The sequence below is a fragment of the Pristiophorus japonicus genome, chromosome 3, assembly GCF_044704955.1.
Source record: "Pristiophorus japonicus isolate sPriJap1 chromosome 3, sPriJap1.hap1, whole genome shotgun sequence".
Classification (NCBI taxonomy): Eukaryota; Metazoa; Chordata; class Chondrichthyes; family Pristiophoridae; genus Pristiophorus; species Pristiophorus japonicus.
The window spans coordinates 43,737,336-44,025,693 of NC_091979.1; the positions used below are offsets into that span (position 1 = coordinate 43,737,336).

Genomic DNA, 288,358 nt, shown 5'->3' on the forward strand with positions numbered 1-288,358 from the left:
GGTTCACCACTCTCTGGGTGAAGAAGATTCTCCTCATCTCGGTCCTAAATGGCTTACCCCTTATCCTTAGACTGTGACCCCTGGTTCTGGACTTCCCCAACATTGGGAACATTCTTCCTGCATCTAATCTGTCTAAACCCGTCAGAATTTTAAACGTTTCTATGAGGTCCCCTCTCATTCTTCTGAACTCCAGTGAATACAAGCCCAGTTGATCCAGTCTTTCTTGATAGGTCAGTCCCGCCATCCCGGGAATCAGTCTGGTGAATCTTCGCTGCACTCCCTCAATAGCAAGAATGTCCTTCCTCAAGTTAGGAGACCAAAACTGTACACAATACTCCAGATGTGGCCTCACCAAGGCCCTGTACAACTGTAGTAACACCTCCCTGCCCCTGTATTCAAATCCCCTCGCTATGAAGGCCAACATGCCATTTGCTTTCTTAACCGCCTGCTGTACCTGCATGCTAACCTTCAATGACTGATGTACCATGACACCCAGGTCTCGTTGCACCTTCCCTTTTCCTAATCTGTCACCATTCAGATAATAGTCTGTCTCTCTGTTTTTACCACCAAAGTGGATAACCTCACATTTATCCACATTATACTTCATCTGCCATGCATTTGCCCACTCACCTAACCTATCCAAGTCACTCTGCAGCCTAATAGCATCCTCCTCGCAGCTCACACTGCCACCCAACTTAGTGTCATCCGCAAATTTGGAGATACTGCATTTAATCCCCTCGTCTAAATCATTAATATACAATGTAAACAGCTGGGGCCCCAGCACAGAACCTTGCGGTACCCACTACTGAGGTCAGGCTGACCGGTCTATAATTACCTGCTTTCTCTCTCCCTCCTTTTTTAAAAAGTGGGGTTACATTGGCTACCCTCCACTCGATAGGAACTGATCCAGAGTCAATGGAATGTTGGAAAATGACTGTCAATGCGTCCGCTATTTCCAAGGCCACTTCCTTAAGTACTCTGGGATGCAGTCCATCAGGCCCTGGGGATTTATCGGCCTTCAATCCCATCAATTTCCCCAACACAATTTCCCGACTAATAAAGATTTCCCTCAGTTCCTCCTCCTTACTAGACCCTCTGACCCCTTTTATATCCGGAAGGTTGTTTGTGTCCTCCTTAGTGAATACTGAACCAAAGTACTTGTTCAATTGGTCTGCCATTTCTTTGTTCCCCGTTATGACTTCCCCTGATTCTGACTGCAGGGGACCTACGTTTGTCTTTACTAACCTTTTTCTCTTTACATACCTATAGAAACTTTTGCAATCCGTCTTAATGTTCCCTGCAAGCTTCTTCTCGTCCTCCATTTTCCCTGCCCTAATCAAACCCTTTGTCCTCCTCTGCTGTGTTCTAAATTTCTCCCAGTCCCCAGGTTCGCTGCTATTTCTGGCCAATTTGTATGCCACTTCCTTGGCTTTAATACTATCCCTGATTTCCCTAGATAGCCACGGTTGAGCCACCTTCCCTTTTTAATTTTTACGCCAGACAGGAATGTACAATTGTTGTAATTCATCCATGCGGTCTCTAAATGTCTGCCATTGCCCATCCACAGTCAACCCCTTAAGTATCATTCGCCAATCTATCCTAGCCAATTCACGCCTCATACCTTCAAAGTTACCCTTCTTTAAGTTCTGGACCATGGTCTCTGAATTTACTGTTTCATTCTCCATCCTAATGCAGAAATCCACCATATTATGGTCACTCTTCCCCAAGGGGCCTCGCACAATGAGATTGCTAATTAATCCTCTCTCATTACACAACACCCAGTCTAAGATGGCCTCCCCCCTAGTTGGTTCCTCAACATATTGGTCTAGAAAACCATCCCTTATGCACTCCAGGAAATCCTCCTCCACCGTATTGCTTCCAGTTTGGCTAGCCCAATCTATGTGCATATTAAAGTCACCCATTATAACTGCTACACCTTTATTGCATGCACCCCTAATTTCCTGTTTGATGCCCTCCCCAACATCCCTATTACTGTTTGGAGGTCTGTACACAACTCCTACTAACGTTTTTTGCCCTTTGGTGTTCTGCAGCTCTACCCATATAGATTCCACATCATCCAAGCTAATGTCTTTCCTAACTATTGCATTAATCTCCTCTTTAACCAACAATGCTACCCCACCTCCTTTTCCTTTTATTCTATCCTTCCTGAATGTTGAATACCCCTGAATGTTGAGTTTCCAGCCCTGATCATCCTGGAGCCACGTCTCCATAATCCCAATCACATCATATTTATTAACATCTATTTGCACAATTAATTCATCTACCTTATTGCGGATACTCCTTGCATTGAGACACAAAGCCTTCAGGCTTGTTTTTTTAACATCCTTTGTCCTTTTAGAATTTTGCTGTACAGTGGCCCTTTTTGTTCTTTGCCTTGGGTTTCTCCGCCCTCCACTTTTCCTCATCTCCTTTCTGTCTTTTGCTTTTGCCTCCTTTTTGTTTCCCTCTGTCTCCCTGCATTGGTTCCCATCCCCCTGCCATATTAGTTTAAATCCTCCCCAACAGCACTAGCAAACACTCCCCCTAGGACATTGGTTCCGGTCCTGCCCAGGTGCAGACCGTCCGGTTTGTACTGGTCCCACCTCCCCCAGAACCGGTCCCAATGTGTGGGAAGCAGACATTAATTCAAACTTGTGTAGCAGTTGGGTGAATGATCGAAGGAACCAGTGAAGGCACATTTTCAGTTCATAAAAACATACCTTCATTTACATAGGGCACTATCTACTATGTGGGTTGGCCAGAAATATATTGAAGTCTGCTGCGGGGAGATATGCTGAGCATTTTTAATGGTGCAAATGATGCAAAAGGATATGTGATCTTCTATGTTGCTATGGAAACTTAATGTTTCTTCTAAATTTCTATGTTTTGCAAACATGACAGGTAGAACAATATGCTGACAAGTTTTATTGAATGAAATGTATATGAATAAAATCACTGACAATGATGTTTACAATGACAATTTCCTCACAGATTCCTCCACCATTACATTTTAGAATAATACGATCATTTTACTTTATAATATGCAAATACACAAGAAGTTTTTAAATTATTCATTCCTGGGATGTGAGCATCACTGGCAAGGCCAGCATTTATTGCCCATCCCTATTTTCCCTTGAGAAGGTGGTGGTGAGACGCCTTCTTGAACCGCTGCAGTCCTTGTGGTGAAGGTACTCCCATAGTGCTGTTAGGGAGGGAGTTCCAGGATTTTGATCCAGCAACAATGAAGGAACAGCGATATATTTCCAAGTCAAGATGGTATTTGACTTGGATGGGAATGTGGAGGGGTGGTGTTCCTATGTGTCTGCTGCTGGAAGGACATTCTTGCTATTGAGGGAGTGCAGCGAAGGTTCACCAGACTGAGTCCAGGGATGGCTGGACTGACATATGAGGAGAGACTGGATCAACTGGGCCTTTATACACTGGAGTTTAGAAGGATGAGAGGGGATCTCATAGAAACGTATAAGATTCTGATGGGACGGGACAGGTTAGTTGTGGGAAGAATGTTCTCGATGTTGGGAAAGTCCAGAACCAGGGGACACAGTCTTAGGATAAGGGGTAGGCCATTTAGGACTGAGATGAGGAGGAACTTCTTTACTCAGAGAGTTGTTAACCTGTGGCATTCCCTGCCGCAGAGAGTCATTGATGCCAGTTCATTGGATATATTCAAAAGGGAGTTAGATATGGCCCTTACGGCTAAAGGGATCAAGGGGTATGGAAAGCGGGAAAGAGGCACTGAGCTGAATGATCAGCCATGATCATATTGAATGGTGGTGCAGGCTCGAAGGGCCGAATAGCATACTCCTGCACCTATTTTCTATGTTTCTATGCCCTTGCTCTTCGAGGTGGTAGAGATTGCGGGTCTGGGAGGTGCTGCCGAAGAAGCCTTGGTAAGTTGCTGCAGTGCATCTTGTAGATGGTACACACTGCAGCCACGATGCGCCGGTGATGGAGAGAATAAATGTTTAAGGTGGAGAATGGGGTGCCAATCATGCGGTTTGCTTTATCATGGATGGTGTCGAGCTTCCTGCACTCATCCAGTCAAGTGGAGATTATTCCATCACACTGCTGACTTGTGCCTTGTAGATGGTGGAAAGGGTTTGGGGAGGTGGGAGGTGAGACACTTGCTGCAGAATACCCAGCCTCACACATGCACTTGTAGCCACAGTATTTATGTGGTTGGTCCAGTTAAGTTTCTGGTCAGTGGTGAGCCCCAGGATGTTGATGATGGGGGATTCGGCAATGGTAATGCTGTTGAATGTCAAGGGTTGGTGGTTAGATGCTCTCTTCTTGGAGATAATCATTACCTTACATTTGTGCGCCGACAATGTTACTTGCCACTTATCAGCCCAAGCCTGAATGTCGACCAGGTCTTGCTGCATTCAAGCATAGACTGCTTCATTATCTGAGGAGTTGCGAATGGAACTGAACACTGCAATCATCAGCAAACACTTCTAACCTTATGATGGAGGGAATGTCATTGATGAAACAGCTGAAGATGGTTGGGCGTAGGACACTGCCCTGAGAAACTCCTGCAGTTATATCCTGGGCTGAGATGATTGGCCTCTAATAACCATAACCATCTAATAGAAGTCGTTAAAATTATGAACGGTTTTGATAAAGTGGATAGAGAGAGAATGTTTCCACTTGTGGGGAAGAGCATAACTAGAGGCCATCAATATAAGATAGTCACCAAGAAATCCAAGAAACTTCTTTACCCAAAGAGTGGCAAGAGTATGTAACTTGTTACCACAGGGAGTGGTTGAAGCGAATAGTATAGATGCATTTAAGGGGAGGCTAAACAAACATATGAGAGAGAAGGGAACAGAGGGTTACGCTGATAGATTTAGATGAGGAAAGACTGGAGGAAGCTCGGTGTGCCGTATAACCTAAGTAAATCTATGTAATCTTCCTTTGTGCTAGGTATGACTCCAGCCAGTGAAGAGTTTTCCCCTGATTCCCATTAACTTTAATTTTGCTCGAGCTCCTTGATGCCACACTCAGTCAAATGCTGCCTTGATGTCAAGGGCAGTCACTCTCATCTCATCTCTGGAATTCAGCTCTTTTGTCCCTGTTATAATGAGCTTTGGAGCCAAATGATCCTGGTGGAACATAAACTGAGCATCAGTGAACAGGTTATTGGTAAGTAAGTGCTGCTTGTTAGCACTGTCGATGACATCTTCCATCACTTTGCTGATAATTGAGAGTAGACTGATGGTATTTGGCCGGATTGGATTTGTCCAGCTTTTTGTGGACAGGACTTAGCTGGGCAGTTATCCACATTGTCGTGCAGATGCCAGTGTTGTAGCTGTGCTGGAACAGCTTATCTAGAGGGGCACGGCTAGTTCTGGAGCAAACATTATCAGCACGATAGCCTAGATATTGTCGGGGCTCATAGCTTTTGCTGTACCCAGTGCGCTAAGCCATTTCTTGATATCACGTGGAATGAATGGAATTGGCTGAAGACTGGCTTCTGCTATGGTGGGGACCTTAGGAGGAGGCCGAGATGGACCATTCATTTGGCACTTCTGGCTGAAGATGGATGCAAACCCTTCACCCTTGTCTTTTACTTTAATTTGTCAGTAAGGCAATTTAGTCACCCTGGAAAATAGTTTTGGTCATCATACTTGAAATATAATCTAAAATAATTTGCATTCTAAAAGGCAATTGGTATTAAAAGCCAACTGAAATAACTCCTTCAAAAGCAAAATACTGCGCATGCTGGAAATCTGAAATAACAACAAAAAATGTGGGAAATACTCAGCAGGTCAGGCAGCACCTGTGGAGAGAGAAACAGAGTTAATGTTTCAGGTCGATGACCTTTTGTCAGAACTGGAAAAAGTTAGAGATGTAACAGATTTTAAGCAAGTGCAGGGGCAGGGAGGAAAGAACAAAAGGGTGGAAGGCAGAAGAGATTAAATGATGAAAGGTATGATTGTATGAAGCAAAAGGACCACCCAACTGGACAAGTTGCTTCTGATTCAGGCTGTCGTTGCTTTAAAGGTGATTAAGTACTCCGGATATGCCCCATCATCGCAAAAAATAACAAAAATAGTAGGTTTAGATAAGTTGTTCACTGCACAGTCGCAAAGATCAGCTAAATCTGTCTGTGGATTTACTGCTGTTGGTTCCAGCATATCGCGTGTTCCTAGGCATTTCTTCCCAGTAATCACTCGTGTCTGATAGATGTATTTGCATCCAGCAGAGTCAAGGTTGGCATATTTCATATCACAGGAATACGAGGCATTCAAGGCAAAGTAAGTTCCTTTTCCGTAGTAAGTGGCTAAGAAGAATGAAAAGTATACTATTAGATAATAGCTGAAGTCTTTGCTCAAATTGATAAACTGCTGTAAGGCACCACTACTAAAAACACATGGAAACTCATGGGCGCTGAAATTACCTCTTTTTTTACGAGGTGTTACCGCCTCAACGAGATGGGAATGGTGCGGAAAGCACTCACCGCACAGTCGGCGCGGTGTCGGCGACAATCGCGACATTGCCCTCCTGTGTTTTCACCCAGTCGGGCACACGCCGACCCCTTATCAGCTGGCGGCGACCTCCTTTCCGTCCTGCATGGGAAATTGCCCCGTGTGAGCGGAGCCACTGCAGCTGGTGCCCCTGACAGCTTTCCCCCGGCAGTGTGGCTGGGCTTCCTCTTAAAGGGGAGGGCGCACTGCCGCTGCCGCCATTTTATTTTAATTGTTGGCCAACTCAGAGTTCGGCCTGACAATGGCGCCCATGGGTTCGGCCGGGCTGCCAATAGGGCCGCTGGGCCCGGCCGAAACCCTCCCTGGTGGCCCAGTGGGCGCCACTAACGTGGCTGCAGAGTATGCAGCGGCCCTCCCCTTTAACTGACTTTCGCCCCTCAGCCACACCGCCCGGAGGGGAAAAAAAGTTTAAAGAGCTCATCTTCGCTCTACTCTCCGCCCCATGGGAAAAATCTTTCAAATCGGTAGACAATTTCAGCCCCATAGGGTCTGCAAAGAATAGGAAAATCCACTTCCAAAGTATCCAATTTAAGTCATTTTTATTCTGGTCCTGTTTTAGTTTGGATTCCAAGACATCAACACCCATGAGCCAGTTCCCAGTGTAAGTTAGACTCCCTTATCCTCTCAGCAGCTCTGGTACCCAGTTTTTCATGAGTACGTGAGTCTGCTTTTGGGATAATGAAACTGGATTTAGCAGTTTGAGCAAGGAGGTGGGGGAAGGGGGAGGGGGGGCGGGGAAAAATGGATGTTAATCGCACTGAGTCTGAATTAAAATGGGGTCAGCATAAAAGAGACTGAAGTCACAAAGGGAAAGCACACAATTAACACACTGTGGTCACAGAAATGTTAACATATAAATAAATAATTCATTTGGACATGAAGTACAATTTCCCATTCTGTTAAGATATTAAACTAAAAAGGCAGTGTTTCACCAGTCCTCTCTCATCTTACACCATAGTGGACAATACAACAAATCTGAATTTCCACCTCCGGAACATCACCCGACTCTGGCCTTGCCTCAGCTCATCTGCTGGTGAAACCCTCATTCATGCCTTTGTTACCTCTCGACTTGACTATGCCAAAGCACTCCTGGTAACCTGCCACGTTCTACCCTCTGTAAACTTGAGGTCATCCAAAACTCTGTTGCCCATGTCCTAACTCGCACTGAGTCCATTCAATCATCGCCCCTGTGCTCGCTGATCTACATTGGCTCCCAGTTAAGCAATACCTCAATTTTAAAATTCTCATCCTAGTTTTCAAATCCCTCCATGGCCTTGTCCCCTCCATACCTCTGAAATCTCCAGCCCCACAACGTTCCAAGATATCTGCACTCCTCCAATTTTGGTAGGAAGAATGAGGAGAGATAATACAAACTAAATGGTTCAATTTTAAAGGCGTGCAAGTACCGAGACCTGGGAGTGTTTGCGAAAAAACTTTGAAGGTGGCAGGAGAGATTAAGCAGTTAATAAAGGATATAGGATCCTGTGCTTTACAAATGGAGACACAGGGCCCGAACTTGGTGGCTTTACCACCCAACTCGGCGGTCTCCCCACAGTGACAGATTCCTCTAAATCAGCCGCCAGCGGGAGGGAAGTACCGCTGGGAACTGTCCGCTGACGGCCGCTAGCGTGCAAGTCGCGTAAGTGACCTCCCACCTGCCGAGCTGGCAGATTCCTCTGGGCGGGAGTCAGCAGCAGCAGGGAGAAGGACCACTGCACGAAGCCAGGTCTAACCCGGACGGTAAGTAAGAAGACCTGCAAGAAAAGGTTAGTGAACTTCTTTTATTTTTTATTCAGGGATTTATGTGGATTTTCTATTTTAATTTTTTTATTTTTGGCTGTTCCCCCTCCCTGGGCCCGACTCAATTCTTGGCGGCACTTTGGCGAGGATCGCATTTGCCGCCGAGATTGGGAGCTCCCGCCTGCTGCCGCCCAGTTTCACGGCGTAAGTTGTTTTTTTGCCGCCGGGCGGTACTGGCTTTTCTTTCAGAGGAATCTCGCTGGAAAAGTACCGCCAGATCTCTCGGCAGTCCTTCGGGCGGTACTTGGGCGGGCCTTGGCTTTGACCAACTTCGGGCCCTTAGAGTACAAAAGCCAGGAAGTTATGCTAAGCACATAAAAAACACTAGTTTGTCTACAGCTGGTGCAATGTGTCCAATTCTGGGCATCACACTTTAGGAAGGACATAAAGGCTTTGGAGAAGAAATTTACTAGAATAGTTCCAGGATGAAGGAATACAGTTATGTGAATAGACCAGAGAAGTTTCAACAGCACTTCCCAAACCGGCGACCTCTACCAGCTAGAAGGACAAGAGCAGTAGGTGCATGGGAACACCATCACCTCCAAGTTCCCCTCCAAATCATACACATATCGCCGGTCCTTCAGTGTCGCTGGGTCAAAATCCTGTAACTCCCTTCCTAACAGCACGATGGGAGTACCTTCACCACAAGGATTGCAGCGGTTCAGGAAGGCAGTTCACCATCATCTTCTCAAGGGCATTTAGTGTTTGGCAATAAATGCTGGCCTTGCCAACGATGTCTACATCCCCAGGAATGAATAATAGAAAAAGTTGGGGCAGTTCTACTTGGAGCACAGAAATTTAAGAGAAGATCTGATAGAGGTGTTTAAAATCATGAACGATTTAGATATAGTCAATTAAGAGAAATTGTTTCCAATGGTTGAAGGGTTGCTAACGAGTGGGCACAGAATTAAGACGATTGGCAAAGGAACCAGAGGCAACATGAGGGGAAACTTTTTTACGCAACGAATTGCTAGGATTTGGAATGCACTGTCTGGATAGAAACTCAATAATAGCCTTCAAAAGGGAATTGGATAAATAATTAAAGGAGAAAAAATTGCAACGGGGAAAGAATGAGGCAGTGGGACGAACTGGATTGCTGTCTGAAAGAGTCAGCGCAGACTCGATGGGCCGAATGGCCTCCTTCTGTGCTGTACTATTCTATGATTCTTTGATTAAAGGACTGCTATCCATCTTTCTTTTCTAAACAGCTTTTTTCGTGTTAATAAGCGCTCTTAACTACTCTCTCATATTCAGTCAGCTGGATCCAAGAAAATAACATGAGGTCGCTATGGGGACAGGGCTTAGGAGTTATGCGAGGATTCCAGAGATAGGGTAAGTACTATCAGAAAACTACAGGCCTTGTATTTTTAATCAGAGGCTTTTCACTCCTGCTAGAAATGCCAGGTAACATTCTCTTTCCAGTGAGATGAAACAAAAGAAAATTCCTGTTTGGTGAGTTAAGAGAGCGGAGGAGAAAGAGAAAAAAAGGCGACAGTGAAAGAAAAGTACAGAGAAAAGAGAAGGACAGAGAAAAGAGGATTGAAAAGGAAGAAACAGAAAATACATTGGTGGCATTTGACTTCTCTGCAGGCCATGTGACAGATGCAGCCTATCACTTTTAGCCCTGTTTGTTTTTAGCATGTCTGGAGGTGAGTGCAGGAAGCTACAGCCATAAACAAGGCCAATAGCATCTTGGGCTTCATAAGTAGTAGGGCATTGTTCCAGCCACTGTGTGAGTACTGTGTGCAGTTTTGGGCACTCAGCTATAGAAAGGGCAATCTTTGCCACTGGACCAAGACCTAGCTCTGTCAATCCCGTGTGGTGGCTAGTGTGCAATGGCCACCACACGTTAAAAAAATCCACGCACAGGCATTTTCCACCCTTCAGGATGTAGTTCAGGACCTGGAATATTAGGTCTTTCATTCAAACACCTGTGAACTCATCCTTTTTTGGCATGGAAGCAAGTAATCTTCGTTTCGAGGGACTGCTTATGATGATACAGAAAGGGCAATAAAGTGGTAGAGAATGTACTGCAGAGGTTCACCAGGCTTGCACCAGGGATGTGAAAATGAAGATATAGAAACATAGAAATTAGGTGCAGGAGTAGGCCATTCGGCCCTTCGAGCCTGCACCGCCATTCAATAAGATCATGGCTGATCATTCAACCTCAGTACCCCTTTCCTGCTTTCTCTCATTACCCCTTGATCCCTTTGGCCCTAAGGGCCAAATCTAACTCCTTTTTGAATATATCTAACAAACTGGCCTCAACAACTTTCTGCGGTAGAGAATTCCACAGGTTAACCACTCTCTGAGTGAAGAAGTTTCTCCTTATCGCGGTCCTAAATGGCTTACCCCTTATTCTTAGACTGTGACCCCTGGTTCTGGAACTCTCCAGCAACGGGAACATTCTTCCTGCCTCTAACCTGTCCAATCCCGTCAGAATTTTATATGTTTCTATGAGATCTCAGGAATCAATCTAGTGAACCTCCATTGTACTGCCTCCAAGGCAAGTATATCCTTCCTTAGATAAGGAGACCCAAACTGTGCACAGTCCTGCAGGTATGGACTCACCAAGGCCCTGTACAACTGTAGCAAGGTCGAATAGCAATTTTCAAAGAACAGTGTGGAATTCTCCCCTATCCTGGGCAACATTCTTCTGTAAATCACTCAGCTTGCCTGTACATGCTTGCAATGTGATTCCTTGATCACTAGTCCCCGTGGACCTTCTCTGGGCGCAAGATAGTCCACAGGTCTGAATTTAGTTAATTACTTTGAAATTCTCCCAGTACTGGGAATTCCAGTGCTTTGCAATATAAATGGTGTGTATTTTGCAGCACCAGAGACTGATGTGTGCAGTGCTTTAATTTGAAGCAGTTCTGAACAGTACTTTCTATTGTCAGCATAGGTCCTGTCTCTGACCCATGATGGTTCATAGAAAATAGGTGCAGGAGTAGGCCATTCGGTCCTTCGAGCCCACACCACCATTCAATAAGATCATGGCTGATCATTCACCTCAGTACCCCTTTCCTGCTTTCTCTCCATACCCCTTGATCCTTTTAGCCGCAAGGGCCATATCTAACTCCCTCTTGAATATATCCAATGAACTGGCATCAACAACTCTGCGGTAGAGAATTCCTCAGGTTAACAACACTCTGAGTGAATAAGTTTCTCTTCATCTCAGTCCTAAATGGCTTACCCCTTATCCTTAGATTATGTCCCCTGGTTCTGGACTTCCCCAACTTTGGGAACATTATTCCTGCATCTAACCTGTCCAGTCCCGTCAGAATTTTATATGTTTCTATGAGAGTCCCTCTCATCCTTCGAAACTCCAGTGAATACAGGCCCAGTCGATCCAGTCTCTCCTCATATGTCAGTCCTGCCATCCCGGGAATCAGTCTGGTGAACCTTCGCTGCACTCCCTCAATAGCAAGATTAGGAGACCAAAACTGAACACAATATTCCAGGTGAAGCCTCACTAAGGCCCTGTACAACTGCAGTAAGACTTCCCTGCTCCTATACTCAAATCCCCTAGCTATGAAGGCCAACATACCATTTGCCTTCTTCAGCGCCTGCTGTACCTGCATGCCAACTTTCAATGACTGATGTACCATGACACCCAGGTCTCATTGCACCTCCCCTTTTCCTAATCTACCGCCATTCAGATAATATTCTGCCTTCGTGTTTTGCCCCCAAAGTGGATAACCTCACATTTATCCACATTATACTGCATCTGCCATGCATTTGCCCACTCACCTAACCTATCCAAGTCAGCCTGCAGCCTCTTACCATCCTCCTCACAGCTCACACTGCCACCCAGTTTAGTGTCGTCTGCAAACTTGGAGATATTACACTCAATTCCTTCATCCAAATCATTAATGTATATTGTAAATAGCTGGGGTCCCAGCACTGAGCCCTGCGGCACCCCACTAGTTACTGCCTGCCATTCTGAAAAGGACCCGTTTATCCCAACTCTCAGTTTCCTGTCTGCCAACCAGTTCTCTATCCACGTCAGTACATTAGCCCAACACCATGTGCCTTAATTTTGCACACAATCTCTTGGTGTGGGACCTTGTCAAAAGCCTTTTGAAAGTCCAAATACACCACATCCACTGGTTCTCCCTTGTCCACTCTACTAGTTACATCCTCAAAAACTTCCAGAAGATTTGTCAAGCATGATTTCCCTTTCATAAATCCATGCTGACTTGAACCGATCCTGTCACTGCTTTTCAAATGCGCTGATATTTCATCTTTAATAATTGATTCCAACATTTTCCCCACTACTGATTACTGATGTCATGCTATCCGGTCTATAATTACCAGTACCTGTTTTCTCTCTCCCTCCTTTCTTAAAAAGTTGTGTTACATTAGCTACTCTCCAGTCCATAGGAACCGATCCAGAGTCGATAGATTGTTGGAAAATGATCACCAATGTGACAACTATTTCTAGGGCCACTTCCTTAAGTACTCTGGGGTGCAGACTATCAGGCCCCGGGTATTTATCGGCCTTCAATCCCATCAATTTCCCGCCTAATAAGGATTTCCTTCAGTTCCTTCTTCTCACTGGACCCTCGGTCCCCTAGTATTCCCGGAAGGTTATTTGTGTCTTTCTTTGTGAAGGCAGAACCAAAGTATTTGTTCAACTGGTCCGCCATTTCTTTGTTCCCCATTATAAATTCACCTGAATCTGACTGCAAGGGACCTACGTTTGTCTTCACTAATCTTTTTCTCTTCACATATCTATAGAAGCTTTTGCAGTCAGTTTTTATGTTCCCAGCAAGCTTCCTCTCATACTCTATTTCCCCCCTCCTAATTAAACCCTTTATCCTCTTCTGCTTAATTATAAAATTCTCCCAGTCCTCAGGTTTGCTGCTTTTTCTGGTCAATTTATGTGCCTCTTCCTTGGATTTAACACTATCCTTAATTTCCCCTGTCAGCCACGGTTGAGCCACGTTCCCCGTTTCTTTTTACTCCAGACAGGGATGTGCAATTGTTGAAGTTCATCCATGTGATCTTTAAATGTTTGCCATTGCCTATCCACCATCAACCATTTAAGTATCATTCGCTAGTCTATTCCAGCCAATTCACGTCGCACCCCATCGAAGTTACCTTTCCTTAAGTTCAGGATCCTAGTCTCTGAATTAACTGTGTCACTCTCCTGTGGATAGACGAGCTACTGGGACCGTTTGTACCAGAACAGAGGAAACTAGGAGAAGATTTAGTGAAAGATTTAAAAATTATCACATGTTTGTTACACTGAATAGGGAAAGATTATTTCCTCTGGTTGGGGAGTCTGACGAGGGGCACCAATTTAAAATTGTCACCAAGACAGTGCGAAGAGAGGCTAGGAGACATTTTTTATGCAGAGTTGCTAGAACATGGAATCATTTGCCACGGAGTAGTTCAGAAATCTTTAAAGGGAAGGAGTAGATAAACATTTGAGGCTGAAAAATGTATGAGTCATGGGGAAAGAGGAGGGCAGTGGGATTCGTTCTGGATTGCTCTTGCAAAGAGTTGGCACAGGTAGGAGTGACTGAATGGCCTCTTCCTGTGCAGTAAACCAAAGCAAACAGGGTAAGTGATTGGCTGGTGATTGGTGAGTAGCTTTTATTTTTATTTTTTGTATCAGTAAGTGAACTGTAACATTGTTATTACCAATTTAAGGGTATCTAAGGGTTAAGGCATGGCAGGAGAGCTCGGTCACGTGATATGCTCCTCCTGTACCATGTGGGAACTCGGGGACACTTCCGGTGTCCCTGGGGACTACGTGTGTGGGAAGTGTATCCGCCTCGAGCTCCTGACGGTCCGCGTTGCGGAATTGGAGCTGAGGGTGGATTCACTCTGGAGCATCCACGATGCTGAGAATGACGTGAGTATCACGTGTAGTGAGTTGGTCTTACCGCAGGAGAAGGGTCCACAGCCAGATAGGGAATGGAAGACCAGCAGGAAGAGCAGTGCAAGAAAGGTAGTGCAGGGGTCCCCTGTGGTCATCCCCCTGCAAAACAGATACACCGCTTTGAGTACTATTGGGGGGGATGACTCATCAGGGGAGGGCAGCAGCAGCCAAGTTCATGGCACCGTGGCTGGCTCTGCTGCACAGGAGGGCAGGAAAAAGAGTGGGAGCGCGATAGTGATAGGGGATTCAATGGTGAGGGGAATAGATAGGCGTTTCTGCGGCCGCAACCGAGACTCCAGGATGGTATGTTGCCTCCCTGGTGCAAGGGTCAAGGGTGTCTCGGAGCGGGTGCAGGACATTCTGAAATGGGAGGGAGAACAGCCAGTTGTCGTGGTGCACATTGGTACCAACGACATAGGTAAAAAAAGGGATGAGGTCCTACAAAACGAATTTAAGAAGCTAGGAGCTAAATTAAAAAGTAGGACCTCAAAAGTAGTAATCTCGGGATTGCTACCAGTGCCACGTGCTAGTCAGAGTAGGAATCGCAGGATAGCGCAGATGAATATGTGGCTTGAGCAGTGGTGCAGCAGGGAGGGATTCAAATTCCTGGGGCATTGGAACCGGTTCTGGGGGAGGTGGGACCAGTACAAACCGGACGGTCTGCACCTGGGCAGGACCGGAATCAATGTCCTAGGGGGAGTGTTTGCTAGTGCTGTTGGGGAGGAGTTAAACTAATATGGCAGGGGGATGGGAACCAATGCAGGGAGACAGAGGGAGACAAAAAGGAGGCAAAAGCAAAAGACAGAAAGGAGATGAGGAAAAGTGGAGGGCAGAGAAACCCAAGGCAAAGAACAAAAAGGGCCACTGTACAGCAAAATTCTAAAAGGACAAAGGGTGTTAAAAAAACAAGCCTGAAGGCTTTGTGTCTTAATGTAAGGAGTATCCGCAACAAGGTGGATGAATTAACTATGCAAATAGATGTTAACAAATATGATGTGATTGGGATTACGGAGATGTGGCTCCAGGATGATCAGGGCTGGGAACTCAACATCCAGGGGTATTCAACATTCAGGAAGGATAGAATAAAAGGAAAAGGAGGTGGGGTAGCATTGCTGGTTAAAGAGGAGATTAATGCAATTGTTAGGAAAGACGTTAGCTTGGATGATGTGGAATCTATATGGGTAGAGCTGCAGAACACCAAAGGGCAAAAAACGTTAGTGGGAGTTGTGTACAGACCTCCAAACAGTAGTAGTGATGTTGGGGAGAGCATCAAACAGGAAATTAGGGGTGCATGCAATAAAGGTGCAGCAGTTATAATGGGTGACTTTAATATGCACATAGATTGGGCTAGCCAAACTGGAAGCAATATGGTGGAGGAGGATTTCCTGGAGTGCATAAGGGATGGTTTTCTAGACCAATATGTCAAGGAACCACCTACGGGGGAGGCCATCTTAGACTGGGTGTTGTGTAATGAGAGAGGATTAATTAGCAATCTCGTTGTGCGAGGCCCCTTGGGGAAGAGTGACCATAATATGGTGGAATTCTGCATTAGGATGGAGAATGAAACAGTTAATTCAGAGACCATGGTCCAGAACTTAAAGAAGGGTAACTTTGAAGGTATGAGGCGTGAATTGGCTAGGATAGATTGGCGAATGATACTTAAGGGGTTGACTGTGGATGGGCAATGGCAGACATTTAGAGACCGCATGGATGAATTACAACAATTGTACATTCCTGTCTGGCGTAAAAATAAAAAAGGGAAGGTGGCTCAACCGTGGCTATCTAGGGAAATCAGGGCTAGTATTAAAGCCAAGGAAGTGGCATACAAATTGGCCAGAAATAGCAGCGAACCTGGGGACTGGGAGAAATTTAGAACTCAGCAGAGGAGGACAAAGGGTTTGATTAGGGCAGGGAAAATAGAGTACGAGAAGAAGCTTGCAGGGAACATTAAGGCGGATTGCAAAAGTTTCTATAGGTATGTAAAGAGAAAAAGGTTAGTAAAGACAAACGTAGGTCCCCTGCAGTCAGAATCAGAGGAAGTCATAACGGGGAACAAAGAAATGGCAAACCAATTGAACAAGTACTTTGGTTCAGTATTCACTAAGGAGAACACAAAGAACCTTCCGGATATAAAAGGGGTCAGAGGGTCTAGTAAGGAGGAAGAACTGAGGGAAATCTTTATTAGTCGGGAAATTGTGTTGGGGAAATTGATGGGATTGAAGGCCGATAAATCCCCAGGGCCTGATGGACTGCATCCCAGAGTACTTAAGGAGGTGGCCTTGGAAATAGCGGACGCATTGACAGTCATTTTCCAACATTTCATTGACTCTGGATCAGTTCCTATCGAGTGGAAGGTAGCCAATGTAAGCCCACTTTTTAAAAAAGGAGGGAGAGAGAAAGCAGGGAATTATAGTCCGGTCAGCCTGACCTCAGTAGTGGGTAAAATGATGGAATCAATTATTAAGGATGTCATAGCAGCGCATTTGGAAAATGGTGACATGATAGATCCAAGTCAGCATGGATTTGTGAAAGGGAAATCATGCTTGACAAATCTTCTGGAATTTTTTGAGGATGTTTCCAGTAAAGTGGACAAAGGAGAACCAGTGGATGTGGTATATTTGGACTTTCAGAAGGCTTTCGACAAGGTCCCACACAAGAGATTAATGTGCAAAGTTAAAGCACATGGGATTGGGGGTAGTGTGCTGACGTGGATTGAGAACTGGTTGTCAGACAGGAAGCAAAGAGTAGGAGTAAATGGGGACTTTTCAGAATGGCAGGCAGTGACTAGTGGGGTACCGCAAGGTTCTGTGCTGGGGCCCCAGCTGTTTACATTGTACATTAATGATTTAGACGAGGGGATTAAATGTAGTATCTCCAAATTTGTGGATGACACTAAGTTGGGTGGCAGTGTGAGCTGCGAGGAGGATGCTATGAGGCTGCAGAGTGACTTGGATAGGTTAGGTGAGTGGGCAAATGCATGGCAGATGAAGTATAATGTGGATAAATGTGAGGTTATCCACTTTGGTGGTAAAAACAGAGAGACAGACTATTATCTGAATGGTGACAGATTAGGAAAAGGGAAGGTGCAACGAGACCTGGGTGTCATGGTACATCAGTCATTGAAGGTTGGCATGCAGGTACAGCAGACGGTTAAGAAAGCAAATGGCATGTTGGTCTTCATAGCGAGGGGATTTGAGTACAGGGGCAGTGAGGTGTTGCTGGAGTTGTACAGGGCCTTGGTGAGGCCACACCTGGAGTATTGTGTACAGTTTTGGTCTCCTAACTTGAGGAAGGACATTCTTGCTATTGAGGGAGTGCAGCGAAGATTCACTAGACTGATTCCCGGGATGGTGGGACTGACCTATCAAGAAAGATTGGATCAACTGGGCTTGTATTCACTGGAGTTCAGAAGAATGAGAGGGGACCTCATAGAAACGTTTAAAATTCTGACGGTTTGGACAGGTTGGATGCAGGAAGAATGTTCCCAATGTTGGGGAAGTCCAGAACGAGGGGTCACAGTCTAAGGATAAGGGGTAAGCCATTTCGGACCGAGATGAGGAGAAACCTCTTCACCCAGAGAGTGGTGAACCTGTGGAATTCTCTACCACAGAAAGTAGTTGAGGCCAATTCACTAAATATATTCAAAAGGGAGTTAGATGAAGTCCTTACTACTCGGGGGATCAAGGGGTATGGCGAGAAAGCAGGAACGGGGTACTAAAGTTTCATGTTCAGCCATGAACTCATTGAATGGCGGTGCAGGCTGAAGGGCTGAATGGCCTGCTCCTGCACCTATTTTCTATGTTTCTATGTTTCTATCAGGATTGTATTGATAGAACCATTCAATACAAGTCAAAGGACACCATTCTGTCAATAAACAGGACCTAGGTTAGATCACATTTGGAGTACTACATCCAGTTTTGGTCCCCTTACATGGTGTGTGATATAGTGCTCAAAAAGGTTCAGGGGAGATCTATGAGAATGCTTCGTAGCTTAATGAACCTTAGTTACTCAGATAGCCTTAAAGAGCTGGGTCTACTTACTTTAGAGCAGCATTGACCTAGAGGTAACCTGATAGAGGTATGTAAACTAATGCATGTGCTGGTTTGTGCGCCTATTGATAGATTGAGTTTGGTAGATTGGTGATGAGCAGAGGACATGCATTTAAACTACACAAGAGTTGGAATAGGTTCGATGTCAGGTGTTTCTTCGTTTCCCAGAGAGTAATTATATTCAATAATCAAACAGGCTAATGGAATGCTGGCCTTTATATCAAGAGGACTAGAATACAAGGGATTAGAAGTTATGCTGCAGCTATACAAAACCCTGGTTAGACCCCACCTGGAGCAGCGTAGATTTACCAGAATGATACCTTGACTTCAAGGATTAAGTTACGAGGAGAGATTACACAAACTAGGGTTGTATTCCTGGAATTTCGAAGGTATGGGGCTGATCTGATTGAAGTTTTCAGGATATTAAGGGGAACAGATAGATTAGATAGAGAGAAACTATTTCCACTGGTTGGGGATTCGAGGACTAGGGGGCATAGTTTAAAAATTAGAGCCAGACCTTTCAAGAGTGAAATTCGGAAAAACTTCTACGCACAAAGGGTGGTAGCAGTTTGGAACACTCTTCCACAAATGGCAATTGATGCTAGGTAAATTGTTATTTTTATTACTGAGATTAATAGCTTTCTGTTAACCAATGGCATTAAGAGATATGGGCCAAAGGCAGATTTATGGAGTTGGTTTGCAGATTAGCCATGATCTCACTGAATAGTGGAACAGGCTCGACCGAGGGGCTAAATGGCCTCCTCCTATGTTCCTAGTAGTGAGACTCTGGAATGAGTTGTGGGGAAGGGGGGGAGCTACTGGAGGTGGAGGTGGTGCAAGTGTCTAGACATAATGCTCCGGCATCATGAGTGTGAGGCAGGCTTGATGGACTAGCTGGGCTTTTCATGCTTGTCATTTTCATCTGTTCGTAAACTTCCATGGTTCAAATATACAGTTCAGCCAAGTGGCAGATTGGCACAGTTAGTGATGTTCTTATTTCTCAGTCAGATAGTTGTGGGATCAAGCTTCATTCCAGGCCTTGTGTGCATAATCTATGGTGACAGTTTTGTGAGACTGTGGCACTGGTGAAGATGCTTTCTTTCAGATTGGACATTAAATCAAGGCATTGCCTGCCTGATCTGGTGGTCTAGGTGGATGTAAACAATCTCATGGCACTATTTGAAGAAACACAGTGCGTTCACCTGGTATCCTGGCCAATATGCTTCCTTAAATCAATACCACTAAAAACAGATTAACTAGTCATTCATTTAATTTGCAGTTTGTGAACAAATTGGTTGCCATATTTGTCGAGGTAACAACAGTGATTACACAGTGATTCAAGTTTAGTAATTGATTGTAAAGCAAGTGCAATTATTGATTAGATGTCTAGAGGGAATGTTAAAGCACTATATAAATGCAAGTCTTTTAACAGTCCCAACTTAAAATCTTACATACAGCCATGGAGATTTACAGCACAGGAAGCCATTGAGCCTATCATGTTGTGGCACCTCTGCTAGAGCAATCCAAAACTAATCCCACTGCCACACTCTTTCCTCATAGCCCTGTATCTTACTCTGCTTCAAAGAGTTATCCAATTTTACCATAAAAAATGCAACGGGCTTTGCCCCAAACACTCGCTGTTGCAACGCATACCATGCTGCGACAACTCCCTATGTAAAGAAGTTATTCCCAGCTGACTCCCAACCAAAGTTATTCACCCTATCAAAACCTTACAGTATTTTTTTTTTAAATCCTCTATTGAATTTCCTCAGCTTTCTCTACTCCAGTGGAAATAGTTTCAGCAACTCAAGTCTCCCCTTATATCTACAGTTTCCAATCCCTGGAATCCTGTTGAAACTACACTCTGGGATATCTCTACTGCTGACATGTCTGTCTGTCTGTACATCATATTCCTGGGCCATATGGCATTAGCCACTCATGGCTAACCATGGGTAGTCATTGATGCTATTTTTCCCATTGCATTGGCATCAGAAATTGTTATGTTTAGAATTTATAACAATAACTCAAAGCAGGCAGCTGCTAAGTTAACACCAAACAGCACAAGAGGGAGAGCCCAGCCAGCCCAAACATCGCGAGAGGGAACATAAGAAATAGGAGCAGGAGTAGGCCATACAGCCCCTCGAGCCTGCTCCGCCATTGAATAAGATCATGGCTGATCTGATCATGGACTCAGCTCCACTTCCCCACCCGCTCCCCATAACCCCTTATCGTTTAAGAAACTGTCTATTTCTGTCTTAGATTTATTCAATGTTCCAGCTTCCACAGCTCTCTGAGGCAGCGAATTCCACAGGTTAACAACCCTTTGAGAGAAGAAATTTCTCCTCATCTGTTTTAAATGGGCGACCCCTTATTCTAAAATCATGCCTTCTAGTTCTAGTCTCCCCATCAGTGAAAACATCCTCTCTGCATCCACCTTGTCAAGCCCCCTCATAATCTTATACATTTCGATAAGATCACCTCTCATTCTTCTGAATTCCAATAAGTAGAGGCCCGATCGTTCCTCATAAGTCAACCCCCTCATCCCCGGAATCAACCTAGTGAACCTTCTCTGAACTGCCTCCGAAGCAAGTATATCCTTTCGTAAATATGGAAACCAAAACAAAATAAGGGCATACAATGTGGCCAAGACAAGTGAGATGCCGCCTGAGGAAGAGAGTATTCGAAGATTAGGCCCTCAAATCTGACACCAAGCTTATGATCTACAGGGCTGTAGTGAAACCTGCTCTCCTGTATGGCTCAGAGACGTGGACCATATACAATAGACACCTCAAATCGCTGGAGAAATACCACCAGCATTGTCTCTGCAAGATCCTGCAAATCCCCTGGGAGATCAGACGCACCAACGTGAGTGTCCTCGATCAGCATCGAAGCACTGACCATACTCGACCAGCTCTGTTGAACGGGCCATATTGTTCGCATGCCTGACGCAAGCCTCCCAAAGCAAGCACTCCCCTCGGAACTCCTACACGGCAAGCGAGCCCCAGGTGGCAGAGGAAACGTTTCAAGGACACTGTCAAAGCCTCCTTGATAAAATGCAACATCCCCACCGACACCTGGGAGTCCCTGGCCAAAGACCGCCCTAAGTGCAGGAAGAGCATCCGGGAGGCCACTGAGCACCTCGAGTCCTGTCGCCGACAGAATGCAGAAAACAAGCGCAGGCAGCGGAAGGAGTGTGCAGCAAACCAGCCTCCCCACCCACCCTTTCCTTCAACGACTGTCTGTCCCACCTGTGACAGAGACTGCAATTCCCACATTGGACTGTACAGTCATCTGAGAACTCACTTTTAGAGAGGAAGCAAGTCTTCCTCGATTTCGAGGGACTGACTATGATGATGATGAGTGGGAGGCCAGAGGATTGAGAAACTTATAAAAGTCAGCAAAGAACGACTAAAAAAACTAATAAGGAGAGAAAATATAGATTATGAAAGAAAACTAGCACAAAATATAAAAACAGATAGTAAGAGTTTCTACAGGTACATAAAAAGGAAAAGAGTGGCTAAAGTAAATGTTGGTCCCCTAGAGAACCTGATGGCTTGCATCCTAGGGTCTTAAGAGAAGTACCGGCAGGGATAGTGGATGCATTGGTTGTAATTTACCAAAATTCCCTGGCTTCTGGGGAGGACCCAGCAGATTGGAAACTGCAAATGTAACGCCCCTATTTAAAAAAGGAGGCAGACGAAAAGCAGGAAACTATAGACCAGTTAGCCTAACATCTGTGGTTGGGAAAATGTTAGAGTCCATTATTAAAGAAGCAGTAGCAGGACATTTGGAAAAGCATAATTCGGTCAGGCAGAGTCAGCATGGATTTATGAAGGGGAAGTCATGTTTGACAAATTCGCTGGAATTCTCTGAGGATGTGGTGTATTTGGACTTCCAGAAGGCATTTGACAAGATGCCACATAAAAGGTTACTGCACAAGACAAAAGTTCATGGGGTTGGGGGTATTATATTAGCATGGATAGAGGATTTGGCTAACTAACAGAAAAACAGAGAGTCGGGATAAATGGTTCATTCCCGGGTTGGCAATCAATGAGGTGCCGCAGGGATCAGTGCTGGGACCCCAACTATTTACAATCTATATTAACGACTTGGAGGAAGGGACCGAGTGTAACGTAGCCAAGTTTGCTGACGATACAAAGATGGGAGGAAAAGCAATGTGTGAGGAGAACAGACAAAATCTGCAAAAGGACATGGATAGGCTAAGTGAGTGGCCAAAAATTTGGCAGATGTAATATAATATTGGAAAGTGTGAGGTCATGCACTTTGGCAGAAAAAAATCAAAGAGCAAATTATTATTTTTAAATGGAGAAAGACTGCAAAGTGCTGCAGTACAGCGGGACCTGGGGGTACTTGTGCATGAAACACAAAAAGTTAGTATGCAGGTACAGCAAGTAATCAGGAAGGCAAATGGAATGTTGGCTTTTATTGCAAAGGCGATCGAGTATAAAAGCAGAGATGTCCTGCTACAACTGTACAGGGTTTTGGTGAGGCCACACCTGGAGTACTGCGTGCAGTTTTGGTCTCCGTATTTAAGGAAGGATATACTTGCATTGGAGGCTGTACAGAGAAGTTTCACTAGGTTGACTCCGGAGATGTGGGGTTGACTTATGCAGATAGGTTGAGTAGGTTGGGACTATACTCATTGGAGTTCAGAAGAATGAGAGGTGATCTTATCAAAATATATAAGATAATGAGAGGGCTCAACAGGTTGGATGCTGAGAGGATATTTCTACTCATAGGGGAAACTAAAATTTGGGGGCATAGTCTCAGAATAAGAGGCCGCCCATTTAAAATTGAGATGAGGAGGAATTTCTTCTCTCAGAGAATTATAAATCTGTGGAATTATCTGCCCCGGAGAGCTGGGTCATTAAATATATTTAAAGGCAGAGATAGACAGATTTCTGAGCGAAAAGGGAATAAATGGTTATGGGGAGCGGGCGGGGAAGTGGAACTGAGTCCTTGATCAGATCTGCCATGATCTTATTAAATGGCAGAGCAGGCTCAAAGGGTTAAATGGCCTACTCCTGCTCTTATTTCTTATGTTTCTTATATAAATTCCTTCATTTGAAAATTTAAGTGCTCCTCAAACACTGTTCACTGGTTTTCTATGTCAGCCTATTTTCAGCCTGAATATTCCAGCAGTATGTCTGTCCTTTTATTCTCTCAGGTTCTTACCATTTCTCCCGTAAAAGCTTCTGTTGAAGCCAGTTTTGTTCAGTTTTTGGGAAATTTCCTTTGTCGTCCCATGATAAAGGATCTGCTCAATATTTAGCCCAGGATTCTTTCTTTGTACTGTTTCTTTCTTGACGGAATAACTTTGCCAAAGCTTGCGATTCTGGATCCTTTCGACCTAGATGAGACATTAACACAAAGTTAATTTTGAAGCAAAATTAAATCGATTAAGGGCTAGAAATTCGGTGGGATACTGCCGCTCGTGAGGATTGGAACAGGGGTGCTAAAGGGTTTACAGCCACTCAGCAAATTCAGTGTGCCGGTACTGGCGGCGCTAAGGGGTATCACCTGGGAGCGTCGCGCCAGTGTGCAAGGTCCTCGGTATCGACGCGGATTCAACATTTGGTTTGCACTGCACCTGTAGCGCCCCATAGTGACACTGCCAGAGAAAGCTGGCATGCAGAGCTATCCCGGGACACTCAGGGAAGGAATGACTGCATGAGGTAAATGTGATTGCTATTTTTTTTTGCGATTTAACTTTATTTGGGATGAGTAATGTATCGGGAATGTTTTTTGTGTTTTTTGTTCAGATTCTTTTTTTTGCAGGGAGGCCTCTCTTCAGGCGCTACGAAGCCGGATCTTTCGCTCCAGATATTCAGTTGCTCACCCAGCCTAGCACGCTAATGAAGTGTGGAAGGCTTCCCTTAGCGCTCCACTCCACTGTCAGGACACAACCACTGAATTTTGTGGCTCCCGTCACAAACCATTTTCCAGCGCTAAATTTAAGAGTCCGTCCGACATTAGCGCATTAAAAAACCTTCAACCGAATTTCCAGCCTGAAGAGTTGCAACTAATATTCAGTTATTTAGTAAACTACATTCTGTTTGAAGTATTACTGAATCTGACTGGACATTAAAAACACAAACATTTTGGGCCTAAAATTCTGAAGAGAGCCTGAATCGATCTATTAGAACGGGGTCAATGGGACAGAACCGAATTTAACTGGGATTCAATTCCGTTACTACAGTGACGCAATTTCCCAGTGGAGGGGAATAGGTGTTCTCAGAGGTCAGGTTTGGGGTAAATGTTTGAGGAAATGTCATGGAAAAACACACAAGAGAAAGAGAAGGGTCTGGGTTTGTGGTACTGCAGAAGGAGAATCCTGGTGCAACATCTTGGGGGTTTTATTTGCAGCTGCAGATCGTACCATCCCATTTTACTGGTTTTAGAGGCCCAACACTACCTGAAAGTAATGGTAAAAAGAAGGAAAATCAAACCAAAGTATTTGAAGAAGATTCCAGTCAATCGTGCAGGGCACTGGACATGTAGAGTCAAAACCAAAGGGGATAGGGGATAACTGGACTGGAGTACGGTGCAACTCAGTCTCTTTTTTAAAGTCATATATTCTGTCCTTACTTTGTATAGTTTGATTTTACATGATAATTTATAGTTTTTAGTAATTTGGGAAGCACACATGTAGGCCGCCAACCGTGGCGATTCCTGGGCGGCTGGCGCGGTGACGGGTTGCGACCATGCTCCTGACGCCAGCTTGCTCTGTGAAAAGAAACCTCTGTTGCTGGGGCTTGTGAAGCCAGCCCTGTGAGGTTCCCGGCCAAATAAAAGGAAGCGGGTCTGATGACGTCATTTGATGATGCATCATCGGCCGGTTTCCTTAAAGGGACCACAGCCACATTGATGTTGACAGTTGTGCTGTCAGTGTTCTACAGCATTGAGGTACTGCAAACCACTGACAAGCACTGCCCAAAGGTGACGGCTGCACCTAGGATCTTCCATGGCTCCCTCCAGATGCTTATGGAGGGAGTCCCTGCACGCAGGGAGGTTCTCACCCCTTCCAATGGATGGAAGAGACCTCCCCAGGGCACGAACGCAACCTGGTTGCACATGGCACAGGAGAGCACAAGCAGGGATGTCGGCAGGAGGACCTGGCTGCAGTGCTGCAAACCTTTCAATGATCTCAATAGACCACGAAACATTACTGCAAAGCCATCCTTAACCTCATTCTGCTGTGCTGCTCATCACATCCCCATCATTCTGTATTCCGTGCCCTACTCCTGCATATCCTTACTCACACCAACTTACCTTGCACATCCACCCATCCCTCTCTATCTACATAATCATATTCACATCTCACTAGCCACACCTCATACTCATCCTTATCCAGTCATACCGTCCCGTGCAGCAATGTGGTCGGGCGCTGATACCCTATCTCCTGTGCAGCATCAGGTGATTGCGGAAAAGGTTGGTTTTGTTGATGGTGATGCTGGTGTGTTTAGTAATGTTGGTGTTGGGGCTTATCGTGGTGGGATTCTGAGGACCAAGTTGAGATTTTTTCAAGAGTACCGATGCTGATGAAATAGATGGCAGCTGAAGTTGAGATGACAGAAGCAATCTGTCAATGGTGGGAGAGGTTGCTCCAAGGAGGTGACAGTCGATAGAGAGTTTACTGCAAACACTTCCAAACTGCGTACTACTCAAAAGTGTCTTTCAAATCGTGAAGGCTTTAGCTTCTGAGATTGGAAAGTGGACAGCTGTGAAATGGTAGCCTTTTATACTACTTCTGCAGCTGTCAACTAATCAATAAGATAATTGGACTAAAGGCAGATAAATCCCCTGGACCTGATGGATTGCATCCTAGGTCTAAAAGAGAAGTAGCGGCAGGGATTGTGGATGCATTGGTTGTAATTTACCAAAATTCCCTGGATTCTGGGGAGGTCCCAGCAGATTGGAAAACTGCAAATGTAACGCCCCTATTCAAAAAAGGAGGCAGACTAAAAGCAGGAAACTATAGACCAGTTAGCCTCACATCTGTGGTTGGGAAAAAGTTGGAGTCCATTATTAAATAAGTAGTAACAGGACATTTGGAAAAGCAAAATTTGGTCAGGCAAAGTCAGCATGGATTTATGAAGGGGAAGTCATGTTTGACAAATTTGTTGGAATTCTTTGAGGATGTAACGAACAGAGTGGATAAAGGGGAACCAGTGGATGTGGTGTATTTGGACTTCCAGAAGGCATTTGACAAGATGCCACACAAAAGGTTACTGCACAAGATAAAAGTTCACAGGGTTGGGGGTGATACATTAGCATGGATAGAAGATTGGCTGACAAACAGAAAACAGAGAGTCGGGATAAATGGTTCATTCTCTGGTTGGCAATCAGTAATGACTGGGGTGCCGTAGGGATCAGTGCTGGGACCCCAACTATTTACAATCTATATTAACGACTTGGAAGAGGGGACTGAGTGTAACGTAGCCAAGTTTGCTGATGATACAAAGATGGGAGGAAGGGCAATGTGTGAGGAGGACATAAAAAGGCTGCTGGAGGACCAAGGCAGGCTAAGTGAGTGAGCAAGAATTTGAAGATGGAGTATGTTATGTATGCAACATCTTGTAACCAGCATTCTACCACCATTAGAGGGCACATCTATTGGAGTCCTAAGGGATCCCAGCATCCCTTGGGAACATTGCATATAAGCAGGCTTCCCATGCTGTGCCAGCACTCTGGAGTCAGAATAAAGAGACTAAGGTCACACTTACTCAAGTCTACAGTACTCAGTCACATTGCTTTATTTGAGACATAATAAATGGCGACGAGTAATAGATAACGAACCATCATGCGAAAATGCAGAGAACTGTTCGTATCCTGGAGAAATTCTCAGGAGGTGACGATTGGGAAGCCTTCGTGGAGCGACTCGACCAATACTTCGCGGCCATCGAGCTGGAAAGGAATGAGAACGCTGCCAAACGAAGGGTGCTCCTCCTCACCGTCTGCGGGGCAACAACCTATGGCCTCATGAAGAATCTTCTTGCTCCGGTGAAACCAACAACCAAATCATATGAAGAACTGTGTACACTGGTCTGGGAGCACCTAAATCCGAAGGAGAGCGTTCTGATGGCAAGGTATCGATTTTATACATGTCAACGCTCTGAAGGCCAGGAAGTGGCGAGCTACGTCGCCGAACTAAGGCGCCTTGCAGGACACTGCGAATTCGATGGATTCCTGGAGCAAATGCCAAGAGACTTTTTTGTGCTTGGTATTGGCCACGAGGTTATCCTTCGCAAACTATTGACTGTTGAAACACTGAACCTGAGCAAAGCCATAACGATAGCCCAGGCATTTTTGTTCACCAGCGATAACACCAAACAAATTTTGCAGCATAAAGATGCATCGGCAAGTACTGTACACAAAGTAACGTCGTTTTCAGGCAGGAATGCATATGGCAGAACGTACACGCCTGCAGCTGCACAACCTCAGATGACTCAGAGTCCGCCATCAAGTGTGAATGCGAGGTAATCAACACCTTGTTGGTGCTGTGGAGGTGATCATCGAGCCCGCCAATGCCGCTTCAAACACTATGCGTGCAAAGGCTGTGGAACAATGGGACACCTCCGGTGAATGTGCAGACGAGCTGCAAACCGTGCAAACCACCATTGTGCAGAGGAAGACCGATCCATGGCGGATCAAACTGAACTAGAGACTCGAACCGAGGAGGCAGAAGTGTACTGGGTACACACCTTCACCACAAAGTGAACACCGATCATGTTAAAAGTTGAACTGAACGGCATTCCAGTATCCATGGAATTGGACACTGGTGCGAGTCAGTCTATCATGAGCAAAATGGCCTTCGAGAGGCTGTGGTGCAGCAAGGCACAAAGGCTCAAGATGAGCGCTGTTTAAACCAAGCTGAGAACTTACACTAAAGAGATGATCCCTGTAATTGGCAGTGCAGCAGTAAAAGTCTCCTATGATGGAGCGGTGCACGAACTACCACTATGGATTATACCAGGAGATGGCCCCACACTGTGCGGCAGAAGCTGGCAGGGAAAAATCCACTGGAACTGGGACGACATCCGAGCGCTTTCGTCTTTCGATGACGCCTCATGTGCCCAGGTTTTGAGCAAGTTCCCGTTGTTGTTTGAGCCAGGCATTGGAAATTTCTCTGGGGCGAAGGTGCAGATGCACTTGGCTCCCGGTACATGACCCATCCACCACAAGGCACGTGCCGTGCCATACATGATGCGAGAGAAAGTGGAGATCGAGCTGGACAGGCTGCAACGAGAGGGCATCATCGCGCCGGTTGAGTTCAACGAGTGGGCCAGTCCGATTGTTCCAATTCTCAAGGGCGATGGCACGGTCAGAATTTGTGGGGACTATAAAGTAACGATTAACCGTTTTTTGCTGCAGGACCAGTACCCACTACCCAAGGCAGACGACCTATTTGCGGCGCTGGCAGGAGGGAAGACGTTCACCAAGTTGCACCTGACCTCGGCCTACATGACGCAGGAGCTGGTGGAATCTTCGAAAGGCCTCGCCTGCATCAACACGCACAAAGGTCTGTTCATCTACAATAGATGCCCATTTGGGATTCGATCGGCCGCGGCTATTTTTCAAAGGATCATAGAGAGTCTGCTAAAGTTGGTTCCGCACACCGTGGTTTTCCAGGACAACATATTGATAACAGGTCGGGACACCATCGAACACTTGCAGAACCTGGAAGAGGTTCTAAGTTGGCTAGATCGTGTGGGATTCAGGTTGAAATGCTCGAAGTGTGTTTTCCTGGCCAAAAGTCGAATTCTTAGGGAGAAGAATCGTGGCAGACGGCATCAGACCCACCAACGCCAAGACGGAGGCCATCAAGAACGCGCCGAGACCACAGAACGTGATGGAGCTGCAGTTGTTCCTGGGACTCCTCAATTATTTTGGTGATTTCCTACCCGGGTTAAGCACCTTGCTAGAACCTCCACATGCGTTGCTACGCAAGGGAGATGACTGGGTATGGGGCAAATCACAAGAGACTGCTTTTGAGAAAGCCTGAAATCTGTTATGTTCCAACAAACTGCTTGTTCTGTATGACTCATGTAAACATTTAGTGCTAGCTTGCGATGCGTCTTCATATGGGGTCGGGTGTGTGTTACAACAAGCAAACAAATTGGGAACATTGCAACCGGTCGCTTATGCATTCAGGAGTTTGTCAAAGGCTGAAAAGGCATACAGCATGATTGAAAAAGAAGCTCTGGCATGCATTTACGGGGTGAAAAAAATGCACCAGTATCTGTTTGAGCTTAAGTTCGAGTTAGAAACTGACCATAAGCCGCTCATATCGCTATTCTCAGAGAGGTATTACTACCAATGCCTCTGCTCGCATTCAAAGATGGGTGCTCACGCTGTCTGCATATAACTATGTAATTCGTGACAAGCCAAGCACAGAGAACTGCGCTGATGCTCTCAGTCGGCTACTATTGCTCACCACCGGGGTGGAAATGGCACAGCCTGCAGACTTGCTCTTGGTGATGGATGCATTTGAAAACGAAAAGTCACCCGTCACAGACTGCCAGATCAGGACCTGGACCAGCCAGGATCCTTTACTATCCCTTGTAAAAAACTGTCCTCCATGGGAGCTGGTCCAGCGTCCCAGCGGAGATGCATGAAGAGATCAAGCCGTTCCAGCGGCGCAAAGACGAAATGTCCATACAGGCGGACTGTCTTTTGTGGGGTAATCGCGTGGTTTTGCCCAAGAAAGGCAGGGAAACGTTCATATTAAACCTACACAGTACCTACCCAGGCATAGTAATGATGAAAACTATAGCCAGATCCCATGTGTAGTGGCCCGGCAGCGACTCAGATTTGGAGTCTTGCGTGCGCCAATGCAACACTTGGTCTCAACTGAGTCAATGCACCCAGGGAGGCACTGCTAAGTTTGTGGTCATGGCCCTCCAAACCGTGGTCTAGGATTCACGTTGACTTCGCTGCCCCGCTTCTAGCCAAAATGTTTTTGGTTGTTGTGAATGCTTATTTAAAATGGATTGAGTGTGTAATGATGTCTGTTAGCATGTCCACTGCCACCATCGAAAGCCTACGAGCCACGATTGCCACGCACGGCCTGCCTGATGTCCTTGTCAGCGATAATGGGCCGTGTTTCACCAGCGCTGAATTCAAGGAATTCATGACCTGCAATGGGATCAAGCACGTCACATCTGCCCCGTTCAAGCCCGCATCTAATGGCCAGGCAGACGGGCAGTCCAAACCATCAAACAAAGCTTGAAACGTGTGTCGGAAGGCTCCCTGCAGACCCGCCTGTCCTGAGTCCTGCTCAGCTATCGCACAAGACCCCACTTGCTCACCAGAGTTACCCCAGCCAAACTGCTCATGAAAAGGGTATTCAAGACAAGGCTCTTTCTAGTCCACCCTGATCTCCATGATCATGTCGCGGGCAGGCGACATCAACAAAGCATGTACCATGATTGCGCAAATTTGTCACACGATATTGAAGTCAATGACCCTGTATTTGTACTCAACTATGGACATGGTCCCAAATGGCTTGCTGGCACTGTCGTAGCCAAAGAAGGGAGTAGGATGTTTGAGGTCAAACTTGCAAATGGACTAACTTGCAGAAATCATTAAAACCAAACTGCGATTCACAGACAGCCACGAGCAACCTGAAGAGGACACCACCAACTGGCACAAGTGGCAACCGACATCACAGTTGACCACGAAGCTGAACTCATCATCCCCAGCAGCCCAGCAAGGCCAGCTGCGCAGCAGCCCAGCGAAGGCCCAACCAACTCACCTGCATCTGTGTTTGTACCGAGACGATCGACTAGGGAGCGGAAAGCCCCAGATCGTCTCACCCTGTAAATAAGTGTACTATTGACTTTGCGGGGGGAATGATGTTATGTATGCAACAACTTGTAGCCAGCATTCTACCGCCACCAGAGGGCGCATCTGTTGGAGTCCCAAGGGATCCCAGCATCCCTTGGGAGCACTGCATTTCAGCAGGCCTCCCATGCTGTGCCAGCACTATGGAGTCAGAATAAAGAGACTGTCAAACTTACTCAAGTCTACAGTACTCAGTCACTTTGCTTTATTTGAGACATAACAGAGTATAATGTTGGAAAGTGTGAGGTCATGCACTTTGGCAGAAAAAATCAAAGAGCAAGTTATTATTTAAATGGAGAAAGATTGCAAAGTCCCGCAGTACAGCGGAACCTGGGGATACTTGTGCATGAAACACAAAAGGTTAGTATGCAGGTACAGCAAATGATCAGGAAGGCCAATGGAATCTTGGCCTTTATTGCAAAGGGGATGGAGTATAAAAGCAGGGAAGTCTTGATACAGCTGTACAGGGTATTGGTGAGGCCACATCTGGAATACTGCGTGCAGTTTTGGTTTCCATATTTACAAAAGCATATACTTGCTGTGGAGGCAGTTCAGAGACGGTTCACTTGGTTGATCCTAGGGATGAGTGGGTTGACTTATGAGGAAAGGTTGAATAGGTTGGGCCTCTACTCATTGGAATTCAGAAGAATGAGAGGTGATCTTATCGAAAGGTATAAGATTATGAGGGGTTTGATAAGATGGATGCAGAGAGGATGTTTCCACTGGTGGGGGAGACGAGAACTAGAGGGCATGATCTTGGAACTGAGATGAGGAGAAATTTCTTCTCTCAGAGGGTTGTGAATCTGTGGAATTCGCTGCCTCACAGAGCTGTAGAAGTTGGGACATTAAATAAATTTAAGACAGAAATAGACAAGTTTCTTAAATGATAAGAGGTTATGGGGAGCGGGCAGGGAAGTGGAGCTGAGTCCATGATCAGATCAGCCATGATCTAATTGAATGGCGAAGTAGGCTCGAGGGGCCTTATGGACTACTCCTGCTCCTATTTCTTTATGTTCTTATGTAAATCAATGGCAAGTCATTGAGAACCTGATACACTTACCTGACGTTTTCCCCGAGGGACGTGAAATTCGTAAAAAACATGGAAAAATGATAAGTACTTGGTAAAATTCATTTATAATACTTTTGCAGAACTTCTTAATGATGTTAATTGGCTGGCCCGCCACTTGGTGTCAACTCTGTGAACCGCAGCCAGTGCCGGCACTCTGGAAACTGACATAGAGGCGGGTTCAGAACGAGATCCGCCCCGTTGTCAATCATGGCCATTTTAACAGCAGGCCCGCCTCCAATCTCGCACTCGCAGGGCTTGTAAAATTCCGTTCATAGAATTGGTTGGAGCACAGGAGTTTGCTATAGTGCCACCACTGGTGGGAGGGTTTAAGTACAGGAAGTGCATGGAGAGATAAGATTCTTAATATATTGTAGATAGATTGATAAATGGATGGATGTCACAACAGAATGCAAGACAGATTACATCTATTCCATAAATCTTAACTATTTAATTTTTATATCAAGTCTCGAGCATCTGATACCTAGGGCTAAACATTCCTTTCATTTTCAGCTGGTTCTCGGTGATTTTCTCGGCGGTACAGCCGGCGAAAGTTTCCCTTTTGTTTTTCAATGTTATCGCCCAAATCTGGAAACTTGCACTGCCGAGAAAATACCAGGGCGTAAATTTTGTCTCAATGGAAGCCCGTCCAGATCGCTGAGGGAACCGTCCTGTAAAAGCTGCGTAAACAGGGCGGTAGGTGAGTACTCTGCAAAGAAAGGTAAGTTAAAGGTTCTTCATTTATTTATTTTTTAAATGTTAAATGGCGATTAGGTGTTGAAAGTGTCTTGGGAATGCTTTACAACTTTTTTTTTTAAGTGCAGATTTTTTAAAAAGTTTTCCCTCTTTCCTTGGTTCAACCGCAGCCTCGGACTAAATTTTTTAAAAGACACCCGTCCATAAATTTTAACTATTAATTTTTATATCAGTCTAGCATCTGATACCTAATCTTTAGTAGGAGTCTTAATAGTTTGCTTTATAGGATAAATTTAAGTAAAAAGCAACATATGAAATCAAATTTTATTGAACATCCGTACCTTGATTATGTCAACAATTGTATTCTCACAAGATATCCTGAACGTCTCTGCTACCTTATTGTATTCTGTTGTGCCCCTCTGAAGAGGAACGATCACAACTTCTTGATCTTTCATGTTAGTCCAAGTTGTTGGGAGTTCAAACGTAGCTGGAACATAAAATAGATGCAAATGTAGTAAACAAAACACATTCTGACAAAAGCTAACTTAAAAGTTTTGTTAAAATGATTGGTCTTTGCCAATCAGTTCAATTTAGATACCTGCTTCACTCTTGTCAACAGACATTATATTAAATCGATACGGAAAAGGCAATTCAGCCCTCACTCTGTTCACTGAGTCGCAAACATTTGGGGCATTAAGTGAACTTTCAAGAGCAAAAAGCTTGAAATTTGCTTCTGGTTACTGAAGATTCTTGAACAAAAACTCCCAGATATCAATCTGACATTCCAGTCTATTCAACACTTGCACTCTACTGATGATATTTCTATGGTCATAACAGGGCAGCAGTACTGGGCTCTCAAATACTTCACAATCTGTACACAACCTCATGCCTTCAGTCCTGATCTTAACCACATGTCCTTGCTGAACGCACAGTAAATTTGACTGAAGAAAATCTTAGTTCATCCATCTGAAGAGTTTACTGACAGCAAAGTGTTATGTATGTAAACCTGTAAATACCATGTCTAACCACCAGAGGGCTTATCCCCTGGAGTCCCAAGGGATCCCACAATCCCTTGGGAGCACCTGTATATAAGGAGGCCCCACAGGCTGGAGAGGCACTCTGAGATCTGTAATAAAGGATTACGGTTACACCTTACTTTGAGCTTGCAGTATCTAGTCTGATTCTTTATTCAAGACATAACAATCACAATCATAGTAATAGGAATTTAGGACCCTGCAGAACTCCTATTACTATGATACTTTACCTGATTGGCTGCCCAGAGCCATGTGACTCCAGCTCAACGCCTGCGCATGCGTCGACATGCATGCGCTGCGACGCGCAGTCGAAGGAGGCCACAGCATCGGAAAGTCGAACGTGGGTAGCAGCTTAAGGTAAGTGCGTATTTTTTTTCTAAAATGCCCACTGGAAGGCCAAAATGGAATTTCAGGGCCAATATCTTATATGTTTCGATAAGATCACCTCTCATTCTTCTGAACTCCAATGAGTATAGGCCCAACCTACTCAACCTAGTCAAACCCCTCATCTCCGGAATCAACCTAGTGAATCCTCTCTGAACAGCATCCAAAGCAAGTATATCCTTGCTTAAATACGGAGATCAAAACTACGCAGTACCTCAGGTGTGGCCTCACCAATACCCTGTACAGTTGAAATGGTAGGTGATCTGAGGCTTGGCTGGGGGCAGGCATTGGGAAGGTCAGAGGTCCGTTTTGTGAGATGGAGGTCAGGTTGTTCAGAGTGGAAGAAGGAGAGGTCAGAGTTGTCACAGCCATTGTGTTCACCGCGTGCTGGAGGAGGGAGGCCAGGACGTCGTTGATGGATGAAGGAAGGCCAGGACGTTGCCGGAGCCGCCTTATCCTCACCAACCTGCCGCTCCACAGGAGGGGATGAGCACAGGGGTGCACCACACAGAAGGCGAATCCCCCAACATAGGTAACTAGGCAGAGGATTAGCTTCCTCAACATGATTGAACACCAGTGCCTCAGGAGGCTCAGGCTATCGCGTCAGGTTGTGGGGCAGACATTTGTAGGCTGCTGGAAGAAGACCTGCTGCCAAGTGGACCTGGTGCGCATGCCTGACCAGTGGTTGTCAAAGTCACCACCACCCTCAACTTCTTCACCCCAGGCTCCTTCCAGGGATCTGCAGCAGACATTTCCAGGATATCACAGTCGACTGCCACAGATGCATCACCCAGGTGAATGATGCCATGTTTCACAAATCAGGCACTTATGTTCATTTTGCCACTGATGAAGCCTGTGTGACTGAGCAGGCGGCTCTGACTGGCTTCCCACTGCACACATGTGCCCATCAAGGCACACCCAGATTACCCAGGAGTATTCATGAACACTAAGGGCTTCCACTCCCTCAATGTGCAGCTCGTCTGCAACCACAAAAAGATCACCATGCATGCATGTGCCAGATTCCCAGGGAGCTGCCATGATTCTTTCGTCCTGCTCCAGTCCACCCTTCCTCAGACCAGACTTACTGGTTGGCTGCTTGGAGAAAAGGGCTGATGACATTCTTGAGGAGGCCAAGCAGTGAGGCCGAGGACCGCTATAATGAAAGCCACATGCTGACCAGATGTGCAACACAGCAAGCAATTGGGATGCTGAAGATGCGCTTCAGACGCCTTGACAGATCTGGAGGAGCCCTTCAGTACGCACCAGCCGGGATCTCCAGAATGATCATCGTATGTTGCACACTACACAACACAGCACAGCAGCGAGGATTGGAGTTGCAGGAGGAACAAGGTGCTGAGTGCAGAGGTTCATCCCACGAGGAGGAGGAGGAATCTGAGGCACATTGCTGTGCGGGAGGCCTGGGATAGGCTCATAATGGCACGATTTAGTTAATTTGCATCTGAGCATCTGAGTGCTATATGGATGCACTAACAAATTCCTCCCCTCCCCCAATGCCACACAGTCCTAAAATAACCAAACCATTCCTGTCACGCACACACCCATTGCTCACGGTTAAATAATATCTTACTATTCACTACAAGTGACAAGTTACTTCACAGGTAGCAGGCAAAAATGGACAAGCTGATCTCAGCTTTGAATATATTCAACGACTTAGCATCCATCGCCCTTTGGGGTAGAGAATTCCAAAGATTCACAACCCTCTGAGTGAATAAATTCATTCACATCTCAGCCTTAAATCCCTTATCCTGAGACTATGCCCCCTAGTTTTAGACTCTCCAGCCAGGGGAAACAACCTCTCAGCATCTACCCTGTCAATCCCCTCAGAATCTTATATATGTTTCAATGGGATCATTTCTCATTCTTCTAAACTCCAGAGAGTATAAGCTCAATTTACTCAATCTCTCCTCATAGGTCAATCCTCTCATCCCAGGGCTCATTCATTGCACTGCCTTTAAGGTATGTACATCCTTTCTCAGATAAGGAGACTAAAACTGTGCACAGTACTCCAGGCATTGTCTCACCAAAGCCTTGTACAGTTGTAGTAAGACATCCTTGCTCTCGTACTCCAACCCCCTAGCAATAAAGGCTAACATACCATTTGCTTTCCTAAAGGTTTGCTAACTTTTCCTTTGTTTCCTGTACAAGGACACCTAAATCTCTCGGAACACCACCATTTAATAGTTTCTCACCACTTTAAAAAAATTCTGTTTTCTATTCTTCCTACCAAAGTGAATAACCTCAACTTTCCCCACATTGTACTCCATCTGCTACCTTATTGCCCACTCACTTAGCCTGACTATATCCCTTTGCAGGCTCTTTGGGGGTGAAATAGCCAGGCGCCCTGATTACAGGCGGTAACCTGCTCAGGGCGGTACTTCATGCACGCAGCGAGGAAGTCCCGCCCTGGCCACCGTTCAAAGCAATCTTGCATGTTTCCATTTCCAGCAGTGCTAATGGGGTGCAATCAGGAGCGCTACGGAAACGTTTCACGTAGCACAGACACGCTTCAATGCCCCTCCCCTTCATTTAAAGGGGAGGGCCACTGCACACTCCCCTCACTAGACCTCTCCCCCCTTTTTAGTTCGCATCCCTATCTTGAGCCCTAGTTATGTGATTTGTAAGGACACTGGTCCCAGCCCGGATACAGTGGAGACCATCGCAATGGAACAGGGCAGCGTGCAACTGGGCTGCAGGCTGGCACCCAAAATGGAGTGCCGGGCTGCACGAAGAAGGCCCGGACCAAACTAGGGGGCAACCAATAGAGCTGACCCGAGAGTCAGCAAAACGAGCAAGTGGGGTATCGCAAGGTTCTGTGCTGGGGCCCCAGCTGTTTACATTGTACATTAATGATTTAGATGAGGAGATTAAATGTAGTATCTCCAAATTTGCGGATGACACTAAGTTGGGTGGCAGTGTGAGCTGCGAGGAGGATGCTATGAGGCTGCAGAGTGACTTGGATAGGTTAGGTGAGTGGGCAAATGCATGGCAGATGAAGTATAATGTGGATAAATGTGAGGTTATCCACTTTGGTGGTTAAAAACAGAGAGACAGACTATTATCTGAATGGTGACAGATTAGGAAAAGGGGAGGTGCAACGAAACCTGAGTGTCATGGTACATCAGTCATTGAAGGTTGGCATGCAGGTACAGCAGGTGGTTAAGAAAGCAAATGGCATGTTGGCCTTCATAGCGAGGGGATTTGAGTACAGGGGCAGGGAGGTGTTACTACAGTTGTACGCCCTGTGTTGGTGTACAGTTGGTGAGGCCACACCTGGAGTATTGTGTACAGTTTTGGTCTCCTAACTTGAGGAAGGACATTCTTGCTATTGAGGGAGTGCAGCGAAGGTTCACCAGACTGATTCCCAGGTTGGCGGGACTGACATATCAAGAAAGACTGGATCAACTGGGCTTGTATTCACTGGAGTTCAGAAGAATGAGAGGGGATCTCATAGAAACGTTTAAAATTCTGACGGGTTTAGACAGGTTAGATGCTGGAAGAATGTTCACTTACCACAGAAAGTTGTTGAGGCCAATTCACTAAATATATTTAAAAAGGAGTTAGATGTAGTCCTTACTACTAGGGGGATCAAGGGGTATGGCGAGAAAGCAGGAATGGGGTACTGATGTTGCATGTTCAGCCATGAACTCATTGAATGGCGGTGCAGGCTCAAAGGGCCGAATGGCCTACTCCTGCACCTATTTTCTTTGTTTCTATGTCTAAGATGGCAGCACGGGTCGCTGGCGACCTCCCCTTTAACTTCCGCCCCGCGATCGGATGTCGGCCAGTTTCGGGACCCGCAAAGCTGGTGCTGATATCCGCTCACAGCAGCCTCACCGGCCACGGGGCAATATTGCCCTTGAGGCAGAAAGGGATCGCCACGCACGGTGATGATGTCATTGATGGTTGCGCGATGGCCCGAGGCACTACCCGCGGGGTTCAGCCATGACAGCGCCTCAGCAAACTACCAAGCAATTACCCGGGAGTCGGTAGCCCCCCCCCCACAGGTCAAAATTTGCTTTGCGCCCCATTAGCCTCCCCCCCCGCCCCCCAGGGATTCTAACGGGCATTGCAAAACAGGACAATTTCGACCCCTTTGTGTCCTGCTCACAGCTTACGCTTCAGCCAAGCTTTCTATCATCAGCAAACTTGGATACATTGCACTCGGTCCTTTCATCAAAGTCATTAATATAGTTTGTAAATAGCTGAGACCCAAGTACTGATCCTTCGCGGGTGTCGGTAAATTTGCCCACGCCCGGTCGGTAACCCCTTAGTGCACCATTACCGTGCTCCCACAGGTGCTAACTGTAGGCGCAAAGCAGGCAAATTTCTCTCCCAAGTCTTGAATTATGACTCCCATCATTTCTTTGAGCAGTGAGCATGAATTTTGCATCCAGTCTAATGCATTAACGCCTGGCGCTAATTCTTCAACGTTTCTAATTATACCACCCATTCCTGGGCTATAATGAATTTCTAGCCCTCTGTCCCTTCCTGTCACACTTGGCTTATCTTTACCCAAATCGCTACACTGCTCCATTGCCTTGAATTTTCTCTTTAGATTTCTAAATTTCCCCTCACTTGACCTCTCCCCCTTTTTAGTTCACAGCCCTATCTTGAGCCCTAGATTTGTCAGGACACTGGTCCCAGCCCGGTTCAGGTGGAGACCATTCCAACAGAACAGCTCCCTCTTTCCCCAGTACTGGTGCCAGTGCCCCATGAATCGAAACCCCTGCCTCTCACACCACTCTTTGAACCACGCATTCATCTCTCCTATGCCATTTGCCCGTGGTTCAGGTAACAATCCAGAGATTATTATCTTTGTTGTTCTGCTTTTTGATTTGGACCATACTTCCTCCAGCTCCCTCAGCAGAGCATAATTCCTAGTTCTACCTATGTCATTGGTTCCTACGTGGAGCACTACGACTGGATCCTCCCCTTCCCACTCCAAATTCTTCTCCAGCCACGAGGAGACATCCTTACCCCTGGCATCGGGCAGGCAACAGAGCCTTCGGTACTCCCGATCGCGGCTGTAGAGAACAGTATCTATCCCTCTGACTATACTGTCCGCCACCACTACAACATTCCCTTTCACTCCCCCCACTCGAATGGCCTCCTGCACCACGGTGCCATTGTCAGTTTGCTCATCCATGTTGCAGACTTTGCCCTCATCTTATCAGGTAGCAAGAACCTCATACCTGTTGGACAAGGGCAAAGGCTGAGGCTCCTCCAGCACTGCATAAGAGTCTCCTTACCTGCCCGAGATGCAGTCACACCCTCCTGTCCCTGACCAGTAACCAGACCTGTACCACTACCTAAACTAATGGAATTTGACCAATTTTTATTGAGTAGCAAAATTCAGGTCAGTGAGTAACTCAGAAGTAGCACTGAGCCCTGGATACTTCTTCCCCGTCACCCAACCGGCAACCATTGTCTAACAAGTACCCACTATTTCTCTTCCTTCAGCTAATTTATTATTCTTAACCAGATTTTGTCATTCCTCAGATTTCAGGAGCCATTTGAATTTAACGGCTGGGGCCCCAGTTCTCCAGGGCTGAGGAAACCCGGCAGCTAAAGGTTGTTGGGAGCTGCCAGATCCAATAGTTAAGTATTTTTTAGAGCTCTCTAGTATCTCTTGTGGGCCAGGTAAAGCAGGAGTGCATCCCCAGGACCCTCAAAATCTTCTGCCACGATTTTTCACAGCCTCCCTCCCCGCGATCTTTAGTCCGCTCTGTGATCTCTCCCTCTCTTTCTCCTCACTGTCGCTCTCCGAATCCCCCACCATTGTTCTCTTATTTAGTTCCTTCTCTCCCTAAGGCATTGACTAATGCCAGAGTACAGTTCCACAGGGCCAGGCAGCTCTCCAACACCTTCTCCTAGTGATTATTCTTTATGTGTAAGCCAACTTACAGTGAGTATCAGTAGGTTATTCAACCATGAACAGCACTAAAGCAATACCTGATCAAATCCTCACCCAAAGTTCACATGCCATTTCTTTCCATCTAGGTGGAATAGCAATAGCGATCAGGGTGGACACACAAGGCTAGCCCCTGGTCTTTTAATAAACTGACCCTGAACCCAGAATTTGGATGGGTCTTTGCTGGAGCTACTGGTGTTCCCACCACACTTCCAGCTGTGTAGCAGAACCAGGGTTTCCAGGTTCGATATTGAGACATGCTCAAAAAGGAGAACACGCGTTTATTCAAAATACAGTCTAAATGAAAATGAACAAATAATCTAAAAGTAATTTAAGGACCTTCAGCATGATGTGTAAATCAGGTTTCCTGTGTAATTCTTTCAGCAAGATAACTAACCTCTTGTTTTGACATACCTCCTTCAAGAAGCCTTCTCTTAATATCCACTGCATTTCCTTTTGAATCTTCTTCTTGCATTTTGTCAAAGTTAATAGTTTGCGTTTTCCCATTTTTCACACAAACTAAGGTTTTCTCTTTATCTCGGTAAGCTTTCTCAAGGTCGTAGTTTAAAGACTGATCATAAGGCTGAAATGTTTCATTATTCACAAACTCCCACTGGACAAATGTCTTCATCCGAGCCTCTTCCTGCTTTCTATCCTCTCTATCTTTAGCAGACTGAAGCATAGAAGTCAGTTTTAAAATGGTTTCCAGAACATCAGTGTTTCCATCTATTATTATTTTCTTCTGATGGATTTCAACTTTCAGTTGCTGTTTTTCACAGAGATCTGCGATTTGTTGCCTTTGGTCGTTTGACAAACAGGCTGCATATTCATTGTCGATTAGTTTACTTGTACTGTTTTCTTTAATTAGATCTTCAACATCCTTCTGAGCCTTAGCAATGGTACTCTTTGTCATGCCATATACCTCAACTATGCCAATCAAACACTTTGCTGGTCTCAGAATGATTGGATAAACACGTTCGACTGGATAAACAGGTTGGACTGGATAAACAAGATTCACTGGAAGAGTTGTTTGCGCTGAAAAACAATAACATTTATATTACATATACATACATAATATATTAAAAAATCTTATGACTGTGCCACACTTCCTGTCAACCTTTTTCATTGTGGAGAAAGGAATTTATAATGGAAATATAACAATAAAGACAGAATATATGACTTTAAAATGAGGACGCCCCGGTCCAATTATCCCCTGCCCTCTAACACTGCTTCTGAACATTACACTTGATCTCACCTCCTGGGGAGGGTGAATATCCCTGATGATTCTCCTCCTCTTCTACCATAATCCAGGCAGAAGAGCTGCAGGAACCCTGGGAAAATGGCGCACGTGCCGTTTACACCATCTTTCTGGGATTTCTGCGGCTCTTCTACCCAAGTTTTGAGCAGGAGAACCACCGCGGAAATTCATCCCCTGCATGTAACACACAAGAGAGCAACTAGTTTTTATTAAATAGAAACTGCTTCAGACTTTTTTGTGTCTTTCTATCTCAACTATTTAAATGTCAGGAGTCACTATTATTGTAATATTAACTTTAATCATAAAAATAAATATATTCGATTCAACTTTGGTTGAAAATAAAGAATTTAAAACACTTTAGGGCTAGAAATTCGGTAGGTTAGTGCCTCCCATTAGCGCCTGGGGGGGTGCTAACGGGATGCTCAAAGGTTAGCGACTGGGCGCGGCGAATGCAGCAATGCCCGCGAGCTTCAGTGCCAGTTTCGCGCTGGCACTAACTCGTAGCGCCTGTGCCTCTTGCGCCTCGCAGACCATGACGTCATAAATTGCACAAACGCCCCGTTATCACCCCGGATATAAAATTGACTCTCGCCCCCGCTGTATCGCCTTGTGCCGACAACGTCAGCAAGACAAGGCATCATGAACTCGACTGGCCACTTGGGGAGCAGTAATTAAAGGGAATGGTTTTCAGTTAGCGCAACCTTTATTATTTGCACTAGTCTGGTGCCTGCGCAAAGTTTTTCATGTTTCACTGGTGCAAGATGTCAAAGCCTTCCACTTTGTGAGAGTGTTTGGGGCTGTAATGGCAGTCGCGCAGGTCACCTTGCAAAACAGAACTGCTGACAATTAGCTTGTGCTGCATCATTGGCCCTTCCCTTTAAGCAAGAGGCCTCTCATGCCGTTTCCAATGCGCTCGAAATTGTTTAGTGCTCTCGGACTTTAGTGCCCTAAGAGAAGTGGTTAGTGCTTGATTTAGCGCTCCATATCCCTCTTGGAGCGCTAAAACTGAATATTGCTGAAGGAGAGAATGATTAGCGCCTGCCACTACTTTCTCAAATTTTCAAAATTTAGGGCCCCGGTTGATTTCTAGCCCTTTAGTTCTGCTCACTCACTCTGTCCCCCTATTCTCTCTTCCTTCCTGGTTTATTTTGCTTTAACTTTATCGTACTTTTTTTCTTTCTAATCCACTTTTTTCGCTCTTTTCTAACATTAACATTTGTTTGTGGTCTTTGAAGTCTGAGAGTGCCAAAGTAAATAAGCTGAACTGTGGTTCTATACAAATTATTCAAGTATACCCCAGTCATCCCAACCTCCCTCCAATTCAGGTGGAATTACAGATATGGCAGGCTCTGCAATACAGCAAATACAGAAATGTTAAAATAACTACAGACGGATTAATTACTGACAATAATCAACCTTAAACGGTGCCCCTTCAGAATATACCAGACCTCAATTTGATTGACAGTAGATTTTTCACAATGTGCCTCAGAATAACTACAAATCTGTAACGTCATAGTATATATTTCAAAAGTGCAAAGTACAATAAAAGTAAGTTAGAGCACTATTCCTTGGTTTCGACATGGGTTACAACCCAATCCAGAATGACGAGGTAACATTTTTTTCTCTCTGGTGCCGGTAAGAACCTTGCTTTGAATGCGTTTGGGCAATCTTAACCTAACTCTTAGTGGATGCAACCCACAGCACAAAACTGACCACAATCCAGCACTAAATTGACTATCTCATTCCGTGAGGTGTCAAGACTGGTTAATGCAGCAAATGAGAAAGTTATACTGGCCCCATGGGGTTGCTTCCTCTGATATTGTGGCACATTGTGGGACAAGGGTGACTTGCGACAGCTTGATGCTAACAGTGCAAAATTGGAGTAATTACTGAAATGGTTTTCAACATTATGAAAAACACCTGCAGGATTATCGAGCTGACTTCAACTAAAATAGTTCCTCACCACCAGACTGCGAAATTTTGAAACGCTGCTCCATACACTGGCGAAACGGATCCATCATCAGTGAATTGAACAAAATAAGCCTTATCACAGACAGTGAAGGCTGAGTGAAGTCTACCACATAATCACTTATTGCATCCAGCAGTGCATTCACACTATCACTGGGATTCAGTTTTCCTTGCCCTAAACAAAAAGGCAGTAGATTTGTGTGGTTAAATTCAATGCAATGAGAAAGTTTAACAAAAGCAACGGCTGTAATGTAATCAAACTATTAACATCCTTGACTACATTGCTTTGCTATCAATTATTTCTAATGCATTTTTATTTTCAATTTCTACTGTAATTTTCTCCCCTCCCCTCATCTTAAGACCTCTTTGGTGGGGTTCAGTTCCACAGGCAGCGGATAACCTGCAGTACTTTGCTCAAGTGACCATTCTTCATGTGCAAGCTGAACCAGAGGGTGGCCACAAGCTATTTGATCATGGCAGAGTGGCACCACAATAGAACCTTACCCTGTAACAATCCAGACATCTCACTTTGTTACAGGTGCAAATTTTAAAATGCTGGGTGCTTCTGAGCTGCAGCCTGAAACTGTCAAACAAATTCTAGTCTATAAATTTCTCTCAGCAAACAACTAAACTTTGTCTATATTTACTTAAAGCAATTGGACCTTGTGACCTTAAAACAACTGGCCTGCTTAAAAGGTGATCTTGCCACTGGTAACAATGGTGTCCAGGGCTGCTAGGTGCTGGGGAAAGATGGAAGGCAACTTAAGAAAAGCTAAAATAAAACAATGATTTTAAAGCTTCACAGATTCCTTATTTCACCACTGTAGATTTTGTTTTTTTTTGCTACTGTCTACTACTTTATGACTGGTTCTTCTACTAAAATGTATTTATATAAGAAATAGGAGCAGTGTAAGCCACCTAGCTCCTCGAGCCTGCTCCACCATTTAATAAGATCATGGACTCAGCTACACTTTCCTGCCCGCTCCCCATAACCCTTTATTTCCTTATCGCTCAAAAATCTGTCTATCTCCACTTTAAATATATTCAATGACCCAGCCTCCACAGCTCTCTGGGGTAGAGAATTCGATAGATTTATAACCCTAGTAAAACGTCCCAAGGCGCTTCACAGGAGTGTTATAAAAGAAAAGATTTAACACCGAGCCACATAAAGAGAAATTAGGGTGGGGAACGAGGTAGATTTTAAGGAGCATCTTAAAGGAGAAAAGAGAGGTAGAAAGGCGTTGAGGTTTAGGCAAGGAATTCCAGAGCTTACGGCCCAGGCAACTGAAGGCACGGCCACCAATGATTGAGCGATTAAAATCAGGGATGCTCAATATGGCAGAATTAATGGAGCGCAGATATCTCGGGGGGTTGTGGGAGACAGAGATAGGCAGGGGTGAGGCCATGGAGGGATTTGAAAACAAAGGTGAAAATTTTTTAATTGAGGTGTTGCTTAACCGGGAGCCAATGTAGGTCAGCGAGCACAGAGGTGATGGGTGAACAGGACTTGGTGCAAGTTAGAACACGGGCAGCCAAGTTTTGGATGACCTCAAGCTTAAGTAGAGTAGAACATTGGAAGCCAGCCAGGACTGCATTGGAATAGTCAAGTCTAGAGGTAACAAAGGAATGGATGAGGGTTTCAGCAGCAGATAAGCTGAGGCAATGGGTGAAAATTGGCGATCTTAGTTATGGCATGGATATGTGGTCAGACACGCATTTAAGGTCAAATATGACTCCAAGGTTGCGAACAATTTGGTTCAGCTTCAGACAGATGCTAGGGAGAGGGATGGCGTCGGTGGCTAGGGAACGAGGTTTGTGGTGGGGGCCGAAGACAATGGCTTTGGTCTTCCCAATATTCACCCAACTTCCTTTTCTGGCTCCCATGTTAGCTGATATTGTTAACTGTCCTCAGGAAGTAACTCCCTCTGCTTCAAATCTGCCACCATCATTCCTCTCCTCGAAAACCTTTGACTCCCTCCTTCCATGCAATCTACCACCCATCTCCAACCTCCCTTTCCTCTCCAAAGTCCTTGAACGTGTTATCGCCTCCCAAAACCTTGCCCATATTTCCCTGAACTCCTTGTTTGAATCCCTCCAATCAGGTTTCCGCTGCTGCTAAGGTACCGAAACGGCTCTTATCAAAGTCACAAATGACACCTTTTGTGACTGACAAAGGTAAACTATCCCTCCTTGTCCTTCTTGACTTGTCTGTAGCCTTTGACATGATTGACCACTCTATCCGTCTCCAACGCCTCTTCACCGTCATCCAGCTGGGTGGGACTGCACTCGCCTGGTTCCATTCTTATCTATTTAATTGTAGCCAGAGAATCACCTACAATAGCTTCCCATCCCGCTCCTACATCGTTCTCTCTGTGTCCCCCAAGGATCTATCCTTGGCCCCCTCCTATTTCTCACTACATACTGCACCTTGGCGACATCATCCGGAAACACAGCGTCAGTTTCCACATGTACGCTGACGACACACAGCTCTACTTCACCACCACTTCACTTGACTCCTCCACGGTCTCTAAATTGTCAGATTGCTTGTCCGACATCGAGTACTGGATGAGCAGGAAGACATTTCCCTGGGAACTGTCAATGTCATTACTTGGTTGTGTGCTTTAATAGTGCGGAGAAGGGATATCTTTCAAATGATTTACTGGACTCTGCCGCTAAGAGTAAACTTTCAATCGGCAGGAGCCTGACTGTAAATACCAGAAAAAAATTGTGTTTAAAACTGTGGTTTGTACTTGGGAGTGCAATTGTCTCACACTGGAGTTACTGAACCACCTCTGACTATATATTCTTCTCTAACACATATGTTTGTACAAAGGTAATCGATATACCGCGTGCATTTTGTACTGAAACCTACCTGTTCCCATTGCTGGAAAAGACACGGAACTTATTTTTAGGTTTTCACATTCCTTTAGAATCTTGCCAAAAGATGCTTTTATATGTTTCACTTTAGTCCATGCAACCAAATGCAGAATGTATTTTACTCGAAGATTTCCTGCCGCTGTGGTTGCAACACTATCAATGCTTTGGGTTCCTGTGGCGGAAAAAAAGAGAAGTCTGACTTAACTCAAAGCTACTTCTATTGTCATCAATTCAATAACTCGTTGGTAGCACACAGATAAGCTGACTCTGTAAGTTCAAATGATGATAGATGTTTTTCTTAAAAGGATGGGGCCGAAATTCAGCTCCCCAAAAAGGCTACTTACCACCGGAAACCGGCAGCTGAGCGGCGGAGTCGAGTGGCCGCTGACTGCCGGGCTCGGCCACCGGCAGCGAAATTCAGCTCGGGGATTTTTCTGGTGGTCACCACTTCCTCCCCGCCGCTGCCAACCGGTCCCAAGTGCGTAAGCAAAGCGCGCACCACCGATCTCCCGCACCTCCAGCAAAATTCAGCTTTAAAATTCTTCCACACACCGAGCGGTGCCTCCGACAGCTTTTTCTGTCTGTGCACCTTGTTTTCTGTGTGTGGGACTTGGCTGCTCGGTGGCCATTAAAGGTGAGGGCCCACTGCCTTGGCCGCCATTTTTTTTTTTGCTGGCCGACTTTCGGTATACCCTCAGGTTCGGCCGGGCCACAACAGGCAGCCTGGCACTCCCTCTTGGGTGCCAGACTGCTGGCCTGCCCGAAACCCTCCCTGGTGGCCCAGTGGACCGAACCTAACAAATCGCTGCCTCTCTCCCCTTTAAGCGAAAGGGAGAGACAGGATGACACACGCGTAATGACCTCATCACTGCTCCGCTGCTGACTTGACAGTGGCGGAGACGGCGTCCTGCCTTCAGTTCCGCCCCTCTGCACTACTTACTGCCCCACTTCTGCCCCCATTATGACCGACTTCTGGTCCGCTTAAAAAAAAACCGACAAAGTGCTGAAAGAGGCAACCTCATCCGACGCGGCGGAGAAATCACTTCAAAAGCGGATGGTGTGACCCGTTTCGGGCGGGGTGAATTTCAGCCCCGATGTGTCATCCACAACCTCACAAGGTCACAAGCTAGTTATGGGTGAGGAAGGACATTCGGTCCATCGAAATCCATCCATCCAGAATAACCCCAAATGCTCCCCAATCCAGCATCCAATTGTTTCTGAAATAATTCGAGGGTGTTTGCCTTCAACACTCTATCTGACAGCCATTGTGCTGCAAGAAAAGACGCCAGGTCGTCAGTGGAGAAGGAGAGGCCCAGTCGTCGTTGAAGGGGAGGAGGATCGATCGTCATTGAGGTGGAGGGGTCCTGCTGCCGTTGAAGGACGAGAGGCCCAGCCGCTTTCACTGGAGGGGAGGAGGCCTGGTATGTGGCTCACCGGGCGCCGTCGAGGATTTGGGGATCGGGTGGGGCAGCTGAGTCGGTCACGTCCAAGGAGGAGGTCGCCGAAGGAGGGAAGAGGTCCAGGTCGCCGCTGCAGGAGGCTCGGTCGCCACTGGTTGGAGGATAGTCACTGATGGGTGGAGATTCGGAGGGAAGGTTTGCGCCTGAGGTAGGCCCAAATTTGTGGGATTTAGGGTTTTAAGTAGAGAAATGCATCCCCTATTAGGGTCTGTTAAGGCCAGGAGAAGTTTAAACAGTGGAAGGGGGGAGGTTGGGTGTTGGAAAGGTGTCGGATGGCGACAGATGGCAAGGATAAGGTTGTTTTGGTAGGGGAGCTCTCTAGGGAGCTGCCATCCCGGCAGCCATCTTGTGGACTATGACTTAAGTGTCCTCGACTCCATCCCGCAGCATGCTACCCGCCACCACCTTAGGAAAACCCCAGACCTGCACGAAGTAGAAAAAGCCGTAAGACAGCTTAAGAACAACAAGGCTACGGTAGCGGATGGAATCCCTGCTGAGGCACTGAAGTATGGCAGAGAGGCACTGTTGGTGCGAATGCATTACCTCATCTCTCTCATCTGGAGGGAGGAGAGCATGCCGGGAGATCTCAGAGATGCAATGATCGTGACCATCTTTAAAATAGGTACAAGTCCGACTGCGGCAACTAAGAGTAATCTCCCTGTTATCAGCCACTGGGAAAGTCGTCGCTCGAGTCCTCCTCAACCATCTTCTCCCTGTGGCAGAGGAGCTCCTCCCGGGGTCACAGTGTGGATTTCGTCCCCAACGGGGCACAACAGACATGATTTTTACAGTGCGACAGCTGCAGGAAAAATGCAGGGAACAGAACCATCCCTTGTACATGGCCTTCTTTGACCTTACAAAGGCCTTTGACACTGTCAACCGCGAGGGTCTGCGAAGCGTCCTTCTCCGTTTCGGCTGCCCCCAAAAGTTCATCACCTTCCTCCGCCTGCTCCACGACGACATGCAGGCCATGATCCTTACCAACATATCCATTACAGACCCAATCCACGTCCGGACCGGGGTCAAGCAGGGCTGCATCATTGCGCCAACCCTCTTCTCAATCTTCCTCGCTGCCATGCTCCACCTCACACTCAACAAGCTCCCCGCTGAAGTGGAACTGAACTACAGAACCAGTGGGAACCTGGTCAACCTTCGTCGTCTCCAGGCCAGATCCAGACCACCCCAACCACTGTCGGCGAGCTACAGTACGCGAACGATGCCTGCATCTGCGCACAAACAGAGGCTGAACTCCAAGTCATAGTCAACATAATCACTGAGGCGTACGAAAGCATGCGCCTTACACTAAACATCCGTAAGACAAAGGTCCTCCACCAACTTGTCCCTGCCGCACAGCACTGCCCCCCTCCCAGTCATCAAGATCCACGGCGCGGCCCTGGAAAACATGGACCATTTCCCAAGCCTCTTATCAACAAGGGCAGACATTGACGATGAGATTCAACACCGCCTCCAGTGCGTCAGTGCAGCCTTTGGCCGCCTGAGGAAAAGAGTGTTCAAAGACCAGGCCCTCAAATCTGTCACCAACCTCATGGTCTACAGGACTGTAGTAATACCCGCCCTCCTATATGGCTCAGAGACATGGACCATGTACAGTAGACACCTCAAGTCGCTGGAGAAATATCACCAACGATATCTCCGCAAGATCCTGCAAATCCCCTGGAAGGACAGATGCATCAACATTCGTGTCCTCGACCAGGCCAACAACCCCAGCATTGAAGCACTGACCACACTTGATCAGCTCTGCTGGGCAGGCCACATTGTTTGCATGCCTGACACGAGACTTCCAAAGCAAGCGCCCTACTCGGAACTCCTTCACGGCAAACGAGCCAAAGGTGGGCAGAGGAAATGTTTCAAGGACACCCTCAAAGCCTCCCTGATAATATCCCCACCGACACCTGGGAGTCCCTGGCCAAAGACCGCCCTAAGTGGAGGAAGTGCATCCGGAAAGGCGCTAAAGCACTTCGAGTCTCATCGCCGAGAGCATGCAGAAATCAAGTGCAGGCAGCGGAAAGAGCGTGCGGCAAACCAGTCCCACCCTCCCTTTCCCTCAATGACTGTCTGTCCCACCTGTGACAGGGACTGTGTTTCTCATATTGGACTGTTCAGTCACCTAAGAACACATTTTTAGAGTGGAAGCAAGTCTTCCTCGATTCCGAGGGACTGCCTATGATAATCTATCTGGCAGTCTATTTCGTGCATTGATCGCTCTTTGTGTGAAGGAGAATTTTCTGATATTAGTCCTAAATTTAGTTTTTAATACCTTGAATCTACCTTTCCTTGTCTTAGTTTTGTAATTTAATTTTAAGTAGTATTCCAGAATTACCATTTCCATTCCCTTAATTTTCTTATGAACATTTTATATGGTCACCTCTCAGACTCCTCCTTTCCAGGCATCACAATTCATAGAAACATAGAAAATAGGTGCAGGAGTAGGCCATTCGGCCCTTCGAGCCTGCACCGCCATTCAATAAGATCATGGCTGATCCTTCCCTCAGTACCCCTTTCCTGCTTTCTCTCCATATCCCTTGATCCCCTTAGCCATAAGGGCCATATCTAACTCCCTCTTGAATATATACAATGAACTGGCATCAACAACTCTCTGCGGCAGGGAATTCCACAGGTTAACAATGCTGAGTGAAGAAGTTTCTCCTCATCTCCGTCCCAAATGGCCCGCCCCCCCAACCTAAGACTGTGTCCCCTGGTACTCAGACCTTTGACACTTGAAATTAGCCTGGTGGTTCCTCTCTGCAACGCCAGCAACTCTTGAATATCTCTCTTGTGCCTTAGCAATAGAACTGGACTCAAGGAGCCATCTGACCAGAGCAGTGTACAGCTTGATCATGACTTCCTCTGACTGGTAGTCTGTTGGCTTTGTTGATTGCTGCTCTACTAATTGGTTGGACATATTTAGCACAGACATCCTAAGACTTCTAGATCTCTTTCACCTTCTTCCTTAGCTATTTCACCAGAATTCATGGAGTACATGTGTTGTTCATAATTTGCACTTATCTACATTAAATTTCATCTGTCATTGTTCGGTCCACATCCAAACTTCAAACTGAAAATACTCCATTAAGCAAATAGAAAATGATATCTAAACCTATGTTTCAGTTACTGCTCCTGCTTCAGAATAATTTTAGTAACAGTTGTTAAATTTATAGATTTCCAATTCAATTACATGTTTTAAGTACCAACATAAATTATATCCAGACCTTTAATTTTACTAGGTCTTCTGAGGGTGAAATTCATTATAGCCAAAGAGAGGGCAGTAACTTTAGAAAAGTTTGAGATTTAGTGCCAGGTACTAATGAATCACACAGCACTCAAAATTTAGTCTCATTGCTCAAAGGATTGGAGCGCTAAATCAAGCGCTAATGGCCTAACTCAGTGACGTTACATTCAAAGCGCTAAGTAATATCAGGTGCAGTCTAATCGCAAGTCATCATTGCCACATTGATGCTGTCGAACCTCATTCGAGTGTAGCACTTTGATATGTGATATGTTGTGAGAATAAAAATGTCACTAATCTTTAGTAGCCACAATATTCCAGAGACTAATCAACCTTTAAATGACTGCATTCAACTGTTGCACAATGTCAAATTGACAAGGAAGCAGTGAAATAGTACTAACCTGACAGCTGTGACTCATTACTCATGATCCCTTTAAGTAGTGCCCCTGGAGCCTGCATCTAATTGCTTGATGCCTCCTCTCCCTGATGCTGTCGGGGCGAGGCGTTAAGGCAGGGGGCGACAATGAATTTTGCAGATCAGGGGCCCAGTGTGCGTTCGCTCACTGACGGCACAATATGCCTGGCGCTGAACTCCCTGGTAACTCATAATGGCGGTGCTCCAGGCGAGGGAGAGAGGGGGGCAGTGGATTTGCCGTGCTTGATTGGATTTACCTCGCCACAGAACAACTGTCTCAGCGTCCCGTTAGCGCCCCTGCTTGGCCCTTACTGGAAGTGCTAAGGTACTGAATTGTTCCGTCTCTGTGTTTAAGAGAAATGTCATAATATTAATTATAGCTCATCTAAAATTAATTTTAAAATGTCCTCCTGTACCTTCTGAACTTTGAGGCTGATCCTAGCTTTATCTTTGAGCCCATTATCTTCTGACAGGTGACTGCCAAACCATTATTCTTACTACAAAATACGTTTCATTCTGAGCTTGCCTTTACCTGTATGAAGAGCATATGCCATATAATTACTCACCCAGTTGATTACATTCATCCACTAACGATTGCCCGCCTGCTTTCAGAATAGCACCAGAAACCCCTGTAAGGTAGAAAAGTTGGCAATTAACATTTTTGTAAGAGTTCAAACTTTGTACTTTTGAACTGTATCTTTCAGCAAATAAGAAAAGTAACTCGAGCTGTGGTGATATGACTTTTATTTTGGAGGGTATATCAATCTCCAATCAGGGCATGCATCCTCTTTCCTGTCTCCATTCTCTCTCTGGGAAAGAACCACTTTCTCTTGGCCAGATATCTCCTGCAGGCAAGAAGCCAGGGCAGGTGGCTTGCTTCTGGGAGACTGCTTTAGTTCACTTTAGCCTTGGGTTAGGCAGGGAGATAAATTGGTCAGTGTTCCCACTCCCAATCACTATCCTGTGACAGTGGGAGATCCGTGAGTTCAGTTGATCCGTGAGTTCGGGAGAGTCCAAGAGCGGAAGGTCCTTGAGTTCGGGAGGGCAGGAGTCCGAGGAGCAGGAGGGTCGGAGGTAGGCGAAGAATTCACTTAGCCCTTCATCCAGGCAGGTAAGTGGTTGGCTATTTGATTGGTAAGTACCCCTCTTTTTCTCTTTTAATTAGATAAGTCTAATTAGAGGGATTGCAGGGCACATCCTGCGACATGTGGGAAGTCCTGGATGCTTCGCGCGGCCTAGACAACCATATGTGCAGGAGGTGTCTCCAGCTTCAACTACTCGAGCTCCGCGTTTCAGAGCTTAAGCGGCGGCTGGAGTCAATACAGTGCATCCGTGAGACTGAGAGCTACGTGGATAGCACGTTTCAGGAAGTGGTCACCCCACAGCTTAAACGTGTGCAGGCAGAGAGGAAGTGAGTGACCACCAGACAAAGTAAGAATGCTAGGCAGGTAGTGCAGGAGTCCTTCGTGAGTCCATCTCGCTTTCAAACTGATATTCACTTCTGAGCCTCTGGGGAGTGCAGCCAGAGTCAATTCCAAGGCCACTATGGGTGGCTCAGTTGCACAGGGAGGAGGGACGAAGTATAAAAGATCTCTAGTGATAGGGGATTCTATAGTTAGGGGAACAGAGCGGCGTTTCTGCGGCTGCAGACGTGACTCCAGATGCCAGGGTCAAGGATGTCAGAGCAGACGCAGGGCATTCTGGGGAAGAGGGTAAACAGCTAGAGGTCGTGGTCCATATCGGGACCAACGACATAGGTAGAAAGAGGGATGAGGTCCTACAGGCAGAATTTAGGGAGTTAGGAAGAAAATTAAAGAGTAGGACCTCAAGGGTAGTAATCTCTAGGCTGCTACCGGTGCCATGTGCTAATAAGTACAAGGATAGAGAGGATGAATGCGTGGCTGGAGAGTTGGTATAGGAGGGAGGGCTTTAAATTATTGAGGCATAGGGACCGCTTATGGGGGAGATGGGACCTGTACAAACCGGATGGGATGCATCTCAACAGCACTGGGACCAATATCCTCATGGGAAGTTTTGGCTAGTGCTGTTGGGGAGAGTTTAAACTAGCTTGGCAGGGGGATGTGAACTCGAGAACAAATTCAATAAGGAAGTAAAGCAGAAACGATATTCAGGCTTGGGCTGATAAGTGGCAAGTAACGTTCGAGCCACACAAGTGCCAGGCAATGGCTATCTCCAACAGCGAGAGTCTAACCACCGTCGTTGGACATTCAACAGCATCACTATCGCCGAATCCCCATCATTAACATCCTGGGAGTCACCATTGACCAGAAGCTTAACTGGACCATCCACATAAATACTGTGGCAACAAGAGCAGGTCAGAGGCTGGGTATTCTGCGGAGAGTGTCTCACTTTCTGACTCCCCAAAGCCTTTCCATTATCTACAAGGCACAAGTCTTTAATCAGCAAATATGCAATATTTACCACTGCAGCAACTTGCCAAGCTTACTCCTACAGCATCTCTCTCCCTGCTACATCTATCACCATGCTGGTCAGGAGCCAAAATTGCCCCTTCCGATAAGGCCTCTGGCAGCCTGAAAGCAGTGGCCACGGGTCGGAGCGGAATGGCCGCCAGTCCTCCACAGAGTGGCTGCCATTTTGTAAATTGCCTGTCCTCCGGTTTGGAGCGGTGTCCGGGGCACTCCGCCCGTTTTCCAGCCGCGGCGTGCACCGATTGGCGGGGACCCCCTCGCAAAATTGCCCCGAGGGAAATGTCCCCTTTCCCGGTATTGCCCCAGTGGGGGCGGGCCTACCGCCGGTTGCTGTCCCCAACAGTTTTTTGTGTCGATGTGCTCTCTGTTGCTTGGCGGCACGGCTGCCCTTCAAGGGGAGGTGGTGCCGCCATCGACACCATGTTAATTTTTTCTGTCGGCCAACTGCCAGGACAGGCCAACAATTATTGCCACGGGTTCGGCCGAGCCGCCAACAGGCAGCCTGACATCCCCCTCTTGGATACCAGGCCTCTGGCCTGGCCAATACCCTCCCTGATGGACCAGTGTCTGCCACTGAAGTGGCTGCAGGGTTTGCAGTGGCTCTCCCCTTTAAATGAAGGGAACAGACGTGACGCGCCAGCGCGGTGACATCCTCAGCGCGGCACTAATGACTGACGGCGGCGGCTACTCTGCCCCGCCCCCATTTCAACCCCACTATTGACGGCAACTCCGCCCCGCCCCCACTTCTGCCCCCACCGTGAGGCCACTTCCACCCCGCTCGAAAAGCATCCCTGAAGTGCTGAATTTTGACGGTGAGGCAGCCCCATGCATTGCGGCAGCCAGGACACATCAAAAATGATACGTGCGCCTCGTTTCTGGCGGTGGGCAATTTTGGCTACTCAATGTCATGGTAACACCATGGGCAGGCAATTCGTCTTTGCCAGCAAAGTTGCCGAGTTAACAACCACTGAAAATGGTTCTACCATAATATGGTAGAATTCTTTATTAAGATGGAGAGTGACACAGTTAATTCAGAGACTAGGGTCCTGAACTTAAGGAAAGGTAACTTTGATGGTATGAGACGAGAATTGGCTAGAATAGACTGGCGAATGATACTGAAAGGGTTGACAGTGGAACGGCAATGGCAAACATTTAAAGATCACATGGATGAACTTCAACAATTGTACATCCCTGTCTGGAGTAAAAATAAAACGGGGAAGATGGCTCAACCGTGGCTAACAAGGGAAATTAAGGATAGTGTTAAATCCAAGGAAGAGGCATACGAATTGGCCAGAAAAAGCAGCAAACCTGAGGACGGGTGAATTTTGTAATACAGCAGAGGAGGACAGAGGGTTTAATTAGGAGGGGGGAAATAGAGTATGAAAGGAAGCTTGCTGGGAACATAAAACGGACTGCAAAAGCTTCGATAGATAGGTGAAGAGAAAAAGATTAGTGAAAACAAACTTGCAGTCAGATTCAGGTGAATTTATAATGGGGAACAAAGAAGTGGCGGACCAGTTAACCAAGTACTTTGGTTCTGTCTTCACAAAGGAAGACACAAATAACCTTCCGGAAAAACTAGGGGACCGAGGGTCTAGTGAGAAGGAGGAACTGAAGGAAATCCTTATTAGGCAGGAAATGGTGTTAGGGAAATTGATGGGATTGAAGGCCAATAAATCCCCAGGGCCTGATAGTCTGCATCCCAGCGTACTTAAGGAAATAGCCCTAGAAATAGTGGATCCATTAGTAATCATTTTCCAACAGTCTATCAACTCTGGATCGGTTCCTATGGACTGGAGGGTAGCTAATATAACACCACTTTTTAAGAAAGGAGGGAGGGAGAAAACGGGTAATTATAGACCGGTTAGCCTGACATCAGTAGTGGGGAAAATGTTAGAATCAATTATTAAAGATGAAATAGCCGCACATTTGGAAAGCAGTGACAGGATTGGTCCTAGTCAGCATGGATTTATGAAAGGGAAATCCTGCTCGACAAATCTTCTAGAATTTTTTGAGGATGTAACTGGTAGAGTGGACAAGGGAGAACCAGTGGATGTGATGCATTTGGACTTTCAAAAGGCTTTTGACAAGGTCCCACACAAGAGATCGGTGTGCAAAATTAAAGCACATGGTATTGGGGGTTATGTACTGACGTGGATAGAGAACTGGTTGGCAGACAGGAAGTAGAGAGTCAGGATAAACGGGTCCTTTTCAGAATGGCAGGCAATGACTAGTGGGGTACCGCAGGGTTCAGTGCTGGGACCCCAGCTATTTACAATATACATTAATGATTTGGATGAGGGAATTGAGTGTAATATCTCCAAGTTTGCAGATGACACTAAGCTAGCTGGCAGTGTGAGCTGTGAGGAGGATGCTAAAAAGCTTCAGGGTGACTTGGACAGGTTAAGTGAGTCGGCAAATGCATGGCAGATGCAGTATAATGTGAATAAATGTGAGGTTATCCACTTTGGGGGCAAAAACACGAAGGCAGAATATTATCTGAATGGCGGCAGATTAGAAAAAGGGGAGGTGCAGCGAGACCTGGGTGTCATGGTACATCAGTCATTGAAAGTTGGCATGCAGGTTCAGCAGGCAGTGAAGAAGGCAAATGGTATGTTGGCCTTCATAGCTAGGGGATTTGAGTATAGGAGCAGAGCGGTCTTATTGCAGTTGTACAGGGCCTTAGTGAGGCCTGACCTGGAATATTGTGTTCAGTTTTGGTCTCCTAATCTGAGGAAGGACATTCTTGCTATTGAGGGAGTGCAGCGAAAGTTCACCAGACTGATTCCCAGGATGGCAGGACTGACATATGAGGAGAGACTGGATCGACTGGGCCTGTATTCACTGGAATTTAGAAGGATGGGAGGGGATCTCATAGAAACATATAAAATTCTGATGGGACTGGACAGGTTAGATGCGGGAAGAATGTTCCCGATGTTGGGGAAGTCCAGACCAGGGGACATAGTCTAGGGATAAGGGGTAAGCCATTTTGGACTGAGATGAGGAGAAACTTCTTCACTCAGTTGCTAACCTGTGGAATTCCTACCGCAGAGAGTCATTGATGCCAGTTCATTGGATATATTCAAGGGGGAGTTAGATATGGCCCTTACAGCGAAAGGGATCAAGGGGTATGGAGAGAAAGCAGGAAAGGGGTTCTGAGGTGAATGATCAGCCATGATCTTATTGAATGGTGGTGCAGGCTCGAAGGGCCGAATGGTCTTCTCCTGCACCTATTTTCTATGTTTCTATCTTTCCCCTGCTCCTGTTCTTGTGATCTTATAAACCTCCTGTGAAGCACCTAGCGATGTTTTACTACAATAAAGTTACAATAAAAATGCAGGTTGTTGAAAAACAGGTGAAAAACATTGTCACTCACCACTGATTCGGTCAAAGTTGATAGTTGTGCTGTTTACAATCGCATCAGTCTGTTCTGCTGTGATGTCACCTTGAACAGCCAGCACTTTTACTTTGCCGATCTTTATTTCTACACTGTTCATTTTCTGAAGGAAAAAAATTGCGAGTTTTAAAGATATTGCGATTAATTTTCGTTCTTTCCACGTGTGGTATTTTCTGAGAAGAGAGTAAGCATCCAACCTATTCTTGGGCTTCCACTTATAGAAGCATAGAATTTGATTTTAACTCTCGGATGGCAAAGCGAACGACCGGCCCAGCCGAGAGCAGTAGCAGGGAGGCTGTCGATTTTAGTGGCCAGACCTCATTAACTGCCTGATTTTCTGACCAATATGTCCATTAAAATCAGTGGCATGATGCTGCCGCTAGGGACCCAGAGGAACTGTCCCTGGCACAAGGTATCTGCTCTGTGAGGGGAAACCTGGTCGGGGGATGGGGAAGCCTGGGACAGGGAGGACCAAAGTTTCCTTGCGGGACCCAGAGGAACACTTCTGATCCTCCTATCCTGCGATGAAACCGAAGAAAAATGTAAAAAGCTCATCTTGCTGGAGCCTCTTTTGGCCCTGGCTCCTGTTCTCAGAAGCTTTGGCCTGGCGAAGAAGTCACCACTTCTCCTCCACTCAAGCCTCTGGTTAAAATAGCAGATCGAGTTCGAATTACCCCATTGGGCTGGGGTGAGTATTCTTGCCAGGAAAGGAATGAGTAAGTTCCCCACACTTCATCTTAAATGCCCCTCTGCCTGGTTTCATTATTATGCTGCTAAATGCTGTAGCTAATTTTAAACCTTTTCCTACCTGTTATGATTTTTGTTGTAAGACATAAAAATCATCGTACACTTTAGGCTCGAATACAACAATGTAAACGACTCTCTCTCATTCTACGCATTGCATCGAATTTCTTTTGTATGTCATAGCAGCACCATTTGTATACTTTAATGAGACTCCCTCTAGATTCAGGTGGGTGGATGGGCTGCCCTTGAAGAGGCCTTGGGAAAAATGGCCATAGGTGGGATCAGATTGGGAATGAGACGGTAAGTACCGCACTCTGATTGCAAGGTCGTTACTGCTCTGTTCCAGCCCGGCGGACCGTTAAAATTTGCCCTCTTAAACCTGAAACTGGATTTCTGAAGGGTAGATATATGAAGATTTATTTTCCTAATCCTAGATTGAACATCTAAGTGGAATATATTGGCTATGAATATTTTTGTTATAAGACTGCTAAATGACTTAGCTCATTTTAAAACTATTTGTACCTGTTGTGATTTTTGTTGCAAGACATCAAAAAAAACATCGTACACTTTCGGCTCGAATACAACAATGTAAATGAATCTAATGGCTGATGGTTTGTTTAGTGTCAAATGATTCTTGAATCCAGTCAACATGCTGTCAATAGTGTCCTGCGGCTTGACTCCTCCAATACCTACAGAAAGGACAATGTCTTAGCAAAATGAAATTAAAATGGACTGAAACCAGAAAATGATCAATATCACTGTTAACCATATCTTTGGTCAAATGATTGTGTTTTATCATTGGTATCACATTCAATGAGACACTAATTTGGAACCCCATTTGCCTATTTATTATCATTATGACAAATAAATGGATTACAATTTTTGTGATTTTTTTTGTTTTATAATACTCATGTGAAGCAGCTTGGGACATTTTACTCAGTTAAAGGCGCTATATAAATACATGTTGTTGCACTTACCTGTTTACACAAAATAAATTTAGTGTAGTAACTATTTACCTATTTAATCTGTTGGTGTACAGCACATAAATCAACCTCATATAGCTTTGAAACTGTGTCCTGTACTGTACTTACACTTATAACTTTGTACGGCTTGCTTTGTATTGATGGCCAGGGAGATTCTATGGCCCCAAGTTTCCACATGATTTGCGCCTGATTTTTAGGAGCAACTGGTGGAGAACGGACTATCTTAGAAATCGCAATTCTCCACATTTTTTTTTCTGCAGTTCTAGTCAGGTAGAACAGTTCTACTTTGGAACAGAATTTTTTCTTCAAAAGGGGGCGTGTCCGACCACTGACGCCTGATTTCAAAGTTTCCACAGTGAAAACATACTCCAAACTAACTTAGAATGGAGCAAGTGAAGATTTTTGTCGAACTGAAAAAACCTGTTCTACACATTAAAAAATCAGGCGCAGGTTACAAATTAGGCGTCCAGAACGAGGTGGGGGGGAGGGGGGGGGAAGGGAAGTCATTAAATTCTACAATAAATCCTTATTTATACTTATACAAATAAATCCAACCCGAATAAACATTTATAAGCAAAGAAAAGATTAAATAAACCATCTTCCTACCTGTGTGAAAGTGCTTCAGCCAGCCTCACAAGTTCGTTCGTTCGTTCCCGACGGCAGGGGGGGAGGGAGGGAGTGCGGGCCTGCCCGCCCGAATGCAGCGGGGGGGAGGGGGGAGGAAGACGTTCCAGACGGCGGGAGAGAGGGAGTGTGTGCCCGCCCGCCCGAACGCAGCGGGGGGGGGGGGGGGGGAGGAAGACGTTCCAGACGGCGGGAGGGAAGGAGACAGTGAGAAGGCTGCAGGAAGCCTCAGTGCTGATGTGCTGATGGCAATGTGCTTTTATTAAAAAATGTTCAAAAATTAAACAGTTACAAAGAACTACAAAAATGGCTGGGTGCCAATGTTTCCTTCACACTGCGCGTGCGCGAATGCTCCAACGCGCACGCGCAGGGTTGCCGGCAGGAAAAAAACGAATTTAAATAGTACCCGCCTCCTCCCACTTACAAAATCGGCGCGAGTGTAGGCTCCGCCCCCCTGGGCGCCGCGCCAAACAGACAAGGAGCTGCAGTTCTCTCCAGAATCGCGAGTTTTTTTTCCGGCGCCGTTTTAGGCGCGAAAAACGGGCGCCCAGCTCGGAGAAGCGCCCGTTTTTTATCGTGTGGAAACTTGGGCCCAAAAAGTCCACAGTTGTACAAGTTAAATTACTGGGTTCTGACAAAATGTCAGCGACCTGAAATCCAGAATTTTACCCTTAAAAAAAAACGGGCGGGTTTAGAGCATGGAGGCAATTAAATTGTTAAAAATGGGATTTACCACCCGATCCCGCCTCCAACCTGCCCACTTCCAGTTTTAATGATAGCGGGATAGCGGCGTGACGGGAGGGGGCGAGCAACCAACTCACTCGCAGGGTGTGGTACATCAATTTAAATATTACAATGAGGATGAAAGACTTTTTTTCACCTCAATTTTGAATGTAACTGCATGTAGACAGGTTTCACACAATTCGTTAAACCCGGCAGTTAAAATGAGGTGGGGTTTGCTGCATCCAGGAGGTAAGTGGCTTTTATACCTACCAGCTGGATCCAGGGTCCCGACCTAACACCATCTCCCATGATCAGAGACTCTACCATGAGGCCCTTCCCAGGCCTCCGATCCCTACCCCGCCGCGATCCTCCAACCCCCCCGCCCCCCACTGATCCTCCAATCTCCCCACCCTGATCCTCCAACACCATCTTCACCCCCACCCGCCCCCCCCGCCCCCCATGATCACTGATCCCTGGCTGCCCCCGGAGCTCAAACCGAGCACACCATGATCCTAGACCCACCCCGCGATCCCCAACCGAGCCCCCACCGATCCCCAAGCCCCGCCCACCGTGAATCCCGATTTAGGGTGATGAAAAATATTGTGTTCCGAACACAGATGAGGCTGCACACAGGGAGGTTAAAGTAACAGTGAGCTCAGTCTTTAATAAGACACTCCAGAATGAGGAACAGGCCTTAGGGGCCGGCTTATATACAGTGCTCCCAAGGGATGCTGGGATCCCTTGGGACTTCAGGGGATGAGCTCCCTGGTGGCGGAACATGGGAGTGCATGCTTTACAGATACACAACAAAAAACTTGTCAGAGTTCTTGCACCTGATCGTTATTGAGAACAACCCCTTTCACAAGTGTGCGTGAGTTGGATAAGGAAAGAATTACGTCTGGCTGTGATACCACTAAAGCTGTATAACCACATGATGCTCACTGACAGGACACGCACATGAACAATGGACATTTGAGAAAGGTGCTGGAAAGCATATTGGCTCTCATGGAACTGTATCCCAGCAGGAATCAACACCATCAGGAGAGGAGAGAAGTGAAGGAGAAGAATTTGCAGGAAAAAAGTATTTGTGGTCTGACTGCAGTTACCTGTTCCTAAAGCAGGGAATGATACTGTAGTAATCTGTTTCTTTTCACATTCCTGCAATACTTTTTCTACCGAGGCTGTAATCATAGCTGGATTTGTTTGACCGACCATATGTATGATGTAATCGCAGGTAAGATTTCCACTTCCAGTAACTACAACACCATCGCCAGGCTGAGAACCTAAAGAAATTATAGACATGAAGTTAAATAAAAATTATATTTATATTTTCCACCCATGAAAGCATTACACTTAATAACATCAATGCATTTAAATAGCTTCTACGACTGCGGGCTATGAAAATAATTGTTATACTTTTCAGCATCATCATCATCATCATAGGCAGTCCCTCAGAATCGAGGAAGACTTGCTTCTATTCCCAAAGTGAGTTCTCTGGTGGGTGAACAGTCCAATATGAGAGCCACAGACCCTGTCACAGGTGGGACAGACATTCGTCGAGGGAAGGGGTGGGTGGAGCTGGTTTGCCGCGCGCTCCTTCCGCTGTCTGCGCTTGACCTCTTTACGCTCTTTGTGTTGAGACTCGAAGAACTCATCGCCCTCCCGGATGCACTTTCTCCACCTCCGGCGGTCTTCGGCCAGGGTCTCCCAGGTGTCGGTGGTGATGTTGCACTTCACCAGGGAGGCTTTGAGGGTGTCCTTGTAATGCTTCCGCTGCCCACCTTTGGCTCGTTTACCATGAAGGAGCTCCGCATAAAGCATTTGCTTAGGGAGTCTCGTATCTGGCATGCGAACTATGTGGCCTGCCCAGCGAAGCTGATCGAGTGTGGTCAGTGCTTCAATACTGGGGATGTTAGCCTGGATGAGGACACTGATGTTGGTGCGCCTGTCCTCCCAGGGGCTCCGCAGGATCTTGTGGAGACATCATTGGTAATATATCTCCAGCGACTTGAGGTGCCGTCCATGCCTCAGATCCATGCAGGAGGGCGGGTATTACTACAGCCCTGTAGACCATGAACTTGGTGGTAGATTTGAGGGCCAGGTTTTCAAACACTCTTTTCCTCAGACGGCCGAAGGGTGCACTGGAGGCGATATTGAATCTCCGCATCAATGTCTGCCTTTGTTGATAAGAGGCTCCCGAGATATGGGAAATGGTTCACGTTGTTGAGAGGCAAAAAATATAACGGGCATCTATACCGGGCTGAAAGGACCCCGCATCGGCTCGTACCTGTCCCGGGCCAAAAGGACCCCGCACCGGCTCGCATCTACCCCAGGCCGAAAGGACCCTGCATCGACCTCAGGGCCTTGCCGACTCCCCAGGGCAATAGAGGAGACCACATCCTTACTCTACAACAGACCCAGAGATAACATGAGGATTGGGCCGCTGGGACTCCGGGGTTGCTGTTGAGGCTGGCTCTGAGCTGGCTGAAGGGACACCGTGGCCGGCGTTTAACCGGCCGAAGGGACTCCGGGACCGACGTCTATCCGGCTGAAGGGACTCCGGGGCCGGTCCAGGACAGCAAAGGTCTGGTGGCACCCATGGAGCAGTGCCAGGGGAGTAACCTGACTTACACTTTCGACTCTTAATCAATTTTTTTAATCAACTTTTAATCTATTTTTTTTAAACTTTTAATCAACCCGAGTAACTTTTTAAACAATTTGGATAAACTTTTAAACAACTTGGAAACCTTGGAGAAACCTTTAATAACTTTGGAAACTTTGGAAACTTTTAAAAACATTCCTCTGTCTCTTAATCAATCTTAAACTTTTAAACAATTGGGGAAACTTTTATAACCTATTATTGATCTACATCTTAGACTTTATAACAACTCTTAAAAATTCCCAATTTGTTAAAAAATTTTCTATCAACTTTTAACTATTAAAATAACTTTGGAAGTGACCTTCCTAATGCCTGTCCCCCCCAACCAAGCCTTGGGGCATCTACCATCAATGGCACTACTCGGCGCCGAGCTTGGGGCCAACACTTCACCGAAGGCAAGTAGGCTTGTACAGCTGTGCCTGGTCTCCAGTTGTCTTGGACGCCCTTGCCACTGGACCAAGACCTTGCTCAGCTAAGCCCATGTGGTTGCCGGTGTGCAACGGCCACCCCACGTTAAAAGAACTCACGCACAGGCATCTTCCACTTCGTCAGTATGAAGTTCGGGACCTGGAACATCAGGACCCTCATGGACAATTCCAATAGCAACAGGCCGGAACGCCGCACCACCATAGTTGCCCGGGAACTCAGACGTTTTGATATTGACATCGCTGCCCTAAGCGAGACCCGGCGGGCAGGGGAAGGCCAGTTGAAGGAACATGGTGGAGGTTATACCTTTTTCTGGAAAGGAAAACCAGAGGAAGAACGCCGCTTTCATGGACTCGACTTTGCCGTCAAGAATGAACTAGTCAACCCGCCTCAAAGACTCCCCTTGTGGGGTTAACGAACGCCTCGTGACTCTTCGTCACACTCTCTATCCCTGAACCAATACGCCACAGTCATCAGTGAGTATGCCCCTACACTCGATGCAACAGATGACGCTAAAGAAGGTTTTTATTCCAACCTCGAGACATCCTTGTCCTACGTCCCCACGGGTGACAAATTGATCCTCCTGGGTGACTTTAATGCCAGCGTCGGCAAAGACACAGCCTTCTGGGGAGGTGTGATTGGCAGAGAGGGGTAAGGGAAAGCCAACTCCAGTGGTACCCTACTCCTGACAAAATGTCTAGAACATGAACTCTTCTTCACCAACACTCTGTTCCGCCAGAGGAACAAATACAAGGCATCTTGGCAATACCCTTGCTCCAAACACTGGCACCTGCTTGACTATGTCATCGTCCTGCTTTAAGTATATAAATACTCAGCTGATTATGAACAAGGATATGCATCTGGGAAAGCAAGTCGCCAAGCATCTCCAAATGCTGGATACAATTAAGGCTGCATATGGTGACACCACATTATCATCATCATACGCAGTCCCTCGAAATTGAGGAAGACTTGCTTCCACTCTAAAAGTGAGTTCTTAGCTGACTCAACAGTCCAATACGGGAATTACAGTCTCTGTCACAGTTGAGACAGACAGTCGTTGAAGGAAAGGATGGGTGGGACTGGTTTGTCGCATGCTCCTTCCGCTGCCTGCGCTTGTTTTCTGCATGCTCTCGGCGATGAGACTCGGTGCTCAGTGCCTTCCCGGATGCACTTCCTTCACTTAGGGCGGTCTCTGGCCAGGGACTCACAGGTGTCGGTGGGGATGTTGCATTTTATCAAGGAGGCTTTGAGGGTGTCCTTGAAATATTTCCACTGCCCGCCTGGGGCTCGCTTGCCGTGTAGGAGTTCTGACTAGAGCGCTTGCTTTGAGAGTCTTGTGTCAGGCATGCAAACAATGTGGCCGTCCAACGGAGCTGGTCGAGTGTGGTCAGTGCTTCGATGCTGGGGATGTTGACCTGATCGAGGACGCTAACATTGGTGCGTCTGTCCTCCCAGGGGATTTGCAGGATCTTGCAGAGACATTGTTGGTAATATTTCTCCAGCGATTTGAGGTGTCTACTGTATATGGTCCATGTCTCTGAGCCATACAGGAAGGCAGTTTTCACTACAGCCTTTTAGACCACAAACTTGGTGCCAGATTTGAGGGCCTGATCTTAACATAAGAACATAAGAAATAGGATCAGGAGTAGGCCATACAGCCCCTCGAACCTGCTCCGTCATTCAATAAGATCATGGCTGATCCAACCATGGACTCAGTTCCACCTCCCTGCCCGCTCCCCATAATCCCTTATCCTCTTATTGTTTAAGAAACTGTCTATTTCTGACTTAAATTTATTCAATGTCCCAGCTTCCATAGATCTCTGAGGCAGCAAATTCCACAGATGTACAACCCTGTGAGAGAAGAAATTTCTCCTCATCTCAGTTTTAAATGGGCGGTCCCTTATTTTAAGATCATGCCCTCTAGTTCTAGTCTCCCCCATCAGTGGAAACATCCTCTCTGCATCCACCTTGTCAAGCCCCCTCATAATCTTATACGTTTTGATAAGATCACCTGTCATTCATCTGAATTCCAATGAGTAGAGGCCCAACCTACTCAACCTTTCCTCATAAGTCAACCCCCACATCTCCGGAACCTAATGAACCTTTTCTGAACTGCCCCCAAAGCAAGTATATCCTTTCGTAAATATGGAAACCTGCATGCAGTATTCCAGGTGTGACCTCACCAATATTCCATTGGCCTTCCTGATCACTTGCTGTACCTGCATACTATCCTTTTGTGTTTCATGCACAAGTACCCCCGGGTCCCGCTGTACTGCAGCACTTTGCAATTTTTCTCTAAATAATAATAACTTGCTCTTTGTTTTTTTCTGCGAAAGTGCATGACCTCACACTTTCCAACATTATACTCCATCTGCCAAATCCTTGCCCACTCACTTAGTCTGTCTATGTCCTTTTGCAGATTTTTTGTGTCCTCCTCACACATTGCTTTTCCTCCCATCTTTGTATCATCAGGAAACTTGGCTACGTTACACTCAGTCCCTTCTTCCAAGTTGTTAATATAGATTGTAAATAGTTGGGGTCCCAGCACTGATACCTGCGGCACTCCACTAGTTACTGGTTGCCAACCAGAGAATGAACCATTTTTCCTGACTCTCTGTTTTCTGTTAGTTAGCCAATCCTCTATCCATGCTAATATATTAGCCCAACCCCAAAGAACACTCTCTTCCTCAGGCGGCCGAAGGCTGCGCTGGTGCACTGGAGACGGTGTTGAACCTCGTCGTCGATGTCTGCCCTTGCTGATAATAGACTCCCAAGGTATGGAAAGTGGTCCACGTTGTCCAAGGCCATGCTGTGAATCTTGATGACTGGGGGGCAGTGATGTGTGGCGGGGTCAGGTTGGTGGAGGACCTTTGTCTTACGGATGTTCAGTGTAAGGCCCAGGCTATCGTACGCCTCAGTGAAGATGTTGTCCACGATTTGGAGTTCAGTCTCTGAATGTGCGCAGAAACAAGCATCATCTGCATATTGTTTGGCAAGGTCTTGGGTCTGGCCTGGAGATGACGAAGGTTGAACAGGTTGCCACTGGTTCTGTAGTTTAGTTCCACTCCAGCGGGAAGCTTGTTGAGTGTGAGATGGTGCATTGCAGCAAGGAAGATCGAGAAGAGGATTCGCGCGATGACGCAGCCCTGCTTGAACTCAGTCCAGATGTGGATTGGGTCTGTGGTGGATCCATTGTTCAGGATCATGGCTTGCATGTCATCGTGGAATAGGCAGAGTATGGCGACAAATTTTGGGGGCAGCCGAAACGTAGGACGACACTTCATAGTCCCTTGTGGTTGACAGTGTTAAAGGCCTTTTTAAGGTGAAAGAAGGCCATCGACAAGGGTTGGTTGCAGTTGTCGCGCCATAAAGATCATGTCTGATGTACCCCATAGTGGACAAAATCCGCACTGTGAATCCGGGAAGAGCTCCTTAGCCACGGGGAGAAGACGGTTGAGAGGATTCTATCGATGACTTTCCCAGTGGCTGATAACGGAGATTCCTCTGTCGTTGCCGCAGTCAGACTTGTCCCCTTTTTTAAAGATAGTCACGATTACTGCATCTCTGAGATCTCCCGGCATGCTCTCCTCCTTCCAGATGAGAGAGATGAGGTCATGCATTCGTGCCAATAGTGCCTCTCTTCCATACTTTAGTGCCTCAGCGGGGATTCCATCTGCTCCCGTTGCCTTGATGTTCTTGAGCTGGTGGATGGCCTTTTCTACCTCGTGCAAGGCTGGGGTTTTGCTGAGACGGTGGCGGGTAGCATGCTGCGGGATGGAGTCGAGGACACTTGAGTCAAAGGCAAAGTCTCAGTTAAGGAGATCTTCGAAGTGCTCCTTCCAGCGGGACCTGGCTGCCTCGGTGTTCTTGATGAGCGTCTCCCCGTTCTTAGCCAGCAGTGGGGTGGGGCCTTGGGTGTTTGGGCCGTAGGTGGCCTTGACTGCGATGAAGAATCCTCGCACATCATGGCTGTCGGCCAGCTGCTGAATCTCCTGAGCTTTCTCCACCCACCATCTATTCTTTAGGTCGCGGGTTTTTTGTGTTGACCTCTACCTGAAGTTGTCTGTAATGCTGCTTTGCTGCTCCCGACTTGGGTTGTTGTTTTAGGTTCAGAAATGCCCTGCTCTCGCGATTTATTCTTGTATCTCCTGGTCATTCTCATCAAACCAGTCATGGTGTTTCTTGGTTAAGTGACCGAGCATCTCTTTGCAGGCACTGGTTATGGTGGCCTCGAGGGCAGACCAAGCGCTGTGGGCAATCTGTGTCTCGGGGTCATCAAGGGTCGCCAGGTTAGCAGTGAGGCACTGGCACTATAGGGCTCTCTTAGCTAGGTCTTTGAGTGCCCCGGCATTGATATTTTTATGGCACTGTTTCTGCTGCTGTTGCCGCTTTGGGACTATATTGATGTTGATGATGGAACGGATTAGGCGGTGGTCCGTCCAGCAGTCGTCAGCTCCTGTCATGGCACGGGTGATGCGCACTTCCTTGCGATCCCTGGATCGAACGATGACATAGTCGAGCAGGTGCCAGTGTTTGGAGCGAGGGTGTTGCCACAATGCTTTGTACTTGTCCTTCTGGCAGAACAAGGTGTTGGTGATGACAAGGTCGTGTTCTAGGCATTTTGTCAGGAGCAGGGTACCGCTGGAGTTGGTTTTCCCTACCCCCTCTCTGCCGATCATGCCTCTCCAGAGGTCTGTGTCCTTGCCGACACTGGTATTGAAGTAAGCGAGGAATATTTGTTTCTCATACGTAGGGACGCGGGATAGGGATTGTTCGAGGCTGGAGTAAAAACCCTCTTTGATCTCATCTGTTGCATCGAGTATTGGGGCATATGCACTGATGACTGTGGCGTACTGGCTCCAGAATAGGGTGAGTCGGAGATTCATGAGACATTCGCTAATCTAGCAAGGGGAGTCTCTGAGGCAGTCGACCAACTCATTCTTGATAGCGAAACCGAATCCATGGAGGCTGCGATCTTCCTCTGGTTTGCCTTTCCAGAAGAAGGTGTAACCTCCACCTTGTTCCTTGAGCTGGCCTTCCCCTGCTCGCCGGGTCTTGCTTAGGGTGGCGATGTCGACATCGAAGCGTCCGAGTTCCTGGACAACTATGGTGGTGCGGCATTCTGGTCTATCGCTGTTGGTGTTGTCCATGAGGGTCCTGACGTTCCAGGTCCCAAGCTTCATATTGAAGGGTGGAAGATGCCCGTGCGTGAGTTTTTTTAACGTGGGGTGGTCGTTGAACACCGGCTACCACGTGGGCTTAGCTGAGCAAAGTTTTGGTCCAGTGGTAAGGGGGTCCAAGACGACTGGAGACGATGCACTGCTGTATGAGCCGAATTGCCTATGGCGAGATGTGGACTGTAAGCTCGGCACTGAGCAGCGCCCTGCGGTGAGATGGTAGGAAATCTGAGGACTGGCTGGGGGCAGGCATTGGGAAGGTCAGAGTGACCACAACCATTTTGCACACCGGAGACTCCGCCGTTGAGTGGGGCCAGCAGCTGAAGGGAGGCCAGAGCGCCGCTGGAAGAAGGGAGGCCAGGACGTCGTTGGAAGAAGGGAGGCCAGGACGTCGCTGGAGGAAGGGAGGCCAGGACGTCACCAGTGGAAGGGAGGCCAGGACATTGCAGGAGGAAGGGAGGCCAGGACGTCACCGATGGATAAATGGAGGCCCGGATGTCACCAATGGATGAAGGGAGGCCTGGACATTGTTGATGGATGAAGGCTGCCAAATCCCTCCAGTTGGACCCTTGCTTCTCGCTCCCCACGGACGACTCAGCTGCTCCAAGCAACCCCCCGGCAATCTCAGCGGTGGTGAGCCTTCGACCAGCTTCAAAAACAGGTTTGGGCCTACCTCACATGCAAGACTTCATTCCGGGCCTCCACCCATCGGTGATGTCCGGGCTTCCCTGACACTATTAATCCCGGCCAGAATGGAAATGATTGGAAATTCTCCCACTGATCATGCCTGGAGATCGCACTAAGTGACTGGGGTTGAGTTAAAGCACATTGGCCCTAAATTTGCGGTCAGTATGACGCCGTACTCTCAGAATACCCCATCAGACCGACCTTGAAATTGTCGCAAGTTCAGGCTTTCAAAGGCGCACATGCGCTAAATCCGATACTTGTGACCTGTCGAGTTCCGAATAGACAGATGATTTGCTGTGATTTTCAAGTCCTCATTCAAATGCTGTGCTGGAGAAAAGTTGGGCTAATTGCCCACCAACTGCACATTGCAGCAGCTGAAAAAATGTTCATGGTATTCAAACAGGCGCAGGAGCCAGCTGCACGGCGTAAGGCAAGAGTGGGGATGAGAAATATTGAGCTAGGTTTATGCTGCAACCCATAAAAAGCATCCTAATTGAGTTTTAAGATTCCTATCCAGAGGTCAGAAATATTTAACTATCTGCTATAGTGCACTAAATTAATAATAATAACTTTAATAACTATGTATTTAGGTTAAACTATGAAAATCAAAATAACTTCAATTTACTTTGTTAGATAAAACTTCTTTTGGAAAGTGCAGTGGGAATAGTAAAAATAAAACAAGATCAGCTGCTAATTACATGAGCTTTATGATATTATTGGGATCATCCATCAACAGAAGACAAACCATTGTCTAAATAAACAAAATGCATATAATTTACATTTACTAATCACATTCTGTGATGCATGATGCACATTATTAAAGGAAAATATGAATGTTTCATATTATGCAGAAAGTCACAGACTAAGGAAAAGGACTTCAATAATCAATTAGAGACAATGGGGGCTAATTGGTGGACTTTCTGCAAAGCTTTTGCTGTCCCATCGGAGATTTCTATGTTTCCTGATTGGCTTAGAGTCAGGAAGTGAAAGGAGCACTGCCCCACGTGATCCCAGGTCCGTTTATGTACAATGATGTACCCCTGGGATCTGTGGGCCACTACGCTGCGCACAACTCCAAAATGTTTCAAAACATCTGTTCGAGGGGGGGGTTCAGTTCAGAGGTTGGTATCATACTCCTTAACTATGCTGCCGACTGCAAATTCAAGGCCATAATTTGTATGTTAACTATCCTCCACTTACTGCTTTGTGATGCAGAAATGACCCTGCTTTTATCCAGAGAAGTTGCTGCAGTTTCAATCATGACATTTATTTGCTGTAGTTCATAGGGACTCTTTTTACATAGACTCTGTAGACTGTTTGTAGTAGTGTGGTGTTTAAATAGACCCTATTTGCTGAGTAAATAGACGGGTTGCTTTGCTCTTTGCTGAGTAATTAGACTTAGTTTGCTGTAAAATAGACTGTTTGCAGTGAGTCCTGCCATAAATCCCACACCTCCTCCAAATTATTGGCTGACACAGTGGTGGCAACAGACACTCTACAATTAACATGCATTATGAGGCTGTTGAGCTACACAATCATCTAATCAGGATAGCCAAGTATGGAGAGCGCTTGTCAAACCAGGTAAATGGACATCGATATGCCTTTATGTATGTGTTATTGAGGTTTATTGTTCGAATAAATACTTCTGTCTCGTAGATTGGCTTCTCAAAGGCAAGATTATTTCCAAAGCTTTTGCTGGTATAAGAAAGATGCAAGATTTGCATTTATATAACTCAGGGGAGTCTAAATTCAGCTCCGCCCTTCACGGAGCGCACCTATCGCTTTTTGGGGTCCATTACTGCCGCAATCTTTGTGTCGGGAATCTGACCTAAATTCACTGATTTAAAAAAAAAAGGTGCCAAGCAGTATTGGCCGACGGGAATCGAGACTGTAGCGGTGTTGGTGAGTTGATTGAAGCGGTGTTTCCACGGAGAAATTCATCTTGTCTTGATGAGCTCTTAACGAGCCAGCTGTTCTTAAAGGCCAAGGTTATTAATCAGGGGGCACTTGATTTAATGTTTATTTTTGTTCACAACAAAAAGAGTTGTAGCTCGGCCCTGAGCAGGGAAGTCGTTTGACTGGAGGACATGGCTATTGGACCTGCTGGAGGTGCCACAAGAAGGGCAACCTGTTTTTCTGACAGAGAATTGGAGACACTCATGCAGGCTGTGGAGGGAAGGAGGCAAGTGTTGTACCCAGATGCAGGCAGACCTGCTCGGGAGGTTTTTGCCAATGCCTGGAGGGAGATAGCTGTGGAGGTCTCAAAGACCTCCATCCGTGACCAGACCGCGACCCAGTGCAGAAAAAGGCTGAATGACATAATTCGTCTGATGAAAGTGAGAGCCTGTTCCACCAACTGCTTACCTTCCATTTGCGAGCCTCTCCTTCATCCTTCTCTTATTTCTCACTTTCACTATGTAGTCACTGAAGCAGCATTTCACTGTTGAGGCCTGTATAGATATGTATGTGTTCTCGCAATGGAGGCTCCTTTTCATGTCATAGTTACAGCTACATGTCAAGGACACACACTTGTGCACTCATCTCTGAGGCCTCATCACACTTCTACTCAGCAACCATTCTTTGTTTTGCAGGCCAAGGTTGCGCACAACCACATGGAACAGAGGAGGACTAGTGGTGGCGAGCCCCAGTTTCAACTCCTCACATCCTTGAAGGAGAGGGTAGAAGTGCTAGTAGGCAGACATGCTGCATTCCCAGTGGCCACCGGTACTGGTGATACCGGTCCCTCTGCGGGTAGCATGGGTAAGTGAGGCCCACCTTTAATGCTATTTCTCCCTGAAAGTGGGTAAGTGAGGCCCACCTTTAATGCTATTTCTCCCTGAAAGTGGGTAAGTGAGGCCCACCTTTAATGCTATTTCTCCCTGAAAGTGGGTAAGTGAGGCCCACCTTTAATGCTATTTCTCCCTGAAAGTGGGTAAGTGAGGCCCACCTTTAATGCTATTTCTCCCTGAAAGTGGGTAAGTGAGGCCCACCTTTAATGCTATTTCTCCCTGAAAGTGGGTAAGTGAGGCCCACCTTTAATGCTATTTCTCCCTGAAAGTGGGTAAGTGAGGCCCACCTTTAATGCTATTTCTTCCTGAAAGCACCAGCGCCTATGTGCTGAAAGTGTGCTAGTTGCAGCCTCTTTACGTCAATCCCCTACCACCCCCTCACGGCATCCCTTGTGCCATGCTGGAGACGAGAGGTCCATTGATAGCCAGCGAGCGGGTCCTAGCACTGGTGCGCATGGGAAGGAAATAACCGACTACAGTCTTGACAGCAGAGAAAGCCGAGACCAGAGAGAAGATGATGAGATGGAGAGTGCGAGGCAAGGCCTGGACTGCAGCCTTGAGGAACTAGAAACCTAAGGGGATCCTGAGACCATAGAGCACATTGTGGCCTTGAGCAAACATGACACACTGGAGCCCACTCCATCCATTGCTGACAACTCCAATGAGGCAGAGGACGAGGGGGACACTGTTGGTTCTGATGAGGCAGAGGACGATGGGGGTCACTTAAGGCAGCACTGCATCACTTACACACGCCAGCTCAGATACTGGGAGTACGCATTTGGATTTTGTCGATATAGCAGAGGGGTCTGCACTAGTGTTGCACCGGGGCCTAGCAGGCTGCAGCATGGCGACGGGCAGAGGGAACCTCTGGTGCCAGTTCTCCAGGGGGAGTGTGTGCACCAGAGTTTTGCTGAGGAGGACTCAGACATGCCCATCGATGTTGAGGCTTACGAAAGAAAGGTAGAGGACATGCATTTCTAGATGTTGGGTGCCGGACAGGCTGTCGGAAGTGGTGAGGAGCGTGGAGGAGTCTGCCTCCCGCATTGTCGACAGCTCTGCGCACTCCGTGGAGCCCATCATTGCCAGTGTGCAGGCGATGGTGGACTCCCAGAGAGACGTGCGGATCCAGCTGTGATGCCGCAACTCGTAGGTGATGTGGCAGCTGCCATTGCAGCACATACGCAAGAGAACGAGCGTATCGGGGCTGCTTTGAATGGGATGGCCGCGGCCCTGGAAGCTCAGAATACTCTTATGCACTCCGGGCAACAGGCCACGGAGCGTCTTACTGCTGTTATCTCTGGTGGCTGTAAGACTGTGGCTGCTTTCATGCAGTCTCAGCTGGATACCACCCGACATCTCAGTGTTGCCTTCACGGCTGGGTCCACCACGGGCCACAGGAGACCTTCTGGTGTGGCGCCACAGCATCGACCTGACCGCCCTCAGATCGGTGGTGGTGGTATTGTGGAGTGACGCAGGCTCCTCGGACCAGGATCCTGATGATGTGCTCTCTCAGGATCACAACATTCCTGGCCCCCAGACCTGTCACTCCGCCATTGCCTTCAAGCATGGAGCCGCCCGAGCCAAGGCCGACTGAACCCTCCCAGGAGGATGCTGACCAGTCTTCAGCCGGCCCTTCCAGGGCCAGAGCTGGTCGAGGGTGACATCAGTAGCTTCCACATAGGAACCACAGCAGCCTTCTCAGACCCATGAGGCAGCTATAAGGGTGACACTGCGGCATAGTATTAGGATAGGCAGGAGGGTTACAACGAAATGCACAAGGGTGAGAAATGATGTCGTTTTTCTGCACCATTTTTTTATGATGTATTAAATCTTTATTTTGTGTTCCTATATCTAAGCAGGTGTATCATTTGACGGTGGGCAATGATGTATGCAGGGTTTCATTGGGATGGCCATGGAAAAACAGAGCTGAAGGGTCATGTGGGCTTTAAATTATCTGAACCGAGCAGCAATGAGACGGGTCTGCACTTCCCTTGCAGGGTTGGGATGGCGACGACACCTTCTAGGTGGCTGGCATCGCGCATCCTGATCCTCCTCCTGTGCCTCCTCCTTCTGCTGCTGCGCCTCCTCCTGAGGTGGTACTGCTGGAGCGACCTTCAGCAGCTGGCCCCTCATGATGGCTAGGTTGTGAAGCATGCAGCAGATGACTACAAAGGTGGAGACCCGTTCAGGCGAGTACTGCAATGCTCCACCAGAGCGGTCCAGGCAACAGAATGTCTGCGTGAGGATCCCGATGCAGTGCTCAATTATGCACCTGGTGGCGGAATGAGCGTCGTTGTAGGAATGTTCACCAGTAGTCATGGGGTTCCGAAGTGGAGTCAGCAGCCAAGTGGACGGGGATATCTCTTGTCCCCAAGCAGCCATCCACAATCCTGGATGGGGCCCAAGAAGATGGCGGGCACACTGCTCTGGCACAAGACGAATGAATCGTGGCTGCTGCCTGGATACCTACATCAACTGCCATGATCCTGCCCTGGTGGTCGCACACCAGCTGGACATTCAATAAGTGGAAACCCTTTCTGTTCATGAAAATTTCTGGATGGGTTTGTGGCACCCTTAGTCCAACATGTGTGCAGTCGATGGCCCCCTGCATCCTGGGGAACCCTGCAATGCGGACCAATCTGGCCTGCCGCTCCACCTACTTCTCCCTGATCATCAGGACCGATATGTATTGGACTCTTCTCTCAAAGAGAGCATCGGTCACTTGCCAGATGCAGCGATGGGCAGAAAACTGTGAATTATTAGAAATCTCTGCAGGTGCAGACTGGAAAGAGCTAGTTGCGTAGAAGTTCAGCGCTATGACATGAAATTCAAAAGGAAATTAGAAAAGCAAAGAGGGATCATGAAAAATGTTGGAAAATAAAATCAAGTTAAACAAAACGATGTTTTATAAATAAATTATGAGCAAGAGGATTACTAAAAGAGCGGGGCCTATTAGAGACCATAAAAGTAATCTGTGTGGAGGTGGAAGACGTGAGTATAGTTCTTAATGAATACCTTGCATCTGTTTTCACAAAAGAGAGGGGCAATACAGACATTGCAATCAGAGAGGAGTGTGAAATATTAGAAATAAACATAGTGAGGGAGGGAGTATTAAGAGGTTTAGCATCTTTGAAAGTGGATAAATCCCCAGGCCCAGATGAAATGTTTCCCAGGCTGTTAAGAGAAACAAGAGAAATAGCAGAGGCTCTTACCATCATTTTTTCAATAATCTATGGCTACAGGTGTGGTGCCGGAGGGCTGCTAACATTGTACTGTTATTTACAAAGGGATATACCGAGTAATTACAGGCCAGTCAGCCTAACCTCGGTGGTGAGAAAATTATTGGAAAAAATTCTGAGGGACAGGATAAATCTTCATTTAAAAAGATACGGATTAATCAAGGACAGTCAGCATGGATTTGTTAAGGGAAGGTCGTACCTGACTAACTTGATTGAATTTTTTTGAGGAGGGTCGATGTGTGCATTTGATGTAGAGTATATGGATTTTAGCAAGGATTTTGATAAGGTCCCACATGGCAGACTCATCATGAAAGTAAAAGCCCATGGGATCCGGGGCAAAGTGGTATGTTGGATCCAAAATTGGCTCACAGGCTGGAAACAAAGATTAATGGTCGATAGGTGCTTTTGTGATTAGAAGGCTGTTTCCAGTGGGGTTCTGCAGAGTTCAGTACTAAGTCCCTTACTTTTTGTGGTATCATCATCATAGACAGTCCCTCGGAATCGAGGAAGACTTGCTTCCACTGTTAAAATGAGTCCTTAGGTGGCTGAACAATCCGATACAAGAACCACAGTCCCTGCCACAGGTGGGACAGATAGTCGTTGAGGGAAAGGGTGGTTGGGACAGGTTTGCTCTTTCCGCTGCCTGCGCTTGATTTCTGCATGCTCTCGGTGATGAGAGTCGAGGTGCTCAGCGCCCTCCCGGATGCACTTCCTCCACTTAGGGCCGTCTTTGGCCAGGGTTTTGCTTTGGCTTTCATACATCTCAGTAAATACGTCGACTATGTCCTGGTGTTCAGGCGGAGGAGGACTTGAATGTAGGGGGTATGATTAAGAAGTTTGCAGATGATACAAAAATTGGCCGTGTGGTTAATATTGAAGAAGAAAGCTGTAGACTGCAGATATCAATGAACTGGCCAGGTGGGCAGAACAGTGGCAAATGGAATTCAATCCAGAGAAGTGTGAGGTAATGCATTGGGGGAGGGCTAACAAGGCAAGGGAATACACAATAAATGGTAGGACACTGAGAAAAGTAGAGGAATAAAGGGACCTTGGCGTGCATGTCCACAGATCCCCAAAAGTAACAGGACAGGTCGATAAGGTGGTTAAGAAGGCATACGGAATACTTGTCTTTATTAGCTGAGGCACAGAATACATGAGCAGGGAGGTTATGCTTGAACTGTATAAAACACTAGTTAGGCCAAAGCTAGAGTACTGCGTGCAGTTCTAGTCACCAAATTACCAAGGGAGTGAAGGGTTATGGGGAGCAGGCAGGGAGGTGGAGCTGAGCCCAAGATCAGATCAGCCATGATCTTACTAAATAGCGGACCAGGCTCTTGCTCCTATTTCTTATGTTCTTACAGGAATGATGTGATTGCATTAGAGAGGGCACAGAGTCCATGTTGCCTGGACTGGAGAATTTTAGCTATGAGGAAAGATTGGATAGGCTGGGATTGTTTTTTTTGGGAACAGAGGAGACCTCATTGAGATGAATAAAATTATGAGGGGCCTAGGTAGAGTGGATAAGAAGGATCTATTTTGCTTAGCAGAACCAGGGGACAAAGATTAAAATAATTGGTGGGTGGGTTAGAGGGGATTTGAGGGGAATATTTTTCACCCAGAGGGTGGTGGGGGTCTGGAACTCACTGCCTGAATTGGTGGTAGAGGCAGAAAACCTCACCACATTTAAAAAGTACTTGGATATGCACTTGAAGTGCCCTAACCTACAAGGCTCCGGACCAAGAGCTGGAAAGTGGTTTTAGGCTGGATAGCTCTTTGATAGCCGACACGGACACGATGGGCCAAATAGCTTCCTTCCGTGCTATAAATTTCCATGATTCTCTCGCCCTTAGTCTTTCTCTCTCTCATCTCATCTCCCTCCCTCTCCCTCCCCCTGTTTCTCTCTCCCTCCCTAATCTCTCTCCCTCTCTTTGCCTTTCAGTCACTTTCTCTCCAGACTTGTTCTCCCCTTCTCCCTCTCCTCCTCTCCCCAGTCTTGACCCCTCTCCCCAGTCTCTCTCTCCTTCTCCCCGCAGTCTCTCTCCCCTTCTCCCCGCAGTCTCTCTCCCCTTCTCCCCGCAGTCTCTCTCCCCTTCTCCCCGCAGTCTCTCTCCCCTTCTCCCCGCAGTCTCTCTCCCCTTCTCCCCGCAGTCTTTCTCTCCTTCTCCCCGCAGTCTTTCTCTCCTTCTCCCCGCAGTCTTTCTCTCCTTCTCCCCGCAGTCTTTCTCTCCTTCTCCCCGCAGTCTTTCTCTCCTTCTCCCCGCAGTCTTTCTCTCCTTCTGCCCCCCACCCCAGTCTCTCTCCTTCTCTCCCCTCCTTCAGTCTCTCCTTCTCTCCCCTCCTCCAGTCTCTCTCTCGCTCCCTCTTCCCCAATCTCTCTCTCCAGTCTCTCTCACTCTCCCTCCCCCAGTCTCTCTCTCTCGCTACCACCCCTGCCTCACCCAGTCTCTTTCTCTTCCCCCAGTCTCTCTCCCTCTCCCCCAATCTCTCCTCATGTCTCTCTCTCTCTCCCTCGCTCCCTGAGTCTCTCTCTCTCCCCCCCAATCTCTTCCTCTCCCTCAGTCTCCCTCTATCTCCCACCCCCCAGTCCCTGTCTCTCTCCCTCAGTCTCTGACTCTCCTCTTTTGATTCTCTACTCGTCCCCCACCTCCACGGAGTTGAAGAAAATGTGGCCACACTGGCTCTGGGATACCGCGCGTGCGTGTGTGCGCTAAAAGCCACACAAACGGCAGTATGGATAATCGCGGTTCAGGGTCAGGCCTATAGTGGGCTGCAGCCCCTAAGCGCCGAAATGGGTCCAGTGCGCAGGTGCTGAAACCCGCCTGTGGGACCCGATTGAAAAGAGCACCTGCGCGCTGGAGCCCATGCTAGCGGCTGCCTTGCGCAGTTTAGAAGGAACCATGACACTCTATTTCTTAAACTTTGGAAGCATCCAGGTGGACGACAATGGGGATTGCGATCATTCCTGGTAAAGTCCTGCCTTTCAATGGTTCAAACGTTTAATTGAAATTAATTGCTAGATAGAAGAAAGCAAAACACTGCAAATGTTGGGAAATTTGAAATGAAAACAGAAAATCCTTGAAACACTCAGCAGATCAGGCAACATCTGTGGGGAGAAATACATAGGGTTAACATTTCAGGTCGACTGACCTAAAACATTACCAAGGTTTCTCTCTCTATAGATGCTGCCGTAATTGCTAGATAGTTCACTTCAATGGTCACAGAGTCCAAATGTGCAACAATTTCCAAATTTGAACTTTATGTACTGATGGAGACCATGACACGTCCTATCTAGTTTGAACATTCCAACCATGTCAACATGTCATCATGACCTCTACCCGAGGGAAACAAATTTTGCTCAGTCCATCTTTATTTCTGTTCATAAAGACAAAAATGTGATTCTTTGAGATTGATAAGATAAATTGTTTTTTTAAATATAATGCATATCAATATATGTCTGTAACTTACCCAATTGCTTGCATTCATCCATGACAGTATTGCCAGCTGCTGTAAATATTGCCCTAGAGACGCCTAAAAAACAAAGTTTGTGGATATCAAATTCATTTTTAATCATGACAAGTAACTTGGGGATAGCTTTCTGCCCATCCATAGTCAATGCCCAGAACAAGTAGCCCTTTCATTTTTACACTTGTTTAAAGTGTTGTTACTACAAAGAGATGAACGAAATTTGCTGAAATTATAATGGTTTAATCTGGAAGCTCCACTGAGTTTCAAATCTCAATCTGAGCAGAAGATCGGAATGTCCAAATAATGAGGGAGGGAAAATCAAGAGCGTCATTTCCAGGAGAGTCAAAGTGCCTCCTATTATCCAGATTACAGTTGATGTATATCCTGAGATCAGGAAGAAGACGGTTTCGAAGAAAACAATAGAGGGAATTTACCATCAATTTTAAAAGCAAGTAGATAGAAGAAATAGCCAGAAAGAACCTTTTTGACAACTCCGCTCAAAACATTGGCTATAATTCTGAGCATGAATCTCAGCACATGTATATTTGTTTTAATTAAGTAAAATGCACCATCACCACAACCCTACTCTGTAGTTAATCTCCAAATCCTGGAAAATTCACATGCAGTCGACAGTAATTGTCAAATTAAGCCAGTTAATATATTCATACCTGGGAACACCCACCTTATCTCAAAAAAGCAGTCGCAATCCTTATTAACTGTTTGATACTGACAATGTTAGATTCTAATGAAAAAAAGTCCTGTTTTTCATGTTAAGTGCGGACAAGCTGACATTGTGGCAATGTGTAAGGAAAATACTTTCTATTCATTTTCCAGTAACCGATCAAAAAGCACTTTGCTGTCAATGAGGTGATCTTTCAAACTTTTTTCCAAGTTTTATCACTGGAGATGTGCATCATTCCACAACCACACAATTCACCTTGTAACCGTGTAATTCTTAGCTCATTGTGATCAATGGGCAACAGGTAGTTGCTTTTTAAATATTGGGCATAAAAATACAACTCCCGTAGATTCAAATTAAAACCACCCCCTACAGTCAAACTTCAAAGCTGAAATCCCAGTTTGTCATTTCCTTTTCTTTTATTTGAACTCCTTCAGATCCCAGAGTCGTAATGGAAGTTGAGTTTCATACTCGTATGTTTTGATATTCCTTAAATGGCTAAACACATCAATCTATCATATTACAGGATTTAATGTTTAATTCAAATGTTCAAAGATTTTACAAAATGAAATTCTAGAATCTAAGGGGTTAAATAACAAAAGGTTATCTTACCAGAATTGAGATTCAGTGTTACATTTGTAGAATTCACTATTGCTTTCACAGATTCCTGGGTTATGTCTCCACGTTTCACTTCCACAATGACATCATGGATTTTCAGCTGTGTAGGCAACAGTCCACTCTGTTGAACTGGAGAGTAAACAAAGAGATTTGTTCTCACTTAGCATCATAAACATAGTCAGTTCATGTCGGGAACTGTGCAAAGGATACTATCACCGTCAGTCCAGCAAATGTTTGTATAACTTTCAAAATGGTGTCATGCCTTCTGTTCCTACGGCCTAAGCTCTGGAATTCCCTGCCTAATCCTCTCTGTCTCTCTACCGCTCTTTCTTCCTTAAGACGCTCCTTAAAACCTACCTCTTTGACCAAGCTTTTGGTCATCTGCCCAAGTTTGTCCTTAGTAGCTCGGTGTCAAATTTTGACTATTGAACTTCAGCTGTATTACCGACTATTGAATCTCCCTGCTGCATCTACATGACAATCTTTACAAAGTAGCTAGCTATTCTAGATCCAGATTGACCACAAATTTGGAGTTTACATATGATCAGCATTGCGCTACAGTTTAGATGTGGAATTTGGGTTCAGAACTGTTGTGTACTTTAGTTACTTGCTAAAATCAATACAAATTACAGTAGTTAGAGACTGGTCTGCAATGTTACTGTCTTATTGATTAGGACATGGCCATTGTTGAGACAGGACATTCGGTAAGAAATATGTAAAGATATACATAGGAGGTTTTCTGTGAGCTGTATCAGGTTTAAACAAGCACCATTTCTGAAAGTTAAATATGAAGTTTAAATGTTATCTCTTTATACAATTAGCTCAGGGGTTAGGAATAGAAACATAGAAAATAGGTGCAGGAGTAGGCCATTCAGCCCTTCAAGCCTGCACCACCATTCAATATGATCATGGCTGATCATGCAACTTCAGTACCCCATTCCTGCCTTCTCGCCATACCCCCTGATCCCTTTAGCCGTAAGGGCCACATCTAACTCCCTTTGAATATATCTAATAAACTGGCCTCAACAACTTTCTGTGGTAGAGAATTCTCTGAGTAAAGAAGTTTCTCCTCATCTCGGTCCTAAATGACTTACCCCTTATCCTTAGACTGTGACCCCTGGTTCTGAACTCACCCAACATCGGGAACATTCTTACTGCATCCAACCTGTCCAATCCCATCAGAATTTTATGTTTCTATGAGATCCCCTCTCATTCTTCTAAATTCCAGTGAGTACAAGCCTAGTCGATCCAGTCTTTCTTATGTCAGTCCTGCCATCCCGAGAATCAGTCTGGTGAACCTTCGCTGCATTCCCTCAATAGCAAGAATGTCCTTCCTCAGATTAGGAGACCAAAACTGTACACAATATTCAAGGTGTGGTCTCAACTGCAACTGCAGTAAGACCTCCCTGCTCCTATACTCAAATCCTCTCGCTATGAAGGCCAACATGCTATTTGCCGCCTTCACCGCCTGCTGTACCTGTATGCCAACTTTCAATGACTGAATGTACCATGACATCCAGGTGTCGTTGCACCTCCCCTTTTCCTAATCTGTCGCCATTCAGATAATATTCTGCCTTCCAGTTTTTGCCACCAAAGAGGAAAACCTCACATTTATCTACATTATACTGCATCTGCCATGCATTTGCCCACTCACCTAACCTGGCCAAGTCACCTTGCAGCCTCTTAGCTCACACTGCCACCCAGCTTAGTGTCATCTGCAAACTTGGAGATATTACAGTCAATTTCTTCATCTAAATCATTAATGTAAGTTGAAAATAGCTGGAGTCCCAGCATTGAACCTTGCGGTCTGTTGAAATGAATAGGATCATTTTGCAGGGAAGAATGGAGTTGACCATTACCTGGTGGTGTGTAACTATGCCGTGGATTCGCAGTCATCTGTGCTGTGCCCTAAAATGTTCAAATTTTAAGAAAAGAAATAGGTTATTTAATATAATTTCTTGTATTCATTAATAAAACAGAAATCTTTCAAACATCCTGCTCTATGATACTGAATGAATTCAGCATCAATATATTGTAATAACTAAATTAATTTTCTTTGAGATGTCGAGAATTACAAAATAAGAGAGACTGAAAAATGTTTGGGATGAACAATCTTTAGATGAAAAAAAAAGCTTTTCCGATCTGTCAAGTTTTAGCTTGACAGATCCAACACATCCCCGCAGCCAGGACATTCGCATGGGCAAATTTGCGCTATTTGCCCATCTCTTGCCCAGCAAATGTCCTTAAAACTCTTGCGCCTAGTAGAAGAAGGCACATAGCCTATTTTTAACCAGCGTAAGAGTTTTAAAACATTTAAAAAAACATTAAAAATAACATTTGAAAACACATTTTTATGTTAAATACTCTGTCCACTAAGGTAACTTTATTTTTAACCCTAATTGCAACACTTAGAAAAAAAATACTTTTCAGATTTTCTTTAGCATATTTATATTAATTTAAATTAAAGTTAATGAAATGTGTTTTTAACATTTTTTTATTTGTGCTTGGGGTGGGGTGTTTCTCATTCATATGGCTAAAGGGATCAGGGGTTATGGAGAGAAGGCAGGGGTGGGGTACTGAGGTTACATGATCAGCCATGACCATATTGAATGACGGTGCAGGTTTGAAGGGCCGAATGGCCTGCTCCTGCACTTAGTTTCTATGGGCCCAAGTTTTCACACGAAAAAAAACGGGCACCCCTCCGAGCTGGGCGCCCGTTTTTCTATAATAATGAGAACTCATACTTACTGGGTTCTCATTATTATGAATGAGAATACTGTACCTTCATTGGCTGTTCAGTACCACGTGATTCCAGCTTCTCCCTCTGCATCCCCAAGATGTGAACGCGCTCCGATCTGCAGGAAGAGGAGGCCACTGACTGGAATTGCTGGAGGGTGCAGGAGCAAAAGGTAGGTGCGGATCTTTTTCCTTATTTTCAGGCGAGCGACTGTGGGAAGCCCAGAACTGGGATTTCAGGTCCATTATCACATCGCCATCTCACTAGCCACCCCTCGCACTCACTCTCATCCTTGTCCAATCATACCAACTAACAACACGCAAGGGTAGGGACTTGGGTGTTTTACCCAATGTTCATGTAAAGTTTCTGTTAATGTGTTGTCAAACATAGAAATCTTTATTTTTAAAACTTTGGCTTCTTGGACAGATTTGTGTGCACCTTGGAAGTGGCTTACAAGTAAATCTGGCCATGGTGGGACCGGCCATGTTGGGTCATCCCTGGCCTCCCAAGCAGTAATGTGGTCAGGTACTGATGCCCTGTGTCCTGTGCAGCATCAGGTGATTGCGGAGAATGTTGGTGTTGTTGGTGATGCTGGTGTGCCTGGTGATGTTAGTATTGGGGCTGATCGTGGTGGGATTCTGAGGACAAAGGTGAGATTTTTTCAAGGGCACCGATGCTGATGGAATAGATGACAGATGAGGTTGAGATGACAAAAGCGATCTGTCAATGGTGAGAGAGGTTGTTCCAAGGAGGTGATAGTAGATAGACGGCCTGAAATTAATCGACATACCGCCAGCTTACCGCCCAAAAACACAAGTTTCGTCAAGAGACAGGTACATACCGCCCAGCGGAAGTTTCAAATGTGGCGGTATGCACACCGCCCACCAATGTAGACCGTCCACATATTGCCCAAAAGTGCAAGTTTCATGACATGTCACCGGAGCTACATACCATCCTGGAGAAGGTGCTTTTAAGTGGATGGTATGTACACAGAGCTGACGTTTTTGTTTGATATTACACAGATCTTTATAGTTCTCCACAGTTTGTTGTATTTTTAAATGGATTATAGTATTTTCTAGTGTTAAGCAATAATATAAATGGTCTAATAAAGCCTTATTTACTCCTTTATTGATAAGAACATAAGAAATAGGAGTAGGCCGTACGGCCCCTCGAGCCTGCTCTGCCATTTAATACGATCATGGTTGATCCGATCATGGACTCAGGTCCACTTCCCTGCCTGCTCTTCATAACCCCTTATCCCCTTATTGTTTAAGAAACTGTCTATTTCTGTTTTTATTAAATTTATTAAATGTCCCAGCTTCCATAGTTCTCTGAAGCAGCGAATTCCACAGATCCACAACCCTCGGAGAAGAAATTTCTTCTCATCTCAGTTTTAAGTGGGCGCCCCATTATTCTAAGATTATGCCCCCTAGTTCTCATCTCCCCCATCAGTGGAAACATCCTCTCTGCATCCACCTTGTCAAGTCCCCTCATAATCTTATACGTTTCAATAAGATCACCTCTCATTCTTCTGAATTCCAATGAGTAGAGGCCCAACATACTCAACCTTTCCTCATGTCAACCCCCTCATCTCTGGAATCAACCTTGTGAACCTTCTCTGAACTGCCTCCAAGGCAAGTACATCCTTTCGTAAATATGGAAACCAAAACTGCACGCAATATTCCAGGTGTGGCCTCACCAATACCCTGTACAACTGTAGCAAGATTTCCCTGCTTTTATACTCCATCCCCTTTGCAATAAAGGCCACAATTCCATTGGCCTTCCTGATCACTTGCTGTACCTGCATACTAATCTTTTGTGTTTCATGCACAAGTACCCCCAGAGGTCCCGCTGTACTGCAGCACTTTGCGATTTTTCTCCATTTAAATAATAACTTGCTCTTTGATTTTTTTCTGCCAAAGTGCATGACCTCACACTTTCCAATATTATACTCCATCTGCCAAATTTTTTCCCACTCACTTAGCCTGTCTATGTCCTTTTGCAGATTTTTTATGTCCTCACACATTGCTTTTCCTCCCATCTTTGTATCGGCAAACTTGGCAAGTTGTTAATATAGATTGTAAATAGTTGTGGTCCCAGCACTGATCCCTGCGGCACCCCACTGGTTACTGATTGCTAACCCAAGAATGAACCATTTATCCCTACTCTCTGTTTTCTGTTAGTTAGCCAATCCTCTATCCATGCTAATATATTACCCCCAACCCCGTGAACTTTTATCTTGTGCAATAACCTTTGATGTGGCACCTTGTCAAATGCCTTATGGAAGTCCAAATGCACCACATCCACTGGTTCCCCTTTATCTACCCTGTTCGTTACATCTTCAAAGAATTCTAGCAAATTTGTCAAACATGACTTCCCCTTCATAAATCCATGCTGACTCTGCCTGACCGAATTTTGCTTTTCCAAATGTCCTGCTGCTGCTTCTTTAATAATGGACTCCAGCATATTCCCCACCACAGATGTTAGGCTAACTGGTCTATAGTTTCCTGCTTTTTGTCTGCCTCCTTTTTTAAATAGTCGCGTTACATATGCAGTTTTCCAATCTGTTGGGAGCTCCCCAGAATCCGGGGAATTTTGATAAATTACAACCAATGCATCGACTATCCCTGCCGCTACTTCTCTTAAGACCCTAGGATGCAAGCCATCAGGTCCAGGGGATTTATCTGCCTTTTGTCCCATTATCTTACTGAGTACCACCTCCTTAGTGATTGTGATTGTGTTAAGTTCCTCCCCCCCATATAGCCCCTAGATTATCCAATGTCGGAATATTGTTAGTATCCTCTACCGTAAAGACTGATACAAAATATTTGTTCAGAGTTTCTGCCATCTCCATGTTCCCCATTAATAATTCCCCGGTCTCATCCTCTAAGGGACCAACATTTACTTTTGCCACTCTTCCTTTTTAGTTTCCACATGATTTGCTCCTGATTTTTAGGAGCAACTGGTGGAGAACGGAGTATCTTAGAAATCGCAATTCTCCACATTTAAGTTTTCTGCAGTTCTAGTCATGTAGAACAGTTTCACTTTGGAACATAATTTTTTTTCAAAAGGGAGCGTGTCCAGCCACTGACGCCTGATTTGAAAGTTTCCACAGTGAAAACGTACTCCAAACTAACTTAGAATGGAGCAAGTGAAGATTTTTGTAGGCCTGAAAAAACCTTGTCTACACATTAAAAGATCAGGCGCAGGTTACAAATTAGGCGTCCGGAACGAGGTGGGGGGTGGGGGAAGGGAAGTCATTACATTCTACAATAAATCCTTAGTTATACTTATACAAATATTATACAAATAATTCCAACCTGAATAAAAATTTATAAGCAAAGAAAAGATTAAATAAACCATGTTCCCACCTGTGTGAAAGTGCTTCAGGCAGGGAAAAGGCTGCAGGTTGAGGCAGCCGTTCCCGACGGCAGCGGGTGGGGGGCAGGGAGGAGGCAGCCGTTCCCGACGGCAGCGGGGGGGAGGCAGTGAGAAGGCTGCAGGAAGCCCCAGAAGTTGAGGCAGCCATTCCTGACAGCAGGTGGGGGAGGCTCCCCTGCCGTCGGTCGGGCCCGTCGGGAAACGGCTACCTCAACTTCTGAGGCTTCCTGCAGCCTTCTCACTGCTGCAAGAAGCCTCAGTGCTGATCATGGAAGGGCAATGTGGTTTTATTAAAAAATGTTCAAAATTGAACAGCTGCAAAGAACTACAAAAATGGCCGAGTGCCAATGTTTCCTTCACACTGCACGTGCGCGAACGCTCCAACGCGCACGCTCAGGGTTGCCGGCACGAAAAAAACTCATTTAAATGGTACCCGCCCCCTCCTACTTACAAAATCGGCGCGAGTGGTAGGCTCCGCCCCCTGGGCGCCGCGCCAAGCAGCCATCGAGCTGCAAAGCGCTCGAGAATAGCGCGTTTTTTTTCAGGCGCCGTTTTCGGCATGATAAACGGACGCCCAGCTCGGAGGGGCGCCTGTTTTGCTGCGTGTGGAAACTTGGGGCCTATATGCCAATAGAAACTCTTGTTATCTGTTTTCATATCTCGTGCTAGTTTACTTTCATAGTCTATCTTCCCTTTCTTAATCATTTTTTTATTCATTCTTTGTTGGCTTTTGAACACTTCCCAATCTTCTGTCCTCCCACTAGTTTTAACCACATTGTATGCCCTTGTTTTTAATTGGATACCATCCTTTATTTCTTTAGTTAGCCACTGGTGGCTATCTTTTCTTTTATGCCCTTTCCTCCTCACTGGAATATATTTTCCTTGAGAGTTATGAAATATCTCCTTAAATATACACCATCAACCATCCTATACTTTAATCTATTTTCCCAGTCCACTTTAGCCAACTTCGCCCTCATATCTTCATAGTCTCCTTTATTTAAGCTTAGTGCGCTGGTTAATGAACTATAATAAAAATGTTATTATTCTCTCTCACCCCCCAGTCACTCTTACCACCCAGTATCTCTCAACCCCCCCACCCCACCCCCCACCCAGTGTGTCTCAACTCCCACAGCGATCTCCCGCCTCCCCCGCCACATAGCGATCTCTCCTCCCCTCCCCTCCCCCTGCCCACAGTGATCTCAGGCTGGCAGTCTCTGGCCTCTCGTCTGTGCCTCTCTGGGGGCGGAGCTTAACAGCCACGTGCGCATGCACACAACTTGGAAGCCGAAGATTCCCGAGTCAAAAGGCCTCCTATGCCGCACAGCGCCCACTGCACTCCGCCACTACCCGCTGCATTCCGCTCCGGTTACCACCGAGAAGAGGGATGAAACCCACTCGGCCCCAGCGGTACCAGGCGGTAAAAAATGACGCACCACCAAAAAACGGGCAGAACTTGTGTCTCAGCAAATTCAAGCCCCGAGAGCTTACTCCAAACACTTCCAAACTGCATAAAGCTGAAAAGTTGCTTCCTAATCCTGAAGGCTCCAGCTTCTAAGATTGAAAAGTGAACAATTGTGAAATGGTAGCTTTTATACCACTTTTGCAGCTGCCACCTCTTCAGAAGAATGGAGAGTCACTGAAAACCCGACCTACTTACCTGACATAATCCACGAGCGGCGTTAACCTTGTCAAAAAGCTGGAGAAATGGTAAATACATGGTAAAATCCTGTTTAAGTACCTTTTAACAAGCTCTTCCCGATGTCAATTAGCTCCCCCGCCATTGGGTGTCGGGTCTGTAAAGCGCAGACAGATCCGGCACTTGGGAAACTGACGTGGAGGTGGGTTGAGAGCAGGCTGTTCGCCGGCCGGCTGTCAATCTTTTATATTTTGACAACGGAACCGAAATCTAGAGTCAAGGCCTAAATTGACACTGCAGCAAAGTGGGAAATCCCTGCAGGTGGAAGTGTCAATCTACATTATTGCAGAGTTAGGGCGGACCTCAGCTTTGGATTTACACTGCAAGTTTAGCATTAGAATCTTCTCTACACAGGGATAAACCTCTAAGGCAACAGAGGTTTATTATTAAACCTCGAAGGGCTGCTTTTCCTCTCAAACCTGGGAAAAGAAGAGGAAAAGGGGTGGCGACTAATGATTCCAGATCGTCAATCTTTTTACTTTCTGAAGGAATTCCTGGCACTCCCCCAGAGGGTCACAGATTGTTTGTTCCTGCAGCAGGCACATGAAAGGTAGAATATTTTATAGACTCCTTAACAGTAATCACAGGGTTGGACAGTGTATAAATCAAGAGATTAGAGAAACATGTAACAAGGTTGTTGGGGGAGAAATTCGCCATGTTAGTGCCCCCAATTAGTGCCTGGCGGGGGCGCTAACAGGGCGTCAGGCAGTAGCGTCACAGCGGGACGAATCCCACACCTCAGTTATTATTGTTTGGAGCCTAACGCCACTCACCTACGCTATAAGCAACTGATTTGGTGCTCCCCTGCATTCTTTGAGCACTGAGACTGAATTTAGTGGGAAGTAGATTAATTAGCGCCTGTCGCTAAACTTCTCAACGTTAGCGTCTTAATCAGGGTACTACCGAGTTTCTAGCTTGTTAAACAACTTTTTTGTGTCTGTCTTCACAGTAGAAGACACAAATAACATACTAGAAATTGCAGGGAACCAAGGGCCTAATGAGAATGAGGAACTTAAAGTAATTAATATTAGTGAAGAAAAAGTACTGGTGAAATTAATGGGTCTAAACGCTGACAAATCTCCTGCACCTGATAGCCTATATTGTAGAACTCCAATATTCCTTGGAATTCAGAAGAATTAGAGGCGATCTCATTGAAACGTAGAAAATTCTTAGAGGGCTTGACTGGATACATGCTGAGAGGCTGTTTCCCCTGGCTGGGGAGTATAGAACGAGAGGTCATACTCTCAAGTTAAGGGAATCGGCCATTAGGACTGAGATGATGAGCCATTTCTTCACTTACAGGGTTGTGAATCTTTGAAATTCTCTACCCCAAAGGACTGTGGATACTCAGTCGATGAGCATATTCAAGATGGAAATCAATAGATTTTTGAGCACAAAGGGAATCAAGGGATATGGGGATAGGGCAGGAAAGTGGAGTTGATATAGTTCAGCCATGATCTTATTGAATGGCAGAGCAGGTTCGATGGGCCTTATGGACTACTCCTGTTAATGTGAACTGCTAGTGAGGTGGGATGGCCATTTAGCCTCATTTTCCTCTCTTAACTCAAGAAGGATGCTCAAAAGAAGTCCTTGGGGCCTGTGTCCAGCATCCTGAGCGGCAGACAGTAAGAAGAATGAGCCTGGCAAAAGATAAATACCCTTGCTTTATGGCACTGGATACCATCCTCAGGCTAGGAGATCATTTGATGCTGGTTTTCAACTGGTGGCCATTGGTGGTTTTGTGGCAGTGGTTGGATTTCTGCACCTTGTTTACAGATGCAAGGCCCTGTCAAGGTTTGGGGCTGCTCTGAAAGTTAATGACCTAAATCTTGAAATTAGGTGGGGTCAGGTCACATCAAGCTGAGCAAACTTTGGGTGTGTTCCTCCCTGACTAGCTCCAAAATATAGGAGCAGAGTAAAAGTGGCCATTCTGTGTAGATTTAGGTAGAATTTCTCACAAATTCAGCCATTATAGAATAATTTGCTGAAATGCCTCAAAGAAGTGACCACATCTGGAGTACTGTGTACAGTTCCGGGCACCGCACCTTAGAAAGTATATAAATGCCTAGGAAAGAGTGCAGTGCAGATTCACCAGGATGTTACCAGGATTTCAAGGGTTAAATTATGAGGAGACAATACATAAACTAGGCTTGTATTCCCTGGAACATAGAAGGATAAGGGGTGATTTGATTGAGGTTTTTGGATTTTGAAAAGAATTGATAGGGTAGATTGGGCAGGAAAGGAGTTGAGATCGAAGGTCAGCCACAATCTATGTTCTTATGGAAAGAAGCTTTTTCTGCCAATGGGGGAGTCTAGGACAAGGGCACATAAAGGTAATATCAGAGCCAGGCCATTCAGGAGAGAAGTTAGGAAACACTTCTTCACGTAAAGGGTTGTAGAAATATGGAACTCTCTCCCACAAAGAGCAGAGGATACTCGTTCAATTAAGAACTTTAAATCTGAGATGAATAGATTTTTGCTAGCCAAGAGTATTAAGGGATATGGAACCAAGGCAGGTAGATGAAGTTAGGATACAGATCAGCCATGATCTCACTGAATGGTGGAACAGGCTCGAGGGGCTGAATGGGCTACTCCTGTTCCTATGTCCCTAAAATACCAACATTGCATAACTTAAACGTTAGGTCATTAGTTCCTATGTTTTAATGCGTTATACTAAAAACATAGCTGGTGAAAATGAAAGATTACCATAGTGCCAACGTCGGAGTTCTGCTTCTTTGCATCATAAACTTCAGCAAAATAATCATAAACATATGATTCAAACGCAACAATGGAAATGGCTTTCATGTTGGACGATGGAGTGTTTGAGAAATAATTCTCCAATCCATCGAAGATTGCGTTGATGGCAGTATTACAACTAATTCCACCTATACCTGAATAAAATACAAAATCTCATTTGTAATGCTCAGAAGAAAACAAATCGAAGGAAACAACGAATCACAGAATAAATTGATCGAAGTGCTCGAATAGGGGTGAGGTTACCTGTCCCTATGGCTGGGAATGCAACAGTGGTGATATTCAGCCTTTCACATTCCTCAAGGACCTTTGTTACTAATGCTGTGATCCCAGCTGCTGTTTTAGGCCCAACCATATGGATTATATATTTACACTGAAGCTGGCCTCCTTTGGTGACTGCGACACGATAATCTGGCTGAAGATCTAGGAAAGAAATGGGTGGAGGAAATTCACCATCATTAACCTTTAACTACAGCATTCCCAAGATAGACGTATTATTTGTTTACAGCCCATAGTAACAGCTAACCAACTTTCAGGGAGAAATTTGTATGGTGCTAGGTGATGGCACTAAAATGCCGCTGAAATCGGTAATGATAGCTGAGGCCGGTTCCAGCGTCGCACGCCAGGGAGCTCACCATTAACGGGATCGTGACGTCAGTGAGTGTGCAATGCTCACTGGATGCCCGATCTCCAACACTGGATTTAGCCACTTACCTTAATGGCAGTGCAGGACAACGACAGGGAGAGCTGGCATAAATAGGCTTCAGCAGCGATATTTAAAGGCACCATTCCCGATCAGCTGTACCTGATAGGTTTTGCAGATTCAATGTCTGTTTGCTACTTCCTACAACTGTTATTTCACATTTTTTGGGTGACAGGGAGTGTTCATTCAAGTCCAGAAGCCACTCATTATTTGTTAAAGGCTTCTGCTCACAAAATCTCTTCACAGTCATTGGGACTGTGTGATTGTGGGAAGACGATGAAGCAGAGGAGGATGAAGAGGATGAGGGTAAGGAGGAAGAGGAGGAGGAACACGAGGGAGGGCAGAGGCAGCGAGACAATCGGCCTTCTGGACAGAATTTCCATGACCGGCTCATCAGATTCCAATTCACATGAATGAAACCTTAGATCCCAGTAGCTGATCACGTCCCCATCATACAATCGTTGTCTCGTGTCGCATCACAGCATCATCCTGGGCAAAAAGATGAAATTACAGAGACCACAATATATTCAAAAATACATTTAATAAATGTAAGTATAAGCATAATCACACATATGACATGAATTCTAATAACTAATGACTCTTGTGCCTGCCATAGTTGAATAGCTGTCATTGGATGCAAGGTGTGAGATGTGAGCATTGCTAGCTAGAGATTGTTGGTGGGTGAGTACTGGGGGTATGGTGCATTGAGCAGTGTATGAAGCTTGTGCTACAGGTGGTGGTATGTAGCATTTATTGAAGCCATCATTCACCCTGACCATCCGTGTGAGCTTGTTAAACTTCCTTCTGCATTGGGTATGGGTCCTGGGGAGTACTGCCCGTAACGTGGTGTGCCACCTCCCTCCACATAGTGTGACGGATTTCTGGTTGGTACAGGACCACATGTGCTCACGTCAGGTCCAGGCCCCAGGGAGAGAGCCCGCAGATTCTCCACATACACATTGGAGGCATTGGATTTCGCTGTGGAGAGACGGAGTGCAGTGCTCCATCCGACAAGTCTTCCAGGTGGAGGGAGGTAGCGCAGCACATCTCGGGCAGCACTGTGGTACCCTGGACCCACACACAGCGGAGGATGAAATTTAACAACTTCACTCGGGTGGTCAGGTTGAGTGAATGCTTCAACAAATGCTACTACCACCATCTGTACCACAATCTTCAAATACTGCCCAAATCACCACACACCCAGCACTTACCCACCACTCTACCTAGCAAAGATCACACCCACATTTCACACCTTAAACACAATGGCAGGCACAAGGGTCATTAGTTATTAGAATTCATGTGATATGTGTAATATGTTTAAAGATAAATGTTTGGAATATTTTGTGGATCTCTCATTTCACCTCTGCGCCCAGGAGGGTGCAGTGATACGCCATGAGACAGCAGGGATTGTATGATGGGGATGTGGTGAACGACGGGATCTGTGGTTTCATTCATGTGAATCAAAATCTGATGAGCCGGTCACGGACAGCACGTCCAGAAAGCTGATTGTCTCGCTGCCTCCTCCCTCCCTCTGGTTCCTCCTCCTTCTCGGCGTCTTCCTCCTTGTACTCCTCCTCATTCCTCTCTGCCTCTTTCTCCTCTTGAGCTGGTCCCGCTATCCCTGCTGGAAAGGGCTGCACCATCATGATGACGTGGTTGTGGAGCATGCAGCAGACCACCACAAATTGGGACACCTGCTCTGGTGAGTACTGTAGGGCTCCTCCTGAGTAGTCAAGACAAAGGAACCATTGTTTCAATAAACCAATGGTCTGCTCGATGATGTTCCATTTGGCAGCATGGCGCTCACTATATGAGTGCTGAGCACGAATGTTGGGGTTGTGGAGGGCAGGCATTAGCCTGGTGGAGAGCAGATAGCCCTTGTCTTCAAACAGCCACCCTCGAGCCTGATGTGGTAGCTGGAAGAGTGCTGGCACACCAGTCTGGCGCAGGATGAAGGCATCGTGGCTGCTGGCAGGATAGCGGACATTGACATTAAGGATTCGCTGTCTATGGTCACCCACCAACTGCACATTAAGTGAGTGGTAGCGGTTACAGAAGATCTCAGGAATGTTATGCGGTGTCCACAAAGCCTTGTAGGTGCAGTTGATAGTGCTCTACACCATTGGGAAGCCCACTATCCTGGAAAAGCCACATGCACGCTTGTCCTTCTTCTCTCTGGTGATCGGGAAGCCAGTGCAGTCCCTTCTGCTGTAAGGATCATGTGTAGAAGAAATTGACTGCAACTGGGAGAGCCATGGTTGCCCTGGTCTGAGGCTGAAGGTCTGGTTGCAGGATGTGGCAGAGTTCTGTGACCACCTCCTTGGCGAAGCGAAGCCTTTAATTCACTGAACCTTGTTTAATTGAAGGTAGAATAAGTGCTCTCAGAATGTCCTCGGAGGGTAAGGCCTCCTTTTGAGCGCCATGATAGCCCTCCTCCTTCCTCTGCGCACATGTTCCCGTCTTTCTTGCTGCCTCTGCTCCCTCCACAGTAGATCATGGAGGGTGAGGTCAACTGCCAGCACAGCCCCCATTATGTTACCAAATGTAGCAGTTTGAATCTTTGAACAATAAATGTAGCTACTTTTTAGTTGCCAGACTCTAGATACAAAAGAATCTTGAAATTACTCAACGAAACTGTTGCAGTGGGTGAAACTAACAAAAAGCCATTAAAACTACTAACCTGACAGCTGCAAGTGATTACTGATGATTCTTTTATATAATGTCCCTGGAGCCGGCATCCTGGTGCTGCACGCCAGCTCTCCCTGTCAGTGTTTACTCCAGGCGTTAAGTGGCGAGAATTAATTTTGCAAATTGGGCAGTCGGTGAGCATTACAGAGTCACTTACATAACGACCTACCTGCCGTTCACTTTCCCGGCAATACCGCTTACCGGTGGTGCTACAGGGCTGCCAGATTTTGCGGTGCCACTGGATTCGCCTCGCCTTGGCGATACTGCTCTAGTGTCCCATTAACGATATCCACGGACACTAATGCGATGCTCTAAGGAGACGAATTACTACCCCTTTTTGTCTAAACACTGCCCATTTCTTGGATATAATGCATTTCTAGCCATGACTCATAGAAACATAGAAAATAGGTGCAGGAGTAGGCCATTCGGCCCTTCGAGCCTGCACCACCATTCTATAAGATCATGGCTGATCATTCACCTCAGTAACCCTTTCCTGCTTTCTCTCCATAATCCTTGATCCCTTTAGCCGTAGGGGTCATATCTAACTCCCTCTTGAATATATCCAATGAACTGGTTACAACAACTCTCTGCGGTAGGGAATTCCACAGGTTAACAACTCTGAGTGAAGAAGTTTCTCCTCATCTCAGTCCTAAATGGCTTACCCCTTATCCTTAGACTGGTTCTGGACTTCCCCAACATCGGGAACATGCTTCCTGCATCTAACCTGTCCAGTCCTGTCAGAATTTTATATGTTTCTATGAGATCCCCTCTCATCCTTCGAAACTCCAGTGAATAAAGGCCCAGTCAATCCAGTCTCTCATATGTCAGTCCAGCCATCCCGGAAATCAGTCTGGTGAACCTTCGCTGCACTCCCTCAATAGCAAGAACGTTCTTCCTCAGATTAGGAGACCAAAACTGAACACAATATTCCAGGTGAGGCCTCACCAAGGCCTTGTACAACTGCAGTAAGACCTCCCTACTCCTATACTCAAATCCCCTAGCTATGAAGGCCAACATACCATTTGCCGCCTTCACCGCCTGCTGTACCTGCATGCCAACTTTCAATGACTGATGTACCATGACACCCAGGTCACATTGCAACTCCCCTTTTCCTAATCGGCCACCATTCAGATAATATTCTGCCTTTGTGTTTTTGCCCCCAAAGTGGATAACCTCACTTTTATCCACATTATACAGCATCTGCCATGCATTTGCCCACTCACCTAAACTGTCCAAGTCATCCTGCAGCCCCTTAGCAGCCTCCTCACAGCTCACACCTCCACCCAGTTTAGTGTCATCTGCAAACTTGTAGATATTACACTCAATTCCTTCATCCAAATCATTAATGTATATTATAATTAGCTGGAGTCCCAGCACTGAGCCCTGCGGCACCCCACTAGTCACTGCCTGCTATTCTGAAAAGGACCCGTTTGTCCCGACTCTCTGCTTCCTGTCTGCCAATCAGTTCTCTATCCACTTCAGTACATTAGCCCCAATACCATGTCCTTTGATTTTGCACACCAATCTCTTGTGTGGGACCTTGTCAAAAGCCTTTTGAAAGTCCAAATACACCACATCCACTGGTTCTTCCTTGTCCATTCTACTGGTTACATCCTCAAAAAATTCCAGAAGATTTGTCAAGCATGATTTCCCTTTCAAAAATCCATGTTGACTTGGACCGATCCTGTCTCTGCTTTCCAAATGCGCTGTTTTTTTCATCCTTAATAATTGATTCCAACATTTTCCCCACTACTGATGTCAGGCTAACCAGTCTATAATTACCCGTTTTCTCCCTCCCTCCTTTTTTAAAAAGTGGTGTGACATTAACTACCCTCCAGTTCATAGGAACTGATCCAGAGTCGATAGACTGTTGGAAAATGATCAGCAATGCATCCACTATTTCTAGGGCCACTTCCTTAAGTACTCTGGGATGCAGACTATCAGGCCCCGAGGATTTATCGGCTTTCAATCCCATCAATTTCCCTAATACAATTTCCTGCCTAATAAGGATATCCTTCAGTTCTTCCTTCTCACTAGACCCTGGGTCCCCTAGTACTTCCGGAAGGTTATTTGTGTCTTCCTTCGTGAAGACAGGACCTAAGTATTTGTTCAACTGGTCCGCCATTTCTTTGTTCCCATTGATAAATTCACCTGAATCTGACTGCAAGGGATCTACGTTTGTCTTCACTAATCTTTTCCTCTTCACATATCTATAGAAGCTTTGGCAGTCAGTTTTTATATTCCTGGCAAGCTTCCTCTCATACTCTATTTTCCCCCTCCTAATTAAACTCTTTGTGCTCCTCTGCTAAATTCTAAATTTCTCCCAGTCCTCAGGTTTGCAGCTTTTTCTGGCCAATTTATATGCCTCTTCCTTGGATTTAACACGATCCTTAATTTCCCTTGTTAGCCACGGTTGAGCCATCTTCCCTGTTTTATTTTTCTCCAGACAGGGATGTACAATTGTTGAAGTTCATCCATGTGATCTTTAAATGTTTGCCATTGCCTATTCACCGTCAGCCCTTTAAGTATAATTTACCAGTCTATTCTAGCCAATTCACATCTCATACCATAGAAGTTACCTTTCCTTAAGTTCAGGACCCTAGTCTCTGAATTAACTGTGTCACTCTCCATCCTAATAAAGAATTCTACCATATTATAGTCACTCTTCCCCAAGGGGCCTCACACAAGATTGCTAATTAGTCCTTTCTCATTACACATCACCCAGTCTAGGATGGCCAGCCCTCTAGTTGGTTCCTCGACATATTGGTCCAGAAAACCATCCCTAATACACTCCAGGAAATCCTCCTCCACCGTATTGCTACCAGTTTGGTTAGCCCAATCTATATGTAGATTAAAGTCGCCCATGATGACTGCTGTACCTTTATTGCATGCATCCCTAATTTCTTGTTTGATGCGGTCCCCAACCTCACTACTACTGTTTGGTGGTCTGTACACAACTCCCACTAGCGTTTTCTGCCCTTTGGTATTCCGCAGCTCCACCCATACAGATTCCACATCATCCAAGCTAATGTCCTTCCTTACTATTGCGTTAATTTCCTCTTTAACCAGCAACGCTACCTTCCCCCCCCCCCCCCTCCACTTCCTTTTCCTTTCTGTCTATCCTTCCTGAATATTGAATACCCCTGGATGTTGAGTTCCCAGCCTTGGTCACCCTGGAGCCATGTCTCTGTGATGCTAATTATATCATATATTCATTCATTGCTGCCTGTGAAGTTAATTCGTCCACCTTATTACAAATACACCTCGGATTGAAGCACAGAGCCTTCAGGCTTGTCTTTTTAACACACTTTGCACTCTTTTAGAATTTTGCTGCAATGTGGCCCTTTTTGATTTTTGCCTTGGGTTTCTCTGCCCTCCACTTTTACTTTTCTTCTTTCTATTTTTTGCTTTTGCCCCCATTCTACTTCCCTCTGTCTTCCTGCAGAGGACTCTTCCCACATATAAAAGCTGCAGCAGATATTCTGCCCACTGACAGGTATACCATGCAAGGGGAGGTTGGGGATACTTGCTGGGCATTGGATAGCCTTTGACACAAGATCTGCCTGAAACATAAATAATTTTAGCTCGGACAAGAGAGCTCCCACAGTGTGGTCATTTTCAAGTACACTGGTACTTCATATTTAGGAGAAGCAGCAGATGATTGAGCCTTGTCCTCAAACATTGCATTAATCATACTGCACAATTGAGTGAGGGCCAAGACATTATCCTGGAAATCCCAATGGAAGTTTTGTCTACAATTTTCATCCCACCATAATTCTGTCCCAAAGCCAGACGATGGGTCATTTAAATAACTGAAGTGGGCGCCTGTGTCTGTAGTGATGTGACAGGGGCACTTGCCCTCATGGGGCCAGTGTATTCTATGAGCAATCCCCTGCTGCTTTGGGACTGAGGTTGATGCCAACTGGTACAGTGATGCAAAGGTGCCGAATTTTCAAATAACTGCTCTCCTTTGAGGTGAAGCCCTTGTTCCAGCGGGATTGATTGTCATTGATTTTATTAACTTTGGACCCTGTTTGAGCCAGAACAGAACCTACTCCATTTCAGCAGTCACAGGTACCACTGGGCCAATCTGAGGGATTCCCCTCACCCAAACATAATCCCAAACTGCTGCCAAGATGTGAGGGCAGCAGGCAGAACTAGCCACCCAGCCTCCCCCGCCATCTGTTCAGTGTCATTCTGTTAAATAAGCTTCAGAGCAAATTACCTTCTTTTGAACAGTAAATAACATGAAGGTTTGATATTTTTACTGTTACATAGATCCAACAGGTAATAGCCCGGATTGTGCAGTGGGTATGGTGGTGTACTCTCAGAGTATGCTGTCATATCTCCTTTGATATCCACCGCAAGTTCGGGATTTCCTGAGCTCGCGGACTGTCAACGTATGCATTGACAGACCATCCGCATGGCCCATGAAACATCAATCACTGGTGCCGAGTTAGGCTATTTACCCACCAACTGCCCGGCAATTGCATATGGAAATGGTATGGTTGCTGCAAACAGTCACAGGGACTGTTTGTATCAGTGTAAGGAGATACCTCAGACATGTTTTAAACATTTTCATCTCGCAAATCATACAGTTTAACTGCATCAAATGAGTTTCTCATGTTTATGAAAAATTTGAGCTTTAATGATGTTGATAAAATTATCAGCAAAATTAAATTTTTTGTGAAGTTGGGGGGAATGAAGCTAATTAGGAATTAAATTTTAATCCGTAAATTGTAATTAAATCTGATTATAAGAATCCCTTCAGAAATATGTTGAATTGAATTCTGTTTTCTGATTGGAGGACCAGGCCCACGTGATCCCAGGTATGCTTCCGCACAGACTGTGTCCCTGGGATCCATGGGCCATTGTGCTTCCCTCCATTAAGCAGCGTCAGACCGCACGTTTTCGCAGGAGGGCCGCCATCGGGTAGGTTATATTTTTTCACAGCTCGCCAGTGTATTCCAGAGGTACGCCGCCTCTGAAACTTTTGGCCCATTTTAATAGCATCACCACTTCCCTCATTTCCTTCAAAAGTTTCTTATAAATTGACCTTTTAAATGATCTCTTCAATCTCGTCCCATAATCTCGCTGTTCATTGGCCTCTTTCCCCTATTTTTTAAGTGCCTTGAGACATTCTCAATGTGAGGGGTGTTTTATAAATGTTAGCAGTTACATTTTCAAAGCATAGATCCCAGAAAAGCAAAACCCTGATTGAGAAGTAACAATACCTAGGGCCTTGCATTCATCCTGCACAGAACTACCAGCAGCTGTGAGTATCGCACCAGATACACCTACAGGGAAAAACAAAAAAACAGATGTTAAGATCAAAACTAGACCATTGTTACTTGGCGCACTGGATTCAAAAGTCACACTTTGATTCTTGTGATGTAATTTCTGCCGGCGTCCTCTGGCTCATGATGGGCTACTCCTAACACCACCCAGGGGGTTGGTCCAGGAACCTTGTATCTCTGTTTAGCTCAGGCCTCAAAAAGTGGTGCATTTACTTACTTAGGGCTAGATTTTCCACTTCTTGTTCATGCTTAACACCCACTTAATGTCATTTTACCGCTGAAATGACGTACAATGCCCACTTATCGTCCATTTAGCCACAAAATGGAAACTGACGGGCATTTTTCAGAAACTTATCATCGAGCGTTACTTTCCCCATGTGCTTAACGCTGGGAAAAAATAATACCGCCCGCCCACTTTTTTGGGGCGGAATCATCAGAATGGGCGAAATCAACACCCATAAAATCGCCCAGTGTTACTTTCCGTACGGACTTAACGGCGAGATTCAATAATACCGCCTGCCCACTTTTTTTTTGTCGTAAAGATCATATTTGCCAAAACTAGCGGCCGTGAGATCGCCCAGCATCACTTTCACCACCTCGCACACAATATCACTCGCCCAGAAAACTGCCCAGAAAAAATGCAACTAACCGGAACTAATCAGAGCGTTATGGACGCCATGTACTACATCACATGTCGCACCCTTTAAAAGGCTGCTCTGCTTCAACCTCGGGGGAGTTCGGATGTACTCTGGAGGTCGTTGGAGTTGATGTGAACATGTGTACAAACATCTTGACCATACTGTGACCGATTGGAATTTAATAGGTGTCTTCGTTGGGACATTCATTGTTTGTAACCAATCGGTGGAAAACAGAGAGCTATTGCAATGGGGCCTGTCCTTCCTCACCCTCTCTTGATGACCAATTACTTGCTGCAGACTCGAGATGGGCGAAGGTACGCTTCACAATATTATGTACCCAATGTAAGACATGCCAGACTGATGAGGAGGACCAGACATAACACCCCCCCTCCCCCACCTGCAAGTACAGGGACAAGCGGTCTTACCTCGACTTGCCCGACACCACCTGCCTTCGGAGACTGCGCTTCCACAAAGAGGTTATCACTAAGGTATGCCAGCTCATAAGGACAGATCTGCAGCCTGCCAGCACCTTCAGTACTGCACTGTCCGTCGAGATCAAAGTCACCGCGGCACTGTCGTTCTACACATCGGGTTCTTTTCAGGCCACATCTGCCGACATTTGTGGACTGGCTCAGCATGCCACACATTGCTGCATTAGACAGGTCACTGAAGCCCTGTACGCACGCAGGAAGGACTTGATCAGCTTCCCTATGACCAGGGAGGCACAGAGTGAGAGGGCTCTAGGATTCTCCAGAATTGCTAACTTCCCCAAGGTGCAGGGAGCAATAGACTGTACGCACATCGCGATGCAGGCACCTTTACCCGTTGCAGAGGTTTTCAGGAACCGCAAGGGATTCCATTCCCTGAATATCCAACTCGCTGTCGATCACCAGCAAATTATTATGGCAGTGAATGCTAAATTTCTGGGCAGCATCCATGATGCTCACATCCTGCGTGAGAGCACTGTATCTGACTTGTTTAACAATCAGCCACAAGGTCAATGTTGGATGCTTGGTGACAAAGGATATGGCTTCGCCACCTGGCTGATGATCCCCCTGCTTGACACCCAAACCGAAGCCGAGAGGCGTTACAACGAGAAGCACAAAGCCACTCGCAATATCATGGAGAAAACCATTGGAGTGCTTAATCAGCGCTTTAGATGCCTGGATCACTCAGGAGGAGAGCTCCAATACCACCCTGAGCAGGTAGCTCAATTTGTGGTGGTGTGCTCCATGCTGCACAACTTGGCTATCAGGAAGGGACAAGAATTGCCTGATGAGTCTGACAGTCCACCTCACCAGAGAGTGGATGAGGAGGTGGACGCTGACATTGGCCCACACAATCAAGCCAACGCTGAAGCCATGCCCCCGCCTCTCTGTAGACCGCATGATAGAGCCCGTGGTGACATGATAGCTGCAAGAACCTTATTTCAGGAGCTCATCAATGAGTGCTTTGCCTGAAAGAACATTGGGGTTATTTACAAGGCTGACACACTGCTGGGTGTGTAGGTCATACATCAATGGTGAGCATCACCTTGGTGACAGCTAAAGTTTAAGTTGATTGAAGTCAAGTGTAATTATATCCTTTGATGTTAAGGAATCACCAGCGTGTAATGGTGCAGCTATCTGAGCCAATGCACAACAAGGTTTTGTTAAATAAAAAACATTTACACCGAACAGTTGTTTAAAATCATCAGTATTTCTGTAAATACCAACCCTTCTCCACCCCCCCCCTCCCACCCCCGGCTTCTCCTCCTCACCTCTACCCCTTCCCTTTTCCCTCCTGACTCTAAGCTGCCTGGCCGAAGAGCTCCTCAGGTGATGCTTCATTGCGGGAGAGGGGCGCGGATGATAGCCAAACCGCTGCTTGGACGGATACGGGAGAAGACGGTCCCGAGGTGGGAACGTGCTCTGAGTCAGAAGCAACATATTGCTCCTGGCTCTCGTGTGGTTGGCATTGGGGATGCGGCACCTTGGGGTGTAGTGCTGTGCTCCGGGACCACGAGGAGCCCTCTTCCACCAGTGTTCCTGGCTACTAGCTCCAGGGCTTCCACCATTGCTTCCATGTTATATCATGTTTGTTGGACAACAACTCGGTGCGTACTATGTTCTTGGTGCTTAGTAGGCTTTTTGCTGCTGGTGAAGCTCCCTCGTGCCTCCCACAACAGCCAAACAAGCACGCACCACAACCACACACGCCTTCAGTCCCTCTCCGCTCTCTCTCTCTCTCTGTCTCCTCTTCTGCGCATGTCATGATGACTCTTGACCTCCTAAATCGCGGGAATCGTTGCCGTTGACACTTTACGGCAGAAGGTCAGCGAGATTTAACGCTACCGCCCATTTCATATTCCTCGCGGTAACGCCCAATTTCAAAAATGGAGACTAGGTGCTTTGAGAATGGGAAAGAAGCCGGTGATCTGAAAATCCATTTTTACCGCCCACGTCAGAAATAATGCCCATTTTTGGGCAATAAGCACAAAAGTGTAAAATCTAGCCCTTAGTCTTTTGAATACTGTCAACAGTGGGTTATACAGTTGTGCAATGTTTAACATTTGTGACTTTTTAAAAATCAAAATCAAATTTCGCTGACAATACAAAGCTAGGTGGGAAAGTAAGCTGTGAGGAAGACACAAAGGCCGAGATATTACGGGGGGTTAGCAGGCGGGATTGGTGGTTGCTCGGGTAGGAAAATTGGTTTTTTGACAGCAGGTTCGCCGCAATTAGAACATAAGAAATAGGAGCAGGAGTCGGCCCTATGGCCCATCGAGCCTGCTCCGCCATTCAATAAGATCATGTCTGATCTTCGACCTCAACTCCACTTTCCCGCCCAATCTCCATATCCCTTGATTCCCCGAGACTCCCAAAATCTATCCATCTCAGCCTCGAATATATTGAGAGAGTCAGCATCCACAGCCCTCTGGGGCAGAGAATTCCAAAGATTCACAACCCTCTGAATGAAGAAATTCCTCTTCATCTCTGTCTTAAATGGTTTTCCCCTTATCCTGAGACTGTACCCCCGAGTTCTAGACAAGCCAGCCAGGGGAAACAAACTCTCAGCATCTACCCTGTCAATCTCCTTTCACAATGAGCCTGTCACAATGTCAGGTCTGTCAACACTGAGTACACCGAACTGTCAGCAGCAAGGGGCCCAATTAAAATCATTAGCATCCAGTTAACAGATGATTAACAGGTTTTTTAAAAAAAACTTACCGATTGACTTTAACTGCATGACTACAGGAACCACACTGTTGGGGGATCACGGCTGTTAACCTGAGGTGCGAGTTGGGTGGCTATTGCTCCAACTGATTACTTGACAGCTTCAAATGTACAGTAAAAGCTCCCACCTGACGGATCATCACTTTCCTCAGCCGCACTGGTAAATATAACTCTCTTTTAGATTGACTTTTAGATTGGTCTAATTGGCAGCGAACTACTAAGTAGCAGTTTGGTATTTAAGTAAATTTTAGTAAATAAATTAATTTAAGGGTTAAGTCATGGCAGGAGAGCTCGGACCCGTGTCATGCTCCTCCTGTGCTATGTGGGAAGTCAGGGACGCTTCCAGTGTCCCTGACTACGATGTGTGACGGCACTGGAGCTGCGGATGGACTCACTCTGGAGCATGCGCGATGCTGAGAATGTTATGGATAGCACATTTAGTGAGTTGGTCATACCACAGGTAAGGGTTAGGACAGATAGTGAATGGGTGACCAAGAGACAAGAGCAGGAAGGTAGTGCAGGAGTCCCCTGCGGTCATCTCCCTCCAAAACAGATATACCATTTTGGACACTGTTGCGGAGATGACTTACCAGGGGAAGGCACCAGCAGCCAGGTTCATGGCACCGTGGGTGGCTCTGCTGCACAGAAGGGCGGGAAAAAGAGTGGGAGAGCTATAGTCATAAGGGACTCTATTGTAAGGGAAATAGATAGGAGTTTCTGCGGCCGCAACCGAGACTCCAGGATGGTATGTTGCCTCCCTGGTGCAAAGGTCAAGGATGTCTCGGAGCGGCTGCAGAGCATTCTGGAGAAGGAGGGTGAACAGGCAGGTACCAACGATATAGATAAGAAGCGGGAAGAGGTCCTACAAGCTGAATTTAGGGAGCAAGGAGTTAAATTAAAAAGTAGGACCTCAAAGGTAGTAATCTCTGGATTGCTACCATTGCCACATGCTAATCAGAGTAGAGGGAGCAGGATAGTTAGAATAAATATGTGGCTTGAGCAGTGGTGCAAGTGGGAGGGATTCAAATTCCTGGGACATTGGAACCAGTTCTGGGGGAAGTGGGACCTGTACAAAAGGGATGGTCTGCACTTGGCAGGACTGGAACTGATGTCCTGGGGGTAACATTTGCTAATGCAGTTCGGGAGTATTTAAACTAATATGGCAGGGGGATGGGAACCTATGCAGCGAGATAGGGCGAAGTAATATGGAGTCAAAAACAGATGGTAGAAAGGTAAAAAGCAATAGTGGAAGGCCGAGTAAACAAAGGCAAGAAATAAAAAGGGCCACACTACATCACAATTCTAAAAGGACAAAGGGTGTTAAAAAAACAAACCTGAAGGCTTTGTGTCTTAATGCAAGGAGTATCCATAATAAGGTGGATGAATTAACTGTGCAAATAAATGTTAAGAGATATGATGTGATTGGGATTACACAGATGTGGCTCCAGGATGGTCAGCGCTGGGAACTCAACATCCATGGGTATTCAACATTCAGGAAGGATAGAATAAAAGGAAAATGAGGTGGGGTAGCATTGCTGGTTAAAGAGGAGATTAATGCAATAATTAGGAAGGACATTAGCTTGGATGATGTGGAATCTATATGGGTAGAGCTGCAGAACACCAAAGGGCAAAAAATGTTCATGGGAGTTGTGTACAGACCTCCAAACAGTAGTAGTGATGTTGGGGAGGGCATCAAACAGGAAATTAGGGGTGCATGCAATAAAGGTGCAGCAGTTATCATGGGTGACTTTAATATGCATATAGATTGGGCTAACCAAACTGGAAGCAATACGGTGGAGGAGGATTTCCTGGAGTGCATAAGGGATGGTTTTCTAGACCAATATGTCGAGGAACCAACTAGGGGGGAGTCCATCATAGACTGGTGTTGTGTAATGAGAGAGGATTAATTAGCAATCTCGTTGTGCGAGGCCCTTTGGGGAAGAGTGACCATAATATGGTGGAATTCTACATTAGGATGGAGAATGAAACAGTTAATTCAGAGACCATGGTCCAGAACTTAAAGAAGGGTAACTTTGAAGGTATGAAGCGTGAATTGGCTCGGATAGATTGGCGAATGATACTTAAGGGGTTGACTGTGGATGGGCAATGGCAGACATTTAGAGACCGCATGGATGAACTACAACAATTGTACATCCCTGTCTGGCGTAAAAATAAAAAAGGGAAGGTGGCTCAACTGTGGCTATCAAGGGAAATCAGGGATAGTATTAAAGCCAAGGAAGTGACATACAAATTGGCCAGAAATAGCAGTGAACCCGGGGACTGGGAGGAATTTAGAACTCAGCAGAGGAGGAAAAAGGGTTTGATTAGGTCAGGGAAAATAGAGTATGAGAGGAAGCTTGCAGGGAACATTAAGACGGACTTCAAAAATTTCTAGAGATATGTAAAGAGAAAAAGGTTACTAAAGACAAACGTAGGTCCTCTGCAGTCAGAATCAGGGGAAGTCATAACGGGGAACAAAGAAATGGCAGACCAATTGAACAAGTACTTTGGTTCAGTATTCACTAAGGAGGACACAAACAACCTTCCGGATATAAAAGGGGTCAGAGGGTCTAGTAAGAAGGAGGAACTGAGGGAAATCCTTATTAATCGGGAAATTGTGTTGGGGAAATTAATGGGATTGAAGGCCGATAAATCCCCAGGGCCTGATGGACTGCATCCCAAGGTACTTAAGGAGGTGGCCTTGGAAATAGCGGATGCATTGACAGTCATTTTCCAACATTCCATAGACTCTGGATCAGTTCCTATGGAGTGGAGGATAGCCAATGTAACCCCACTTTTTAAAAAAGGAGGGAGAGAGAAAACAGGGAATTATAGACCAGTCAGCCTGACATCGGTAGTGGGTAAGATGATGGAATCAATTATTAAGGATGTCATAGCAGCGCATTTGGAAAGAGGTGACATGATAGGACCAAGTCAGCATGGATTTGTGAAAGGGAAATCATGCTTGACAAATCTTCTGGAATTTTTTGAGGATGTTTCCAGTAGAGTGGACAAGGGAGAACCAGTTGATGTGGTGTATTTGGACTTTCAGAAGGCTTTCGACAAGGTCCCACACAAGAGATTAATGTGCAAAGTTAAACCACATGGGATTGGGGGTAGTGTGCTGACGTGGATTGAGAAGTGGTTGGCAGACAGGAAGCAAAGAGTAGGAATAAATGGGTACTTTTCAGAATGGCAGGCAGTGACTAGTGGGGTACCACAAGGTTCTGTGCTGGGGCCCCAGCTGTTTACATTGTATATTAATGATTTAGATGAGGGGATTAAATGTAGTATCTCCAAATTTGCGGATGACACTAAGTTGGGTGGCAGTGTGAATTGCGAGGAGGATGTTATGAGGCTGCAGAGTGACTTGGATAGGTTAGGTGAGTGGGCAAATGCATGGCAGATGAAGTATAATGTGGATAAATGTGAGGTTATACACTTTGGTGGTACAAACAGAGAGACAGACTATTATCTGAATGGTGACAGATTAGGAAAAGGGGAGGTGCAACGAGACCTGGGTGTCATGGTACATCAGTCATTGAAGGTTGGCATGCAGGTACAGCAGGCGGTTAAGAAAGCAATTGGCATGTTGGCCTTCATAGCGAGGGGATTTGAGTACAGGGGCAGGGAGGTGTTACTACAGTTGTTCGGGGCCTTGTTGAGGCCACACCTGGAATATTGTGTACAATTTTGGTCTCCTAACTTGAGGAAAGACATTCTTGCTATTGAGGGAGTGCAGCGAAGGTTCACCAGACTGATTCCCGGGATGACGGGACTGACATATCAAGAAAGACTGGATCAACTGGGCTTGTATTCGCTGGAGTTCAGAAGAATGAGATAGGATCTCACAGAAACATTTAAAATTCTGATGGGTTTAGACAGGTTAGACACAGGAAGAATGTTCCCAATGTTGAGGAAGTCCAGAATCAGGGGTCACAGTCTAAGGATAAGGGGTAAGCCATTTAGGACCGAGATGAGGAGAAACTCCTTCACCCACAGAGTGGTGAACCTGTGGAATTCTCTACCACAGAAAGTTGTTGAGGCCAATTCACTAAATATATTCAAAAAAGAGTTAGACGTAGTCCTTACTACTAGGGGGATCAAGGAGTATGGTGAGAAAGCAGGAATGGGGTACTGAAGTTGCATGTTCAGCCATGAACTCATTGAATGGCAGTGCAGGCTTGAAGGGCCGAATGGCCTATTCCTGCACCGATTTTCTATGTTTCTATGTTTCTCTGCAAGCTGTTTCTCAGTCTATTTCTAGCACATATTCTGCAGACTTTCCACTTTCCACTCTCACCTCATTGGAAGAACTCTCTCACCATTGACAGAATGCTTCTGCAATCTCTACTTCACCTGCCACATATTCCATCAACATGGGGCCCTTTAAACTGTCTCACCTTGGTCTTCAGAATCTAAACACAATCATCCCCAACATCAGCAGCACCAGGCACACCAGCAGCACCAACAACAACACCAACCTTCTCTGCAATCACCTGATGCTGCACAGGACAGAGGGCATCAACACCCAAGCACACGGCCAGATTTGCTTCGCTTGATGCTGTACACCCTGACTGCCACATGATGCGCTCAGTTTGCACATCACACCGATACCATAAAGCATTCCTACAATGTCCAAGCCATTCCTTTCACACTCACCGCCATTGTGGGGGTTACCGTTATGTCACACCATTCACTGCAACTCACTAAGACGCTTCCAAAGGTGAACATAAATCTGTCCAAGAAGGCAATGTGTTGAAAATAAAGATTTGAATGTTGCACAGCACATTAACAGAAACTTAACCCTTGTGTGTTGTTAGTTGGTATGATTGGACAAGGATGAGGGTGAGTGTAAGGGGTAGCTCGTGAGATGAGGATGTGATAATATAGATAGAGAAGGATGGGTGGAAGTGCAAGGTAAGTTGATGTGGGTATGGATGCGCAGGAGTAGGTTAGGGAAGGCAGAGTGATGGAGAAGTGATGAGATGCACAGCAGGATGAAGATGAGTTTGACTTTATAGTAACGTTTCATGATCTATTAAGATCATTGATAAATTTGCGCCACTGCATCCAGGTCCTCCTGATAACGCCCCTGCTTGTGCCCTCCTGTACACCCAGCTGTGTTGGTCTCCTGGGCAGGTCTCTTCTGCCCATGGGAAGGGAATAGGACCTCCCTGCGAGCTGTGACTCTCTTCATAAGCATATGGAGGGAGTCATGTGAGAACTTGGTGCACCTCTGTGCAGTGATTGTTAGTGTTTGCAGCACTCCAATGCTGTAGAACACTGACAGCACAAACTTCAAAAGTAAGGTGGCCATGGTCCCTTTAAGGAAATCGGTTCAAGACGCATCATGAATGACGTCACCAGACCCGCTCCTTCTAATTGAGCCGGGAAACGCATTGGGCGGGGTTAACAAGCCCCATTAAGGTAAGTTCATTTTCCAGAGCAGGATGGAGCCAGCAGCGGGATCAGGACCCACCACTGACATCACCTGCCCTGGACCCACTCGGCCATAGAGCCTGCAAAGGCATATAGACAGATTAAGTGAATAGGCAATATGGCAGATGGAGTATAATGTGGGGAAATGTAAGGCGTTTCACTTTAGTAGGAGGAATAGTAAACAGAATAGTGAGAAATGATTCAATGTTGGTGTTCAGAAAGATTTAGGTGTACAGGAGAGTTAGCCTGCAGGTACAGCAAGAAATTAGGAAGGCAAATGGCATGTTGGCCTTTGTTGCAAGGGGGTTGGAGTACAAGAGTAAGGAAGTTTTGCTGCAATTGTACAGGACTTTGTTGAGACCATACCTGGAGTACTGTGCACACTTTTTGTCTCCTTATCTGAGGAAGGATATAATTGTCTTAGAGGTGGCACAATGAAGGTTCACTAGATTGATTCCTGGGATGAGAAGGTTGTCTTATGAGGAGAGATTGAATAGGTTGGGAAAATACTCTCTAGAGTTTAGAAGAATGAGAGGTGATCTAATTGAAACACATAAGATTCTGAGGGGGATTGACAGGGTCGACGCTGAGAGATAGTTTCCCCTGATTGAAGAGTCGAGAACTAGGGGTCATAGTCTCAGGATAAGGGGTTGGCCATTTAAGAATGAGATGAAGAGAAATTTCTTCACTCAGAAGGTTGTGAATCTTTGGAATTCTCTTTCCCAAAGAGCTGTGGATGCTGAATCATTGAGTATATTCAAAGCTGAGATAGATTTTTGGACTCTAGGGGAATCAAGGGATATGGGGATCCGGCGGGAAAGTGGAGTTGAGGTCGAAGATCAGCCATGTTCTTATTGAATAGTGGAGCAGACTCAAGAAGCAGTATGGCCTACTCCTGATCCTAATTCTTATGTTCTTATTTTCTTATATTAAAATGATGCCTTGAAATATGGGTGATGCATCCACATGTGAGAATACTGGGAAAGTCTCCATTTCACATTCACTTACTAACTAACCTGAAATCTAATCTTGATCTACTATTATTAATTGTAGATTAAAGATTTCATTGTGTAATTGTTACACTTATAATCACACTTATAAACCTGTTGTGAAATGCCCTGGCTTGGGGGGTATGATGGAGGAAAATTAAAAGCTGATGGATCCTTCTTGACCAAAATTAAAAAAGACCATTTCAACATTTCTCATAAAAGACTAGCTGCCTGTAAAACAACAGGGCCAGCTTGGCAAGATTCCAGAGACCCTGATAAGGGACAAAGGCTAAGTCACAGTGAAGACACAACAAAATCGTAACTGTTCACTTCCCAGGCAAGATAAATGACAAACAAGGACATCATGTCTTGTTTGAATTAGACATTGTTAGAGAGCGAAACACAGATAGTGTCAGGAGAAGGAGGGGGTAATGAGGGTGATGGCCTGACAGGGGCAGGTGAGATCAATGAGTACGTGGCATCCCTGTAATTCGGTCGTGAAATTCAGTTGTAGGTCTATGTGTGATCTATAATCCAAGCTTTATGCTGTAACAAGTTTCAACAACTCCTACCACAATATATTTTGTTGAATCAATGGTGCAATTAAATGAGCAATTCACAAGGATGGTATTGTATTTTCAACATAAGAACACAAGAAATAGGAACAGGAGTAGGCCATACGGCCCCTCGAGCCTGCTCCACCATTCAATAAGATCATGGATGATCTGATCATGGTCTCAGCTCCACTTCCCCACCCGCTCCCCATAACCCCTTATCCCCTTATCGTTTAAGAAACTGTCTATTTCTGTCTTAAATTTATTCACTGTCCAAGCTTCCACAGCTCTCTGAGGCAGCAAATTTCACAGATTTACAACCCTCAGAGAAGAAATTTCTCCTCAGTTTTAAATGGGCAATCCCTTATTCTAAGATCATGCCCTCTAGTTTTCGACTCCCCCATCAGTGGAAACATCCGCTCTGCATCCACCTTGTCAAGCCCCCTCATAACCTTATACCTTTTGATAAGATCACCTCTCATTCTTCTGAATTCCAATGAGTAGATGCCCAACCTACTCAACCTTTCCTCATAAGTCAACCCCCTCATCTCTGGAATCAACCAAGTGAACCTTCTCTGAACTGCCTCCAAAGCAAGTATATCCTTTCGTAAATATGGAAACCAAAACTGTACGCAGTATTCCATGTGTGGCCTCACCAATACCCTGTATAACTGTAGCAAGACTTCCCTGCTTTTATACTCCATCCCCTTTGCAATGAAGGCCAAGATTCCATTGGCCTTCCTGATCACTTGCTATACATGCACACTATCCTTTTGTGTTTCATGCACAAGTACCCCCCAGGTCCTGCTGTACTGCAGAACTTTGCAATCTTTCTCCATTTAAATAATAACTTGCTCTTTGATTTCTTCTGCCAAGCGGGCTTAGATTGGCTTCAAATTGCAGGCGTAATTGTCAATGAATGCTGCCAAGTGCTTAGGATTATAGCAATTAATAATGTTAACAATAATCAAAGATACAAGGCTAAAATCTCCGAGGGGGGAATGCTTGTGGAGGGAGTCAGAGCATGCAGGGAGATCCCTCTTCCCTTCTAATGGGCGGAAGAGACCGCCTCAGCAGACCAAAATAGCCTGGCTCCAACTAACAGAGGAGGTAAACAGTAAGGATGTTGTGAGGAAGACCTGGGTGCAGAACTGCAAATGTTTCAATTATATCATTACATCAGGAAAGGTGAGTACAAAGCCACACTCAACTTCATCCTGCTGCGCCTCTCATTACATCCCCATCACTCTGCCTTCCCAACCCTGCTGCTGCACATCCGTACTCACACCAACATACCTTGCATGTCCGCCCATCCCTCTCTCTCTATCTACAAACTTACATCCCCATCTGATTAGTCACCCCTCACACTCACCCTCATCCGAATGAAATCATACCAAGTAACAACACACAAGGCCATTTGGCTTTGGCACCCCACTCCATCATAGTCTCCCTCTAAAGATATAACCCATCTATTCCTTACACTCATTACATCACTCTCAATCAACCCTCTCTTCTTTTTCTCCTTGCAGGAAAAGAGAGTCCACAATAAGAGGGAGAGGGGGAGAACCAGAGGTGGAATGCCATTATTGATGACCCTATAACAAGAGGAGGCTGCCTTAGAAGTTTCGGGAGTTGCTGAGCAGCTGGAGGTGGGAGAGGAAGAGAGGGGGACATTTCAGCAACCTGGTGATCGAATTACATACCATACAGCTACATGGGATACGTCAGTCACACATGGAGACTGAAGTCAGCAGCCAGTGAATGGTCATCTTGTGCATAATGGGATCTGGTCCCATTCTTCATATGACATATCAAACTCATATCTTTATTCTCCCACAGGTCCATCGAGCCGCAACCAACTGTCCAGGAGGAAGAGGAAGACGAATCCTGAGAAGCCTCCAGCATCTGAGGGTGAAGCGTCACCAGACATAAGTGCACCCAGCACCAGCACAGAATAGAGGCTATCTATAGAGGATAGATGGCTACCTATGGAGAATAGATGGCAGAGGCTCATAAACTTCTTCTCTAGAAGGAATGTCGACGTAGACATGGGTCCTGATGTGCACCAAGGTGCTCTCCAGCTCCTTGCTAGCAGGGAAGTGCAGATGGCCCATGAGAGGGATGATGATGAGAGGGGACATGGAAGTGTGGGCTCCTCTCAAAGCACTCACACTTCTCCCCCATTGCCAACCCCGCAGTCAGAGCCCCCAATGCCTCCTCGGATGGCCGCAGAAGGAGCAAACTTTGACGGGGCCATCACATGTTCCAAAATCCAGAGGACGTCGGTCAACAGTGTCTATGCAGTCACAGCAGGTAAGTGAGCAGGCAGCCTTTACCTCTGCTGAAGTCACAGGAGTAGCACCTCATAGAAGCACTCGTAAGAGAAAGATGACACACAAGGGTAGCCACTTGGGTGTTTGATTCAATGTGTCTGTAAAGTTTCCATTAGTGTGATGTCACAAACAAAAATCTTTATTTCACGACTTTCCGGTCTTGGACAAATTTGTCTGCACCTTTGGAAGTGGCTTAGTGAGTTGCAGTGACTAGGGAGACATAACGTTATCTCCAGAAATGGTGGTCAGTGTGAAAGGAATGGCTTGGTCATTGTAGGGATGCTTTATGGTGTTGCTGTGGGGGTGGTGCCAACCTGGCACAGCTATGGCAGCCGTATGGGTGTACTGTGGAAAGTTAAGTAAATCTAGCTATAATGAGCCGATCCCTGGCCTCCCTGGCAGCAATGTGCTCGGGTGCTGGTGGGATCTGGACTGCAGGTTCCTTCTGCTCCTCCTCCTCCTCCTTGACTTCTAGCTTTTGCTCCTCTCCTCTGAAGAGGCTGTGCACTCAGTGCCTTGGTCCTCATGAAGCGTTAATCCTCGCTGCTGCACTATGTTGTGCAGGGCGCAGCAGACGACGAGAATTTTGGAGACCCTGGCTGGTGCGTACTGAAGATCTCCTGCAAGTCTGTCAAGGCATCTATTGCGCATTATCAGTATGCCTATTGTCTGCTCTATGACACATATTGTGGAAATGTGGCTTTCATTATATCACTCCTGGGCTTCAGTACTTGGTCTCCTCAAGAGTATCATGAGCCACATCTTCAGTGGATAGCCCTTGTCTCCAAGCAATCAGCCGGAAAGTCTGTTTGGAGGAGCTTAGAGCTGAGGGAGGGTGGACTGGCGTAGCATGAGTCATGACAGCTGCCGGGGCATTTGGCGCACACATGCCTTGATGATCTTCCTATGATGAAGACGAGCTGCACTTCGAGGGAGTGAAAGTCCTTGCGGTTGACAAAGACTCCTAAGTGATGATGGGGTGCCCTGAAGGCCACCTGTGTGCAGTCGATGATGCTCGGCACCTGTGGCAAGTCAGCCAGAGCAGCAAGGGCCAGCACCCGTTCAGTAACACTGGCTTCATCAGTGGTGAAGTTGATATAATTGGCTGACTTGTCAAACAGGGCATAGGTGACCTGTATGATGCATCTGTGGGCGGCCGACTGTGAGATACCGCAAATGTCTGCTGCAGCTCATTGGAAGGAGCCTGAGGCAAAGAAGTTCAGGTCGCTGGTGACTGACAGCCACTGGTAAGGCGTGGCCACCCTGGCCAGATCTTGCTCCAGCAATGTGCAAATGTCTGCGGCAACCTGGCAGAATAGCCTGAGTCACCTTTGGCACTGCTGCTCAGTCATGTTGGGGAAGCTCGTCCGCTGCCTGTATACCCTGTGTTGGGGGTACCGCCTCTGGCATGGTACAGCCCTGCGCTGATGCCCTCTGTCCTGTGCAGCATCAGGTGGTTGAGGAGAAGGTTGGTGGTTTTGTTGGGTGCTGCTGGAGTGCCTGGTACTGCTGGTGTTGGGGCTGATCGTCCTCCGATTCTGAGGACCAAGGTGAGACAGTATAAACTGCATCCATGCTGATGGAATAAATGGCAAATCAAGTAGAGATGGCAGAATGAATCTGTCGATGGTGTGATGGGTTCTAACAATGAGGTGGCACTGGATGGTGAACTTGCTGTAAACACTTGCAGCCTGTAGAAAGCTAAATCTGTGCTGGGTATGCAGTCAGCAACAGCTTCTGCCTGAGGAAAGTGACCAGCTGTGAGTTGGGAGTTTTAATTGTACTTTCCTTGCTATGCACTAATCAGCTGGATCAATGGCCACTCAACTTCCACCTCAGGCTGACAGACATCGTTCCCGAGCTGGTGATTCCCGTGGTCAGCCAGGAAAATTTAAAGGTAGGTTTCAAAAGACTCTTAAGTGTCTGACAAGTACCTGACAATGATTTCAATCGCCTCTGCCATTTGTGTCACTGCACGCCAGCAAACACGCCCGAGGGAAAGCCGTGTGGGGCGGGGTGATGGCGGGTTTCTGACCCGCTCCAAGATACTGAAAATTACCCACACAACTTGCCTCTGATCATGCCCGCAAGAAGCCCAGAAAATTCTGGCATAACTTTTGAGGGCTCTTCTGGCCCCAAATCCTCATACTACTGCCACAACTGCTTCCCCTTGCAGGCCTCTGGTTAAAATAGCAGTCGGGCCCCGATGATGCAATCGGAACCCGATGTCGGGCCCCGATGATGTAATCGGAACCCGATCTGCAGATTTAACGAAGGACCCTGCCAATTTGTGGCACGTCTCCTTCCTGGCTGCTTAGATGAATAGGTTAAAATCGGAACATGAGGGAAATGTGCAGGACCTTGGCGGGAAAGTTCCACGGGCGATTTTGACTGCCTACTAAGTTTCTGCCCAAGCCAAAATTGCCCCATTTAGTGGAAAGTTTACCGCTTAGTTTCTGTTAATATTTAGATTGATTATTTGTTAAACTTACCAGAGGTTAAGTCCAAAGTGTTGTTGGCAGAATTTGCTATGGCATCTGTCCTTTCCTGGGTGATATCACCTTTTTTCAGTTCTATGGTTACCCCACCTATTTGAACTGATGATAGTTTTGGCACTGCAGAGAAATCAAAGCATAGTTACTCTGAAACAAAGTAATATATGGTTCACGTATGTTACATAGTTAAACATTAAGGGGGAGAAATTCAGGGCATTTGTGCCTCCCGTTAGGCGCTAACGGGGCGTAAAAGACCTTTCGCTCGGGTGCGGCACCGTGGGAGTTTTGTTGCAGCGGTAACCGGTAGTGCCCTGTTCCATTGTGCCAGCGATGACAACGTCACCACTGTGCGCAGCGACCCATGTTTGCCCTGGAGCGACAGCTTCATGGGGTGTGTAGGTCACTCACAGGGTGATAATTAAAGGGGAGGTGGGGAATTAAAAAAAAATTGTCCGACTTACCGGTCGAGGCCTTCTTGCTCATCGACGTGGGCTCCGTGCCGCAATCTTGCAGCCCTGCACTCTGCTTGTGTGCCAGGCTGCTACCAGAGCACCCTGCTCCCTGGTGATCCAGGGATGGCCTCGTTTCCTGCCCGCAGCGTCGTCAGCCAGGTCCTCTGCTTTAATGAAAGGGGAGGGCGCTGCCTACGCAGCAGCACTACATGTCCCACCGCGAATCGCTGCGACCTTCGCTGAGACTTTCTGCCCCGCTCGCGCCCAGTTCCCGCCCCACACAGCAAGTGGAGTGAGATATTTTGTGCTCCACTTGCTCTCGGGGGTGGTAGCCTGAATATAGGTCATAGGGCGCGACTTCCTGCCTGGCACAGGAACTTCCGCTTCGCGGCTATTACCGCCCCCAAACGGGGCAATTTTGGGGCCTAAGCATTTTTGAGATGGCATCTTAGATGGCATGAATTACAAATTTTTCATGATATTCACAATTTGCTTACATTTTTTAAGTGTTTCAAAGGTGCAGCCCTCATGTACATGGGATATACATTCGGCCCAACCAGTCATGCTGGTGTTTATGCTCCACTTGGGCCTCCTCCCGTCTTTCCTCATGTAACTCTATCAGCATAACCCTCCATTCCCTTCTCCCTCAATGCTTATCTAGCCTCCACTTAAATACTATTCGCTTCAACCACTCCCTGTGGTAGCGAGTTCCACATTCTCACCACTCTCTGGGTAAAGAAGTTTCTTCTGAATTCCCTATTTGATTTCTTGCTGACGATTTTATATTAATGGCCTCTAGTTTTGCTCTTCCCCATAAGTGAAAACACTCTCTCTGTGTCTATTCTATCAAAACCTTTTATAATTTTAACTCTATTAGGTCACTCCACAGCCTTCTCTTTTCAAGAGAAAAGAAACTCAGCTTGTTCATCCTTTCCTGGTAGGTATAACGTCACATTTCTAGCATCATCCTTGTAAATCTTTGGTGCACCCTCTCCAGTGCCTCTATATACTTTTTATAATATGGTGACCAGAATTGTACATAGTACAATTGTGGTCTGAGTGAGGTTCGATACAATTTCAGCATAACTTCCCTACTATTCAATTATATCCCTCTAGGAATAAATCCTAGTGTTTGGTTTGCATTTTAATGCCTTATTAACCTGCTTTTAGTGATTTGTGTATTTGTATTCAGAGATCCCTTTGCTCTTTTACCTCATTTAGATTCTTATTTTCCAAATAATAAGCGGTCTCCTTATTTTTCTTACCAAAATGTAATAGCTCACATTCATCTGTGTTGAAATTTATTTGTCAATGATATGCCCATTCTACAAGTTTATTAATGTCTTCTTGTAATTTGTTGCAGTCCTCCTTAGTATTGACTATTCCCTCCCAATTTGGTGTCATCTGCAAATTTAGAAATTGTGCTTTTGATTCCAAAGTCTAAATGGTTAATATAAATTGTGAACAATAGTGGTCACAGCACTGATCCACTACCCACCTTCTGCCACTCTGAAGAGATACCCTTTACACCTATTCTCTGCTTTCTGTCTTAAAGCCAGCTAGCTATCCATTCTGCTACTTGTCCCTTGACCTTTTTCATTTGTCTATTATGTGGTACCTTATTGAAGGCATTTTGTAAATCTAGCTACAATACATCTGCTGCATTATCCTTGTCTACACTCTCTGTTACTACTTCAAAGAATTCAATGAGGTTAGTCAAGCAAGATTTTCCCTTTTAAAATTCATGCTGACTATTATTAGATTTTTGGTTTCTAATAGCTAGATTTTCGTTACCATTCATTTTGTGGCATTATTCATGGCGGGTTGGTAATTATAGCGCCTGAGAAAAGTTTGCGCCTTAGTCAGCAAAATTCAACAGCTGGGCTTTTTTTCCGCCGTTACCGCCCCTCCAGAGCAACATAGCAAACAGAGCAACATAACGAAAATCCAGCCCTAAATGTTTTTCTACTTTCTCCTTTAGTAGGGATTCCATTAGTTTTCTAAACTAACTGTCTATAAATTAAATATGTATGTCTACATATATAGAATGTCTTACCTTGAGGAAAAGACATTGGTGGCCTGAGGGCTGGTTTGTGTTGTTCAATAACCTGATCAGCATAAGAAAAATTGTTAAAGAACAGACAGGGGTGAATATTTTACCAACAATGCTTTTTTCCTGCAAGTTGTTCAACAAGTTCTGAAAATCTATTGATTATATAAAATATATTGTCACATCCTCTGATTGACTCTTTCAGTCCCTATAAGCTTCTATCGATTTCATTGCCCAATGGGAATCATATTATTCTTGTAGCGATTTGATTGGTTCATGGGCATTAATATTAGTAGTACCACTAATCTATGTACTGAAGACAATTCCACACTCTCCCACGACACAGCCAGCCTCTCTGTTTTCTGATTATCTGCCAACCTGATTCTGGTGTCCAACCCTCTAGTCCAGGCCTTGATCCTCCACTTCCCAGATAGCTTCCGGCTAGATCTAACTCGCCAAAACCAATCCTGACTCCTGCTATTAATGCCTTAGTGAAGGACCTCTCATTTTCCTTTTTTAAAAATTCATTCTTCGGATGAAGGCATCGCTGGAAAGGCGAACATTTATTATCTATCCAGATTTTTTTTAACTGAATTTAAATTCTACCGCTGCGCGCTCTGCCGCTACCCACGTGGTGACATCATCAAGTGTGCAACGCCCTCTTGCCGCCACCGCTGGGAAATTAGGTGAGTACAGTGGCCTTACTGGCAGGCGTCCATACAGCCTGGGAAAGGTGGTGGGACATCAGAGATCTCATCCAGGGATCAAGGTAAGTGTTTAAGTTTATTTTTTTTAGCATTTAGGTATTATTGGGACCAGTGGGGAAGTGTGGGTGAGGGAAAGTCTCAGAAATTTTTCTTTTCATCTTTTTTTTAAACTCGCATGCCGACAGCTTACCGTCAGGAAATTCGGTAGGCCTCCTGAGATGCCGCTGCGTTGGCGCCCAGGGATGAGTGTGCAATGGCACTTTTAGCGCTGCTCTCTCATCGTTGGGCGGCAAAACTGAATTTTGCAGTTTGAGGCGGCACTTACCGCCTGCCGTTAAAATCAAAAACGGCGGGACCAAATTTCGACCCCTTTGTATTCTGTTGGCAGCAAGGCTCCCATGTGAATTGAGTCTGGACAGTCTTAATCCAGCTGCTAGAGGCCAGCAGGCTCACCACATGAAAAATGCCCATAATTCAGCACTACCCTGGCAATCTGACTGAGGCAGGTATTGAAAAATCTCTCGCAGCTGCTCTGAATTTGGAAATGAACAACAGAAGTGAAAAAGTCTCCAGGGCAGCTCAAAATTTCAGAGCGAGCTTCAAACAGGCAATAGACCTCTTACTTCATTATGCAAAGATCTAATGCCTGTTTCACATGGTATCAATATGGTAGGCAGCACAATCTGGCTTCTAATGAGTGTGCGCTTCCTGCCTGCCAAATTGGAGGCCATTTAGCATCAGAAAAACAGGTGCTGTCAAATATCTTGGCCAGTGACATTAAAGGGTAACTATCTTGAAGAGCTGCACATCACCTGCCTGGTGCTTGGGTCCCCAGATGCTTTTTAACTTTACCAATCTTGTTCTGAATATCACGGCTTCCAGTAGCTAGAATCTCCACTTAGGCCTTGATATTAACCACCCTCCCCCTCCCCACACAGCGACAGGCGGGTGAGTGTCACGGGGTGGTGGAGGGTCAAAGAGTTAAATACGGGGAACGCAACCCCAACCTGCCACCTTTTTTATGTGGAGAGATGGGACACCTAATTTACATATTTAAATCGGGCTCCCACTGTGCAATTGGGTGCCGGATTTAACTGTCACTGCTGCTGCTGAACAGGCTTTCCAATGAGTCAGCAAACCCGGAAGTGAAAGGGAGGCCGGAACTGCCGGCTTCACAAGGTAAGTGCCTCTTTTCCGCATTCTTTGAGGGCCAGGAGGAGCTTCAAGGAATCCTTCAGCCTCCCCCAGCCTGATAGCCAGCCTACATTCACCCCCACCCACCCCGGACCTCCCAACTTCTGGGGACCATCCCCTCCTTCCGCTGGTGTTCCCTCCCTCTGCCCGGAAAGACTGTCCATTTGGCTGGCCGGGAAACAGATCTAAAAAAGGTTAATCATTCCTGCCATTAAGGCCTTTCTGGATTCTTCCTCACCTCCCTGTAAATATCGGGACCTTGGTGTTTAAGCCGAGGCAATTATGTACTAGGTACAAAAGTTCAACTGACTTCTAGTCTAGTATAATGGTTTGCCAGATGGAAAAGTTGAAGCCATTTTATCGTTTGTGTACACTTACATGTTTTGGGAGGCTTGATGAAGCCTGGTGTTCTTCCTCGGTTTTAATAAACAACATACACCCATGTCCTTTAGCCTTGACTTGTAGCGTGTCCTTGTGTTTAGAGAGGACTGTGGCCTCTCCTGGTTTGCGGTAAGTGTAGGTTTCTGACCGAATCAGTGATATCTTTTCTTTAATAGAAGAAACTGCCTCATTTATATGTTCTGCTGCACCAAATACTTTTAAACCTGGTGAAGACACTTTGATATATTTTATGGTGACATCTTTGTTTTGGATTTCAGGCAGTTCTGTGAGAATCAAGGAACTTTCCATATAGTCTACTTCCATCACCGTGGCAGGTATGAGCTGTGTGATCACCTGCTTATCGTCCAGATAACTAGTTAGTACGTTTGCAACATCTGCAACAATGCCTGAAAATCCTACAATTACTATGGCAGCTGGATTTTTCTCCTCTATGATTCTGCAGCCCTCATTTTTTGACTGGATGCCAGATTTCAAATCATCAACGAACCTTTTCCATTTGTCAATTTCAGTGACTTTGATTTGCTGCGGAGTGATGTCAATCCTTATTTCCTGGAACAGCTGCTTTAGTTTATCTTCTGCTTTCTTCACATCTGCCTTCACAGCCAAGAGTTCAACAGACTGTCTATGCACCAGTGTGGCCTTGATGTCCTTTTGAATGAAGTGAGTTTTCACAAATTTCTTATCTAGAGATTTAATAAAATCTTCCTTGTGTGAAGACAGATTGAGAGGCTTCCTTTCCAACTGGGACTCAAACAGGCTGATGACTTTTTGAGCTTGGCCAACTTTCTCCTTCAATCCTTTCAGCTTTAAGACTGGGGGATCGATGTTGGTGGATATTACCACGGAGAAAACAGTGTCTTTGATATGACTTTGCAGAAACTCCAACTCCTCGAGACTTTCCAATGGAATCTGTTCTTCAACAGTATTCCTCTCATCATCTAATTCTTTTTTTGCCTTTTCCAGTATTCCTTGTAGTTTTCTGGAAGTGTCTGAAACTTTACTTTGTTCCCCAACAACAACCACCTTGTTTTCTATAGAACAGTAAAGGACATCAAAGCCAGCTGCCTTTAGTCCTCTGCTTTTGTTCTTTACTTTTTCCCACAAATCTTTATCTGTTGGAAAGTCTCTGATATCAAACTTCCCAATGAATTTCCGAATTGCCTCTTCTGCGTGTTTCTTCCAATCCTTCGCAATTTTGTAGCACAACAATATATTTGCATCAAAAGAAGGCTTCAGAATCATTTGCTTTGAATTTGGAGAGTCTGTAAAGGTAATGTTACAATAAACACATTTTGCAATTTGTTCTAACTCTTGGTTACAGAGACGGGTCTTCTGGATGTAGCTTAGAAGTGAGGGATTGATGCAAATGTCGCACTGTTCAGGCTGTTTGATTTTCGGACCATTATCTCCATACAAAGATAGTTGCTGACCATGGTAATAGCGGCTAACAATCAGCTGATGACCTTTGAAGAAATGTTCCCTGTCAGTAACTCTTTTTACCACTGCAAAAATACAATTGGAAGAAATCAAACAATTTTAGTGAGTAGAAATAGATGTATCTATTATCTATCTATTCTTGTGCACACGTGTGTCATATTCCAGAATGTCAAACGTGTTACAGATGCAAACAATCTTTTTTTTCAAGAGAAATCTAGTAATTTCATGCCAGGTCATTCTTACCTGGAGGTTTGGCTTCTATCACAGGAATGATACCAAATTATTAAAGGGAGTCCCTAGGAATGCCGCAATACTGATTTCTGAACTTTAGAGCACTGAGTTCCAAGGAACAATTGTTTACTTTGCGATTTTGCTCTCTGGCGAAGAGGAGGGGGGGAGAGAGCAGGATTGAAGTCTTTTCAGGTTTTAGGTATGGTTAATTTGAATCTGGGAACGTTCGGACAGGATTCAAAGGATAGAATTTAAAGTGGCAAAAGAAAATATGAATTTTCGGCAACTTTATTGGAATTGATGAGAGAGTTATAGAACAGATTATCAGAAGGATGGTGAAATGGAAAGCCATGCAAGGTTTTATAAAAGAATTGGATGAATTTCTATTAGGAAACTAGTAAGCATACTGATGAGAGGTTTAGGAGGGTAGGCTAGATGGACCAGTGGTCTTCTCCTGCCCAAAACATTACTGTTATCACCTCACATGTCAAACATAGTGCTGGTGGAGGCTTTGTTTCCAAAGCAATCGTTCCCCCGCTCCATGAAGATACGTGAACGTCTGACTAACCATCATGCTAGATGGTCATTCAGAAGAACCCCAATCTCACAATATTATGCTTTCCGTGGTACTGCATCAAAATAAGCATGTCTGGATGATCAAAAACCAACACAGTCTGATTATCCACAGCTGCCACTAAGGCACCAACTATTTCTGAAGGCTGCAGAAGGTGGCACCTCAAAGGAAGAGAATCCTTATCATGTGCTAAATCACTCCCAATCTCCAGCATAGAGACTGGTACCCCAGCTGTATTAAAGAGTGAGTTAGAGAGGTTTATGTGGTGAAGCACCCAACACAGTACTGGTACTGGTGGTCGGGACAACCCAGGAGATAGCTTGCTGAAGGGTAATGTCCTCTCCTAGCTCTGCTGAGGAGGACAGAGATGCGGATTACTGGGACCCAGCAATAAGATGAAAACTGCTTGCTTCACACAACCAGCGATATCAGGTATTGAAAGCCTGACAAGAAGTTTCCCCACCATGGCTGAAGGAGGAGTCTGCTCGCAGCCCGTGTGGTGTGGTGTCAGCTTGTGATGGCCACCTCCAGAGATGCTGTAGCCTGGCCACTGCATCCTGTGGAGCCCAGCCCTCACATCAGGAGTCACTGTTCACAGTCTTTTCAGCATTGGTGGAGCTCAAACGGCTGCTAGACTTTTTGAGTTGAAAGCTGTGCTCTGCCTTGCAGAGGCTGGTGTCCACCTTGGAGAGATTGATGGAACAAACAGATAAGAGGCTTTCAAGGCAATATGCATCTTCTGCAGTCTGTTCTCCCGCAGGTCAGTGGAAGTGAGGAGCCCCAGCACAATGGGACTGGCAGTGGCGCTGCGGAAGCGGCACACCTTGCCCTATCTCAGGATGTCAGTACATCTGCCCCCTCGCCACCCCCCTCTACCAATACCAACTATGCTGCCAGAAAGCCAGGTGGGACAGACTGCACCGGCAGTAGCCAAAGTGCTGCAATTTGCCGATGGGCCCTCAGAGGTTCGAGCTCTCAGAAGTCGCTAGCCACGAGGATCTCAAGGGTTCCCTCACATGAGGAACAGCAGTCTTCCACCAGCTCTCTGAAGCCAATGTGGAAGCACCTCGTAGAAGTAGCAAAGTTAGTGAATCTTTGCTTCAAAATACTCTATGATGTCCCTGATCATCCCATGGCTCTGATTGTGCCTCTATTATTCAGGCGTAGTGAGGTTGGGGAACGGTGTCATCAATCAGGTGTAGGTGGTAAACCGTGTCCCCCAGCAGCCATCCTCTGATATGCCTGGATGGGTGGAAAAATGGAGGTATGGATGAGTGTGGCAGAATCAAGGTGTTGTGCCAGCTTCCAGTGATACTGGCACACACTTACATTATCCTTCTGCGATAATCGCACACCAGCTGAGGGAGATCAAGCCCTTCTCGTTGACATAAGCTGCTGGCTCATCGTCTGATGTCCTGATACCTACATGAGTGCAGTGCAGTCTATTCTGGCCTGGACATGAGGGAAGCCGGTCACCACTGCAAATCCCAGAGCTGCCTCATTCTGGCTGTTGGCATCCATTGGGAAGGCAATATACTGCTTTGCTTTGGCAGGGAAGCCAATGGTGACCTCCCAGATGCAGCTGTGCACTGCGGACTGGGAAATGCGGGTGATATCCATTGTAGCAGCCTGGAATTTAAGGGCGGTGGTGACTTTGAGAGCCGGTGGCAAAGCACGGTCCTGCAATAACAGCCTGGCGAAGCACAGCCTCTTCATACACTGCTCCTCAGAAATAAGAAAAAAACTGATTATGCACCGTTGGCCTATTGACCCCGTGGACTGGGTAAGGCTGTTTACGAATGGATCCCCTCACCTGCTGTCTTCTAACAGGCCCACCTGCTGCATTGTCTTGGTTGTGGAGGCTGCTGCTCCTCTTCCTCCAACTGCTCATCCATCCAAAGGAAAGAAGCAAAAACTTCACCCATGATGAGCAAAATGTGCTTAATCAGGGTAAGTAAGGGGGAAAATATCAGATCAAAGCAAACTGCAAGCTCAGAACTGCCTTAGAAATGCACTACTCACAATAGCACACAGATCGTAAAGACCTGAGGCGAGTACCTCGTTAAATCCAGTTTCCAGACATGTCAATCAGTTTGTGAAGCTAATCCCACGAGACTTCAATAGCAGGATTGCAACTGGGCTCGACATCGGTGTCAACTCCAGAGTTAAAATGGCGGTCGGCAGGTTTCTGGTGGAAAGGGGCGGTAAGTCGATTTTCCCTATTTTAACCACTCACCCACCTCATTCTCATCGGGCACATTAGGTTAAAATCTGGGCCATAGATAGATACTATGTGGCTTAAACTTAGAAACAATGGGCCCAAGTTTCGAGCCGCGCCTAGAACGGCGCAGTCCCGACCTGGATGCCCGTTTTTCGCGCCACAAAGTGCGCCTAAAAAAAACCTCCAGATTCTCCAGCTCCCTGCAGGTCCTCTGGCCCTCGGCGCAGCGCAGCAGGAGCTGTGGGGGGGGCGGAGCCAGGTCCCTACGCTGAAAACAGTGCCGGGACCTCTGCACATGCGCGATATAGTGGGCGCGCATGTGCAGTAGCTCCAGGGGCCCAAAACTGTGTGGGAGGGGCCGAAGCACGCAGCCCCTAGCCCTGGCCCAATGGCCTCACTGGGGCTGCGTGAATAAGGCTCCTCCCACGGCCAGCTCCTGCTTCCTCCCGACCCGACCCGACTCCCGCTTCCCGCCTCCGGACCGGACCCGACACCAACCTGACTCCCGCTCCCCCCGCCCCCCCCCCCCCCCCCCGCCTCCGGACCCGACACTGACACCGACCCGACTCCCGCTTCCCCCCCCCCCGCCCCCGGACCCGACCCGACCCCCAGGACTGGACCCGACTCCCGCTCCCCCCACCCGCCCCCGCCTACGGACCGGACCCGACACCGACCCAACTCCCTCTCCCCCTCCACCCCCACCGCCTCCAGACCAGACCCGACACCGACCTGACTCCCGCTTCCCCCCCCCCCCACCCCTGCCCCCGGACTGGATCCGACCTGACCTCCCTCTCCCTCCCTCCCCACGACCCGAACCAAACCGACCTCCCTCCCACCACCCCCCGACCCGTGCTCCCCCCGACCCGACCCAACGCCACCTACCTGTAAATCTGGTGCTGGGGACGGGCCCTGCCCGAAGTCTCAGGCCCGGCCCGTTCAGCCTCCCTCCCCCTTCTCCTTTCCCCATCTCCTTCCCCCCCCCCATCTCCTTTCCCCCCCCATTTCCTTCCCCCATCTCCTTTCTCCCCCTTCTCCCCCATCCCTCCCCCTTCCCTCCCTCTGCTCCCCCCCTCTCTCCCTCTACACCCCTCCTCCCCCTCAGAAACACAGACACTGACAGACAGAGAATGAGAGACACAAAAAGACAAACAGAGAGATAGAGACACTGACAGAGACACACTGTGAGGGGGGGGGCATCCCAGCATGCTGTTGGAGGGCTCCCGGTGCTGCAGTCAGTAAGTAGAAAATGTTTTATTTATTGATTTTTTTTTAAAAAAATAATAATTTCTTATAAATTTTTTTTGATTGATTTATTGGTTGATTTATTGATGTATTTGTCATTTATTATTGATCATGGCTCTTTATTTGTAAAACTGAAGTGTTTAATGTTTGTAAACTTCCCTTTAAACCCCCCCCCCCATTACCTACGCCTGATTTGTAACTTACGCCTGATTTTCTAAAGTGTAGACAAGGTTTTTTCGAGCTTCACTTACTCCATTCTAAGTTAGTTTGGAGTAAGTTTTCACTGGCGAAACTTTGAAAACAGGTGTAAGTGGCTGGACACGCCCCCTTTTGAAAAAAAAATTCTGTTCCAAAGTGAAACTGTTCTAACTGACTAGAACTGGAGCAAACTAAATGACGAGAATTCCGATTTCTAAGATACTCCGTTCCACAGCAGTTGCTCCTAAAAATCAGGAGCAAATCATGTGGAAACTTGGGGCCAAAATGTGGTGGAAAGAAAGGCAGCAGTCGATAAAATAAATTTAAATGTTTGAATTCTTGAAATACATCAATTCTTTTCATAAAAAATTGAAATACTATACCCTCATGATCTTGAAAACGAAGAATAGCTGTCCTTTCAAATCTTTTGATAGTGATTTCTGCGATTTCCCCACCACCGCTGCGTTTGATATTTGAAAAGTACAAGTCCAGGTACTCATCGGTGAGAATAGGATCAATTCCTTCTATCTGCACACTATCTGTCTTTTCCAGGCGGAGGGCAGTGATAACATTGTTTTCAAATGGCTTCTGACAACAATTCTGCTGCAAGGATTTGGCATCTAAAAAAGCAACATAAACGAAAACTCTATTATTGCACATGGCGACATTAATCACAAACTTCATACTTCAGTAAAACCACTTTATTCAGTTCCACACATCAATCAACCTGGCTTCAGTCCTAAACATGCAAATACATGAACTGCTGTTAACTAAATAAATTAGAAAAAAATGTGTGAGAATACCAACCTATATCAGTTTCAAAAGTGATCACCACTGTTTGAGCATCTTGCAGTGGTTCAATGTGATGCCTTGTGTTGTTGCTGAGGCTGTCAATGTACAGTGAAATATGCTCTAACCTCGAGTTACCATCAAAACCCCTCAGAACAAATTTTCGGGGCTCGTACTTTTCCTCTTCTTTAGCTTTATCATATAATTGCACTTTCAGAGTTATATCAGCCAGCTTGTGCTGTTTTTGTGAAATAATTTTTTCGAGGTCTGTAAACATAAACCAGAATGGTAAGATAATCAGTCAGTCAAATGTATCTATGTATGAACCTTACACCCCTTATAGTACACATCACAACCGTAGTGCTCTGTGGAAATCGTGCAAGTCCAATTGCTTTGACAAAATAACTTGCTCTGTAACCTGATGTAATAGGCAACAAAGAATGGGTTAAACATTGTGTTAAAACCGCACAAAAAGGAATTTTACACAAACTCATCAATCCAGTGTGCAACCAGTGGACATTAAGTCACTAGGTTTGAAGGTTTACTCTGTTCACTAATTGAATTGAAATCGTAAATGCCTTCTTTATATATAAGATTATGAAAATAAACTCTCAATCTCACTCATGCAGTTCTTGAGCATGGATATGGAAAGAGAAAGAATTGCCAGTGGTAAGCAGTATTGTGCTGAGATTGGAGCCTTGCGCACAAAGGAAGTTCTGATGAAAGATCAACGACCTGAAATGTTAACGCTGTTTCTCTCTCCACACATGCTGCCTGACCTGCCGAGTATTTCCAGAGATTTTTGTTTTTAGTACAAAGCAAGTATTGCTTTCCTTCTGGCCTGTGGTAAAACTGAACTGAGAAGGTTTGGTGTCTTGCCGAGTGTCAAAAGGTGGAAAATTATACATCACCTATACCCTCAGCTTTATGAGTACAAAAACAACAACTTTTATTTTCCCTTTTTTCCAGTTGTGTAAATAATGTCATTGTGGCTATCCTAATGACTTGTGGAAGAGATTATCATTTTGGGGAATTTTTGATCGATTTTTCTCGCAGAAGAAGGATTTTGAGACTGAGTTATGTTTAAGAGTTGTGTTTTAAAACAAGTGAAGAGAGAGAATTAAAAAGAAATGGGTAAAGGCTGTAGACATTGAATAATGTCACAACTCACCGTCTACCTCAAACTGATACATTCAGGATCTGTTGTCTCGTCACAAGCCCGTCAGCCAGGATGGCCAAGACGTTAAGCAATTCATTGTCTCGTCTCAGGTGACCAAACAAATATTCATTCAAATGAGGGCCAAACCCGGAAATGGTTCAGGCCTCCCAACACCAGCTGACTTTGTTTCATGTGGAAGTCAAAAATCGTCGTTTCCACCCCAGTGATATGCAATTCAGATCACAAGGGGTTCCTATGGTTACACACCTAGGTTACACTATCGTTATAATTAGATATGGGGTAATACAGACACATTCCTCAATGTAGGATGTTCAGACTACTTATAGGAGTGACCAGCACTGCTGTACCTGAGAGAATATCTAAACTTGAATCAGAGGTGAAAAACACCATGCACAGTTCAGTGGGCTGTTACAGAGCACAGGAAGTGAGATTATTCTACGCTTCTGAAGACATGTAGCCTCTGATTGGTTGAAAGCCTGTTGGTGCAGGAGGGCTATATGGATGGCACTCCCTCAATCCTCACTTGCTCCTTCACTCTCTGTTTCTCTCTCTCTCGCTCTCTGTTTCTCTCTCTTGCTGTTTCCTCTTTCAAGTCAGGAAGTTACCGTTACAAAAACATTAGAGTCCAGCACTGCGAATGTGTATCCGTCTCCTGCTAGAGTAAGTGTTGTATAATGCAGAGAGTGCCTACTTCTAACAATATTTTTACTGAAAAATCTTAAGGCTTAGCTTATTTGTGTATTAAAAACTCAAGTCTAGGAATTCCTGCAGGCAACATTAGCACACAAATGCTTGACAAAGTAATGTCATATGAAGTGCTGAGCATTCATGGAATGCAGTCAATTCTAGGCTGGTATCGTTCTCATTCCTGCCACATATTCTCTCTCTCTCTCTCTCTCTCTCTCAGATGGTACAATTAATGACATAAATACTTACCAGCACTGCTAGGGCAGGTCACCAACCAGGAGAGTTGGCCATTTACAGAAATTTCCACATCTGGTACAAATTTTTCAAAATACATTTCAACCACATCTGTATCAACTGGACCGTCAGTGCAGACCAGCAGCTGGTTGGAGCTGCTTTCCTCTCTCTCGGAGGTTTCCAAAACTGAAAGAGATAAAATTATACATGAATGACCATTTGTCGTCAAATAATAATTGCAACACATAACGAAAGTGATGACAGGATGTACTTTGATCTGAAGAAACAAAATCTGTACCTGATTCTGCCACTGGAACTGGGGGTTCTTGACTTTGAAATCCTTTTGCTGGGCTCTGCATAGGGAAAGCAGAAAAAGAGTACTGTACACAATAGGTTACTAAACTGTTCTAGACAAAGCAATGATGCATTGGATGTAAATTAAATGAAAACAAAGAATAAAAATAAAACAAAAATAGTCAATTAACTTTCTATTTTTCTCCTACTTTTCTCTCCTGCTCCCTTGAATGTGTTGACCCATGCTGAGGTATGGTTCCATCACAAAACAACATTCCCTATAATTTTTTTTGTGCCAGGCCCTTTAACTGGCTGGGTGGCCCATTCAATTTTTTGCGCATGTGCAGTTATTTCCATTTCCATCTCAGCATCCACAGCACTTTGGGGCAGATAATTCCAAAATTCACAATCCTCTGAATGAAGAAATTCCTCTTAAAAGGCCGGCCCCTGATCCTGAGACTATGCCCCCTAGTTCTAGACTCTCTCGCCATGGGAAGCAATCTCTCAGCATCTACCCTGTCAATCCCCTCAGAATCTCATACATTTCAATGAGATCACCTCTCATCCTTCTAAACTCCAGAGAGTTTGGACCAATTTACTCAATGTCTCCTCCTAGGACAACCCTCTCATCATAGGGATCAATGAAGTGAACCTTTGTTGCACCGTCCCGAAGGCAAATATATCCTTCCATAAATAAGGAGACCAAAACTGGGCACAGTACTCCAGGTGTGGTCTCACCAGAGCCCTGTACAGTTGTAGAAAGACTTCCTTACTCTTGTACTCCAACCCTCTAGCAATAAAGGCCAACATGCCATTTGCCTTCCTAATTGCTTGCTGTACCTACAGGCTAATCTTATACTAGGACATCCAAATCTTTCTGAACACCAGCATTGAATCGTTTCTCACCATTTAAAAAATATTCTGATTTTCTAATCTTTCTACCAAAGTGAATAACCTCACATTTCTCCACATTCTACTCCATCTGCCACTTTATCGCTTAACCTGTCTGTATCCCTTTACAGGCTCTCTGCATCCTCCTCACACCTTACTTTTCCAGCTAGCTTTGTATCATCAGCAAACTTTGGTACATTGCACTCGGTCCCTTCATCTAAGTCATTAATATAGATTGTAAATAGCTGAGGCCCCAGCACTGATCCTTGCAGCACCCCACTAGTTACACCCTACTTTCTGTTTTCTCTCTGTTAACCAATTCTTTATCCATGCTAATAACTTACTCTCAACTCCATGTGCGCTTATTTTGCATAACAACCTTCTATATGGTACCTTATCGAATGCTTGTTGGAAATCCAAATACAATACATGCACTGGTTCCCCTTTATCTACCCTGCTTGTTACATCTTCAATAAACTCTAATAAATTTGTCAAACGCGATTTCCTTTTCATAAATCCATGTTGACTCTGCCTAACCATATTATGATTTTACAAGTACCCTGTTACGACTTTTTTAATAATGGTTCCAGCATTTTCCCGACGACTGATGTCAGGCTAACTGGGCTCCAACTCTCACATTTACTTTCCAGTAGGCCTCACTGAATAGCAATCAGGGATCAAAGTTGTGATTTTCCCCATCTACGTATAGAATTGAAGAAGCCAATTGCAGCAACCTAACTGCTGCCCCAGCTGAGGTTTGCAGAGCCAGCACAGACCAGGAAATCGATCTGGAAATTTATGTTCTGTATCGTTTAGTAGTATACCAGTCAGAGCCTTTAGCCATTAGGAAGTTACCATTCATTTTAAGAAAAGCCAGCTTGAGTACCAAATATACTAATCGTCTTTAAAAAATCCGATAATAACGGATGGGATAAAGACAGTAGAGACAAAGGATCGTAGCTCTGAAAATCAAGAAGTAGAATCAGTTTGGGTGGAGCTAAGAAATAGCAAGGGGCAGAAAACATTGGTGGAAGTTGTTTATAGGCCCACAAACAATAGTTGTAATGTAGGACAGAATATAAATCAGGAAATTAGAAGTGCATGTAACAAGGATAATACAATAATCACGGGGGACTTTAATCTACATATCAACTGGGCAAACCAAATTTTCAGTAATAGTGTGGAGGATGAATTCATGGAAAGTATACAAGTTAGTTTTCTAGATCAGTATGTTGAGGAACCAACCAGGGAACAGACTAGTTTAGATCTAGTATTGTGCAATGAAAAAGGGTTAACATTACAACAGTGACGACAATCCAAAAAGTAATTCATTGGCTGTAAAGTGCTTTGAGACATTTGCTGGTCATATAAATCCAAGTTTTTTAAAAAAGGAGTCTTTAGGGAAGAATGACCATAATATAATAGAATTTTATATTGAGTTTGAAAGTGATTTAGTTAAATCCGAAGCTAGGGTATTAAATCGAAACAAAGCAAACCACGTAGATATGAGGGATAAGTTGGCTAAGGTAGACTGCGAAACTACATTGAAAGATATGATGGTAGACAAGCAATGGCTAACATTTAAAGAGTTAGTACATAATTTACAACAAATATACATTCCTTTAAGGCACAAAACCTCGCAGGAAAAGTGGTCCAACCGTGGATAACAAAGAGAAGTTAAAGATAGTATTTGATCAAAAGAGGAGGCTTATAATGTTGCCAAAAATAGTAAGCCCGAGGATTGGGAGGATTTTAGAATTCAGCAAAGCAAGACCAAGAAATTGACAGAGAGAAAAAAGAATATGAGAATAAATTAGCAAGAGACATAAAAACAGATTGTAAATGTTTCTATCGGTATGTAAATAGGAAGAGATCATAGAATCATAGAAATTTACAGCACGGATGGGAAACCAAAGGTCTAGAGAGAATGAGGAACTTAAATAAATCAGTATAAGCAAAGACATAGGGCTAGATTTTACACTTTTATGTAGATCAGCCAAAAATGGGCGTGATTTCCGGCGTGGGCGGTAAAAATGGGTTTTCAGATCGCCACCTTGTCACCCATTTTCAAAGCCCCTAGTCTCCATTTTAAAAATTGGGCGTTACCGCGAGCGATCTGAAATGGGCGTTAGCGTTAAATCTCCCTGACCTTCTGCCGTAAAGTGTAGCCGTCCTTAGCAACGGCATGGCAATGCTCGATTCCCGCAATTCAGGACGTCAAGGGTCATCATGACATGCGCATAAGAGACAGAGAGAGGGAGCTGAGAGGGAGTGAAGGCGTGTGTGGGTGTGGTGTGGTTGCTTGTTTGGCTGCTTTGGGAGGAAGGAGGGAGAGTTTTGAGCTTTATACCAAATTGTGGAAAAAAACTTAGCTGTTACCAGCCAGATATTTTCCCAAACTTGGTGCCTATAATGGAGGGAGTGGAAGAAGTGACACAGCACGCTGCGGAGACTGACGCTGGCGAGAGCAGTGAGCTGGGAGAGGAGCACATTGGAGGGCAAAAAAGACGAGGAGGTTCTCGGATGAGGCCAAAGGCCTCCTTCATGTAGGAGGTTCAGTCACGCTAAGGTGATTTGATACAGGGAGGGCGTGGGAAGCCCATCCCAAAGGCCTACCAGAAGATGTGAATCGAGATAGCAGAGGTGGTCTCGTCAGCGACCAACAAGGTGCGTGAGGGTAACCAATGCCGCAAGCGATGGAACGACCTTGTCGGATCCGCAAGAGTAAGTATTACATTTATTTACATGTACTTATGTATTTATATAATTTGATTCATAAGAGTCATGAGTGAATATCATCAGATGTGAGGTCTTACACTTTTACCGGGAATGTTGTACTCAACACCTGCGGTCACGGTGCATGTCTTTAGGTAAAGAATGATAATTATCATAATAATCATGATTACATCTGTCGGTTATGTGTTGTATCAGTCTCTGTGACATTACCTAGCAATGATATCACGCAATGATCTCATGCCATGTCGTCCTGTTACCTTTAACAGAAGAAGCTATCGATAAATAGGTCCGAGCAGAGGCGAATGGGTGGGGGGATACCAGTCACCTCACTGATATTGAGGAGCGTGTGCTCGCACTCGTGGGGAGCAACCCCCGGATGGCCACGCAAGCAGCTGCAGACCCTGAAGTGATGCCACGTGAGTAAAGTATACACCATTGCATGATGTAAAGTCAATAGATGCCACACCTACTCCTATCCGAACAATAATATATGATAGATGATTTCTAAAATTGTCCTATAAATAATGCTGGCCTCATGAGAATCATTGCAATGCAGAATGTGTTGATGGTCATGAAATGTGATGTCTGTGATGATTTTGAGAGCGGTGGTGCTTTTGTCGTGCATATGCTGTGTGTAGCGCTGGACTCACCTTGTGACCCTAGCACCCGCTTCTCCTCTAATAACCTCATTTGTGTTTTGCAGCTCAGCCAGCAGCGCGTTCCAAGGCAAGACCACAGAGGCCAGAAGGTGGGGGCACAGGACCGGACTCACCGGACGATCCTACATCTGGTGCTGAGGAGGTCTGATTCTCGCCCGTCAGTCCGTTGGGTCTGTTCTCCACGGATGAGAGCGCGGATTTTGAGTAGTGTGCATCACCGAGCTCCAGAAGGCATTCCAACCCAAGGCCATCTAGTGCTCCTCTGGCCATTCCCACCTCCACTCTGGAGATACCGAGCCCAAGCACCTCACCACAGGGCACCCCAGGTGTCCCCAGGATGGCGCCGACCCCGCAGCAGTTTCGTGGACGCGGCAGGTCTGGTCCATGAGCGCCAGATGAGAGTGGAGAGATGGTACAGTTGTCCAGGAGGACTATAGACATAGGTGACCAGATCCTATTGAGGGGCATATCCCGACAGCTGGCCAGCATCTCCGGCACCATGACGGAGTACATTTCGCGGATGGCGAAGGCCCTGGAGGCAATAGCCAGGAACACTCGTGGCACAGGCCTCCCAGTGGTCCCGGAGCATGGCACTCCACCCCTAGGTTCCGCACCCACAGTGCCAATGACACATGAGAGGTAGGAGCAAGATACTGCTTCTGGATCCGAGAATGTTCCCACCTCGGTACCCCCCGCTCCCGTATCCGTGCAACTACCAGCTCTGCCTTCAGCCTCCCGCAATGGGACACTGCCTGAGGAGCTCCTTGGCCAGGCGGTGTGGAGCGACGAGGGGAAGGCGTAGAGGTGGGGAGAAGAAGGGGAGGGGGGATGGAAAGTGAGGTGCATGTCTGCAGATGATGGCTTTGTTATATCTCAATCTCAGTGTATGCGATTTGTTGTATGAGGGGAGGGGTCCACCCTGTTGGTTTGTATTTGTGTTCTGTGTTGCTGGACATGTTGACCATTTGATTGATGTCAATGTTCGAAAAAGTGGGGTGGGGCTGGGGTGTTTTTGCCCATGATACTTATGATTTAAGACCAATGGTCGTATTAAATGTTTTTTATTCAACATAACCTTGTTGCGCATTGTCTCAGAAAGCTGGACCGTTACACGCTGGTGATTCCTTAACACGAAAGGGTAAAATTACACTTAACTTGAATCAACTTAAACTTTAACTGGCACCAAGATGATGCCCACCATTGATGTCTGAGCTGCACTCACACAGCAGTGTGTCAGCTTTGTCAATAACAGCAATGTTCTTTCAGGCAAATCGCTCATTTATGAGCTCCTGACGTAAGAGTCTTGCAGCTATATAGCCACCACGGGCCCTTTCCTGCGGTCTAAAGGGGGGAGTGGCATGGTTTCATAGTCAGCCTGATTGTCTGGCCCGAGGTCAGTGTCCAGCCCCTCGTCCTCCTCTTCCTCTCTCTCCTGAGGTGGACCATCAGTTCCTTCTGGCAATTCTTGTCTCCTGATAGCCAGGTTGTGCAGCATGGAGCACATGACCAGGAATTGAGCTATCTGATCAGGGTTGTATTGTAGCTCCCCTCCTGAGTGCTCCAGGCATCTAAAATGCTGCTTAAGCACATTAATTGTTTTCTGGACCACATTGCTTGTGGCTCTATGGCTCTCGTTGTATCACTTCTCGGCCTCAGTGTGAGTGTCACGCAGGGGTTCATCAGCCAGATGGCTAGGCCATATCGTTTGTCACCAAGCATCCAGCATTGTCCTTGTGGCTGACTGGTAAACATGTCAGAGACAGCGCTCTCATGCAGGATGTGAGCCTCATCGAAGCTGCCGGATATTTGGCATTCACTGCCATAATTATCTGGTTGTGGTCGACAACGAGTTGGACCTTCAGGGAGTGAAATCCTTTTCTGTTGCGTAAACCTCTGGGTCCTGAGAGGGTGCCCGTATGGCGATGTGAGTACACTGTATTGCTCCCTGCACCTTGGAGAACTTAGCAATGCGGTAGAATGCTCCAGCTCTGTCAGTCTGAGCCTCTGTGGTCATAGGGAAGCTGATAAAGTCCATCCTACGTGCGTACAGGGCCTCCATGACCTGGTCTAATGCAGCAATGTGTGGCATGGTGAGACAGAGGGGAAATGTCGACCACGGAGGCCTGAAAGGAACCGGAAGCGTAGAACAACAGTGCTGCGGTGACCTTGACCTCGACGGACAGTGATGTCCTGAAGGTGCTGGCAGGCTGCAGATCTGCCCTGATGAGCTGGCATATCTCAGTGATAACCACTTTGTGGAAGCGCAGTCTCCGAAGGCAGGTGTTCTCGGATAAGTCGAGGTAAGATCGCTTCTCCCTGTAAGTACGAGGTGTGTATGGTCTGGACTTCCTCCTCAGTCTGGCACGTCTTAGATTCGGCACATAATGCTGTGGATTAGACGTTGTGCCATTTTCACTCTGCAGCATCTGCGTAGTAATCGATGCAGGCTGAGAAATGGCTGGCCCCATTCCAATAAAAGTATAATGCCGATTGTTCACAAGCAATAAATTTCCACACTAAAAGACACCTACAGTAAAACCCAATTGTCCACAGTATGAAAAGAAGTCTGTTCAGATGGTCACTTCACCTGAGAAAAACTTCAGAGTCAATCCAAACTCCCCCGAAGTTGAAGCAGCCTTTTCAATGAAGCGACCTGCGATTTGAAAAATGACGTCCACACCGCTGTGATTAGTTCAAAAGAGTTCAACTTTTTCAGAGCGGTGTTTTCAGTGAGCGATATTGTAGGCGAGATGTGAGCGAGGTGCTGAAAGTGACGCTGGGCGATATACTGGCCGCTAGTTTCAGCAAATGTGATCTTATGACAAAAAAAGTGGGCGATCGGTATTGTTGAATGGATAAGGGGGAACCAGTGGATGTAATGTATTTGGATTTTCAAAATCATTTGATAAGGTCATGACACAAAATTAGGACTCATGGTATTGGGGGTAATATATTAGCATAGATTGAGGATTGGTTAATGGACAGAAAACAGTAGGAATAAACGGGACTTTTTCAGGTTGGAAGAATGTAACTCGTGGGGTACTGCAAGGATCAGTGCTTGGGCCTCAGCTATTTACAATCTATATTAATGATTTAGATGAAGGTTCTGAGTAATGTATCTGAGTTTGCTGATGATACAAAGTAAGGTGGGAAAATAAGCTGTGAGGAGGATGCAAAGAGGCTGCAGAGAGATATAAACAGGTTGACTGAGTGGGCAAGAACATGGACAATGGAATACAATGTGGGGAAGTGTGAAGTTATTCACTTTGGTGGGAAAAATAAAAAGTAGAATATTTTTTGAATGGTGAGAAACTCAGAGCAATTTGGGTGTCCTTGTACATGAGTCACAGAAAGTTAACATGCAGGTACAGCAAGCAATTAGGAAAGCAAATTGTATGTTAGCTTTTGTTACAAAGAGATTAGCGTACAAGAGTAAAGAAGTCTTACTACAATTATACAAGGTATTGGTGAAGCTATACCTGGAGTACTGTGTACAGATCTGGTTTCCTTACCTCAGGAAAGACATACTTGCTTTAGAGAAAGTGCAGCGAAAGTTCATTAGACTGCTTCCTGGGATGAGGGGATTGCCCTATGAGGAGAGATTGTGCAGACTAGGCCTATATTCCTTAGAGTTTAGAAGAATAGGTGATCTAATTGAAAGATATAAAATTCTTAAGGGGCTTGACTGGGAAAATGTTTTCCCTGGTTGGGGAATCTAGAACATGGGGTCACAGTCACAGAATAAGGGGTAGGCCATTTAGGCCTGAGATGAGGAGAACATTTTTCATTCAAATGGTTGGGAACCTTTAGAATTCTCTACCCCAGGGAGCTGTGGATGCTCAGTCGTTGAATATATTCAAGACAGAGGTCAATAAATGTTTGGGAACTAAGAGATATGGGGATGGTGCGGGAAGGTGGAGTTGAGGTCGAAGATCTTGTTGAATGGCGGAGCAGGCTCGAAGGGCCAAATGACCTACTGCTGCTCCTATTTCTTATGTTCTTATGTTTGGCTTCAGCTGTGACAGGACTTATGTTTATGCTTACAATTTATGTTTAAATTCTTTGGCTGGCATTTTGTGGGGTGGTGGTGGTGTGGTGGGAAAGCTGGTCGGGAACCCACTGTCATCACGCTCCCACTCGCCTTTCCCCCAGGCGCATGTATCATTGCGGAGCTGACCTGATCGGCAGCAGCAGGGGACTCAATTGAAATTATTATCAGATGGCTGACGGGTACTTAAGAGCCCTTTTTCACTTAACCTTCCGGAAATACTAGGGGACCCAGGGTCCAGTGAGAAGGAGGAACTGAAGGATATCCTTGTTAGGCGTGAAATTGTGTTAGGGAAATTGATGGGATTGAAGACCGATAAATCCCCGGGGCCTGATAGTCTGCATCCCAGAGTACTTAAGGAAGTGGTCCTAGAAATAGTGGATGCATTGGTGATCATTTTCCAACAATCTATCGACTCTGGATCAGTTCCTATGGACTGGAGGGTAGCTAATGTAACACCACTTTTTAAAAATGGAGGGAGAGAGAAAACGGGTAATTATAGACTGGTTAGCCTGACATCAGTTGTGGGGAAAATGTTGGAATCAATTATTAAGGATGAAATAGCAACGCATTTGGAAAGCAGTGACAGGATCGGTCCAAGTCAGCATGGATTTATGAAGGGGAAATCATGCTTGAAAAATCTTCTGGAATGTTTTGAGGATGTAACTAGCAGAGTGGACAAGGGAGAACCAGTGGATGTGGTGTATTTGGACTTTCAAAAGGCTTTTGACAAGGTCCCACACGAGATTGGTGTGCAAAATCAAAGCACATGGTATTGGGGGTAATATACTGACGTGGATAGAGAACTGGTTGGCAGACAGGAAGCAGAGAGTCAGGATAAACAGGTCCTTTTCAGAATGGCAGGCAGTGACTAGTGGCGTGCCGCAGGACTCAGTGCTGGAACCCCAGCTCTTTACAATATACATCAATGATTTGGATGAAGGAATTGAGTATAATATCTCCAAGTTTGCAGATGACACTAAACTGGGTGGCGGTGTGAGCTGTGAGGGGGACGCTAGGAGGCTGCAGGATGACTTGGACAGGTTCGGTGAGTGGGCAAATGCATGGCAGATGCAGTATAATGAAGATAAATGTGAGGTTATCCACTTTGGGGACAAAAATGCGAAGACAGAATATTATCTGAATGGCGGTAGATTAGGAAAAGGGGAGGCGCAACGAGACCTGGGTGTCATGGTTCATCAGTCATTGAAAGTTGGCATACAGGTACAACAGGGGTGAAGAAGGCAAATGGTATGTTGGCCTTCATAGCTAGGGGATTTGAGTATAGGAACAGGGAGGTCTTACTGCCGTTGTACAGGGCCTTGGTGAGGCCTCACCTGGAATATTGTGTTCAGTTTTGGTCTCCTAATCTGAGGAAGGACGTTCTCGCTACTGAGGTAGTGCAGCTAAGGTTCACCAGACTGTTTCCCGGGATGGCAAGACTGACATATGAGGAGAGACTGGATCAACTGGGCCTTTATACATTGGAGTTTAGAAGGATGAGAGGGGATCTCATAGAAACATATAAGATTCTGACGGGACGGGACAGGTTAGATGCGGGTAGAATGTTCCCGATGTTGGGGAAGTCCAGAACCAGGGGACACAGTCTTAGGATAAGGGGTAGGCCATTTAGGACTGAGATGAGGAGAAACTTCTTCACTCAGAGAGTTGTTAACCTGTGGAATTCCCTGCTGAAGAATTGTTGTTGATGCCAGTTCATTGGATATATTCAAGAGGGAGTTAGATATGGCCCTTACGACTAAGGGGATCAAGGCTATGGAGAGAAAGCAGGAAAGGGGTACTGAGGGAATTATCAGCCATGATCTTATTGAATAGTGATCAGGCTCGAAGGGCCGAATGGCCTACTCCTGCACCTATTTTCTATGTTTCTATGTTTCTCGTTTTTCAATTTCCCTGCATGGCCACGGGATTCACGTAACTCGGGAACCACATCTGTCAACCTGAGAGTTCTATGACCGTTGCTCCAGCTGATTACTTGATAGCATCACATATAGAGTAAAAGCTCCCACCTAACAGATCATCACTTCGCTCAGGCAGAAGCTGTTGCTCAGTCCATTTCCAGCACAGATTCTGCAGGCTGCAAGTGTTTCCAGCAAAGTCTCCATCCAGTGTCTCCTCATTGGAAGAACTCTCTTGCCATTAACAGAATGCTTCTGTCATCTGTACTTCACCTGCCATCAATTCCATCAACATGGGTGCCAATTATACTGCCTCAGCTTGAACCTCAGAATCGGACCACAATGAACCTGAACCAGCAGCATCAGGCACACCAGCAGCACCAGTAACATCACCAACCGTCTCCACAATCATCTGTTGCTGCATGGGACACAGGGCATCAGCACTCGAGCATATTGCTGCCCAGGAGACCAGGGATGGCTTGATCGTGGACAGATTTAGTTCACTTTAGATAACGCTGTGCACCCATATGGCTGTCACATGATGTGCCAGGTTGGCACCACCCCACACCAACACCAGAAAGCAGCCCTACAATAACCAAGCCATTCATGTCACACTCATCACCATTGCAGGGGGTTACTGTTAAGTTTCAACATTCACTGCAATTCACTTAGTCACTTCTAAAGGTGCACATAAATCTGTCCAAGACCGGAAAGTGTTGAAAATAAAGATTTTTATCTTTGACACCACATTAACAGAAACTTTACATAAACATTGCATAAAACACCCATGTGGCTACCCTTGTGTACTGTTAGTTGGTATGACTGCACTAGGATGAGGGTGAGTGTGAGGGGTGGCTAGTGAGATGGGGATGTGATAAAGTAGAGAGAGAGGGATGGGTGGAGGTCCAAGGTAAGTTGGTGTTAGTATGGATGTGCAGGAGTAGGGTTGGGAAGGTTGAGTGATGGGGATGTGCAGGAGTAAGATAGGGAAGGCGGAGTGATGGGAATATGATGAGAGGAACAGCAGGTTGCAGTTCAGTGTAGCTTGTACTAATGTTTCATGATCTAATGAGATCATTGAAACGTGTGGAGGGAGTCATCGGAGAACCTGGGTACAGCCTTCTGCCTCTGTGCAGTCATTGTCAGTGTTTGCCGCACTCCAATGCTATAGTGCACTATGTTAGATTAAACTTCAAATGTAATGAGGCCATAGACCCTTTAAGTATTCTGGCTGAAAACATGTCATTAATGACATCACCAGACCTGCTTCATCTCATGGGGCCGGGTAACATCCTGGGCAGGCTTAATGGGACCCATTAAAGTGAGTTAATTTTCAACAGTGGGATGGAGCCAGCAGTGGGGTCACGACCCACGGACATCGGCCGTACTGAACCCTCCGAGATAAGGAAAATTCCGGCCGATGTCATCATTTCTTGGACAGCTGAATGATTAAAACTAAGATCAGTTTTACATATAATCCTACATTTACATCTTTAAATATATATTAACAAAATGAGAAACGTTTGCCTTTGTACTATTTAAAAGTAGTTTCTTTGTAAAACCCAGTTAATGACAAACAGCATAGCAGAAAGAATAAATAACGGAAATGTACATTTACATAAGAAGTGACTTACCTGTTCATGTTCATTCTGTTTTAGTGAACTGGTCACTAATTGACTTGGTTCTATTGCTGGCTCTCTGTTGGTCCCTGTTGTCACTCCAATGGAACTCACAGAACTCTCTCTACCACTGTCCTTATAGAGCGTAACGCGAAGCTGGACTGGCTCCGGGTCTAACAGGCGCACCGTGTGGAACTTGTTCTTCACAACATTTTTCTGCACTGATAACACAGGGTAAAAATCAATCATTTTGGTTCAGAACTTGGTAAGAATAACCCCCCTTTATCCTTTAATGGTTGGCTTCCTGCTACCAGTCACAGTCACCAAGATGTAGTTTATCAGCTTTTCATTGCAGTTAATCATTAAAATCTCTTTTCATCATTTTCCAACCAAGATCACACTATTTTCAGCCAGGTTATATTAAGACCGGGACGATATCCAGGCTTGGGGTAACAAGTGGAGGTAACATTCATGTCACGTAAGTTTTCAGGTCATGGTCTTCTCAAACAAGAAACTGCCCAGCCTCCTTCCTTAAACCTTAACAGCAACATGATCACCAATTCCTCCACCGTCAACATCTTTGACATCACCAGTGGCCAGAAGTTTAACCGAACCATGTCTACAAGAACAGGACAGAGGCAGAGAACTCTGCAACAAGTGTTTCACCTCTTAACCACTCAAAGCCTCTCCACCATCTAAAAGCTCAAATTATGATAGAATGCTCACCACTCCCCGCAACAGCACTCAAGAAGCTCAATACCAAATTGGCACCCTACCACTGGACTCATTGGGCTGGATTTTTCTGTAAAAATAAGGTGAGGCTGTGATATGTATGTGCAGATTGGACAACAACTTTCGGTAACCACACATACGCAGTTAAAAGTGTGAATCCAGAAGTTGCTGTCCATGATGTCCTGCTCCTACAAAAGCTCTGAAAACAGCATCTCACTGTCTGACTCACCATTCAAATACATTGAACAGCTTGAAGTTGCTGTACTTACCTCGTAAGTACTAAACTTGCCAAAAAAAAACATAGGGCTCGTCCATTCCAGTTTAAGTACTGTTAACCATGTGCTAAGTCTTAATTATTGCCAAACAAAGTTTCTGGCACTGAAAATTAACTTTTACAATTGTGGAGTCTCATTCCTTCTGCTTTTAATTATTGTTGGAAATTTTAAAAAAATGTTTAACTTTTTCTTTCTGCCTCTTTTAATTCTCTCTGTTAATCATAGCTTTCTTACCCTCGATTTTGCTTTCTGTACATGATTTGACATTGAATTAAATATTCCAACTGACACTTCCTGACTCTGCGCTGCTTATTAATGATTCTTCAATCTGATTGGTTAAGGAGATACACAGTTACTTGTCCTGTTCACACATTTAGGGAGCCCAGATGACCTGTAGAGGGCACTGTGCTCGGATGGTTACCTGACAGGAACTTGCCGTGCAAAATTCAACTGGTAAGTGCACTGTTTGTTTGTTGCTCAGAGAATAATCTGACTCAGTATCCACTTCCTCTAGCACCAGCGTACTGTGGCTGCAATCCTGTACCTGTGAAATTTGGAGCATATAATTTCACAGATATAGGATGCAGGGGCAGAGAGCTGTGGAGGCTGGGTCATTGGATATATTTAAGGCAGAGATAGACAGATTTTTGAGCGATAAGGGAATAAATGGTTACAGGGAACGGGCAGGAAAGTGGAGCTGAGTCCATGATCAGATCAGCTATGATCTTATTAAATGGCGGAGCAGGCTCAAGAGGCCAACTGGCTTACTCCTGCTCCTATTTCTTATGTTCTTATGTTCATATGAGTCAGGAAGGATATACTAGCTTTGGAGGGGGTACAGAGACGATTCACGAGGCTGATTCCGGAGATGAGGGGGTTACCTTATGATGATAGATTGAGTAGATTGGGTCTTTACTCGTTGGATGTTGGATGAGGGGTGATCTTATAGAAACATTTAAAATAATGAAAGGGATAGACAAGATAGAGGCAGAGAGGTTGTTTCCACTGGTCGGGGAGACTAGAACTAGGGGGCACAGCCAATTTAAACCCAGAGGGTTGTGAATCTGTGGAATTCTCTGCCCAAGGAAGCAGTTGAGGCTAGCTCATTGAATGTATTCAAGTCACAGATAGATAGATTTTTAACCAATAAGGGAATTAAGCCATAATCTTGTTGAATGGCGGAGCAGGCTCGAGAGGCTAGATGGCCTACTCCTGTTCCTAATTCTTATGTATGTTCTTATGTTCATATCTGTACATCAACAGGAAGTATTGCAGCAACTCACCAAACTTGCTTCAACAGCACCTCCCAACACTGCGCCTTTTGTAAGAGCAGCAAGATTAAGGGACCACCATCACCTCCAAGTTTCCTTCCAAGTTGCACACCAATCCTCAAATGCTCAATTGAACAAAATTGTGAGAGCACAAGCAACAGAAGGTCTGCAGCGATTCAAGGAAAAGGTCCACTACTACTTTCTCAGGGATGTGCAATAAAATGCGGCTTTGTAGCATCACCCACATCCTGAGAATAAATATATGTTTTAATAAGTTGAAGAAAAGGGTAATTTCAATGTCTTTTTAATCTTTAACTTCTCAGCGTGAGCCCTGTACATTGAACAATGTTGCCTAAAATATGTTGCTATACACACGGTGCTCCTCCAAAATAAAGCAGCACTACCCATTCACACGTCTGTATTTTCCATGACATGTGTCAAGTTCATACTACAGCATGTGGTACATATGTGCTTCTCCATATGTCAAGTACATACTTGTGCAGATAATGATGTACCATAACCATCTCCTCTTTAAAGTCAGCTCATTGTTTGATTACAGTTTCACCTGCCAATCTTTGATTCCAATTTACCTGGGCCAGATCCATTCTCAACTCACTGAAATTGGCCTTCCTTCAATTAAGTATTTTTACTCTAGATTGCTCCTTGTCCTTTTCCATAGCTAGTCTAAATCTTATGATACCAAGATCACTGTTCCCTAAATGGTCCCCGACTGACACTTCCTCCACTCGTTCCCCAGAGCCAAATCCAGCAATGCCTCCTTCCTTGTTGGGCCAGAAACTGACTGATAAGTAAAGTTCTCCTGAACAAACTTCAGAAATTATTCTCCCTCTCTGCCCTTTACACTATTACTATCCCAGTCTATATTAGGATTGTTGAATTTCCCCACTATCAATACTCTATAGTTCTTGCATCTCTCCGTAATTTCCCTGCAAAATTGCTCCTCTATTGTAAAAGGGTAGTAAGAAGAGGGGTGGAGCCGATTATGGACAAAGGAGAGCTACACATGGAGGCAGAGGGTATGGCTGAGGTACTAAATGAGTACTTTGCATCTGTCTTTACCAAGGAAGAGGATGCTGCCATGCTGAAAGAGGAGGTAGTGGAGATACTTAATAGGATAAAAATTGATAAAAAAGGAGGTACTAGAAAGGCTGGCTGTACATAAAGTCGATAAATCAGCAGGAGTGATGGGCTGCATCCTAGGATGTTGACAGAGGTAAGGGTCAAAGTTGCAGAGGTACCAGCCATAATCTTCCAATCCTCCTTAGATATCGCGGTGGTGCCAGAGGACTGGAGAATTTCAAATGTTACACTCTTGTTCAAAAAAGGATGTAAGTTTAAACCCAACAACTACAGACCAGTCAGTTTAACCTCTGTAGTGGGGAAGCTTTTAGAAACGATAATCCAGGACAAAATTAAGTCAATTGGGTAAGTGTGGTTTAATTAAGGATTATATTATATTGGCTAAGTGACAGGAAACAGAGCTCAGTGGTGAACAGTTGTTTTTCGGATTGGAGGAAGGTATACAGTGGTGTTCCCCAAGGGTTGGTACTAGGACCACTGCTTTTCTTGATATATATTAATGACTTGGATGTGCGTGTACAGGGCACAATTTCAAAATTTGTAGATGACATAAAAGTATTGTGAATAGTGAGGAGCATAATGATAGAGTTCAAGAGAACATAGACAGGCTGGTGGAATGGGCGGACACGTGGCAGATGAAATTTAATGCAGAAAATTGCAAAGTGATACATTTTGGTAGGAAGCACGAGGAGAGGCAATATAAACTAAAGGGTACAATTCTAAAGGGGGTGCATGAACAGAGAGACCTGGGAGTATATGTGCACAAATCGTTGAAGGCGGCAGGACAGGTTGAGAAAGAGGTTACAAAAGCATACGGATCCTGGGCTTCATAAATACAGGCATAGAGGGAGAAATGGGGGTCATGTGCTCCTCCCGTTAGCGCCAGGGCGCAAATGACTTTGCGACAGCTTCAGGGAATGCATACCGGGCGGCCGGCCACTAGTGGGGAAAAACTTAAAGGGGTGGTGGCCCGCTGCTCCTGAAAAAAATCTAAGGTTTTCTTTTCCGTACCGGTGTCGCTTTGAACGTGGAGCAGAGTGCCGGGATGATCGCGGGGCACCCTGCTCCCCAGTGTCCAGGTAGGTGGATACCCAATATGCAGAGTATGCAGCTTGGGCCCTTCCCTTTAATTCAGGGAAGAGCCTCTCATACGCGACAGCGCTACGCGGCCTAGTGTGTAGTGTTGCTGAGCCTTGCACCCCACTCCCGACCCAGAAAGGAAGTGGAGCACTTGAGTTAGCGCTCCACTTCCTTTCAGGGGCAGTAACCCTAATTTATCGCGAGAGGAGAGACTTCTGCGCCTGGAGCAAAGTCTCGCACCTCGCACCTCGTGAGTGTTACAGGCCCCAAATGGGGCAGTACTGCATTTCTAGGCCAAAGAGTACAAAAGCAAGAAGTTATGATGAACCTTTATAAAACACTGGTTCGACCTCAACAGGAGTATTGTGTCCAATGCAGGCCACCACTTTAAGAAAGATATGAAGGCCTTAGAGAGGGTGCAGAAAAGATTTACAAGAATGGTTCCAGGGATGAGAGACTTCAGTTACGTGGATAGACTGGAAAAACTGGGGTTGCCCTCCTTACAACAGAGAAGCTTGAGAGGAGATTTGATAGAGGTATTTAAAATCATGAGAGGTCTAGACAGAGTAGACAGAGAGAAAATGTTCCCATTGGCAGAAGGGTCAAGAACCAGAGGACACAGATTTAAGGTGACTAGCAAAAGAACCAACGGCGACACGAGGAAAAAGTGTTTTATGCAGCGAGTGGTTATGATCTGGAATGTGCTGCCTGAAAGGATGGTGGAGGCAGATGCAATCATGGGTTTCAGAAGGGAATTGGATAAATGTCTGAAGAAATCATCATCACTGGCAATCCCTCGGAATCGAGGAAGACTTCCACTCTTACAATGAATCCTTAGGTGGCTGAACAGTCCAATACGAGAGCCACAGTCCCTGCCACAGGTGGGACAGGCAGTCGCTGAGGATAAGGGAGGGTGGGACAGGTTTGCCACGCATTCCTTCTGTTGCCTGCGCTTGTTTTCTGCATGCACTCGGCGATGAGACGCGAGGCGCTCAGTGCCCTTCCGGATGCACTTCCTCCACTCAGGGCGGTCTTTGGCCAGGGACTCCTAGGTGTCGGTGGAGATGCCTCACTTTATCAGGGAGATTTTGAGGGTGTCCTTGTAACATTTCCTCTGTCCATCCTTGGCTCGTTTGCCATGAAGGAGTTCCGAGTAGAGCGCTTGCTTTGGGAGTCTCGTGTCTGGCATGCGGACAAGGTGGCCTGCCCAGCGGAGCTGATCAAGTGTGGTCAGTGCTTCAATGCTGGGGATGTTGGCCTGGCCAAGGACTCTAATGTTGGTGTGTCTGTCCTCCAGGGGATTTGTAGGATCTTGTGGAGGTGACTTGAGGTGTCTACTGTACATGGTCCATGCCTCTGAGCCATACAGAAGGGCAGGTATTGCTACAGCCATGTAGACCATGAGCTTGGTGGCTGATTTGAGGGCCTGGTCTTCGAACACTCTTTTCCTCAGGCGGCCGAAGGCTGCGCTGGTGTACTGGAAGCAGTGTTGAATCTCCTCATCAATGTCTGCTTTTGTTGATAAGAGGCTCCCGAGGTATGGGAAATGGTCCACTTTGTCCAGGGTTGCGCCATGGATCTTGATGACTGGGGGGCAGTGCTGTGTGGTGAGGACAGGCTGGTGGAGGACCTTTGTCTTACGAATGTTTAGTATAAGGCCCATGCTTTCGTATGCCTCAGTAAATAACACCGACTATATCCTGGAGTTCAGCCTCTGAATGTGCGCAGACGCAGGCGACGACAGAGGTTGGGGTGGTCTTGGATCTGGCCTGGAGGCAGCGAAGGTTATACAGCTTCCCACTGGTTGGGTAATTTAGTTCTACTCCAGCAGGGAGCTTGTTGGCTGTGAGGGGGAGCATGGCAGCGAGGAAGATTAAGTAACATTTGCAGGGGTACATGGAAAAGGTGAGGGAGTGCAACTCGCTGAAGTGCTCTTGCAGAGAGGCAGCACGGGCTTGATGGGCCGAATGGCCTCTTTCGGTTCTGCAACCATTCCATGATTCTATGATTCTATTAATTTTAAAATCTAATAATTTTTTACTTAATGGAGAAATTTGGCATTCCACCAATGTAAAATTAGTTTTGCAGGGCCAGTTTGTCAGTAATTATTACTGAGATCACCATTAAAACCTCAATTACATGTCATTTGATTGGGTTTAACATTTTTGAGGTTGTTCAGAAAAGGGTAAGTTATCGTCCGATCAAGGATTTTCCCGATGGCCATCTATAGGGATGCAGGGGCGGTGGCGGGGGGTTTGGAGGGAGGGGCTGGGTGTTCACAGCACAGTCTGTGGAGGAACAGTCAATAACTGACCGCAACTTCAGGATTTCTGCGTTAGTCTGCGCACGCGCTAAATCCTGGATTTGCAGTCAGTTTCAAAGGACGGCGATCGCTGCCAATTCGTCATCATCAGGGCCACAAGTTTCGGGCCAATATGTAAAAGATTTCCGTGCCAAACATACAAAGAGAAGGAGGCCATTGAGCAGCCTGTTCCACCATTCAATTAGATCATGGCTGCTCTGTACCTCAGCCCCCTTTACTCACTTTTGCTCCTTATTACTTGATAACTTTACCTAACAAAAATCTAGAGATCTTAGTTTTGAAAGCTTCAATTAACCCAGCATTCACAGACTTGTGGGGGAGAGAGTTACAGATTCTCTTTATCCTTTGTGTGAAGAAAGGAATTTAGAAGAATGAGAGGGGATCTCATAGAAACATATAAAATTCTGACGGGATTGGACAGGTTAGATGCAGGAAAAATGTTCCCGATGTTGGGAAGTCCAGAACCAGGGGTCACAGACTAAGGATAAGGGGTAAGCCATTTAGGACCGAGATGAGGAGAAACCTCTCCATTCAGAGAGTTGTGGGCATGTGGAATTCTCTACCACAGAAAGTTGTTGTAGTCTTTAGATATATTCAAAAGGGAGTCAGGTGTGGCCCTCATGGCTAAAGGGATGAAGGGGTATGAAGAGAAAGCAGGAATGGGGTACTGAAATGCATGATCAGCCATGATCATATTGAATGGTGCTGCAGGCTCGAAGGGCTGAATGGCCTACTCCTGCACCTATTTTCTATGTTTCAATGTTTCTTCCTGGTTTCACTCCTGAATAGCTTGGCTTGAGCTTTAAGATTATTGTTCTAGATTCCCTACCAGAGGAAATATTCGCAATCTACATCCCTTTGTAACTTCCTGCTCCCATTCCTCCATTACATTAATAGGACAGTCAAAAAACAGAGAAAACCATAAAAGATACAAATAGAACCAAAACATGATTACTCACGCACAGTGAGCAGACTTTCGCTGCTTTCAAGTATAAATTCCCAATGGGAGCCTGCGATCAATGCATTTATTCTTCTATGTACATGGATGGTTCAAATTAAATATTCAAGCAGCGGCGGTGATGACTGGTTTCAGTGGATGCGTGAGAACATTTACACTGAATACAACATTAATGGGTAAATTCCCTGATCATGCGCTCCCAGCGGAGAGTTGGGCTCGAAGAGAGCTACGAAACTGCAGCGCCGATTCACTCAGTGACCAAGAAAGACAGTGCTTTCCAATGCTGTCTAATTGCTGAAAGGAACGGTTAATAATAGTGACACTCCTCAGATATCAAAAGTTGCCTAAACCTGTGCTCTCAGACCAGTAGCGCACCATTAAAAAGCAGTCAAAAGACTTCAATATAATCACAAGTTTATCAAGTGACCAAGAGTTTATTACTGTGAAATAGTGTGTCTATTTTTTATACACCAGCCCAATGCGGGTCTAAATGTCTTTATCAAGATTAATTTCTCTCTCCAAAGATGCTGCCAGCATTTTCTGTTTTTATTTCAATTCTTACCTTGTTCATTTTTAAAATACACCAGGAATTTCCTCGGATCCTGGTGTGTTTTAATCTCACACTCTCCTCCGCCCGATTTCCTTTTGCTTTGAAAGTAAATGGCTAGTTTACTTTTGACAGAGTCCAGGTCGACAAGCAGCCCTTCGACTAACACGGGAAATCCAGCCATCCCTTGGCTTTCCTCATCGGAGAAACAAGTTTCAGCCTCGACTCCTATCGATCCTCGGAATGAAGTCAGGTTTTTGGGAGGGTGAGTGTCCAACTATGCTTTCAATGGTGTGAAATGATATTTTCGAAGCTCCCGTGCTTAACCTATCCAAAATCGAAAGTGAAAGAATAGAGAAAAATAGTAATATTTGGAAAGTCCCAACTACAGTCCAAACGCTTGACGTAGTGATCTATTTACAAATAATCTAATCCGTCTAATCTTGTCAGGTTATCAGATGGCTGTTCACACCGGCCAGTCCCCACATCTTCATAGACTGATCTCAACAACAACTTGCAACAACAACAATATGGCGCATTTCATATAGTAAAATGTCCCGTCCCAAGACACTTCACAAGTGCATTATCAAACACAATTTGACACTGGGCCACATAAGGCGATATTAACACAGGCGAGGTAGATTTTAAGGAGTGTTTTAAAGGAGGAGGGAGAGGTTTAGGGAGGAAATTCCCGAGCTTAGGGACTAGGCAGCTGAACCAATGGTGGTGTGATTAAAATCGGGGATGCTCAAGAGGGCAGAATTAGAAGAGTGCAGATATCTCGGAGGGTTGTAGGACTAGAGAAGATTACAGAGATAAGGAGGGGTGAGGCCATGGAGAAATTTGAAAACATAGATATATTTTTGGACTCTAGGGGAATCGAGGGATATGGAGATTGGGAGGAAAAGTGCGGTTGTCGAAGATCAGCTATGATTTTATTGAATGGCAGGGCAGACTTGAACGGCCATATGGCCTACTCCTGCATCTAATGAGAATTTTTAAATCGAGGCATTGCCAGACCAGGAACTGATGTAGATCAGCGAGCATAGGGGTAATGGGTGAACGGAACATGGTGTGAGTTAGGATACGGGCAGCAGAGTTCTGGATGAGCTCAAGCTTATGTAGCGTGGAATATGGGAGGCTGGCCAAGAGAGCATTGGACCTCAGAGCCTACACATAGATATGATGTTAATTAAGAACATAAGAATTAGATGCAGGATTAGGTCATATGGCCCTTCGAGTCTGCTCTGCCATTCAATAGGATCATAGCTGATCTTCGACCTCAACTGCACTTTTCCTCCAATCTCAATATCCTTTGATTCCCCCAGAGTCTAAAAATATATCTATCGCAACTTTGAACATACTCAATGATTCAGCATCCACAGCTTTTCGGGTAGGGAATTCCAAAGATTCACAAACCGCCGAGTGAAGAAATTCCTTTTCATCTCCATCTTAAATAGCTGACCCCTTATCCTGAGACTATGCTCCCTAGTTCGAGACACTCCAGCCAGGGGAAACAACCTCCCACTATCTACCCTGTCAATCCCCCTCAGAATCTTATGTGTTTCAATGAGATCACCTCTCATTCTTCTAAACTCCAGAGAGTATAGACCATAAGAACATAACAAATAGGAGCAGGAGTAGCCCATTTGGCCCCTCGAGCCTGCTCCACCATTCACTAAGATCATGGCTGATCTGATCTTGGCCTCAACTCCACTTCCCTACCCGTTCCCCATAACCCTTGACTCCCTTATCATTCAAAAATCTGCCTATCTTCACCTTAAATATATTCAATGACCCAGCCTCCACAGCTCTCTGGGCTAGAGAATTCCAAAGATTCACGACCCTCTAAGAGAAGAAATTCCTCCTCATTTCCATTTTAAATGGGCAACCCCTTATTCTGAAACTATGCCTCCTAGTTCTAGATTCCCCCATGAGGGGAAACGTCCTCTCTGCATCTACTTTGTTAAGCCCCCTCAGAATCTTATACATTTCAATAAGATCACCACTCATTCTTCTTAACTCCAATGCGTATAGGCCCAACCTGCTCAACCTTTCTTTATAAGACAACCCCTTCATCTCAGGAATCAACCTCATGAACCTTCTCTGAACTGCCTCCAATGCAAGTATATCCCTCTTTAAATAAGAAGACCAAAACTGCACGCAGTACTCCCAAGTGTGGACTCCCCAGTGCCTTGTGCAGTTGTAGCAGGACTTCCCTACTTTTATACAGGTTCAATCTACTTAATCTCTCCTGATAGGACAACTCTCTCATCCTAGGAATCAATCTAGTGAACCTTTGTTGCATCGCCTCCAAGGCAAGTATATAAGGAGACCAAAACTGTGCACAGTACTCCAGGTGTGGTCTCATCAAAGCCCTGTACTATTGTAGTAAGACTTCTTTACTCTTGTACTCCAACCCCCTTGCAATAAAAGCTGACATGCCGTTTACCTTGCTAATTGTTTGCTGTACTTGCCTGCTCACTTTCTGTGTTTCCTGTACGAAGACACCTAAATCTCTCTGAACACCAACATATAATAGTTTCTCACCATTTCAAAAATATTTTGTTTATCTATTCCTATCAAAGTGAATAACCTCACATTTCCCCACATTATACTCCATCTGCCACCTTATTACCCACTCACTTAGTCTATCTATATCCCTTTGTAGGCTCGTTGTGTCCTCCTCACAGTTTACTTGCCCACCAAGCTTTGTATCATCAGCAAACTTGGAGACATTGCACTCAGTCCCTTCATCTAGGTCATTAATATAGATTGTAAATAGCTAAGGCCCCAGCACTGATCCTTGCAGCACTAGTTACAGCCTGACAACCTGAAAATGACCAGTTTATCCCTACTCTCTGTTTTCTGTTCATTAACCAAACCTCTATCCATCCTAATATATTACCCCCAAGGCCATGAGCCCTTATTTGCATAGCAGCCTTTTTGTGGCACCTTATCAAATGCCTTTTAGAAATCCAACTATACTACATCCACTGGTTCCGCTTTATCTACCCCACTGGTTACATCCTCAAGAAACTCTAATAAATTTGTTAAACACGACTTCCCTTTCAAAAATCCATGTTGACTCTGCCTAATCATATTATGATTTTCTAAGTACCGTGTTACCACTTCCTTAATAATGTATTCCAGCATTTCCCCAAAACTGATATCAGGCTAACTGACCTGTAGCTCCCTGTTTTCTCTCTCCATCCTTTATTTAATAACGGGGTTACATTTGCTACCGTCCAACCCATTGGGAACATTCTAGAATCTAGGGAATTTTGGAAGATCACAACCAATGCATCCACTATCTCTGCAGCCACCTTTTTTAGAACCCTAGGATGTAGGCCATCAGGGATTTGTCAGCTTTTAGTCCCATTTGTTTCTGAAGTACTTTATCTCTACTGATAATAATTACATTAAGTTCCACACTCTTATAGCCCCTTGGTTTCCTACTATTTTCAGTATGCTTCTTGTATCTTCTACTGTGAAGGCAGATACAAAATATAGAAACATAGAAATTTACAGCGCAGAAGGAAGCCATTTCGGCCGATCGTGTCCGTGCCGGCTGACAAAGAGCCGCATGGCCTTCGGTCAGCAGCCTTGAAGGTTACATATAAACCTATGAACAATGAACAATGGCGGAAAGGTAAAGAGCTACAGGTCAGTTAGCCTGATATCAGTTTTGGGGAAATGCTGGAATACATTATTAAGGAAGTGGTAACACGGTACTTAGAAAATCATAATATGATTAGGCAGAATCAACATGGATTTTTGAAAGGGAAGTCGTGTTTAACAAATTTATTAGAGTTTCTTGAGGATGTAACCAGTGGGGTAGATAAAGCGGAACCAGTGGATGTAGTATAGTTGGATTTCTAAAAGGCATTTGATAAGGTGCCACAAAAAGGCTGCTATGCAAATAAGGGCTCATGGCCTTGGGGGTAATATATTCGGATGGATAGAGGTTTGGTTAATGACCAGAAAACTTATGCCAGAAAAAACAACTTACTCAAAAAAAATTGATGCAAGTCATGGCCAAAATTAGGCCCTATAATACGGCGACCAGAACTGCACGCAGTACTCCAGCTGTGGCCTAACCAGAGTATTATACAATTTAAGCATAACCCTGCTTTTATATTCTATGCCTCGGCCAATCAAGGCAACCATTCCGTATATCTTCTTAACCACCTTATCCACCCGGCCTGCTACTTTCAGGGGTCTGTCAAAAAGCACCCCAAGGTGCCTTTGTTCATCTACACTATTAAGTGGCCTACCGCTTAATGTGTATACCCTTTCCTTATTAGCCCTCCCAAAGTGCATTACCTCACACTTCTCCGAATTAAATTCCATTTGCCATTGTTCTGCCCACCTGACCAGTAGATTGATATCCTCCTGCAGTCCATGACTTTCCTCTTCATTATCAATCACACAGCCAATTTTAGTGTCATCTGCAAACTTCTTAATCTTACTCCCTATATTCAAATCTAAATCATTGATATATACCACAAAAAGTAAGGGACCCAGTACTGAACCCTGCGGAACCCCACTGGAAGCATCCTTCCAGTTACAAAAACATCCATCAACCACTACCCTTTGCTTCCTACCTAATAAGGGACCCCAGCTATTTACAATATACATTAATCATTTAGACAAAGGAATTGAATGTAATATCTCCAAGTTTGCAGATGACACTAAGCTGGGTGGCAGTGCGAGCTATGAGGTGGATGCTAGGAGGCTGCAGGGGTACTTGGACAGGTTAGGTGAGTGGGCAAATGCATGACAGATGCAGTATAATGTGGATAAATGTGAGGTTATCCACTTTGGTTGCAAAAACAGGAAGGCAGATTATTATCTGAATGGTGACAGATTAGTGAAAGGGGAGGTGCAACGAGACCTGGGTGTCATGGTACATCAGTCATTGAAGGCAGCCATGCAGATACGACAGGCAATAAAGAAGGCAAATGGCATGCTGGCCTTCATAGTTAGGGGATTTGAGTATAGGAGCAGGGAGGTCTTACTGCAGTTGTACAGGGCCTTGGTGAGACCACACCTTGAGTATTGTGTGCAGTTTTGGTCTCCTAATCTGAGGAAGGACATTCTTGCTAATGAGGGAGTGCAGCGAAAGTTCACCAGACTGATTCCCGGGACGGCAGGACTGACATATGAAGAAAGACTGGATCGGCTGGGCTTATATTCACTGGAATTTAGAAGAATGAGAGGGGATCTCATAAAAACATATAAAATTCTGACGGGATTGGACAAGTTAGATGCAGGAAGAATGTTCCCAATGTTGAGGAAGTCCAGAACCAGGGGCAACAGTCTAAGGATAAGGGGTAAGCCATTTAGGACCGAGATGAGGAGAAACTTCTTCACTCAGAGAATTGTGAACCTGTGGAATTCTCTACCACAGAAAGTTGTTGAGGCCAGTTCGTTAGATATATTCAAAAGGGAGTTAGATGTGGCCATGATCATATTGAATGGTGATGCTGGCTCGAAGGGCCGAATGGCCGACTCCTGCACCTACTTTCTATGTTTCTATGTCTATGTTTCTAAGCCAATTTTGGATCCAGCTAACCACTTTGCCCTGAGTCCCATGGGCTTTAACCTTCGTGACCAGTATGTGGGACCTTATCAAAAGCTTTGCTAAAGTCCATATACACTACATCTTATGCATTACCCTCATTGACCCTCTTGGTTACCTCCTCAAAAAACTCAATCAGGAGTGTCAAACACTATCTTCCCTTCACAAATCCTTGCTGACTGTCCCTAATGAATCCTTGCCTTTCCAAATGTAGATTTATCCTGTCTTTCAGGATTTTTTCCCAATAATGTTCCCACTACTGAGGTTAGACTGACAGGCTGCAGTTACTCAGCCTATCCCTTTCTCCTTTCTTAAACAAGGGTACTACAAGCAGTCCTCCAGTCCTCAGGCACCATGCCTGAATCCAAAGAGGACTGGAAAATGATTGACAAGGCCTCTGCTATTTCCTCTTTTACTTTGCTCAACAGCCTGGGTTGCATTTCATCCAGGCCTGGGGACTTATACTTTCAATGCTGCCAAATCCTTTAATAGCTTCTTTTTTACTATGCTTATTTCATCCAGAATTTCACACTCCTTCTCGATAGCAGTATCTGCATTGCCCCTTTCCTTTGTGAAAAAAGACGGAAAGTATTCATTAAGAACACACCAACATCTTCCACCTCCATACAAAGATTACCATCATGGTCTCTAATAGGCCCTAACCTTTCTTCAGTTACCCTCTTGCTCGTAATATATTTATAGAACTTCTTTGGGTTTTCCTTAATTTTACTAGCCAAGAATTCTTCATGCTCTCTCTTATCCTTTTTAATTTTATCTCTTAACTTTCTATATTTCTCCAAAGATTCTATAGTACTTAGCCGTTGGTATATGACATAAGCTTCCCTTTTTTTCTTTATCCTCCCCTGTAAGTCCCCAGTCATCCAGGGGGCTCTAGAATTGTTATTCACACTGTAGGATTTGGCCGATGCCAACATCAGTGTGTGTATGGGCCGGAAAGATTTTTGGACTTTTAAAATGGATCTGTACCCTTTTAAAATGGAGATGCACATGGGCTGTGTTTCAAAATGGAGTTTGGACTTTAAAAAGGACGGATAGCAGGAGCTGTCTGTCTTTTGAGTTGCCATAGGACTAGTCTCAACGCTGACGTCATGAAAGGCAGAGGCCTGTTCATTTTGAACTTTGTGTGATTTGTGGAAAAACACCTTTCGTCCATGGAACATAGAAACATAGAAACATAAAGAAATAGGAGCAGTAGTAGGCCATTCGGTCCTTCGACTCTGCACCGCCATTCAGTATGATCATGGCTGATCCTCTATCTCAACACCATATTCCTGCTTTTTCCCCATACCCCTTGATGACTTTTGTTTCTACAAATCTATCTATCTCCCTCTTAAATATATTCAGCCTTCTGTAAATAGAGAATTCCACAGGTTCACCACCCTCTGGGTGAAAAATTGTCTCCTCATCTCGGTCCTAAATCTCCTACCCCATATCCTGAGTCTGTGACCCCTTGTTCTAGACTTCCCAGCCAGGAGAAAACATCCTCCCTGCATCCAGTCTATCCAACCCAGTCAGAATTTTATATGTTTCAATGAGATCCCCTCTCATTCTTCTAAACTCTAGTGAATACAGGCCTGCTTGCTGCACCTGCATGTTTGTTTTCAATGACTGGTGTACAAGGACACCCAGGTCCCTCTGTACATCGACACTTCCCAAGCCATCACCATTTAAATAATACTTTGTCCTTATGTTTTTCCTACCAAAGAGGATAACTTCACATTTATCCACGTTATATTGCATCTGCCACGTGGTTGCCCACTCACTCAACCTATCTAAATCGCCTTGCAGCGTCTTTGCATCCTCCTCACAACTCACAATCCCATCTAGCTTTTGTCATCAGCAAACTTGGTAATATTACATTTGGCTCCCTCATCCAAATCATTTATATATATATTGTGAATAGCTGGGGCCCAAGCACTGACCCCTGTGGTACCTCACTAGTCACTGCCCGCTACCCCGAAAAAGACCCATTTATTCCTGTCAGCCGGTATGTCTGAATGGACAATGAGGTTTGCAGGCCAAATGTAACACCTCTGGACTCTTTCAATGAAGTAGCAGTCAAGAACTTAACAAACAGTTAGCACTTCGAGAACTGCTCATCTACAGAAATGGCCTACCATTGTTTTCATCGAGATGACCAATCCAGGACAGAGACATCACCAGGAAGACCAACTACCATCTCTGCAACCATGATAACCAGGAATTGCCCAGCCAGTTTTGTGTATTATACGAGGTATAAAGATGCGGAACTTTGGGGGATTCAGTGGCTTACCTTCTCTACCATCTGGAACGGCGCTCCCTGCATGGCTACGCATCTGTCAACTCTCCAGGAACACACAAAGTGAGTGCCTCCCCATACCGCCTGAACGTAACTCGCTAGGCCTCATCGCATGCCTCTGTTCGGCATGGTTTTATCTTTAGAGTCGAACGGACCGGGACCGTGTGAATCAACGACAAGGGCTGGTAATTATATCCAGCATACACCTCTGGAAATCCCCAAGACCGCCAGCCTGTTCAGCTGCTGAGGAACTGCAAATGTCCAAGATGCAGGCAAACACGTGTGTGTGTGAGGAGGCTTCCAAGTGTGGGTTCTGACCAAACCGGGAGAGGGGTTTAGTTAGAAGGGTTTCCATTATCTCGGCTTAGATTCTGGGAAGGGGTTGGTTTGGCGTAACCAACAGGATGGGTATTTAGTCTAAGGTTTTAAGCTAGTGTCCACAGTCACCTATTCTTAAAGCCATAAGCGAGGGGAGTAGGGGTTGTAGTTTTGTGAGTATAATAAAAGGAATTAATCTTTGACCAACCTGAACTGTTTTGTTTTGTCTGAGTCAATTATGATCTATCCATAGTAACTCCTTGTGTCCGAACTTGGGGGTTGTAGGGCTTGTGGTTTGCGTTGGGCATAGGAGAAGACCTATCTGACCTTGGTCTCTCTCTGTGTGGGATTACCCGCTAATCGACAGGCTAGGCAGGAACTACTGGCAAAAGCTCCTGACATCCAAAGGGAAACAACCCGAACCCAAGGAGTTTCAAAGCACAGGTCGACTAAAGGGAGAGTCATAAAAACCGGGGCACACAAAACACCATAGGCCACCCTTTTTTTTTAAGGGCACATGTTTGGCCTGAGCCTTCCGGATCTCCTCCTTGAATGCCTCCCACTGTTCCGACACTGATTTACCCACAAGTAGCTGTTTCCAGACCACTGTGGCCAAATTACTCCTCAACTTAGTAAAGTCAGCTTTTCCCCAATTTGAGACTTTTACTCCAGGCCTATCCTTGTCCTTATCCATAACTAAGCTTGAATCTGACCGAATTATGGTCACTGGCACCCAAGTGCTCTCCCACTCCTACCCCTTCAACCTGCCCAGCTTGGCAGGGGGATGGGAACCTGAAAATAGATTCAGTAGGGAAGGGAATAAAGCTGGAATTAGAAAGTAAAAATAAAAAAAGTGAGTTTGAAGGAGAGAGGAAACAAGCAAGAAAAATGGTAAAAAAAAACTTAATGGCTCTTTGTTTAAATGCACGTAGCATTCCTATCAAAATAGATGAGTTGACGGCACAAATAGATACAAATGCATATGATCTGATAGCAATTACAGAGATGTTGTTGCAAGGTGACCAGAACTGGGAATTAAATATTTAGGGGTATTTGACAATCCGGAAGGACCGACAGAAAGGAAAAGGAGGTGGGGTAGCTCTATTGATAAAGGGTGGAATCACTGCAATAGTGAGAAACGATATTGGCTCAAATGATCAGAATGTTGAAACAGTTTGGGTGGAGATAAGGAATAATAAGGGGAAAAAGTCACTGGTGGGCGTAGTCTACAGGCCCCCTAACAGTAGCAACTCTGCTGGCCGGAGTATAAACCAGGAAATAGTGGGGGCTTGTAAAAAGGGAACAGCAATAATCATGGGTGATTTTAACCTCCATATTGATTGGACAAATCCAATTGGTCAGGGTAGCCTTGAGGAAGAGTTCATAGAGTGCATAAGGAACTGGTTCCTTGAGCAGTATGTAACAGAACAAACCGGGGGCAGGCTATCTTGGATCTGGTCCTGTGTAATGAGACAGGATTAATAAACAATCTCCTGGTAAAGGATCCCCTTTACAATACAATGCTAACAATACAAAGATGAGAGGAAAAGCAATGTGTGAGGAGGACATACAAAATCTGCAAAAGGACATAGACAGCCTAAGTGAGTGGGCAAAAATTTGGCACATGGAGTATAATGTTGGAAAGTGTGGCAGAAAAAATCAAAGAGCAAGTTATTATTTAAAAGGAGAAAGATTTCAAAGTGCCGCAGTACAGCAGGACCTGGGAGTACTTGTGCATGAAACACAAAAGGATAGTATGCAGGTACAGTATGTAACAGAACAAACCGGGAATCAAAATGGTATCTTGGCCTTTATTACAAAGAGGATGCAGTATAAAAGCAGTGAAGTCTTACTACAGCTATATAAGGTATTGGTGAGGCCACACCTGGAATACTGCGTGCAGTTTTGGTTTCCATATTTACGGAAGGATATACTTGCTTTGGAGGCAGTACAGAGAACATTCACTCGGCTGATTCCGGTGATGAGGGGGTTGACTTATGAAAGATTGGGCCCCTAATTGGAATTCAGAAGAATGAGAAGTGATCTTATTGAAACGTATAAGATTATGAGGGGGGTTGACAAGGTGGATGCAGAGAGGATGTTTCCACTGATGGGGGAGACTAGAACTAGAGGGCACGGTCTTAGAATAAGGGGCCGCCCATTTAAAACAGAGATGACGAGAAATTTCTTCCCTCAGAGGGTTGTAAATCTGTGGAATTCGCTGCCTCAGAGACCTGTGGAAGCTGGGACATTGAATAAATTTAAGACAGAAATAGACAGTTTATTAAACGATAAGGGATAAGGGGTTATGGGGAGCGGGCGGGGAAGTGGAGCTGAGTCCATGATCAGATCAGCCATGATTTTATTGAATGGCGGAGCAGGCTCGAGGGGCCGTAAGGCCTACTCCTGCTCCTATTTCTTATGTTCTTATAGCTAAAATCCCCGACTATTATTACCCAATGGTTTTTGGACTTCACAGCAATTTGCCTACATATTTGCTCCTCTAGCTCCCTCCCACTATTTGGGGGTCTGTAATACATGCCCAGCAGTGTGATCGCCCCTTTTTTATTTTTCAATTCAACCCTTATGACCTCATTTGATGATCCCTCTAACATATCACCTCTCCTCACTGCTGGAAAAGTTTCTTTAATACATTGACTCCCCCTCCCACCCGCCCGACCCCCGCTCTTTACCCCACTCTCTGGCTTGTCTAAAAATACTGTGACCAGGAATATTGATCTGCCAAACCTGCCCCTGTTTCAGCCATGTCTCTGTAATGGCTATAACGTCATACTCCCAATTATCTACCTGTGCTCTTAGCTCTTCCGCCTTATTCGCTATACTCCTTGCATTACCATTTAACACAGGAAGACCTCCTCCTTGATTACTACTTGCTAACCCTTGTTTCCTCTGTCTTACAGATTCACTTTCTAAATTCTTGCTATCCAATTTCTGCTTTACTTCCTTCCCGATTGAATCTATTCTCAGGTTCCCAACCCCCTACCAATCTAGATTAAACTCTCCCCAACAGCACTAGCAAAATTCCCGGCGCTGTTGAGGGGCAACCCGTCTGGTTTATACAGGTCCCATCCCCCACAGATGTGGTCCCAATGCCTCAAGAATTTAAAGCTCTCCCTCCTACACCAACTCTCCAGTCACGCATTCATCCTCTCTATCCTTCTATTCTTGTACTCATTGGCACGTGGCACTGGTAGTAACCTGGAGATTACTGCCTTTGAGGTCCTACCTTTTAATTTTCTTCCTAACTCCCTAAATTCTGCCTATAGGACCTCATCCCTCTTTCTACCTATGTCGTTGGTCCCGATATGGACCTCGGCCTCTAGCTGTTTACCCTCTCCCCCCCCCCAGAATTCCCAGCGTCCACTCTGTGACATCCTTGACCCTGGCACCAGAGAGGCACTATACCATTCTGGAGTCACATCTGCTGCCGCAGAAATGTCTCTCTTTTCCCCTAACTATAGAATCCCCTATCACAAGAGCTCTTTTATACTTCGTCCCTCCCCGCTGTGCAGTTGAGCTACCCGTGGTGCCTTGGAATTTGCTCTGGCTGCACTCCCCAGAGGCACCATCAGCCTCACCGATGCTCTGAAGAGAATATCGGTTTGAAAGCGAGATGGACTCATGGGAGACTCCTGCACTACCTGCCTAACGTTCGTGCTTTGTCTGGTGTTCAGTAACTTACCCGCTGTCTGCACGCTTTTAGGCTGCGGGGTGACCATCTCGTGAAACGTGCTATCCATGTAGCTCTCAGCCTTACGGATGCACCGTATTGACTCCAGCCGCCGCTCAAGCTCCGAAGCGTGGAGCTCGAGCAGTTGAAACTGGAGACACCTCCTGCACACATGGTTGTCTAGGCCGCGCGAAGCGTCCAGGACTTCCCACATGCTATAGGATGTGCACTCCACAGGACTGAGCTTCCCTGCCTTCCCTCTAATTAGACTTATCTAATTAAAAATCTAATTAAAAGAAAAAGAGAAAAAGAGAGATACTTACCAATCAAACAGCCAACCACTTACCCGCCCAGACAAGGGCTATGAGGTCCTCATCAGAATTGAATTCCTCACCGACCTTCGGGCCTCCTGCTCCTCAGACCTCCCGCACTGACGGACCTCTGTCACCTCCCGAACTCTCGGATCTCTCGAACTTCCGACCTCTCGAACTCCCGACCTCTCGGACCACTCGGAACTCCTGACCTCTCGAACTCCCGACCTCTGTCACCTCCCGAACTCTCGGATCTCTCGAACTCCCGACCTCTCGGACCACTCGGAACTGCTGACCTCTCGAACTCCCGACCTCTCGAACTCCCGACCTCTCGAACCTCTCAGAATTCCCGACCTCTCAGAACTCCTGAACTATCAAACTCCTGAACTCTCGAAACACCTGATCTCTCGAACTCCCTATGTGTTGTAAGCATCGGCTCCCCAATGATTGTTGGGCATTATCTGGACATTGCTTTTTAATATTTCTTACTGTATAAGAGCTGGCAGCCCCTGTTGTGGGAGGGGCCCAGGTATTTTTCCATGTTGTACATGAAGAATCCACATCTGATGGATGGGGGTGGTCTGGGACAAGTTACAATGGCCAGGAGAAGGCAACTTATCACAGGTAATGGGCAAAGATGGAGGGTCCATTGTTAAGCAATGTGAACTCGTCAGAGATGTAAACTGGTCAGTGATCAAGCCTGGATGGGATAACCTCGAGAGGCGGGAAACCAGAACAAAAGAAAGCCATTATGCCCCAGACCGGTTGGAAGCAAAAACCCATCCCCAGCCATCACATGGGCCACTCAGACAGAAGCCTCGAAACAAGGAAGAACTTTATTTGGCAAGAAGAAGCAAACAGACTTTGGATATGAAAGGTGGCCACGTGGCCATCGCTCTCTCTCTCTTTTGCTTTCACTTGCTTCACCTCTGCAAGGACTGAGCACTCCATCTGGGACGGAGAGAAGAAACCTCCAACGGGCAACCAGAGCCTCGCTATTCAACTGTGAAATGAATCTCGAGACTGGGACTTGGATACTATAGACAGTACGGATCCAGATGAGACACGTTTTCACCAGGAGAAGCAGCCAATGAATCGGTGAGCATCATCGCTGCCCACGCATCTTTAGGATCACAGCCACTGTGTGAGGCGGTGTCGTGTGTTCTCCCATCCTAGCCTTAGTAAGGGTTTTAGTGGGGAGGTTTTGCAAGGACCATAGGGGTACATCCAGACAGTCGGTACACATTCGGTGGTACACTGTGGATCCGAGCAGAGGGTTTAGACGTTGGGTACTTTGCGATAGGGGCGGTTTAGATATGCCAGGATATTGGACTATACTGCATCGTCACTGTATTTACTTGCAGTTTTGCTGTGTTGAAGTAGCTTTAATAAAGCATTGACGGTTGCGACCGAGGTATTTGTCCGTGACTCATTCATCTGTTCAGTACAGTAATCACTCCCAGGTCCAGAACTAGTGTAACGTGGGAGTGCATCGAAAACACCCAAGGGAAACCACTTACTGAATCTGGTGACCGCAGGCAGGACCTGGGTGTACTGAACAGAGAGTTATGGAAGATATTAAGGCCAAGAGATCGGCAATGGGGGATAGGATTTCCTCATATATCTTTGGGAAAGTTAACGTAACACAACAGTGGGTACTTGACCTTTTGCGGGCTGAGAGCCCGGAGGACAAAGCCGCTGAGTGGACGGGGAGAAAGGAGCATAGAAAGGCAAAAGAAAAGGCCATCTGGCTCCTGTGTCTGCAGAAACAAGTCCAACTGCTTAGGGAGCAGATTGGTTGGCATAAGGCAGAGCTCAAGGAGTCCGAGGAGCAGTTAGCCACAAGGGCCATGGTAGAACGAGGCTTTTAGATGAGTTGCGCGAAGAAAAGCAGGAGAGGCGCACTCAGGAGGAAACCTCCAGTAACACCAGGGAGTACTTGCAGTGTCAGGTAACTGAGGCCAAGCTCAATGAGCAGGTTACACAGGAGGGGACCGCCCGTCTAGCGAGTAAAGTAGACTGGCTGGAGGGACAACTGAAGGATATTAAGACAGTGTATAGGGTAGCCACCAGTAAGGGTTTTGAGAGTGGGAATCACGGGCCCGTCCAAGAGAAAATCCAAAGCTTGTCCCACGCTCTATCCAAGGCCAAACAAATCATCTGTCTAACGGCCCCGGGGGGAGCCCGAGTGGACTGGGATGAGGAAGGGGAATACAGTGAGGATTGGGAGCCGGACAGGGACACACTACCTCCACCAGAGGTGCCCAGCCCCATTTATCCCATATGGCAGTGGAAATACGGTACGCCAGGGGGCGCTGCAAAGCGATTTTGTGGTCCCATTCACAACCCCACAGCTGCAAAATATGATTTCAGGGGTGTCCAAGCTTACCAACGAAGGAGACCCATCGGTCCACTTCATGGAGGTGGAACAGGTGGGAGGGATTAATGGGTGTAACGAAGCGGCGATTATTTTTCCTGGAGGGAAGGTGTATCAGGCCCCATCTGCTGAAAGCAAGAGGGGACAGGGAACCATAGAGGGCTTAAAGGAGGAAATCCTAAGAACCATGGGTCGCGCCAAAGTAGTCCATTCTCCAGGGTGGAAAGGACGCCGCAACTGGTTGGGACAGCACTTCAGGCTTTTGCAGACCGGCTCTGGCCGGACTACAATAAAGCCTGTAATAGAGTGCTGGACTGGGCGCAGTTGCAGGGGGAGCCAAGGAACCATTGACTCAGGACCCAAGTGTCAAAGAGTTTGCCCCGGATTAGGGTAAAGTCCGAGAACTCGTTTGACCCTGAGGATCTCCAGAATACAGAAGCCGGTGTGCTCCGTCACATGAGTTGGGCATTCAAGGCCGGCATGGAGGGGGAGGTCAAAGCAGTTAAAGGGAAGGTTCACGAGATAAAGCCCAGTGTGAGTAGTAAAAGGGAATGGCGCCAGGAAGGGGGTAGCTCAGAGAGCGTTAGGACGTGTTTCGGGTGTGGGAAGCCGGGCCACTGGAGGAAAGACTGCCCAGCCCTGAGGAAGGGGCAAGTGAAAAAGAGGATCCTCCGACGCCCGTGGCGAAACCTGTTGAGGCGAAGGGGCCAAACACCGAACAATTCAAGGTTCTGGCGGCCGCCCTTCGAACAGTTTTCATGCCGGAGCAGGGGAGGATAGACGTTGTGGTGAGCAGAGAAGTCATAGAAACATAGAAATTAGGTGCAGGAGTAGGCCATTCAGCCCTTCAAGCCTGCACCGCCATTCAATAAGATCATGACTGATCATTCAACCTCAGTACCCTTTTCCTGCTTTCTCTCTATACTCCTTGATCCCTTTGGCCGTAAGAGCCATATTTAACTCCCTTTTGAATATATCTAACGAACTGGCATCAACAACTCTCTGCGGTAGGGAATTCCACAGGTTAACCACTCTCTGAGTGAAGAAGTTTCTCCTCATCTCGGTCCTAAATGGCTTACCCCTTATTCTTAGACTGGTTCTGGAACTCCTCAGCAATGGGAACATTCTTCCTGTCCAATCCCATCAGAATTTTATATGTTTCTATGAGATCCCCTCTCATTCTTCTAAACTCCAGTGGATACAAGCCCTGTTGATCCAGTCTTTCCTCATATGTCAGTCCTGCTATCCCAGGAATCAGTCTGGTGAACCTTTGCTGTACTCCCTCAATAGCAAGAACGTCCTTCCTCAGATTAGGAGACCAAAACTGAACACAATATTCCAGGGATGGCCTCACCAAGGCCCTGTACAACTGTAGCAACACCTCCCTGCCGCTGTACTCAAATCCTCTCGCTATGAAGGCCAACATGCCATTTGCCTTCTTCACCGCCTGCTGTAGTTGCATGCCAACCTTCAATGACTGATGTACCATGACACCCAGGTCTCGTTGCACCTCCCCTTTTCCGAATCCACCATTCAGATAATATTCTGTCTTCCTGTTTTCACCACCAAAGTGGATAACCTCATATTTATCCATATTATACTGCATCTACCATGCATTTGCCCACTCACCTAACCTATCCAAGTCACCCTGCAGCCTCTTAGCATCCCGACCGCTCCGGTAAACCAGCACACTGACTAGCGAGTTGCCCAGCCTGAGTACCTGTGTCCACTCATTTATGACGAGTGGAAGAAACCTTGTGTGAAGATGGGGGTGGAGAGGATAGTAGGGAATTATTTGTTGGGCACCGGAGCTTCCAGCACGATGATTCACACAAATGATCCGACTACCTCACTTTTGTTTGGCATGGTTGCACACAGTCTGTTGGGGTTCACAGGGAAAAAGCAGGCGGGGTCGATCTTCAGGCCACTAGCCATCGATTTAGGATCACTCCAAGCAAAATGGAAGTGCGTCCTGCTGAAATGGGAGCAGCTGGGGTCAGGAGTCCGAGGGGCAGATTTTTTTGCTAGCCCATAGAATCATAGGAAGGGTAAAGACACAGTGTGTACGATGAAGCCGAAGGGTAGTTATGATCTAGAGCAATTGGTTAATACTACCTTGGCCGAGTACCAGGCTTACGTGCGGGACAATCTCGCATCGTTCGCCACACACAAACACGACTGTGGTTGGGGGATGGGTAGAAGTCAGGGTACAAGGAGACCCTATGACCTGGCCGCAGAAACAGAACCCATTCGAAATAGCCAGCACCTCGGGAGGCAGAGGCCGACTTAGAGACGGCATTGGGATCCCTGGTAGCCCAGGAGGTGTGAGGCCCAAAGCCACACACGTGAACTTACCACTTTGGCCGGTTCGGAAACTGGACTAGTCATGGAGGGCCAGCGTGGACTATCGGGTGCTCAACAAGAACATCCCAGTTTGCACGCCCACTGTCGCAGCCGTAGCCGACCTGATAGGGAGCATTCCAGCATCCGCGACCACATTCACGGTGCTGGATATATCAAATGGGTTCTGGTCAATTCCCCTCAAAAGGGAGTACCAGTACAAGTTCGCCTTCACATTTAAAGGGCAACAGTATACCTGGACATGCTTTCCCCAGGGTTTCCAGAACAGCCCCTCCATTTTTCCCCAATGTATGGCCAACAATTTAAAGGGTTTCAGCAGGCCTCAGCAGTTGGTGCAGTATGTAAATGACGTGCTTTTGTTCTCCGACGAGGGGGAGGAGCATGGTCCGCTGCTGGAGCTGTTGAAGGACACCAGGTTCAAGGTCAATCCCAAGAAAGCACAGATCGGTCAGAAGGAAGTAACATTCCTCGGGCTGACTGTGTGAACTGGGGAGAGGGCCATAGATGGGGCCAAGCGGAAGGTGGGACAGGAGTTACCAGCCCTGACGACCGTGATGGGGGTGAGATCCTTCCTGGGGCTCACGGGTTACTGCAGGGACTTCATAGAAGACTGCACCACCACAGCAGCCCCTCTACTTCGGCTCCTCCACAAGGGAGTTGGATGGGATTGGGATGAGTACTGCACGACGGCGTTCAATCATCTGAAGGGAGACCTGCAGACGGCACCCGCACTAGGGGCAATTAATGGTGGGGAGGACTTCTTTTTAGAAGTAACAGCCAGCGGGGACAGCTTGAGCGTGGTGTTGCTCCAGAAGCAGCACGGCAAGCTGCGACTCGTGGCGTACTCCTCAAGAGTGCTCACAGATGTAGAACGGGGGTACTCCAATTGCGAGAGGCATCTCCTTGCCACACATTGGGCCGTGAACATAATAGAACATAAGAGCATAAGAATTAGGAACAGGAGTAGGCCATCTAGCCCCTCGAGCCTGCTCCGCCATTCAACAAGATCATGGCTGATCTGGCCGTGGACTCAGTTCCACTTACCCGCCCGCTCCCCGTAACCCTTAATTCCCTTATTGGTTAAAAATCTATCTATCTGTGATTTGAATACATTCAATGAGCTAGCCTCAACTGCTTCCTTGGGCAGAGAATTCCACAGATTCACAACCCTCTGGGAGAAGAAATTCCTTCTCAACTCGGTTTTAAATTGGCTCCCCCGTATTTTGAGGCTGTGCCCCCTAGTTCTCGTCTCCCTGACCAGTGGAAACAACTTATCTGCCTCTATCTTGTCTATCCCTTTCATTATTTTAAATGTTTCTATAAGATCACCCCTCACCCTTCTGAACGCCAACGAGTAAAGACCCAGTCTACTCAATCTATCATCATAAGGTAACCCCCTCATCTCCGGAATCAGCCTAGAGAATCATCTCTGTATCCCCTCCAAAGCTAGTATATCCTTCCTTAAGTAAGGCGACCAAAACTGCACGCAGTACTCCAGGTGCGGCCTCACCAATACCCTGTACAGTTGCAGCAGGACCTCCCTGTTTTTGTACTCCATCCCTCTCGCAATGAAGGCCAACATTCCATTCGCCTTCCTGATTACCTGCTGCACCTGCAAACTAACTTTTTGGGATTCATTCACAAGGGCCCCCAGGTCCCTCTGCACAGCAGCATGTTGTAATTTCTCCCCATTCAAATAATATTCCCTTTTATTGTTTTTTTTTCCAAGGTGGATGACCTCACATTTTCCGACATTGTATTCCATCTGCCAAACCTTAGCCCATTCGCTTAACCTATCTAAATCTCTTTGCAGCCTCTACACAACCCGCTTTCCCACTAATCTTTGTGTCATCTGCAAATTTTGTTACACAATACTCTGTCCCCTCTTCCAGGTCATCTATGTATATTGCAAACAGTTCTGGTCCCAGCACCGATCCCTGTGGCACACCACTAATCACCGATTTTCAACCCGAAAAGGACCCATTTATCCCAACTCTCTGCTTTCTGTTAGCCAGCCAATTCTCGATCCATGCTAATACATCTCCTCTGACTCCGCGTACCTTTATCTTCTGCAGTAACCTTTTGTGTGGCACCTTATCGAATGCCTTTTGGAAATCTAAATACACCACATCCATCGGTACACCTCTATCTACCATGCTCGTTATATCCTCAAAGAATTCCAGTAAATTAGTTAAACATGATTTCCCCTTTATGAATCTATGTTGCGTCTGCTTGATTGCACTATTCCTATCTAGATGTCCCGCTATTTCTTCCTTAATGATAACTTCAAGCATTGTCCCCACTACAGATGTTAAACTAACCGGCCTATGGTTACCTATCTTTTGTCTGCCCCCTTTTTTCAACAGAGGCGTTACATTAGCTGCTTTCCAATCCGCTGGTACCTCCCCAGAGTCCAGAGAATTTTGGTAGATTATAACGAATGCATCTACTATAACTTCCGCCATCTCTTTTAATACCCTGAGATGCATTTCATCAGGACCAGGGGACTTGTCTACCTTGAGTCCCATTAGCCTGTCCAGCACTACCCCCCTAGTGATAGTGATTATCTCAAGGTCCTCCCTTCCCACATTCCCGTGACCAGCAATTTTTGGCATGGTTTTTGTGTCTTCCACTATGAAGACCGAAGCAAAATAATTGTTTAAGGTCTCAGCCATTTCCACATTTCCCATTATTAAATCCCCCTTCTCATCTTCGAAGGGACCAACATTTACTTTAGTCACTCTTTTCTGTTTTATATATCGGTAAAAGCTTTTACTATCTTTTTATGTTTTGCGCAAGTTTACTTTCGTAATCTATCTTTCCTTTCTTTATTGCTTTCTTAGTCATTCTTTGCTGTCGTTTAAAATTTTCCCAATCTGCTAGTTTCCCACTAACCTTGGCCATCTTATACGCATTGGTTTTTAATTTGATACTCTCCTTTATTTCCTTGGTTATCCACGGCTGGTTATCCCTTTTCTTACCGCCCTTCTTTTTCACTGGAATATATTTTTGTTGAGCACTATGAAAGAGCTCCTTAAAAGTCCTCCACTGTTCCTCAATTGTGCCACCGTTTAGTCTGTGTTTCCAGCCTACTAGCCAACTCTGACCTCATCCCACTGTAGTCCCCTTTGTTTAAGCATAGTACGCTCGTTTGAGACACTACTTCTTCACCCTCAATCTGTATTACAAATTCAACCATACTGTGATCACTCATTCCGAGAGGATCTTTTACTAGGATCGCTCCCAGCTCTTCCTGGAGTCATCCCAGACCATTCGACTGACCCACCATACCCCCACTCAGATGTTGCTAGATCGCATCGCTCACTGGACTTTGTTGCTCTCACAGATGAATCTGAGAGTGCGAGGTCTATGTGAGCCCAAGCTAGCTGCTAATATGGCCTATGCAGGGGCGGCCCATAAGTATTCGGTAGAGGGAGTATGGGAAGTAGACATAGGATTTCGGGCCGGGTTACACCCCACGGGCTGCAAAATTTATGTCGACGGATCCAGTTCGGTGGTAGCAGGGGAGTGTTTCACTGGGTGCGGGATTTATGACCCGACGGCAGGCATTGCAAGGACCATTAAACTCCCGAGCACCCTGAGCGCTCAGCACGCCGAACTATCGGTGGTGGTATACATCATTACCCACGCCAACGAGTCCCCGACCCCATACACCATCTGCTTGGATTCCATGTTCACATGCAATTCGTGCACCAAATACTTGGCCATCTTGTCTCGTTGCAGTTTCACATCTGCAGACGGGAAGCCCTTAGCAACCAAACCACTGTTGCAAAGGATCTTAAAGGCCACGGGAACCCAGGGAAGCCATTACATTCAAAAGTAAAGGCCCATTCCAAGACAGAGCCCAGAGGGGAAGGTAACCAAAAGGTTGATGAGTTAGCCAAGGAGGGAGCCAAAACAGGAGAGTTTTGGGACCCATACGGGTCCAGCCCAGTAGCAGCGATCCAGGACAAAGAGAGTGGAGGGGTAGCGTTGGCCCCGGACTTGAGGAAAGTCCAGGCACAGGATCCCGTCCTCAAGGTTGTCCTGGAGCAGCTGGCTAGGGGAGAAAAGGTAGAAGGCCCGTTCGGGGTAGCGGGCATTACTTTAAAGCAGGGAATACTTTTCAGGGGAGACCAGTGGGTGGTTCCAGAACAGCACCAGAGGGAATTCCTCCAGATAGCCCACGGGGGCCCAGGAGCGGGACACCCAGAGCCGGAGACTACCTGGCAGAGGGTAGAACAAGCAAGATCGTGGCCGCAACTGAGGATGTCCGCAATTTTTGCGTAGACTGTCTGGTGTGCACAGCAAACAACCCCAATCCCCAGAAAAGAAAGGTTCCGATGGGACACACGAGAAGGGTTGAGGGACCATGGCAGTCGGTACAGGTCGATTACATCGGGCCATTGCCCATCGCAAAGGGGGTTACAAGTACTGTTTGGTCCTAGTGGACATTTTCTCGAAGTGGGTTGAAGCCTTCCCTTGCCGATCAGCTACAGCACTGGCGACGAGAAGATCTTGATGAGGGAAGTGTTCGATAGGTGGGGACTGCCGCAGATCGTGGATTCCGACCGGGGGAGCCACTTCACAGGGCAGGTCATGCAGGCTACCTTGAAAGTGCTAGGGATAGAAGGGAAATGGCATGTGGCTCACAACCCACAGTCATCGGGGTTTGTGGAGTGACTTAATTGGACCATCAAAGAAAGGAAACAGAACAGTCCTCGAAAAAGTGGGTTGAGGTCCTGCCGTTTGTCTGATGGGGGTCCGAGCTAGCATCTCCAGAAGCACAGGGTATTCCGCGCATGAGCTCATGACTGGTAGGGTCATGCGCACTCCCACCCATGTTCGGGCGCCGGTTCTCACAGCGGGGCAGGTGAGAGAGGTAAACCGGGACAAGTTTATCAAGAATCTGTTTGAGCACTTGAAACAGATTCATTGGCAAGTTGCCAGCAACATGGGGAAGCAGCACCGGAACAATCGGTTGCTGCTCGAGCCCCGGAGAACCCACGAGTGGAGGCAGGGAATCAGGTCATGGTCTACAATTACATTCGGGTGGGACCCTACAGCATCATAGATATGGCCAGTCCCATGATGTATGCGGTTAAGCTTCCGAAGTGCACGAAGTGGTTCCATGTGAACCACTGCAAGTTGTTTAACCCGGGGGAAAGAGCGAGAAACAGAAAGAAGCACCAAGGCGCTGTATACAGCATGGTGGACGCGGGTCTTCCTCCCATAGTTTAGGACAATGAGGAGCCCGTGGTGGTAGTGGCTAGGAGGAGCAGGATCTCATGGCCGAGAGCGCCGTGGTCGCCTCCTTACACACCACTGAGGAGGCGTAAAAGGCCCAGGGTCGTCGAGACCTAGTGGGGCCACCACGAGACGGGTGGCGGTATATATAGTTTCCTTCTCAGTTTTGTGTTTTACAGACCTGTGGAGGTACACCTTCTCACAGAAAGGTTGTCGCTTCTTTGTATCTTCACAGGAAGCCGAGAGAAAGATGGAGACAACCCTGGTAATCGTTCTTTGGAGCTTGGCCGGAACAGGGTACAGCAGGAGAGGGGACACCGAGTTGTCCTTCCTCTATGGATGTACTGGGGGGAACGGACCCACCATGACACAGGGGGGTAGGCCAGTGGACACGGACGGGATGGCAGCCTTCTTCCACGAGGGAAGGTGGTCAGGGTGGCTGGGGTCGAAGTCGCGAATTACTCCAGCCACGCCGGGTTCACATACGGGGAGGCTTCCATACTGTGTCCCAGACTGAAGGTCACAGCCACGCGGGTTTGGGTGACCGAGGACAAGTGCGTATGCTTGAAGTGCAAGGGACACATTCCCCTGGGACGGTGGTGGTGGCTCAGGAAATTGAGTCAGGACACGGGGAACCAGACAGCGGACTGGGAACGACTGGGGAACGATACGTACCGACAGATCACAGGGTCAAAGGGGGGAGTGGAAGTGTGCTGGGACAAGTGGTGGAAGGAGAAACAGGGAATTTATGTGTGTATGTGGGGGTCGGAGCGGATCTGCCCAGCGGGTGTGTGTCGCTTGCCTTTTCGCGGCAATGGCAGGACGTCGGGGCTGGGATCAGATAGGTTCGGAGTATGGACTCTTGCGTGATCCCAGACCCTCCCAACATAATAAATGCCACTGAACATGTAGCACACAAGAGGAAGCCCCTGCCCACAGCCCCACCGGTACAGGCGACAGAAGTTAGGTGTCCCGCCACCACACCAGGCCCAGGGAATGGTTTAGTTTTAGTCCCGACTGGAAAGGTTTTATCCCAGGGAGTGCATTATGCGGTTGCATCGGTCATTTTAAATTTAACCGGGGTACATCTGCCCGAGTGATGTCCAAAAGAAACTGAGCAGCTGCATGAGGCGCTCATTAAAGAAATGTTCCGCCAGTTCTTTGAACTCAGTTACGGGGATGTGAGTTGGGAAAAGTTATACGACATGGGAGTGTATGATAACATTAGTCCAGGGAGGCAAGGGGTGCTCAATGATGTCACTACGGCGTTTAGCACGGGTAGATCTCTCGTCAATAGTATGCAGCTGCAGATACAGATCAGTGGTTTAAAGGATCAGCTGCGGAAAATCCTGGGGGAAGGGAACGCGGTGGTAGGGTCGGAGTTAGAGGACGATCAGTTAATGAATGTCCATTTAAAGGAGGTTATTGCAGAGCTGGAGACACACGCAAAGACTGTAAATGCATTAATATGGAGGACAGGAATGCCTCGGCGCAGGCAGCACGAAACAAAGTGTACGAGTTGTACGGTGCCTGATTGCTAAGCAAGGGCCTCTAACAAGGTCACGTTCCGTCATGGATCAGCAACCGGCACCTCGCAGCGCTCAGCCCGTAGAGTAATTCGATGAGCCCGTGTCAGCTCTGTCTAGCCTCCGAAGCCTACCCAGTCCCAGTGGATTGTGGTCAGTCCAACCACACAATCATGGGAATAGTGTTGCGTATGCCGGTAATGGGCGGGACATCACAACCAATGTCGGTGTACAGGGTGGAGAACATTGGGGTCATATGGGAACGGGTGCACATGCGGTATTATGCGGTCCCACCGTTTGTTATAAAGTGAGAGCACGCCATGACCGGCACTGACCTCTAGGGGTGCCAGAGCAGGGGTGCACACATCATATTGTGTCCCCAGCATTTGAGCACGTTCGATCGGCCAGAGTGCGGGTTTGAATCCAAGAGTCGAGAGTCCATCAATTGCACCTAGGAGGTGAGGGCCAAGAGCCACGTTCCACCTCAGGTAGCATATTTGGGCAACGGGTCACACTGCGTAACCACGAGTGTGGACCGGTATCGAGTGTACCGGGACACTTGGTGTCCAGTCATCGACAGCACTTTCTGCTTCAAACCCCACGCCGAAGTTCAAGTGGCACAGGGACGTATTATTCCGATCTCAGAACCATCCACGGTACACATTACAGTAAACAACACGATCCCAAACCTGCAACAGTACATTACCCAGTTCAGGGATCAGATTCCTTTTCTGCTGGAACACCTAACAACGTTATTAAAGGCCGTCGAGCTATCCCAAAAACATTATTTAACACTGGAACAGCAGACCGGGACTAGGGGAAAGAATTAAAGGGATAAATTCCCCGCCCTGGTGTGGCCTTGGTATAAGTGTGGAGGTTCCTCCGTGGATCCAGATATGCTCACATGCTCTCATCATTGTACAGTTTTTGATTGTGATATACCTGTTGTGTATTTCTTGTAAAAAGAGAAGTCAGGCGCTCCGGAGTCGATGGGAGGCCATATTTAACGAACCTTGAATGTAACTTTCTGTATATATGTGGTAACAGTGCGGTACACGGTTGTATTTCGGGGACATATATTCGGGGTATTTTAGAAGTAAAAAGGATAGGATTGGTTGGGAACCACGATGCTTGTTCACCAGCGGACATTGATTGTTCTAGAAAGACTCTTGAAATATCATAGGGGGGACTGTAGGCATCGGCTCCCCAAGGATTGTTGGGCATTATCTGGACATTGAGTTTTAATATTTCCCACTGCAGAAAAGAGCTGGCAGCCCCTGTTCTGGGAGGGTCGCAGGTATTTTTCCATGTTGTACACGAAAAATCCACATCTGATGGGCGGGGTTGGTCTGGTACAAGTTACAATGGCCAGGAGAAGACAACTCATCACTGGTAATGGGCAAAGATGGAGGATCCATTGTTAAGCAATGTGAACTCGTCAGAGATGTAAACTGGTCAGTGATCAAGCCATTACCTGGATGAGATAATCCCGAGAGGCGGGAGACCAGAACAAAAGAAAGCCATTAAGCTCCAGACCGGTTGGAAGTGAAAACCTATCCCCAGCCATCACTGGAATACACATGGGCCATTCAGACAGAAGCCTCGAAACAAGGAAAACTTTATTTGGCCAGAAGAAGCAAACAGACTTTGGATATAAAAGGTGGCCGCGTGGCCATCTCTCTCTCTTTTGCTCTCGCTTGCTTCACCTCCACAAGGACCGAGCACTCCATCTGGGACGGAGGGAAGAAACCACCAAAGAGCAACCAGAGCATTGCTATTCAACTGTGAAACAAATCTCGAGACTGGGACTTGGATACTATAGACAGTACAGAACCAGAAGATACACGTTTTCACTGGGAGAAGCAGCAAGTAAGCCAACAAATTGTGAGCATCATTGCTGCCCATGCATCTTTAAGATCACAGCCACTGTGTGAGGAGGTGTCGTGTGTTCTTCCAACCAAGCCTTAGTAAGGGTTTTAGCGGGGAGGTTTTGCTGCAAGGACCATAGGGGACGCCCAGCCGGTCGGTACAGATTCGGTGGTATACTGTGGATCCGAGCAGAGGGTTTCGACGTTGGGTACTTCGCGATGGAGTGGTTTAGACACGCTAGGGTATTGGACCATACTGCATCGTCACTGTATTTATTTGTAGTTTTGCTGTGTTCAGGAAGCTTTAATAAAGCATTGACGGTTGAGACCGAGGTATTTGTCCGTGACTCATTCATCTGTTCAGTACAGTCATCCCTCCCAGGTCTAGAACTAATGTAACGTGGGGCTGTGTTGAAAACACTTCAGGGAAGCCACTTACAGTGTTTAAAGTCTGCCATTTTCTTATTTCCCATTATAATTTCACCTGCCTCAGCCTCTAAGGAACTAACACTGTTGCTACACTCTACCTTTTTTACATACTTGTGGAAGCTCTTACAATCTGATTTTATATTTCTTGCCAGTTTACTCATTCTATTTGCTCCCTCTTTATCAATTTTTTGGTCATCATTTGCTTGTTATGCAAGTAAATAAAGCTTTCCCAATCCTTAGACTTACTTAGTCTTCGCAACATTATAAGCCTCTTCTTTAAATCTAATACTATCCTTAATCCATATTTGGCTCTCTTCCCGCACCCCCGATCTTACGTAATTTGTTTCTCTCTGTCTCCCATGGCAGCTGGTAATTATTCTGCCATTCACACCCTATCTAGGCTAACCTTTTTTAAACTTCTGCCATTAACATCTCAAGTCGGCCCATCATCCCTTTTATCTCTCTAATCTCTCTTGTCCACTACCCTATCACAGACCTTCCTTTTTCTTCTTTCCTCCTTTCCCCCTTTCAGTGCTCCTTAACAATCTGTTCATTTTGAACATTCGCCAGTTCTGACAAAGGGTCATCGACCTGAAATGCTAACTTTGTTTTTCTCTCCACAAATGCTGCCTGATCTGCCGTGATTTCCAGCGTTTTCGGTTTTTATTTCAGATTCCAGCGTTTGCAGTAATTTGCTACCAGCTCCCAGGAAATTGCCTGGGAGTTTGCGGAGGTGCAGGCAGGGCAGCGCCTCACCCCGTGGTTAGCGCCCTGGGTTGCCGCACAACCGGTGATGACGTCATCGCCGTGCACGGCAATCCCTCAGCGCGGCGCGCCGACCCCTTTCCGCCTTGCAGGGGATATTGCCCCACAGCCCGCGAGGCTGGTGCGAGCGGTTGTCAGCGCCAGCTTTGCGGATCGTGAATCTGGCCGACTTCCGCTCGCAGGGCGGAAGTTAAAGGCGAGGTCACCATCTTTGCCATTTTACTGTCTCTCGGGTCGGCTCCAATACTTGCTCATGAACATGGTCCGGGCCGCCATCATGCAACCTGGCACTCCATTTTCAATGCCGGGCTGCAGCCTCGATCGCACACTGCCTCGGTGGTCCACTGGAGGCCATCAGAGGCCTTGCGGAGGCGTTGAAGCACGTAGGCGCTACATGGAGCATCCACGTAGCATTCCCACTCATGCCCCGTTAGCGCCACTGGTTCTGCCCCATCAGGAAGCGGAACGTGCGAGATTGCACTCCACTTCCTTTGAGGGACGGGTAAGCCCAATTCAGCAACCAGGCGGGACTTCCATGCTGGGTGCAGGAAGTCCCGCCCCGAGCAGGTTACCATCCCCAATCAAGGCACAGAGCAATTTCACCCTCTCTGTCACTTCCTGTCACACTCTACTTATCTTTAGCAAAATTGCTACACTGCTCTATTGCCTTGACTTTTCTCTTTAGATTTCTAAATTTCTCCTCACCTGACGCCTCTACCTCTTTTTAGGTTAAAGCCCTATTTACAGCCCTAGTTATTCGATTTGCCAGGACACTGGTCCCAGCCCAGTTTAAGTGGAGGCTGCCCGAATGGAACAGCTCTCTCTTTCCCCAGTACTGGTGCCAATGCCCCATGAATCAAAACTCCTTCCTCCTACCCAACTCTTTGAGCCACAAATTTAACTCTCTGATCTGCTTGTCCCTACGCCAATTTGCGCATGGCTCAGGTAATGATCCAGAGATTATTACCTTTCAGGTTCTATTTTTTAATTTGGACCCCAGCTCCTCAAACTTTCTCAGGAGAACCTCATTCCTAGTTTTACCTATGTTGTTGGTTCCTAGGTGGACCACGACAACTGGATCCTCCCCCTCCAAATTCTTCTCCAGCCATGAGGAGATATCCTTAACTCAGGCACTATTCAGGCAACTCAGCCTTCGAAACTCCCGGTCATGGCTGCAGAGAACAGTATCTATTCCCCTGACTATATTGTTCCCTACCACTAGAACATTGACCAAAACTGTACGCACTACTCCAGGTGTGGTCTTACCAACACCTTGTACAGTTGGAGCATGACGTCTCTACTTTTATACTCCTTCCCCTTTGCAATAAAGGCCAGCATTCCATTTGTCTTCCTGATTACTTGCTGTACCTGCATGCTAACTTTTTGCGTTTCATGCACAAGAACCCCCAGATCCCTCTCCTTCATCGTAACTGGATCAAAATCCTGGAACTCCCTCCCTAATAGCACTGTAGGAGAACCTTCACCACAAGGAGTACAGCGGTTCAAGAAAGCGGCTCACCACCACCTTCTCAAGGTAGCAATTAGAGATGGGCAATAAATGCTGGCCTTGCCAGTGATGTCCACATCCCAGGAACTAATTAAAAAAAATGTAAACTAGCACGTGACACCGGGAGTAATTCGGAGATTACTACCTTTGAGGTCCTGCTTTTTAAATCTCTCTTCTAGCTGCCTAACATCTGCCTGTGGGACCACATCCCTCTTTCTACCTATGTCATTGGTACCAATATGGACCACAACTTCTGGCTGTTCATCCTCCTCCCTCAGAATATCATGCAGTTGCTCAGTAACATCCTTGACCTTGGCAGCAGGGAGGCAACATACCATCCTAGAATCACATCTGCAACTGCAGAAACATCTGTCTGCTCCCCTAACTATAGAATCCCCTACCACTATTGCTCTCCCACTCTTCTTCCTCCCCCCCTGTGCAGCTGAGCCAACTGTGGTGCTGTGGACTTGGCTCTGGCTGCACTCCCCAGAGGTACCATCACCTCCACCAGTACTCAGAACAGAATACTGGTTGGAGAGCGAGATGCACTCAGGGGACTCCTACACTACCTGCCTGGTCCTCCTCTTCTGTCTGGCAGTCACCCATTCCCTCTCTGCCTGCACACTCTTAAGCTGTGGGGTGACCACCTCTAGAAACGTGTTATCCACAAAGTTCTCAGCCTCGCGGATACACTGCAGTGACTCCAACTGCCGCTCAAGCTCCGAAACATGGATCTCGAGCTGCTGTAGCGTCCGACACTTCTTGCACATGTGGTCGTCCAGGCCACAAGAAGCATTCAGGACTTCCCACATGGCACGGGATGTTAATTCCATGGGACTGAGCTGCCATGCCATGCCTCGATTTATTAGACTAAGAACTAACTGAGCAGAAATAAAAACTTTTTAAAAAAACACTCACCGGCTACTCACCAATCAGCTCCTTCTCTTGTGCCAAAGTCATTTTTTTTACTCTAACGTAATTCTTTCGAATTCTGCCTCTGTTGAGTTGCTCTGGTCTCGCACAGTTCCACCTCCACCGGTCTCGGGCCTCCTCTGCCACGCTACTTATTTACTCAGCCTCCGCTCCCAGCTCCATTCTCGCACAGGTCCACCGCCTCTGGTCTCGGGCCTCCTCTGCCACGCTACTTATTTACTCAGCCTCCGCTCCCAGCTCCACTCTCGCACAGGTCCACCACCTCTGGTCTGTTGTGGGGGTATTAAAAAGAGAAAAGGCATCTCTGATATTGTTCATTTTTAATCACTTAATGCATTGCTTTGACATCAGTGCTTGTGATAATTTAATATATTTATAAAGTCATATTTCAAATACTCCAATGAATACTTTGGATTTTATAACTTGCAATCAGTCAGTGGATAGCATGCATGCAGAACAAATAATACCAAGGGGAAAGGGAATAGATCAATCTATCCCAGAAACATTTAGCAAATCGATATTAACTGATTGGAATTGAGCCTAAGCAAATACAAAATTTGAAAACTAATTGATATACCATATACAATAAGCTCATAAAACACACATTGGGGTAGAAATTGCGGTCGGAGACGAATGCTTCCGACCTGCAAAAAATTTACGAATTTACCTGGTGGTCTGGGAGCTTCATAGATTTGCGCTCCTGGGCCTCTCCGGGTATCCGCGGGTAGAGGGCCATGTATCCTAGGGGAGCATGCGGTTCACAAGCGCCCCTGGGATATTGTGGGCCGGTCCAACCAATAAAAGGGAATCACCATTCACACTTAAGGGGTTTTCGTTTGTACGGAATCCTCAAAAGTATGAATGGGAATCACTTAAAAAATACATAAACACATGAAATTTAAAAAAATTACATATTTAAAATTAATTAAAATGCCATTTTATATTTTAAAGAAAGATTACATTTTTTTTCCAAGTCTTACGCTGGTAAAAGCAGACCTTACCTGCTTTTACTAGGCGTAAGAATTTCCAGAGCATTCGCTGGGCCGAACTCACGTAGGCCCTTGTCCTTTGGATTCGTACGATCTGTCAAGAGAATGCTTGACAGATCACAAGATCTGGGTTTCAGAACGTGCATAAATCCGGAACTTGCACAACCTCTGCGGGCACATGTGCACCTCATACACGCCCCTAGGGGCCGCAATTTCGGCCCCTTTGTTTCTACTATTTTAACAAGTTCCATTCAGATGCCTCACCACGTCTGTCACTCTTGGTATGCGCCTACTCTGCTTCTTCCCTCCCATTCCTCCTTTGCTGCTATTTCTTTTAACTAATTCTACCCAACAATTTTTAACAAGTTGCTCTGTTTTTCGAACTTCGGAGTCATACTGGTCTAACAACAAGTGGCAGTAATATAAAGGCCTGGAATAGATCAAATTCCTTAACTACTGCTGCCTGCATTCCTTCCACTTCATGCCTTCTGATTATTCTTTGGGACACATGTGTGAGTCAGACCTGTAATGTGTCCTGCATGTGTGACCCATTTTGGTTTAACAATACGAACCTATGTTGTCTTAGATAGAAACATAGAAACATAGAAAATAGATGCAGGAGTAAGCCATTCGGCCCTTTGAGCCTGCACTGCCATTCAATGAGTTCATGGCTGAACATGCAACCTCAGTACCCCATTCCTGCTTTCCCGCCATACCCCTTGATCCTCCTAGTAGTAAGGACTATATCTAACTCCTTTTTGAATATATTTAGTGAATTAGCCTCAACAACTTTCTGTGGTAGAGAATTCCACAGGTTCACCACTCTCTGGCTGAAGAAGTTTCTCCTCATCTCAGTCCTAAATGGCTTACCCCTTATCCTTAGACTGTGACCCCTGGTTCTGGACTTCCCCAACATTGGGAACATTCTTCCGGCATCTAACCTGTCTAAACCCATCAGAATTTTAAATGTTTCTATGAGATCCCCTCTCATTCTTCTGAACTCCAGTGAATACAAGCCCAGTTGATCCAGTCTTTCTTGATATGTCAGTCCCGCCATCCCGGGAATCAGTCTGGTGAACCTTCGCTGCACTCCCTCAATAGCAAGAATGTCCTTCCTCAAGTTAGGAGACCAAAACTGTACACAATACTCCAGCTGTGACCTCACCAAGGCCCTGTACAAATGTAGCAACACCTCCCTGCCCCTGTACTCAAATCCCCTCACTATGAAGGCCAACATGCCATTTGCTTTCTTAACCGCCTGCTGTACCTGCATGCCAACCTTCAATGACTGATGTACCATGACACCCAGGTCTCGTTGCACCTCCCCTTTTCCTTAATATTAAACACACCTTCAGAATCTGGAAATTACCTTAATCAAGAGTTAACTGAGTACTAAAATACACCTATCTTCACCCCTGCCTCAATTTATCTGCTGCTGAAACCCTAACCTATGCCTTTATTAGCTCTAAACTTGACTATTACAATGCACTCCGAGTGGGGATCCCATGTTCTACCCTCCATAAACTTGAGGTCATCCAAAAATCTGCTGCCTTGTCCAAACTCGCACCAAGTCCCGTTCACCCATCACCAACGTTCCCTCTAAGCTGTGCGGCTGTGCAGCTGTGTGCCAGTCCCACGCAGCCCAGGAATGGCTTTTCCACTGTAAAATTCCACGCATGCGGGAAACTCTGAATGGGCCGCGCAGCCCGTTAAAGGGACCGCGCATCCACATTTATAATTGCCCATCAGCCCTGTGCTTGCTGACCTTCACTGGCTCCGGATTGAGCAGTTGTCTTACTGGCTGAAGTGCCCACAAGTGGCAATACAGTATCTGAAACCTCAGCAGGAACAATGGGCTGGGCTGCGCTGCACTGCACTTCCTGGTATCATTGAACAGGGCAGCTCTTCCATCTCACACCAATAGTCATTTCTAGCCTCATGTTTAAATGGATTTGCAAGCTATATGCCATTGGTGCTGATCAGATCAATGCTGGCAGTTCAGGCGTATTTTTGGTGGGGAATGAAAATTGTGCAGCGATTTGTCTCCCCCTATGAAAATAAACAACACACAGCAGTCAGGTCAGGTGATTTGCAGGAAAGCGGCATTTTGGAAACTGAAAGTAAATTGAGAGCAAACAGTGGAAAGAGCCCGTGCGAACAGCCGGTATTACCAAAGAAATCAACCAGGTGCAGTTGTTACAAATTGTTACCGCTTCACCACAATACAGCGAGGTGAGCGGAACGCAGCCCCGGGACGTGCGAGGTAAGTAAACTGGAACTCCACCGATTCCCAAAGCCTCTCAGATACTGCTGGCTGAAACACAGGCTCGCTTTACACAACATAAAGGCCACGGTTCAGTATTCAGAATATACATTGAGAATTATTACGCGAGGTGTTTATATTTGAAGATCATTTGACGTCTTAAATCTTTAAAAACAACTCAAGAGGTTACTTTCGATTTTGAACGCACAGCGCGCTTCCTTGTATTTTCGATGTTTTTGTGGGTTTTTTTATATATGTTTTAAAAATAACGATATTTTAACACTTTCTGGGTTGTAAGGTGTTTGGTTATAGTTTGATGCCAGATAAACGGGTTGATCTTCATTATAATAATAATAAAATATTTCACGCCCTTATGCATGTGATTAGATGTCAAGTCGGAGGTTTGCGGCTTTCCTTCATGGTTCTGCTAGCCCACTGGTACCTCGCTCATGTGGCCATGACATAAGAACATAAGAATTAGGAACAGGAGTAGGCCATCTAGCCCCTCGAGCCTGCTCCGCCATTCAACAAGATCATGGCTGATCTGGCCGTGGACTCAGCTCCACTTACCTGCCTGCTCCCAGTAACCCTTAATTCCCTTATTGGTTAAAAATCTATCTATCTGTGACTTGAATACATTCAATGAGCTAGCCTCAACTGCTTCCTTGGGCAGAGAATTCCACAGATTCACAACCCTTTGGGAGAAGAAATTCCTTCTCAACTCGGTTTTAAATTGGCTCCCCCGTATTTTGAGGTTGTGCCCCCTAGTTCTAGTCTCCCTGACCAGTGGAAAAAACCTCTCTGCCTCTATCTTGTCTATCCTTTTCATTATTTTAAATGTTTCTATAAGAACCTCCCTCATCTTTCTGAACTCCAACGAGTAAATGACCATGAATGAGCCTTGACCAGGACTAGAAATTTACAGCACAGAAGGAGGCCAATCGATCCATCGTGTCCGTGCCGGCCGACAAAGAGCTATCCAGCCTAATTCCACTTTCTAGCTCTTGATCCCTAGCCTTGTAGGTTGGCACTTCAATACATATCCAACTACTTTTTAAATGCTATGTGGGTTTCTGCCTCTACCACCCTTTTAGACCCCCGCCACCCTGAGTGTGAAAAAATATTCTTCTCAAATCCCCTCTAAACCTCCTACTTTAAATCTATGCCCCCTGGCTATTAACCCCTCTGCTAAGAACATAAGAAATAGGAGTAGGAGTAGGCCATTTGGCCCCTTGAGCCTGCTCCGCCATTCAATAAGATCATGGCTGATCCGATGATGGCCTCAACTCCACTTCCCTGCCCGCTCCCCATAACCCTTTACACCCTTATCTTTCAAAAATCTGTCTTAAATATATTCAATGACCCAGCCTCCACAGCTCTCTGGAGTAGAAAATTCGTAAGATTCACGACCCTCTCTGAGAGAAGAAATTCTTCCTCATTTCCATTTTGAATAGGTGACCCCTCATTCTGAAACTATGCCCCCTAGTTCTAGATTCCCCCACTCGGGAAAACATCCTCTCTGCATCTACCCTGTCAAGCCCCCTCAGAATCTTATACGTTCTTATACGAATCTTGTTTAAGGGAAATAGATCCTTCCTATCCAATCTATCTAGGCCCCTCATAATTTGAGACACCGCAATTGGGTCTCCCCATAGCCTCATCTGTTCCAAAGAAAACAACGCCAGCCTATCCAATCTTTCCGCATAGCTAAAATTCTCCAGTCCAGGTAATATCCTCGTATATCTCCTCTACACCCTCGCTAGTACAATCACATCTTTCCTGTAATGTGGTGACCAGAACTGCACGCAGTACTCTAGTAACTAGTGTTTTATGCACTTCAACATAACTTCCTTGCTCTTATATTCTATGCGTCGGCTAACAAAGGCAAGTATCCGTATGCCTTCTTAACCACCTTATCTACCTGCTACCTTCAGGGATCTGTGGACATGCACTCCAAGGTCTCTCTGTTCCTCCACACTTCTCAATGTCTTACCATTTATTGTGTATTCCCTTTCCCTAGTGATAAATTTGAGGACATGGCAGCTGAGCCTAGTCCTGGCCAAATTCTCATCTTGACCATAGTTTCCACCAGAGGTTAGATATCATTGTCAGTTGGTGGATGTCCAAACTAGTTCCACATAGACAGAATTATTCTTTCCAGCCAAGGCTCAATTTGAACCCCAATCCCAGAGCTGAAAGGCCATTGCTTAACCTACTGGTAACATGTTTCCCCTCGGAAGCATAATTCTAACATCATATCATATCACACTTGCTCTGTATAAGAAATGCAATTAATATTTATGTAAATTAATTTTGTTATCTCTTTGATGAACAGAGATATGAGTCAGCATGACCAAGCCCAGCCTCTATCTGTGCACACACATTCTGTAAGTATGTTATCCAAAAATGTATGGTGTTAAATCTAGTTCCATGGAATCAAAAGCCCAACTCTTTGCAAGATTTGCATACATTCAGATTACTTATACATCAACTTTTTTAAGCACAACGCAAAGAAATCAGAACAGAAATTGAAGCCCATGGGATTAAAGGGGCAAGTCATGTTTGCAGTTTTGCACAAAACGTGCAGTTTTGGTTTCCATATTTACGAAAGGATAGAAACATAGAAAATAGGTGCAGGAGTAGGCCATTCGACCCTTCAAGCCTGCACCACCATTCAATAAGATCATGGCTGATCATTCACCTCAGTACCCCTTTCCTGCTTTCTCTCCATACCCCTTGATCCCCTTAGCCGTAAGGGCCATAGCTAACTCCCTCTTGAATATATCCAATGAACTGGCATCAACAACTCTCTGTGGCAGGGAATTCCACAGGTTAACAACTCTCTGAGTGAAGAAGTTTCTCCTCATCTCAGTCCTAAATGGCTTACCCCTTATCCTAAGACTGTGTCCCCTGGTTCTGGGCTTCCCCAATATTGGGAACATTCTTCCCGCATCTAACCTGTCCCGTCCGGTCAGAATCTTATATGTTTCTATGAGATCCCCTCTCATCCTTCTTAACTCCAATGTATAAAGGTCCAGTTGATCCAATCTCTCCTCATATGTCAGTCTTGCCATCCCGGGAATCAGTCTGGTGAACCTTAGCTGCACTCCCTCAATAGTGAGAACGTCCTTCCTCAGATTAGGAGACCAAAACTGAACACAATATTCCAGGTGAGGCCTCACCAAGGCCCTGTACAACTGCAGTAAGACCTCCCTGCTCCTATACTCAAATCCCCTAGCTATGAAGGCCAACATACCATTTGCCGCCTTCACCGCCTGCTGTACCTGTACGCCAGCTTTCAATGACTGATGAACCATGACACCTAGGTCTTGTTGCACCTCACCTTTTCCTAATCTGCCGCCATTCAGAAGATAATCTGACTTCACGTTTTTGCCCCCAAAGTGGATAACCTCACATTTATTCACATTATACTGCATCTGCCATGCATTTTCCCACTCACTTAACCTGTCCAAGTCACCCTGCAGCCTCCGAGCGACCCCTCACAGCTCACATCATCACCCAGTTTAGTGTCATCTGCAAACTTGGAGATATTACACTCAATTCTTTCATCCAAATCATTGATGTATATTGTAAAGAGCTGGGGTCCCAGTACTGAGTCCTGTGATACTCCACTAGTCACTGCCTGCCATTCTGAAAAGGACCCATTTATCCCGACTCTCTGCTTCCTGTCTGCCAACCAGTTCTCTATTCTGTCAGTATATTACCCACAATACCATGTGCTTTGATTTTGCACATCAATCTCTTGTGTGGGACCTTGTCAAAAGCCTTTTGAAAGTCCAAATACACCACATCCACTGGTTCTCTCTTGTCCATTCTACTAGTTACATCCTCAAACAATTCCAGAAGATTTGTCCAGCACGATTTCCCCTTCATAAATTCATGCTGACTTGGACCGATCCTGTCACTGCTTTCCAAATGCGCTGCTATTTCATCCTTTATAATTGATTCCAACATTTTCCCCACTACTGATGTCAGGCTAACTAGTCTATAATTACCCGCTTTCTCTCTCCCTCCCTTTTTTTAAAAGTGGTGTTACATTAGCTACCCTCCAGTAATTGGAACTGATCCAGAGTTGATAGACTGTTGGAAAATGATCACCAATGCATCCACTATTCCTAGGGCCACTTCCTTAAGTACTCTGGGATGCAGACTATCAGGCCCTGGGGATTTATCGCCTTCAATCCCATCAATTTCCCGAACACAATTTCCTGACTGATAAGGATTTCCTTCAGTTACTCCTTCTCACTAGATCCTTGGTCTCCTAGTAGTTCCGGAAGGTTATTTGTGTCTTCCTTCGTGAAGACAGACCAAAGTATTTGTTCAGTTGGTCTGCCATTTCTTTGTTCCCCATTATAAATTCACCTGAATCCTACTGCAGGGGCCCTACGTTTGTCTTCACTAATCTTTTTCTCTTCACATATCTATAGAAGCTTTTGCAGTCAGTTTTTATGTTCCCAGCAAGTTTCTTCTCATACTCTATTTTCCCCCTCTTAATTAAATCCTTTGTCCTCCTCTGCTGAATTCTAAATTTCTCCCAGTCCTTAGGTTTGTTGCTTTTTCTGGCCAATTTATATGCCTCTTCCTTGGATTTAACACTATTCTTAATTTTCCTTTTTAGCCACAGTTGAGCCACCTTCCCCGTTTTATTTTTACTCCAGGCAGGGATGTACAATTGCTGAAGTTCATCCATGTGATCTTTAAATGTTTGCCATTGCCCATCCACCGTCAACCCTTTAAGTATCATTTGCCAATCTATTCTAGCCAATTCACGTCTCAAACCATCGAAGTTAACTTTCCTTAAGTTCAGGACCCTAGTTTCTGAATTAACTGTGTCACTCCATCTTAACAAAGAATTCTACAATGTTATGGTCACTTGTTTTGGATATACTTGTTTTGGAGGCATTCAGAGAAGGTTCACTAGGTTGATTCCGGAGATGAGGGGGTTAATTTATGAGGAAAGGTTGAGTAGGTTGGGCCTCTACTCATTGGAATTCAGAAGAATGAGAGGTGATCTTATCGAAATGTATAAGATTATGAGGGGGCTTGGCAAGGTGGATGCAGAGAGGATGTTTCCACTGATGGGTGAATCTAGAACTAGAGGGCATGATCTTAGAATAAGGGGCCGCCCGTTTAAAATTGAGATGAGGAGAAATTTCTTCTCTTCGAGGGTTGTAAATCTGTGGACCTGGGACATTGAATAAATTTAAGACAGAAATAGACAGTTTCTTAAACGATAAGGGGTTATGGGGAGCGGGCAGGGAAGTGGAGCTGAGTCCATGATCAGATCAGCCATGATCTTATTGAATGGCGGAGCAGGCTCGAGGGACCGTATGGCCTACTCCTGCTCCTATTTCTTATGTTCTTCTGTAAGTCACAGCACGAGTGCAACATTGACTAAGGGATACAAAAGAGTTGTGGTCAATGGCTGATTTTTGGACTGGAGGGAGGTATACAGTGGCGTTCCCCAGGGTTCAATACGAGGACCACTGCTGTTTTTGATATACATTAATGACTTGAACTTTGGGGTACAGGGCACAATTTTGAAATTTGCAGATGACACGAAACTTGGAAGTGTCGTAAACAGCGAGAAAGATAGTAATAGCCCTCAAGAAGACATAGGCTGGTGGAATAAGTAGACACATGGCAGATGAAATTTAACACAGAAAAGAGTGAGGTGACACATTTTTATAGGAAGAACAAAGAGAGGCATTATAAACTAAATAATACAATTTTAAAGGGGGTGCAAGAAGACAGAAACCTTGGGGTGTTTGTGCACAAATCTTTGAAGGTGGCAGCACAGGTTAACAAAGCAGTTTGTAAAGCATGGAATCCTGGGCTTTATAAATAGAGGCATAGAGTACAAAAAGCCAGGAAGTTATGCTAAACCTATTAAAAAAAACACTAGTTTGGTCCTAGCTGGAGTATTGTGTCAAATTCTGGGCACCACACTTTAGGAAGGACATGAAGGCTTAGTAGAGGATACTGAAGCGATTTACCAGAATGGTTCCAGGAATGAGGGATTATAGTTACATAGATAGACAGGAGATGCTGTGGTTGTTCTTGAATCAGCGAAGGCTAAGAGGAGATTTAATAGAGATATTTAAAATCATGAAGGGTTTAGATAGAGTAAATAAAAAGAAACTGGTTCCAATCAGTAACAAGAGGGCACAGATTTAAGGTGATTGACAAAAGAACCCGAGGTGACATGAGAACATAAATACATAAAAATTAGTTCATACGGTCCCATGAGCCTGCTCCGCTATTGAACTTGTACATCAACTACACTTTCCTGCCCGATCCTCATATCTCTTGATTCCCTTAGTGCCCAAAAATCATATCAATCTCAAGCATCAATATACTCAACAACTGAGCATCCATAGCCTTCTTGGGTGGAGAATTCCAAAGGTTCACAACCCTCTGAGTGAATAAATTTCTCCTCATCTCAGTCATAGAATCCTAGAAACTGATGGCACAGAAGGAGGCTATTTGGCTCTTCGTGTCTGTGCTGGCCAAAAAAGAGCTACCAGCCTAATCCCACTTTCCAGCTCTTGGTCCGTAGCCCTGTAGGTTACGGCACTTCAAGTGCATATTCCAAGTCATTTTTAAATTTGATGAAGGTTTCCCCCTCCACCACATTTCAGGCAGTGAGTTCCGACCCCTACCACTCTGGGTGAAAAAAGCTCCCCTCCATTCCCCTCTAATTCTTATACCAATTACTTTAAATCAATGCCCCCTGGTTATTGACCTCTCTGCTAAGGGAAGTAGGTCCATCCTATCCATTCTATCTAGGCCCCTCATAATTTTATACACCTCAATTAAGTTTCCCCTCAGTCTCCTCATTTCCAAAGAAAACAACCCCAGCCTATCCAAGCTTTTCTTGTAGCTAAAATTCTCTAGTCCAGACAACATATTTGTAAATCTCCTCTGTACCCTTTCTAGTGCAAACACAGGCTTAAATGGCTGACCCTTATCCTGAGGCTGACCTCTAGTTGTAGATTCTCCAGCCAGGGGAAAGAGCCTCTCAGCATCTACCCTGTCAAGCCCTCTAAGAATGTTGTGTTTCAGTGAAATCACCTCTCATTCTTCTAAACTCCAGAGAAGAAAGGCCCATTCCACTCATCTCTCCTCATAGGACAACCAACCCTCTCTCATTCCAGGAATCTGTCTGGTGAACCTTTGTTGCACACCCTCTTAGGCAATTACATCCTTCCTTAGTTAAGGAGACCAAAACTGTACACAACTGATGTGGTCTCACCAAAGTACTATAAAATTGCAGCAAGACTTTTTGACTCTTAGCCTTTTTTGCAAGGGGGTTGGAGTTTAACATACCATTTGACTTCCTAATTCCTTGCTGTATCTGCATGTTAACCTTTTGTGATTCATGTACAGGGACACCCAAATTCCTGCTTAAAATTCCTGTTTAAAATATAAACAGAAAGTATTGGTTATCAATAGCTGAAGGAGAAAGATACATTAATGTTTTGGGTGTAACCCTTCATCAGAACTCTGTCTCTCACTAATGTTTCTCTGGTTGGTCTTTCAGGAATTTGAAATTATTCAAACTAATTGTCAGAACAATGGGAATCTTTCAGAAGAACTTCAAGAAGCAAACAAAGAGTTAACGATGTGGCAGGTACAGCATATCTGTCAGCAGCTCCTGTAATTTGACCATCTGGCCTTATCCTGCTGTGGTTGTAGATTGAGCTCCATGCAATCACAAGAACAACTCAATGGGAACCAGTGGTGCAACATTAATGGTTGGAAGGGGACATTGGACTTTGGAATCATGAGCAGGTTTCAGGCTCTCCAACAAAGATCAGATAAATTTTGACCCATTTTATCCATTTGTTGTGAACTTGTAGTCACAACTGATTACGCATAAATGCAACTGAGACTTTTACTCATCGCATTTAAGTTAAAAAAGTGAATTTCTCTTATGAGCGCACTTGACTCGCCACAATTTAATGCACTTATTAATAGTACTGTTATACACAAGCAATTAAAAAAATAATACCGGTTCCAATTTGAATTAGTTGGACTCTTTTATGAGCTACCCCTATGAAGTGAAATTGTGTTGTGCAATATCGGTTAAAAAAAATACGCTAATGTGATTATGTGAAATTATTAGCCCCTTTAAAAATAAATAATGTCTGACAAAGAATGTTCATATATGAACATAATAATACATTGGTTACTAATATCTCACAATATAGAATCTTACAGCACAGCAGGCAGCCATTCAGTCCATCAAGCTAGCCCCACTCACCTGCTCTTTCCACATAGCCTTGAAAATTATTCCTTTTCAAGTATTTATCCAATTCATTTTTGAAAATTACTATTGAATCTGCTTCCACTACCCTTTCAGGCAGTGTATTCAAGATCATAACAACTCACTGCATTAAAAAATTCTCATCGTCCCTATGATTTCAACCCAGTCATGTGATGATAACAAAACCAGAACAGTTAATAGTGCATTATTTGTGGTGGTGAGAATGGGAGTACGGATAGAGTACAATTCAATTAAGTGTTTGACTGGTTTCGTAGCCATCTGATCCCTGAGGTGTGTTCCATCTGTGTAACCTTTATAATAATTTTTTATCTTCTGTGCAATTCTTCTGCTGGGCCACTCCCTAATGTCACTTGGAGAGCACCCTTGAGCAACTAGTTTTAAAGATATGCAAACCATGACTTGGGATCCAGCCTGTGAGTTAATCTGGAACCAGAAAACCCTGGCAAACATGTGACTGACTCGCTTCTCTGGTTTCCCAGGGTCAACTCACTCCAAATTAGTTCTCATGCCACTCCTAAGCCCCAGTCTAATTGATCTCAGTGGACCCTCGCTACAATTCTTTCTACCAGTAACGTCAAAGAGTAGCCTAGCAAAGAGAAGACCTGATATAGTAGACCTACATGGTAAAAATGTAACTTTATTAATAAGGTTATTGTGGCAGTTTTTGTATACATGAAAAATAACGGTGGTGGAACTTTGTATAAAAATACTCCATTCAGACATTTTCTGTAAGAATATCTTTACATCCTATAACGTATAGACATTTCAGAATTCTGGCCTGGTCCTCAAAGGCCTTCCCTCTCTGAAATGCAGATATTCTGCTTGTGGTTGAAAGTGGAGATTGAGGCTCACAATGAGCTTTCCACCTAATGAATGGAAACATGATGCACCTCTACTAACCACTGAGGATGAAAAACAACCCAATGTGAAGTCCTTTCTTGCTTGGCTGAACTGAAGAGCATAGGGTGATTTTACATACTGAACTTGTCCAATCCTCCAATAATACTGGGAAGAAGTCCGAGAAGTTATTGGAAGAAATTGTGCAGATAAAAGGGGATCGACATTTGTAAACATTGACCACTGTGTCCTCAGAGAAGTTCCAGTGGATCTCAGACAGCTTGCTTGTCAGGTTGTTTTCTCTTTATGGTCAACAGATGCATCTCATTGTACTGGAGCCTCCTGAACAACACCTCATCTGTAAAATGTGGTTATTGCTCCTCTGGACAGTAGTCCCTGTGATGTTAATTGTGCACTCACTTCACCCAGGCTACTTTAATGGGGTGAAATATTCTTCTGTTAATTTCAGCTGAGAAAAATTGAGAAAATAATGCAGTTTCAGCCATTCAATGGATAATTAATCATAGAAGTTCTGAAAAATGGATTTCATTATATATTCTTTCAAAAATTGTCATAGATTTATTGGCGCTTCAGAAGTTACTATTCTGTCTTGTCTTTTTTATTAGAGTAAAGTAGACAAGTTGGAAAAGGAAAAATCTGATCTAATTTGTGAAAAACTGGATGCAGATGCGAGGAAGAAGGAGCGTTTTAATCAACTTTCCCAGCTGAATAATGAACAGGAGAGGCTCCAGGCCAAATATGTAAAGGCAGAGCAGTCCTTCAAGGTTAGAAGTGATTTTTGAATGGAAATTTGTTTTTTCAGACACAATCTTAAGGCTAGAAAGCCTGATGGACAAATTTCAGATATGAATATTTAACCACTCATATTACATTCCTGTGTGTGTTATTATTAGGCAATAACCTGTTTAAATAGGTTTAATGCCTACAAAAAAAGTGTACGCACATATCGAGGCCTGAATTTTCTTTGGGGTGGGTTAGCCACCAGACGAAGATCAGGGTCGGACCCCACTGTGACCCCAGCCCATTTTCCTAGGTGGTGAGTCATTGGCCGCAATTTCCTTCAGGGAGGCGAGTTGGGGGAGGTTGAGTGGGTCCGAGGCAGACGGGGAGGCCAGGTTTCCTGCAGACCCTGTTGATTTTACCAGCAGGGCCTAATTTGAATGTGAGGCCTTGGCTTCCTGCCCACAGCCAGCCAGCTTGAGAGTTGGACTGGCTGCAGGCGGGTAGGCCTCAGTGGCGAGAGGTTGGTCTGGGGGTGGGAGTCGGGGATTGGCTGGAGGGGGCTTTGGCAATCGGGGAGGGGGGAGTGGGTCGGCAATCGACTGGTTGTGGGTCGGGGATTGGCGGGAGAGGGGTCAGCAATCAGGAAGGAGGAGAGTGGATCAGCATTGGGGAGGGGGGGGGGCGGGCGGTTGCAAGATAAACAGGGGATCGGGGTGGTTGAGGATCACAGGGGTTGGTGGCCAGGGATCAGGCGGGAGCGGAGGATCAGTAGGGGTGCCGGAGGATCGGTGCCGGCCATCAAAGGATCGTGGCCGGCCTCCTCATCATCGTTGTGGGGAGGATTGGCCTGGGCCTTGCAGCGGGGTCTCGGATCATGGGGGTGGGTTAGGTAGAGACCGTGGATCGAGTCAATAAGGATAAGAACAGAAGAAATAGGAGCAGGAGTAGGCCATTTAGCCCCTCGAGCCTGCTCCGCAATTCAATATGATCATGGCTGATCTGATCTTGGCTCAATTCCACTTCCCCCGCTTCCCATAACCCTTCACTTCCTTATCATTCAAAAATCTGTCTATCTCCAACTTAAATTAATTCAATGACCCATCCTCCACAGCTCTCTGGGCTAGAGAATTTCAAAGATTCATGACCCTTTTGAGAGAAGAAATTTCTCCTCATTTCTGTACTAAATGGGTGACCCGTTATTCTGAAACTATGCCCCCTAGTTCTAGATTCCCCCATGAGTGGAAACATCCTCTCTGCATCTACCCCCTCAGAATCTTATACGTTCCAATAAGATCACCTCTCATTCTTAACTCCACTGAGTATAGGCCCAACCTGCTCAATTTTTCTTCATAAGACAACCCTAAGACAAGTATAAAGCCACTTACCTCTCGAATCCAGTTGGTTTAAATGCCGGGTTTCACGAATTGTGTGAAATCCGTCCCCCAGCAGTTAAATTCAAAATGGAGGGGAAAATAGAGGCCCCCAGCCTCATTACAATATTTAGATTGAGATTCCGCCCGCTGGAAGCCGGTTGGACGCCCGCCCCCCCATCCCACCTCCAGGAAAACCAGAAGTGGGCTGGTTGGAGGCGGGATCAGGTCGGGTGCACATTTTGTAACAATCTAACTGCCCCCATGCTCCAAACCCATTCGTCTTTTTAACGAGAAAATTCCGGCCATTGGTTCTGCAGGGTGAGGTCCCACAGGATCATCGCCATCAAGAGGGAGTCTACTGCTGCCAGACTGTAACATTTATCAGTGCAATCTCACCTGCTGCAGTATTAGACAAGGATTTAAATGTTTAGCGCCTTGAAGATCTGCTAATAATTTTTCTTTCAGGCCTTGGACTGGGCCAGTGCCTTTCATTGGGTGAGTGGTTGGGGCCACAAGAGAAGTAAAGGTGGCCATTACCGGGCCTTATACCTCTGAAAGGACACTCAGCAAGCCTTCCATTAATTTTTTTTTATTCGTTCCTGGGATGTGGACATTGCTGGCGTGGACATTGCTGGCAAGGCCAGCATTCATTGCACATCCTAATTGCCCTCGAGAATGTGGTGGTGAGCCGCCACCTTGAACCGCTGCAGTCCGTGTGGTGAGGGTGCTGTTAGGGAGGGAGTTCCAGGATTTTGACCCAGCGACAGTGAAGGAATGGCGATATATTTCCAAGTCAAGATGGTGTGTACCTTTGAGGGGAACTTGCATGTGATGGTGTTTCCATGCGCCTGCTGCCCTTGTCTTTCTAGGTGGTAGACGCCGCGGATTTTGGAGGTGCTGCCGAAGAGGCCTTGCCAAGTTGCTGCAGTGCATCTTGTACATGGTACACACTGCAGCCACGGTGCGCCAGTGGTGGAGGGAGCGAATGTTTAAGGTGTTGGATGGGGTGCCAATCAAGCGGGCTCTTTGTCCTGGATGGTGTTGAGTTTCTTGAGTGTTGTTGGAGCTGCACTCATCCAGGCAAGTGGAGAGTATTCCATCACACTCCTGACTTGTGCCTTGTAGATGGTGGAAATGCTTTGGGGAGTCAGGAGGTGAGACACTCGCAGCAGAATACCCAGCCTCTGACCCACTCTAGTAGCCACGGTATTTATGTGGCTGGTCCAATTCAGTTTATGGTCAATGGTGACTCCCCAAGATGTTGGTGTTGGGGGATTCGGCAGTAGTAATGGCCGTTGAATGCCAAGGGGCAGTGGTTAGACTCTCTCTTGTTGGAGATAGTCATTGCCTCGCACTTATGTGGCACAAATTGGGTAGATTCCGGTCCCATCACATTGTCATCAATCATTTGCATGCGATAGATTGAGGACAGAGCAGTTGATCACATTCCCTGCTTGAGTGGGGGGGCAAGAAATATCAAGGACAGTGCTGGTAGGGACAGGGAGGGAGAGCGAGAGATGGATGGTATCTCTTTGGAATCAAGGCAGCTCTAGGGTGAACAGGTAGCAGTGGAAGTTGGGAACCAAGTCAATCCTCTGTGTCAGACTGTGAGCCAATAGCTCAGCCAGGCAGGTCCACAGTACCCCAGAGAACTGTTGATGAGTGACCAGCCAGCCTGGTTTGCTGATAGAATGAGGACAAATAGGCATATCACTGGGAGCCAGGATTCTGCCCGTTTCAACTCCAAATAATTCTATGCTGGTCATCATCATAGGCGGTCCCTCGAACGAGGATGACTTGCTTCCACGAGAGTTCACAGATGTTTCAATGAAGGACCCGATGTTCCAGTCCTGAACTCCAATTGAGGGGGTGGAAGATGCCTGTGCGTGGATGTTTTTAACGTGTGGTGACCGTTGCACATCAGCCACCACACGGACTTGACAGAGCTAGGCCTTTATCCAGTGACAAGGGTTAACCAGGATGACTGGAGGCCTGCTCTGCTGCATGGACCTAGTGTGCACACATACCGCAGTATGGGCAGGTCCATGCTGACCCTGGGCCCTCGGCTCTTCTGGGCCCAGTACCCTCATTCGCCGCACCTCCACCACGATGTTCCAGAGCCTGGCGCTCCAGCTCTAAAGCCCCGACCTGCGGTGCTGTTCTCACACAGGTCGGGGCGGCCCATGATGTTCCAGAGCCTGGCACTCCAGCTCTGTTTATAGTCCCGACCTGCGGTGGTGTTCTCACACAGGTCGGGGCAGCCCATGATGTTCCAGAGCCTGGCACTCCAGCTCTGTTTATAGCCCCGACCTGCGGTGGTGTTCTCTCACAGGTCGGGGCGGCCCATGATGTTCCAGAGCCTGGCACTCCAGCTCTGTTTATAGCCCCGACCTGCGGTGGTGTTCTCTCACAGGTCGGGGCGGCCCATGATGTTCCAGAGCCTGGCACTCCAGCTCTGTTTATAGCCCCGACCTGCGGTGGTGTTCTGTCACAGGTCGGGGCGGCCCATGATGTTGGTAGGCTGTGCACTGTTAGCTGGTTAAACTCCAGACGCATTGCCTCGCACACTTGGAGTTCCGAAACTTTGGTTCTGCTCCTCTGTGTCTAGACTCTCGGGGCTTTGTTAGCAGGGTGTGCTCCTATGTACTCTACGTTGGGCAAACAGAAGCTACCTGTGTGGATTTCACATTGGGCCCGAAATTCCGGTCGGAGGCTTCTTTTGGACAAACGCCTCCGACCGGAGAATTTTAACGACATCACCTGGTGGTCCCGGAGGCGCCTGCGATTCCGGTGGGGAGGCCTTCTCTTCCCACGCTTTGAAGCTGCGCTCCCGTCCTCGCGGTTCAAGCGCAGAAGGTGCAATCACGGACCAATCAGGTACAGTATTCCCATTAATAGCAATGAAAATTCCATATCTACGAGTTATCATTGCTATTAATGAGAAAAAAAAACAAACACACTAAACACAACATAAAAAATAAAAAACACACCTCACATAATTAAAATTAATTGAAATTAAAGTTAATAATTGTGTTAGAAAAAAAATATATTTTTCTGTTTTTTTTTAAGTTTTGTAATTATCTTAGTGGCAGGCTTTTTAATATTAAAATGTGTTTTTACATTTTATTTTTATATGTTTTAAAACTCCTGCTGGTAAAAGTAGGCTATGTGCCTGCTTTTACCAGGTGCAGGAGTTTTAAGGACATTCGCAGGGCAAGAGATGGGCAAATACCACAATCTTGCCCATACGAATGTCCTTGCTGCCGAGATGCGTGCAATCTGTCAAGCCGGAGTTTAACAGATTGGAAAAGCCGGTTTTCGGCGTGCCAAAATCCGGTTTTTGCGATGCCTTCTCGGGTCCGTACATATTCCGTACTGACCCGGGGAGGCCGGAATTTCAGGCCCAATAAGTTGATTTGGAGGCTCTTCAACGTGGTGATGGCTTTCCGTATGTGTCAGACACCCAGCTGATGAAAAGGATCCAGTTCTGCCTATGTGGTTTTACATAGAAACATAGAAAATAGGTGCAGGAGTAGGCCATTCGGCCCTTCGAGCCTGCACCACCATTCAATATGATCATGGCTGGTCACGCAACATCACTACCCCATTCCTGCTTTCTCTCCATACATCTTGATCCTTTTAGCCGTAAGGGCCACATCTAACTCCCTTTTGAATATATTTAACGAACTGGCATCAACAACTTTCTGAGGTAGAAAATTCCACAGGTTCACAATTCTCCGAGTGAAGAAGTTTCTCCACATCTCGGTCCTAAATGGCTTACCCCTTATCCTTGGACTGTGACCCCTTGTTCTGGACTTCTGCAACATCGGGAACATTCTTCCTGCATCTAACCTGTCCAATCCTGTCAGAATTTTATGTTTCTATGAGATTCCCCTCTCATTCTTCTAAATTCCAGTGATTATAAGCCTAGTCGATCCAGTCTTTCTTCATATGTCAGTCCTGCCATCCTGGAAATCAGTCTGGTGAATCTTCGCTGCCCTCCCTCAGTAGCAAGAATGTCCTTCCTCAAATTAGGAGACCAAAACTGTACATAATATTCAAGGTGTGGCCTCACCAAGACCCTGTACAACTGCAGTAAGACCTCCCTGCTCCTATACTCAAATCCTCTCGCTATGGAGGCCAACATGCCATTTGCCTTCTTCACTGCCTGCTGTACCTGCATGCCAACTTTCAATGACTAATGTACCATGACACCCAGGTCTCGTTACACTTCCCCTTTTCCTAATTCAGATAATATTCTGCCTTCCTGTTTTTGCCACCAAAGTGGATAACCTCACATTTATCCACTTTATACTGCATCTGCCATGCATTTGGCCACTCACCCAACCTGTCCAAGTCACCCTGCAGCCTCTTAGCAGCCTCCTCACAGTTCACACTGCCACCCAGCTTAGTGTCATCTGCAAACTTGGAGATATTACATTCAATTTCTTTGTCTAAATCATTAATGTATATTGTAAATAGTTGGGGTCCCAGCACTGAACCTTGCGGTATCCCACTATTCATGCCTGCCATTTTGAAAAGGACCCATTTATTCCTACTCTTTGCTTCCTGTCTGCCAACCAGTTCTCTATCCACGTCAATACATTACCCCTAATACCATGTGCTTTAATTTTGCACACTAATCTCTTGTTTGGGACCTTGTCAAAAACCTTTTGAAAGTCCAAATACACCACATCCACTGGGTCTCCCTTGTCCTCAAAAAAAATTCTAGAAGATTTGTCAAGCATGATTTCCCTTTCATAAATCCATGCTGACTTGGACAGATCCTGTCACTGTTTTCCAAATGTGCTGCTATTACATCTTTAATAATTGATTCCAACATTTTCCCCACTACTGATGTCAGGCTAACCGGTCCATAATTCCCTGTTTTCTCTCTCCCTCCTTTTTTAAAAAGTGGTGCTACATTAGCTACCCTCCAAACCATAGGAACTGATTCAGAGTCTATAGAATGTTGGAAAATGACTACCAATGCATCCACTATTTCTAGGGCCACTTCCTGAAGTACTCTGGGATGCAGACTATCAGGCCCTGGGGATTTATCGGCCTTCAATCCCATCAATTTCCCTAACACAATTTCCTGACGAATAAGGATATCCTTTAGATCCTCCTTCTCGCTGGACCCTCGGTTTCCTGGTATTTCTGGAAGGTTATTTGTGTCTTCCTCAGTGAAGACAGAACCAAAGTATTTGTTCAATTGGTCTGCCATTTCTTTGTTCCCCATTATAAATTCACCTGATTCTGACTGCAAGGGACCTACATTTATCTTCACTAATCTTTTTCTCTTCACATATCTATAGAAGCTTTTGCAGTCACTTTTTATTTTCCCTGGAAGCTCTAACTCTCATACTCCATTTTCCCCCTCCTAATTAAACCCTTGGTCCTCCTCTGCTGAATTCTAAATTTCTCCCAGTCCTCAGGGTTGCTGCTTTTTCTGGCCAATTTATTTGCCTCTTCCTTGGATTTAACACTATCCCTAATTTCCCTTGTTAGCCACGGTTGAGCCCGTTTCCCCGTTTTATTTTTACTCCAGACAAGGATGTACAATTGTTGAAGTTCATCCATGTGATCTTTAAATGTCTGCCATTGCCTATCCACCGTCAAACCTTTAAGTATCATTCGACAGTCTATTCTAGCCAATTCACGTCTCATACCATCGAAGTTACCTTTCTTTAAGTTCAGGACCCTAGTCTCTGAATTAACTGTGTCACTCTCCATCTTAATGAAGAATTCGACCATATTATGGTCACTCTTCCCCAAAGGGCCTCGCACAACAAGATTGCTAATTAATCCTCTCTCATTACACAACACCCAGTCTAGGATGGCCAGCTCTCTAATTGGTTCCTCGACATATTGGTCTAGAAAACCATCCCTAATACACTCCAGGAAATCCTCCTCCACCCGTATTGCTACCAGTTTGGTTAGCCCAATCTATATGTAGATTAAAGTCACCCATGATAACTGCTGTACCTTTATTGCACGCATCCCTAATTTCCTGTTTGATGCCGTGCCCAACATCACTACTTCTGTACACAACTCCCACTAGCGTTTTCTGCCCTTTGGTGTTCCGCAGCTCTACCCATACAGATTCCATATCATCCCAGCTAATATCCTTCCTTACTATGGTTTTATCAGGGTCCAGCGTGTACACCATACAGAAATGTCGACTGGATCCAAGTCTCATATAATTGACCTTTTGTTAACAAATCCATCAAATTTTATCGAATATTCCTGGAGATTTAATATGACTATCATAGAGGTCATTTTAACTTGTCAAACTTAGTACTGCAGCTTGTTGGGTCTAAGTTTTGGCTGGCCCAATATACGACTGTGGTAAAGAGAAAGAACTGCATTGATTGTCACTCATGTTTACAGGAGATCAATTTTAAGCAATTCTTTGGATCTTTTATCGCGAATTTTGAGTCGAAATACAGTATCACTATTCAATTGAGTCATGTTAAAAAAGATTTATTTGCAATTCATACATTATTTAAAAAATATATTTTTTTAATAATTAGGAGAAGCTCTCTGATAAATGGGACAACGGTGCAAAACTTAAAGACAAATTGCTTCAACTTGAAAATGAGCTCCAAAGGAAGCGAGCTCATTGTGACCTACTGTCGACGAAGTGCCAGGTAACTGTTACCACTTGTATCATTAGGGGGAAAGGAAAATAGCATCCTTACTCCTCAACAATTCCTATTTTTTTAAGTAGGTCTAAATACACCTTGTAGTTATCCATTTGACTGTCCATAACCTCACTAGAATGATGGAATTATAGTTAATGTAGCGATTAGGAACTGCCTACTTATCCCTGAGGCATGTCTTTTCTTCCCATTGTAAATGTTAGTGAACAGAGGGAATCTCTGTCACATCTTTATTGTCGCTCAATCTTCTTCTCCCTCTTTTGTTACCTCTCTCTCGAGCATCTGACTGTTAATTGTGACTGTTGCAGGGTATTTGATATAACAGCCAAGCTTGAATCTGTCCTCGTCTGACATCCACACATTCTACCAGCAGTGGCGATTGCATCTTGACCCAGGATTTGAAATAGTGGCTATTTTCCCCAAACCTAATCCAGGAATGTTGGAGTCAACTGCATTGCCTCTTACCAATGATCTGATTGAGAACAGCTTATTTAGTACAGGCAGGGGTTCAAAACTGGCACCTAAGGGTGAATTTGTTGAATCAACTGGGCAGTGGGTTTCTTCACATCTTCTTAGGTGAATGTGTAACTCACTTATCATGGCAAATAACCAGTTATGGTTCTAAAAGAATCGCAGAAGGATGCTAGAAACAGTACAGAATTGTAGATGAAAAGGAGGTTATAGAATCAAGGCCGAAGTAATGGCGTCACCAATTGGTCATGTAAATTTATGCAACAAACTTGTCTATGGCTCTACAAGTCTGTGGGGGAGGGGAGGGGGAGAGGGAGGGGTGGGGGGGGAGGGTCTGCTCCATCAGCGCAAATGTGCGGCAGAGCAGAACCCCGCCTGATCTATCCCGAAGCCGGGGACCCCGTCCTAAATCCCAAGATTGCCGTCATTTGCATGGCTGGGTCGTGCGCATCACGCCTGTAATAGCACGTCCCCGGTGCCCGCATTGAACCAACAACTGGAATGTCGGGAGTGGTGCCGTGCCAGTCCGACAGCAGAGAGGAGCCCTGGGGAGGTCCAAAAGAAACTCCTATTCTTCAACTCTTCTGCTCCCAATGGATCTATCTGCACCAATTACCTTTCCCGAGTAAAGGGTTGGAGACTTTTTACAGGCCTCAGCGGGACTTGCGTCAGCTCTTGGCTGGTGTGACGTATGCCGAGGCCCAAGGTGGGAGTAAAGAATGGAACTTTCTGGAGTATGTCCATTTGACACGGGGGGTGGGGGGTGCTGGGGAGACAAAAAATCTGCATACAACCCCCTGCCCCGTCCCCATTTAAAGGGCCAGTGTAAGCAGGCTGGAATCCCATTGCCCCAAATCCTGGTCCTTACCCATTCCATGTGGAAATCGGGCTTTCTGTCCTCTCTGGCTCGAAGAATTCTGGGACCTATTTCCCTAGGATCCTTTTTTAAATGATACTTTCATCAATTAACGCGCCTTTAGTGTGGCAGTCCAACAAACCATCACTGTTGTATGCAGCCGTGAATATATTTTTATGCACGTTACACACTGATACTAAGATGTATCTCAAATATTAACATTTTTGCTGTAAGCTGGATCCCAAAGTGGGCAGAATGGGGTGAGCATTATTCACAGGGTATATAAAAGCAACAATTTATCACAATTCGTTTGTATTTTGTGTTTGTGTTCATGGGAGTCAAACTTTTGACATTGCTGCAAATCACATTATAAAAAGTGATACATATACTTCCTCGGGGGGAGGGGGACTTTTCCTGTGCATGCAGGTAGTGAAGAGCCTTGACTGCCAGCAGCACATATCGGAAAATCGCAGATGTGCTGCCCACTAGTTTTTGAAATGCTCTGTTGAGAGGACGAGTTCCCCAGCGCCAGGACATACTCGGGAAATTGCCCCTTGATTTCATTAGTGTTTGATAAGTTATGGGGTACTATTCCATCTGGGCCTATTTTCGGGCCCAGAAGGCGCTTCAACTTGTAGGTCCAAAGCCAGCCCCGAAATTGGGCCTTGGGTTTCATGTCAATAATTTGGGTGAGCTGCCAGCAGCTGTCTCATCAGCACAGGCAGTTTGACGATCTCTAAATTTCGAGCCATTTACCTTGCCGGCGGTGGTGCACAGGGTTGGCCGAGGTTGAGGGGGGGGGGGCGGGGCGGGGGAGTTCGAGAAGGGAGAGTGGAAGGGGGGGGGGCCAATCATGGCTGGCGGCGGCTGTTAGAGTGCTGTGGAGCTGGAGGTGCACTCCTGCTTGTCCTGGCTTCCTGTGAATGAAAAAAAAAATTAACCTTTTTTGGCGGCGGCCCTTGCTAGGCCTCATCCATGCCTGGGAAATCTGAGCGGAGCAGGCCCAACACCTGCTCCACTCGGGGGCATAGTCTAAAAATTAGAGCCAGATCTTTCAGGAGTGAAATTAGGAAACACTTCTACACACAAAGGACGGTAGAAGTTTGGAAAACTCATCCGCATACGGCAATTGATGTTCGATCAATTGTTTATTTTAAATCTGAGATTGATAGATTTTTGTTAACCAAAGGTATTAAGGAATATGGCGCAACGGTGGGTATATGGAGTTAGGTCACAGATCAGCCATCTCATTGAATGGTGGAACAGGGTCGAGGGGCTGATTGGCCTACTCCTGTTCCTATATTCCTATCCCAGTTTTTCTGCGGGGACCTGAAACAGTTATTGGAGCCCTTAATAGCATATGCGAGGGGACCATTGCCTGTTTTAGGTGGCCACCAGCAAAATGACCGGAACCAATTTCGGCTCGGATGTTTTTCAGGCATTCCTGGGGCACAGGATGTTGGTTCCCAAAATTGTGACTCGTTTTTGCGCTGGTTTTGTGCCCGTTTTATGCCTGTAAAACAGATGCAACGAGGTCCAATTTCTGCCCCCCATATCTCTCTCAAGCTGTGGCTGCAAATATTACAGTCTTTTAATATATTCAATACAATTAAGCTCATAGAAATGCAGGAGAAACATATTTTTTCAAATGGTTGGGATTTTCATTTTTTAAGTTCATCTATGTTGTATACAGATTAAGGCAGTGTTGCCTGAGCAGAATATTAAGTTTACCAAGTCTGAAGAAAGTGTGCCAACAGATAAAGAGGGAGACGAGTTCCTGAAGATCAAGTGCTGCTACACCATCCTTCCGAAAGTTTCACTGCTCCTTCAGAATGGACAGGCCTTAATCACTTTTGAAGAGGAACAAGGTAATACAGCTATCCAAAGGTTAAAAACAGAAAATCCTGGAAATCCGCAGTTGTACTGTCGCTATTTCTAGCAAAATGGCAAGCACATTCTAAAAGAATATGAGCGCCATTTTATTTTGAGGAGAAGTGCAGATAATTTTAAAATGGGGTTGCTGCATCTTCATACACAAACTTGCCTTTCTGTGCATCTTTGTTGCTTTTCCTTGTTGCTTATTGATACTGTTTTACTGTTTTTCAGCCTGACCAGTTGTAATACTATATAATACTATATTATACAATTTATTTCTTGCTCCCAACTTTTTCCTTTTTTTTGAAGATATAATCTATTTGCTTCATGGGCACTTCACTTAAGAATTCATAGCAACACATTGCTATTAAGAACTAGTTGGTTTGTTAAACCTTTGTTAATAATCACATTACACATTACCAGTTCATCCACTAGGCTCACACTCTCATACCTCTTTGTGGAGACCTAGACCCAACTGACTGGGGTTTTATTGAGCCTTGTGAACATCACGTGACTGGCTAAACCACTCACAATGCACAGCTCTACAACTATTTTGTTGAACCTATGAATCAAGTGCCCCCTTGTTAAAGGGACACTAAAACCGACAAATTAATCAAATTAACTTTTTTCACCAGAAACTGAAATCAAATTAGAATTTGGTTGCCGGGGGTGATGATGCACTCCAGTCCCTCCAGTGCCCACCTCTCGGCAACAGCTGTACAACTCTTTTGTAGCAAAACAAAATTAAACAGTTAAATCAAGTGCCCCCCGATCTGGAGGGCACTCCAGACACTTATAACTGCCCTTTTTTTCCCCTTTTTTTTTGTGTTTTTGTTTTTTTTTGGGCACTAAAATCAAATTTTTTTTCCAAGTGCCCCCTATAAAAGGGGAGGGGGACACCGGCAATTAAAACAAATTAAACTTTAAAACATAATATCAAATTAAAATTTGGTTGCCGGGGGTGATGATCGGCAACAACTGTACAAACCTGTGCGCATACTCACAGGTGCATACATTACAGAAGATGACTTAGAACAAAAACAAAACATTAAAACTGTACAGATTCCAGTTGAAAGATGCAGCAACTGTCTTTCCCCAGCCTGACTCAAGAACATGTTTCTATGTTATCCCCAAATTAATACTTGACACTTTGCAACACTTGTAACTTTGAAGGAGGTCCTCTGGAAGGGCTAGAAACTAGGCCTGGACCTTGATGTGCCAGGTTTCGGCCTTGCTTTGGAAACATCCGAGATAGCCTGTTGGCGGCACAGCCTCTGCACACCCCAAACATGGCCATCATTGAAGGGGAGTGGCAGGCTGCGGCGGGAACTTGTTGTCAGATGTCAAGCCCAGGATCTTCTGACTTACCCAGCATTTGGTTGGTAGAAACTTAACAACACTGTCCGACAATCATTGTGGGGACCATTGGTCCAGGGTGGGCTTGTGGCTTGGATCCCTCAAAAAAAAATGTGAATATGCTTCCTCCTTTATAAAAGGGCCCGAGAGGCCATGGCGGCATTCTTTCTGGTGGTGGGGGGTGGGGCGGCGGTGATATTCCCCCAGCTCTGTGATCTTCAGCCATTCTTTTTGACCTCTTTAGTGGATGGGCGATCGAGATGTTCCCCTAATATCAAGGGCAACCTCAAATGTTATCCAGAGTGGAAACTTTGCCTTGGCCGCAGTACGCCCCCTAGGGTCAGCGGTGGAAGTTTTTTGTGGGTGCAATTCCTGGTATATATCTGGCCCCTGGATTTTTGGTATCTGTGTTTTCCCCTTTTCTTGACCAACCTTCAAGCTCTGTTTTTATGGATATACATAAGCCGTCAAAATTGCTTGTGGGAAGTGATCCCGGCAGTTACGTCAAGATCCTGCCTGCTAGATACCCTCCAGCGCTGACCTCATCAGATTATGTTAGGTAAGAGAGAAGGCTCTTTATTTTCATGGGGCTGGCAGGGGCCAGTGCAACTACATCTTGGACACCCGCTGTTCCACACAGGCAGAAACCTCCACCATCTCTTGTCATCTCCCCCTCCCAAGGAGATATCATTTATGCCTTTTAGGATGCTGGTACGTCTCATGTTACTGGGCGTTCCAGCCTCCACACTTCGAGGCCGATGAAGCGGGAAGTCCTGGTGCATATCGGTCACGAATATTGGGTATTTCTACACTCCTGGACTGGAATTTCCATTTTTAATTGTAACGGTATGTAAATCGCAGGCTGCAAATGTGGAATTTCCTGACCTTTGCTTCCAGCGATTGACAGGAACGCTGAAAGGAAAGATCTCAGCCTGTGGTTCCACCTCCCACCACTGGCCTACCTCTCTGTTCAGTCCTGATCTGACTGCTGCTTGAAGCTGCTCAGCTGACACCTTCTTTATTTAACTCTCTTTTTAAATCTTTTTCTTAAAGTTGCTAATGAGATTCTAAAAGCATCCAAACATCAGATAAACCTGGATCCTGGGAAATTAAACATGAAGGTTCAACCTATCAAACTGGATACAGCAAGAAAGTTTGAGGTAAATGAATGAAATCCATGTCTGAATATCGGGGAATGTAGTGTAATGAAAGATCCCGGCCAATAAGGATGACATTTTATAACTTGAGCAGCATTCTGTAGTCTATCTCTAAGACCAGCTCAGATATAATGAACAAAATCAATTACTTCTGACACACTCACATTGATTTGTCATGCGTCAAGGACAGTTACTTTATCCACCCCCTGTCTCACAACTTAACTTGGAATATTTTTATTGACTCTTTCAGATACATCTTGACATCTCCAGGAAGATGGTCAAGGTTTCCAAAATTCCAGATGTTCTTCCAGAAGAACAGATGAGAGACAAGTTGGAAATAAACTTTTCGAAGCCTAGTCAGGGCGGAGGGGAGGTTGAGGAGATTATTTATGATTGTTTATCTGGAACTGCCATAGTCACATTTGTCGAGAAAGGAGGTAAGTGAAATATTTTCAGGTTCACAATTGCTGATCGTTAAATACACAAGAGGGTAGGACCGAAGGAGTTTAAAATAAATCCCTGCAATTTACGGTCATTTGGAATACAAATGGGCAGGGACAAAGAGAGACGCAGCGCACATTTTTAGTGTAGAATTACCTGATGTGAACGTTTTTCAATAGTTGAAAGTCTGCCGGCGTTCTGAATCTGCCCTATTTAAATTGCAGGGCAGATACAAAACCCCGGCAGGCAAACTGAAGCAGCTGACAGTGTATAGTTGTTCAGAACTCACACTGGGGGATAGGAATTGCGAGACGAGAATAGACCACGGTCCATCTAGTTCGCCTTTTACCAACCTGGCACGATACAACGATAATCGGAATGTTGACTAATCATGGCTATCAATTAGCCTACAACAGACTCCGAAATGGCATGAGGAAAACAGTGGTGGAGACCTTTGGGAACCATAGATTTAAAGTCACCTTTTTCCTCCCAAACACATGTCATATACTATATTCCGAAATGTTATTTTCTGAAATAAAGCTATTTATTTTGCATCTGAATGAATCAATACCATCTGCTTCCACTGTCTCCCTAGGAAGCACGCTCCATAGATTGACCACTCACTCACTGAGATTTGTTCAAGCACAGGCCGTGTCCTCTGGTTCCACTGCTCTGGGCAAGGTGAAATAGCTTGTCATGCTCGACATGATCTAATCCCTTTAAAAGAAAATTTAAAACCAAAAAGCAGCAATCATATCCCCGCTCAACCTTCTCTTTTCCAGTGAGAACATGCCAACTTAAAGCTTCTGATCACAAACTTCCCAGTCCTAATGCTAATGGACCAGATGAGCAATAATTGAACCGCATGTCTCAGTTTATGTATTGAGCACCGATGAAAGATCGCAGGAATCCTGTCCTTCCCACACTTCTGTCGTTTGGTTGCCTGACTGTATTTGGTGACCCAACAATTCAAAGGCAGCATTTGAGATGGGGGACCGAGAATCACAAGACAGTCCCCGAGTGTTAAACTGCCCTTAGCAAAACAATGGTGGCAGCAATAAAAAGATACTGAACACAATATCCTGCTACGACAAGCTTTGCTCCTGCTGCATCAGTAACACAGTAAGGGGGAAAATACGGAGCGTTTGCGCCTCCCATTAACGCCCACCCCCAGGTATCATGAGGGGTTAATGGTAAGGCCAATGTTTCAGGACAAATGACCTTTCATCAGAATTACCTTCTTCATAAACTTCAGATTATAAATTCTGTTGCTGACTATCTGCGATTTACTGTAATGGTAAAATAAAAAAGCACACAGCACTCAACAGACGTCCAGTGCTGTGATAGAGATGTAACAAAATAAGTTAAATTTGAGGTGAGAAAATGCTGGAAATACACAAAGCATTAACCTATCTTTATCAAATTGATGATGAGGCTGAGGTATGTTTCCAGAATTTTCTGAGGGGTGACCTATTAGAGGTCTTTAAAATTCTGAAAGGTGTTGACAGAGCGGATACAGAGAGAGTGTTTCCACTTGTGGGGAAGAGCAAAACTAGAGGCCATCAATACAAGGTAGTCACCAAGAAATCAAATAGGTAATTCAGAAGAAACTTCTTTACCCAGAGAGTGGTGAGAATGTGGAACTCGCTACGAGAGAATAGTATAAATGCATTTAAGGGATAGTTAGATTAGCATCTGAGGGAGAAGGGAATAGAGGGTTATGCTGACAGGGTTAGATGAGGAAAGACGGGAGGAGGCTGGAGTGGAGCATGGACTGGTTGGGCCGAATGGCTTGTTTCTGTGCTGTATATCCTGTGTAATCCTTTGTAATCATAAGCTTCAGATTTCTACATTTGCAATTTCTCTTTTCCATAATAATTTAAAGGGCACTTGGAGCAGAGCCAGATTTGACTTTATTGTTCAACTGGTAGTGAAATAAGTTCAGTTTACAAACATAGGAATGCATGACTGGAAGTGACCATAATAGTCCACCTAGCTGGTCCAAAGTTTGAAAAATACTGTACACTACTCTAACAGTCACGTTCCTCGATCTTTTTCGCTGCCAAATTTCTATACAGTTCCTCTTGAATTTAACCTTTCCTGCTTCCCCAGGCAATTTATTTTGTACAAAAATCAAAATACTGCGGGTGCTGGATATCTGAAATAAAAACAGAAAATGTTGGAAACACTCAGCAGGTCAGGCAGCGTCTGTGGAGAGAGACGCAAAGTTAATGTTACAAATCGGGCCCTTTTATCAGATCTGGAAGTTCTGATGGTCGGTCATTGACCTGAAACATTAATAACTCTGTTTCTCTCTCCACAGATGCTGCCTGACTTGCTGAGTGTTTCCAGTATAAATCATCCATTAACTGCCACGTCCAAGTTTTTTTTTTCCATCCATATGGATTTTTGGAAAGAGATGGAAGTGAATATTGGCTAGTTCTTTGTGTAGGGAGCAGTAGTAAATCCCTAAGCTGCCAATGTGCCAAGAATCAGTGTGTAGTTCCAGACATGCTGGTATCACATAGGGAACACAGTCTCAGAATAAGGGGCCGCCCATTTAAAACTGAGATGAGGAGGAATTTCTTCTCTGAGGGTTGTAAATCTATGGAATTCTCTGCCCCAGAGAACTGTGGAGGCTGGGTCATTGAATATATGTAAGACGGAGATAGATTTTTGAGCAATAAGAGAGTAAAGAGTTATGGGGAGCAGGCAGGGAAATGGAGTTGAGTCCATGATCGGATCAGCCATGATCTTATTGAATGGCGGAGCAGGCTCGTGGGGGTCTACTCCTGCTCCTATTTCTTATGTTCTTATCACATGTTGACAATGAAGATTTCCTCATACCCTGGATTTGCCTTTCAGTTGCTCAGCGGGTTGCAGAACGGAAGGAATACTGTATTATCATAAATGCGGAAACTTCCATTTGGGTGGCAGTTGAGTCTGGAATAGATTATTCCTTGGAGAAGTTTCAGGTGAGCATGGTGCACACTATGTCATTTTATTGAAGAGCTTGCACAGAGATTGCATTCATTGTAATGGATAGTGTGTCTCATTGAAGGCTGAATGGGCCAGGTCTTGCTGGAGTGGGGCATCTCATGGTGTGCCACATTAGTTGGACATTTTTCCTGCACCCTTCAGCTTGAAAATTTTTTTTGTGCTGTAACTTACTGGCTGTGCGAGCTGAAAATGGCGTGTACAGGGCAATGGGACATCTGGGACCTTGGTGAACAGCGGGACCAACAGTCTATCTCCTTAACCAATGAAATTTAAGGATTGAGAAAGAAACAGAGAAACAAGGGAGAAGGAGGGTGAATTAGAGTCAAACCAGGTTCAGAAAAAGCAATAAAGAGAGGGACTGAAAGATTGGATTAAGAGAGAAAGAAAAAACACAAACAAAAAGTTTTAAAAAAATACATTTTTAAAATCTCTAACAATTGACTATATGCCAACTCAGAGGGTTGTAAATCTATGGAATTCTCTATTTGAACACTTCAAAGGGTACTTGCGTTCTTAATTACCAGACTTGACTTTCTGTTGCGAGTTTAGCGGCAATGAATGCGCAAATCTACCAAGTTCTTAAAAATAATGAAGAGACTAATGGCAAGACACTGTTTGTGCGATGCAAATGTTGGAACGGTTTAAATTGACCAGCAAGTTCTGGAGATTTGCAACTCATGTTGTATCTCTTAATCCCCTGAACTGGCTGACTGATTTGTACATTAATAATGGCGTGGGTCATTAACACCCCATTCATTTTCCAGCACGATCCAGCCCAATGTCTTTTACTTAAATTGCAATCCTCGGCAGAACACTTGGTTGAAACTAAAACGTTGCTTAACCTGCGTCTCTTAACTCAAAAAAGGTCCATTCTTCTGAAACATTTTTTTTAAATTCTAAACTGATAGTTACCCAATACAGGTTGAACCCGTCTTATCCGGGACTCTCTCATCCAGCACCACCCCTTGTCCGGCACTATTCCTGGTTGCCGGGTGGCGCACGCGCAGATAATTTTTTTTTCATACTCACCAATATTCTCTGCTGTCCTGAAGACAGAGTCTCCTTCCTCGGTCCGATTCTGAAGGCACTGATTGTCTAAGAGGCCTTGAGGTTGGGTATTCAAGTCGGTGGCGGGAGAGGGGGAGAGAGAGGTTCAACTGTACTACTAATTGTCATGTATCTCTCATTACTGTACATAACTATCTTACCATGCTATACATGACTGTAACTGGATATGACCTGTAACAATAAGCATACCTTACCACCAGGGGTGCACTTACAGGAGACACTCCATACCTGTCTCACTGAGGTGTATATAAAGAGAGGTCTCAGGCAAGTGAAGCACTGGAGAGCTGGAATTAAAGGTGCAGGTCCTGAGTGACCTTGACTTCAGCATGTATCTCGTGTAAGTCAGTACATTAGAGTCAGGACTTAACACTAATAATTATATTTTGAATTAAATTATAAATAAAAGCTTGATAAAAAATTTTTTTAAATAAATATGTTTAAACCGCCCCCGGCTAGTTTTTCGCTTTGCCGAGCTTGACCGCTATCTTTCGCCTCGATGCCGGGAAATCCTGTAACCACAGAGCCGCCACAGCTCCGCTTGCGCTGGGCGGGCTTGCTCTTAATGCGATCCCGGCTCAGCATACGGATAGCACTGAGTCCCATCGGCCTGCCTCTCGCGCCCTGGCCGGGGTCGGGTTGGCGGGCCATGTTCTCAGGCTGTTCGCCTCTCCCCGCTGTCCTCGGCCCTCTGCCAAACAAAAGAAAATACCCCTTCATTACTTTCAATGGGTTTTGCAGATCGTGGGCGGGGTCGGTGAGATCTGTATCGGGGCTGGCTGGCTGGGGTTGGGGGCTGGCAGTTGTAAAAGACGTTAGAACACATGACCTCCCCTCATCCGGCAAAATCCTTTATCTGGCACAGGCCAGGTCCCGAGGGTGCCGGATAAGGTAGGTTCAACCTATAATGCAAATAGACAAGCATAGGAGATAACCATCCAATCCCCCAGCCAATGCCCAGATGCAGGTATTTGTATTCTGGGAGGCGAAATTAGGTCGCGCATTTTAACTTTTTGAACAGTTAGTGCCCGGCGAGATGGGCTGCAAAATTGTGGAAAATTGGGCGTTTTTGTCTCCGAAATGAAGGGAGACAGTATCTGAGGTACTAATGGTCTCAGTGGGGCGCTGCTGCAGCGCTATTACCAGAGCTACGCCCAATTTCAGGTGACTTTCATTCAGCAATAATCGGCTTCCTGCTCATTCCAGTTCTTAAAGGGGGTGTCGTTTCAGGCAGCACCTGGTCATTTTCATCATCGCCGGCCTTCACTGAGAGCTGGAAGGAAGTTCTGAGATGGCTATTCCAAATCCTCTTAGAAGGGCCACTTGATTCAATAACCTGACACTGAAGACATTGGTGGGGGCAGTGAAGAGAAGGAGGGATGCACTGTTCCCTCCATCTGGCAGAAGGCCAACACCGCAGGCTTTTAGGGCCAAGTGGGCAGAGGTGGCCGCGGAGGTGTCGGCCAGCACCGTGGTCGACAGAAGTCCAACACAGCGCCGGAAGAAATTCAACGACCTCAGTCGGGTAGTCAAGGCAAGTACATGTTTGCACAACTCTTAAATACCAGCCTCTGAGCCTCTGTCTGTGAATACGCTGCAAACCAGCACTTAACCCAACAGGCAACCATCAACCATTTGTACCTACTCACAGTCAGATCCTCATTTCTCGCCTTGTCTATTCAACCACAACAGGCATATCTTCCACATACATAACTGGACTCTTACTCACATAGGTTCCTTTCTTTTGCAGGCCAAGATGGTACATAACAGAAGAGAGCAGCAGCGGACTGGAGGGGGAGAAGCTGAACTGCGCCAGCTGACTGACTTGGAGGAGCAAGTGCTGGTCCGCAGGTGGTGGGTGCCGTGGCCGGTGGAGACGTAGAGCCCGCTGGGGGCAACAACGGTATCTTTATCCCCTCTGCTCATCCCACTTCCCCGTTAAACCAGAAGGCCTTATCACTTTCCAGCTCCTCATATATTTCTTCCTTGCTCCATTCCTACCCCCTTTCCCTCACCTCAACACAACTCTTGTGCCACTTATGCTTTCAGATAGCCATGCAGCAGATGACCAGCCTGTCCCTGATTCGTCCACCAACCGAGTCACGAAGAAGATAAGGAGGGGAGGAGGAGGAGTCGTCGAGCATTGCATCACTGCTTCTCTCACCTGCAGGCACCAGCTCAGATACTGGCACTACGTGATCCTTCGAGGTTAGGCAAGTAGAGGGGTAAGCACTGCGGCCCAGTGGGCTGTAGCATGGTCAAGGGGAAAGGGAAGGGAGTCATCTCCCCAGATGGCGAGTTCGCATGTGAGTTCTGCTGCACAGGACTCAGTTGAAGACCTCGATGGGGAGGGGTTCACACAAAGGTTGATAGCCTTGCACTCCGACATGATAAATGCAATGGCAAGAGTGCCCGAGAGCCTATGGGCAGTGGTAAGGAGCACTGTACAGATCTCTGCACACACCATGGAGCCCATCATTGCCAGTGTGCAGACGATGGTGGACTCTGAGAGACCGTGCGGATCCAGACCTCATGATGTGCATCATGGGCAATGTGGCAGCTTCCAATGCGGGTCAAGCGGAAGCATCCCAACATCTTAGTACTGTAATGGAATCACTGGTTGCTCGCATGGAAGCTCAGACTGCTCTCATGCAGTCTCAGCTGCATGCCACGCAAGCTCTGACTGCTGCCAACGCCACTGGGTCCAGCACACTCGACCGGGGATCTCACGGTGTCACAGCAGCCCACCAAACTGTACTCCCAGCAGATTGGAGGGGATGCTGAGAACCTGCCTCAAGGGAGCGGCAGTGGGACAGTGGAGCAGGAACCTGCTGTCCTCTCTCAGGATGACCGCTATCCTGATCCCACCACTGCTACTCCGCCATTGCACTTGTCGCTGCCTGTCACCCAGCCAGCCCAGACTGCCGCCGCCATCCAGCCTGAGGTGAAACAGTCTACAGCCGGGCCTTCCAGGCCCAGAGCTGGTCGAGGGTGTCTTGCAAGGCCACCTGTAGTCTCTGGCCCTGACACAGAACAGCCTTCCACCAACCGTGTTGCAGCCACAGGGGACACGCTGCGGAGGAGTATTAGAATTGGTCAATGAAAGAGGGGATATAAGGAAATGCACAAGGGGATGAATAAATACAAAGTTACACATTTTATTGTTTTATAAATGTTGATTGGAATGTTTAATGCTTGCTGTTGTCTCTCATTTCAGTCTTGGGGCTTTGGTATGGAAGGGCAAATTGATGTGATGGTGGAGACACCCAGAGGAACCGGGAAGTGGGATGGAAATCAGTGGAACGAGCTCCGATGAGACGGTCGCGGACCTTCCTTGCAGGATCGCAGTGGAGTTGCTGCTTCCTCCATGTCATGGCTGTTGCTGCTCCTGCTCTTCCTTGTCCGCCTGCTGTGCCCTTATGATGGCCAGGTTGTGCAACATGCAGCAGATGACGACGAATAGGGATGCACGCTCAGGCGAGTGCAGGATTCTCGAGCGGTCAAGGCAGCGGAACCGTTTCTTGAGTACTCCGATGGTCTGCTCAATGATGTTCCTGGTGGCAGCATGGCTCTCATACGAGTGCTGGGCAGGAATGTTGTGGTTGCGGAGGGGAGTCATGAGCCAGGTGGATAGCAGATAACCCTTGTCTCCGAGCAGCCAGCTGTGAGCTTCATTTGGGGGCTGGAACAGCTAGCCCACTGGTCTGGCGCAGCATAAAGGCATTGTGGCTGCTGCCAGGATAGCTTGCATTGATGGTGAGGATTCTGTGTGGTCGCAGACCAGCTGCACATTCCGTGAGTGGAAGTCTTTGCGGTTACTGAAGATCTCAGGATTGTGATGTAGTGCCCTCAAAGTGACGTGGGTGCAGTCAATGGCACCCTGCACCATGGGGAAGCCCGCTATCCTGGCAAAACTACATGCACACTCATGCTGCTTCTCTCTGCTCGTGGGGAAGGAGATGTGACCTCGCGGATGGAGCAACGGACGCCTAACTGGGAGATGTTGAAAACATAGAAAATAGGTGCAGGAGTAGGCCATTCGGCCCTTCGAGCCTGCACCGCCATTCAATGAGTTCATGGTTGAACATGCAACTTCAGTACCCCATTCTGCTTTCTCGCCATACCCCTTGATCCCCCTAGAAGGTGTCTCCTGTTGCTCCCTGGAAAGATCCATTGGCGTAGAAATTTGAGCGCGATGGTGACCTTGACTACCGCTGAGAGAGGTCTGGTTGCAGCCGATGGGCAGAGCTCTGTAACCACCTCCTTGGTGAAATGCAGCCTTCACACACAGTGCTCCCCAGTGAAATTGATGTCGGAGAACTGCAGGCGGAATACCCAGGAAGAGTAAGGATTCCTGATGCTAGCCCTGTGGTCGCTTCTTCCTCTGGCCACATTTTGCTGTGGTTCTCCCTGTCCCGCTGCCTCTGGTTCTCCCTGTCCTATAGCCTGTCTTTGTCTGTGCCTTGCTACTTGTGCATCTTCCTGGGCCTCTTGCTGTGCATCTCCATGGGCCTCTCCTATGGTGCTTCCTGTCTTTGTCTGCACCTTTCTCTCTCCCATCTCTACGCCTTTCTGTAATTGTCGCATTTGTCTTCGCCTAAGCATCCTCTAGCGGTGACGTCGGAGCAGGAGGTGCCAACACAGCCCCCATGAAGCGACAGAAATGTAAGTTCAAATCTGCCGTGAGTTATACAAGGGAATAGTTAGGAGGCAGGTGACTCCTTGAGGTAAACATCACTGCTATCGGTCCACCAGCCACTGTGCCTAACTGTTGCAAAACAGAAAAAAGTAATGGCTGACAGAAAATATTTTTCAAGATGGCGACTTTAAATAGCACTGCTCTATCCGGTTCCCGGCTGCAACTTCCCAGCTGAAGCTGTCGTTGTCATCACCAGGCCATAAGGTAGGTTTCACGAGGCAATTTAACTTCCGGAGCAGCAAGGGAGCGACGCACACCCATCATTGCCACACGCAGCCGAGCGGGGCGCTTCTGCCAGGAGCGAGTAGCGCCTCCGAAAAACCTCCGCCCAATTCTGCGGGGGGGATTTTTGCGCAGAGCTCGGGCGAAAACCATTTTGCGCCCTGTTAGCACCTCGCGGAGACGCTAACGACCATTGATTTAAAAGGGGCAGTTTCGCCCCCTTGACGCCTAAAGCTAACTTGGATGTGTGATGAAAGAAAGCTGATAAAAGGATCTGGGAAAGTTGAATACGGGCCTATCTGGTGGGAAATTGAGCACATATTCTCTCTAAATAATCAGTGCAAATGAATTTAATGGAAGGTAGAAATAGATCTTTATTTAAAAAATGGCACATCTACATGCACTTCCTGTCATGAGAGTCACGTTTACTGAATCACACTTGGCACGGGTGAACACTTACAACTAATTGGCTAATATTTAAAATTGTCCCACATTAGTTCAAATTTCTTCGATTTCATTCATGTATTTGCAAACTTACTTTGTTATTTTGAAATGACTGTACAATCAAGGTACTTATGAAACCAGAATAAATTCCAGTGAATAAGTGTGTTCTTCCTGCATGCTGTTATCTAGGTTTTATATAAGGCAACAACCAATACTCCATTGTGACATTTAGGTCTTTCTCCCGTCATGTGTGACCTAATAGAAGTCTTTAAAATAATGATAGGTTTTGATAGAGTAGACATAGAGAGAGTGTTTCCACATGGGAACGAGCAAAACCAGAGGCCATCAACATCAGATAGTCACCAAGTAATCAAATAGGGAAGTCAGAAGAAACTTATTTACCCAGAGTGGTGAGAATGTGGAACTCGCTACCACAGGGATTGGTTAAAGCGAATAGTATAGTTGCATTTAAGGGGAGGCTAGATAAGAATATGAGGGAGAAGGGAATAGAGGGTATGTTGATAAAGTTAGATGAGGAAAGACAGGAGGAGGCTTTATGTGGAGCATAAATGGCGGCATGGACTGGATGGGCCGAATGGTCTAAGAGGTTTGACAGTGAGTGTTGACAGATTACTTGACTGTGGGTGCATCATAGTTAAGCCTAATCCCGCCTTAACTCAACACTCATATATGCATACTTTCCATCAGGAGCTGACAGAATGATTTTTTTCAGCTCCCTATCCCGGCAGTGTTATAGTTAGTTGTACGATCTCTCCTTCCACCCTAGCTGAGATCAGGTAGCTCAGCACAGGATTTCTGTCAAATTTAGATAATAATAATAATAATAACTGTTATTTATATAGCACCTTTAACATAGTAAAATGTCCCAAGGTGCTTCACAACAATGTTACAACATGTTAGATATTGACAAGGGAGAGAAAGAGAGAAAAAGCGGGAGAAGGAAGTGTAAAAGAGGTAAACGGCTCGGGTCTGAAGCGGCAGCCAAAATGTGCACGCAGATAGACACAAGTGAAAAAACTTTTAAAAAAAAATTCAAATTACATTGTAAATAATACAATAAGGCATATACAATAGTAAAATCGGTATAATGATTAATTATAATTAAACAAAATTAAATAATGTATACAATAATTATAAATTAAGTTAAAATGAGAAAATCAGCAATTGAAGCAAATTAAATAGGTTTTTAGCTTTCTTGAAAATTCATTCCCTGCCCATTGGTTCTTCCATATTAATTGAATCAATCACCATCCTCCATCCTTGTGATGGAGGAATGTCCTGGTCCATTACTATACAATACCAGTACATTGGCCACCCTGGTGAAGTGCGACATCACCACTGACACTTGGGAGACACTGGCCGAAGACCGCCCTAGGTGGAGAAAGTGCATCTGGGAGGGTGTTGAGCTCTTCGAATCTCAACGCTGCGAGCGTGAAGAGGTCAGGCGCAGGCAGCGGAAGGAGCGTGTGATGAATCAGTGCCCCCACTTCCCCTGACGAATATCTGTCCCACCTGTGACCGGGTCTGTGGCTCTTGTGTTGGACTGTTCACCCACCAAAGAACTCACTTTAGGAGTGGAAGCAAGTCTTCCTCGATTCCGAGGGGACTGCCTATGATGATGGTGATGATTTACCCATTATGTAATTCGGAGGATGTTTAACTTTTATTTAACTGAAATGGTAACTAGTAAAAATACAGGATTGATTTCTAATCTGGATTTCAGTAAGATTACCATATCTAAAGTGTAACCAATACTTTTTTTTTAAAACTCAATGTAACAACAAACTGCACTCTTTCAACTTTCTCTCAGACATTTAATGGCATATGCAAGAGAACTGTGCTGCTATCAGACATCAAGAGCGGAATGGAAGAGGAAGAATTACAGGACAAGCTTGAGATCCATTTCCAGAAACCAAGCAACCATGGTGGTGAAGTTGTGAATATAAAGTATGTCCCGAAGGACAAACAGCTCACCATGTACTTTGAAGAAGACACTGCAGAGCAATAATGCCCTGGTTTGCAGCAAATGGTCTGAACTGTGTGGTGTTTTGAAGTGCACACTTTTTTCTATTGCACTATTTAGTCCTAATCTCTGTGATACATTGATCACGCGTCTATATATTTTTACTTCAGTCACTGTGTTGATATGTTTTGCAGTGCCTATAACAGCACTATATAGTGCTGAGTAAATAGTGGCATTGCATACCAATACCCCTTAACATAGGCAAAACCATTCAGATTACAATATGGCATGATAAAATGGTTATGTATAAAATAACAGCTAAAATAAATGAATGAAAAGTGCTATCTTTTATGTCTTTACATCGCTGTATCAGCCATTGGCGAACAAACTTAGCATGAGGTTGCTCGAGAGGTCGGTTGGAATTAGTTAATGCTTACCACATCATTAAAAGGGTACTTGAACTTGAACTGACCAGTTAACTTTCTGTGACGGTTTAGTTCATATCTACCATGCAAATACAGCAACTTCACTCCATCTAATGCATTTCAATGGTGAGCCTGTAATCGAGATGCTGTTTTCACAAAACTACGTAAAATTACATAGATTGGGTTTGTTTCAGTATTTTTAATGATTGAAACAGTGAACTATGAAGGACAATATGATTAATAATCAGAGGATGAAAGAATAGTCTTATTTGTTACTTCCAAGACTGGATTTTACCCGAGGCTTATCTGTTAAAAGCTGAGGTTTGCACATTCTGCTGTAGATCGAGCAGTTTCAAGTTCCGACACCATCATAACAGCAACATAGCAAAATGTCCCAAGGCGCTTCACAGGTGTATTATAAGACAAAAAATTTGACACCGAGCCACATAAAGAGAAATTAGGGCAGGTGACTAAAAGCTTGGTGAAAGGTCGGTTTTAAGGAGCGTCTTAAAGGAGGATAGAGAGGCAAAGAGGTTTACGCAGGGAATTCTAGAGCTTGGGGCATATGCAACAGAAGACACAGCCACCAATGGTTGAGCGATTATTATCAGGGATGCACTAGAGGGCAGAATTAGAGGAGCACCAATATCTCGGCAGGGGTGGGGTTGTGGGGCTGGAGGAGATTACAGAGATAGAGAGGGGTGAGACCATGGAGGGATTTGAAAACAAGGATGAACATTTTGAAATCGAGGCATTGCTTAACTGGGAGCCAATGTAGGTTGGCAAGCACGGGTGATGAGTGAATGGGATTTGGTGCAAGTTAGAACACGGGCAGCTGAGTTTTGGATCATCTCAAGTTTATGTGGGATAGAATGTGGTGTGCCAGCCAGGAGTGCATTGGAATAGTCAAGTCGAGAGGTAACATCGGCAAGGATGAGGGTTTCGGCAGCGGATGAGCTGAGGCAAGGGCGGAGACGGGCGATGTTACGGAGGTGGAAATTGGCTGTCTTAGTTATGCTGCTTTTTAATGTGGTCAGACACTCATTTCTGGGTCAGATACGACACCAAGGTTGCGAACAGTGTGGTTCAGCCTCAGACAGATGTTAGGGAGAAAGATGGAGTCAGTGGCGAGGGAACGGAGTTTGTAGTCGGGTCTGAAAACAATGGCTTCAGTCTTCCCAATATTTAATTGGAAAACATTTCTGCTCATGCAAAACTGGATGTCAGACAAGCAGTCTGACAATTTAGAGACTGGAGGGTTCGGAAGAAGTGGTGAGAGAAAGCTGGGTGTCATAAGTGGAAACTGATGCTGTGTTTTTGGATGATGTCGCCAAGGGCCAACATGAAGATGAGATAGGAGGTGGCCAAGGATAGATCCTTGGGGGACACCAGAGGTAACAATGTGTGAGTAGAAAGTGAAGCCATTGTAGGTGATTCTCTGGCTACGGTTAGATAGATAAAAATGGAACCAGGTGAGTGCAGTTCCAACCAGCTGGACGACGGAGAGGCGTTCGAGAAGGATGGAGCGATCAACCGTGTCAAAGGCTGCAGACAAGTCGAGGAGGGATAATTTACCTTTGCCGCAGTCACACTTCCTTCTATTGCTCTCCACCCACATCCCCTTCCACCCCTCCCCTGCAACCTTACTTCCTTCAGTGTCTGACCCTGGAAAAAGCTCTCCCAACTCTCTTACAACTGCACATATGAAGTCCCAACTGTCCAGCCTTTGGCTCTCAATTCACCATGACATTTCTGCAGGGCGGAAATCTGATTGGAGGGATTCAAACGTGGAATTGCGGGAAAGATGGGCACGGATTTGGAAGACGACAACACGTGCAAGGACTTTGGAGAAGAAAGGGAGGTTGAAAATGGGGCGGTGGGGTGAAGGGTAGTTTTTCAGGAGAGGGGTGATGACACCAGGTTTGAGGGAGAGGGGGACAGTACCTGAGGAGAGAACCATTAACAATGTCAGCTAACATGGGAGCCAGAAAAGGAAGTTGGTAGTCAGCAGTTTGGCAGGGTAGGGTAGAGGGTGGAGGATGTGGTCTCATGGACAGGATGAGCGCGGAGAGGTCATGAGGGGAGATTGGAGAGAAACTGGAGAAAGGTATGAACATAAGAATTAGGAACAGGAGTAGGCCATCTAGCCTCTCGAGCCTGCTCCGCCATTCAACAAGATCATGGCTGATCTGGCCGTGGACTCAGCTCCACTTAACCGCCCGCTCCCCATAACCCTTAATTCCCTTATTGGTTAAAAATCTATCTAACTGTGATTTGAATACATTCAATGAGCTAGCCTCAACTGCTTCCCTGGGCAGAGAATTCCACAGATTCACAACCCTCTGGGAGAAGAAATTCCTTCTCAACTCAGTTTTAAATTGGCTCCCCCGTATTTTGAGGCTGTGCCCCCTAGTTCTAGTCTCCCCAACCAGTGGAAACAACCTCTCTGCCTCTATCTTGTCTATCCCTTTCATTATTTTAAATGTTTCTAGAAGATCACCCCTCATCCTTCTGAACTCCAACGAGTAAAGACCCAGTCTACTCAATCTATCATCATAAGGTAACCCCCTCATCTCCGGAATCAGCCTAGTGAATCATCTCTGTACGCCCTCCAAAGCTAGTATATCCTTCCTTAAGTAAGGTGACCAAAACTAACTCCAGGTGCGGCCTCACCAATACCCTGTACAGTTGCAGCAGGACCTCCCTGCTTTTGTACTCCATCCCTCTCGCAATGAAGGCCAACATTCCATTCGCCTACCTGATTACCTGCTTCACCTGCAAACTATCCTTCTGTCATTCAACCAATGGTAGAGCAGTAGAGGCGTGTCCTGCTCAGTTGGAGCTGTGAGCAGTGAGAGAAGCAGCTAGCAACTTGAGCTCCTGCCTGGGGAGCCCTGAGACCAGCCCAGGAACAGAAGGAAGGAAGGGGTTTCACCACCAACTTTACCCAGAGGGAGAGGAGGAGAACAGAAAACTTTTTAACAACTTTACCATTTCTGCAAGGAGTTGGAGAGAGGGGGAACAACCAACAACATCCAGTGTGGAAGGAGGGAGACTCTACACTTTCTACAGGTGGGTGTGGGTGCATTTCCCAAACAGACTTTGTTGTATCGGTGGGGGGAGGAAAGAAGACCACTGAGGGCCGGAACATCGCGGGGGGTGTGTGTGTGTGTGGTAGTGTGCGTGGGGGCCTTGCTTACAACTAGGCCCCCCCCACAATTGGAACCCCCCCCACCCCCCACATTTGCCTAGCCTGGGATAGCTGGAGCTACCAGGCTGAAGATTGTTATTAATCACCCAATTAAAGATCGTTAGGAGTGCCTGGTGGCTCCAGCTACCCCAGGTGAAGACATCTTCTCCCCCCACCTGAAGACCACCCCAAGGACTTTTGTGTTTTTGCCATCTGGGGAGTGCACCCACCCACAGCTGCGAGGGGAGACCTGCCCTCGCAGTCCCCCCCCCCCCTTCCCACCCCCCTCTCTCTTTCTCTGCTACTCTGTTTCTCCCCTCTCTCTCTGAGGCCTCTTCCTTCCAAATTTGCAAAAAAAAAAAACAATTAAGACAACTGAGCAGAGGGAGCAAGGCCTCTCCCCAATTGCCAACTAGGGGAGAGGTACCTCGTTAAGGGCTCCTCTGCTCAGTTAATTTACGAGGCCAATTAAGACCATTAAGGCCTGTGACTTTGGGGTGGGTGTAGCCCTTAAAGGGACCCCGTGATGGCGACCCCATCCACGCCGGTGGCAGGGCCAGCAAGGACGTATGCGCAGGTGGCAACCGCTTCCACGGCCCCTCCTGCGCCACCCGCTGCCCTGCCACCATTTAGGTTAATTACGAAAAAACACGGGGTCAAGAGCTACACTCACCCCACAATGACCATCGAGGAGTGCGTGCGGGCGATGGCTGGGGTAGTCGGCCCCTCGGCCATTGTCGCAGCCTCCAAGATGTCTGGGAAGGCCGTGTTCTTCCTGGGGTCGGAGCGGGCGGTGTCCCTGGCCCTTGAAAAGGGGCTCACGGTGGGCGGGACGTTCCTGCCGGTGGACCCTCTCGAGGCCACCGCGCAGAGGGTCATCGTGTCAAACGTCCCGCCCTTTGTTTCCGCTGAGCTCCTCCTCCCTCACCTACACCAACTGGGGGAGGTAAGGTCGGGGATCAACCCCATACCGCTCGGCCTCAGGGAGAACAGCCTGCGCCACGTGTTCTCCTTCCGCCGCCAGCTCTTTGTCCGGCTGGCGCGGGAGGACATGACAGAAGGGCACTTTAATGTGGTGCACGAGGGGACTGCCTACCGCGTCTTCTGGACGTCGGACGGCGTGCGGTGCCATGCCTGCAGGGAGGTGGGGCACGTTCGTAAGAACTGCCCCGCCTCCAAGGCCGCCAAACCACCGAAGGCGGCCATAGCTGGCGCCGCCGCCACCCCTCCCCCTAGTTGCGTCCGCGTGCCGGGAGCCATGGGTGCGCGGGCATCGTCGGAGGCCTTTGTTTTCAGGGCCTCCGGCGGGGGGGAGGGAGAGCGTCCGAGCGGAAAGAAGGCGCGGAAGAAGGAGAAACATCTAGAGGCGGGTCCCCTCGGTGCGCCGGAAAGTTTGACCACCGCGCTCAGCCCAACCCAGTCACCGGCGAGCGCGGGGTGCCCCGAGCCCGTGCCCGGGCCCTTGAATAATACCACAGAGGGGCCCAGGCGCGGGCAAGAAAAGGAAAAGGGGGGGGCGGAGCGGGAGGCCTCGGCAGACATGGAGGTCTCCCTGACTCCGCGCGCCCCCAGGAACAAAAAGAGGCACCGCCCCAATGAGGCGGAGGGGGAACAACATCCCTCCGCGGAGGAGGCGGTGCCCGCCGCGTGTCCCGCGTCCCCCACCAGCGCCCCCAAATTGCGCTGCAGGCGCGAGGAGTCTTTCCCCGGGGAGGGTGAGGCAGTCGAGGCTGCCCAGCCGCTGCCTCCTGGGGAGGGCGTGGAAGATCTGCCTGTCGTGGGGGGCGTGGGGCCAGTGGAAGAATGCGTAGCCGCCGGGTCGAGCGTCCCGGGGACCGAGGCGGGCGGGGCCGAAAAGGCCGAACCTGAGCCCGCCCAGCTATTACCCAACTTCCCCCGGGATTTGCTCGACCCGGCAGAGAATGAAACAAATATTTATGACACTGTAGATGCTGGGCCGGGGGGTGGCAGCGGGGAGGGGGAGGAACACCCACCCTCGCCCCTTACTTTGGAGCTGGAGCACTTGGAGGGCCTGGGGATTTCCTATGGCCGGGTCTCTCCTTGTTCTCCGGTTCCTGGGGCGGAGGGGGAACCCCTTCCGCTGTCATTTCCCGACCCAGCACCATTTTTAAAAGAGCCCAGTGGGGACTCCTCTGCCGACGATCCTGGGGGTGGGATCGGGGCAGTGCCAGGGCCGGTTGGAGCGGCCGGTTCATTTGCCGTACCTTGTGCGGTCGATGGGCCGGCTGCTGGCGGCCACCTCCCGGAGGAGGACGGGGACTCGGTGGGGGACGCGGGTGAAGACCTAGAGACCACCGCCAGGGAGGCGGTGGACCTGCTCGCGGCCGCCGCTGAGGCCCTCCTCGTTCCTGCAAAGGAACTCCGGGACTTTTTGGCCCAGAGCCGGGGTCACCGCGACCAAGCCCGACTGGCCCTGGAAAAATGGTCCGAGCCGGAGCTGATCAAGGGGTCCGTCCGCGCCGCCGTTAAAACCTTGGCCGCGGGCGGGCCCTTGACAAAGGAGCAGCACCTTGAGCTGCGCGAGCTCGAGGGACTCCTCGCTGGGCTGCGGAGGGAGCGGAGTTCAACAAAAGACTCCGCTCCCTCCCCCACAATAGGTTAAGGTAGAGGTTGCACTATGCTTTTGTCATGAAGATAACCATAGCCAGCCTCAACATCAACGGCGGCAGAGGGGCACGCCGTAGATTTGACAATTTTTCGCTCCTGCGGGAGGGGAAATATGCGGTGTGCTTCCTGCAAGAAACCCACACCGTTCCGGGAGACGAAGCCACGTGGCTCCTGGAATGGCAAGGAGAGGTCCGCATGAGCCACCTCACCGCCATTTCTAGTGGGGTGGCCATCTTGCTGGGCCCGCATTTTCAGCCGGAGATCTTGGGGGTCGAGGAGCCCGTGCCAGGCCGCTTGCTGCACGTAACGGTTCGCCTGGGGGACGTGCCGCTCCATCTCGTGAACGTGTACGCCCCTCATCCCGGCCCGCAGCAAACGCGCTTCTTTGAAGAGGTGTCCGCTCTTCTTGGCTCCGTCGACGTCGGCGACTGCATTGTCCTCGGGGGGGATTTTAACTGCACCCTCGAGGCGAGGGACCGCTCCGGTGCCCCGCAGTGCATGACGGCGATGGAGAAGTTGAGGGACCTGGTCGGGTCCTTCGACTTGGTGGACGTCTGGCGAAATCTCCACCCCGACTCCAGCGCCTTTACTTGGGTGAGGCCTGGAGTTGGATGGTCTAGAGTCGACCGCCTTTACGTGTCTCGGGCGTACGTTTCCTGCGTCCCGGCGGCCTCCATGCGGCCGGTGCCGTGTTCGGACCACCACCTGGTGTGGGCGGAGCTCGCTTCGCTCCGCGCGAGGACGGGGTCCGCGTACTGGCACTTTAACAACCGGCTGCTGGAGGACGTGCGGTTCCAGGACTCGTTCCGTCGATTCTGGGCCGACTGGAGAAGGAAGCAGGGGGGCTTCCCCTCCTTGAGGCTATGGTGGGACGTGGGCAAGGCTCACGTCCGCGTCTTCTGTCAAGAGTACGCGAGGGGGTCGACCAAGAGGCGGGCGGCCAGAGTCGGGCGCCTAGAAAAAGAGGTGCTCGACCTGGAAGCCCGTCTCGGTCAAGTCGTCCAGGACCCGGCCCTGCGGACGGTGTACGAAGCGAAGAAGGCCGCGCTGAAGGACCTGCAGCTCGTCGGGTCCCGAGGCGCGTTCGTGAGGTCGCGGATCCGGTTCCTGCGGGATCTGGACCGCGGCTCCCCCTTCTTCTACTCGCTGGAAAAAAGGCAGAGTGTCCGTAAGCAGCTCTTGACGCTGCTGGCCGACGACGGCTCTCTCGTCTCGGATCCGGAGGGCGTCAACAACAGGGTCCGTGAATATTACGGGGCTCTGTTCTCTCCGGATCCGTCCAGCGAGGAAGCGCGTAGAGTTTTGTGGGAGGACCTGCCGAAGGTCGGCCCGGAGGGCGCCGAAAATCTGGAAGCTCCGCTAAGCCTGGCGGAGCTGACCGGTGCCCTCGCCCGGCTCTCGAGGGGAAAATCCCCGGGGCTGGACGGGCTGACCGTGGAGTTCCACAGGGCGTTCTGGGACGTCCTGGGGAGCGACTACGCGCGGGTCCTGGGGGAAAGTCTGGCGACCGGGGAGATGCCCCTCTCTTGGCGCAGGGCAGTCATCGTCCTGCTGCCTAAGAAGGGCGATCTCCGCCTCCTTAAGAACTGGCGCCCGGTCTCCCTCCTCAGCACGGACTACAAAATCTTCGCCAGGGCGATGTCTGCTCGCCTTGGTGCCGTGCTGGACCACATGATCCACCCCGACCAGTCATACACGGTCCCGGGCCGGACAATCCACGATAACATCCATCTGGTCCGGGACCTCATCCATTGTTCCCAGGAGGCTGGTCTGTCGGTCGCCTTCCTATCCCTCGACCAAGAGAAGGCGTTCGACAGGGTGGATCACGACTATCTGCTCGGAACTCTGCGCGCTTTCGGGTTCGGGACGCATTTCGTCGCCCGGATCCGACTTTTGTACGCCGCCGCGGAGTGTCTGATTAAGGTTAACGGGTCCTTGACGGCGCCCCTTCGCTTTAGGAGAGGGGTGCGCCAGGGATGCCCCATGTCCGGCCAGTTATACGCCGTTTGCGTGGAGCCTTTCCTGCGCCTCTTGCGGACGAGGTTGACGGGACTGGCTCTGCAAGGGCCGGGCGTGGAGGTCGTCCTCTCGGCTTACGCCGATGACGTGCTCCTCGCGGTAGAGGATCCCGCTGACCTGCGGAGGATGCGTGAGTGCCAGGAGATTTACTCGGCCGCGTCCTCCGCCAGGATCAACTGGGAGAAATGTTCCGGACTCCTGGTGGGTCAGTGGCGGGTGGACTCCCTGCCGGAGGAGCTCAGGCCTTTTGCCTGGAGCACGACCCATCTCCTCTATCTGGGAGTCTACCTTAGCCCCGACGAGGAAGCCTGGCCGGCGAACTGGCAGGAGCTGGAGGCCAAGGTCGCCGCTCGCCTAGGGCGCTGGACAGGACTGCTCCGAGTGCTGTCCTACAGGGGTCGAGCGCTAGTCATAAACCAGCTGGTGGCCGCAATGCTGTGGTACCGGCTGGTCACTTTGACCCCTCCCCCTGCGTTTGTCGCCAAGATACAGAAGAAGCTGGTGGACTTCTTCTGGAACAACAGGAAGCACTGGGTCTCTGTCGCGGTCTTGAGTCTCCCGCTTGAGGAGGGCGGTCAGTCGTTGGTGTGCGTCAGCGCCCAGCTCGCGACTTTCCGTCTTCAGACCCTGCAGAGATACCTTTACGTCGAGCCCCCTCCTAGGTGGTGTGCTCTGGCGAGGTATTTCTTCCGCCAGCAGCTCGACCTCAATTATGACACGCAGCTCCTGTTTGTGAACTTGGGGGGTGCCAGGACCGCCCTCCGGGAGCTGCCTGTCTTTTACAGGGAACTCATCAGGGTCTGGAACAAAGTCTCCACCAAGCGCAGCTCTCCGCCGGCTGGAGTGGCGGCCGTCCTGCAGGAGCCGCTGCTCGGGAATCCGTACCTCCACGGCCGAGGCTTCATGTGGCGGTCGGAAGAGAGGGCTGTGGCTGGTGAGGTGACCAGGGTCAGGGACCTGCTCGATGGCGGAGGAGCGGGCTGGATGGCGCCAGTCACGCTGGCGCGGCGCCTAAATTCTGCCAACGTCCGCCGCGCGGCCGATGCCATCGAGTCGCTAAAAACAGCTCTGGGCCCTGACTCCGTTAGGTGTATCGAGGAGGCTCAAGCACGTGGGGAGATCCCGTCCGAACTGACCCCCGTCCGGACGGAATTCCTCATCGGCGCCAAACCCCGGAACCTCCCTCGGGGGCCGGCGCCTCACAACTTGAGCCGCCTCGGGGAAATCCCCTCCGTGCCTTTCAGTTCCGCGCGGAGGGGTTTCCTGTACGGGCTGCTCCTGCACACCCTCAACTTTGCCATCCTCGCCGGCCGTCCGGACACGCCATGGCGCACCATCTTGCCGTCCGGAGGAGGCGGGGGTCCCCGATGGAGGGCACTCTACGCAGGGGTCCTCCCACTATTCATCGGGGACTTGGCCTGGAGGGTGGTGCACGGAGCAGTGCCGTGCAACAAATTTTTAAGCCGGTTCACGGACTCCCAGGCCGCCTGCAATTTCTGCGGTCTGGAGGAGTCCGTGTTCCATGTTTTTATTGAGTGCACAAGGTTGCAGCCCCTGTTCCATTATTTGAAGGGGCTGCTCCTGAAATTCTGGCTGCACTTCAGTCCCACTCTCCTGATCTTTGGGCACCCTGTGCGGAGGGGAGCGGGTAGGTCCGAAGGCCTCCTCGTAGGACTGCTCCTGGGCACGGCCAAGGGTGCCATCAGCCGGTCCAGGCAGCGGGCGGTCGAGGGGGTCGTTCAACCTGACTGCCTGCCTCTCTTCCGCTCTTACATCCGGTCCAGGGTGTCCTTGGAGATGGAGCACGCGGTGTCCACCGGTACGCTCGCGGCCTTCCGCGAGAGGTGGGCACCGGAGGGACTGGAGTGCATCATCACGCCCGGCAACCAAATTTTAATTTGATTTTACGTTTTAAAGTTAATTTGTTTTAATTGCCGGTGCTTTTAGTGTCCCCTTCCCTTTTATAGGGGGCACTGGGGAAAAATTGTGATTTTAGTGCCCAAAAAAAAAAAAAACAAAAAAAAAAAGAAAAAACAAAAAAAAAACACAAAAAAGGGGGGAAAAAAAAAATGGGCCTTGTAAATGTCTGGAGTGTCACCCAGGTCGGGTGGCACAGTTTAATGTTTATGTTTTCGCAGGTAGACTCTAAAAGAGTTTCAACCAATGGTAGAGCAGTAGAGGCGTGTCCTGCTCAGTTGGAGCTGTGAGCAGTGAGAGAAGCAGCTAGCAACTTGAGCTCCTGCCTGGGGAGCCCTGAGACCAGCCCAGGAACAGAAGGAAGGAAGGGGTTTCACCACCAACTTTACCCAGAGGGAGAGGAGGAGAACAGAAAACTTTTTAACAACTTTACCATTTCTGCAAGGAGTTGGAGAGAGGGGGAACAACCAACAACATCCAGTGTGGAAGGAGGGAGACTCTACACTTTCTACAGGTGGGTGTGGGTGCATTTCCCAAACAGACTTTGTTGTATCGGTGGGGGGAGGAAAGAAGACCACTGAGGGCCGGAACATCGCGGGGGGTGTGTGTGTGTGTGGTAGTGTGCGTGGGGGCCTTGCTTACAACTAGGCCCCCCCCACAATTGGAACCCCCCCCACCCCCCACATTTGCCTAGCCTGGGATAGCTGGAGCTACCAGGCTGAAGATTGTTATTAATCACCCAATTAAAGATCGTTAGGAGTGCCTGGTGGCTCCAGCTACCCCAGGTGAAGACATCTTCTCCCCCCACCTGAAGACCACCCCAAGGACTTTTGTGTTTTTGCCATCTGGGGAGTGCACCCACCCACAGCTGCGAGGGGAGACCTGCCCTCGCAGTCCCCCCCCCCCCTTCCCACCCCCCTCTCTCTTTCTCTGCTACTCTGTTTCTCCCCTCTCTCTCTGAGGCCTCTTCCTTCCAAATTTGCAAAAAAAAAAAACAATTAAGACAACTGAGCAGAGGGAGCAAGGCCTCTCCCCAATTGCCAACTAGGGGAGAGGTACCTCGTTAAGGGCTCCTCTGCTCAGTTAATTTACGAGGCCAATTAAGACCATTAAGGCCTGTGACTTTGGGGTGGGTGTAGCCCTTAAAGGGACCCCGTGATGGCGACCCCATCCACGCCGGTGGCAGGGCCAGCAAGGACGTATGCGCAGGTGGCAACCGCTTCCACGGCCCCTCCTGCGCCACCCGCTGCCCTGCCACCATTTAGGTTAATTACGAAAAAACACGGGGTCAAGAGCTACACTCACCCCACAATGACCATCGAGGAGTGCGTGCGGGCGATGGCTGGGGTAGTCGGCCCCTCGGCCATTGTCGCAGCCTCCAAGATGTCTGGGAAGGCCGTGTTCTTCCTGGGGTCGGAGCGGGCGGTGTCCCTGGCCCTTGAAAAGGGGCTCACGGTGGGCGGGACGTTCCTGCCGGTGGACCCTCTCGAGGCCACCGCGCAGAGGGTCATCGTGTCAAACGTCCCGCCCTTTGTTTCCGCTGAGCTCCTCCTCCCTCACCTACACCAACTGGGGGAGGTAAGGTCGGGGATCAACCCCATACCGCTCGGCCTCAGGGAGAACAGCCTGCGCCACGTGTTCTCCTTCCGCCGCCAGCTCTTTGTCCGGCTGGCGCGGGAGGACATGACAGAAGGGCACTTTAATGTGGTGCACGAGGGGACTGCCTACCGCGTCTTCTGGACGTCGGACGGCGTGCGGTGCCATGCCTGCAGGGAGGTGGGGCACGTTCGTAAGAACTGCCCCGCCTCCAAGGCCGCCAAACCACCGAAGGCGGCCATAGCTGGCGCCGCCGCCACCCCTCCCCCTAGTTGCGTCCGCGTGCCGGGAGCCATGGGTGCGCGGGCATCGTCGGAGGCCTTTGTTTTCAGGGCCTCCGGCGGGGGGGAGGGAGAGCGTCCGAGCGGAAAGAAGGCGCGGAAGAAGGAGAAACATCTAGAGGCGGGTCCCCTCGGTGCGCCGGAAAGTTTGACCACCGCGCTCAGCCCAACCCAGTCACCGGCGAGCGCGGGGTGCCCCGAGCCCGTGCCCGGGCCCTTGAATAATACCACAGAGGGGCCCAGGCGCGGGCAAGAAAAGGAAAAGGGGGGGGCGGAGCGGGAGGCCTCGGCAGACATGGAGGTCTCCCTGACTCCGCGCGCCCCCAGGAACAAAAAGAGGCACCGCCCCAATGAGGCGGAGGGGGAACAACATCCCTCCGCGGAGGAGGCGGTGCCCGCCGCGTGTCCCGCGTCCCCCACCAGCGCCCCCAAATTGCGCTGCAGGCGCGAGGAGTCTTTCCCCGGGGAGGGTGAGGCAGTCGAGGCTGCCCAGCCGCTGCCTCCTGGGGAGGGCGTGGAAGATCTGCCTGTCGTGGGGGGCGTGGGGCCAGTGGAAGAATGCGTAGCCGCCGGGTCGAGCGTCCCGGGGACCGAGGCGGGCGGGGCCGAAAAGGCCGAACCTGAGCCCGCCCAGCTATTACCCAACTTCCCCCGGGATTTGCTCGACCCGGCAGAGAATGAAACAAATATTTATGACACTGTAGATGCTGGGCCGGGGGGTGGCAGCGGGGAGGGGGAGGAACACCCACCCTCGCCCCTTACTTTGGAGCTGGAGCACTTGGAGGGCCTGGGGATTTCCTATGGCCGGGTCTCTCCTTGTTCTCCGGTTCCTGGGGCGGAGGGGGAACCCCTTCCGCTGTCATTTCCCGACCCAGCACCATTTTTAAAAGAGCCCAGTGGGGACTCCTCTGCCGACGATCCTGGGGGTGGGATCGGGGCAGTGCCAGGGCCGGTTGGAGCGGCCGGTTCATTTGCCGTACCTTGTGCGGTCGATGGGCCGGCTGCTGGCGGCCACCTCCCGGAGGAGGACGGGGACTCGGTGGGGGACGCGGGTGAAGACCTAGAGACCACCGCCAGGGAGGCGGTGGATCTGCTCGCGGCCGCCGCTGAGGCCCTCCTCGTTCCTGCAAAGGAACTCCGGGACTTTTTGGCCCAGAGCCGGGGTCGCCGCGACCAAGCCCGACTGGCCCTGGAAAAATGGTCCGAGCCGGAGCTGATCAAGGGGTCCGTCCGCGCCGCCGTTAAAACCTTGGCCGCGGGCGGGCCCTTGACAAAGGAGCAGCACCTTGAGCTGCGCGAGCTCGAGGGACTCCTCGCTGGGCTGCGGAGGGAGCGGAGTTCAACAAAAGACTCCGCTCCCTCCCCCACAATAGGTTAAGGTAGAGGTTGCACTATGCTTTTGTCATGAAGATAACCATAGCCAGCCTCAACATCAACGGCGGCAGAGGGGCACGCCGTAGATTTGACAATTTTTCGCTCCTGCGGGAGGGGAAATATGCGGTGTGCTTCCTGCAAGAAACCCACACCGTTCCGGGAGACGAAGCCACGTGGCTCCTGGAATGGCAAGGAGAGGTCCGCATGAGCCACCTCACCGCCATTTCTAGTGGGGTGGCCATCTTGCTGGGCCCGCATTTTCAGCCGGAGATCTTGGGGGTCGAGGAGCCCGTGCCAGGCCGCTTGCTGCACGTAACGGTTCGCCTGGGGGACGTGCCGCTCCATCTCGTGAACGTGTACGCCCCTCATCCCGGCCCGCAGCAAACGCGCTTCTTTGAAGAGGTGTCCGCTCTTCTTGGCTCCGTCGACGTCGGCGACTGCATTGTCCTCGGGGGGGATTTTAACTGCACCCTCGAGGCGAGGGACCGCTCCGGTGCCCCGCAGTGCATGACGGCGATGGAGAAGTTGAGGGACCTGGTCGGGTCCTTCGACTTGGTGGACGTCTGGCGAAATCTCCACCCCGACTCCAGCGCCTTTACTTGGGTGAGGCCTGGAGTTGGATGGTCTAGAGTCGACCGCCTTTACGTGTCTCGGGCGTACGTTTCCTGCGTCCCGGCGGCCTCCATGCGGCCGGTGCCGTGTTCGGACCACCACCTGGTGTGGGCGGAGCTCGCTTCGCTCCGCGCGAGGACGGGGTCCGCGTACTGGCACTTTAACAACCGGCTGCTGGAGGACGTGCGGTTCCAGGACTCGTTCCGTCGATTCTGGTCCGACTGGAGAAGGAAGCAGGGGGGCTTCCCCTCCTTGAGGCTATGGTGGGACGTGGGCAAGGCTCACGTCCGCGTCTTCTGTCAAGAGTACGCGAGGGGGTCGACCAAGAGGCGGGCGGCCAGAGTCGGGCGCCTAGAAAAAGAGGTGCTCGACCTGGAAGCCCGTCTCGGTCAAGTCGTCCAGGACCCGGCCCTGCGGACGGTGTACGAAGCGAAGAAGGCCGCGCTGAAGGACCTGCAGCTCGTCGGGTCCCGAGGCGCGTTCGTGAGGTCGCGGATCCGGTTCCTGCGGGATCTGGACCGCGGCTCCCCCTTCTTCTACTCGCTGGAAAAAAGGCAGAGTGTCCGTAAGCAGCTCTTGACGCTGCTGGCCGACGACGGCTCTCTCGTCTCGGATCCGGAGGGCGTCAACAACAGGGTCCGAGAATATTACGGGGCTCTGTTCTCTCCGGATCCGTCCAGCGAGGAAGCACGTAGAGTTTTGTGGGAGGACCTGCCGAAGGTCGGCCCGGAGGGCGCCGAAAATCTGGAAGCTCCGCTAAGCCTGGCGGAGCTGACCGGTGCCCTCGCCCGGCTCTCGAGGGGAAAATCCCCGGGGCTGGACGGGCTGACCGTGGAGTTCCACAGGGCGTTCTGGGACGTCCTGGGGAGCGACTACGCGCGGGTCCTGGGGGAAAGTCTGGCGACCGGGGAGATGCCCCTCTCTTGGCGCAGGGCAGTCATCGTCCTGCTGCCTAAGAAGGGCGATCTCCGCCTCCTTAAGAACTGGCGCCCGGTCTCCCTCCTCAGCACGGACTACAAAATCTTCGCCAGGGCGATGTCTGCTCGCCTTGGTGCCGTGCTGGACCACATGATTCACCCCGACCAGTCATACACGGTCCCGGGCCGGACGATCCACGACAACATCCATCTGGTCCGGGACCTCATCCATTGCTCCCAGGAGGCTGGTCTGTCGGTCGCCTTCCTATCCCTCGACCAAGAGAAGGCGTTCGACAGGGTGGATCACGACTATCTGCTCGGAACTCTGCGCGCTTTCGGGTTCGGGACGCATTTCGTCGCCCGGATCCGACTTTTGTACGCCGCCGCGGAGTGTCTGATTAAGGTTAACGGGTCCTTGACGGCGCCCCTTCGCTTTAGGAGAGGGGTGCGCCAGGGATGCCCCATGTCCGGCCAGTTATACGCCGTTTGCGTGGAGCCTTTCCTGCGCCTCTTGCGGACGAGGTTGACGGGACTGGCTCTGCAAGGGCCGGGCGTGGAGGTCGTCCTCTCGGCTTACGCCGATGACGTGCTCCTCGCGGTAGAGGATCCCGCTGACCTGCGGAGGATGCGTGAGTGCCAGGAGATTTACTCGGCCGCGTCCTCCGCCAGGATCAACTGGGAGAAATGTTCCGGACTCCTGGTGGGTCAGTGGCGGGTGGACTCCCTGCCGGAGGAGCTCAGGCCTTTTGCCTGGAGCACGACCCATCTCCTCTATCTGGGAGTCTACCTTAGCCCCGACGAGGAAGCCTGGCCGGCGAACTGGCAGGAGCTGGAGGCCAAGGTCGCCGCTCGCCTAGGGCGCTGGACAGGACTGCTCCGAGTGCTGTCCTACAGGGGTCGAGCGCTAGTCATAAACCAGCTGGTGGCCGCAATGCTGTGGTACCGGCTGGTCACTTTGACCCCTCCCCCTGCGTTTGTCGCCAAGATACAGAAGAAGCTGGTGGACTTCTTCTGGAACAACAGGAAGCACTGGGTCTCTGTCGCGGTCTTGAGTCTCCCGCTTGAGGAGGGCGGTCAGTCGTTGGTGTGCGTCAGCGCCCAGCTCGCGACTTTCCGTCTTCAGACCCTGCAGAGATACCTTTACGTCGAGCCCCCTCCCAGGTGGTGTGCTCTGGCGAGGTATTTCTTCCGCCAGCAGCTCGACCTCAATTATGACACGCAGCTCCTGTTTGTGAACTTGGGGGGTGCCAGGACCGCCCTCCGGGAGCTGCCTGTCTTTTACAGGGAACTCATCAGGGTCTGGAACAAAGTCTCCACCAAGCGCAGCTCTCCGCCGGCTGGAGTGGCGGCCGTCCTGCAGGAGCCGCTGCTCGGGAATCCGTACCTCCACGGCCGAGGCTTCATGTGGCGGTCGGAAGAGAGGGCTGTGGCTGGTGAGGTGACCAGGGTCAGGGACCTGCTCGATGGCGGAGGAGCGGGCTGGATGGCGCCAGTCACGCTGGCGCGGCGCCTAAATTCTGCCAACGTCCGCCGCGCGGCCGATGCCATCGAGTCGCTAAAAACAGCTCTGGGCCCTGACTCCGTTAGGTGTATCGAGGAGGCTCAAGCACGTGGGGAGATCCCGTCCGAACTGACCCCCGTCCGGACGGAATTCCTCATCGGCGCCAAACCCCGGAACCTCCCTCGGGGGCCGGCGCCTCACAACTTGAGCCGCCTCGGGGAAATCCCCTCCGTGCCTTTCAGTTCCGCGCGGAGGGGTTTCCTGTACGGGCTGCTCCTGCACACCCTCAACTTTGCCATCCTCGCCGGCCGTCCGGACACGCCATGGCGCACCATCTTGCCGTCCGGAGGAGGCGGGGGTCCCCGATGGAGGGCACTCTACGCAGGGGTCCTCCCACTATTCATCGGGGACTTGGCCTGGAGGGTGGTGCACGGAGCAGTGCCGTGCAACAAATTTTTAAGCCGGTTCACGGACTCCCAGGCCGCCTGCAATTTCTGCGGTCTGGAGGAGTCCGTGTTCCATGTTTTTATGGAGTGCACAAGGTTGCAGCCCCTGTTCCATTATTTGAAGGGGCTGCTCCTGAAATTCTGGCTGCACTTCAGTCCCACTCTCCTGATCTTTGGGCACCCTGTGCGGAGGGGAGCGGGTAGGTCCGAAGGCCTCCTCGTAGGACTGCTCCTGGGCACGGCCAAGGGTGCCATCAGCCGGTCCAGGCAGCGGGCGGTCGAGGGGGTCGTTCAACCTGACTGCCTGCCTCTCTTCCGCTCTTACATCCGGTCCAGGGTGTCCTTGGAGATGGAGCACGCGGTGTCCACCGGTACGCTCGCGGCCTTCCGCGAGAGGTGGGCACCGGAGGGACTGGAGTGCATCATCACGCCCGGCAACCAAATTTTAATTTGATTTTACGTTTTAAAGTTAATTTGTTTTAATTGCCGGTGCTTTTAGTGTCCCCTTCCCTTTTATAGGGGGCACTGGGGAAAAATTGTGATTTTAGTGCCCAAAAAAAAACAAAAAAAAAAAGAAAAAACAAAAAAAAAAAAAACACAAAAAAGGGGGGAAAAAAAATGGGCCTTGTAAATGTCTGGAGTGTCACCCAGGTCGGGTGGCACAGTTTAATGTTTATGTTTTCGCAGGTAGACTCTAAAAGAGTTTCAAGCACAAGGACCAATTGTGGAGCTGTGGAGGCGTGTCCTGCTCAGTTGGAGCTGTGAGCAGTGAGTGGAGCTGCTACCAACTTGAGCTCCTGCTTGGAGAGCCCTGAGACCAGCCCAGGAGGAGAAGGAAGGAAGGGGCTTCACCACCACTTTCACCAGAGGGAGAGGAGAGAAAAGAAAACTTTCAACATCTTTATCATTTCTGCAAAGAGTTGGAGAGAGGGGGAAAAGACCAACAACATCCAGTGTGGAAGGAGGGAGACTCAACAATTCTACAGGTGGGTGTGGGTGCATTTCCCCAAAAAGACTTTGTTGTTTCGGTGGGGGGAGGAAAGAAGACCACTGAGGGCCGGAACATCGCGGGGGGTGTGTGTGTGTGTGTGTGGTAGTGTGCGTGGGGGCCGTGCTTACAACTGGGCCCCCCCCACAATTGGAACCCCCCCCACCCCCCACATTTGCCTAGCCTGGGATAGCTGGAGCTACCAGGCTGAAGATTGTCATCAATCACCCAATTAAAGATCGTTAGGAGTGCCTGGTGGCTCCAGCTACCCCAGGTGAAGACATCTTCTCCCCCCACCTGAAGACCACCCCAAGGACTTTTGTGTTTTTGCCATCTGGGGAGTGCACCCACCCACAGCTGCGAGGAGAGACCTGCCCTCGCAGCCCCCCCCCCTTCCCACCCCCCTCTCTCTTTTCTCTGCTACTCTGTTTCTCCCCTCTCTCTCTGAGAACCCTTTCCTTCCAAATTTTAAAAAAAAAAACCCAATTAAGACAACTGAGCAGAGGGAGCAAGGCCTCTCCCCAATTGTCAACGAGGGGAGAGGTGCCTCGTTAAGGGCTCCTCTGCTCAGTCAATCTACAAGAGGCCTAATAAAGACCATTAAGGCCTGTGACTTTGGGGTGGGTGTAGCCCTTAAAGGGACCCCGTGATGGCGACCCCATCCACGCCGGTGGCAGGGCCAGCAAGGTCGTATGCGCAGGCGGTGTCCACATCCACGGCACCTCCTGCGCCAGCCGCTGCCCTGCCACCTTTCAGACTAATAACAAAAAAACACGGGGTCAAGAGCTACACTCACCCCACAATGAGCATCGAGGAGTGCGTGCGGGCGATGGCTGGGGTAGTCGGCCCCTCGGCCATTGTCGCAGCCTCCAAGATGTCTGGGAAGGCCGTGTTCTTCCTGGGGTCGGAGCGGGCGGTGTCCCTGGCCCTTGAAAAGGGGCTCACGGTGGGCGGGACGTTCCTGCCGGTGGACCCTCTCGAGGCCACCGCGCAGAGGGTCATCATTTCAAACGTCCCGCCCTTTGTTCCCGCTGAGCTCCTCCTCCCTCACCTACACCAACTGGGGGAGGTAAGGTCGGGGATCAACCCCATACCGCTCGGCCTCAGGGAGAGCAGCCTGCGCCACGTGTTCTCCTTCCGCCGCCAGCTCTTTGTCCGGCTGGCGCGGGAGGAGACGACGGAGGGGAGCTTTAATGTGGTGCACGAGGGGACTGCCTACCGCGTCTTCTGGACGTCGGACGGCGTGCGGTGCCATGCCTGCAGGGAGGTGGGGCATGTTCGCAAGAACTGCCCCGCCTCCAAGGCCGCCAAACCACCGAAGGCGGCCAAGGCTGGCGCTGCCGCCACCCCTCCCCCTAGTTGCGTCCGCGTGCCGGGAGCCATGGGTGCGCGGGCATCGTCGGAGGCCTTTGTTTTCAGGGCCTCCGGCGGGGGGGAGGGAGAGCGTCCGAGCGGAAAGAGGGCGCGGAAGAAGGAGAAACATCTAGAGGCGGGTCCCCTCGGTGCGCCGGAAAGTTTGACCACCGCGCTCAGCCCAACCCAGTCACCGGCGAGCGCGGGGTGCCCCGAGCCCGTGCCCGGGCCCTTGAATAATACCACAGAGGGGCCCAGGCGCGGGCAAGAAAAGGAAAAGGGGGGGGCGGAGCGGGAGGCCTCGGCAGACATGGAGGTCTCCCTGACTCCGCGCGCCCCCAGGAACAAAAAGAGGCACCGCCCCAATGAGGCGGAGGGGGAACAACATCCCTCCGCGGAGGAGGCGGTGCCCGCCGCGTGTCCCGCGTCCCCCACCAGCGCCCCCAAATTGCGCTGCAGGCGCGAGGAGTCTTTCCCCGGGGAGGGTGAGGCAGTCGAGGCTGCCCAGCCGCTGCCTCCTGGGGAGGGCGTGGAAGATCTGCCTGTCGTGGGGGGCGTGGGGCCAGTGGAAGAATGCGTAGCCGCCGGGTCGAGCGTCCCGGGGACCGAGGCAGGCGGGGCCGAAAAGGCCGAACCTGAGCCCGCCCGGCTATTATCCAACTTCCCCCGGGAGTCGCTCGACCCGGCAGAGAATGAAACAAATAACTATGACACTGTAGATGCTGGGCCGGGGGGTGGCAGCGGGGAGGGGGAGGAACACCCACCCTCGCCCCTTACTTTGGAGCTGGAGCACTTGGAGGGCCTGGGGATTTCCTATGGCCGGGTCTCTCCTTGTTCTCCGGTTCCTGGGGCGGAGGGGGAACCCCTTCCGCTGTCATTTCCCGACCCAGCACCATTTTTAAAAGAGCCCAGTGGGGACTCCTCTGCCGACGATCCTGGGGGTGGGATCGGGGCAGTGCCAGGGCCGGTTGGAGCGGCCGGTTCATTTGCCGTACCTTGTGCGGTCGATGGGCCGGCTGCTGGCGGCCACCTCCCGGAGGAGGACGGGGACTCGGTGGGGGACGCGGGTGAAGACCTAGAGACCACCGCCAGGGAGGCGGTGGATCTGCTCGCGGCCGCCGCTGAGGCCCTCCTCGTTCCTGCAAAGGAACTCCGGGACTTTTTGGCCCAGAGCCGGGGTCGCCGCGACCAAGCCCGACTGGCCCTGGAAAAATGGTCCGAGCCGGAGCTGATCAAGGGGTCCGTCCGCGCCGCCGTTAAAACCTTGGCCGCGGGCGGGCCCTTGACAAAGGAGCAGCACCTTGAGCTGCGCGAGCTCGAGGGACTCCTCGCTGGGCTGCGGAGGGAGCGGAGTTCAACAAAAGACTCCGCTCCCCCCCCCACAATAGGTTAAGGTAGAGGTTGCACTATGCTTTTGCCATGAAGATAACCATAGCCAGCCTCAACATCAACGGCGGCAGAGGGGCACGCCGTAGATTTGACAATTTTTCGCTCCTGCGGGAGGGGAAATATGCGGTGTGCTTCCTGCAAGAAACCCACACCGTTCCGGGAGACGAAGCCACGTGGCTCCTGGAATGGCAAGGAGAGGTCCGCATGAGCCACCTCACCGCCATTTCTAGTGGGGTGGCCATCTTGCTGGGCCCGCATTTTCAGCCGGAGATCTTGGGGGTCGAGGAGCCCGTGCCAGGCCGCTTGCTGCACGTAACGGTTCGCCTGGGGGACGTGCCGCTCCATCTCGTGAACGTGTACGCCCCTCATCCCGGCCCGCAGCAAACGCGCTTCTTTGAAGAGGTGTCCGCTCTTCTTGGCTCCGTCGACGTCGGCGACTGCATTGTCCTCGGGGGGGATTTTAACTGCACCCTCGAGGCGAGGGACCGCTCCGGTGCCCCGCAGTGCATGACGGCGATGGAGAAGTTGAGGGACCTGGTCGGGTCCTTCGACTTGGTGGACGTCTGGCGAAATCTCCACCCCGACTCCAGCGCCTTTACTTGGGTGAGGCCTGGAGTTGGATGGTCTAGAGTCGACCGCCTTTACGTGTCTCGGGCGTACGTTTCCTGCGTCCCGGCGGCCTCCATGCGGCCGGTGCCGTGTTCGGACCACCACCTGGTGTGGGCGGAGCTCGCTTCGCTCCGCGCGAGGACGGGGTCCGCGTACTGGCACTTTAACAACCGGCTGCTGGAGGACGTGCGGTTCCAGGACTCGTTCCGTCGATTCTGGTCCGACTGGAGAAGGAAGCAGGGGGGCTTCCCCTCCTTGAGGCTATGGTGGGACGTGGGCAAGGCTCACGTCCGCGTCTTCTGTCAAGAGTACGCGAGGGGGTCGACCAAGAGGCGGGCGGCCAGAGTCGGGCGCCTAGAAAAAGAGGTGCTCGACCTGGAAGCCCGTCTCGGTCAAGTCGTCCAGGACCCGGCCCTGCGGACGGTGTACGAAGCGAAGAAGGCCGCGCTGAAGGACCTGCAGCTCGTCGGGTCCCGAGGCGCGTTCGTGAGGTCGCGGATCCGGTTCCTGCGGGATCTGGACCGCGGCTCCCCCTTCTTCTACTCGCTGGAAAAAAGGCAGAGTGTCCGTAAGCAGCTCTTGACGCTGCTGGCCGACGACGGCTCTCTCGTCTCGGATCCGGAGGGCGTCAACAACAGGGTCCGTGAATATTACGGGGCTCTGTTCTCTCCGGATCCGTCCAGCGAGGAAGCGCGTAGAGTTTTGTGGGAGGACCTGCCGAGGGTCGGCCCGGAGGGCGCCGAAAATCTGGAAGCTCCGCTAAGCCTGGCGGAGCTGACCGGTGCCCTCGCCCGGCTCTCGAGGGGAAAATCCCCGGGGCTGGACGGGCTGACCGTGGAGTTCCACAGGGCGTTCTGGGACGTCCTGGGGAGCGACTACGCGCGGGTCCTGGGGGAAAGTCTGGCGACCGGGGAGATGCCCCTCTCTTGGCGCAGGGCAGTCATCGTCCTGCTGCCTAAGAAGGGCGATCTCCGCCTCCTTAAGAACTGGCGCCCGGTCTCCCTCCTCAGCACGGACTACAAAATCTTCGCCAGGGCGATGTCTGCTCGCCTTGGTGCCGTGCTGGACCACATGATCCACCCCGACCAGTCATACACGGTCCCGGGCCGGACAATCCACGACAACATCCATCTGGTCCGGGACCTCATCCATTGTTCCCAGGAGGCTGGTCTGTCGGTCGCCTTCCTATCCCTCGACCAAGAGAAGGCGTTCGACAGGGTGGATCACGACTATCTGCTCGGAACTCTGCGCGCTTTCGGGTTCGGGACGCATTTCGTCGCCCGGATCCGACTTTTGTACGCCGCCGCGGAGTGTCTGATTAAGGTTAACGGGTCCTTGACGGCGCCCCTTCGCTTTAGGAGAGGGGTGCGCCAGGGATGCCCCATGTCCGGCCAGTTATACGCCGTTTGCGTGGAGCCTTTCCTGCGCCTCTTGCGGACGAGGTTGACGGGACTGGCTCTGCAAGGGCCGGGCGTGGAGGTCGTCCTCTCGGCTTACGCCGATGACGTGCTCCTCGCGGTAGAGGATCCCGCTGACCTGCGGAGGATGCGTGAGTGCCAGGAGATTTACTCGGCCGCGTCCTCCGCCAGGATCAACTGGGAGAAATGTTCCGGACTCCTGGTGGGTCAGTGGCGGGTGGACTCCCTGCCGGAGGAGCTCAGGCCTTTTGCCTGGAGCACGACCCATCTCCTCTATCTGGGAGTCTACCTTAGCCCCGACGAGGAAGCCTGGCCGGCGAACTGGCAGGAGCTGGAGGCCAAGGTCGCCGCTCGCCTAGGGCGCTGGACAGGACTGCTCCGAGTGCTGTCCTACAGGGGTCGAGCGCTAGTCATAAACCAGCTGGTGGCCGCAATGCTGTGGTACCGGCTGGTCACTTTGACCCCTCCCCCTGCGTTTGTCGCCAAGATACAGAAGAAGCTGGTGGACTTCTTCTGGAACAACAGGAAGCACTGGGTCTCTGTCGCGGTCTTGAGTCTCCCGCTTGAGGAGGGCGGTCAGTCGTTGGTGTGCGTCAGCGCCCAGCTCGCGACTTTCCGTCTTCAGACCCTGCAGAGATACCTTTACGTCGAGCCCCCTCCTAGGTGGTGTGCTCTGGCGAGGTATTTCTTCCGCCAGCAGCTCGACCTCAATTATGACACGCAGCTCCTGTTTGTGAACTTGGGGGGTGCCAGGACCGCCCTCCGGGAGCTGCCTGTCTTTTACAGGGAACTCATCAGGGTCTGGAACAAAGTCTCCACCAAGCGCAGCTCTCCGCCGGCTGGAGTGGCGGCCGTCCTGCAGGAGCCGCTGCTCGGGAATCCGTACCTCCACGGCCGAGGCTTCATGTGGCGGTCGGAAGAGAGGGCTGTGGCTGGTGAGGTGACCAGGGTCAGGGACCTGCTCGATGGCGGAGGAGCGGGCTGGATGGCGCCAGTCACGCTGGCGCGGCGCCTAAATTCTGCCAACGTCCGCCGCGCGGCCGATGCCATCGAGTCGCTAAAAACAGCTCTGGGCCCTGACTCCGTTAGGTGTATCGAGGAGGCTCAAGCACGTGGGGAGATCCCGTCCGAACTGACCCCCGTCCGGACGGAATTCCTCATCGGCGCCAAACCCCGGAACCTCCCTCGGGGGCCGGCGCCTCACAACTTGAGCCGCCTCGGGGAAATCCCCTCCGTGCCTTTCAGTTCCGCGCGGAGGGGTTTCCTGTACGGGCTGCTCCTGCACACCCTCAACTTTGCCATCCTCGCCGGCCGTCCGGACACGCCATGGCGTACCATCTTGCCGTCCGGAGGAGGCGGGGGTCCCCGATGGAGGGCACTCTACGCAGGGGTCCTCCCACTATTCATCGGGGACTTGGCCTGGAGGGTGGTGCACGGAGCAGTGCCGTGCAACAAATTTTTAAGCCGGTTCACGGACTCCCAGGCCGCCTGCAATTTCTGCGGTCTGGAGGAGTCCGTGTTCCATGTTTTTATGGAATGCACGAGGTTGCAGCCCCTGTTCCATTATTTGAAGGGGCTGCTCCTGAAATTCTGGCTGCACTTCAGTCCCACTCTCCTGATCTTTGGGCACCCTGTGCGGAGGGGAGCGGGTAGGTCCGAAGGCCTCCTCGTAGGACTGCTCCTGGGCACGGCCAAGGGTGCCATCAGCCGGTCCAGGCAGCGGGCGGTCGAGGGGGTCGTTCAACCTGACTGCCTGCCTCTCTTCCGCTCTTACATCCGGTCCAGGGTGTCCTTGGAGATGGAGCACGCGGTGTCCACCGGTACGCTCGCGGCCTTCCGCGAGAGGTGGGCACCGGAGGGACTGGAGTGCATCATCACGCCCGGCAACCAAATTTTAATTTGATTTTACGTTTTAAAGTTAATTTGTTTTAATTGCCGGTGCTTTTAGTGTCCCCTTCCCTTTTATAGGGGGCACTGGGGAAAAATTGTGATTTTAGTGCCCAAAAAAAAACAAAAAAAAAAGAAAAAAACACAAAAAAAAAACACAAAAAAGGGGGAAAAAAAAAAAATGGGCCTTGTAAATGTCTGGAGTGTCACCCAGGTCGGGTGGCACCGTTTAATGTTTTTATGTTTTCACAGATAAACTCAAAAGAGTTTCAAGCACAAGGGACCAATCGTGAAGCTGTGGAGGCGTGTCCTGCACAGTTGGAGCTGTGAGCAGTGAGAGGAGCAGCTAGCAACTTGAGCTCCTGCCTGCAGAGCCCTGAGACCAGCCCAGGAACAGAAGGAAGGAAGGGGCTTTCACCACCAACTTTACCCAGAGGGAGAGGAGGAGAACAGAAAACTTTTAAACACCTTTATCATTCTGCAAAGAGTTGGAGAGAGGGGGAAAAACCACAACAACCATCCAGTGTGGAAGGAGGGAGACTCAACTACTCTACAGGTGGGTGTGGGTGCATTTCCCCAAACAGACTTTGTTGTATCGGTGGGGGGAGGAAAGAAGACCACTGAGGGCTGGAACATCGCGGGGGGTGTGTGTGTGTGTGGTAGTGTGCGTGGGGGCCGTGCTTACAACTAGGCCCCCCCCCACAATTGGAACCCCCCCCACCCCCCACATTTGCCTAGCCTGGGATAGCTGGAGCTACCAGGCTGAAGATTGTTATTAATCACCCAATTAAAGATCGTTAGGAGTGCCTGGTGGCTCCAGCTACCCCAGGTGAAGACATCTTCTCCCCCCACCTGAAGACCACCTCAAAGACTTTTGTGTTTTGCCATCTGGGGAGTGCACCCACCCACAGCTGCGAGGGGAGACCTGCCCTCGCAGCCCCCCCCCCTTCCCACCCCCCTCTCTCTTTCTCCGTTACCCTCTGTTTCTCCCCTCTCTCTCTGAGAACCCTTTCCTTCCAAATTAATAAAAAAAAAAAACCCAATTAAGACAACTGAGCAGAGGGAGCAAGGCCTCTCCCCAATTGTCAACGAGGGGAGAGGTGCCTCGTTAAGGGCTCCTCTGCTCAGTTAACATAAGAGGCCATTAAAGACCATTAAGGCCTGTGACTTTGGGGTGGGTGTAGCCCTTAAAGGGACCCCGTGATGGCGACCCCATCCACGCCGGTGGCAGGGCCAGCAAGGACGTATGCGCAGGCGGTGTCCACATCCACGGCACCTCCTGCGCCACCCGCTGCCCTGCCACCATTCAGACTTATAACCAGGAAACACGGGGTCAAGAGCTACACTCACCCCACAATGAGCATTGAGGAGTGCGTGCGGGCGATGGCTGGGGTAGTCGGCCCCTCGGCCATTGTCGCAGCCTCCAAGATGTCTGGGAAGGCCGTGTTCTTCCTGGGGTCGGAGCGGGCGGTGTCCCTGGCCCTTGAAAAGGGGCTCACGGTGGGCGGGACGTTCCTGCCGGTGGACCCTCTCGAGGCCACCGCGCAGAGGGTCATCGTTTCAAACGTCCCGCCCTTTGTTTCCGCTGAGCTCCTCCTCCCTCACCTACAACAACTGGGGGAGGTAAGGTCAGGGATCAACCCCATACCGCTCGGCCTCAGGGAGAACAGCCTGCGCCACGTGTTCTCCTTCCGCCGCCAGCTCTTTGTCCGGCTGGCGCGGGAGGAGACGACGGAAGGTCATTTTAATGTGGTGCACGAGGGGACTGCCTACCGCGTCTTCTGGACGTCGGACGGCGTGCGGTGCCATGCCTGCAGGGAGGTGGGGCACGTTCGCAAGAACTGCCCCGCCTCCAAGGCCGCCAAACCACCGAAGGCGGCCAAGGCTGGCGCCGCCGCCACCCCTCCCCCTAGTTGCGTCCGCGTGCCGGGAGCCATGGGTGCGCGGGCATCGTCGGAGGCCTTTGTTTTCAGGGCCTCCGGCGGGGGGGAGGGAGAGCGTCCGACCGGAAAGAAGGCGCGGAAGAAGACAAAACATCAAGAGGCGGGTCCCCTCCGTGCGCCGGATAATTTGACCACCGCGCTCAGCCCAACCCCGTCACCGGCGAGCGCGGGGTGCCCCGAGCCCGTGCCCGAGCCCTTGAATACCACCACAGAGGGGCCCAGGCGCGGGCAAGAAAAGGAAAAGGGGGGGGCGGAGCGGGAGGCCTCGGCAGACATGGAGGTCTCCCTGACTCCGCGCGCCCCCAGGAACAAAAAGAGGCACCGCCCCAATGAGGCGGAGGGGGAACAACATCCCTCCGCGGAGGAGGCGGTGCCCGCCGCGTGTCCCGCGTCCCCCACCAGCGCCCCCAAATTGCGCTGCAGGCGCGAGGAGTCTTTCCCCAGGGAGGGTGAGACAGTTGAGGCTGCCCAGCCTCTGCCTCCCGGGGATGGAGTGGAAGATCTGCCTGTCGTGGGGGGCGTGGGGACCGCGGAGGAATGCGTAGCCGCCGGGCCGGGCGTCCCGGGGACTGAGGCGGGCGAGGCCGAAAAGGCCGAACCTGAGCCCGCCCAGCTATTACCCAACTTCCCCCGGGATTTGCTCGACCCGGCAGAGAATGAAACAAATAATTATGACACTGTAGATGCTGGGCCGGGGGGTGGCAGCGGGGAGGGGGAGGAACACCCACCCTCGCCCCTTACTTTGGAGCTGGAGCACTTGGAGGGCCTGGGGATTTCCTATGGCCGGGTCTCTCCTTGTTCTCCGGTTCCTGGGGCGGAGGGGGAACCCCTTCCGCTGTCATTTCCCGACCCAGCACCATTTTTAAAAGAGCCCAGTGGGGACTCCTCTGCCGACGATCCTGGGGGTGGGATCGGGGCAGTGCCAGGGCCGGTTGGAGCGGCCGGTTCATTTGCCGTACCTTGTGCGGTCGATGGGCCGGCTGCTGGCGGCCACCTCCCGGAGGAGGACGGGGACTCGGTGGGCTGAGGCCCTCCTCGTTCCTGCAAAGGAACTCCGGGACTTTTTGGCCCAGAGCCGGGGTCGCCGCGACCAAGCCCGACTGGCCCTGGAAAAATGGTCCGAGCCGGAGCTGATCAAGGGGTCCGTCCGCGCCGCCGTTAAAACCTTGGCCGCGGGCGGGCCCTTGACAAAGGAGCAGCACCTTGAGCTGCGCGAGCTCGAGGGACTCCTCGCTGGGCTGCGGAGGGAGCGGAGTTCAACAAAAGACTCCGCTCCCTCCCCCACAATAGGTTAAGGTAGAGGTTGCACTATGCTTTTGCCATGAAGATAACCATAGCCAGCCTCAACATCAACGGCGGCAGAGGGGCACGCCGTAGATTTGACAATTTTTCGCTCCTGCGGGAGGGGAAATATGCGGTGTGCTTCCTGCAAGAAACCCACACCGTTCCGGGAGACGAAGCCACGTGGCTCCTGGAATGGCAAGGAGAGGTCCGCATGAGCCACCTCACCGCCATTTCTAGTGGGGTGGCCATCTTGCTGGGCCCGCATTTTCAGCCGGAGATCTTGGGGGTCGAGGAGCCCGTGCCAGGCCGCTTGCTGCACGTAACGGTTCGCCTGGGGGACGTGCCGCTCCATCTCGTGAACGTGTACGCCCCTCATCCCGGCCCGCAGCAAACGCGCTTCTTAGAAGAGGTGTCCGCTCTTCTTGGCTCCGTCGACGTCGGCGACTGCATTGTCCTCGGGGGGGATTTTAACTGCACCCTCGAGGCGAGGGACCGCTCCGGTGCCCCGCAGTGCATGACGGCGATGGAGAAGTTGAGGGACCTGGTCGGGTCCTTCGACTTGGTGGACGTCTGGCGAAATCTCCACCCCGACTCCAGCGCCTTTACTTGGGTGAGGCCTGGAGTTGGATGGTCTAGAGTCGACCGCCTTTACGTGTCTCGGGCGTACGTTTCCTGCGTCCCGGCGGCCTCCATGCGGCCGGTGCCGTGTTCGGACCACCACCTGGTGTGGGCGGAGCTCGCTTCGCTCCGCGCGAGGACGGGGTCCGCGTACTGGCACTTTAACAACCGGCTGCTGGAGGACGTGCGGTTCCAGGACTCGTTCCGTCGATTCTGGTCCGACTGGAGAAGGAAGCAGGGGGGCTTCCCCTCCTTGAGGCTATGGTGGGACGTGGGCAAGGCTCACGTCCGCGTCTTCTGTCAAGAGTACGCGAGGGGGTCGACCAAGAGGCGGGCGGCCAGAGTCGGGCGCCTAGAAAAAGAGGTGCTCGACCTGGAAGCCCGTCTCGGTCAAGTCGTCCAGGACCCGGCCCTGCGGACGGTGTACGAAGCGAAGAAGGCCGCGCTGAAGGACCTGCAGCTCGTCGGGTCCCGAGGCGCGTTCGTGAGGTCGCGGATCCGGTTCCTGCGGGATCTGGACCGCGGCTCCCCCTTCTTCTACTCGCTGGAAAAAAGGCAGAGTGTCCGTAAGCAGCTCTTGACGCTGCTGGCCGACGACGGCTCTCTCGTCTCGGATCCGGAGGGCGTCAACAACAGGGTCCGTGAATATTACGGGGCTCTGTTCTCTCCGGATCCGTCCAGCGAGGAAGCGCGTAGAGTTTTGTGGGAGGACCTGCCGAAGGTCGGCCCGGAGGGCGCCGAAAATCTGGAAGCTCCGCTAAGCCTGGCGGAGCTGACCGGTGCCCTCGCCCGGCTCTCGAGGGGAAAATCCCCGGGGCTGGACGGGCTGACCGTGGAGTTCCACAGGGCGTTCTGGGACGTCCTGGGGAGCGACTACGCGCGGGTCCTGGGGGAAAGTCTGGCGACCGGGGAGATGCCCCTCTCTTGGCGCAGGGCAGTCATCGTCCTGCTGCCTAAGAAGGGCGATCTCCGCCTCCTTAAGAACTGGCGCCCGGTCTCCCTCCTCAGCACGGACTACAAAATCTTCGCCAGGGCGATGTCTGCTCGCCTTGGTGCCGTGCTGGACCACATGATCCACCCCGACCAGTCATACACGGTCCCGGGCCGGACGATCCACGATAACATCCATCTGGTCCGGGACCTCATCCATTGCTCCCAGGAGGCTGGTCTGTCGGTCGCCTTCCTATCCCTCGACCAAGAGAAGGCGTTCGACAGGGTGGATCACGACTATCTGCTCGGAACTCTGCGCGCTTTCGGGTTCGGGACGCATTTCGTCGCCCGGATCCGACTTTTGTACGCCGCCGCGGAGTGTCTGATTAAGGTTAACGGGTCCTTGACGGCGCCCCTTCGCTTTAGGAGAGGGGTGCGCCAGGGATGCCCCATGTCCGGCCAGTTATACGCCGTTTGCGTGGAGCCTTTCCTGCGCCTCTTGCGGACGAGGTTGACGGGACTGGCTCTGCAAGGGCCGGGCGTGGAGGTCGTCCTCTCGGCTTACGCCGATGACGTGCTCCTCGCGGTAGAGGATCCCGCTGACCTGCGGAGGATGCGTGAGTGCCAGGAGATTTACTCGGCCGCGTCCTCCGCCAGGATCAACTGGGAGAAATGTTCCGGACTCCTGGTGGGTCAGTGGCGGGTGGACTCCCTGCCGGAGGAGCTCAGGCCTTTTGCCTGGAGCACGACCCATCTCCTCTATCTGGGAGTCTACCTTAGCCCCGACGAGGAAGCCTGGCCGGCGAACTGGCAGGAGCTGGAGGCCAAGGTCGCCGCTCGCCTAGGGCGCTGGACAGGACTGCTCCGAGTGCTGTCCTACAGGGGTCGAGCGCTAGTCATAAACCAGCTGGTGGCCGCAATGCTGTGGTACCGGCTGGTCACTTTGACCCCTCCCCCTGCGTTTGTCGCCAAGATACAGAAGAAGCTGGTGGACTTCTTCTGGAACAACAGGAAGCACTGGGTCTCTGTCGCGGTCTTGAGTCTCCCGCTTGAGGAGGGCGGTCAGTCGTTGGTGTGCGTCAGCGCCCAGCTCGCGACTTTCCGTCTTCAGACCCTGCAGAGATACCTTTACGTCGAGCCCCCTCCTAGGTGGTGTGCTCTGGCGAGGTATTTCTTCCGCCAGCAGCTCGACCTCAATTATGACACGCAGCTCCTGTTTGTGAATTTGGGGGGTGCCAGGACCGCCCTCCGGGAGCTGCCTGTCTTTTACAGGGAACTCATCAGGGTCTGGAACAAAGTCTCCACCAAGCGCAGCTCTCCGCCGGCTGGAGTGGCGGCCGTCCTGCAGGAGCCGCTGCTCGGGAATCCGTACCTCCACGGCCGAGGCTTCATGTGGCGGTCGGAAGAGAGGGCTGTGGCTGGTGAGGTGACCAGGGTCAGGGACCTGCTCGATGGCGGAGGAGCGGGCTGGATGGCGCCAGTCACGCTGGCGCGGCGCCTAAATTCTGCCAACGTCCGCCGCGCGGCCGATGCCATCGAGTCGCTAAAAACAGCTCTGGGCCCTGACTCCGTTAGGTGCATCGAGGAGGCTCAAGCACGTGGGGAGATCCCGTCCGAACTGACCCCCGTCCGGACGGAATTCCTCATCGGCGCCAAACCCCGGAACCTCCCTCGGGGGCCGGCGCCTCACAACTTGAGCCGCCTCGGGGAAATCCCCTCCGTGCCTTTCAGTTCCGCGCGGAGGGGTTTCCTGTACGGGCTGCTCCTGCACACCCTCAACTTTGCCATCCTCGCCGGCCGTCCGGACACGCCATGGCGTACCATCTTGCCGTCCGGAGGAGGCGGGGGTCCCCGATGGAGGGCACTCTACGCGGGGGTCCTCCCACTATTCATCGGGGACTTGGCCTGGAGGGTGGTGCACGGAGCAGTACCGTGCAACAAATTTTTAAGCCGGTTCACGGACTCCCAGGCCGCCTGCAATTTCTGCGGTCTGGAGGAGTCCGTGTTCCATGTTTTTATGGAATGCACAAGGTTGCAGCCCCTGTTCCATTATTTGAAGGGGCTGCTCCTGAAATTCTGGCTGCACTTCAGTCCCACTCTCCTGATCTTTGGGCACCCTGTGCGGAGGGGAGCGGGTAGGTCCGAAGGCCTCCTCGTAGGACTGCTCCTGGGCACGGCCAAGGGTGCCATCAGCCGGTCCAGGCAGCGGGCGGTCGAGGGGGTCGTTCAACCTGACTGCCTGCCTCTCTTCCGCTCTTACATCCGGTCCAGGGTGTCCTTGGAGATGGAGCACGCGGTGTCCACCGGTACGCTCGCGGCCTTCCGCGAGAGGTGGGCACCGGAGGGACTGGAGTGCATCATCACGCCCGGCAACCAAATTTTAATTTGATTTTACGTTTTAAAGTTAATTTGTTTTAATTGCCGGTGATTTTAGTGTCCCCCTTCCCTTTTATAGGGGGCACTGGGGAAAAATTGTGATTTTAGTGCCCAAAAAAAAAACCAAAAAAAGAAAAACACAAACAAAAAAACAAAAAAAGGGGGGGAAAAAAAAATGGGCCTTGTAAATGTCTGGAGTGTCACCCAGGTCGGGTGGCACCGTTTAATGTTTTATGTTTTCACAGATAAACTCAAAAGAGTTTCAAGCACAAGGACCAATTGTGGAGCTGTGGAGGCGTGTCCTGCTCAGTTGGAGCTGTGAGCAGTGAGTGGAGCTGCTACCAACTTGAGCTCCTGCTTGGAGAGCCCTGAGACCAGCCCAGGAGGAGAAGGAAGGAAGGGGCTTCACCACCACTTTCACCAGAGGGAGAGGAGAGAAAAGAAAACTTTCAACATCTTTATCATTTCTGCAAAGAGTTGGAGAGAGGGGGAAAAGACCAACAACATCCAGTGTGGAAGGAGGGAGACTCAACAATTCTACAGGTGGGTGTGGGTGCATTTCCCCAAAAAGACTTTGTTGTTTCGGTGGGGGGAGGAAAGAAGACCACTGAGGGCCGGAACATCGCGGGGGGTGTGTGTGTGTGTGTGTGGTAGTGTGCGTGGGGGCCGTGCTTACAACTGGGCCCCCCCCACAATTGGAACCCCCCCCACCCCCCACATTTGCCTAGCCTGGGATAGCTGGAGCTACCAGGCTGAAGATTGTCATCAATCACCCAATTAAAGATCGTTAGGAGTGCCTGGTGGCTCCAGCTACCCCAGGTGAAGACATCTTCTCCCCCCACCTGAAGACCACCCCAAGGACTTTTGTGTTTTTGCCATCTGGGGAGTGCACCCACCCACAGCTGCGAGGAGAGACCTGCCCTCGCAGCCCCCCCCCCTTCCCACCCCCCTCTCTCTTTTCTCTGCTACTCTGTTTCTCCCCTCTCTCTCTGAGAACCCTTTCCTTCCAAATTTTAAAAAAAAAAACCCAATTAAGACAACTGAGCAGAGGGAGCAAGGCCTCTCCCCAATTGTCAACGAGGGGAGAGGTGCCTCGTTAAGGGCTCCTCTGCTCAGTCAATCTACAAGAGGCCTAATAAAGACCATTAAGGCCTGTGACTTTGGGGTGGGTGTAGCCCTTAAAGGGACCCCGTGATGGCGACCCCATCCACGCCGGTGGCAGGGCCAGCAAGGTCGTATGCGCAGGCGGTGTCCACATCCACGGCACCTCCTGCGCCAGCCGCTGCCCTGCCACCTTTCAGACTAATAACAAAAAAACACGGGGTCAAGAGCTACACTCACCCCACAATGAGCATCGAGGAGTGCGTGCGGGCGATGGCTGGGGTAGTCGGCCCCTCGGCCATTGTCGCAGCCTCCAAGATGTCTGGGAAGGCCGTGTTCTTCCTGGGGTCGGAGCGGGCGGTGTCCCTGGCCCTTGAAAAGGGGCTCACGGTGGGCGGGACGTTCCTGCCGGTGGACCCTCTCGAGGCCACCGCGCAGAGGGTCATCATTTCAAACGTCCCGCCCTTTGTTCCCGCTGAGCTCCTCCTCCCTCACCTACACCAACTGGGGGAGGTAAGGTCGGGGATCAACCCCATACCGCTCGGCCTCAGGGAGAGCAGCCTGCGCCACGTGTTCTCCTTCCGCCGCCAGCTCTTTGTCCGGCTGGCGCGGGAGGAGACGACGGAGGGGAGCTTTAATGTGGTGCACGAGGGGACTGCCTACCGCGTCTTCTGGACGTCGGACGGCGTGCGGTGCCATGCCTGCAGGGAGGTGGGGCATGTTCGCAAGAACTGCCCCGCCTCCAAGGCCGCCAAACCACCGAAGGCGGCCAAGGCTGGCGCTGCCGCCACCCCTCCCCCTAGTTGCGTCCGCGTGCCGGGAGCCATGGGTGCGCGGGCATCGTCGGAGGCCTTTGTTTTCAGGGCCTCCGGCGGGGGGGAGGGAGAGCGTCCGAGCGGAAAGAGGGCGCGGAAGAAGGAGAAACATCTAGAGGCGGGTCCCCTCGGTGCGCCGGAAAGTTTGACCACCGCGCTCAGCCCAACCCAGTCACCGGCGAGCGCGGGGTGCCCCGAGCCCGTGCCCGGGCCCTTGAATAATACCACAGAGGGGCCCAGGCGCGGGCAAGAAAAGGAAAAGGGGGGGGCGGAGCGGGAGGCCTCGGCAGACATGGAGGTCTCCCTGACTCCGCGCGCCCCCAGGAACAAAAAGAGGCACCGCCCCAATGAGGCGGAGGGGGAACAACATCCCTCCGCGGAGGAGGCGGTGCCCGCCGCGTGTCCCGCGTCCCCCACCAGCGCCCCCAAATTGCGCTGCAGGCGCGAGGAGTCTTTCCCCGGGGAGGGTGAGGCAGTCGAGGCTGCCCAGCCGCTGCCTCCTGGGGAGGGCGTGGAAGATCTGCCTGTCGTGGGGGGCGTGGGGCCAGTGGAAGAATGCGTAGCCGCCGGGTCGAGCGTCCCGGGGACCGAGGCAGGCGGGGCCGAAAAGGCCGAACCTGAGCCCGCCCGGCTATTATCCAACTTCCCCCGGGAGTCGCTCGACCCGGCAGAGAATGAAACAAATAACTATGACACTGTAGATGCTGGGCCGGGGGGTGGCAGCGGGGAGGGGGAGGAACACCCACCCTCGCCCCTTACTTTGGAGCTGGAGCACTTGGAGGGCCTGGGGATTTCCTATGGCCGGGTCTCTCCTTGTTCTCCGGTTCCTGGGGCGGAGGGGGAACCCCTTCCGCTGTCATTTCCCGACCCAGCACCATTTTTAAAAGAGCCCAGTGGGGACTCCTCTGCCGACGATCCTGGGGGTGGGATCGGGGCAGTGCCAGGGCCGGTTGGAGCGGCCGGTTCATTTGCCGTACCTTGTGCGGTCGATGGGCCGGCTGCTGGCGGCCACCTCCCGGAGGAGGACGGGGACTCGGTGGGGGACGCGGGTGAAGACCTAGAGACCACCGCCAGGGAGGCGGTGGATCTGCTCGCGGCCGCCGCTGAGGCCCTCCTCGTTCCTGCAAAGGAACTCCGGGACTTTTTGGCCCAGAGCCGGGGTCGCCGCGACCAAGCCCGACTGGCCCTGGAAAAATGGTCCGAGCCGGAGCTGATCAAGGGGTCCGTCCGCGCCGCCGTTAAAACCTTGGCCGCGGGCGGGCCCTTGACAAAGGAGCAGCACCTTGAGCTGCGCGAGCTCGAGGGACTCCTCGCTGGGCTGCGGAGGGAGCGGAGTTCAACAAAAGACTCCGCTCCCCCCCCCACAATAGGTTAAGGTAGAGGTTGCACTATGCTTTTGCCATGAAGATAACCATAGCCAGCCTCAACATCAACGGCGGCAGAGGGGCACGCCGTAGATTTGACAATTTTTCGCTCCTGCGGGAGGGGAAATATGCGGTGTGCTTCCTGCAAGAAACCCACACCGTTCCGGGAGACGAAGCCACGTGGCTCCTGGAATGGCAAGGAGAGGTCCGCATGAGCCACCTCACCGCCATTTCTAGTGGGGTGGCCATCTTGCTGGGCCCGCATTTTCAGCCGGAGATCTTGGGGGTCGAGGAGCCCGTGCCAGGCCGCTTGCTGCACGTAACGGTTCGCCTGGGGGACGTGCCGCTCCATCTCGTGAACGTGTACGCCCCTCATCCCGGCCCGCAGCAAACGCGCTTCTTTGAAGAGGTGTCCGCTCTTCTTGGCTCCGTCGACGTCGGCGACTGCATTGTCCTCGGGGGGGATTTTAACTGCACCCTCGAGGCGAGGGACCGCTCCGGTGCCCCGCAGTGCATGACGGCGATGGAGAAGTTGAGGGACCTGGTCGGGTCCTTCGACTTGGTGGACGTCTGGCGAAATCTCCACCCCGACTCCAGCGCCTTTACTTGGGTGAGGCCTGGAGTTGGATGGTCTAGAGTCGACCGCCTTTACGTGTCTCGGGCGTACGTTTCCTGCGTCCCGGCGGCCTCCATGCGGCCGGTGCCGTGTTCGGACCACCACCTGGTGTGGGCGGAGCTCGCTTCGCTCCGCGCGAGGACGGGGTCCGCGTACTGGCACTTTAACAACCGGCTGCTGGAGGACGTGCGGTTCCAGGACTCGTTCCGTCGATTCTGGTCCGACTGGAGAAGGAAGCAGGGGGGCTTCCCCTCCTTGAGGCTATGGTGGGACGTGGGCAAGGCTCACGTCCGCGTCTTCTGTCAAGAGTACGCGAGGGGGTCGACCAAGAGGCGGGCGGCCAGAGTCGGGCGCCTAGAAAAAGAGGTGCTCGACCTGGAAGCCCGTCTCGGTCAAGTCGTCCAGGACCCGGCCCTGCGGACGGTGTACGAAGCGAAGAAGGCCGCGCTGAAGGACCTGCAGCTCGTCGGGTCCCGAGGCGCGTTCGTGAGGTCGCGGATCCGGTTCCTGCGGGATCTGGACCGCGGCTCCCCCTTCTTCTACTCGCTGGAAAAAAGGCAGAGTGTCCGTAAGCAGCTCTTGACGCTGCTGGCCGACGACGGCTCTCTCGTCTCGGATCCGGAGGGCGTCAACAACAGGGTCCGTGAATATTACGGGGCTCTGTTCTCTCCGGATCCGTCCAGCGAGGAAGCGCGTAGAGTTTTGTGGGAGGACCTGCCGAGGGTCGGCCCGGAGGGCGCCGAAAATCTGGAAGCTCCGCTAAGCCTGGCGGAGCTGACCGGTGCCCTCGCCCGGCTCTCGAGGGGAAAATCCCCGGGGCTGGACGGGCTGACCGTGGAGTTCCACAGGGCGTTCTGGGACGTCCTGGGGAGCGACTACGCGCGGGTCCTGGGGGAAAGTCTGGCGACCGGGGAGATGCCCCTCTCTTGGCGCAGGGCAGTCATCGTCCTGCTGCCTAAGAAGGGCGATCTCCGCCTCCTTAAGAACTGGCGCCCGGTCTCCCTCCTCAGCACGGACTACAAAATCTTCGCCAGGGCGATGTCTGCTCGCCTTGGTGCCGTGCTGGACCACATGATCCACCCCGACCAGTCATACACGGTCCCGGGCCGGACAATCCACGACAACATCCATCTGGTCCGGGACCTCATCCATTGTTCCCAGGAGGCTGGTCTGTCGGTCGCCTTCCTATCCCTCGACCAAGAGAAGGCGTTCGACAGGGTGGATCACGACTATCTGCTCGGAACTCTGCGCGCTTTCGGGTTCGGGACGCATTTCGTCGCCCGGATCCGACTTTTGTACGCCGCCGCGGAGTGTCTGATTAAGGTTAACGGGTCCTTGACGGCGCCCCTTCGCTTTAGGAGAGGGGTGCGCCAGGGATGCCCCATGTCCGGCCAGTTATACGCCGTTTGCGTGGAGCCTTTCCTGCGCCTCTTGCGGACGAGGTTGACGGGACTGGCTCTGCAAGGGCCGGGCGTGGAGGTCGTCCTCTCGGCTTACGCCGATGACGTGCTCCTCGCGGTAGAGGATCCCGCTGACCTGCGGAGGATGCGTGAGTGCCAGGAGATTTACTCGGCCGCGTCCTCCGCCAGGATCAACTGGGAGAAATGTTCCGGACTCCTGGTGGGTCAGTGGCGGGTGGACTCCCTGCCGGAGGAGCTCAGGCCTTTTGCCTGGAGCACGACCCATCTCCTCTATCTGGGAGTCTACCTTAGCCCCGACGAGGAAGCCTGGCCGGCGAACTGGCAGGAGCTGGAGGCCAAGGTCGCCGCTCGCCTAGGGCGCTGGACAGGACTGCTCCGAGTGCTGTCCTACAGGGGTCGAGCGCTAGTCATAAACCAGCTGGTGGCCGCAATGCTGTGGTACCGGCTGGTCACTTTGACCCCTCCCCCTGCGTTTGTCGCCAAGATACAGAAGAAGCTGGTGGACTTCTTCTGGAACAACAGGAAGCACTGGGTCTCTGTCGCGGTCTTGAGTCTCCCGCTTGAGGAGGGCGGTCAGTCGTTGGTGTGCGTCAGCGCCCAGCTCGCGACTTTCCGTCTTCAGACCCTGCAGAGATACCTTTACGTCGAGCCCCCTCCTAGGTGGTGTGCTCTGGCGAGGTATTTCTTCCGCCAGCAGCTCGACCTCAATTATGACACGCAGCTCCTGTTTGTGAACTTGGGGGGTGCCAGGACCGCCCTCCGGGAGCTGCCTGTCTTTTACAGGGAACTCATCAGGGTCTGGAACAAAGTCTCCACCAAGCGCAGCTCTCCGCCGGCTGGAGTGGCGGCCGTCCTGCAGGAGCCGCTGCTCGGGAATCCGTACCTCCACGGCCGAGGCTTCATGTGGCGGTCGGAAGAGAGGGCTGTGGCTGGTGAGGTGACCAGGGTCAGGGACCTGCTCGATGGCGGAGGAGCGGGCTGGATGGCGCCAGTCACGCTGGCGCGGCGCCTAAATTCTGCCAACGTCCGCCGCGCGGCCGATGCCATCGAGTCGCTAAAAACAGCTCTGGGCCCTGACTCCGTTAGGTGTATCGAGGAGGCTCAAGCACGTGGGGAGATCCCGTCCGAACTGACCCCCGTCCGGACGGAATTCCTCATCGGCGCCAAACCCCGGAACCTCCCTCGGGGGCCGGCGCCTCACAACTTGAGCCGCCTCGGGGAAATCCCCTCCGTGCCTTTCAGTTCCGCGCGGAGGGGTTTCCTGTACGGGCTGCTCCTGCACACCCTCAACTTTGCCATCCTCGCCGGCCGTCCGGACACGCCATGGCGTACCATCTTGCCGTCCGGAGGAGGCGGGGGTCCCCGATGGAGGGCACTCTACGCAGGGGTCCTCCCACTATTCATCGGGGACTTGGCCTGGAGGGTGGTGCACGGAGCAGTGCCGTGCAACAAATTTTTAAGCCGGTTCACGGACTCCCAGGCCGCCTGCAATTTCTGCGGTCTGGAGGAGTCCGTGTTCCATGTTTTTATGGAATGCACGAGGTTGCAGCCCCTGTTCCATTATTTGAAGGGGCTGCTCCTGAAATTCTGGCTGCACTTCAGTCCCACTCTCCTGATCTTTGGGCACCCTGTGCGGAGGGGAGCGGGTAGGTCCGAAGGCCTCCTCGTAGGACTGCTCCTGGGCACGGCCAAGGGTGCCATCAGCCGGTCCAGGCAGCGGGCGGTCGAGGGGGTCGTTCAACCTGACTGCCTGCCTCTCTTCCGCTCTTACATCCGGTCCAGGGTGTCCTTGGAGATGGAGCACGCGGTGTCCACCGGTACGCTCGCGGCCTTCCGCGAGAGGTGGGCACCGGAGGGACTGGAGTGCATCATCACGCCCGGCAACCAAATTTTAATTTGATTTTACGTTTTAAAGTTAATTTGTTTTAATTGCCGGTGCTTTTAGTGTCCCCTTCCCTTTTATAGGGGGCACTGGGGAAAAATTGTGATTTTAGTGCCCAAAAAAAAACAAAAAAAAAAGAAAAAAACACAAAAAAAAAACACAAAAAAGGGGGAAAAAAAAAAAATGGGCCTTGTAAATGTCTGGAGTGTCACCCAGGTCGGGTGGCACCGTTTAATGTTTTTATGTTTTCACAGATAAACTCAAAAGAGTTTCAAGCACAAGGGACCAATCGTGAAGCTGTGGAGGCGTGTCCTGCACAGTTGGAGCTGTGAGCAGTGAGAGGAGCAGCTAGCAACTTGAGCTCCTGCCTGCAGAGCCCTGAGACCAGCCCAGGAACAGAAGGAAGGAAGGGGCTTTCACCACCAACTTTACCCAGAGGGAGAGGAGGAGAACAGAAAACTTTTAAACACCTTTATCATTCTGCAAAGAGTTGGAGAGAGGGGGAAAAACCACAACAACCATCCAGTGTGGAAGGAGGGAGACTCAACTACTCTACAGGTGGGTGTGGGTGCATTTCCCCAAACAGACTTTGTTGTATCGGTGGGGGGAGGAAAGAAGACCACTGAGGGCTGGAACATCGCGGGGGGTGTGTGTGTGTGTGGTAGTGTGCGTGGGGGCCGTGCTTACAACTAGGCCCCCCCCCACAATTGGAACCCCCCCCACCCCCCACATTTGCCTAGCCTGGGATAGCTGGAGCTACCAGGCTGAAGATTGTTATTAATCACCCAATTAAAGATCGTTAGGAGTGCCTGGTGGCTCCAGCTACCCCAGGTGAAGACATCTTCTCCCCCCACCTGAAGACCACCTCAAAGACTTTTGTGTTTTGCCATCTGGGGAGTGCACCCACCCACAGCTGCGAGGGGAGACCTGCCCTCGCAGCCCCCCCCCCTTCCCACCCCCCTCTCTCTTTCTCCGTTACCCTCTGTTTCTCCCCTCTCTCTCTGAGAACCCTTTCCTTCCAAATTAATAAAAAAAAAAAACCCAATTAAGACAACTGAGCAGAGGGAGCAAGGCCTCTCCCCAATTGTCAACGAGGGGAGAGGTGCCTCGTTAAGGGCTCCTCTGCTCAGTTAACATAAGAGGCCATTAAAGACCATTAAGGCCTGTGACTTTGGGGTGGGTGTAGCCCTTAAAGGGACCCCGTGATGGCGACCCCATCCACGCCGGTGGCAGGGCCAGCAAGGACGTATGCGCAGGCGGTGTCCACATCCACGGCACCTCCTGCGCCACCCGCTGCCCTGCCACCATTCAGACTTATAACCAGGAAACACGGGGTCAAGAGCTACACTCACCCCACAATGAGCATTGAGGAGTGCGTGCGGGCGATGGCTGGGGTAGTCGGCCCCTCGGCCATTGTCGCAGCCTCCAAGATGTCTGGGAAGGCCGTGTTCTTCCTGGGGTCGGAGCGGGCGGTGTCCCTGGCCCTTGAAAAGGGGCTCACGGTGGGCGGGACGTTCCTGCCGGTGGACCCTCTCGAGGCCACCGCGCAGAGGGTCATCGTTTCAAACGTCCCGCCCTTTGTTTCCGCTGAGCTCCTCCTCCCTCACCTACAACAACTGGGGGAGGTAAGGTCAGGGATCAACCCCATACCGCTCGGCCTCAGGGAGAACAGCCTGCGCCACGTGTTCTCCTTCCGCCGCCAGCTCTTTGTCCGGCTGGCGCGGGAGGAGACGACGGAAGGTCATTTTAATGTGGTGCACGAGGGGACTGCCTACCGCGTCTTCTGGACGTCGGACGGCGTGCGGTGCCATGCCTGCAGGGAGGTGGGGCACGTTCGCAAGAACTGCCCCGCCTCCAAGGCCGCCAAACCACCGAAGGCGGCCAAGGCTGGCGCCGCCGCCACCCCTCCCCCTAGTTGCGTCCGCGTGCCGGGAGCCATGGGTGCGCGGGCATCGTCGGAGGCCTTTGTTTTCAGGGCCTCCGGCGGGGGGGAGGGAGAGCGTCCGAGCGGAAAGAAGGCGCGGAAGAAGGAGAAACATCTAGAGGCGGGTCCCCTCGGTGCGCCGGAAAGTCTGACCACCGCGCTCAGCCCAACCCAGTCACCGGCGAGCGCGGGGTGCCCCGAGCCCGTGCCCGGGCCCTTGAATACCACCACAGAGGGGCCCAGGCGCGGGCAAGAAAAGGAAAAGGGGGGGGCGGAGCGGGAGGCCTCGGCAGACATGGAGGTCTCCCTGACTCCGCGCGCCCCCAGGAACAAAAAGAGGCACCGCCCCAATGAGGCGGAGGGGGAACAACATCCCTCCGCGGAGGAGGCGGTGCCCGCCGCGTGTCCCGCGTCCCCCACCAGCGCCCCCAAATTGCGCTGCAGGCGCGAGGAGTCTTTCCCCGGGGAGGGTGAGACAGTTGAGGCTGCCCAGCCTCTGCCTCCCGGGGATGGAGTGGAAGATCTGCCTGTCGTGGGGGGCGTGGGGACCGCGGAGGAATGCGTAGCCGCCGGGCCGGGCGTCCCGGGGACTGAGGCGGGCGAGGCCGAAAAGGCCGAACCTGAGCCCGCCCAGCTATTATCCAACTTCCCCCGGGAGTCGCTCGACCCGGCAGAAAAAAAACTAAATAATTATGACACTGTAGATGCTGGGCCGGGGGGTGGCAGTGGGGAGGGGGAGGAACACCCACCCTCGCCCCTTACTTTGGAGCTGGAGCACTTGGAGGGCCTGGGGATTTCCTATGGCCGGGTCTCTCCTTGTTCTCCGGTTCCTGGGGCGGAGGGGGAACCCCTTCCGCTGTCATTTCCCGACCCAGCACCATTTTTAAAAGAGCCCAGTGGGGACTCCTCTGCCGACGATCCTGGGGGTGGGATCGGGGCAGTGCCAGGGCCGGTTGGAGCGGCCGGTTCATTTGCCGTACCTTGTGCGGTCGATGGGCCGGCTGCTGGCGGCCACCTCCCGGAGGAGGACGGGGACTCGGTGGGGGACGCGGGTGAAGACCTAGAGACCACCGCCAGGGAGGCGGTGGATCTGCTCGCGGCCGCCGCTGAGGCCCTCCTCGTTCCTGCAAAGGAACTCCGGGACTTTTTGGCCCAGAGCCGGGGTCGCCGCGACCAAGCCCGACTGGCCCTGGAAAAATGGTCCGAGCCGGAGCTGATCAAGGGGTCCGTCCGCGCCGCCGTTAAAACCTTGGCCGCGGGCGGGCCCTTGACAAAGGAGCAGCACCTTGAGCTGCGCGAGCTCGAGGGACTCCTCGCTGGGCTGCGGAGGGAGCGGAGTTCAACAAAAGACTCCGCTCCCTCCCCCACAATAGGTTAAGGTAGAGGTTGCACTATGCTTTTGTCATGAAGATAACCATAGCCAGCCTCAACATCAACGGCGGCAGAGGGGCACGCCGTAGATTTGACAATTTTTCGCTCCTGCGGGAGGGGAAATATGCGGTGTGCTTCCTGCAAGAAACCCACACCGTTCCGGGAGACGAAGCCACGTGGCTCCTGGAATGGCAAGGAGAGGTCCGCATGAGCCACCTCACCGCCATTTCTAGTGGGGTGGCCATCTTGCTGGGCCCGCATTTTCAGCCGGAGATCTTGGGGGTCGAGGAGCCCGTGCCAGGCCGCTTGCTGCACGTAACGGTTCGCCTGGGGGACGTGCCGCTCCATCTCGTGAACGTGTACGCCCCTCATCCCGGCCCGCAGCAAACGCGCTTCTTTGAAGAGGTGTCCGCTCTTCTTGGCTCCGTCGACGTCGGCGACTGCATTGTCCTCGGGGGGGATTTTAACTGCACCCTCGAGGCGAGGGACCGCTCCGGTGCCCCGCAGTGCATGACGGCGATGGAGAAGTTGAGGGACCTGGTCGGGTCCTTCGACTTGGTGGACGTCTGGCGAAATCTCCACCCCGACTCCAGCGCCTTTACTTGGGTGAGGCCTGGAGTTGGATGGTCTAGAGTCGACCGCCTTTACGTGTCTCGGGCGTACGTTTCCTGCGTCCCGGCGGCCTCCATGCGGCCGGTGCCGTGTTCGGACCACCACCTGGTGTGGGCGGAGCTCGCTTCGCTCCGCGCGAGGACGGGGTCCGCGTACTGGCACTTTAACAACCGGCTGCTGGAGGACGTGCGGTTCCAGGACTCGTTCCGTCGATTCTGGTCCGACTGGAGAAGGAAGCAGGGGGGCTTCCCCTCCTTGAGGCTATGGTGGGACGTGGGCAAGGCTCACGTCCGCGTCTTCTGTCAAGAGTACGCGAGGGGGTCGACCAAGAGGCGGGCGGCCAGAGTCGGGCGCCTAGAAAAAGAGGTGCTCGACCTGGAAGCCCGTCTCGGTCAAGTCGTCCAGGACCCGGCCCTGCGGACGGTGTACGAAGCGAAGAAGGCCGCGCTGAAGGACCTGCAGCTCGTCGGGTCCCGAGGCGCGTTCGTGAGGTCGCGGATCCGGTTCCTGCGGGATCTGGACCGCGGCTCCCCCTTCTTCTACTCGCCGGAAAAAAGGCAGAGTGTCCGTAAGCAGCTCTTGACGCTGCTGGCCGACGACGGCTCTCTCGTCTCGGATCCGGAGGGCGTCAACAACAGGGTCCGAGAATATTACGGGGCTCTGTTCTCTCCGGATCCGTCCAGCGAGGAAGCGCGTAGAGTTTTGTGGGAGGACCTGCCGAAGGTCGGCCCGGAGGGCGCCGAAAATCTGGAAGCTCCGCTAAGCCTGGCGGAGCTGACCGGTGCCCTCGCCCGGCTCTCGAGGGGAAAATCCCCGGGGCTGGACGGGCTGACCGTGGAGTTCCACAGGGCGTTCTGGGACGTCCTGGGGAGCGACTACGCGCGGGTCCTGGGGGAAAGTCTGGCGACCGGGGAGATGCCCCTCTCTTGGCGCAGGGCAGTCATCGTCCTGCTGCCTAAGAAGGGCGATCTCCGCCTCCTTAAGAACTGGCGCCCGGTCTCCCTCCTCAGCACGGACTACAAAATCTTCGCCAGGGCGATGTCTGCTCGCCTTGGTGCCGTGCTGGACCACATGATCCACCCCGACCAGTCATACACGGTCCCGGGCCGGACAATCCACGACAACATCCATCTGGTCCGGGACCTCATCCATTGTTCCCAGGAGGCTGGTCTGTCGGTCGCCTTCCTATCCCTCGACCAAGAGAAGGCGTTCGACAGGGTGGATCACGACTATCTGCTTGGAACTCTGCGCGCTTTCGGGTTCGGGACGCATTTCGTCGCCCGGATCCGACTTTTGTACGCCGCCGCGGAGTGTCTGATTAAGGTTAACGGGTCCTTGACGGCGCCCCTTCGCTTTAGGAGAGGGGTGCGCCAGGGATGCCCCATGTCCGGCCAGTTATACGCCGTTTGCGTGGAGCCTTTCCTGCGCCTCTTGCGGACGAGGTTGACGGGACTGGCTCTGCAAGGGCCGGGCGTGGAGGTCGTCCTCTCGGCTTACGCCGATGACGTGCTCCTCGCGGTAGAGGATCCCGCTGACCTGCGGAGGATGCGTGAGTGCCAGGAGATTTACTCGGCCGCGTCCTCCGCCAGGATCAACTGGGAGAAATGTTCCGGACTCCTGGTGGGTCAGTGGCGGGTGGACTCCCTGCCGGAGGAGCTCAGGCCTTTTGCCTGGAGCACGACCCATCTCCTCTATCTGGGAGTCTACCTTAGCCCCGACGAGGAAGCCTGGCCGGCGAACTGGCAGGAGCTGGAGGCCAAGGTCGCCGCTCGCCTAGGGCGCTGGACAGGACTGCTCCGAGTGCTGTCCTACAGGGGTCGAGCGCTAGTCATAAACCAGCTGGTGGCCGCAATGCTGTGGTACCGGCTGGTCACTTTGACCCCTCCCCCTGCGTTTGTCGCCAAGATACAGAAGAAGCTGGTGGACTTCTTCTGGAACAACAGGAAGCACTGGGTCTCTGCCGCGGTCTTGAGTCTCCCGCTTGAGGAGGGCGGTCAGTCGTTGGTGTGCGTCAGCGCCCAGCTCGCGACTTTCCGTCTTCAGACCCTGCAGAGATACCTTTACGTCGAGCCCCCTCCTAGGTGGTGTGCTCTGGCGAGGTATTTCTTCCGCCAGCAGCTCGACCTCAATTATGACACGCAGCTCCTGTTTGTGAACTTGGGGGGTGCCAGGACCGCCCTCCGGGAGCTGCCTGTCTTTTACAGGGAACTCATCAGGGTCTGGAACAAAGTCTCCACCAAGCGCAGCTCTCCGCCGGCTGGAGTGGCGGCCGTCCTGCAGGAGCCGCTGCTCGGGAATCCGTACCTCCACGGCCGAGGCTTCATGTGGCGGTCGGAAGAGAGGGCTGTGGCTGGTGAGGTGACCAGGGTCAGGGACCTGCTCGATGGCGGAGGAGCGGGCTGGATGGCGCCAGTCACGCTGGCGCGGCGCCTAAATTCTGCCAACGTCCGCCGCGCGGCCGATGCCATCGAGTCGCTAAAAACAGCTCTGGGCCCTGACTCCGTTAGGTGTATCGAGGAGGCTCAAGCACGTGGGGAGATCCCGTCCGAACTGACCCCCGTCCGGACGGAATTCCTCATCGGCGCCAAACCCCGGAACCTCCCTCGGGGGCCGGCGCCTCACAACTTGAGCCGCCTCGGGGAAATCCCCTCCGTGCCTTTCAGTTCCGCGCGGAGGGGTTTCCTGTACGGGCTGCTCCTGCACACCCTCAACTTTGCCATCCTCGCCGGCCGTCCGGACACGCCATGGCGCACCATCTTGCCGTCCGGAGGAGGCGGGGGTCCCCGATGGAGGGCACTCTACGCAGGGGTCCTCCCACTATTCATCGGGGACTTGGCCTGGAGGGTGGTGCACGGAGCAGTGCCGTGCAACAAATTTTTAAGCCGGTTCACGGACTCCCAGGCCGCCTGCAATTTCTGCGGTCTGGAGGAGTCCGTGTTCCATGTTTTTATTGAGTGCACAAGGTTGCAGCCCCTGTTCCATTATTTGAAGGGGCTGCTCCTGAAATTCTGGCTGCACTTCAGTCCCACTCTCCTGATCTTTGGGCACCCTGTGCGGAGGGGAGCGGGTAGGTCCGAAGGCCTCCTCGTAGGACTGCTCCTGGGCACGGCCAAGGGTGCCATCAGCCGGTCCAGGCAGCGGGCGGTCGAGGGGGTCGTTCAACCTGACTGCCTGCCTCTCTTCCGCTCTTACATCCGGTCCAGGGTGTCCTTGGAGATGGAGCACGCGGTGTCCACCGGTACGCTCGCGGCCTTCCGCGAGAGGTGGGCACCGGAGGGACTGGAGTGCATCATCACGCCCGGCAACCAAATTTTAATTTGATTTTACGTTTTAAAGTTAATTTGTTTTAATTGCCGGTGCTTTTAGTGTCCCCTTCCCTTTTATAGGGGGCACTGGGGAAAAATTGTGATTTTAGTGCCCAAAAAAACACAAAAAAAAAAAAAAGGGGGGGAAAAAAAGGGCCTTGTAAATGTCTGGAGTGTCACCCAGGTTGGGTGGCACCGTTATTGTTTTATGTTTTCACAGGTAGACTCTAAAAGAGTTTCAAGCACAAGGGACCAATCGTGAAGCTGTGGAGGCGTGTCCTGCTCAGTTGGAGCTGTGAGCAGTGAGAGGAGCTGCTAGCAACTTGAGCTCCTGCCTGGAGAGCCCTGAGACCAGCCCAGGAACAGAAGGAAGGAGGGGGCTTCACCTTCAAACTTTTATCCAGAGGGAGAGGAGGAGAAAAGAAAACTTTAAACATCTTTACCATTCTGCAAGGAGTTGGAGAGAGGGGGAAAAGACCAACAACATCCAGTGTGGAAGGAGGGAGACTCAACTACTCTACAGGTGGGTGTGGGTGCATTTCCCCAAACAGACTTTGTTGTATCGGTGGGGGGAGGAAAGAAGACCACTGAGGGCCGGAACATCGCGGGGGGTGTGTGTGTGTGTGGTAGTGTGCGTGGGGGCCGTGCTTACAACTAGGCCCCCCCCCCACAATTGGAACCCCCCCCACCCCCCACATTTGCCTAGCCTGGGATAGCTGGAGCTACCAGGCTGAAGATTTTCATTAATCACCCAATTAAAGATCGTTAGGAGTGCCTGGTGGCTCCAGCTACCCCAGGTGAAGACATCTTCTCCCCCCACCTGAAGACCACCCCAAAGACTTTTGTGTTTTGCCATCTGGGGAGTGCACCCACCCACAGCTGCGAGGGGAGACCTGCCCTCGCAGTCCCCCCCCCTTCCCACCCCCCTCTCTCTTTCTCTGCTACTCTGTTTCTCCCCTCTCTCTCTGAGGCCTCTTCCTTCCAAATTTACAAAAAAAAAAACAAAAAACAAAACCAATTAAGACAACTGAGCAGAGGGAGCAAGGCCTCTCCCCAATTGTCAACGAGGGGAGAGGTACCTCGTTAAGAGCTCCTCTGCTTCAGTCTTTTAGATAAGAGGCCTAATTAAGACCATTAAGGCCTGTGACTTTGGGGTGGGTGTAGCCCTTAAAGGGACCCCGTGATGGCGACCCCATCCACGCCGGTGGCAGGGCCAGCAAGGACGTATGCGCAGGCGGTGTCCACATCCACGGCACCTCCTGCGCCACCCGCTGCCCTGCCACCATTCAGACTTATAACCAGGAAACACGGGGTCAAGAGCTACACTCACCCCACAATGACCATCGAGGAGTGCGTGCGGGCGATGGCTGGGGTAGTCGGCCCCTCGGCCATTGTCGCAGCCTCCAAGATGTCTGGGAAGGCCGTGTTCTTCCTGGGGTCGGAGCGGGCGGTGTCCCTGGCCCTTGAAAAGGGGCTCACGGTGGGCGGGACGTTCCTGCCGGTGGACCCTCTCGAGGCCACCGCGCAGAGGGTCATCATTTCAAACGTCCCGCCCTTTGTTCCCGCTGAGCTCCTCCTCCCTCACCTACACCAACTGGGGGAGGTAAGGTCGGGGATCAACCCCATACCGCTCGGCCTCAGGGAGAACAGCCTGCGCCACGTGTTCTCCTTCCGCCGCCAGCTCTTTGTCCGGCTGGCGCGGGAGGACACGACGGAGGGGAATTTTAATGTGGTGCACGAGGGGACTGCCTACCGCGTCTTCTGGACGTCGGACGGCGTGCGGTGCCATGCCTGCAGGGAGGTGGGGCATGTTCGTAAGAACTGCCCCGCCTCCAAGGCCGCCAAACCACCGAAGGCGGCCAAGGCTGGTGCCGCCGCCACCCCTCCCCCTAGTTGCGTCCGCGTGCCGGGAGCCGTAGGTGCGCGGGCATCGTCGGAGGCCTTTGTTTTCAGGGCCTCCGTCGGGGGGGAGGGAGAGCGTCCGACCGGAAAGAAGGCGCGGAAGAAGACAAAACATCAAGAGGCGGGTCCCCTCAGTGCGCCGGATAATTTGACCACCGCGCTCAGCCCAACCCCGTCACCGGCGAGCGCGGGGTGCCCCGAGCCCGTGCCCGAGCCCTTGAACAACACCACAGAGGGGCCCGGGCGCGGGCAAGAAAAGGAAAAGGGGGGGGCGGAGCGGGAGGCCTCGGCAGACATGGAGGTCTCCCTGACTCCGCGCGCCCCCAGGAACAAAAAGAGGCACCGCCCCAATGACGCGGAGGGGGAACAACATCCCTCCGCGGAGGAGTCGGTGCCCGCCGCGTGTCCCGCGTCCCCCACCAGCGCCCCCAAATTGCGCTGCAGGCGCGAGGAGTCTTTCCCCGGGGAGGGTGAGACAGTTGAGGCTGCCCAGCCTCTGCCTCCCGGGGATGGAGTGGAAGATCTGCCTGTCGTGGGGGGCGTGGGGACCGCGGAGGAATGCGTAGCCGCCGGGCCGGGCGTCCCGGGGACTGAGGCGGGCGAGGCCGAAAAGGCCGAACCTGAGCCCGCCCAGCTATTACCCAACTTCCCCCGGGAGTTGCTCGACCCGGCAGAAACAAAATATATTGATTTTAATCAAACTGTAGATGCTGGGCCGGGGTGTGGCAGCGGGGAGGGGGAGGAACACCCACCCTCGCCCCTTACTTTGGAGCTGGAGCACTTGGAGGGCCTGGGGATTTCCTATGGCCGGGTCTCTCCTTGTTCTCCGGTTCCTGGGGCGGAGGGGGAACCCCTTCCGCTGTCATTTCCCGACCCAGCACCATTTTTAAAAGAGCCCAGTGGGGACTCCTCTGCCGACGATCCTGGGGGTGGGATCGGGGCAGTGCCAGGGCCGGTTGGAGCGGCCGGCTCATTTGCCGTACCTTGTGCGGTCGATGGGCCGGCTGCTGGCGGCCACCTCCCGGAGGAGGACGGGGACTCGGTGGGGGACGCGGGTGAAGACCTAGAGACCACCGCCAGGGAGGCGGTGGATCTGCTCGCGGCCGCCGCTGAGGCCCTCCTCGTTCCTGCAAAGGAACTCCGGGACTTTTTGGCCCAGAGCCGGGGTCGCCGCGACCAAGCCCGACTGGCCCTGGAAAAATGGTCCGAGCCGGAGCTGATCAAGGGGTCCGTCCGCGCCGCCGTTAAAACCTTGGCCGCGGGCGGGCCCTTGACAAAGGAGCAGCACCTTGAGCTGCGCGAGCTCGAGGGACTCCTCGCTGGGCTGCGGAGGGAGCGGAGTTCAACAAAAGACTCCGCTCCCTCCCCCACAATAGGTTAAGGTAGAGGTTGCACTATGCTTTTGCCATGAAGATAACCATAGCCAGCCTCAACATCAACGGCGGCAGAGGGGCACGCCGTAGATTTGACAATTTTTCGCTCCTGCGGGAGGGGAAATATGCGGTGTGCTTCCTGCAAGAAACCCACACCGTTCCGGGAGACGAAGCCACGTGGCTCCTGGAATGGCAAGGAGAGGTCCGCATGAGCCACCTCACCGCCATTTCAAGTGGGGTGGCCATCTTGCTGGGCCCGCATTTTCAGCCGGAGATCTTGGGGGTCGAGGAGCCCGTGCCAGGCCGCTTGCTGCACGTAGCGGTTCGCCTGGGGGACGTGCCGCTCCATCTCGTGAGCGTGTACGCCCCTCATCCCGGCCCGCAGCAAACGCGCTTCTTTGAAGAGGTGTCCGCTCTTCTTGGCTCCGTCGACGTCGGCGACTGCATTGTCCTCGGGGGGGATTTTAACTGCACCCTCGAGGCGAGGGACCGCTCCGGTGCCCCGCAGTGCATGACGGCGATGGAGAAGTTGAGGGACCTGGTCGGGTCCTTCGACTTGGTGGACGTCTGGCGAAATCTCCACCCCGACTCCAGCGCCTTTACTTGGGTGAGGCCTGGAGTTGGATGGTCTAGAGTCGACCGCCTTTACGTGTCTCGGGCGTACGTTTCCTGCGTCCCGGCGGCCTCCATGCGGCCGGTGCCGTGTTCGGACCACCACCTGGTGTGGGCGGAGCTCGCTTCGCTCCGCGCGAGGACGGGGTCCGCGTACTGGCACTTTAACAACCGGCTGCTGGAGGACGTGCGGTTCCAGGACTCGTTCCGTCGATTCTGGTCCGACTGGAGAAGGAAGCAGGGGGGCTTCCCCTCCTTGAGGCTATGGTGGGACGTGGGCAAGGCTCACGTCCGCGTCTTCTGTCAAGAGTACGCGAGGGGGTCGACCAAGAGGCGGGCGGCCAGAGTCGGGCGCCTAGAAAAAGAGGTGCTCGACCTGGAAGCCCGTCTCGGTCAAGTCGTCCAGGACCCGGCCCTGCGGACGGTGTACGAAGCGAAGAAGGCCGCGCTGAAGGACCTGCAGCTCGTCGGGTCCCGAGGCGCGTTCGTGAGGTCGCGGATCCGGTTCCTGCGGGATCTGGACCGCGGCTCCCCCTTCTTCTACTCGCTGGAAAAAAGGCAGAGTGTCCGTAAGCAGCTCTTGACGCTGCTGGCCGACGACGGCTCTCTCGTCTCGGATCCGGAGGGCGTCAACAACAGGGTCCGTGAATATTACGGGGCTCTGTTCTCTCCGGATCCGTCCAGCGAGGAAGCACGTAGAGTTTTGTGGGAGGACCTGCCGAAGGTCAGCCCGGAGGGCGCCGAAAATCTGGAAGCTCCGCTAAGCCTGGCGGAGCTGACCGGTGCCCTCGCCCGGCTCTCGAGGGGAAAATCCCCGGGGCTGGACGGGCTGACCGTGGAGTTCCACAGGGCGTTCTGGGACGTCCTGGGGAGCGACTACGCGCGGGTCCTGGGGGAAAGTCTGGCGACCGGGGAGATGCCCCTCTCTTGGCGCAGGGCAGTCATCGTCCTGCTGCCTAAGAAGGGCGATCTCCGCCTCCTTAAGAACTGGCGCCCGGTCTCCCTCCTCAGCACGGACTACAAAATCTTCGCCAGGGCGATGTCTGCTCGCCTTGGTGCCGTGCTGGACCACATGATCCACCCCGACCAGTCATACACGGTCCCGGGCCGGACAATCCACGATAACATCCATCTGGTCCGGGACCTCATCCATTGTTCCCAGGAGGCTGGTCTGTCGGTCGCCTTCCTATCCCTCGACCAAGAGAAGGCGTTCGACAGGGTGGATCACGACTATCTGCTCGGAACTCTGCGCGCTTTCGGGTTCGGGACGCATTTCGTCGCCCGGATCCGACTTTTGTACGCCGCCGCGGAGTGTCTGATTAAGGTTAACGGGTCCTTGACGGCGCCCCTTCGCTTTAGGAGAGGGGTGCGCCAGGGATGCCCCATGTCCGGCCAGTTATACGCCGTTTGCGTGGAGCCTTTCCTGCGCCTCTTGCGGACGAGGTTGACGGGACTGGCTCTGCAAGGGCCGGGCGTGGAGGTCGTCCTCTCGGCTTACGCCGATGACGTGCTCCTCGCGGTAGAGGATCCCGCTGACCTGCGGAGGATGCGTGAGTGCCAGGAGATTTACTCGGCCGCGTCCTCCGCCAGGATCAACTGGGAGAAATGTTCCGGACTCCTGGTGGGTCAGTGGCGGGTGGACTCCCTGCCGGAGGAGCTCAGGCCTTTTGCCTGGAGCACGACCCATCTCCTCTATCTGGGAGTCTACCTTAGCCCCGACGAGGAAGCCTGGCCGGCGAACTGGCAGGAGCTGGAGGCCAAGGTCGCCGCTCGCCTAGGGCGCTGGACAGGACTGCTCCGAGTGCTGTCCTACAGGGGTCGAGCGCTAGTCATAAACCAGCTGGTGGCCGCAATGCTGTGGTACCGGCTGGTCACTTTGACCCCTCCCCCTGCGTTTGTCGCCAAGATACAGAAGAAGCTGGTGGACTTCTTCTGGAACAACAGGAAGCACTGGGTCTCTGTCGCGGTCTTGAGTCTCCCGCTTGAGGAGGGCGGTCAGTCGTTGGTGTGCGTCAGCGCCCAGCTCGCGACTTTCCGTCTTCAGACCCTGCAGAGATACCTTTACGTCGAGCCCCCTCCCAGGTGGTGTGCTCTGGCGAGGTATTTCTTCCGCCAGCAGCTCGACCTCAATTATGACACGCAGCTCCTGTTTGTGAACTTGGGGGGTGCCAGGACCGCCCTCCGGGAGCTGCCTGTCTTTTACAGGGAACTCATCAGGGTCTGGAACAAAGTCTCCACCAAGCGCAGCTCTCCGCCGGCTGGAGTGGCGGCCGTCCTGCAGGAGCCGCTGCTCGGGAATCCGTACCTCCACGGCCGAGGCTTCATGTGGCGGTCGGAAGAGAGGGCTGTGGCTGGTGAGGTGACCAGGGTCAGGGACCTGCTCGATGGCGGAGGAGCGGGCTGGATGGCGCCAGTCACGCTGGCGCGGCGCCTAAATTCTGCCAACGTCCGCCGCGCGGCCGATGCCATCGAGTCGCTAAAAACAGCTCTGGGCCCTGACTCCGTTAGGTGTATCGAGGAGGCTCAAGCACGTGGGGAGATCCCGTCCGAACTGACCCCCGTCCGGACGGAATTCCTCATCGGCGCCAAACCCCGGAACCTCCCTCGGGGGCCGGCGCCTCACAACTTGAGCCGCCTCGGGGAAATCCCCTCCGTGCCTTTCAGTTCCGCGCGGAGGGGTTTCCTGTACGGGCTGCTCCTGCACACCCTCAACTTTGCCATCCTCGCCGGCCGTCCGGACACGCCATGGCGCACCATCTTGCCGTCCGGAGGAGGCGGGGGTCCCCGATGGAGGGCACTCTACGCAGGGGTCCTCCCACTATTCATCGGGGACTTGGCCTGGAGGGTGGTGCACGGAGCAGTGCCGTGCAACAAATTTTTAAGCCGGTTCACGGACTCCCAGGCCGCCTGCAATTTCTGCGGTCTGGAGGAGTCCGTGTTCCATGTTTTTATAGAGTGCACAAGGTTGCAGCCCCTGTTCCATTATTTGAAGGGGCTGCTCCTGAAATTCTGGCTGCACTTCAGTCCCACTCTCCTGATCTTTGGGCACCCTGTGCGGAGGGGAGCGGGTAGGTCCGAAGGCCTCCTCGTAGGACTGCTCCTGGGCACGGCCAAGGGTGCCATCAGCCGGTCCAGGCAGCGGGCGGTCGAGGGGGTCGTTCAACCTGACTGCCTGCCTCTCTTCCGCTCTTACATCCGGTCCAGGGTGTCCTTGGAGATGGAGCACGCGGTGTCCACCGGTACGCTCGCGGCCTTCCGCGAGAGGTGGGCACCGGAGGGACTGGAGTGCATCATCACGCCCGGCAACCAAATTTTAATTTGATTTTACGTTTTAAAGTTAATTTGTTTTAATTGCCGGTGCTTTTAGTGTCCCCTTCCCTTTTATAGGGGGCACTGGGGAAAAATTGTGATTTTAGTGCCCAAAAAAAAACCAAAAAAAGAAAAACACAAAAAAAACAAAAAAAAGGGGGAAAAAAAGGGCCTTGTAAATGTCTGGAGTGTCACCCAGGTCGGGTGGCACTCTTTAATGTTTATGTTTTCGCAGGTAAACTCAAAAGAGTTTCAAGCACAAGGACCAATTGTGGAGCTGTGGAGGCGTGTCCTGCTCAGTTGGAGCTGTGAGCAGTGAGTGGAGCTGCTACCAACTTGAGCTCCTGCTTGGAGAGCCCTGAGACCAGCCCAGGAGGAGAAGGAAGGAAGGGGCTTCACCACCACTTTCACCAGAGGGAGAGGAGAGAAAAGAAAACTTTCAACATCTTTATCATTTCTGCAAAGAGTTGGAGAGAGGGGGAAAAGACCAACAACATCCAGTGTGGAAGGAGGGAGACTCAACAATTCTACAGGTGGGTGTGGGTGCATTTCCCCAAAAAGACTTTGTTGTTTCGGTGGGGGGAGGAAAGAAGACCACTGAGGGCCGGAACATCGCGGGGGGTGTGTGTGTGTGTGTGTGGTAGTGTGCGTGGGGGCCGTGCTTACAACTGGGCCCCCCCCACAATTGGAACCCCCCCCACCCCCCACATTTGCCTAGCCTGGGATAGCTGGAGCTACCAGGCTGAAGATTGTCATCAATCACCCAATTAAAGATCGTTAGGAGTGCCTGGTGGCTCCAGCTACCCCAGGTGAAGACATCTTCTCCCCCCACCTGAAGACCACCCCAAGGACTTTTGTGTTTTTGCCATCTGGGGAGTGCACCCACCCACAGCTGCGAGGAGAGACCTGCCCTCGCAGCCCCCCCCCCTTCCCACCCCCCTCTCTCTTTTCTCTGCTACTCTGTTTCTCCCCTCTCTCTCTGAGAACCCTTTCCTTCCAAATTTTAAAAAAAAAAACCCAATTAAGACAACTGAGCAGAGGGAGCAAGGCCTCTCCCCAATTGTCAACGAGGGGAGAGGTGCCTCGTTAAGGGCTCCTCTGCTCAGTCAATCTACAAGAGGCCTAATAAAGACCATTAAGGCCTGTGACTTTGGGGTGGGTGTAGCCCTTAAAGGGACCCCGTGATGGCGACCCCATCCACGCCGGTGGCAGGGCCAGCAAGGTCGTATGCGCAGGCGGTGTCCACATCCACGGCACCTCCTGCGCCAGCCGCTGCCCTGCCACCTTTCAGACTAATAACAAAAAAACACGGGGTCAAGAGCTACACTCACCCCACAATGAGCATCGAGGAGTGCGTGCGGGCGATGGCTGGGGTAGTCGGCCCCTCGGCCATTGTCGCAGCCTCCAAGATGTCTGGGAAGGCCGTGTTCTTCCTGGGGTCGGAGCGGGCGGTGTCCCTGGCCCTTGAAAAGGGGCTCACGGTGGGCGGGACGTTCCTGCCGGTGGACCCTCTCGAGGCCACCGCGCAGAGGGTCATCATTTCAAACGTCCCGCCCTTTGTTCCCGCTGAGCTCCTCCTCCCTCACCTACACCAACTGGGGGAGGTAAGGTCGGGGATCAACCCCATACCGCTCGGCCTCAGGGAGAGCAGCCTGCGCCACGTGTTCTCCTTCCGCCGCCAGCTCTTTGTCCGGCTGGCGCGGGAGGAGACGACGGAGGGGAGCTTTAATGTGGTGCACGAGGGGACTGCCTACCGCGTCTTCTGGACGTCGGACGGCGTGCGGTGCCATGCCTGCAGGGAGGTGGGGCATGTTCGCAAGAACTGCCCCGCCTCCAAGGCCGCCAAACCACCGAAGGCGGCCAAGGCTGGCGCTGCCGCCACCCCTCCCCCTAGTTGCGTCCGCGTGCCGGGAGCCATGGGTGCGCGGGCATCGTCGGAGGCCTTTGTTTTCAGGGCCTCCGGCGGGGGGGAGGGAGAGCGTCCGAGCGGAAAGAGGGCGCGGAAGAAGGAGAAACATCTAGAGGCGGGTCCCCTCGGTGCGCCGGAAAGTTTGACCACCGCGCTCAGCCCAACCCAGTCACCGGCGAGCGCGGGGTGCCCCGAGCCCGTGCCCGGGCCCTTGAATAATACCACAGAGGGGCCCAGGCGCGGGCAAGAAAAGGAAAAGGGGGGGGCGGAGCGGGAGGCCTCGGCAGACATGGAGGTCTCCCTGACTCCGCGCGCCCCCAGGAACAAAAAGAGGCACCGCCCCAATGAGGCGGAGGGGGAACAACATCCCTCCGCGGAGGAGTCGGTGCCCGCCGCGTGTCCCGCGTCCCCCACCAGCGCCCCCAAATTGCGCTGCAGGCGCGAGGAGTCTTTCCCCGGGGAGGGTGAGGCAGTCGAGGCTGCCCAGCCGCTGCCTCCTGGGGAGGGCGTGGAAGATCTGCCTGTCGTGGGGGGCGTGGGGCCAGTGGAAGAATGCGTAGCCGCCGGGTCGAGCGTCCCGGGGACCGAGGCAGGCGGGGCCGAAAAGGCCGAACCTGAGCCCGCCCGGCTATTATCCAACTTCCCCCGGGAGTCGCTCGACCCGGCAGAGAATGAAACAAATAACTATGACACTGTAGATGCTGGGCCGGGGGGTGGCAGCGGGGAGGGGGAGGAACACCCACCCTCGCCCCTTACTTTGGAGCTGGAGCACTTGGAGGGCCTGGGGATTTCCTATGGCCGGGTCTCTCCTTGTTCTCCGGTTCCTGGGGCGGAGGGGGAACCCCTTCCGCTGTCATTTCCCGACCCAGCACCATTTTTAAAAGAGCCCAGTGGGGACTCCTCTGCCGACGATCCTGGGGGTGGGATCGGGGCAGTGCCAGGGCCGGTTGGAGCGGCCGGTTCATTTGCCGTACCTTGTGCGGTCGATGGGCCGGCTGCTGGCGGCCACCTCCCGGAGGAGGACGGGGACTCGGTGGGGGACGCGGGTGAAGACCTAGAGACCACCGCCAGGGAGGCGGTGGATCTGCTCGCGGCCGCCGCTGAGGCCCTCCTCGTTCCTGCAAAGGAACTCCGGGACTTTTTGGCCCAGAGCCGGGGTCGCCGCGACCAAGCCCGACTGGCCCTGGAAAAATGGTCCGAGCCGGAGCTGATCAAGGGGTCCGTCCGCGCCGCCGTTAAAACCTTGGCCGCGGGCGGGCCCTTGACAAAGGAGCAGCACCTTGAGCTGCGCGAGCTCGAGGGACTCCTCGCTGGGCTGCGGAGGGAGCGGAGTTCAACAAAAGACTCCGCTCCCCCCCCCACAATAGGTTAAGGTAGAGGTTGCACGATGCTTTTGCCATGAAGATAACCATAGCCAGCCTCAACATCAACGGCGGCAGAGGGGCACGCCGTAGATTTGACAATTTTTCGCTCCTGCGGGAGGGGAAATATGCGGTGTGCTTCCTGCAAGAAACCCACACCGTTCCGGGAGACGAAGCCACGTGGCTCCTGGAATGGCAAGGAGAGGTCCGCATGAGCCACCTCACCGCCATTTCTAGTGGGGTGGCCATCTTGCTGGGCCCGCATTTTCAGCCGGAGATCTTGGGGGTCGAGGAGCCCGTGCCAGGCCGCTTGCTGCACGTAACGGTTCGCCTGGGGGACGTGCCGCTCCATCTCGTGAACGTGTACGCCCCTCATCCCGGCCCGCAGCAAACGCGCTTCTTTGAAGAGGTGTCCGCTCTTCTTGGCTCCGTCGACGTCGGCGACTGCATTGTCCTCGGGGGGGATTTTAACTGCACCCTCGAGGCGAGGGACCGCTCCGGTGCCCCGCAGTGCATGACGGCGATGGAGAAGTTGAGGGACCTGGTCGGGTCCTTCGACTTGGTGGACGTCTGGCGAAATCTCCACCCCGACTCCAGCGCCTTTACTTGGGTGAGGCCTGGAGTTGGATGGTCTAGAGTCGACCGCCTTTACGTGTCTCGGGCGTACGTTTCCTGCGTCCCGGCGGCCTCCATGCGGCCGGTGCCGTGTTCGGACCACCACCTGGTGTGGGCGGAGCTCGCTTCGCTCCGCGCGAGGACGGGGTCCGCGTACTGGCACTTTAACAACCGGCTGCTGGAGGACGTGCGGTTCCAGGACTCGTTCCGTCGATTCTGGTCCGACTGGAGAAGGAAGCAGGGGGGCTTCCCCTCCTTGAGGCTATGGTGGGACGTGGGCAAGGCTCACGTCCGCGTCTTCTGTCAAGAGTACGCGAGGGGGTCGACCAAGAGGCGGGCGGCCAGAGTCGGGCGCCTAGAAAAAGAGGTGCTCGACCTGGAAGCCCGTCTCGGTCAAGTCGTCCAGGACCCGGCCCTGCGGACGGTGTACGAAGCGAAGAAGGCCGCGCTGAAGGACCTGCAGCTCGTCGGGTCCCGAGGCGCGTTCGTGAGGTCGCGGATCCGGTTCCTGCGGGATCTGGACCGCGGCTCCCCCTTCTTCTACTCGCTGGAAAAAAGGCAGAGTGTCCGTAAGCAGCTCTTGACGCTGCTGGCCGACGACGGCTCTCTCGTCTCGGATCCGGAGGGCGTCAACAACAGGGTCCGTGAATATTACGGGGCTCTGTTCTCTCCGGATCCGTCCAGCGAGGAAGCGCGTAGAGTTTTGTGGGAGGACCTGCCGAGGGTCGGCCCGGAGGGCGCCGAAAATCTGGAAGCTCCGCTAAGCCTGGCGGAGCTGACCGGTGCCCTCGCCCGGCTCTCGAGGGGAAAATCCCCGGGGCTGGACGGGCTGACCGTGGAGTTCCACAGGGCGTTCTGGGACGTCCTGGGGAGCGACTACGCGCGGGTCCTGGGGGAAAGTCTGGCGACCGGGGAGATGCCCCTCTCTTGGCGCAGGGCAGTCATCGTCCTGCTGCCTAAGAAGGGCGATCTCCGCCTCCTTAAGAACTGGCGCCCGGTCTCCCTCCTCAGCACGGACTACAAAATCTTCGCCAGGGCGATGTCTGCTCGCCTTGGTGCCGTGCTGGACCACATGATCCACCCCGACCAGTCATACACGGTCCCGGGCCGGACAATCCACGACAACATCCATCTGGTCCGGGACCTCATCCATTGTTCCCAGGAGGCTGGTCTGTCGGTCGCCTTCCTATCCCTCGACCAAGAGAAGGCGTTCGACAGGGTGGATCACGACTATCTGCTCGGAACTCTGCGCGCTTTCGGGTTCGGGACGCATTTCGTCGCCCGGATCCGACTTTTGTACGCCGCCGCGGAGTGTCTGATTAAGGTTAACGGGTCCTTGACGGCGCCCCTTCGCTTTAGGAGAGGGGTGCGCCAGGGATGCCCCATGTCCGGCCAGTTATACGCCGTTTGCGTGGAGCCTTTCCTGCGCCTCTTGCGGACGAGGTTGACGGGACTGGCTCTGCAAGGGCCGGGCGTGGAGGTCGTCCTCTCGGCTTACGCCGATGACGTGCTCCTCGCGGTAGAGGATCCCGCTGACCTGCGGAGGATGCGTGAGTGCCAGGAGATTTACTCGGCCGCGTCCTCCGCCAGGATCAACTGGGAGAAATGTTCCGGACTCCTGGTGGGTCAGTGGCGGGTGGACTCCCTGCCGGAGGAGCTCAGGCCTTTTGCCTGGAGCACGACCCATCTCCTCTATCTGGGAGTCTACCTTAGCCCCGACGAGGAAGCCTGGCCGGCGAACTGGCAGGAGCTGGAGGCCAAGGTCGCCGCTCGCCTAGGGCGCTGGACAGGACTGCTCCGAGTGCTGTCCTACAGGGGTCGAGCGCTAGTCATAAACCAGCTGGTGGCCGCAATGCTGTGGTACCGGCTGGTCACTTTGACCCCTCCCCCTGCGTTTGTCGCCAAGATACAGAAGAAGCTGGTGGACTTCTTCTGGAACAACAGGAAGCACTGGGTCTCTGTCGCGGTCTTGAGTCTCCCGCTTGAGGAGGGCGGTCAGTCGTTGGTGTGCGTCAGCGCCCAGCTCGCGACTTTCCGTCTTCAGACCCTGCAGAGATACCTTTACGTCGAGCCCCCTCCTAGGTGGTGTGCTCTGGCGAGGTATTTCTTCCGCCAGCAGCTCGACCTCAATTATGACACGCAGCTCCTGTTTGTGAACTTGGGGGGTGCCAGGACCGCCCTCCGGGAGCTGCCTGTCTTTTACAGGGAACTCATCAGGGTCTGGAACAAAGTCTCCACCAAGCGCAGCTCTCCGCCGGCTGGAGTGGCGGCCGTCCTGCAGGAGCCGCTGCTCGGGAATCCGTACCTCCACGGCCGAGGCTTCATGTGGCGGTCGGAAGAGAGGGCTGTGGCTGGTGAGGTGACCAGGGTCAGGGACCTGCTCGATGGCGGAGGAGCGGGCTGGATGGCGCCAGTCACGCTGGCGCGGCGCCTAAATTCTGCCAACGTCCGCCGCGCGGCCGATGCCATCGAGTCGCTAAAAACAGCTCTGGGCCCTGACTCCGTTAGGTGTATCGAGGAGGCTCAAGCACGTGGGGAGATCCCGTCCGAACTGACCCCCGTCCGGACGGAATTCCTCATCGGCGCCAAACCCCGGAACCTCCCTCGGGGGCCGGCGCCTCACAACTTGAGCCGCCTCGGGGAAATCCCCTCCGTGCCTTTCAGTTCCGCGCGGAGGGGTTTCCTGTACGGGCTGCTCCTGCACACCCTCAACTTTGCCATCCTCGCCGGCCGTCCGGACACGCCATGGCGTACCATCTTGCCGTCCGGAGGAGGCGGGGGTCCCCGATGGAGGGCACTCTACGCAGGGGTCCTCCCACTATTCATCGGGGACTTGGCCTGGAGGGTGGTGCACGGAGCAGTGCCGTGCAACAAATTTTTAAGCCGGTTCACGGACTCCCAGGCCGCCTGCAATTTCTGCGGTCTGGAGGAGTCCGTGTTCCATGTTTTTATGGAATGCACGAGGTTGCAGCCCCTGTTCCATTATTTGAAGGGGCTGCTCCTGAAATTCTGGCTGCACTTCAGTCCCACTCTCCTGATCTTTGGGCACCCTGTGCGGAGGGGAGCGGGTAGGTCCGAAGGCCTCCTCGTAGGACTGCTCCTGGGCACGGCCAAGGGTGCCATCAGCCGGTCCAGGCAGCGGGCGGTCGAGGGGGTCGTTCAACCTGACTGCCTGCCTCTCTTCCGCTCTTACATCCGGTCCAGGGTGTCCTTGGAGATGGAGCACGCGGTGTCCACCGGTACGCTCGCGGCCTTCCGCGAGAGGTGGGCACCGGAGGGACTGGAGTGCATCATCACGCCCGGCAACCAAATTTTAATTTGATTTTACGTTTTAAAGTTAATTTGTTTTAATTGCCGGTGCTTTTAGTGTCCCCTTCCCTTTTATAGGGGGCACTGGGGAAAAATTGTGATTTTAGTGCCCAAAAAAAAACAAAAAAAAAAGAAAAAAACACAAAAAAAAAACACAAAAAAGGGGGAAAAAAAAAAAATGGGCCTTGTAAATGTCTGGAGTGTCACCCAGGTCGGGTGGCACCGTTTAATGTTTTTATGTTTTCACAGATAAACTCAAAAGAGTTTCAAGCACAAGGGACCAATCGTGAAGCTGTGGAGGCGTGTCCTGCACAGTTGGAGCTGTGAGCAGTGAGAGGAGCAGCTAGCAACTTGAGCTCCTGCCTGCAGAGCCCTGAGACCAGCCCAGGAACAGAAGGAAGGAAGGGGCTTTCACCACCAACTTTACCCAGAGGGAGAGGAGGAGAACAGAAAACTTTTAAACACCTTTATCATTCTGCAAAGAGTTGGAGAGAGGGGGAAAAACCACAACAACCATCCAGTGTGGAAGGAGGGAGACTCAACTACTCTACAGGTGGGTGTGGGTGCATTTCCCCAAACAGACTTTGTTGTATCGGTGGGGGGAGGAAAGAAGACCACTGAGGGCTGGAACATCGCGGGGGGTGTGTGTGTGTGTGGTAGTGTGCGTGGGGGCCGTGCTTACAACTAGGCCCCCCCCCACAATTGGAACCCCCCCCACCCCCCACATTTGCCTAGCCTGGGATAGCTGGAGCTACCAGGCTGAAGATTGTTATTAATCACCCAATTAAAGATCGTTAGGAGTGCCTGGTGGCTCCAGCTACCCCAGGTGAAGACATCTTCTCCCCCCACCTGAAGACCACCTCAAAGACTTTTGTGTTTTGCCATCTGGGGAGTGCACCCACCCACAGCTGCGAGGGGAGACCTGCCCTCGCAGCCCCCCCCCCTTCCCACCCCCCTCTCTCTTTCTCCGTTACCCTCTGTTTCTCCCCTCTCTCTCTGAGAACCCTTTCCTTCCAAATTAATAAAAAAAAAAAACCCAATTAAGACAACTGAGCAGAGGGAGCAAGGCCTCTCCCCAATTGTCAACGAGGGGAGAGGTGCCTCGTTAAGGGCTCCTCTGCTCAGTTAACATAAGAGGCCATTAAAGACCATTAAGGCCTGTGACTTTGGGGTGGGTGTAGCCCTTAAAGGGACCCCGTGATGGCGACCCCATCCACGCCGGTGGCAGGGCCAGCAAGGACGTATGCGCAGGCGGTGTCCACATCCACGGCACCTCCTGCGCCACCCGCTGCCCTGCCACCATTCAGACTTATAACCAGGAAACACGGGGTCAAGAGCTACACTCACCCCACAATGAGCATTGAGGAGTGCGTGCGGGCGATGGCTGGGGTAGTCGGCCCCTCGGCCATTGTCGCAGCCTCCAAGATGTCTGGGAAGGCCGTGTTCTTCCTGGGGTCGGAGCGGGCGGTGTCCCTGGCCCTTGAAAAGGGGCTCACGGTGGGCGGGACGTTCCTGCCGGTGGACCCTCTCGAGGCCACCGCGCAGAGGGTCATCGTTTCAAACGTCCCGCCCTTTGTTTCCGCTGAGCTCCTCCTCCCTCACCTACAACAACTGGGGGAGGTAAGGTCAGGGATCAACCCCATACCGCTCGGCCTCAGGGAGAACAGCCTGCGCCACGTGTTCTCCTTCCGCCGCCAGCTCTTTGTCCGGCTGGCGCGGGAGGAGACGACGGAAGGTCATTTTAATGTGGTGCACGAGGGGACTGCCTACCGCGTCTTCTGGACGTCGGACGGCGTGCGGTGCCATGCCTGCAGGGAGGTGGGGCACGTTCGCAAGAACTGCCCCGCCTCCAAGGCCGCCAAACCACCGAAGGCGGCCAAGGCTGGCGCCGCCGCCACCCCTCCCCCTAGTTGCGTCCGCGTGCCGGGAGCCATGGGTGCGCGGGCATCGTCGGAGGCCTTTGTTTTCAGGGCCTCCGGCGGGGGGGAGGGAGAGCGTCCGAGCGGAAAGAAGGCGCGGAAGAAGGAGAAACATCTAGAGGCGGGTCCCCTCGGTGCGCCGGAAAGTCTGACCACCGCGCTCAGCCCAACCCAGTCACCGGCGAGCGCGGGGTGCCCCGAGCCCGTGCCCGGGCCCTTGAATACCACCACAGAGGGGCCCAGGCGCGGGCAAGAAAAGGAAAAGGGGGGGGCGGAGCGGGAGGCCTCGGCAGACATGGAGGTCTCCCTGACTCCGCGCGCCCCCAGGAACAAAAAGAGGCACCGCCCCAATGAGGCGGAGGGGGAACAACATCCCTCCGCGGAGGAGGCGGTGCCCGCCGCGTGTCCCGCGTCCCCCACCAGCGCCCCCAAATTGCGCTGCAGGCGCGAGGAGTCTTTCCCCGGGGAGGGTGAGACAGTTGAGGCTGCCCAGCCTCTGCCTCCCGGGGATGGAGTGGAAGATCTGCCTGTCGTGGGGGGCGTGGGGACCGCGGAGGAATGCGTAGCCACCGGGCCGGGCGTCCCGGGGACTGAGGCGGGCGAGGCCGAAAAGGCCGAACCTGAGCCCGCCCAGCTATTATCCAACTTCCCCCGGGAGTCGCTCGACCCGGCAGAAAAAAAACTAAATAATTATGACACTGTAGATGCTGGGCCGGGGGGTGGCAGTGGGGAGGGGGAGGAACACCCACCCTCGCCCCTTACTTTGGAGCTGGAGCACTTGGAGGGCCTGGGGATTTCCTATGGCCGGGTCTCTCCTTGTTCTCCGGTTCCTGGGGCGGAGGGGGAACCCCTTCCGCTGTCATTTCCCGACCCAGCACCATTTTTAAAAGAGCCCAGTGGGGACTCCTCTGCCGACGATCCTGGGGGTGGGATCGGGGCAGTGCCAGGGCCGGTTGGAGCGGCCGGTTCATTTGCCGTACCTTGTGCGGTCGATGGGCCGGCTGCTGGCGGCCACCTCCCGGAGGAGGACGGGGACTCGGTGGGGGACGCGGGTGAAGACCTAGAGACCACCGCCAGGGAGGCGGTGGATCTGCTCGCGGCCGCCGCTGAGGCCCTCCTCGTTCCTGCAAAGGAACTCCGGGACTTTTTGGCCCAGAGCCGGGGTCGCCGCGACCAAGCCCGACTGGCCCTGGAAAAATGGTCCGAGCCGGAGCTGATCAAGGGGTCCGTCCGCGCCGCCGTTAAAACCTTGGCCGCGGGCGGGCCCTTGACAAAGGAGCAGCACCTTGAGCTGCGCGAGCTCGAGGGACTCCTCGCTGGGCTGCGGAGGGAGCGGAGTTCAACAAAAGACTCCGCTCCCTCCCCCACAATAGGTTAAGGTAGAGGTTGCACTATGCTTTTGTCATGAAGATAACCATAGCCAGCCTCAACATCAACGGCGGCAGAGGGGCACGCCGTAGATTTGACAATTTTTCGCTCCTGCGGGAGGGGAAATATGCGGTGTGCTTCCTGCAAGAAACCCACACCGTTCCGGGAGACGAAGCCACGTGGCTCCTGGAATGGCAAGGAGAGGTCCGCATGAGCCACCTCACCGCCATTTCTAGTGGGGTGGCCATCTTGCTGGGCCCGCATTTTCAGCCGGAGATCTTGGGGGTCGAGGAGCCCGTGCCAGGCCGCTTGCTGCACGTAACGGTTCGCCTGGGGGACGTGCCGCTCCATCTCGTGAACGTGTACGCCCCTCATCCCGGCCCGCAGCAAACGCGCTTCTTTGAAGAGGTGTCCGCTCTTCTTGGCTCCGTCGACGTCGGCGACTGCATTGTCCTCGGGGGGGATTTTAACTGCACCCTCGAGGCGAGGGACCGCTCCGGTGCCCCGCAGTGCATGACGGCGATGGAGAAGTTGAGGGACCTGGTCGGGTCCTTCGACTTGGTGGACGTCTGGCGAAATCTCCACCCCGACTCCAGCGCCTTTACTTGGGTGAGGCCTGGAGTTGGATGGTCTAGAGTCGACCGCCTTTACGTGTCTCGGGCGTACGTTTCCTGCGTCCCGGCGGCCTCCATGCGGCCGGTGCCGTGTTCGGACCACCACCTGGTGTGGGCGGAGCTCGCTTCGCTCCGCGCGAGGACGGGGTCCGCGTACTGGCACTTTAACAACCGGCTGCTGGAGGACGTGCGGTTCCAGGACTCGTTCCGTCGATTCTGGTCCGACTGGAGAAGGAAGCAGGGGGGCTTCCCCTCCTTGAGGCTATGGTGGGACGTGGGCAAGGCTCACGTCCGCGTCTTCTGTCAAGAGTACGCGAGGGGGTCGACCAAGAGGCGGGCGGCCAGAGTCGGGCGCCTAGAAAAAGAGGTGCTCGACCTGGAAGCCCGTCTCGGTCAAGTCGTCCAGGACCCGGCCCTGCGGACGGTGTACGAAGCGAAGAAGGCCGCGCTGAAGGACCTGCAGCTCGTCGGGTCCCGAGGCGCGTTCGTGAGGTCGCGGATCCGGTTCCTGCGGGATCTGGACCGCGGCTCCCCCTTCTTCTACTCGCCGGAAAAAAGGCAGAGTGTCCGTAAGCAGCTCTTGACGCTGCTGGCCGACGACGGCTCTCTCGTCTCGGATCCGGAGGGCGTCAACAACAGGGTCCGAGAATATTACGGGGCTCTGTTCTCTCCGGATCCGTCCAGCGAGGAAGCGCGTAGAGTTTTGTGGGAGGACCTGCCGAAGGTCGGCCCGGAGGGCGCCGAAAATCTGGAAGCTCCGCTAAGCCTGGCGGAGCTGACCGGTGCCCTCGCCCGGCTCTCGAGGGGAAAATCCCCGGGGCTGGACGGGCTGACCGTGGAGTTCCACAGGGCGTTCTGGGACGTCCTGGGGAGCGACTACGCGCGGGTCCTGGGGGAAAGTCTGGCGACCGGGGAGATGCCCCTCTCTTGGCGCAGGGCAGTCATCGTCCTGCTGCCTAAGAAGGGCGATCTCCGCCTCCTTAAGAACTGGCGCCCGGTCTCCCTCCTCAGCACGGACTACAAAATCTTCGCCAGGGCGATGTCTGCTCGCCTTGGTGCCGTGCTGGACCACATGATCCACCCCGACCAGTCATACACGGTCCCGGGCCGGACAATCCACGACAACATCCATCTGGTCCGGGACCTCATCCATTGTTCCCAGGAGGCTGGTCTGTCGGTCGCCTTCCTATCCCTCGACCAAGAGAAGGCGTTCGACAGGGTGGATCACGACTATCTGCTTGGAACTCTGCGCGCTTTCGGGTTCGGGACGCATTTCGTCGCCCGGATCCGACTTTTGTACGCCGCCGCGGAGTGTCTGATTAAGGTTAACGGGTCCTTGACGGCGCCCCTTCGCTTTAGGAGAGGGGTGCGCCAGGGATGCCCCATGTCCGGCCAGTTATACGCCGTTTGCGTGGAGCCTTTCCTGCGCCTCTTGCGGACGAGGTTGACGGGACTGGCTCTGCAAGGGCCGGGCGTGGAGGTCGTCCTCTCGGCTTACGCCGATGACGTGCTCCTCGCGGTAGAGGATCCCGCTGACCTGCGGAGGATGCGTGAGTGCCAGGAGATTTACTCGGCCGCGTCCTCCGCCAGGATCAACTGGGAGAAATGTTCCGGACTCCTGGTGGGTCAGTGGCGGGTGGACTCCCTGCCGGAGGAGCTCAGGCCTTTTGCCTGGAGCACGACCCATCTCCTCTATCTGGGAGTCTACCTTAGCCCCGACGAGGAAGCCTGGCCGGCGAACTGGCAGGAGCTGGAGGCCAAGGTCGCCGCTCGCCTAGGGCGCTGGACAGGACTGCTCCGAGTGCTGTCCTACAGGGGTCGAGCGCTAGTCATAAACCAGCTGGTGGCCGCAATGCTGTGGTACCGGCTGGTCACTTTGACCCCTCCCCCTGCGTTTGTCGCCAAGATACAGAAGAAGCTGGTGGACTTCTTCTGGAACAACAGGAAGCACTGGGTCTCTGCCGCGGTCTTGAGTCTCCCGCTTGAGGAGGGCGGTCAGTCGTTGGTGTGCGTCAGCGCCCAGCTCGCGACTTTCCGTCTTCAGACCCTGCAGAGATACCTTTACGTCGAGCCCCCTCCTAGGTGGTGTGCTCTGGCGAGGTATTTCTTCCGCCAGCAGCTCGACCTCAATTATGACACGCAGCTCCTGTTTGTGAACTTGGGGGGTGCCAGGACCGCCCTCCGGGAGCTGCCTGTCTTTTACAGGGAACTCATCAGGGTCTGGAACAAAGTCTCCACCAAGCGCAGCTCTCCGCCGGCTGGAGTGGCGGCCGTCCTGCAGGAGCCGCTGCTCGGGAATCCGTACCTCCACGGCCGAGGCTTCATGTGGCGGTCGGAAGAGAGGGCTGTGGCTGGTGAGGTGACCAGGGTCAGGGACCTGCTCGATGGCGGAGGAGCGGGCTGGATGGCGCCAGTCACGCTGGCGCGGCGCCTAAATTCTGCCAACGTCCGCCGCGCGGCCGATGCCATCGAGTCGCTAAAAACAGCTCTGGGCCCTGACTCCGTTAGGTGTATCGAGGAGGCTCAAGCACGTGGGGAGATCCCGTCCGAACTGACCCCCGTCCGGACGGAATTCCTCATCGGCGCCAAACCCCGGAACCTCCCTCGGGGGCCGGCGCCTCACAACTTGAGCCGCCTCGGGGAAATCCCCTCCGTGCCTTTCAGTTCCGCGCGGAGGGGTTTCCTGTACGGGCTGCTCCTGCACACCCTCAACTTTGCCATCCTCGCCGGCCGTCCGGACACGCCATGGCGCACCATCTTGCCGTCCGGAGGAGGCGGGGGTCCCCGATGGAGGGCACTCTACGCAGGGGTCCTCCCACTATTCATCGGGGACTTGGCCTGGAGGGTGGTGCACGGAGCAGTGCCGTGCAACAAATTTTTAAGCCGGTTCACGGACTCCCAGGCCGCCTGCAATTTCTGCGGTCTGGAGGAGTCCGTGTTCCATGTTTTTATTGAGTGCACAAGGTTGCAGCCCCTGTTCCATTATTTGAAGGGGCTGCTCCTGAAATTCTGGCTGCACTTCAGTCCCACTCTCCTGATCTTTGGGCACCCTGTGCGGAGGGGAGCGGGTAGGTCCGAAGGCCTCCTCGTAGGACTGCTCCTGGGCACGGCCAAGGGTGCCATCAGCCGGTCCAGGCAGCGGGCGGTCGAGGGGGTCGTTCAACCTGACTGCCTGCCTCTCTTCCGCTCTTACATCCGGTCCAGGGTGTCCTTGGAGATGGAGCACGCGGTGTCCACCGGTACGCTCGCGGCCTTCCGCGAGAGGTGGGCACCGGAGGGACTGGAGTGCATCATCACGCCCGGCAACCAAATTTTAATTTGATTTTACGTTTTAAAGTTAATTTGTTTTAATTGCCGGTGCTTTTAGTGTCCCCTTCCCTTTTATAGGGGGCACTGGGGAAAAATTGTGATTTTAGTGCCCAAAAAAACACAAAAAAAAAAAAAAGGGGGGGAAAAAAAGGGCCTTGTAAATGTCTGGAGTGTCACCCAGGTTGGGTGGCACCGTTATTGTTTTATGTTTTCACAGGTAGACTCTAAAAGAGTTTCAAGCACAAGGGACCAATCGTGAAGCTGTGGAGGCGTGTCCTGCTCAGTTGGAGCTGTGAGCAGTGAGAGGAGCTGCTAGCAACTTGAGCTCCTGCCTGGAGAGCCCTGAGACCAGCCCAGGAACAGAAGGAAGGAGGGGGCTTCACCTTCAAACTTTTATCCAGAGGGAGAGGAGGAGAAAAGAAAACTTTAAACATCTTTACCATTCTGCAAGGAGTTGGAGAGAGGGGGAAAAGACCAACAACATCCAGTGTGGAAGGAGGGAGACTCAACTACTCTACAGGTGGGTGTGGGTGCATTTCCCCAAACAGACTTTGTTGTATCGGTGGGGGGAGGAAAGAAGACCACTGAGGGCCGGAACATCGCGGGGGGTGTGTGTGTGTGTGGTAGTGTGCGTGGGGGCCGTGCTTACAACTAGGCCCCCCCCCCACAATTGGAACCCCCCCCACCCCCCACATTTGCCTAGCCTGGGATAGCTGGAGCTACCAGGCTGAAGATTTTCATTAATCACCCAATTAAAGATCGTTAGGAGTGCCTGGTGGCTCCAGCTACCCCAGGTGAAGACATCTTCTCCCCCCACCTGAAGACCACCCCAAAGACTTTTGTGTTTTGCCATCTGGGGAGTGCACCCACCCACAGCTGCGAGGGGAGACCTGCCCTCGCAGTCCCCCCCCCTTCCCACCCCCCTCTCTCTTTCTCTGCTACTCTGTTTCTCCCCTCTCTCTCTGAGGCCTCTTCCTTCCAAATTTACAAAAAAAAAAACAAAAAACAAAACCAATTAAGACAACTGAGCAGAGGGAGCAAGGCCTCTCCCCAATTGTCAACGAGGGGAGAGGTACCTCGTTAAGAGCTCCTCTGCTTCAGTCTTTTAGATAAGAGGCCTAATTAAGACCATTAAGGCCTGTGACTTTGGGGTGGGTGTAGCCCTTAAAGGGACCCCGTGATGGCGACCCCATCCACGCCGGTGGCAGGGCCAGCAAGGACGTATGCGCAGGCGGTGTCCACATCCACGGCACCTCCTGCGCCACCCGCTGCCCTGCCACCATTCAGACTTATAACCAGGAAACACGGGGTCAAGAGCTACACTCACCCCACAATGAGCATTGAGGAGTGCGTGCGGGCGATGGCTGGGGTAGTCGGCCCCTCGGCCATTGTCGCAGCCTCCAAGATGTCTGGGAAGGCCGTGTTCTTCCTGGGGTCGGAGCGGGCGGTGTCCCTGGCCCTTGAAAAGGGGCTCACGGTGGGCGGGACGTTCCTGCCGGTGGACCCTCTCGAGGCCACCGCGCAGAGGGTCATCGTTTCAAACGTCCCGCCCTTTGTTTCCGCTGAGCTCCTCCTCCCTCACCTACAACAACTGGGGGAGGTAAGGTCGGGGATCAACCCCATACCGCTCGGCCTCAGGGAGAACAGCCTGCGCCACGTGTTCTCCTTCCGCCGCCAGCTCTTTGTCCGGCTGGCGCGGGAGGAGACGACGGAAGGTCATTTTAATGTGGTGCACGAGGGGACTGCCTACCGCGTCTTCTGGACGTCGGACGGCGTGCGGTGCCATGCCTGCAGGGAGGTGGGGCACGTTCGCAAGAACTGCCCCGCCTCCAAGGCCGCCAAACCACCGAAGGCGGCCAAGGCTGGCGCCGCCGCCACCCCTCCCCCTAGTTGCGTCCGCGTGCCGGGAGCCATGGGTGCGCGGGCATCGTCGGAGGCCTTTGTTTTCAGGGCCTCCGGCGGGGGGGAGGGAGAGCGTCCGACCGGAAAGAAGGCGCGGAAGAAGACAAAACATCAAGAGGCGGGTCCCCTCAGTGCGCCGGATAATTTGACCACCGCGCTCAGCCCAACCCCGTCACCGGCGAGCGCGGGGTGCCCCGAGCCCGTGCCCGAGCCCTTGAATACCACCACAGAGGGGCCCAGGCGCGGGCAAGAAAAGGAAAAGGGGGGGGCGGAGCGGGAGGCCTCGGCAGACATGGAGGTCTCCCTGACTCCGCGCGCCCCCAGGAACAAAAAGAGGCACCGCCCCAATGACGCGGAGGGGGAACAATATCCCTCCGCGGAGGAGGCGGTGCCCGCCGCGTGTCCCGCGTCCCCCACCAGCGCCCCCAAATTGCGCTGCAGGCGCGAGGAGTCTTTCCCCGGGGAGGGTGAGACAGTTGAGGCTGCCCAGCCTCTGCCTCCCGGGGATGGAGTGGAAGATCTGCCTGTCGTGGGGGGCGTGGGGACCGCGGAGGAATGCGTAGCCGCCGGGCCGGGCGTCCCGGGGACTGAGGCGGGCGAGGCCGAAAAGGCCGAACCTGAGCCCGCCCAGCTATTACCCAACTTCCCCCGGGATTTGCTCGACCCGGCAGAGAATGAAACAAATAATTATGACACTGTAGATGCTGGGCCGGGGGGTGGCAGCGGGGAGGGGGAGGAACACCCACCCTCGCCCCTTACTTTGGAGCTGGAGCACTTGGAGGGCCTGGGGATTTCCTATGGCCGGGTCTCTCCTTGTTCTCCGGTTCCTGGGGCGGAGGGGGAACCCCTTCCGCTGTCATTTCCCGACCCAGCACCATTTTTAAAAGAGCCCAGTGGGGACTCCTCTGCCGACGATCCTGGGGGTGGGATCGGGGCAGTGCCAGGGCCGGTTGGAGCGGCCGGTTCATTTGCCGTACCTTGTGCGGTCGATGGGCCGGCTGCTGGCGGCCACCTCCCGGAGGAGGACGGGGACTCGGTGGGGGACGCGGGTGAAGACCTAGAGACCACCGCCAGGGAGGCGGTGGATCTGCTCGCGGCCGCCGCTGAGGCCCTCCTCGTTCCTGCAAAGGAACTCCGGGACTTTTTGGCCCAGAGCCGGGGTCGCCGCGACCAAGCCCGACTGGCCCTGGAAAAATGGTCCGAGCCGGAGCTGATCAAGGGGTCCGTCCGCGCCGCCGTTAAAACCTTGGCCGCGGGCGGGCCCTTGACAAAGGAGCAGCACCTTGAGCTGCGCGAGCTCGAGGGACTCCTCGCTGGGCTGCGGAGGGAGCGGAGTTCAACAAAAGACTCCGCTCCCTCCCCCACAATAGGTTAAGGTAGAGGTTGCACTATGCTTTTGTCATGAAGATAACCATAGCCAGCCTCAACATCAACGGCGGCAGAGGGGCACGCCGTAGATTTGACAATTTTTCGCTCCTGCGGGAGGGGAAATATGCGGTGTGCTTCCTGCAAGAAACCCACACCGTTCCGGGAGACGAAGCCACGTGGCTCCTGGAATGGCAAGGAGAGGTCCGCATGAGCCACCTCACCGCCATTTCTAGTGGGGTGGCCATCTTGCTGGGCCCGCATTTTCAGCCGGAGATCTTGGGGGTCGAGGAGCCCGTGCCAGGCCGCTTGCTGCACGTAACGGT

General features: G+C 49.7%; 2 protein-coding genes and 1 long non-coding RNA gene across 6 annotated transcripts; 2 read left to right on the forward strand and 1 right to left on the reverse strand.

The window, feature by feature from the left end:
- Window positions 1-2,912: 2,912 nt before the first annotated feature.
- LOC139259718 (protein mono-ADP-ribosyltransferase PARP14-like) lies at window positions 2,913-178,363 on the reverse strand. Of its 2 annotated transcripts, XM_070875324.1 has the most exons (26): window positions 178,287-178,363; window positions 149,101-149,412; window positions 140,814-141,019; window positions 128,931-128,985; window positions 128,648-128,818; window positions 126,550-126,798; window positions 126,126-126,362; window positions 119,816-121,341; window positions 117,543-117,594; window positions 115,032-115,154; window positions 99,306-99,368; window positions 90,927-91,103; window positions 90,633-90,817; window positions 81,972-82,020; window positions 80,107-80,241; window positions 78,816-78,878; window positions 61,480-61,656; window positions 58,566-58,732; window positions 57,279-57,402; window positions 52,019-52,081; window positions 46,326-46,502; window positions 43,449-43,628; window positions 40,642-41,262; window positions 33,219-33,364; window positions 23,445-23,619; window positions 2,913-6,301 (listed from the first exon to the last, which is right to left on the reverse strand). In XM_070875324.1, the coding sequence occupies exons 2-26, from the start codon at window positions 149,267-149,269 to the stop codon at window positions 6,000-6,002; spliced, it is 5,592 nt and encodes a 1,863-aa protein (XP_070731425.1). In that variant the 5' UTR covers window positions 149,270-149,412; window positions 178,287-178,363; the 3' UTR covers window positions 2,913-5,999. The 2 variants fall into 2 exon arrangements, with proteins under 2 accessions (XP_070731425.1, XP_070731426.1); XM_070875325.1 differs by lacking the exon at window positions 78,816-78,878.
- Window positions 6,191-143,255, forward strand: LOC139259719 (uncharacterized). Of its 2 annotated transcripts, none has more exons than XR_011592640.1 (3): window positions 6,191-6,275; window positions 142,183-142,258; window positions 143,069-143,255. It is a non-coding gene; the product is annotated as an uncharacterized lncRNA (long non-coding RNA). The 2 variants fall into 2 exon arrangements; XR_011592639.1 differs by lacking the exon at window positions 6,191-6,275 and adding an exon at window positions 120,111-120,499.
- Window positions 178,364-181,360: 2,997 nt separating the features above from the next.
- LOC139259717 (N-myc-interactor-like) lies at window positions 181,361-217,520 on the forward strand. Of its 2 annotated transcripts, XM_070875322.1 has the most exons (10): window positions 181,364-181,553; window positions 183,889-183,940; window positions 189,118-189,207; window positions 191,328-191,486; window positions 199,355-199,471; window positions 202,504-202,678; window positions 205,095-205,201; window positions 205,449-205,635; window positions 208,505-208,614; window positions 216,901-217,520. In XM_070875322.1, exons 2-10 carry the CDS (start codon window positions 183,893-183,895, stop codon window positions 217,096-217,098), a joined length of 1,191 nt encoding a protein of 396 aa, XP_070731423.1. In that variant the 5' UTR covers window positions 181,364-181,553; window positions 183,889-183,892; the 3' UTR covers window positions 217,099-217,520. The 2 variants fall into 2 exon arrangements, with proteins under 2 accessions (XP_070731424.1, XP_070731423.1); XM_070875323.1 differs by lacking the exon at window positions 191,328-191,486 and having other exon boundaries at window positions 181,361-181,553.
- The last annotated feature ends 70,838 nt before the right edge of the window (window positions 217,521-288,358 follow it).

Coding starts and splice junctions, on each gene's coding strand:
- LOC139259718 (XM_070875324.1), bottom strand. CDS start 149,269: ATGGCTGGATTTCCCGTGTTAGTCGAAGGGCTGCTTGTCGACCTGGAC. Junction 128,819..128,930: donor AGTTCCAGTGGCAGAATCAG/GTACAGATTTTG, acceptor TATCTCTTTCAG/TTTTGGAAACCTCCGAGAGA. Junction 115,155..117,542: donor ACCAATGTCTTTTCCTCAAG/GTAAGACATTCT, acceptor ATTTCTCTGCAG/TGCCAAAACTATCATCAGTT.
- LOC139259717 (XM_070875322.1), top strand. CDS start 183,893: ATGAGTCAGCATGACCAAGCCCAGCCTCTATCTGTGCACACACATTCT. Junction 191,487..199,354: donor AGGCAGAGCAGTCCTTCAAG/GTTAGAAGTGAT, acceptor TTTAATAATTAG/GAGAAGCTCTCTGATAAATG. Junction 205,636..208,504: donor CACATTTGTCGAGAAAGGAG/GTAAGTGAAATA, acceptor TTTGCCTTTCAG/TTGCTCAGCGGGTTGCAGAA.